Source organism: Lampetra planeri, chromosome 3, assembly GCF_965212315.1.
Source record: "Lampetra planeri chromosome 3, kcLamPlan1.2.h2, whole genome shotgun sequence".
In the NCBI taxonomy this organism is placed as follows: domain Eukaryota; kingdom Metazoa; phylum Chordata; class Hyperoartia; order Petromyzontiformes; family Petromyzontidae; genus Lampetra; species Lampetra planeri.
The window spans coordinates 16,644,000-16,921,128 of record NC_136109.1 but is presented as its reverse complement, the minus strand read 5'-3'; the positions used below and the strand labels follow the sequence as shown (position 1 = coordinate 16,921,128).

General features: G+C 44.7%; 3 protein-coding genes across 4 annotated transcripts; 2 read left to right on the top strand and 1 right to left on the bottom strand.

Moving 5' to 3' along the window:
• The first annotated feature begins 3,508 nt into the window (after positions 1 to 3,508).
• LOC144739039 (actinia tenebrosa protease inhibitors-like) lies at positions 3,509 to 39,921 on the top strand. Its single transcript, XM_078622042.1, has 6 exons — positions 3,509 to 3,812; positions 11,571 to 11,774; positions 14,616 to 14,786; positions 29,103 to 29,162; positions 38,064 to 38,142; positions 39,102 to 39,921. The coding sequence occupies exons 1-6, from the start codon at positions 3,572 to 3,574 to the stop codon at positions 39,154 to 39,156; spliced, it is 810 nt and encodes a 269-aa protein (XP_078478168.1). The 5' UTR covers positions 3,509 to 3,571; the 3' UTR covers positions 39,157 to 39,921.
• Positions 39,922 to 77,259: 37,338 nt separating this feature from the next.
• On the top strand, positions 77,260 to 164,122 carry LOC144739020 (protein AF-9-like). 2 transcript variants are annotated; one of them, XM_078622023.1, is made up of 12 exons: positions 77,260 to 77,470; positions 80,964 to 81,144; positions 119,512 to 119,594; positions 121,137 to 121,280; positions 123,813 to 123,995; positions 127,929 to 128,621; positions 156,915 to 156,987; positions 157,444 to 157,549; positions 158,843 to 158,927; positions 159,315 to 159,377; positions 162,220 to 162,291; positions 163,316 to 164,122. In XM_078622023.1, exons 1-12 carry the CDS (start codon positions 77,459 to 77,461, stop codon positions 163,445 to 163,447), a joined length of 1,827 nt encoding a protein of 608 aa, XP_078478149.1. In that variant the 5' UTR covers positions 77,260 to 77,458; the 3' UTR covers positions 163,448 to 164,122. The 2 variants fall into 2 exon arrangements, with proteins under 2 accessions (XP_078478149.1, XP_078478157.1); XM_078622031.1 differs by lacking the exon at positions 159,315 to 159,377.
• Positions 164,123 to 170,208: 6,086 nt separating this feature from the next.
• Positions 170,209 to 258,385, bottom strand: LOC144739006 (integrator complex subunit 14-like). Its single transcript, XM_078622017.1, has 11 exons — positions 258,107 to 258,385; positions 251,479 to 251,586; positions 250,063 to 250,221; positions 247,143 to 247,261; positions 244,368 to 244,510; positions 241,565 to 241,657; positions 229,593 to 229,737; positions 189,982 to 190,115; positions 182,038 to 182,156; positions 173,221 to 173,286; positions 170,209 to 170,457 (listed from the first exon to the last, which is right to left on the bottom strand). Exons 1-11 carry the CDS (start codon positions 258,332 to 258,334, stop codon positions 170,209 to 170,211), a joined length of 1,563 nt encoding a protein of 520 aa, XP_078478143.1. The 5' UTR covers positions 258,335 to 258,385.
• Between the last annotated feature and the right edge of the window lie 18,744 nt (positions 258,386 to 277,129).

Below are 277,129 nucleotides of genomic sequence, written 5' to 3'. Positions count from 1 at the left end.
ACAGGCATCAATTCACAATAGGATGGCGTGGTCTCAGCTTTATGTAAAATATTATTTGGTTCTTTCGTTAAAGTCACGTAGATAAAAAAAATAAAAAATAAATACAATTTAAATAATTTGCTTTTGTTTTTTTATTTTATTTTCTATATACGTGACTTTACCGAAAGAACCAAAGAATATGAATTCCTGCAATTACGAAAGTTTTAAGTCCAAATGTTTGTAAAATATCGCCACCTGGCGGAAATTCACCAATACTGCAAAACTCTATTATTAAACCGCACCTAATAAATGAAACTAAACTACGTGCTGTGTCTTGTTTACCAGGTCAAATCCTACTGAGCTATGAGATCTTTTTAAGAGGTGACCTGGCCACACATGATAGCTCGTCGAAGTGGCTTATTATCACACGTGGTGGATTTATAGTAGCAGCCAAATAATCTAAGCGCATTTTTGTAAATAGCGGAGGGCAAACCTGGAGAAAAATCCACGTGAGCACGGGGAGAGAGAACATGCCAACTCAAAGTATACAAACTTGAGGGTCGGGATTAAATAACCTTTTTACAAGGCAGGCAATGGAGATAAGTTGTTGATAAACAGGTACATTGTTTTATTTCTGGTTAGACCATTGAATCAACTCCTGTAAGAAAATAAATGTGGCACAGCAGGATGCGAATGCTAACCACACCACTTCAACCCCAACACGGTCACATATTGATGCTTAAGCGTACATTAAAGTAAAAAGAAAAAAATGAAATTTGAAACCGATATGCCACTGAGCTAATTCAGTACTCGTATTGACGCATTTCCTCTGGGTTTTGAAGCATATTTTACTTTCACACTTGTGGCTTGAAATGCGATATTTAAGCAATTTATCATCTCCCCGGGGATCCCAGGATTGTTGTGTTCACTCCCTTAATCCAACCCAGATTTTACAATCACTGCACACAAATCCACGGTGCTTTATCACCCGATATGAACTTGACAGCACTTATTCACATTTTTTAAAGAACAAGATTTTGTGGAAACAAACACATTGTCAAAATTTAAGGTTTACAAGACTGTATTTGAATTGGGAAGTCTTGGTAATGCCTCTTGGCCAAATATTAAACTAACTACTTTTTTTTGCAATTATATTATTCCTGCGAAACATCAGACCACGTGGTGGACAGGAGAGGGCAGTGCAGTAAAACACATTGTTGTACATTACTTCTATGCATCCGTGCCCAATGCTCCCTGTTTTCACAAACCAGCACGGTCCAGCCCGGTGAACTATGATTCTAACCGATACTCATCGCCTGCACCAGGTGAAAAGGCCCTCATCCGGCAGGAGATTAACAAACAGAATCGGACATGTGCTTTCAACACGCGTGTGCATGCACGTGCATAGTCCTGAGAGAAAAAAAAACAAATATCCACTAAATTATGACATGGGCTAATCCAGGACAACACACTGCTAAATGTTCACACAAATGGTGCTTATGTATTAACTCCTCAGCGATGGCAGGCTTCACTCCTCTCGAAACAGGATTCAAACAATGACCTTCTGCATGCAGCAAAAACGAGCTGTGATGAAAAAGGTCGTTCCCCTTTCTTCTGGCAACAAAGCAGGTGCTAAGTTTCTCCTTGGTTCTTTCGGTAAAGTCACGTGGAAATAAATTACATTAAATAATAATGGAATACGACGTTTCGGTTGCAACACAAGCAACCATCATCAGGTACAAATGAATGAGAAAACAAACATAGTAAACTTGGAAATATAATGCAGTAAAAACACAGAGATGCTGCCAATGAAACAGTCAACACCCCACCTGGTTGATTACGTTCTTCCAAAGATTGCTAAATTTAAGAGAGAGACAAAACATAGACACGGAGACGCACAGACAGACACACAAGCAGAGAGAGACTCACACAGAGACAAACAGAGAGAGACACAAAGTTCAAAGTTCATTTATTAGGTATAGCCCTGTGAGCCATTCGGCTCTTGAATCGGGTGCAACCGCAACAAACAAAAAACAAAAACATGAACAAGAAAACATCTTAAAGTGACTATGTGCAAACAGAAAATCCAAGAAAAGACAGCAAAATATTGCAGAAAAAATCACCGTACACCAACACTGTGTGCAAATATCCCAGTGGGATGCAAGTCAAACAACAACAACAACAACCACAAGACAACTTAGATTAAGGCCATCAGTCTAACTCTGTACTACAACAAACAAACATGGCCAAACCAAAAAACTTTTCGAAAATCACCAAAATAAAGCCATAAAAGCAATGAAACGGTGGTCATAGAAACTGTGACCGAATTTTCACAATAAACGACACACACATAGGCACACAGAAATACGTCTCTGTGTCGAGGCCTTAAATAGAGAGAGAGGGGGGGGTGGCAGAGGGGGAGTTGTGTGGAATTACTGCCCATAGGGACACGGACGAGTTGGACACTCGACTTCTAAACAAACAAGCACGGAGCGTTGTGTGGAATTACTGCCCATAGCGGCCAGAGGAGAGAATGGACCCATAAAAAAGCACGGTAGAAAGCAAAATTTAGTAAAATTAGGAAGTGTAATGCAATGCAACACAGAGATTCGGATTCTTAGTTTTTTTCGGTAAAGTCACGTAGGTAACAGAGATTCGGTTAGCACACAGTTAACGCATAGCCTGGTTGATTACGTTCTTCCAAATATTGCTAAATTAGAAGTTAAGTGTGAAACAAACAAGCACAGCAAACCCTCCCCGTAGAGGTGGTCTGCTTGTGTGTCTGTCTGTGTGTCTCCGTGTCTATGTTTAGACATAACGTAATAAACCAGGTAGGGTGTTGACTGTTTTGTTGGCCGACTCTCTGTGTTGTACTGCATTCTATTTCCAAGTTTACTATGTTTGTTGTCTCATTTATTTGTACCTGATGATGGTTGCTTGTGTTGCAACCGAAACGTCGTATTATATTATTATTTCATTTAATTTCTTTCTACGTGACTTTACCGAAAGAACCAAAGAGTAGTTCCTGCAGTCACGAAAGCTTCGAATCTAGTTTAGGTGGTAAGTTGTTAAACATCAAACCTTTTACGAGGAATCATGTCTGCATCAACCACAATACTAGTGGTCAGAATGCAAACAAAAAACATCCTCTGATAATATATGCCAGAAAAAATGGGAAAAACCTATTTTCATATTTTGGTACTGGCAAAGGATGTTAGAGCTGTGATGTTTAATGGGCTTCAAGCGGGAAATAAACTCCTGACTTATGAAAGTTGGCAAATGAACGATGGGGTCAATCACTCTCACCGCAGTTCCATTGGTTGGTCGCTAAATAAGCAAAATGTGAAAAGTCCCCTGGCATCTATGGGTACATAGATAATGATGCTGACTTAATGGTAAGAAAGTAAAAATGTAGTTCAAGCTAAATATATGTTTTAAATGTTTACAACCTGAAGCATGCCCCGTTCTGTAAATATCTTCAGTATACTCAAGCCAGCGATATAAACATGGATAATTATTAACCCAGCCCATCAAATTATACCTTCTATCTCTACCGTGCGGTTCAAAGATCTCTCGCTTGTTGACGTGAGTAATGCATAACACATACATTCTTTCCGAGGCAAAAGTGCGTGTGCAAACGCAATATAAATGTCTGCATGCCTCTGCACCCCGTGTGTTTCAAACCATCTCTGGGGGGGAGGTGGTGAAACCATCGACACGGATTTCTCGATCAGAACTTCAAGGCATGGCGTACTCGTCCCGTGGGGTCCTCAAAGTGGTGGTGGTGATACTTGCCATCCTCATGGACCTTCTGCAGAGTTCTGAAGCCCTCAGTAAGTGCCAGAAGGCCTCCTTCAGTACAACTTGCTGTGCCTTTACACACACACACACGACGCAACTCTAAACTGATGAGAAACCTCTTCCCCGCAGGTCTTAGAGATTGACAGACCTGTGTGAGGATGGCGAGTGGCGGCTCATGGGATATCATTTAACAGAACTGGTTTGCTTTATGACATAGTAACAAATGGTCTGAGTTACTTTGTGGCCAATGTTGATCGCGAGTGCTTTGTGAGCGTTTAAACGCCAGTCAATCATTGGAGGTGTTTTCTCGTCGATTTCATCGCGTCGCCTTCTATAGCAGGAGGTCGTGGGTTCAATCCCGACCCCGACGCCTGTGTATTTAGAGATTGCATGTTCTCCCCGTGGTCATATGTTTGAGTTGTACGCCTTCTGGTGTCATCTGGTCCAACACCAATGAGGACTAGGCTCTAAAGAAAGCCGTCTCGGGTGTGGACCAATCAACTTCAAGGACAGTGCATATTATTATCATTATCAGAGTTGCTTCTTTTTGTTTGCTTTTTTGACTACTTGTGTTGTGGTTATTGCAAACATGATGCCTTGAATAAAGGTGTCAGTTTTGTACCAGTTTAAAAGGGTAAAAACCTACGACTGTATGGATTCTTCTCCCGGTCCTCCGGGTTTTCCCTCCGCATGCATTTAGAGCCTTGACTGCTATAAATGTCCACGTGCTAAGCCACTTCGTTGCGCTATCATTTCTGAAAAAGAGCTATATAGCTCAATGGGCCTTACCTGGTAAAATATAAAATATATATACTGTAGTTGCATAGTTTAATATTGCAGCGCGCAACCCACCACGTAACCGCTCCACCAAATACTTGCAGTGTTGCACGATATTTTCTCACTATCAATCAATAAACTTTATTTGTAACCATGTGGGAGTTTATTAACGACAGGTCTTATTCTGATAGAAAAGATTCCGGAGACACGGTAGATGTGTTTTTTTATTCGTGCCATTTTAATAAAAGCAGCATCATCGAGGACTCCACCCCTGCTCCACGTGACTTTGTTCTGCCAAAAATAACGGGCGCCTCCATCAACCAAACCGCCTTGGCCTCATACTCGACAAGAATGTGGTTTGATCACCAGGTGCAAAATATAATTTTCGTATCTGAGATCTACGACACGTTTGACTAATATAGAGTCATATTCTTGGTTCTTTCGGTAAAGTCACTTAGAAGGGAAGTAATAAAATAATACAAATAAAACATAATAAAATAATTCTCACGACGTTTCGGCCACAACGCAAGCAGCCGTCCTCAGGTGAAACATGAAACACCACCAAGCTTGGAGCGTATATTTAAGCTGGGCTTTATTTTTATTATTTGATTACTTCCCTTCTACGTGACTTTACCGAAAGAACCAAGAATATGAATCCCTGCAGTCACGAAAGCTTTAAATCGAAATTTAATATAGATTCGTAACATAGCCAACACGGTGGCGTGTAGTATAGTATGGACAAGCCTCTATTATTGCAACTCGCTACTCTACGAGAGGTCTGGCAAAAAAACATTACCAAGATGCAGCGTGTACAACATTCTTTGGCGCGTGTCGTGACGGGTGCTACAGGATCCGACCATGTCAGTCCAGTGCTCGCTGAGCTGCATTGGCTTGCCGAACGAATACATTATGAGGTCGAACTCATCGCACACAAAGTGCTTGCCACAAATGAGCCAAAATACCTTGCAGGTCTCGTCAAGTAGCATAAACCATCACGAAAACTCCGGTCATTCTCGCAACGGCTTTTGGCTAACCATTGAACAAAGACGGTTACCACATCGCGCTCTTTTAGATGCGCTTTTCTGGCCGTCTAAAACGCTCTTCCTTTCGATATTAAGAAGCCACCGGAGATATACACTTTTAAATCTGGATTGAATTAAAAAAAAAAACCTCTTTAGAGCTGCTTTTTGGTTTAGTTTGTTGTCCTTCCCCTGCACCTCCGATTAGCATAGTTGGCTATGTACGGTGCTAAAGAAGTGCAACTTACATACAGAACAGCGACCGTTCGCTGCTGTGCGGTAATCTTCCACGAGTGGGAAATGAAAGATGACCCATAGTGCAGTGATCGTGGCCACCCAAACGAAACAATGGGACCATGCAACGAGCCACTGCATTGTTCGCCCACTCTCTGGCACACCGGACAGTATTGGCCACGCTGCTCCCGAAGCTATCACGTGGCTCACGAACTTAAACCTCAATGTGTCATTTACACATCCTTGCCATATGCTAGAAGAAGAAGAAGATTTTAATTTGTTTTTATTCCATACAGTTGTACCCATATATATTATATTTCTCTGGACTCCCTTCAAGATCATGTTTTCTTTTTATTCGGAGGTTTTGTGGTTGCGCTGCACAGATGTCCGAAGTGTGTGTCTTGCTGGCACTGCGTGCTACTCGGCATGGTCTCACGTGGCGGGAGCTTCTGCAGGAACTGACTACAGTGGGCCAGGCTCACTTCCTCGGTCATTGAGCGGAACGTCGGACACCATGCCACGACGACACGTGGCACAACCCCAACACACACACACACATCGCAGGGCTAGACGCAACTCTCTCATCGGGCAAGTTTTAAAATAAATGCCGAATGCACCCAAGAAGTTTTGCTTCTTACAAGAACGCGTGCGCTCCGTTGAAGTCCCGTTGCAATTTCCTCATCCAGTATTTCAAGCATTGAAAGCAAACGTTTTGTTTCCAGCAAATGCATTGTGTAATATTCCAAGGAGAATTGAAAAGCCACGATTGCGTAAGCATTTTAGTTTAGTCTTATTATATTTTAATGACTTCGCGTTTTGACATATAATATTTATGATGCTGAATAGAAAACAATAAAATGTAAGAGAGGAACGAAATTAAACATTAATTAAGATCGTTCAATACTCTAGTACAGTAATTATAGCGAGCATTAAAATGCATCCATGAAGTTGATTTGTGGGTGGTACTGGTGTCTAAAACTGTTACTTCGCAGGATACATTTAACTAATCGTAATCCTGACGCCTCGTTACACAACAATATATGCACATGATTAAAGTGCTTATACGGTGCACAGTGTGCTCACAGACACCATCAAATGGTCTGACAAGTCTGCACGGTGACATTCTATGACGTGCCTTGTTTTGTTAAGTTGTATTCTCTTCATCACATGAACGTCTTTGGAACACGTTTATGGCATATACAAGTTTTACTTAAAAATACTGAATGAGTTGGTAATCTCAACATTACTGTTTATGTTTAATGAACCCTAATAAGTATGTAATGGGAGCTTACGTGTGGCTAAGGAACAACTGTTTAAAACTGCCGATTTATTCATGGGGTCATAACATTTCGTTTAAGTAAAGAGAAGCGTGGAATTTACTTGTATTGTATTTCATATGAGGTAGGAGACAAGAGCTAGTGGTCATTACAACTTACATAAAACACGACTATTCATACATTATAGAGCGCACAGTTCATGCAAGGCGATGTACCACGTAGATTCATTGCGTAGTGGTTTGCGTACTGCGTTATGAACTCCGTGATCTGGGTTCAATTCCCGGCTACAAACCATCTGTGAGTAGCGTCTAAACTTGTCTTGGGTTTTTCTTTCACCAACCCCCATTCACCAGTATGGTCCATCAACCCATAAGACAGACACGGCATGGGATGCCTTCATACATCAGTGGTTTGACAAAGGGCTGTCAATTTATTATTATATATATGTATGCATTTGGGGATGGATTTTGGATGATGGCATTTTTTAGGACACTCTCAGAAGTGTTTTTTGTGGACGTTCAGATATTTGGAGCATTTACAACCGTGCAATAATGCACCTTCTCTTTCCTATTATAAGTGACGTCGCCTGATGCCACGTGACACACCACGTGTGGCCCGCGACAGCGCAATAGTCATTTAAAAGAAATACATTCCTGTGTGCGTCACGCATTTGGATTAAAAACAAACATTCTAATTATTCTCCTCTCGCCCAGGAGCAACCAGCACTGCTCGTGGTAAAGTATGGTTAAAAAAAAAATAACCATGAACGATATGGCATGCGGAACTTTAATCCATGTGTCGATTGTATTTGGCTCAAATTTGTATTGATGATAATTGAAAACATTTTCTGAAGGACATTCACAGACAGTAGAAACCCTATTATTGCTTTTAATGAACCTATTTTAAATGTATGCACATATTCCATTGTTATACCATGTCTACGTCGTTTAAAACGGTATCCTTAGTGCAAAATTAACCATATCTAATCTTGCTGACATTCAGTAGGCAGCCTTATGCAAAGGGTGAAATGTGAGTGTGCGTCATATATAGAGATTGTCATCGTTATACAGCCTGCATGTTGTGCAAACACCAGGCTTATCAAAATGTTGTATTGGAAACAAAATAAATGTTACTGAGTCCACAGGAAAAGTATTGTAATTTGACTCTTAAACACTTTTCTTCCATGTTCAAAAATCTATTTGTTTAGTCATATATGTTTTATATGCACTTAGTACAATGGAGATGTTGTATAGCGTCTAAATACAGCTGCAACCCGAAAGTTTCGCGAAAAAATCAGGACATAAACATCCAGGAGAAACAACCAAATGCCTGGGATATTCTGCATCCTGTCTATTTAAATGGTATCTTAGATGGGAGGCATCAGTCGCGGGTCAAGAGCTCAAGAGAAGAGAAATGCCTTGAGCCTCGACTTGAACACCAGTCGGGAATCAGCAGCATGGATGGCAGGAGCAAGGCAGTTCCAGCCCATGGGGCAACAGACAAAATTACAGACCCCCAATTTAGCTAGGGGTGTTTGGAGAGAAGGCCTTGGTTATTGGAGCAGCGCGCAAGTGAGTTGAAGTCGAGGGAAATTAAAAGGGAGATGGAGGTGGAGACAGGTCTAAGGAACATCTTGAAGGCTACGGTGGATATGGCATCTGCACGTGAAAGCGGAGACGAGATTTGATTACCCCAACGATGTTTGTGTTTTACGATTTGTCGAGCAATGGAACTGATAATTGGTAGACTCTTAGAATAATCGGATATCCCGGTTTTAAAAACAAGTTAAATATTAAAAAAATATTATTATGAATCATGAAAAAAGCACTTCTCAAACAGGAAAATAAGCAATGTTTTGACCGAATGGCCATCACAAAGATCTTGTTTTGTGCATGGACATTTAAAAATAAATAAAACGAGAAAATACGTGTGGGTAGTTTATTAACTGTTACACCACCGAGTATGTTACTGTGTGAAGGTGGCGTGCGTGGTAGGGGCGAGGAGTGGAGCTGTTGCCGGGGGGTGGGGTAGGAGGATATGAATGAGAGGTGAAGCGGTTCCACCATGGGCAGCCGTGATCTCACCCATCCATCCCTCGCACGTGCACCGAGGCTCTGGCGTCTTTGTGCTAATGTGTAGCCACTCGGGAGGTATAAACAACGTGGCATTTTATCCAACGTGCCATTTTGATATGCAGTCCACGACGACGCAGCGATGCTGACGCACGTTCGACAGAGCTCGCACGCCTCGGACAGCGCGTTCCGTTAATTCCCCACAGAAATTATCGAGCGGCTGCTCCTGGGAATTGAACCGCCCCGCTCCGCCGCGCGGGTGACCCAGCAGCAAGCGGAATGACCCCCCCCGGTCTATTCAGCCGCGCGTGTGACGGGCAGGGCCGATTAAGGCACGAGGGCCTTAGGTGGCTGCAGCCCAGGGGCCTCCGCCAGCTGGAAGGGGCCTCCAGAGATGAAGTGAAAAGTTATTTCACTCGTGAATGCCGAATTTTATTTGTTGTTAGCCTTGTAAAAAATAAAATTTTATTTTTCTTTAACTTGGTTTTCCTCAATCTTACTCTTAGTTCTTTCAGTCCCACCTGATGACGGAGACTTGTGTTGCCTCCGAAACGTCGTGATTTTTATTTAATTTAATTTTTTTTATTTTAATTTCATTTTTTACCTACGTGACATTACCGAAAGAACTAAGAGTATGAATCCTTGCAGTAACGAAAGCTTCAAATCTAGAATTTCCTCAATCTTGATTTGAAGCTTTCTTGACTGCAGGAATCTGTACTCTTTGATTCTTTCGGTAAAGTCACGTGGGGTAGAAAAATAATAGATCACGACGTTTCGATCGCAACACAAGCAATCGTCATCAGGTGGGACAACCACAGCAAGAGAAAACTGCTGAAGGGGCCCTCACGGTACCTGTTGCCCAGGGGCCTACACAATCTTGGGACCCGGACTGCAGAGGTCGCAACCGGGTACCCGATACCCGTACCCTACCCGATACCCGGCTACCCGTACCCGGCCGGGTACGGACTGTGCCGCTCGCGATGCAAGAAGCCCCGTTGGTCGTCCGTGACGGCGAACGCTCAGTGTCGCTTTTGTTTCCTTTCTGACAAATCTTTTGTTGCTGTGGTTGTTGTTGTTGTTGTTTTTTTTATTCGTCCATCACTGCCACCGCTCGTCAGCTCGAGGTAATCTTTGTCAACAACAACAACAACAATAAAAGACGCGGTTACGTAACGCGGCTGCCGCCGAACCCTTATCAAAACCTCGTGAAGATAAAAGTTTGGTGCAACTGAATGACTTCGCTGCCTCGGTGAGGTAATTGAGCTGCCTTTGAGCGGGCGTCGTGGCGACGATCTCCGACGCCACTCGTCGTCTCGGGGGGCTTCCGTGTGCGGTGGCAGTGGCGAATCTTCCCCCACGCGTGATTGGCGTCGTTTCATCCACCTACACTTCCCACTGGGGGCACTCGATTGGCAATCGGAAGGGCGCCAGTTCAAATCCCAGTTGGTTGGAGTTTGTGGGCTGCACAGGCTGCAGAGGCAGCATTCACTGATTCACTTGGGTCACTCGCTCACCTCCCCGTCACTCTTCTATCGCTACTGCCACGGTTGCTGTCCCCGTGAACTTCACTCGTTGATTCCTACGCGCGCGGATGTGGACTCGGGTTCACCAGACTGACTATTTTGCCTCTTCCACGACGTGTCCACCACCACCACCACAGTTGCAGATCAAAACGTTTCCTTTCTGCCCCTTCCCTGGCACTGCTCCGCTTTGTAATCCCCCTCACATCGTCCACTATCCCAAGTTCTTACAACCTTACAATGGCGATGTGTGCCTCTCCCTTGGCTCATTTTAGGACGCAGAGACTGCCTAGACACTTTTTTTTTAAATCCTTTATATTAAGTTCGCTTGCTTGCTTACGACCGTGCACATCTTTCGGTCGTTTTTTAACCCACTTCCCGTGATCCAATCGAGCTGACATTTTGCACACAGACTCGTTGTGCGTGACAATTTATTTTCATGAAAAAAAAACTTTCCAAAATTTTCCACTTTTTAGGGAATTTTTTTTTCATATTTAATTTAAAATACCAATGTGATAAAAATGAAACTCTTACTCAAGAAAAACAGAAATGAATAATAAAATAAAACCGATGCCACGTATATAAAGGATTTATAGTGAAAAACTTTGTTTTTACGGGTAAATTTTTTTGTCTCAGAGCGACAATCCCTTTCATCAACTGAGCCATTAGGTCGACCTGAAACGAGCTACAGTATATAAATGCTGGCTAAGTGAGCAGATCTTGTTGGAGGAAGCCATATCGTGAAAACATCATGTGGCCATGACAATGAATCACGTTGCGCGCTGCAAACACATCGGCTTGTCGTTATCTCATCATCGTTTTTCATTCCCTTCCCCTTTCTTTTTAATCGATCGCTCCCCCCCCCCCCCCCCCCCCAATTTCCGATCGCAGATCCCAGCTGCAATCATTTGGCCGATGAAGGAACGGCCGTCGAATACGTAGAGCGGGCGCTGAAGTTCTACTACGAGGTACAGGATGACATTTGCTTGCCCTTCTTCTACAACGGCAACGGCGGAAATGCCAATCGCTTCACTCGGTTTCGCGACTGCATGAAGACGTGTTCTAAGCGAGTGAGCCAGCTGTACCCAGCCGGAGGTAAGTGTCCTTTGGCAGTCTACAGCATCCGTGACAAGCGTCTTTGCACTGTTCCATTATTTATCGCCTCCCCACCCACCACCAAATTCCATCGTGTCGTGAGATGAAGAAACAATTTAGAATGCTCGCAGAGCACAGCGGGCAACATGTGCCAGAGAAGTACTTTGAAATAAAGGGCAACTGCTTTGGGAGGCCAATTAAACAATTTTTTTCTTTACCAGGTAAGGCCCACTGAGCTATACAGCTCTTTTTTCAGAAGGGACCTGGCCATAAATGACAGCTTAACTAAGTGACTCGGCGTGTGGCAATGTATAGCAGCCAAATACTCTAAACGCGTGATGTTGATTCTAAATGTGGAGAGGAAAACCGGAGGACCCGGAGAAAAATCCACACGACCACGGGGAGAACATGCAAACTCCAAACAAACAGGTGTCAGTGACGGGATCGGACCCACAGCCTCCTGCATACCATGCGAGGTAGTTAACATCTCGCCAATTGGTGGATTGAGAATGGCTGGAATGTATTTTAATTTAGAACTGTTTATGAAATTCCCTTTAAGTGACCTTGTTTATGCACATGCGTGAGAGAGTACTTTCCCACACACCCTTCAAACAGGAATGTTTATCCCATGCCAGTTCTACCAATGTTTTTTTTAGATTCTTAGAGCTGGCATTTAACCAAACGAATTGAGAATCTACATTAACGCAGAGATCGTTTACCGCGTGAAGACCATCATCTCGCTACACTTGAGAGAATTCCGGTGGCTGAAACCCACGTATTCAATCACAGAATCTAAGTCGTGCAGGCTTAATTCTCTGGCCCCTAATCCACAAGGCATCCATCATGACAATCGTTTGTACAGCCAAAGAAGTCGAATGATATGAGCCCATACACTCTGTGCCTCAAAATAATTCCAGGATCAGTGGTAAATTAGTGCTGAACTGGCAAAGTTCAGTAGTAAATCTCGCACTTCCAATTAGCACGGTTGGTTACATACGGCGCAAAAGAAGTTCTGCATACACACAAATATATATATATAACAATGTAAATGACTGACTGGCTCAGGTGGCTTATATTATGTCAGAATACCGAACGACCAAGAGCCTGAATTCCATTATTTTCATCGACTTGTGATTAACGTTGCAAGTCGATGGTTTGAGCGCAGGCCTCAGCCCAGCTACCAATGCACAAACACCCCTTCAATACAAATGCGGTGTTTAACTTCGGCTTATCCACTTGCTCCATACTTGGGGGTGCACACAGTCGGACTGTACAAACATAATTTTGATTGACATGTGATGAACACTCTTTACAGGGCTCACAAAAGCTGTGTCCCTATCGTGGACAATGAAGCCTATTGAATGGACTTCAGAAGTAGTTCCAAAGCATTGTCTTCTGGGGTCAACCTCTGACAGAATGTGGTGCACTGCTTGCTGGGAAATGTCTTCATCTCATAGCACGATGCCAATAGCACAACTGAGTATAATTTGTCGGGAAAAAGCAAAAAAAAATCCACCCATATATTGACAATGCTTGGTGTGTATAATTAAACTTGTTAGATCTACTAATGAATGTACCTCACTGCGAGAATTAAAATCAATATATCAACGTGCCTGAAGGAGAAATGTTTCAACCGGTGCACGTGACCCACGATGACGTGGGTCAGAAACGTGGACACAATCTGAACCGTGTGCAAAACAAAGCACGGAGAGACGCAATCCCGTAAACCCACCCAGCACACTGAACGTGAAGTTGCACTGAGACAGAACAACGCCTGTATTCGAGGAAAGCAAGTGGGCTTTGGCAGGGCACGTGTCGAGAAGGGGTGATGATCGATGGGCGGAACTTTGTGATGGAATGGCGGCCAAAGCGGAGAACGCAGCCGAGAGGACGGCCGTGACGGAGATAAAGCGAGGACATCAGCTCATGCGCAGGAGCGAGATGGACGGTGGCACCAGATGAAGGCATGCCTGTGGGGATGCCTTCATCTAGCAGTAAATAGAACATGTCTCACGGTGATGACCGTAATTGCCTATTATGTTAAAATGTTCATCTTTTAATCACACTTCTGCTCACCTTGTGGACCCGCTTTTAAATGGGCGGTGGCTCATTTGAAAGTACTTGCACTGATCACAAGTAAATATTTACGTCCTTTATAGCATTAACCTGCACTTGACACAAAATGCCCCCCTCCCACTGGGAATGTAATTTATTGGAAAATGTAGCAAAAAAAAAATGCAACACACATCGGGCTGGTGATTAGATTATGCTCACCATCTTTGGTGAGAGGCTTTGGCTTAGCTCTCCCTGCATATTCTCTCAAGATGATGCCTTGATTGACGTGACATTGTTACTGCTTTGTGGCTCTGGCAATGGAAATAAATCTCCGGACATATCGCATTGCGGGTAGAACGATTGCATTCAGAAGCGTGCACGTTCAAATCCCGGTCGGGAGTCAAGCCTATCATCCCTCTGGGCTCATTGAAAGTTGTACCACTTTGTGAAAAAGCCACAATTGGACTTTGGCCATCAAAATAGACGAGTTCCACCCCAGGCATGTTTGAACAGGGAGCTACTTTGGCTCTTGACTTTAAACACATAGCAACTACCACGAGAATCTGATGCACAAATCAAAAACTGTCCAGTGTGCGACCGTGGTCATCCAGAACAGACCGGACATGAGAGAACGACGCGATGCCCGATCCACAAATACGAAGGAGACATCACAGCAATATTACAACTCCGCGGTTGTCTGGCTTGACCACCTGAATGTGAATTGGACGTGACCCCTGCCTCTCTCTCTCTCTCACACACACACACACACGTCCCTGTCGCGTGCAGGCAAGGTGTGCATCCTTCCCCCGGACAAAGGCGTCTGCCTGGCTCACCTGCTCATGTGGCACTACAACAGCACGCAGAGGGTGTGCAACGTGTTTCTGTACGGCGGCTGCGGTGGCAACGGGAACCGCTTCGAGTCTCGGGAGGAGTGCCAGAAGATGTGCTCGCCTCTCTGTGAGTCGTTGTCCACAAAAAAAGCTTTTGTTGTTGTTTGTGTTGTGGTTGTTTGTGTTGTTGTTGTTGTTAAACAATCGTTCACACGATGCTGACGTGGTACGTGTCTGTTAGATTCAAAGCAAAACGTCGAGCGTCGTCGCGGTCAATATTACCGATGACCAGTGCACACACCACGCCGTCGCTACCTTCTGCTGTTGTGCCATGGACACGCGAGCTAAGAGCTCCACGCCATCTTCGTCGCTTCACCGCCAGCTGCCTTCAGGGCCAACCGCTTCGTCGCTGACCTATTCATATTCTTTGGCTCTTTCGGTAAAGTCACGTAGATAGAAAAATATAAAAAAGTGAATAAAAAAATTACAAAATGATAAACAACAACAACACACTAATGTGGACTGCAGTAAACCACTAATTTAGACGTTAGTACATTCGTGTTTTGTTGTTGTTGTTATTTTATTTAAATTTTTTATTCACTTCAATTTTGATGATTATTTTTCTATCTACGTGACTTTACCGAAAGAGTCAAAATTCATCGCTGACCTCTTGGTGCCCTTTTCAATTTCCTGTAACCTGCCCCACTCCATCCGGCCACAACACGTTCCCAGTCATCGATACCTCTTCTTCTTCTTCTTGTTGGCTACATTGCATTTGTCAATTTGCTCTATTCCCTACACGCAAGTTGTTTTCTCTGTCTTTTTTTACGTATAAACGAGCACCCTCTGCGGCATGCACCTGAATGCAATGGCCAGAATGTAATTTTCTTGCCGCTTTTTGTTGTTAAAGTCCAGTTCGTTTTCTTGTTCCGTACATTAATAGATGTCACTCCTGCCTCAAAGCACCCGTTTATTAGCTGGAAAATTGTAATCATATGTAAGGACATCACAGCGGCAGTGGTGGAACGAGCACAACGATTAAAGCACCACCACCACTGTCATGAACACGGCCGTCATCGTTATTGTCATCATCATCATCATCATCTCGTGTCTTCTTCGATCCAAACGTCGGCAGCCACGCTTACTTATTCTTCACGTCGTTGGTGCTTCTCTCTATTTTGTGATAATCACCTACAGTGCCTCCGACACTGCAATGTCAATCCATCTACATCAGACCCACTATCAGAGGATCCACTTCTTCAATTTGACCTTCCATAATATTATTGAAGAACATTGCCCTGCTTGCCTCTGTTAGCACAAGTCCTGTCAGCACCCATTCTCTCTGAGTCACTTTATTCAGGAGATGCATATCAACACATATATATAGAGTGAGAGGGTAACCATAACGTTCTGAATAACTTCTATCTGTATAAATCACCTTGTAATGTGGCACTTTGCAAACACTGGAACATTCGGAGGCAGTTGATATGTACAATGTTTTCTATCACCAAACATTGGGTAGCAAGCACACCGTTAAATAGTAAAACTTAGATCGATTCAATGGACACCGCCCTGTGTGAGTTGTTAGTCCTCCTCTTTCTGACAGTTTTTTTCATCTTTCCGTAAGTGATCGCAGTGAAGACGTCTTCATCGTCTCAATCAGTTTCCTGAGAGGGGCCCCAATGTGGTCCAGTCCCACACACACGCGGACCACCCGTGCCAGGTTTTGCAAACCGCCGCCACCACGAGCCAGGCGTGATGAATGAAGTGAGCGCAAATTCGTTCGTCGCACGCATTGAGCGAGGACTGCATTTACTTATTCATGACCACGTAATTGCTTAATCTTGTTCCGCTTACACTTTGCGGATCTAAAAACCCAAAAAACTGCAGGTTGGTCCAGATACGCAATTATGTGTATTTTTTTTTAATCAAACCTGATTTTGTTCCTTTTTGTGGGATGCTTTCTTTTACCCATGAAACTAATTAATCGCGTGACGAACTGATTATAGAAGCAGACGGACAATCAATTATACGAGACAAACCTGACTGATTTAACCCACTCACATGTAAATTATAGATACAAGTGGTGGAATGCCTCTGCACCCAGGAGTGTGACCCACCGCGGAATTGGCAGCACTGCTAACAGAGCACCTAAACCTTCCAAGCACCTGAGAATGAACACTCGAGTTTGCAACCAGGTTGGGGTGAACTAAAGTCATCAACTTCTTGGTTTTTTCGGTAAAGTCACGTAGAAGGGAAGTAATAAAATAATAAAAATAAAACATAATTATTTTATTACTTCCCTTCTACGTAACTTTACCGAAAAAACCAAGAAGATGAATCCCTGCAGTCACGAAAGCTTTAAATCGAAATTTAAGTCATCAACTTTCGGTGAAAATTAGTTCTTGTCCTTTGATGGCCAGGTGGGTCAGAAGTCTGATCACTGAGCCGACACGATTGAGATTCTCGGGTTAAAAATCCAGACAGACGCCCATGACTTAAAACATGGTTCTCACGTTTAGTGAGTTGATGTTTTCAGCCTAGACACCAATAATTGTGCAAATAAAACCCACCACATTACATTTGGTTCTTCACTTGATTTGGCTAAATTCTAAATATTTAATGTATATATAATGGAGTGACTGCCATGCAACTTTCCCAGAACGGATAGGAAAGTGCTGCCTCTACCGTGCGGCTCAAAGATCATTTGAAGGGATCTCAGAGGTAGCTCTGTAATATCTGTTTCCGTAAACCGCTCTCGATTTTGACTACTGGGTGAGGGCACAATTGGGCACAAACTGGGGTGGGGGGGGGGTGCATGATTGGAGGTAAGAACAATGTTTTATTTGAATATTTTGTGTAAAATTAACAGCAGTAGTCCTATGGAGAAGACTGACACCCATGATAGAAAAGTGGAATCTCCAATACTGGCTCAGCACCACTCTGTCTTTGAACGGTGCAACAGAAGTTCAACATACACACGTTGGATTGACCCTGGTTGTCCACAGACGACGCAGTCATGAATCGGGACGAGCAGCACTGTGTGTGTGGCATGCAAATCCCATACTACAGCACAGAGGTTGGCGAGGAGAGACTGCCTGGGCGTTCCGGTAAACGGGAGAGAGCAATGAGGAGACAATGGCCAATGCGATTGGATTAAACGTCTCAACTGAGATGCGGCAATTTCCCTCCATATTCGCGAAATTGCTCTCCGCGATTTTGGCTGCCCGCGAATCGCATCTGGAACTCTGCCACGACTGCATCGAGAGAGAGAGAGAGAAAGTGATGAGATCAAGTGATGAGAGAGAATGTGATGAAGTGCAGCATGTTTATATGTTGAACTTCTTTCACACCATACAGAGCCAACCGTGCTATTCAGAGGTGATGTTCATGTATAAAGTACTATTTAATACCTTAATATTTATTTTTATTGACGTTATATTTATTATGATTTTTTTGTTCGTGCTATTATATATTTAATAGCTTTTTTATGTTTTTATTTGCGGTAATTGATTAACACGATCGGTTTTCGTGAGCAAATATACATTACGCGAAATTTGCTATTCATCTCCGGAAACATAGAATAACGAGGTGATACAGTATGCATAACAAGCGAGGCGGACGGGAATACAAGCACTCCCAACAACAAGTTAAATCGAGCCTATAGCATTGGGCAAACGATAAATAAATGTACAGCTGTTTGAATACACGGGTGAAGCTTAACGGAGGGTCCGCATGGAATATCGCTTGGTAATGAGCTGGGTATGAGCCAGGAAAATCAGCGCGGCTCTAAGTTTAGACTGATTGTGCTGCTATTGTACAGTTGGCCAAATCCCCAGCTGGGAGAAAGTGCCGCAAAGCACATTCGCATGAGTATACACAAGGCACCAGCATGAACCGAAGTCCTGGAACCACATAAATATAGTGCTCTGCCTATGTATTGTATGAATGTATCTTGAACGTATTTTGCACCGTAAGTAACCAACATCTGAAAGCGCGCGATGAAGTGACCGTCTTTGTTCAATTGTTCGCCGAAAGCGGTTGCAAGGATGACCGGAGTTTGCGTGATTGTTTATACTGCTTGACGAGATCACCAAAATATACTAATAAGGGTTTTTCCCTTTTTTCTGGCAACAAAACTGATACCTTTTGCAAGGAATCATGCTTACATTAACATGATTCCTTGCAAAAGGTATCAGTTTTGTTGCCAGAAAAAAGGGGAAAACCCCTATTAGTATATTTTGGTACTGGCAAAGGAGGTCCCATGACGTAGCTGCTCACCCCGAGCCCTCATTACTCTGGTAGTGCGTTGTCTTTGAACTGTGCGCCTTTTGACGTCATCTGGTCGAACACCATATGAGACAAGGCTCCAAAGAAAGCTGTCTCTGGTGTGGACCAATCAGTTTCAAAGGCAATGCATAAATTATCAGAGTATTGTTTTTTGTTTGCATTTGACTGCAAGTATTGTGGTTAATGTAAGCATGATTCCTTGCAAAAGGTATCAGTTTTGTTGCCAGAAAAAAGGGGAAAACCCCTATTAGTATATTTTGGTACTGGCAAAGGAGGTCCCATGACGAGATCAGCAAAGTATTGTGGTTCATTTGTGGCAAGCACTTTGTGTGTGATGGGCACGACCTTAAAGTATCCCCAATGACAGGCACTTCACGAGGAAGCCTTCATTCAGCGGTGGATTTACCAAGGGCTGTACATTTTTGCTTTCATGGTAATAATCGTATACATTTATAATAATAATAATGCCCCTATCCATCTGCGTGGCACTGTTTTTAGAACAAATGACTCGCATTCGCTATGTTACAAATCTAAATCAGAGTTCGGGGGCTCCTCAACTTCGCGTTCACTAACATAAGTGCAACTTTGTGAAAAGTAAACAAAGGTCATTTTACGAAGGGGCTGGCCCTTGCCATGGAAATGTGGAATTTCCACCACGAGCTCAGGGCCACCAATAGAAGGATGATGGGCTGAGCTAAGCACTACCGAGGATTTGACCTCGTGAACCTTTCACAGCGTGGTGAGCACTCTGCTAAAGACCTCATCCCACATTGACTGGGAAGGGGCTAGCCAGCCAGACATCATTGTCACATTTATTCAAGACAAAAGCTATTGTTCGTTACATGCTAAATAATTTTGTAGCGGACACCGATTTGCTGGTAGCGGATTAGGGAGCGGGCCATTAGCATACTTTTACACTATGAGATCTCTTTTACCAGTGGCAAAATATAATGGTAGGTTTTTACCCTTTTAACTGGTACAAATAAAGGTGTCAGTTTTGTACCAGTTAAAAGGGTAAAAACCTACCATTACATTAGCATACTATTTCTGAAATGGCTCATCAGACGATATTAACACATCAACGCGTATTGCAAACACTTACAACGTTAAGCCACACTACAATGCAGTGCATTATCCCTTCTTAACCCTTACTGGCTATGGGGCTGTCCATAAATGACGTCACGCACCTGGGGGGGGGGTGTCAGACATTTGCGACGATGTGTGACGAGGAGGGGTGAAATGTGACGTCACATCAAAATGCGCAACTATAAATAAATACAGACAACACGTTCTACTTAATTAAATAGACGTTTTAATAAATGTTTTCTCCGACAACATCAGAGTGCAGCGCCACATTAAATACGCGCTACAATGACAATAGTTTAAAGCGATTTGAAGCATGTTTTATTTTCAAAATGGAAATATGGTTTTGGGGGAGGGGGGTGGGCAGAGCTTTGTGACGTCATATTTGAGGGGTGGTCTGACCTTTTATGACGCCATGTAACGAGGGGGGGGGAGGTGGTCAAAAATCGTCCAAAGTCGCGTGACGTTATTTATGGACGACCCCTAATTGACAGCAATGCGGGGATTACGGGCGAGGACAGCGTCTGTGGCGTCACGTGGCGCGCGTGGCCGCGTGACGTCATTTATGGACGGCCCCTAATTGACAGCAATGCGGGGATCACGGGCGAGGACAGCGTCTGTGGCGTCACGTGGCCGCGTGCTCCACGTGCTCCACTGGCATTTCCATGCGACGTCTCTCTCGTCGGCTCTCGACGTCGCTTCTGAAATCAGCGACTTCAGCCCCCAGCCCACCCACCCACCACGAGCGTCACGCGTTTCGAAATTAACAAAGGTCGAGGTAAACGTAAAACAGTAGAACGCGATTGAATTGATAACAAAGAAATGTTCCGTTTGATTCGAGCAAGAAACGACGTTTTTGCAGGGAAAAACATTTCGGCAGGACGTGATTGAATTACTTGAGTGTGTGTCGCTCAGATTTGCCGTCAAGGTTGTGGGTTGTGATGGTCGTGACAGCTGGTAGGCGGTGCGATGCTCCGCTGCTCAGCCTGCTGCTGCTGTGTGCTGGGTTACCCTCGCTGTTGTGAGATTCATTTCGGCTTGTTTTGTTTGCTTGTGTGTCTGCATGTTGAACTTCTTTCGCACCGTATGCGACCAACCGCGCTAATCGGAGGTGTCGGGGGGGGGAAGGGCGACAAACTAAACACAAAAAGCAGTTGTAAAGAAATGAGTTTTCAATCTTGACTTAAAAGTGCAGAACTCCAGTGGCTTCCGAATATCGGAAGAGCGCTCCAGACGGCCACAGAAGCGCATCCGAAAGCGCGCGATGCGATAATGCGGTGACCGTCTGTTGCTGCTGATACGTGTCGCTCTGTATGGCATCCAAAGCTGCTCCTGTATTTAGATTCCACGTACAATGTAGTTATGATGCACACACACATTCAGCTGATTTTACCGCCAAAATCAATTAACAAGACTGGGGCTTTGTGGGGAAGTCAACAGTGGCTGGTCCGCGGATAGACTGGGCGTGCCATATGGATATGGAATTTCCACTATATGCTCATTGCCACCAGAGGACTAAATAAACCCTACTGGGTTAATGGCTCTGTGGGATGTAAACATTGACCATCCTATGGGAAGACTTCCCCGGCCGACCATAAGAATGTGAATTTTACAATGAAAAACTACAACCTACCCGTGCTCGTATGAGCAATCCATCGCTTGACTTTGATTCCACAGACAAATACTTAACTTGGACAAAGCTGGCTTTGTTTTTCCATCAGCGTCCTTCAGAAACTACATCACCCAGAATGCGCCCAATCTCGTCAGATTTCGGAAGTCAAGCAGGTCTGAGCCTGGATAGTGTATCGATGGTGACCGGCATTCACAAAAAGAAGTCAGGTGTAGGAGACGTTTTGAGCAGAGGAGCGCGGTGCAGGAAAATACATCGGTCCTCTGCACTTCGCCCACCTTCGCCAAACCCAAGCTGACCAGCGCAGGTGAGGTATGGTCAAATATCTCTCGCGGCCCTCAACGCGAGCGGTGGCCGTCATCCAGCAGTGGATAAAAAAAACAGACTCTACGTGCGCACGGACATCGCCAGCAATAATTTGCTCAATCCGGGGCCTTTTCCCAAACAGTTGACCCTCTCTTCCAGCATGGAGGTCGTGAAGGGCCGCGTGATTAAATAATTAGCCTTGCTTCCGGCAGCTTCCGCCCCAGAAGGTATTCCCGTCTCTTCCCCTCACCTTCTCGCTCGGATAAGGTTCATCCGTTCAGACGCACCGCACTGCATCTACCACGGCCGGGACAGCTGTGCGGGGTGACCCCATTGTAATTGATGGCAACATTTCGCCAAAGGGGGGTCAATTAGCAAAGAAGCAAGCGTTGGAAGTACTGGCAATCAGTATGCCAACAGTGATAGCAGTTGACCCTTCTGTTAGTGGCCCTTAGCCAGTGCTGTAAACTCCACATTGTTCGTGCCATTATTCAGTCTTGCGATGTCTCCTTTCGTAACGTTACGTACGAGGCCACACGTCTGCACCGCACACGTCACGTGGCACATGTTCACACGTACGTGGGTTTCATTTTCGAAAACGTTTAGTCACGAGACGCGTGCAGCGGTCGCTTGTTGGCACGAATGTGGAGGTTTGTGTATGGAAAATTCCCGCCTTGTGTTTCTGTTTTCAGAACCGGTTAAGTCTTGGTGGTGGGAGGGCATGAACCAGGCAATTTCACCAGCAAAGTGTTGGCTTATTAAATAACCTATAACATTTGGTTGGGGCTTCCACAGCTGTTGTCCTATGGAGAGACTTGGTTGATATCGAAGCAATCTGTAATTTGAACCAGCAATGGAAAATGTTCTCCGATGCATTTTCTGGTTGTACCTTGGATTGTCCAGAATGACGCCTTACGTTTCGCAACCACATGCGAGGAGCTTCGTCCGTTCCTGGAGATTCTTTAGCTCCTAAAGAAGCTCACGGCACGTGCAGAAAAACGTCCCGAAAAACGTGCTCTGCAATCAATCAGAGAGCTATACAACACAAGCACTTAAACCTCCGCGGGAGTAATTAAACTTCCATTTGGCCATGGAGACAATTTCACTTGAATTTTACTGCCGTTGGCAGACACAATATTCACAAACCATATGATATGTCTAAGCGTGACTGTGTCTGATGCACCGCATTGTGAAGGTTCTGTATTCCACTGTTATTCACAATATTCCGTCCTCCCCATTTCCACGTGCGCCCTGAGGAAAGGCCAAAGTCTGAAATGCAATAGGCCCGGCCATTGCCCCAATGTGCATCATCCACACACTCTATCTCAGGTTTTACTGGTAGGAAATCCACTGCTTCCACCAGCCCACAGGGGATTATTGTGTCCGTCCGTCCATCATGCAGGGAGGGGCTGGGTGGGGAGGGAGGGGCTGGGTGGGGAGGGGAGAGTGGGGCTGGGTGGGGAGGGGAGGGTGGGGAGGGGCTGGGAGGGGAGGGTGGGGAGGGGTTGAGTGGGGAGGGTGGGGGGTGGGAGGGGTGGGGCTGGGTGGGGAGGGGCTGGTCACCCCGTGGTGCCCTTATAAAACTCAACGTTTCACCTACTCACGCCGGCTTGTGCCCGCCCTCACAGTCGGGCATATTTGCGGAATACACCACGCCGCCGTTGACCCTGGCCATTGACCGAGCAACCCAACGTTCCTACCAGCTCCCTCCGCAGGAATGTGTTCCCGAGTGAAGGTGACACGTGCAGGTGTTTCACTGATTATTTATTCGCAATGCTAAGGTAATGTTGAGCGAGACAGCGTTGGGCCAGAGCCAGATTAGCTTGCTTGGGAATCTGCACGCATTTCTTCTGTGGAAATTGAAACGTGCATCTGTTTACCCAGCTGAAAACTCAAGGGACCAGCAGGATAAGCCTCATTCGCACGAGTGACCTCGGTCAACAGAATGAACAAACAAAAACACATGGAAGTAGAAAGAGAGCAGAGCAATAAAGCAACGATAATTCAGAGCAGAAAACAACCGCGTCGCGAGATGAAAACGTGTGCGATGCCCCCCAATCCGCCACCGCCGCCGCCGTATTTTGTTTTTGACGTTGCGCTGGGCTGAACGCAGCGGGTGGCGAAGTTTCTACGCAGACGCCAGAATGTATGCAGATGCAAATCATTTATTCATCACGTTCAAAATTCCCCCATCAGTGAAGTGCATTCGGAGATAAGCGCGCGTGATCGTAATTAACCGCGAGGCCGTCACGCTGTGCGCGCCTTTGTGAGCCCAAGGAGCGTGCCGTTTATTAGGGGGGGGGGGGGGGGGCCTCGTCTGGCGAAAGAGATGGGCATCGACGCGGGATGATCGCTGCCACGCGAGCCATCACAGCACGGCAGCAAACGCTGCAAAAAAAATGTTGATGAATATATATGTTAGATATATATAGATAAACACGCAACGCAATCACCGCCAGAGAGAGAACCCTGCGTATTACTGCAAAAGAGCGTTAAAAAAAAACACACGCACATTTCGAGTGGCAGCATACAAGTTCATTTATTTGGTGTAGCCCTGTGAGCCATTCGGCTCTTGAATCGGGTGCAACCGCAACAAACAAAAAACACAAAAATGAACAAAAAACATCTTAAAGTGAATATGTGACTAAGTGCAAACAGAAATCTAAGAAAAGACAGCAAACATTGCAGAAAAAAGTCACGTGAGTGTGCATCTCCATTCGGCGTGCTTTGTGTGTTCTTAGATGACGAGTGCACTTTGTTCACGGATTTCATGGTCAATTAGGGCTTATTACTTTAAAATATGGTAATTTTTAATCGGTGCACACTGCCCGCCCATGACATATGGTCCAGAAACGCGGTCGTTAACAATAGCAATGGAGCAACAGCACTTAAACGATAAGTGTGCAAAGAAGCGTGGGGAGATGCAATCTTTGAATTAGACGGAGAGATAGAAAGAGGAACAACGCGTGAATTCGAGATCATAGTCGAGGCATGTCAATTTCTATTATTCGTAGGTTTTTTTCGGTAAAGTCACGTAGGTAAAAAATGAAAATTAATAAAAGTAAAATAAAAAATAAAATAAAAATCACTTGATACAGCTATCGTGACTCACTTGATACAGCTATCGTGCTGTGACGGTTCCACCTGAAGACGGAAGCTTGTGTTGCCTCCGAAACGTCGTGATTTTTATTTTATTTTTATTTTACTTTTATTAATTTTTATTTTTTACCTACGTGACTTTAACGAAAAAACTTAAGAATATGAATCCTTGCAGTCACGAAAGCCTCAAATCTAGAATGTAAATTTCTTTTTCGTTAACACGTGGCACCTTTCTAACACAAATGTGCCACCCAAAGCGCCATCGTCGCATCATGAAACCCATAAACATTAAAAATATTAAAGATAATTGTGGCTGGAAGTTAGGTGTTGTATGCAAGCGTACAGAGATGTGTTTTTAGTTGTGACTTGAATGTAGTGATGGAGTCGATTGTACATAGGCAGGTTGAAGACACAATTCAAACCATTCAGAAGAGTAAATGGGCTTGGGCAAGACACGCGGCCACAAACGATGCTTAAGAATAGTGCTAAAGTAGCAGCCAAGGAATTGAACGCGTCCAAGAGGACATCCACCAGGGTGGCGAGATGTTATCTGCCTTCTCTGGTATGAAAGAGGACGTGGGTTCGATCCCGACCCTGACGCCTGCTGTATATTTGGAGTTTGCATGTTTTTATACCCATGGTGCCGTGGTTTTTTCTCCGGATCCTCCGTTTTTTTCCCCCTCCACTTTTAGAAACATGCATTTAGAGTCTTTGGCTGCTATACATTTTCACGTGATAAGCCACTTCGTTGGACTATCATTTGTGGCCAGGTCGCTTCTGAAAAAGAGCTATATAGCTCAGTTGGCCTTAGCTGGTAAAACATTTTTTAGTTTAGTTTATATGGAGCAATGAAATCCGCTCGTGTGCAGGTGCTAGGTGGATTATTACATCGCAGGATGAAGAGAGAGTGGAGGTTTGGGGATGCATTTATCCAGCAGTGGATTGACCATGGCTACTCATGATGATGATGAACATTTACTTATTTTAGCACACAATATTAGCAATATAATAGCCTGTTTAGAATTTAAGTCAGAGTCTCCCTGCTCATATGAGCGTGAGCGTGCACTCTTTTTCATAGGTGGCCCAGAGCTAGTGGCGGAAATTCTACATTACTATGGCAAGGACCAGTCTGTCCAGACGAAGAAGCAGGGCTTCTTAAAACCTTTGTCATGGCTTTTCAACGACACGCTGTGAACCGCTTTAGCTTGCGAATGGCTTTGCCCCTATCTACACAAACTTTGCTCAAACCGTGGCGTGATCGTAATGCTTAATCATTAAACGTTATGGTTGTTCACTCTTTCCAATGTCTGTGCCAATAGGTGAGGCAACAGTGGGTGCGGAGTTGAACTTGCATTCAAGATGTACATTTGATCCTCATGGCGGTACCCGGGGTAAAAAATGTCCGAGACAATTAACTATTTTATTTATGGGACAATATTTTTTCCAGGGGTGTACTTTACTCCACGACTGGGGTAACCAATCAATCCGAAATCAGTGCTACTCAGCGCTGTCGAAACCCAGCGAGGACGATTGTGCCGAACCCTGAACGCTCGTACGCACCGTAGTGGTGCATCGTGTACAGCTCGTCGAGATGAGTCGATTGCCGCATCGCCGACCATCAACAGACTAAAAGTGACTGCATCACGAACATTGTGCGAGAGCCGGGGTTCTATGGTACCCCGGGGTACCGCCATAAGGTTCATTCCCCAATCACAGAGCTAGACGCCACTCTACGAACGCCTCAGTCTCTTGGTGGAACATTACACCTGACTGCCGATGAAACTCGGGAAGACAAAAAAAAATTGGTCCAGATTTCATGATTAAAATACATTCTTTTGCAACAGATTATTTGGATGGGAGGGTTACGCGGTGACGCCAAAGTGGAACAGAGTTTTCAGAAGTCGAGTCGAGAAGTGACGAAGGCATGGGGATAGGGATCTCAGCAGCAAATGGAGCGAGGAATTCACGGGTGTGGGAGATGTCATACAGGTAGAGCTCGGGGAACCAACGAAGTTTGGAGATGGGGGAACGAGAATAAGAGAGCTCAGTATCAATGACGACTTGATGGTTGTGCACCCTGTCCACCAGCGTGATGGTTCAGAGTGCCTTCCCTCTCAAACTGCAGTCTTTTACAGACACATAAATTGTTGCTGGTTAGGGCTTCACACTGGGGATGTGCTTCGCTTGAGAAGGTTTGACGCAATGCAAGACGAGGCTGCGTCAAGGCTGGAAGTGAAAATGGACAGTGAGGGGTGGGTCTGAAGTAAAATGGACACGTCTAGCTGAGTGTCATCAGAATAAATGCATGATGGCCTTTGTTGAAGCTGGAGATGACTTTTCCCAGTGGGAAAGGTTCAGAATCAGAATATGTATTCATACTGGAGGAATCCGAGGAGCTATAATGCTCTTTTTTCACAGATTTCAAGTAGTCGATTTATAGGAACAGCGGGTCTATAATGTTGCGATCGAAACGTCGTGGGGGTTATGCTTTCAATTTAGATTTTTGTTTTATATCTACGTGACTTTACCGAAAGAACCAGGAATATGAGTGAAAGACACTGAGCATTGTCCAGTGCTCCTTGTTGGCAATTGCTCCTTATCCAGTCATGGAAATTCCCTATTCACATGACGAGCACAATGGGTTTGTCCACACGGTGACCATTGTTGATTCTCCACATATTTGTGTTACATTTTCTTGTAGTTATAATTCCTCTTATTGTACTTTTGTATTTAATTACGCTTGCTTACCCAGCAAAACCTCACCGAGTCTGACTCTCTTTTCAGGATTGTGCCGAAGTTTCACAGGAGGCGACAATGATTGCGACGTATAATCGCAATTGAGTGATTTGCGAGTAATTTTTCCAATTTGACATAAATTTGGACCATGCCGCCAGCACACAATAGTCTACTCTTGCGAATGACGTAAGGGGATCTTTGACGTGAACTGTGCAGCGGATGGCACGAATTCGAATCGTAAAACCTCTGCAACAACTGCTAGGCCATGTCCTGAGCAGTTTACTGGCTGGATTTGAACAGAACTTGATAGGGATTTTTAACTGTCACCTTCCAAAACACTCTGCCACAGCACTCCCTGGCCAGATTGAGGTGTCACGGTGGCCAGATGTTAACTACCTTGCCTGGTATACAGGAGGTCGTGGTGTTCGATCCCAACCCTGACATCTACTGATACCTACTATTTCGAGTTTGCATGTTCTAACTGTGGTCGCGTGGATTTTTTTTTCCAGGACCCCCGGTTTTTCCCTCCACATTTAGAATCAACATGCGTTCCGAGTATTTGGCTGCTATAAATGTCCACATGATAAGCCGCTTCATTGGGCTATTCTTTTTGTCCAGGCTGCTTCTGAAAAAGAGCTATATACAGTAGCTCAGTGGGCCTTAGCTGGTCAAATAAATATAGTTTAGTTTGTCATTTTTTTAACAGATTCAGATCAAGGTGGCAAATCTCCATTACTTTTCAAGTATTATCCACAACAGAGCTCAGTGCTGATGAATACATGACCGTGAAGGTGCTGACGAGCTAAATAAAATTACCTTTGCCCCCTGAACCACCCACCTCACTTTATGTACTTATAGCCCCCGTATTCATTCCATCTCTGCAAAAACATAACGCCATAAAGCAACGCGTTTTCTATTAATAATCACCAAAGTCTGGATGAAGTTGTGTTTGATTATTTGACTCAAAATGTACGAGTTCAAATTCCATTCACAAGTTGACTCAACCTACTACCATCTATGCAAGGATTGATATAATTATTATCGCTTCGTGGGAACGACTGACCATGGCATAGAAATGTGGAGTTTTGCTTGCAGGCTCCATCCCAGCAGGGGAGATGAGTAGCGATACGTTGACCTGACTACTGCATATGAGTAAAAACACCAATAGCAACTCGTTAACATTGCCACTTAGCGATGTGGGCCATTCTTAAACATTGCAGGCCCACGTGTTGCAGCGCAGTGTGTCTGCTTACGTGCGTCAATCAGAGTCCTGATTGTGACTGTGTGTGGGCGTTTCAGCGACGAGGACCATGGTGGAGAAATCAGCTGCTTCGTCGGGCCCTTCTGGATTGGACACAGGTACTTGATGTTTTCATTTTAATTCTATTATAAGTTCGCTATCAGCAACAACATCTAATACTTCTAGATTTGAAGCTTTCGTGACTGCAAGGATTCATATTCTTAGGTTTTTTCGGTAAAGTCACGTAGGTAAAACATCAAAATTAATAAAAATAAAATAAATCAAATCACGACGTTTCGGAGGCAACACAAGTCTCCGTCATCAGGTGTGACGGTCCCACCTGATGACGGAGACTTGTGTTGCCTCCGAAACGTCGTGATTTTTGTTTTATTTTATTTTTATTAATTTGGATGTTTTACATACGTGACTTTACCGAAAAACCTAAGAATATAAACATCTAATACGGCATGTATATGCCTTGGGAAAATCTCACAGTGCAGTGTGTACCACGTGAGCCTACGAATGGATTTCTCGGGGAGAAAAAAACTCTTGGAACAGCTTTTTTTTTCCTTTGTACGTATGTTGAACTTATTTCACACTGTATGCAGCCAACCGTGATAATCGTAGTGCGGGAGGAAAGACAACAAACTAAACAGCAGTGGTTCTCAGAGTGTGGTCCACGACGGTCCTCCAGGTGGTCCGCGAGGCTGTGATGCAAACGCAGGTTGATCTGGACGATAATGACAATGTTCATACATTTTGTTTCGGACATTAAACAATTTTTTGTTCGTAATAATTTATTTTAAAACTAAACCGAACCATAAAATCGGAATGCCCCCTCCCTCCCTAAAAAACTTATATCATCATTTAAAAAAAAACATTATGTTCCGGTAATATGAATAATTTTGTATTATCGGTATTTAGAGAGATGTGAATGCGTTTTGTCACCAGGAGTGGGATGGGCTGGGTGGTATGGAGGAGGTTGTGGGTTCGATCCCGACCCTGGTGCCTGTATATTTGGAGTTTGCCGTGTCTCTCTCCCCGTGGTGGTGTGGATTTTTCTTCGGGTCCTCCGGTTTTTCCCTCCACATTTAGAAACAAGCGCCTAGAGCATTTGGCTGCTATACATTTCCACATGAGTAGCCACTTTGTTGAGCTATCATTTGTGGCCAGGTCGCTTCTGAAAATGAGCTATACAGCTCAGTGGGCCTTACCTGGTAAAATAGAACATTTTCATCGGCTGGGTAGTCGTCTGGCAAATAAAGTTTGAGAAACACTGTAATACGCAGCAGGGGCTGAACTTTCCCACACACACTGCTGTCCGATTTGTGTTTGCTGCATGACGATCAAAACATGTTTTTCACTGTTCGAGCTTGATTGTAGCCAAAGTAAATGCAAGGTCAAATATGACGTGGCATCGATATCTTTTTTTCATTGTGAAGTCAACAGTGACCAGGCTGAGACCATCTTCTTGCTAAAATTTGAGAACATAGCTTCTTAAATAACGGATGGCTGAAACTCAAACGCAGCGATAAGTGATGGCCACCCATTCAAGCGCTATCCAGGCTCAATGTTGCTTAGTTTCCCAGATCTGATGAGATCGGTGGCGTTCTGGGTTATTTGGTCAAAGGCACGTGATTGTACTTCATGGTATTTTCTTGATCATCAACAAAAGCATGGCTGACTGCTTTTTTAAAGAAAAACTGTCCCACGCGTGGTTTTAATTGGACGTAAAATGCGCAGGATTTTTCACAAAGCCAGATGTTAGGCAACGCTGCGTTATGCACGGGTGCTTGGTGAGTGGAGGCGTTGGCATTTCTGTTACGTTCGCGCGTAGCTGAACAGCAGTCAGTTTGGCATAGAGTGCATGGAAAATGCAAATGAGAGTATAAGTTACGGGTTATTACATTGCTTAATAGTATTCACGGCAACGTGACATGCCCGGCCCAATAAAAGGTGAAGGCAGTTGCTAGACAATGCCCGTATGTTCCCAATGAAACGTCAAGCACCTCGTGTCTCAAGGCGAGTCTACCCTCCGTCTGCGAAAAAAAAAAGCACTTTTTTTCGCGAAGGTCAACAACGCGTTTCGAGCCCACACAATGGGAATGCGCGCAGGCACTCACAAATTAAGGGGCGTTGCGTTACGTCAATTTGCGCCGTCTGATTCAACAAAGGCATTCAAAAGCATCGCGAGAGTTGCCACCCCCCCCACCGCCACCCCACCGCCCCCCACCGCCCCCCACCCCCACCGCCCCCCCCCCCACCACCGCCACCGCGTGCCCAGCGTCGCAGCCACATTCGTGGCCCTAAATTTCCATGCAGCATTTTAATTCCTCGCTCGAGGGGGATCCTCTCTTGGCAGCTGTGAACGCTCACTGTCACCTGCAGATCGTGTACTCCCGTCGTATGGAGAGATGGGGGAGGGCGGCACACAAAGCAATGAAAAAAAAAGAAAAAAACGACATGATGATCGAAGCAAAGTGCCGAATAACCAAGGATCTTTTTGTTTTCCTCTGATCGTAAAAAAAAGAGTCAGTGGTCGCTGCCGTGGTTGGTAAGTTGGTCAGCGCAATGGACTTGCAATCCAGAGGTCTCGCCGCTCCATCTCCCGGCGTGGCAGAGAGTTTATTAAAATGCCCACACCCCTCCAGGGTCACTTGGACTCTATCGTATCCATGCCTCTAAATCTGATGAAAATACGTGACACTCCAATTCGTTAACGTTAACCCTGGCACGTCTTATATTCACACGTGTATGACCAGACTATGTGAGTGTGTTGACTTAAAGCCTTCGTGACTGCAGGAATTCATATTCTTGGGTCTTTCGCTAAAGTCACGTAGATAGGTTCAAAGAAAATCACAAAAATAACAAAAAACTACGACGTTTCGATCGCAACGCAAGCAATCGTCATCAGGAGAAAAAAGAGCAGGAAAGCTGCTGAGGCAGACTGTTTTAAAGGTTTAAAATGGGTGTAGCCCAAGGGCCATAAATGAAGTGGGCGGGGCTAGAGATGTTAAAGTGAGAAATTAGCTTGTTAATGTAAGATCGGAGAGCGGCCTCCACGATGAGGGCGCGGAGGTAGCTGTGTTAATGTGAGAGATGAGCATGTCAATGTGAGAGATTAGCATGTCAATGTAAGAGATTAGCATGTCAATGTATTGATCGCAGAGCCACCGCCATCTCGAGGACACGAGCGACGGTGGCTGTGTTAGTGTGAGACATTTAACCTGTTAATGTAAAACCAGAGAGTCAAAAATAACTACTAACATCGGAAGGTAGGATGGAAACATCACAGCCAGTTATGACTTAAACTGGTTAATAACGTCCTTCCAATGATTGCTCAGTTTTTACCCATCTTCTCGGTTGAAATTGTGTCTGTGTCTATATATATGGATGGCTTCATGAACGAATCTTTGTTGATATCCAGTGGGCTTGCAAAGTACCTTCGTCTTAGAGAAATCAATTTCGTGTGAGCCCACCGCATTAAAACAATGATCAGCCACGGCCGAGGTATTGGACCTGCCATGTTTCAGATCTGCCTTATGATCATGAACACGGTCCGAGAAATGTCGCTTAGTTTCCCCAATGTAACTACTGCCGCAGACACAGCTTAGTTTGTAGACGCCGGGGTATTGCATGTCAGGGATCACATCATTCACAGATGGGATCAGATCACGATTTTTATGTACTGTGTTAAATCGAACCTGGATCTTGTGTTTGCTCATGATTTTGGAAATCTTTTTAGTGACCCCTGCTATGTATGGCAAGGTGGTGGTTTTGATTGGGTCCTCAGATGGTTCTTTCCCAACGGTTGGGGTGATAGCTTTACGGAGTGCGTGGTCTGAATATCCATTAGTCTTGAGAGCTTGGTGTACGTGTTCCAGTTCCCTGGCTAGGTTATGACGGTCGTAAATACATCGAGCTCTATGGTGTAAAGTTTTGATGAGGGAATTCTTCTGGGATGGATGGTGGTGGGAGTCAGGTTTTAGGTAGGCATCCGTATGAGTTGCTTTCCTGTAGACAGTGTCCCATTGAGCCATCTGGTCTCGTTTCAATTAAAACATCCAAGAATGGTAACCTGCCATGCTTTTCCACCTCCATGGTGAATTTGATGGCTGGGTGTATGGAATTGATGTGGTTCAGGAATTGGTTCAGAGCTGGTCGGCCATGTGGCCAGATGACGAACGTGTCATCTACGTGTGGTGGTGTGACATGTAGTCGTCGTGCCAGCTGTGCCAAGTTGGCACAGTAGGGGGGCACAGGTGGTGCATCTGCCACTCGTCTCAGTCAGTCAACCCATGGCACCTGGCTGTGTCCTGTGACCTCCTGCCAGCGAGCCTTTTGAAACGTCACGTGGCCTCAAAGTGCACCTAGCCTGGCCCAAGCGCCATGGTGACATCACTGCAGCTTAGTGGCGAATGGTGTCTGTTGTTGTTGTAGTCATTGTTGCGGAGTGGGGCGGTGTAGTGGTTAGCGCTCTGCTCTCTGAACCTGGCTGCCTGAGTTCCATGCCTCCTCAACGCCAACATCGGCGACAAATATCTGAACAGAAAGAGAGAGACACAGTCCCTTTGTTTTCAGCCTGATGAGAGCCCACTGAGACGACACATCTCTTTTTTTTGGGAGGCCAGGGTTACAAAAGGCAAATTGCACAAGAGGATGAACTGGGAAATATCACGCGTGCGATTAAAGCAAACAGAACCCGTGAACAAAATAACAACCACTGTTGACTTTCCACAAAGTAGTTCCTATTTTATTGACCTGGAAGGTGTAAAGGGTTGAGTTGACCCCCCCCCCCCTCCAAACTCTGATTTTCAAGTAAAATAAATCACGCAATCAATGGACTTGTTGTGCCATGTTGCCGATGTGTGCGTGGAATTTATTGAAATGCATTTTCAGATGCAGCTACATGCAATCCTTCCGAATTGTATTTCATTATGGTTTATTTTTTGTACTCTTACATTTTGTCAGAGTCATTCTAACTCTACGTATGAGTGAAAAGCAAATGCATCAACGTTGACGGCCATGTCGTGAGCAGAACAAAATCCTCGTTAATTGTGTGCACGTTCGAAGCGGGAGGGAGGGAGAGGTGCAAGAGACCCATGGTGAGCCCTGTGCGAATAATGGTGCCACTCAGCTCTCGCCGTCAAAGCCACGTGGGCCCAACCAACATACGCCCATCAAACCGCAAATATTGACACAAGCCAACAAAAAACAGGACCCTTTTTGCCGGTGTCAAAGTATGAAAAAAAAATAAGAATAGTTGTTACCCTTTCTGGCAATACATTGACACAAGCTCCCGGCTTCGGATTACCGCCCGCGCCTCATTGACGACTCGAGTGTGAGGGCCCACCCACGGCCAGCTGACAATGAGCAGGTGTGCTCGTGTCGCGATGTCCCCGCGTTGTGAAGAAGCAGAAGAAGAAAAAAAATGAACCCGTAAAAACAAAGTTTTTCACTATAAATCCTTTATATGCGTGGCGGCTAGAGTCATCTCGTCCTCTGGCTTGAGATGGCTGCCACCTATGGGTCAGATGTTTGCCTGCCACCATTAAGCAATTGGTAATTAAATATTTTAAACAAATTCTAAAATGTTGAAAATTTTGGAAAAAAATTTTCACGAAAATAAATTGTCACGCACAACGAGTCTGTGTGCAAAATGTCAGCTCGATTGGATCACGGGAAGTGGGTTAAAAAACGACCGAAAGATGTGCACGGTCGTAAGCGCGCAAGCAAGCAAGCAAGTGAACTTAATATAAAGGATTTAAAAACAACAACTCTGCCCCGTGTTCGTTGTTGCTTTGTTCCACGTGCGAAAATCCAGGGTGGGGCTTTTTAAATCCTTTATATTAAGTTCACTTGCTTGCTTGCTTGCGCGCTTACGACCGTGCACATCTTTCGGTCGTTTTTTTAACCCACTTCCCGTGATCCAATCGAGCTGACATTTAGCGCACAGACTCGTTGTGCGTGACAATTTATTTTCGTGAAAATTTTTTCCTACATTTTCAACATTTTAGGATTTTTGTTTAAATATTTAATTACCAATTGCTTAATGGTGACAGGCAATCATCTGACCCATAGGTGGCAGCCATCTCAAGGCAGAGGACGAGAGGACTCTAGCCGCCACGCATATAAAGGATTTACAGTATAGTGAAAAACTTTGTTTTTACGGGTTAATGTTTTTCACTTCAACCACTGCCCCCTCACGGGAAGAACTCGGTAATGGTTCTCAACTGTTTTGGTGTTTGGTATGGCAGCTCTCCCCCCTCCCACCTCCCAATCAAGAACACTCTTCACAATGCTTTGAATCGCATCTTAAAATGCCAGGTGTTGGGCCTGCTTACAATGCATACACTGTACGTGCTGCTCTGCTCACAAATGAATTTAGCTCACAGTTTAAGTTGCGTCTTAATGTTGTGATTTAAAATCAGAGGGTGGTGCGGGGGGGGGTGCAATTGGACTTGACTTTACCTCATGAAACGTAAGCTATTGTACAATTGTGGGGCAGTGTTAATGAAGATGGTGGCCAGGTGTTTTTTGCGTCATGCACATTACTTGGTGGATCGCTTGCATCGCGTTTGTTTTTAATTAAAATTTGACCTTTTAAAAAAATATGGAAGCCCCACGCAGTGCTACGTTACATTAGTACACACTACTTGACTACTTTTTAAAAGGATACCTGCATGAGACAATTAACTTGTGTTGCACATAGATCGGGCCATCAGTCTTTTTAGGGTAAGGCTCATCGAGCTAAGAAGCTTTTTTTTTTATTACGGCAAGTTCTTCATTTACTTGAGGGATACGTCCCTGAAACAAAGTAAATAGGAGCAACGTAAATACTGTAGAAGATTTCGATTTAAAGCTTTCGTGACTGCAGGGATTCATCTTCTTGGTTCTTTCAGTAAAGTCACGTAGAAGGGAAGTAATAAAATAATAAAAATAAAACATAAACGTCGTGAGATTATTCTTTGGTTCTTTTCGGTTAAGTCACGTCTAAAAATAAAATAATAAATTAAAATAACATATTACGACGTTTCGATTGCAACACAAGCAATCATCATCAGGTATAAAAGAAATAGCAACAAAAATCTAACTAGAAAACTATAGACAGACATACAAGCAGACAGACATCACAACGGCACACAGCAAGAGGACACACATCGGCACAAAGAGAGGGGTCGTTTCTGTGACGGTCCCTTAAATATAGAGAGGGGGGGCGGGGATGGAGAGAGGGAGGGGGCAGAGAGAATTAGCATATCAATGAGTGTACTGCCACGTACTCCTGTTGCAAGTAAGATGACAATGTGGAAGGGGCACGCAAAATTGAAAATTACATCACATTTCGATATTTGCTAGGCACGCAAAATAACCTAGCAAATATCGAAATGTGATGTAATTTTCAATTTTGCGTGCCCCTTCCACATTGTCATCTTACTTGCAACAGGAGTACGTGGCCGTACACTCATTGATATGCTAATTCTCTCTGCCCCCTCCCTTTCTCCATCCCCGCCCCCCCTCTCTATATTTAAGGGACCGTCACAGAAACGACCCCTCTCTTTGTGCCGATGTGTGTCCTCTTGCTGTGTGCCGTTGTGATGTCTGTCTGCTTGTATGTCTGTCTATAGTTTTCTAGTTAGATTTTTGTTGCTATTTCTTTTATACCTGATGATGATTGCTTGTGTTGCAATCGAAACGTCGTAATATGTTATTTTAATTTATTATTTTATTTTTAGACGTGACTTAACCGAAAAGAACCAAAGAATAATTCCTGCAGTCACGAAAGCTCCTAAATTAAGATTGAACCACTTCTACGGGGAAGTTTTAAGCTTATCCTTTTTCTTTCTGGCTATTTGTTCTCTCTGCCTGTGTCCTCTCTTCGGAATTTTCACACTTAAAATTCTAACTTAGCAAATTTTGAAACACGTAATCAACCAGGTTATGCGTTAATTGTGTGTTAACCGACTCTCTGTGTTGTATTACATCACATTTCGATATTTTGCTAGGTTATTTAATTTTCGTGTGCCTGTCTCCTAATTTTCAATTTTGCGTGCCCCTTCCACATTGTCATCTTACTTGCAACAGGAGTACGTGGCCGTACACTCATTGATATGCTAATTCTTTCTGCCCCCTCCCTCTCTCCATCCCCGCCCCCCCTCTCTATATTTAAGGGACCGTCACAGAAACGACCCCTCTCTTTGTGCCGATGTGTGTCCTCTTGCTGTGTGCCGTTGTGATGTCTGTCTGCTTGTATGTCTGTCTATAGTTTTCTAGTTAGATTTTTGTTGCTATTTCTTTTATACCTGATGATGATTGCTTGTGTTGCAATCGAAACGTCGTAATATGTTATTTTAATTTATTATTTTATTTTTAGACGTGACTTAACCGAAAAGAACTAAAGAATAATTCCTGCAGTCACGAAAGCTCCTAAATTAACGTCGTGAGAATTATTTTATTCTGTTTTATTTTTATTATTTTATTATTTCCATTCTATGTGACTTTACCGAAAGAACCAAGAAAATACTGTAGAAGACTTGCCGTACGCGTAGATGTTATATTCAGCCATGACAAATCCGACTGGCATGTAATGTCTTGAATCTCCGCTTTACACGACACGGCACACTTTGTTTATGAAGTAGTTCACAACGTTATTTGATGGTGGTGGGATTAATATATGTAAACTATTCAACTATATATTTTTATTTTAGCAGGTAAGGCCCACTGAGCTATGTAGCTCTTTTTCAGAAGCGACCTGGCCACAAATGATAGCTCAACGAAGTGGCTTATCACGTGGAAATGTATAGCAGTCAAATAAACGCATGTTTATAAATGTGGAGGGAAACCCTGAAAAATCCATGCCACCACGGGGAGAAAATGTCAACTCCAAATTGACAGCAGACATCGGGGTCGGGATCGAACCCACGACCCTCCTGCATACCAGGCGAGACAGATAACACAATGTGCATTGTACCAAACTGACTCGCGAATTTCATTGCGTTCACGCTGGAATTGTTTTGCATCAGGAGCTGTCACTGGGATTGTCCTGGGCTGTATGTTTGCAGCTACGGTGGCCGCCACCTTAACTGTATTCTTCTTGCAAAGGTAAGAACATTCTCTCGTCTGGACTCATTCACCTCTATTGTGGTTGTGCCGAGCCAGCCTGGCACGGCTTAGCAGATGCCAGGTTGTTTTTTTTCACCGCAGAAGCTGAGCCGTGCCACCGAGTTGCATTGAGCGAGTCAAGTTGCATCTCGATGCCACGTTGACACTGTATCCTCACAGTGTACTGACTTAGATCACACGCAATCAATACGTTATCCGTCCCACCCTTGGCCTTGTTTGGCCTCGATAAAGTTTTTTTTTAAATGAATGAATAAATAGAAAGCATTTTAGGATATTTTTGAATGATAATCTCTAGTGTGAGGATGACATACGTTACGATGACATAGATTATTGAATCTACTTTAAAGTTCAGACAGCCACACTCAAAACGAAGTGTTCCTGTTGTAAGTTTAATAAAAAATCTGGCTTTTCATTCATGACCACCCATCAGGTAAGATCGGCTTAACTGCTGAGTACTAAGACCTGGCTGAATGAAATATAAGGATCAGAGTACTGTATAGTATATGGTGCAAATGTGGTCCAAATGTTATACATTGGGAAGCCGCATAACATAACAACATCACGCCACGCTAATGGCAGACTCATGCTCACTGGCTGGCCAGTGCTCTGTACACCGTGTGCCGTCACACGGGAACAGCTGCCACTGGGGGGTCCCCTGCTACATGGAGCCTGGAGATGTAATGCATGGGAGGGACCGTGTAAATGTCAAGTGATGATGATATGTAAAGTATACATCGTCTGCCATGTTAAACAGTTTTTTGTGAAATTGTATTTAATGTTGGTCTTAACATCCTCATGCATTTAAATGTAAGCTTAATAATAACTTTAAATGCTTTCAATTCTTGGATTTAATAAAACTACTTTTTTTTACTGATGCGTAAAACTTAAGCAGCAAATTAATAACCATGTATGTGACTTCCCCTTGTGTTATATTTCAGAAAAAAGCGTTCTGGCAAAAAGAAAGTGAATGGAGAGGCGGTTGAAATGAGTTAAACACAAGATGCACAGGTGTAGAGAATGTCGTAGTGTGAGGCAAATAATTGTGATCGAATTACAAAGTAAAAGCAAAACCAGTTCGAGGTGGCTTTACAATGTCTACTACTATGCACCTACTCAAATGCGCACGTACTTTTTTTTGCAATGGTACATGATGTAATATGAATCTTGATTTCAATTGGTCTCTTATGCAAGCGTAATATCTCTGTAGTACTGAAGCTTAATCTCTATGTAGTTTTGAGATCATTTGGTTCTTGTTTTGTACCAAATGCAAATTGTATTTTTTTTATCGTAATCGCACCTGGCGATTTAGCTTCGCGGCAATGTGCTTTGAAATGTAAGATTCAGCACCCATGGTAAGTCCAGGTATAAATAAACAATGCGATAAAACCTAGCACGGTGAGGTGTGTAATGTATAGTGAGTGCTAACGCCATTCGGCTCACTTTCACTTTGCTTCATCATGTTCCATTACCTATTAAGTTGACATCTTCATTCGTAAGACAATTCTAACGCTGTAAATGAAACACCGTAAAAAAATAACAAACAATAATTTACAGCCATTTGTCAATCCACTGCTGGAGGAATGGCCCCACCATGCCGTGTTGTTCGTGGGGGTTGTTTGACCATACTTCACTACAATTGTCAGTACAGCCTGCTGATGGTGGCGTTTGTATGTGTGGGGTGCCGTACATGGCAAGTGCGTTATAATTGGGTCATGATTCCAGTTGTGCAATAGTTTTTAATAAAGTGAATCGAATCAGGCTTTCGAATCATAATAATTCGTGTGTTATGCGTGATATTCATCAAGGCTAGGTGGAGCTTTGGATAGATTTGGAGTTGGAGAGACTCAACTATGAAGTTGATTAAATCGACTGGAAATTGTCATCAACTACCTACTTGTTGTATAATTATTCAGGCCCCTTTAAACACAGTAGCAGCCACAATATCCTGCCTTAGACACAATAAACCCCCACAAGCCAGGCCCAGTATGACACAGCTGATGGTGACAAAAACATCAGCATGCCCTGCCCCACCACCTCTCGTCCTGCGGCGGGGGCACACATGGGAAGAGAAGTGAGAACTTTCAGGCCAAATATTTGTGTGTTTTCCAATTAATCGTGTAATGGAACTGATAAAGAGTGAAGAGCCCAGCTCTGAATATATCACTCGACTCTCAAAGCCAACTTTGCAAAAGGAAATTCCCATTGGGAGTCAACTTAGATCTCCAGGCCCATATTAAATGATTTTAGAGAAAATGTAAATACGTTGATAATACACCGTCCCATTTGGCTCTCCATGGTAAACACAAGTGGGATTTTTTTTTATACATTCCATGAACCATACAGCCTATTAGTGCATTGGTTAAATAAATTCATTGTCTCAGCACCAGTCAGTGTTGCTTAAACCGATGCTGGTAAACTGCCAGCTTTTCATGGGCAACGGTCCTCCTCCCTGTTACGTACTGTATACATTTGTGTAAAAATATAGGACTAAATATCTAGCACGCGAGCGAATCACATCACTCCATCGCCACAGCAAATATCCACGCAGATGAATTCACTACCAGCCACCATCGTCCTGAGTCAAACAGGACGTCCCTAACCTGTGTACGTGCGTTGCCTCTGGTGTGATTCGAAGCGTGCCCGGTAGACCCGCATAATTAATTCCATTAATTCGTTTCACCAAAAAAAATGTTTCTTTTTTACTTGTCAGCTAAAATGCCGCACGTTGCTCGCGATGTCCGTCTGTGGTCCCGAGACTCCCGGGCGGGTAGCCCCTGCAGCTGACGCCTGGGTGGGTGGGGGGGGGGGCCCGTGGCACATTGAGCCGTCAGTCTCGTGGCTGTGACTGGCGGCCGACCATGCCCTCGGCCGGCGCACACAGGAGGGTCAGGCAGTGTGGCGGCGGAGAGGAGCTCACAAAGAACTCCCACGGGTGGCCGTACAAAAACGCCGCCTTCGCGCCCTCTAAATGTCCACAACAAGAGCCGATTGAGTGGCAGACACGCCGCCGTTTAGTTTTGGCTCCTTTTGTCGCGTTGTTGCTGTTGTTGTGTTTTCGTGTCATCTTTCTATTGTTGCTGCTCGGCTTGGCTGGGAATGCGATTGTTGGCGATGACGCTTTGTGTAACGCCTTCCTACCGACAACGCGTGAATAGGGGTGGCATGTGTTTGCTCCAATACAAAAAAAAACCTACAACCCCCCAAACTCGCGTTGGATTTCGTGGCCGTGCCGGTGAAGCTCTTCTGTGGATTTTTTTCTGTATCGGGTTGTACCGTGCGCTTCGCGTGCCGGCAGCTTCTTCTTCAGTCCCTGGACGTGGAGCGAAACGTCGGACATCGGGGCCGAAAAAACACACACGCGGCACAATTAAAAAAGCACACATCGGAGAGCTACAGCATACAGCCGATTATGAATAAAAAAAAAATCCTGCCATAATTCCAGTGCTTGATTTTTTAAAAGTGATTTTCTTATTTGCACCTTGTCATCGAAAACATGCCTACTCACGTACTAACCCACCGCGTTCAGGTTATAAACTTGGCGCAGATATTCTTACTGCATGCTGTGCTGAAATGCAGTCACCAGGTGGCATCAAAGTGTGCGGCAAGGGAAGACTCGGAGAGAGGGAGGAGGAGAGTTGTCGTCTTGGAGGAGCCACGGTTCATTGGCATTGAAACCCGATCGCCCCTGTGGGACCACTTGCCTCGAGGTTGGCCATCGTTCGTTCAAAATTGAGCTTATAAAAGCACCTTTTCCCCCACATGTTTTCTGCATGCGGTGAAACGGCGATTGTAGCTGCTTTACAGAAGCTTTTGAGGGGGGGGAGGGTGGGAAGGCAGAGGAGGGAGGTGGGGGGAGGGGTATGAATTAGCCATGGGAATAGCGAAGGCTTCTATTGAAAGGCAGAACAAAATGTATACATATGGGGCATTGCCGTATGCAGAGAGAAAAAAAAACCTACAACCTATGCACGTTAGCCAGATGCGGTGGGACGGATCGGGTCTTTAATGGTAACCAAAAATATGCCTTCAAGCACTGCACAATAACCATACGAAGTGTGTAATGGAAATTTTCTGAACATGGGGCAAAGGCAGTCCCTTCGATTGGTTCGTTCGAAGCACAAGCTGATGAAGATTTACCGAGTCTCGAAATTGTGGGGGCGGGGGGGGGAACGTGTTCGTGTAATCACAACACATTCACAAGTAAGAGTGGATTGATTGGTGGGCATGCCCAAGCCAAACAAGTCACATGATAAGACCTTACTGTATATCACGAAATAAAATTAAAATAAACTGCACGTTTTACGAAACAAAAATGGCTATTCTATTTACAGGATTAAAATGTAATTCTTGTTTTTGTGTGTGACATCGTTGAGTGATGTTTTAAGCTGGCAGGATTGGTTAGTAACTATTACTGTTATTTTCATTTTAAACAGGCAAGGCCCACTGAGAATCTACCTAGCCACAAATGATAGCTCAACGCAGTAGCTTATCACGTGGGAATTTATATCAGTCAAGTACTTTAAACGCACGATTCTAAATGTGGAGGAAAACAACTGGAGGACCTGAAGAAAAATCGACACGACCACGGGGAGAAACTCCTCTGTACCACGAGGTTCGATCCCAATCCGAACGAACTCCTGTATACCAGGCAAGGTAGTTAACATCTCGCCACCGTGGCGCCTTTAGGGATGAGGGGAAAAAATCGGGCAAGATTTTTTTGGATGATCAAAAAAAATTTTATTCGGATTGATCCGAAAACTTCACGTCAGAGGATTGTGACTTCGCTTCCTATAATTAACAAAAGTGCCATCATTTGATGTCCTTTTTGCTTCAAATATGGAATTACATGTTTTTAAATGACGTAAAAATATGTTATTACTTTTAAAATTTTACGTAAAAAAAAATATTCAGTGATTGATCAGTTTAACACGTAGGCTTTCATAACCAAATCATCCATAATAGAGGTTTTTGGGTTAAATCGCGTAAATTTACGCGTATTAACCCAAAAACCTATATAATCGATGATTGATGTTTATAACTATTAGAATTATTACATTAATTTAATTTACAATGTATGTATATTGAAAGTGTTTCGCACCGTATGTAGCCAACCGTGCTACGTGAGATGAAATTGGGCCCGAAATTCCAATGTCTGAAAAAATTATATATATTAATTGTCTGTATCATTTCATGTAAATAAGTGACATTATTATGGGAGCATTGACTTCGACAGTGCAATATGTGTAGACACGAATATTAAGTGTTCGTGCTTATAAAAAAATGTAGAAAACACATTCTGTAGTTATATACTTTATTTGGACATCAATGTTTCATATGCTTTATACTGGTTGTGCGCAAAGAAACACAAAAAGTTGCATGCTTGGAATTACATCGAGATACACCTTGGGTGGGAAACGTCGCGAGAAGAGATGGTCGAGAAAAATGACGAACGAAATGGCGGCCTATAAAGAATTGAACACGTCCGCCGAGGAGATGGAGCGATGAGATTTGGCTCGTGTGCCGGTGTAAGGTGGATTGTTACAGCTCGCGATTGCGAGAGATGATGGGCGGCATGGGAAGGCCTTCATCCAGCAGTAGATTCACCGTGGCAATTGATGATCATATTGGTTATAATCTCGTTGCAGTGTGTCAGCCTCTAAGGTCGTAAACACTCTTGTAACACGAGAGTGTGACGCAAGACCCAAACTGAAATTACCAATCACTCTCGCGGCTCTCATAATCACGTTTTTGTTTACGCCTCGAAAGAAAATTACGGCAATAGTTATACACCTAGCATTGTGGCTGCTCGTTTGCACGAATGTTGTGTTTCCAAGGCTGTCAAAAACCTAGCATTGTGGCTGCTCGTCTGCACGAATGTTGTGTTTCCTAGGCTGTCAAAAGTAATTTAGTTTCACAAATAAATCAAGGTGATGACCCCAACCGGACATCCTGCCAAGCAAGGAGTCTTTGCAAAGGTGAGATGGTAATCAGCGCTGATGCATGGCGTGTCTTGGCAAATAGATACCCGTCATTGGACCCAAATGGCAAGGCAACTCTCCCTAATGAGCCCTGCCCCTCTGCTGAGCTCCCAAGTGCCACGCTGCTCTTGAGAAGGCGAAGTTCAACTCTCTGCAATGAGGGCATCTGTCACACGGCACATTGGGAATGAGCAATGAGGCACAGGAAGAGAGACCGTTATCACCAGAACCAAGCTGAAAGGGTTCAGCTGATGGACGGATGGGGACAGCGATCTGTCACTGCAACGTTAATACAAGTGGGCTGTTACTGGTAGGAACAAAGTGAACCAGCCTACAATAGATTATATCGTCCGTCCGTCCGATGTCCGATTAGGTGTAGCAACATCACCCCCTACTGCAAACACTTGGCAGGACCCTACAAAAACCTTTAGACTCAGTGAGGCTTTCCTGGCTAAACAAGTGTAACATTCCCTTATAATTCCCTGAGATAGTTTTTAATTAAAACATTTAAATTAAAAATTAACTCACAGCGGCCTAAAGCCTACAGCTAGGCCTAAAGCCTAGAACTAGGCCTCAAACTCTCCCTTCGTATCGTACCCCCGCCATTTCATTTTATTATAGCCATTCATTTGTTCGTTCCTACCAGCCCACCCCGCAGGGACCTGTTCACCAGAACCAAGCTGAAAGGGTTCAGCTGATGGACGGATGGGGACAGCGATCTGTCACTCCAACGTTAATACAAGTGGGCTGTTAAACGCACGTTGATGACAAGAGCTGGTAAACCTCATCTAGAAGACGGCAAGTTTTTTTTGTTCGCCTAAATTTCAGAACAAGATTGTGATCAATAATGGCAGGTGTGGCACCAGGAGAGTAGGTCTGACCAAAAGTCACTCGAGGGCCTTTGAATTGTGTGGCAAACATCGCTATCGATATCTCGCCGTTCAGTTTGAATTTTTGCAAACTACGAGTTGCGTTAAGCTGTCTTGTGCGCTTTGCGCTTTTTAAGCCGGGTGTTGTGCATTTAAGCTGCACACTTTGACAGATTCATTGGCAGCCATCCAATGCATCCCCAGGCCACCTGTCGAAGTAATGCAGCTGGAGATTGTGGTCAAAGTTGCAATTTTATGCTGACGTTTTTAAGGGCAGGAAATTGCGCCGAAATTGCGCCAAACATGCTTATTTTTTAAACCATAAATGCAGAATGGGACCAAATTTATATATAAACAAAAATCAGTATGATACCAAACTAAACCAAGCATGAGATGGTGCTTATCTCAATTCCTGATTGCGAGCTAGTTGTGGGAATTCTACGTTCCTATGGCGGGGACTAATTTACAGTTGATCATCTATTATCCGGCTTCCAACATTATCTGGCGGTGCCGGGCCGCTCCGGCTAAACCCGCATAACCGCTGCGAAGGCTGTATCAGTCCGGTGATTGTTAAACACAAGTTGTTGAACAAAAGAGCGTGGTACGACTCGGTACATGACCACATGCTGAGTCTTCGATATTGGAGTGGTAAGTAGGGTACAGTAAATATAACACGTAGGCTTTCGCGATCAATATTATTCATAATCAACGTTTTTGGGCAATTCGGCAATTCGCCCGATGATGCTGGATGCAATTACCAGCGAAACGTCGTACTACTCAAATTGTAAATGTTGTGGTTTCACGCTTCAACACACCGGTGGGCTAAAGCAGTGAACTATTTGTCTTTTGTCAACGTGACACTTTTTTACTGATTGGCCATGTCGGGTGGTGGAGGGTTACGACACATTTATAAATAACGCGATCTAAACCCAAAAACGTTGATTATGAATACAGAAAATATGTAACTTTTTACAGTAGGTTCTTTATTTTAGTCTGTATGTTTATTTATACAAATTTAATATACTCTTTGGTTCTTTCGGAAAAGTCACATAGGTATAAAATAAAATTAAAATCACGACGTTTCGGGCGCAAAAAAAGCGTCCGTCATCAGGTGGGAAAGCATGGTCTGCTGCTGAGGCAGACTGTTTTAAAAGGTTTGAAATGGGTGTAGCTCAAGGGTCATAAAAAAGTGGCCGGGGCTAGTGATGTTAACGTGAGAAATTAGCATGATGTTAATGTGAGAGATTAGCATGTAACTGTAAGATAGGAGAGCGGCTTCCTTGACGAGGGAGTGCAACCCAACGGGTGCAATCAAAAGGGCATGTGAGTATGAGAGTGCAATCCAAAAGGCATGAGAGTGCAATCCAAAGGACACGTGAGCATGAGAGATCTAAGATAGAGGCATAGAGAGAGACACAGAGAGTCGGAAATAACAGCTGACTTAGGCTAAACGGATCTTGGTCAAAGCTAGACTATTGCAAATCTCAGAGAGAATAAGATTGCTCCGATTTGAACTTGATAATTTAGACAAGACTCTCTTACAATCACACTTAAAATTAACAGATAAGATGTCCACTTCTGATTGGGACCATGTAGATAACATGACAGTCTCCTCTGCTACTTCAATGTCAAACAAATGTAAAGTTAACTTGATCGCTAATTCAACCTCCTGTCAAAAAAGAATCCAGAGCCACACGTTAAAAAGTTAGATGTTAACAAGATTGTCATCAATCATAGTAACATCCCAATTTCCGACGGCCTAAAATCGGTACTAGCCAAAGGGTTGAATTTCGCAGTCACCCAGAAACACATCCCCGTGGATGATATAATTGCCCAGGTCGACGTAGCCCTCAAATGCTTGGGACACATCCAGGCAGACGTTGCTAGATCTGAAATCGCTGCTATCCTCAAAAACGCTAAGAACCCCATTAGCAACATCAGCAAGTACGAGCGTTTAGTGTGTGCATATGTTCAAATGTTGTTCTTTGTGTATGACATCAAAACACAAATCACACTTTACAAAATATCTCATGACTCATAGATGTACGTCTCACAGCAGTGGATATTGTGGCACGACCCACTATAAGGCTGTGGGAACTGAACTGTCAGAATGTGTCAAAGGGCTTCATGGGTAAAACATCTCCAGTACTGTTCTATGAAATTAAATAATTCCACGCCATTCCATTCAGGTATGTATTGTTCAACTTCTTTCGCACGCCGTACGTAGCCAACCGTGCTAATCGAAGGTGCTAATGTAGGGATGCCAATGTAGGGGTTTGTAAGGCAATCGCCGTGCTGGCCAGTACGAGTTTGGTGAATCAGGGCCCAGCACTGGTTCAGATATCACCATTGATGTTGACTGTGGTCAGGATTCGAACTGAGGTCATGGGGTTCACCGTGCAGTGTGCTAACCACTGCGCCAGAACTCCACCCGATACTCGTAATTGCTAATGACAAGGAGCTGCATTATTTTATCATTCTACAAAGTGTTTCCCTCCTCAAACAACTAACAATAATGGGGCAGCACTTCTCAGCTGGAGGTCCTGCCTGATTGGTAGAAATCCCACATTACCACGGTGGAGGGGAAGTCTCGCTAAGGACTACTACTGTTGGCTTCGCACAGAGCATTACCGTACTTATTTAAAATAATTGACCTTCAACCAAACTTAATTTTTTCAGCCCTCCAATTGTGAGTCTAGTCTTTGCCAGTGAACCAACTAAATTAAATACTAATTACGTGATAAAACCTAAAAACTGGTATTTTATATACTGAGGGGCATTCAATTATTCAGTAATATTTTAACTAACTTTCAAACTTACAAACTTTGTAAAAGAAACGTGTTTTTCATTGTTATACTGGACCATCGTTACAACTGCACGTGATGAATAACGCGTATTTTTTTTTTAAACATAAAATAGTTGAAAATTCTTATATATTATTTTTTTTAAGAACGGCAGGATAAAATGTTTTGTGCTATGCCTTCACGATACAAGCGCTGTACTTATGCGGTTGATCTAAATGCCTTTTGAGAGGTACTGTACACACTTTAAAGATCTTGAAAACACTGTAGACTTCAACAAAGGCCTGCCGAAGAATAAGCTGTAGCCCCAGTGATTTCAAAGGTTTTGCGTTGAGTTGTTGAACTGAAATGAGAAGGTTTCGCCGGCGAGTTCCCGCTGACCCACCGCTGTGCTCGGAACGGATCAGGAAGTAAAGAAAAAAGGAGGCAGTAAAAGGACCCTTTTTGAGTCTGGGGTCAGGAGGTCATGTTCACTCAGTGTGTCACATCCCCGACTCACTAAGCGGCCTAATCTGTCTGGCCGTCTCGATTTTCGGCCCGTTTCTGTGGCGACCATCCCCAGGGCTGTCTGACTCGCAACTGGGAGGAGGTGGAGGGGGGGTGGCCCAAAAGCTTGCAGGGGAGGGGGGCGGAGGGGAGTTTTGTGGGGGGCGCGGGCAGGCGCTTGTGATGTATCGGCCCTGATGGCTCGCCGGGAAATTCACTTTATGGCCGGTGACAGCTTAAATGTCCACGTTTGTAACATATACACCTGTCACGATTGAATAGCCGCGGGGGCGCGTGCAAAATCGTAGGGTTTGGAATGTTTGGTGGGATGCCGCATGAAAACAGTCCTGCCAAACAGTCGTCTCGCACACCGTTGATATAGGGGGAAGGTTCCGAGGACTTGTTGAAGACAAGGTTGTAAAGTCGAGTCGAGAAATCAAAGGGGCTCAAGCAAGGATGCGGCGGTGGTGCTCAACTCCATATGGTGCCTTGAGACACTGGTAGAAAATCCATATTTCTATGGCAAGGATTATTCTCACCATAGGCTAACCACTGCTGACAACGTAGTGCTTTGAAATTAGTGACATTCAATTTAGATGGGAAGTTTATGATTTTTTGCTACAATAGTAGATTATTGAACAGGGCATCCTCTACGAATAATGACACAGTACTGTGTATGAATAGGTTTGCACATTTCAGTTTCATTTATTAGGATTTAACCTGTGAGCCATTTGGCTCTTGATTTGGGTTCAACCGCAATAAACAATGACATTACAAGATACACCTAAAATTCATTGTACACAAATCTGAACATCACGTCAAGTGATAAACAATGAAATTACAAGATACACCTAAAATTAATTGTACATAAATCTCAACATCACGTCACGTGATAAACAATAAAATCCTACAGAAAAAGCACAACCCGTCCATGCTGCGTACAAAAAGTGCACAAATTTCCATTTCGATGTTTGATCCCAATAACAATCATAATACAATACAGATCAAAATTTTAAGTATAAATCTATACTAAATAAAAAAAAATCGGCCCAAACCAAGCCCCTCTAAAACTTACTAAAACAATGCTATGTAAACAACGTAACAGTTTTCCCAACAAATGTGATTAAAAGTTTACAATAGCGACACACACAACACACATCACTGAACCCAGCATCCTTCGCTAGCTGCATAAGTCAATCCATAACAGCCGGATTAACTATAGCAGTAGCAGCGCACTATAATCAAAATACATAATAAGTTTATATGTCGGTCATCTATAGCTATGTTTTTTATTTCAGGCCACAGGATAGCAGTGGCAGCTATGGTTGTACGACTCCTCCAGAGCATTTTTGAGTGATCGTCTTTTGGTAACGATCCAAGCTGGAGTTTATTTGCGATAGCATTCCACATCAAAGATTACAATTGCTTATTTTTTCCGCTTATTTTCTACTTTTCCCACTATGTAAAGTAGTTATACTGGAGAGAGCAGATGTGCAGACGTCCGTCCAACCCCACGTACTATGTGATCGCATCTCTCATTATTGGGCTGCAGCGACACACATTAATTCATATGTATTTCTACACACAAAAAAAACATTCATTGAAATGTCCGTATGAAAACCCATTATTTGATGTAAATGTTGCATGTAATAATTTTTCGTGACTCCTGCAGCCACTAGGAGGTGCTACATTCAACCACAATGTAAACAATATATTATGAATTAAATAATGACCCCAAAATTAGGAAAATGTATTAAGTCACAGGGTTGCAAATCATCATAAGCCTATGAACTAGTAATGCATGCACTTCAAAAACGCCCATAATAAAGCATACAAAATATCCACAAGTAACTCCATGCTTATATTTGCAAATTGCATAATGTGCTTGCGTATTCGTTGGCACACAGAGCTATGAACCCTGGCAGAAACCCAACCCTGGCTAACATCTGCGGTGAACTTGGCCCGCACAACCCCATTCACCAACCGGCACCGGCCAGAATGGTGAAGTATGGGAAAGCAACCACACCTAAGTAACACGATGTGGGGCAGGCCTTCAACGAGCAGTTAGTGCATTGAGAAAGCTCTGTATCAATACTCTTTGGTTCTTTAGGTAAAGTCACGTAGGGAGAAATAAAATAAAACAAATCACGACATTTCGATCGCAACACAGGCAATCTTCATCAGGTGGAACAACCACAGCAAGAAAATGCTGAAGTAGGCGTATCATTATTGGCATTACTTTAGTAAAAATACAAAATGCGAATCTTTAATAGTTTTAAACTAAACTAAACAAGTTTGTATTTTACCAGGTAACGCTCACTGAGCTATATTGCTCTTTTTCAGAGGCGACCTGGCCACAAATGATAGCTCAACGAAGTGGTTCATCGTGTAGAAATTTATAGCAGCCAAATACTTTAAACGGCTGCTTCTAAATGTGGAGGGAAAACGGAGGACCTGGAGGAAAATCCATGCGACCATGGGGAGAACATGCACACCCCAAATATATAGGCATCGTCGGGGTTGGGATCGAACCCACGACCTCCTTCATACCAGGTGAGCTAGTGAACATCTCGCCACTGCGCCACTGCGAGATGTTCACTTAAACATAATTACACCCACCACAGACATAGTAGGTATAACTATGGCTGTGCACCATGCAAACTGCGCTTTAAAACATTACCCTACAAACCTGGTCAGCTGTTCACTAAACAGCAGGTCCATCTTCTCACCACGCACAAAGGACCCCCCAGGAGTAGTTGCTATTGGCCAACGTTTCCAGGTCAAAGGTCAGAGGTTTCCCGCTCGACTGACCGTGGGGTATCACTCGTCTCCTTTTCACAGCTCTGAGCTTGCGGAGGAAATTCCACATTGCTACGGTTGGTGGAAGTCTTTCCCGAGGACAACCGCTGTTAACTTTGCAACTAAATGTTACTTGTGTTTTTTTTATCGACCGCAAGTGGATGAAGGAGGCTAAGTCGATGAACCCCTGACTGGTAAACTTGACATCACAACCTTCCGATTCTGAGCCACACTACCACTGTTGTAGATCGGCTATGTAGTTAAGATGTTCTTGTACTGTACCTTAATATATATATAAATCAGCTATGGCACAGTGGTTAGCCGGCGGCGCGAGGAACCTGGCCAACCTGAGTTCAATTCCCGGTCAATCTGAGTTTTATTCCCGGCCACAGCTTGCTGCTATTGGTGGCAATCGATATGTGAATCGCTCCTGGGCTGAGCTCCCTCCTTCCTCAACCAGCACTGCCCAGCATGGAGATGTATGGCCAAACACCCCCATGATGAGAGGTATGGGGAGGCCTTCATCCAGTGGTGGGTTAATCAAGGGCTTACCGTACACAAAAACATTTTGCTCGTCTTGCAAATTTGTTCGTGACATCAGCGTGCAGCAGCGGCTCCCGTGTGTGTGTGTGAATTCAGGTGGGTCCCATTCTCTTGCTAAGCAGGTTCATTGGAATGTTGGTGTGGCCATTCAGACTCGGGTGAGCTGAAACCTGATGAATAAAAGCGGACTTCATGGGCTAGTCACTGGCAGTGTCCACTGATGGGCTGCTGTTACGGCTAGGTTATGGGAAGAGGCGTCAGGGTGATGAGATGTTTTTGAAATATTTGTTTTCGCTTCTAAATTGTGCATACTTGTGGCAAAAACAGTGGGTGGAGCGGCGGGCAGTGGTTAGCGCACATCGTGCTATGAACCCTGGTCCTCTTGAGTTTGATTCCTGGCCGCGGTCTAACATCGGCGTGGAGTGATATCTGAACCAGTCCTTGCGATCCCTCTATCAACCCCGCACTGACCAGTCTGGTGATAGTCCGATTTGAAGGCATCTAGCTATCAACGGATTAACAAACGGCCATGAATAATTCTGTCAATATTATTATTGTTGTTGAAAAATAAATTGTGTCAGACCACCTGCACAAGTCTTGTTCTGCCTGCAAGTTTGAATGCAATTACCTAGGTGAATGACTCTTAAACTTTTTATTGTGTAGACAAGTTTAACTAAACATGACCACAAGGCAGCAGAGGGGAATTCACTTCTGAGCTTTCTGTGTGCACATAAAACGCATCGAAGATTTTTTTTTTCCACAAAAGTTCCCTCTTTGATGTGAAAAGGATAGGAGTTCACGTGTAAAACTGTGAAATCATACCCATATTAAAATGCATAATTTTACGTGGAATGGGAAAATGCCACTTTATATTCTGATCCACTCTATATATGTTGCATTGTGCTGTGTATCTGCGTGTTTCTGTGGTGAGAGCGCTGACTCACATTGGCAAGGATACGAGTTCAAATCCACGTTCAGGGCCGCTTCGGCTCCATCGTCTCTTAAGAATCAACAATGAGAACAACGTTATTACAGTCAATATCCGTTGACCTCTGCTGTAACTAATATGGAATTTCCAACACTGCCTCAAAGGCGCTGATGTCTGAGTATGGATATGCTTTGAACTTTTGACTTACCCATCTAAAGCATTTCAAAACCAGTCTAGGTTTGTGCTGTTTACCAACATTAGAAAACAATTGGTGCCCACCCTTCGAGTAACAATCCTCTGCATGTCCACTGTATGATAAAAGCACAGACTGGTTATTCACAGTAATGTTCAAGGCTGGCAGTAAGCCTGCTCATGCGTGAACTTGAATGCGGTTGAACAAAGTGCTATCATCATAGAGTGGACAACCTGTCTGCCTAATGCACGTCACTTTTGCATACTTTTTTGTTCCGCGTAAAATCTATTTTTCACCTTGTCTCTATTAAACCCATCCAAAAACTCCCACCAGTAATGCTCCACATCTTTACCAGTGATTTGGAGCATCACCAGCGGCTTCGTCCCGGTTTCATCTGGTGAGACTATACGCCTGTTCATTGCTCTCTCCGGGAACTGCTATGTCCATTGACCTATTCGTCCGTGGGTGCTTGACATGTTTTGGCAAAAGCTACAAAACTCCAAAACCTGTTGATGCCAAACTTACTGCACAACTCACCAGTACCAATGCGCAGATCTGTATAGATTTAGTAAATGATTGTTAATTTTAGAACATGTAATAAAAAATGGGATGCCCTTAATGCCAGCGTGATAAACATTTTACTCCATTGCTGCATATATTGCATTGCACTGTATGTTGTGGTCACATCTGAATTAATTTTACTTTTGACTTTGGTCATCAGATTTGTGTAAAAACAGACTGCCGATGCTCATTTTCATACAGTCATCATACGCAAGTGTACAGAAAAGTGGTGGTGTTTACGGAGGCCGACAATTCAAATTACCTTGTTCAATATCAAATTTTCAAAACATTTGGGCCAAGCCTCTTGTGCACACTCAACTATGTACCTGTGTATGTATCAAAGGCGTAGCTAGGATATTTTGCGCCCGGGGACGAACTATAAAATTGGCGCCCCCCCCCCCACCCCCCTTTAATCACATTTTCCTATTACATCGAATAAGGAATAACAAATTAAATTTTAATGAAACATTGTATTTAAAGAAGCAAATTTATAGAAATTATATTACATGGCTCACTCAGTCACTGTCGTAGACTGGTTGACATAGTCTACAAAAGATTAATTTTTCTTGATTTCACTGTCGAAAACTGGTCAATCACGTAATCAAAATTTGTTTTTTCCAATGTTTCTCTTTCAACGCTAAGAAGAGCAAGATCGCTGAGACGATCTTGTCCCATTGAAGCACGCAAATACGACAAAATAAGTTTCAATTTGCTCACAGCTTGCAATTGAAACTGCTATTGTTAATAAAAATTTGCAGTGAAATTCGCAAATTCGGAAATATGTCGTCTCCATAAAACACAATAAAACCAATAAGATCCAAAGGAGTTTCTGGTAGAACTTCATTCCGATTACTGAGCAGCATTTTGCAATCACCAATTTCTGTGAAAAGTTCGTGGCCATTGATGTCGGTGTCATAGAAATTTCCAAAATCTGTGCAATTTCGACGAATTGCATCGACATCTGTGTCGGATAGAAGACTTTTGACGTCCAGCAAAAATCCAAATTTTGTGTTCAGGTCTTTTAGTCGTAAAATCGTGTTGACATTTCCTGTTGAAGTCGATAAAATACGCTCTTCATAACGCGCACAATGTCTTCTTCTGCTGAAAGTCCTGCATTTCTTGCCAGTTCTCCTGGCATCTTCCGACGTCGCCTAATTCTTCTGTCCACATCGATCCCCCAGGCTGTGCATCTTGTTTTTGAGTTTTCTACAGCAACTTGGCTCAAATCATCACGAAGCTTGACAAATTCATGCTCCAAAGATGTAAGATCAGTTGCTGCTTCCTTGAAATTCATAGTAGGATCCTGTAATCGCTTCTGAACACGAGAATTTTTTCCAAGAATGACATTCCAGAAATGTAATAAAACTATGAAGTTAAAATTTTATACGCATTCCTGTAACTGTTCTGCATCACTTCTGGTTTCAGGCGTCATAGTTATATCCTCCGATAATTTGTCTACCAGCCCTACTAGTTCATCCAGTCCTTCACAGATAGCTTTAACAGCTTCTGATCTGCACTCCAGCGTGTTTCAGGCCGTCGTAGTTTCCACCACCAGAAAACAGGCCAGTGACTAAGGCTGAAAGACTGCGCCTGTCTGTTGTTTGGGACCTTCTTCCATGTAAGTTCTTAATAGGCGCACGTACCAAAATGTAATTACATGACATGTAGGCTGTGTGTGGCGGGATATATAAACTTTTAGGTCGAGGTGTAGATGTGTGCAGTAGTTTCAGGCTGCCGCGCCCGCCGCAATAAGTTATAATGTAACGTTGTAAGCCTAATTTTGGTGGCGCCCCTTTACCTTGGCGCCCGGGGACATATGTACCCCCCTGCCCCCCCCTAGCTACGCCTCTAGTATGTATACAGACAAGGTAGAGAGGAATGTTGCCATGGTATCATGGTTCACATACTGCAGGTCACCGGTTCACTCTCCCAGCGCAGCAATTACAGTAATGGTGCAAATGCATTTGTATTATTATTACATTTTTATTGTTTCTGGCAATGGCGCAAGTTCCTAAAATGCCCCGCCTCCGTCCACCCAGCAGCATTAAGGAGTACACCACAATTAGTTTATCGGCAGGTCACCTGTGGCCAGAGGTCGCAACCGGGTACTCGATACCCGTACCCTACCCGATACCCGGCTACCCGTACCCAGCCGGGTGCGGCCGGGTACGGGTAGGCCGTGAGTCACTGGTGAGTAACCGTTTGTTACGGGTAGGGAACGGGTACCCGTACCCGGCCGGTCGCAAATGGGTACCCGTACCCGGCCGGGTACAGGTACCCATTTGCGACCCTGGTGCGGCCAGGTACGGGTACGGGTAAGGAATCAAAACCCGTTTGCGACCTCTGCCTGTGGCAGGGTAACATGTGGGTACTTCCAACTCTCCCAAGACGTCTGGTCAGCATGGAAGAGTAGGCCAAATGCCGTCTATAGAGGGGCTCTCTGGAGCTCCCTCTAGTGGAGGCCTTTGCACCAGCGGTGGTGCCAGGAGGCACGGACACGATTCAACATTTCAGCGATCAAGAGCAGTTAGAGTCATCCCACTAACTCCTTAATCACAGCATTAACACTAAATTAACGCTCATGAAATTGACATCAGTTACATTTTGTTGAAGCTGCTATTAATTACACTACAAATATCATTCTTATGCGGCTGGATATATTTTCATTACGTAGAAAGTTTACATTCATATTATGAGTCGTTAAATCAGTTTAATTATTTAATGGCCATTATATACAGTTAACAGGAATATTCATTATAAGCTGTCATGGGTAAATGTGCATTTGGCAGAGTGCCACGGAATGCCATTTCCAATTAAACGGCCAATTTAGTTGGCATTTTCCACAGCGCTTACAAGTTTCAAATCTAATACCACTCCACATATTTTTCAGTTCCTGTAAAAATAGCATATTGTTAAATTGAATGTGCCCTCGATGTTGCAGACATAGCTGTGAATAGATGGCAGTTCGTTTCGACAATTTTTTCTTTCTTTTAGATTGCTTCTGCAATTCTCTCTCTATATAAAATGATTTGTTCTCGTATTTTCTGCATTCAGGATCGTGGGTTTATTAACATCACCAATTTTTTCACTGGTGGCGAATGACAGGTCATCGTGCCTCCATCCATCTCTGCTGGTGGCGTTGAGCCAGTAGAGAAAAAAAAATCCACATTTCCCAAGTGGGGACGAGTCTTTCCATAGGATGACCACAACAACGTCAGCCTGCTCAGCGATTCGATTAACTGTCATGGAATTGTGATGATGATTATGAATGATGAGAGCGGAATTATGAATAGCTGTACACATTATTCTTCGCCGTATGTCATTGCATGTTACTTTACTGCTGCATAACATCCGAGCAATATATGCTGTGATGCAATTCCTCTGACATCTAAATATATCTTATACATGACATTGGTCGCTACATTTCAGAACACATACAGTATTAGGAATACGTTGACGATCGTTTTGCATTCTTTAAATATAGACTCATTGTTTTTTTCGTCTTGTTTTCCTAATATACCATTTAAAAGCTATCTCTGACTAAGTTTGTTGCATTTTGTACACTCTATCACCATAAATAGCGTCGTTCATCATGCAAACGTTCAACGTTATGCAATTAGCAGAGATCGATTGTCACAAGCACAACTAGCACGGTTGGTCACGTGCGGTGCGGAACAAGATCAACACACATACAACACGCATACAACACGAATGCAACACGCATGCAACACGCATACAACACGCATACAAAACCGTCGCCTTCCACGTAGCACGCGTGCCCGACATTACAGACAAAATGACGCCGTATCCTTATCCTTGAGGATGAATATTGAATATAAATCTTCCTTGTCAAAGCTGTTTGGCGAAAGCATGGCAGGGCACGGTCCACCACGCCGTGAAAAGCCTCCTGCGAGTTGTACCTCATCTCTGCGTGGAAGCTGATGAGACGGCGAGAGGTGGGCGAAGGGGGGTGGGGATTTGTTGGCTTTTGGGGGGGGGCGGTCCTTAGGGGGTGGATTTCGTCAGCAAGGTGTTTGAGGCCACTGAGATGGAAGGACTTTCTTAACACGTTGTCCTTGGGCCACCGGCAGTTTTTCGGAGCTCGCTGAGCTTTTTGAGAAACCCTGGAGTTTTTGTGGCAAAGAAACAAAAAAACCCTCCACTGAATTTGCGGTCAAAGATGCGAGAACACAGCTCTCTGCTGCATTGTCATTCGAGAAAATATTTGCAACGCAATTTTTTTTCTTCATGATTATAATAATGTTATGAATAAACAATGATTGACAAGCTTATGTCTCAGGTAGGATGCCCTCTTCAGAGCCAAGCTGAGGAAGCCATGATATTGTCATGTATATTGACCTTCATTTGGGGAAATTGAAAACAATCACAATTGGATGACACTTTCGTTAATGTTTAGTCATCCCGTTTGTTATTTAGTCATCGCAATTTGTGTCAATTTGTTGCACTCTAAAACGTTTTTTTTTCTGTGAAGATGTTTGCCGTTAAGATGATTAGCTCTGAATCGTCGTATGTGTTGCACTCGAACCTGTTTGCTCTTAGCAATAATCAATTCGACACAGGTCTTCATTGAACAAAATACTTCTGCTCCCAATAGGCTCTTAAAACGAAAATAATAATATTCAGCCCTCTTTCAATCCACTGCTGCATGACGGCCTCCCCATGCCTTTCCTTCACGGAGGACCGTACGGTACTTGACTAAATATTGGCTCATACCCGCTCTCAAAGAAACGAATTTGATCGATTGACCCATTCCAGCTTAGTCACTTAGTCATGTGCAGCATGTTTTACAAGCCACAACTTTCGTGGCTAATTATGTATATCAATTGCTTGGTCACGTATCAGTAAGGGCCAATCACAGCGAGGCTCTATTTGGTATGTTGTTTTGTTTCAACTTAGACTGGGAGAAAGAAAAAAAATTCATGACGAAAACTGCACGACCCGGAATGAGTTCTAAGTTTTTATATTTCAGTTTGCAGTTGCGACGAACATCTGGACAGTGTCAGCTTCAATGTACATTGGGAGACCACGAGTCTAATCCACGTATTGCCAGAGAGATAGTTTCTTCCAATTTCTATCAATAAATCAAATTGCCGAAAATAGCACTTGTTATGGCCTGTATCCTCAATAATAGCAGCAAACGGCCTGCCTTGGAGATTAATTTTTTTTTAATAAATGTTTTCGTGCTTTTATATCTCGTGTGTTATGCTTTACCTCTCTCCCCTCTCGCCTGCGATTCGTAGGCTCGTAATTAATGTTGAACGCTCGTTTAGGTTACAAACAATATGCACAGCAAAGTAAAGAAATAAGCAATACGTTACATTTCCAATAATGAATTTACTCAAACTCACCGCCCCCACTGGCTCCAAGTCGAGTCCCAGATCAACTTTAGGATCGCCCTCACCGCCCTTGAGGTCCTCGGTGGACCTGCCCCTGCACACGCACCCCACGCTTGCACTGTGCGTTCCAGTGGCCCAGGCCTTCTGCCAACGGACCCCAGTCAACCCTCATTCAGTGGGAGGTGGCTCCTTCTCCCCTGCCACCCCCACGCTCTGGAGCTCCCTTCCCCTGGGCAACCACCTTAAACCCCTGCACACTTTTCAAGCCCAGGTTCAAGACCTTCCTGTTCTCCTGTAACTATGGCTATTACAGAGGTCTTTTTTGTTTGTTCTCTATGACACAGTTGCACATGCAGTACATTTGCATCATTGTAACTCCCCCTTCCAATTTGGTCTTGCGGACGCGGTTGCATGTAGATGCTATGTAAATCCAAATCATCTTTTATTTTCTTGCTGTATTCCAATGTGTTAATGCGGCGCATCCTGGGAGCCACATTAGCGATATTTTTTTCTGCTGAATCGCCACGTTTGGTAGCAGGGGAGGCAAGGGACCCATGAATATTTTTGTATTGCTCTTTGCGGGATGTTTTCTCCTCTTCTAATTGAGAGCACCACCAGATGGGTCCCCTCCAACCTCCATTCCTCGCAGTTCACCCAGGCCCCGGATTGCTCACCACTAGATGGCACATCAGGTCATTAATTTACTGCTAATTATCAGTGAGTGGGGGTAAAGTGCGAGATAATGTGAGGCTTGTTTTCAACGTACTATGACTCAGGAGCAGCAGCAGTGTGCGATATTAGATAGGCCATCATTCCAGAAAAGAAAAAGTGTTTCAATTAACATCGCGCTCCAATGCAATTCCATTAAGATTGCATGACACCGCATGTTTCTGCAAAACAAATACAGGCGCTTCTCGCTTAACGAGCGGGATGCGTTCCGCAGAAATTGCTCGGTAAACGAAAATTTGTTCAATGATCATCATTTTCCCAGTGAATCTCACATTAATAGCTGCGATACGTTTCAGACTGTTGGAGCAAGTGTTGTTAGCGAGTACCTTTGAAGGCCGGTACGGCACACGAGGGGTGAGTGGCCAACACCGATGTTTACACACCCCACCAGGTATTCATTGAGGCTGAGTAGACCTAGGAGAAGCCCTGGAATGGTTCAGATAATCGTCACTGGTGTTGACCGTGAGCGGGAATCAAACTCAGGTCACTGGGCTTGGAGCGCAGCGCACTTACTGCTACACCACTGCGGATAAATACACACACGCACCCGCTTTGGATCATGGGTATTTATTCAGTAATTATACTTCAATTTATTGCCTAGGAATGTATTTTGTATAGGGTGGTTACATGTTTATTTCAATTATTTTGTTTTTAGTTTATTTGGCACCCAGTACAATACTTATTTCAATTGTGTTTCGTCTATTTCTGGTTGCTGTGTACTTAACCCCATTATTTAGGTAAGTATTGAACATCGCAATCTTGGAATGTAACCCCCGCGATATTCAAGGGTCTCCAGTATATGCGGCCGGGCGTGGTGCTTGTCCACCCATCCTCTCGTGTGCCGCGCCGGCCTTCATAGGTGTTCGCTCATAGCACTTGCCCCAAATGTATGTTAACACTTTACGGGGAATCTTTGTTTTGTACACGAGTACATGTACTGTGTGTAAACATCAGTCAGTCCCAGCTTGAGCTCCTCTTAGACCAGGGGTGGGGAACGACCGGCCCGCGGGCCGTATGAGGCCCGCGAAATCATTTGGTGTGGCCCTGCCGAGGCAACTGCAGGCGGGACTCGAAATTCAATAAATCTAGGAGCAAACCTGGAAAAGCAGTTGCGAGTGGCAGCAACATCATCAATAGCCAGCTAACATCACACGCCTCGCCAAAGAGAAGCAGTTCCAGCCATCACATTAGGGGTGAGTTAATGAAATGTTTGACCAAATATAACAGGATAATTTGTAAGTTGATAATTTTGTATGGCCCGCGAATGATGTTATAAATATCCAAATGGCTCTTGCCAGAAAAAAGGTTCCCCGTCCCTGTCTTAGACAGGGGTTGGAGGCAGTAGAGGAGAGTGAACTTGGGAGGAACCCAAGGGACGGTTGGTGGTGCAGGGCCCACTCCAGCACCCACCTAGAGCCGGCCCTGCTGGGGTGAGAAGACAGCCACATGTGGCGCTGGTCACACCACCTCCTTGTGCGCTGTGCTGGCCCCAATAGGCGCTCGCTAATAGCACTTGCCCCAGTGTCTACGTGGGCTCTCATGGGATATTCGTGTGTGTGGAGCAGTGGCTCAGTGGTGCAGCGGTTAGTGTACCACACGACGAAGCCATGGACTTAAATTTAATTTCGAGGCAGATTGACTCAACCTTCGATGCAAACATTTGTATCTGTAGTGGTTTGTAAACATCAGCAATGTGTAGACAAAGTCTGCCGGGCATGGTGCTGGTAATATAACTTTCTGTGCGCTCTGGGGGCATTAATTGGTGCTCGTTAACAGCACTTGTCCCACAGCTTTATAAAATCTGTACAGTGGATATATGTTTTTATATAGGGAGACGTCCATAAATGACGTCACGCGATTTTGGACGATTTTTTAACCCCCACCCCTCGTCACACGGCGTCACAAAAAGTCAGACTCTCCCTCAAATATGACGTCACAAAGCTCTGCCCCCGCCCTCAAACCATATTTCCGTTTTTAAAATAAAACATGCTTCAAATCGCTTTAAACTTTTGCCATTGTAGTGCCTATTTAGTGTGGTGCTGCACTCTGATATTGTAGGAGAAAACATTTATAAAAAAAGTCTATTTAATTAAGTAGTACGTGTTGTCTATATTTATTTAAAGTTAAGCATTTTGATGTGACGTCACATTTCTCACCCCCCCCCCTCTCGTCCCACATCGTCACAAATGTCTGACCCCCCCCCCCCCAGGTGCGTGACGTCATTTATGGTCGGCCTCTAGGCACGTGTAAATTACATTGAGAATTGCACACAAAAACCCTGCATCAGTTTTGTTTTCCATTCATGGCACAAGTATGGACGCATTTCCTTTGATCGCACACTAAGGTGTCAACATTTAAACGTAAAACCAGAATAATTGCACTTGACAGGTAGTTGTCAGCAAAAAAAGGCATTTTTTCTGGTGCTAATTTCCACGAGTACATCATTTAGGCCCTTCATTCTTTAACTTCACACAAGTTGTAAGTCACAATGGGTGGGTTTTGTAGAATGTAATGAGTCAATTGTTGGAAATTAAAACATTCATATCTCTTTGTGATAACTAAATTCCCCATCTGTGAATCACTCGAGCTGGGTCTTAGGTAATTATGGTCTTGGCCAATTATAACCACAGTCATAAAGATTAAATGGTCCATATTTATAATTAAATTTTGTCCAACCATACTAATTCATGAGGATTGTAACCGTAACCACATACTGTATATAGTTAATCCAGCTGGGCAGAATTGTGGCAGAGAATGCGACCCAAGTTTTCACGCTACGTGCATTTGAGTATTAATATCACGGCCGTGGGAATTCAACAGTGATCATCCTGTGCAGAAACTGACTCCTGCAATAGGAATGTGGATATTCACCACCGACTCAGGATCGCCAATGGAGATGAGTATTGCCCTGCAATCGTTTGAGCAGGAAGACACAATGACTTTGGCTTGATGATATAGAGTGATTCATATAGATGTACCCCACTGATTTCTAATAACCATTTTGCTTCTCAAAAAGCAAGTTGTTTGGTGATAACTGCTTTGTCAGTGGTTCATAATCAAACAATAACAAACGACAAAAACTGAACGCATTCGTCAATGGCACCGCCTAATTAGCCCCACTTAAAATTCTCATTTGCTCAAGCTCTGTTTGGTAGAACGTGTTTCCGCGTTGCTTCTCCATGTTTCTGGAATATCCTTGCCACTCATCCACAGCTTGCTTGGTTCCCTCCCTTCACTCCCCCTTTTTACTTCCCTATTAACCCAAAACACAGAGCATGCTTGCACCTGCACCGAACCTGTCCGCGTCACATTGGCACTGTTTTTAATTCACGTGTGTTTTCTTTACGGCTCTTAATTACCTCGTTTGTTAGTTGTGCAATATTCCTTGAGGAATCTGTAATCGTGTTGATGTTTTTGCCTTTGTTTTGATGTTGCTGCTGTGATCACGCACCACGGATATCCCTCGTAAAATAGCTGAGCAATTGGCGAAATGGGATCATCCGTGGAAGAAATAAAATAAACTTAAGAAAGGCCATCGGCCGAATTGTCGCCTAACTTTTCCTTTGAAGGTATTGTTATTGAGAATGTGTTGATTTTTTGTTTTGTTACTTCTTAATAGGAAAGTGTTAAACGATGTAATACGTGTATGTATATTGAACTTCTGTCACATCCAACGTAGCCAGCCGAGTTAATCGGAGGTGCAATACTACTATGGTCGGAGACCGGTAGGGGATTTCAAATAAAATGTTGTTTTCTCTACACAGTAATATCCACCTTAATATGTTCGTGGAATATCTATAAACGGATCACTCTAAATAATACAATTGTGTAATAGGCTCATATACCCACAGCATATACAATTACACAATACACATTTGAGTATTCTGTTGTGTGAACGTCTGTTTCAACGCAGGACAATGATCTTAATCCGTAACCAGCATGTCACTGTCTCCGATCTGAAATGTGGGCAAATAAGTAAATAATGTTGACTAATATGTTTTCGTTATGTGTTTGTTCAATTGTGTATGGCATTGCAGAAGAAAAGATGTTGAAATGCTGTAATCTTGTCCTGAATGGATGGACGCACTGAATTATGTTAATAAGGCTGAGAGCCCCACTAAGACGCAGACAGAAAGACACCGCCATGCTTTCAATCAGTGGAGAGGATCAGAGAATGGATCAGACAAGCAAACACATGACAGACGCTTCACATCGCTTGTTAATAAAGCAAATGGGCTCAGGCAAGGCATATTTAATTGTCAGAAGTGGTGGCATATGCGATGGACTAAATCAGTTAACATTTACGGGGAGGGAACGCACTCATGCTCTTGCCTCCTTGGCGAAATTAAATGGGCAAAGACGTATTGCAGCGGCGACACACGTAAGGCGACGACGACATCGTTGAGGCTTTTGCTCCAGCAGTGGTTACGTAACGTGAGATACTGAATGTGTTATATGTGCAAGCATGCAGCACTGCAGGCTAACTGCATGCTGATATGGAGAACACAATGATTTCCTAATTTAGTGTTTAAATCAGCATTATACTACATTAGGGAGGGGGTGGTACGGGCTGCCTGCCTGGCTGGCTGCCTGGCTGGCTGGAAGGAGGGACTATCAAGGTAGATGGATGGCCACGTCCAAAATCGAGACGTTTTACAAAATCATTAATGCGATCAATGCAAGAATACATTGATGTCCATCATTCAACCATTTTGTAAGGGAGAGCTAAGCAAGGATGTTATATCAAAATAAAACGGTCAATTCAAATTGTCACCATTCTCTTTTTGGTGCCCTGACTGAGCCAGTGGCACACATTCTACATTTCCTATGATGAGGGCCAGTGTCCACATAATACAATGAGAAAACAGTTGTTAGACATATTGCGTTCACATTGTGGAATTGTGGTAGGAGCGTTGGCACACAGTGGTCTGCAAAAAGCAAAAATTTTATTGAATTACAAACATATAAATTGCAGCAAATGGCACATTTTGGGAATATTTCACGTAGAATTATGGGCTGGTTTTAATTGATTCCAAGAACTCCATGCAAAGGGGTGCAGTGGTGAGTGAATGTTGATGTCAGAGCTTCCCTGCTTAAACAAGCAATTGAGGTGACATCCGTCTCTGTCGATGCCCCTGAGCCAGCCTCTGTATTTGACAACTGCTGTTAACTTCTGACAGAGCGTCACTCAATTCGTTGACTATCAAGGGATATTTGGCTGAGTGGAGTTTCTGACCTGGATATAAAATCAGGCCTCTTCTGGAGGTGGTCAGGTGACGTAGGAGTCAGGAGATTAGGCTGCTACTTCTGAGTTTTTGGGTTTCAGCCACTCGTGACTAAAATGCATTCTCAAGCGCAGTCAGCCTGGTCACCAATGATAGCACGCAAGAAAAAATTCCATATAAATGTTATTTTTCACTTCATTTGACCAAATGCTAGTTCTGATCATTCAGAAATGTTGGTTTGACTGCCATGTGACGAACATTAATCTTGTGTTGGGAATGTAGGAAAGTGTGCCTTTTCGTGTGCTGATAGAAATGGTCAATTGAAATGTTTCGCAAACGCAGTTCTGTGAGATCTCCTTCTGTGGGATATTTTTTTTACCACACGGAGTGATGAACTGCACTGGGAGCGTTCGAAGTGGACACTTGCTGTCATGATATGAAGCTGCTAGCACAGCTGGAATTCGAAAAAAATATATAAAGACCCAACAGAGCATTACTGTAAGGTTGTGACTCAAGCACTGTAACCACAGCACCACCAATAAATCGACCTAAAGTAATACCCAGAAGACAATAATATTGTACGCATATGCATGCACTAAGAAAATGTTTTTCTGCATTAAATGTATATAAATACATGCGGTATTAAACCTTAAAAGCATAACTCAAGCGTGCCGTTTTACAAGCAATCAATCTTCCAGACACCGGACTGGTGCAAGCAAGCCAGTGAGAATAACTCATTTTTCTTGCACTGCAAAACTGAACATCTTGATTGAAATGTTTGACAACCCTCTTCTTGGTTCTTTCGCTAAAGTCACGTAGAAGGGAAATAATAAAATAATAAAAATTTCACATAATAAAATACAATTCTCACGACGTTTCGGCCACAACGCAAGCAGCCGTCCTCGGGTGAAGAACAGGTCTGTCGGAAAGACAGCGTCTGAATGAGCACCACCACGCTTGGCAGCATATATTTAAGCTGGGTTGGAGGGGGAAGGACGCCTTGACAAAGGAATTTGCATATCAAGATGAATTTAGCATATTTATGGGAAATGCAGATATGGGATTAGTTTGACAACCCTTCAAAACATTGTCCTATTGAAAACCTGGCTCCCCTGTCATTGGAACATGGAATTTGCACCACTATCCCGAAGGCCCTGACAGGACAAAGCACTGCAGGACGCTCTGTTGAGCGCAGAGACACTTTGGGCTCGCAAGTATTTAAGAGTTGTGGCAACTTGTGCAAAATGTTTGTTAATACATATTTTGGGCTCAGTGAGTTATTAATTAAATTATGTTTTGCAAATAAAGAACAAGTATAGTTTTCATTGGTGTCCTCACTCGTTAGTATTGCAGAACTCCTCTTCAGATGTAGACGTTATTTATTTATGAGCTGTTAGGCTCTGTTTCAATGGCGTCTTGCGACGGTTACAGACGTTATGCGGTACAGACCTTCAGTTAGGATCATGGTTACATCGGCACCGATACAAACAGCGAGTATTGGCACGTGCTTCACATGTTACAGGAATAGGGAACTGGTGGAAAACATAAAACAGTGACATTGTTTTAAGAACAAAAATAATTGGAGATAACTAATCATTTAATAAAGCAAACAGAATCAGTAGCCGAGAACTTTAAGGTTAATCCGCGCAGACTTGGACTCATACTTCTCTGTCGACTATTTATTACAGCGACATCTATGAAGGAACTTATCCGTTGCATCATCATCTGTGATTATTTATAGAGTGTACGTATGTATGTTGAACTTCTTTCGCACCGTACGTAGCCAACCGTGCTAATCGGAGGTGCAGGGGAAGGACAACGAACTAAACACAAAAATCAGTTCTGAATTAAATCTAGATTTAAAAGTGCATCGCTCCAGTGGCTTCCTAATATCGGAATGAAGAGCGTTCCAGACGGCCACAGAAGCGCATCTCGAGGCGCGCGATGCAGTGACCGTCTGTGTTAGATGCCAGCCAAAAGCTGCTGCTGCTGCTGCTGCTGCGAGGATGAACGGAGTTCGCTTGATGCTTTATGCTCCATGACGAGAGGTCCCATTTTCTCTGTCACTATTCCCATCCCGCATTGCGAAACAGCTTCCTAATTATCCATGAATCTTACGCGGATAAGTAGAGTTCGTCGGCAGATTCTTCCTCTTATCCTCGTCTGTCCACAATTTTCTCAAGATGAATGGAGTTAAGTTCGCAGATAATCCTGTGGTAAATAGCATCCACAATGTTTGTTCCAATTTATCATGTTTTTGTATTGTTTGTTGTTGTTGTAACGTTCTTACCTGGCCCTACTGGACATCTGTGATAAAGAGCTTTACAGCTCATCGGATTCCTCCAGTATAAATACATATTCTGGTTGTCCCCCACATCCGGGTGGATAAGAGGAGTTGAACTCTATATACGATGGAGGTGCACTGCCTTATGAACCCGGCGAACTGAGTTCAATCCCCGGCCACAGCTATAATCAGTGGCGAGTGATATCACAGCTGGTTCAGAACCACTTCCTCCACCTTGGCACCCTCACCAACCCCCACTGACCAGCGTGGTGAAGTATGGTCAAACAACTCCATTGACTGACACGGCATGGAGGGGGGCGGGGGAGCTTTATACAGCAGTCAATTGATTTAAAAAAAAGCGAATCAATGTGCGTGTATTATAGATAGTGGTTTAGTAAATGCTTGATACATGCATCCTTTATTCGGAAGCTACTGGAGCTACCCACTTTTAAATCTAGATTGCAAACGTATTTATTGAGAACTGCTTGTTGGCTATACACGGTGTAAAAGAAGTTCAACATACATACATACATTATGAAAACTGCATACAGCTCAAATATATACTTCGGAATTTCGCTGCATGCCGCAATTACACTGCACGATTGCGTCTAAACTGTTCAAATATTCTTTCCGTGTACGCTGTGAATGTCTATCGTCCGGAATTTTTACCCTTTTCCCTCGTTTATGTAATTAGTTACGTCGATTTTTTTTTTGCTTAAGTCGGCACGGTACTGCGCTAATAACAACGCTGATTTTTTTTTTAGTACGTTCAGATTATGAAAACGCCGCACACTATTATTGTATCTGGCAAGCCAGGGTGTCGCGTGCAAATTAATACAACTGAATTAAATATACCCTGAGCACGTTCGCGATTTCACTTTCATTGCATATTTGTTTTTGTTGAGGTGGGTCTCACCGCCAATTACGTATTTGCGCGGTACAGTAATTAAGCGTGTATTTATTAAATATCTCGAGGAGGCTCGGCTGGTTAGTTTATTTATTTATCTCCTTTAATGACACAGTCATCCAGCACCGACTCCCCTGCGACAGCTCTCTCATTAAGCCACGTGTTCATGAACGCTTAGCGCGGAGAGCAGCCAGCCGTGGCAGCAGCAGCAGCAGTAGGAGCACGTCTGCTAATTCATTACAAAGACAAAGATCCCTCCCTTCCCAGTATAAACTTAACAGACTGTTGGGGGCAAGTCCTGTTAGCGAGTAGCACCTATGAAGGCCGGCACTGTGGCACACGATGGGGTGGGTGGGTGGCCAGCATCACGCCCGGCCGCCTTTGTCTCCCCAGTTGCGATGTTTACTACACACCGCACCAGGTACTCATTTGAGGCTGAGTCCGTCTTAGCGGAGGACCAGGACCGGTTCAGACAATCGCCACCGTTGTTGGTGGCCGTGAGCGGGGATCGAACTCGGGTCGTCATGTTCGGAGCAGCAACGCTGTCATCGCTGCGCCACCGTCTTAATTCATAAAAAACAGCAAAGCTCATCCGTATAGGCTTAACAGACTAAGGGTCAAGTGCTGTGGCGAGCACCTTTGAAGGCCAGCACGGCACAACAACAACCGCCATTCGTCACTAGGTGGCGGTGACGTCACCACGGCGCTTGTGCCAGGCTAGGTGCACTTTAAGGCCACGTGAAGTGTCAAACGCCCACTGGCAGGTCACGGGACAGACCCAGGTGCCATGGGTTGACTGACTGAGATGACCGCCGATGCACCACCTATGCCCTCAACTGTGCCAACTTGCTGTGTTTTAGGCACCCGGCGCTCCGCTCATTGTTGTGAGCGTCGCTCCTCTGCCCTCCGTTGTTGCTGGAGGGCGACTGCATCCAACTTCCCAGTAGCGTCCTTCACGAGCCTCCTTCATAGAGGTGGATCTTGACATCCCTGGAACCAGTCGTCGGCAAGCCCACCCAGCTCCACATCCTCCTGTACTACATAACTCCATCTCTTCACCAGCCCATGCCATGCTCGTTTAGCCCCCTCTATCAGGCCTAACAAAATCTGTTTAGGCATGCGGTGGCTGGGCATGCGGGCTACATGACCCAGTCAACGCAGCCTTGCCTGCTGGAGGAGCTCACCAGTGGGACTTTGTCCAGATCTTTCAAGGATTTTTGAGCTCCTCACACGATTCTGCCTGGTTAAATCCAGGATGGAGTGTAGGCAGACCAGTATAAATGTTTCTAACCGGCAAAGATGTTCCATTAGGGGGGGGGGGTCCATGTTTTGCAAGCATAGAGAAGGGAGGGCATGACCGTGGCCGAGAAGACGCGAAGCTTCTTGTGGAGCGACAAACCAGGTAGCTTCCACACAGCCTTACGCAACCGATGAAAAGATAATGTCACTCGACTGATTAGGAGTGAGATTTCTGCTGTCAAACCGGAGCTGGTCATAAGTACACTGCCCAGGTATGGAAAACTCTGCACTCTCTCCACAACTGCCCCATCGCCAATGGGATGTTGAGGGGTGGGTGTCATTGATGGCCGATGGTCAAGAATAATTATGAAGTGGCATCCATGGGAACTTATCTGAGAGTACTGGACGCCTAACGAGGAGATGGAGTCATGAAATCAGCTCGTGTGCAGGTGCTGGTTGGATTGTGGCATCGCAAGGTTGCGAAAGGTGGCAGTGACTTGGAGGAGGCCTTCATACAGCAGCGGAATGACCATGGCTACTGTTGCTGCTGATTTCATCATTCGCAAAATCATCCTTCCCACGAGTGTTACAGCTTAAATCCAATATCTTAAAATTACCCACTACTATCTAAAATCATTGTCCATACGTAACCACAGTAACCAAGGCTTTTTTTTTTTGCAAAACAACATAAATCTTAATGGTATTATACTTTGAGGAAATACGGGAAATTGATTTGCTATTATTGCGGCGACGCTCCCCATGAAAGATGCAGGCGGAGTTATGGTTTTACATTTTGTCTGCTATCTTTGCATCGCAATAGCGCAGGGGATTTGCAGCACCTTCTGTCACCATTATCTCGGAGATGTTACACGATGTACTATTAATCTGAAACACTGCGGATGTGCTGAATACATTGTTTTCTCTCAACAAATATTTTTTATCAAGTGTGCGGATCCACGGATAGAGCTCAGTGGAACAGCAAGCCTCTGATCACGAGGTCTTAAGTTCGAATCCCGGTCAAGGCAGACTCAGCCTATCATCTCTCCAGGTTGGATAAAATGAGCATCATTGTGTGGGAAGTCAAGAAGGGTTGTGCGGATAGACTGGTTCCCACCATAAGAACATGGAATTTCAATCACCGTCACAGATCAATCAATGGTACTGGACGCTATTGACCTGAGTTCAGTTTACGGCCACAGTTAACATCAGTGGAGAGTAAAATCTCAGCTGGTATATTGGGCCCCTTTCACCAACCAAAACGAATGTACACGTGTACAGTTGAAGTATACGGCCAAACAACATCCGAAACTGACACGGGGTGGGGAGGCCTTCATCCAGCAGTGGATTGACAAAGGGCTTTAAAAATGCAATAGGGAAGCCCTCAACTCTATTGGTGGTCATGAGCCAGAATTGTAAATTCCACATTTTTTATGGTGGAGGCCAGCCACCATAAAGATGATGGCCACCACTCTTGACTTCCAACAAGGTGCTACTCATTTACCCCGCAGGGATGATTGGATGAGTTGTCCCACTTGAACTGGGATTTGATCTTGCAAACTTCTGACTCTAGGTTGCGTGCTCGATCAATCCCCAGGTTGCAAAATGCAGATTTCCTCAAATTGGGGGTGGGGGGGGGCGTAACAATGCACCGATTCAAAGATTAAAACGTACATTAAATTGCACACTATAGGCTCACGTTACATGTAAGTTAATGAGACAGAAAAGAAGTGGAAACGGTACAAACGTATTTAAAAATATATATAAATTATGGACTCAAATCATGGCCCTGAATCGCGACAATTCATCGATTGACGGGTTGGGTGAATAATTCAACCTTTAATTATAATCCAAAGTCGCGCTCTCTTATGAATACAGTCCCTGCAAAGTGCACCGGAGTACCACTAACAGTGGTGGCATTTTAATATTTGACAATCAAAGGCTGTTCTCTGGAATCCGGGTCTCCGCCATATGATCTTTTGCAGAGCATCATTAGAGGCGTCGTATCTCTGCACCATTCCAGGAAGTTTTGCCTGCGCTTTCAAAGCAATATGTATAAGTCGCTTTCCAGACATGCAAGCCTGATATTGATATTCAATATGAAGCAGCCGCACAATAATTGAAAGACACACGCGAACACACACACACAAGCACAATTTAAAAGGGAATAACAACGTCTTCATTTCGTGCATGCGTGTCAGTTCAATAGGCGATAACGCGTTGCGATGCACAATAGCAGAGAAAACACAGTTATGGTTTTACTCATTCTGACATCCTTTGTTTAACCTTGTGAGAACTTGTTGAAACTCGTGGTCTCATGTTTACGAAGGAGTCCTCTGAGGTCATAGATACTTATAATCAACAATACATTGAATCATGTTTGGTAATTTTCCGATCAACGGCTCCCGAACAAGCAGCATGGTGACGGGGCGAGTGGCTCAGAACTGGTTCATATATCACTCGCCACTGATTTTAGCCGTGGCCTTGAAACGAATTCGGTTCACTAGGTTCAATAACGCAGTGCGCCAAACACTGCGCCCACCACTGCACTGCACCTCCTTTCACCCCGGCAACTGCTTAGACAACAAGTCATTATATTAATACCCCGATTTACGTCTCTTCCTTTGACGTTGTTTCCTAAATCCGTCGTCACTTTATTAACACCACTACCCGAATCGCGCCCCCCCCCCCACACTCACGTCGCTGACAGCATTGTCCGTCCTTTCTCGTATCAATTCTAGATTTGAAGCTTTCGTGACTGCAAGGATTCATATTCTTAGGTTTTTTCGGTAAAGTCACGTAGGTAAAAAAATTAAATTAATTTAAATTTTGATACAGCTATCGTGCTGTGACGGTTCCACCTGAAGACGGAAGCTTGTGTTGCCTTCGAAACGTCGTGATTTTTTTAAATTTTACTTTTATTAATTTTAATTTTTTATCTTCTTGGTTCTTTCGGTAAAGTCACGTAGAAGGGAAGTAATAAAATAATAAAAATAAAACATAATAAAACAATTCTCACGACGTTTCGGCCACAACGCAAGCAGCCGTCCTCAGGCGAAGAATGAGAACATTATCAAGCTAGGAGCTTATATAGGTGTAGCGAGGAGGAGCGCCTTAACAAAAGAATGTGCATATGAAGAGGAATTTAGCATACCAATGGACAATGCGTAGGGGGTGGGCGGAGGGGTTTCAAAGTCCCATTATGCCCATGCATTATGCAGGATCAACAGCACCACGGGGGGGCGCAAGGAACAGCGTTAATAAAGGAAAGGAATGTTAGTAATTTTTTACCTACGTGACTTTCTCGTATCCGTCGCCTCGGTCTTCAACCTCCATCTACCGTGTACATTGCTTTGGATTTACGTCGTTTCGATATTCGTCGCGCATTTCAGGAATCTATCCCTGACGTAAACCGGAGTATTACTCTATTTTGTTTCATGTAGACTCATTTTCTTTTCATGAAACATCAAGATCACAGTGCAAAATGCGAACCCACTTAGGCTTGGTGTGACTGCTACAACGCAGAGAGATATTTCTGCTCAAACGAGTATGAAAAAGTGAAGCACAACATGAGATTGAAGCATTGCGGCAACGCGAGGCCGTACGGATATAACTTGACACGTGCACCCCAACACTCAGCACTCCTCTGCCGAGATCATGGAAGCTGAGAGGCGTGAAGGTGAGAACATTATACGTCGTCGTTGTTTTGTTGTTACTGCATCAATCAAGCAGGTAGGTCAGGGTTCCTCAACCTCTTTTGTATGGGAGCCCCCCAATCAAGACCAATAGTCCCTGTGCCCCCCCCCCTGCGAGTGATGACGAGAGCCACAATACGTGGAGCAATCACATGTTGTTGTTATTGTTGTCTTCATGCTGTCTCGTGTGTGTGTGTTTTTTGCGTGAACGAGCCACTTGTTTCACGTCGCGTCTGAGTTGCGTCTTGTCGCCGCAACGTGGTCGAAATTCCTCCTGCACGGTATCCACGCCGCCGCCCGTGCCTTACCCCCCCCCCCCCCCCCCCCCGGAGAATAGCCGCCGAAGTTAGGGCTCATCGGTGCCACCGCGCCCGTCTCGCGTTTCGATTTGTGTTGGTGAAGTTGGTTGGAGATGGCTGGGGGAAGGGGCTGGGGGGGGGAAGGGGTGGGGGGGGCTCAGGGAATCGGGGTGTGGGGGTCAGAATGAAAGCGAGGGGATGGGGGGTCCTGGGAGATTGGGGATCAGAGGCTATGGGGGTGGGGTAGAAAACTGGTGTGGGACACAAATTGGGTGCCATGGGGGGTAGGGAAGGAAGGGTTCTGGGGGGGGGGGGACTGGGAGAGGGGGTCGAGTTGGAGGTGGGGGGGTGGGGGGATCCGAGCGTGAGCTTGCGCTGCGGAGTGAGGGCGTGGGGAATGCGGAGCGGGGTGGTGTGGGTCAGAGTAAGGTGAGGGGCTTAGGGAGCCGTGGGATCAGAGGTTGTATTGGGTGGATTGGCGTTGGGCTATGGGAACAGCAGAGCAAGAGAGAGAGGGAGGGAGAGTTTGTGGATGGAGACGCGTTGTGAGTGTAGGGACGTGAGGTGCGAGGTGGTGGGTAGTGGGTAGCAGCGCGCTGCGAACCCGGCCACCCGGGTTCGACTCCCGCTCACAGCCACCAACGTCGATGACGATTATCTGAACCGGTCCTGGACCCTCCCCTACGTCGACTCAGCCTCAAATGGGCACCTAAGTGCGGTGCGTAAACTTCGCCACTGGGGAGACAAAGTTCGGCCGGGCGTAATGCTGGCACACCCCACCCCCCTCGTGTGCCCCGGCGGCCTTCATAGGTTTGCTCGCTGACAGCACTTGCCCCCTTCAAAGGTCTGCTGAAGGCTATACGGGGAATCTTTGTCTTTGGAGCGGGTGGCTTGTGTAGTGGGTGCAGGGTGCGAGCTTTGGCTGCGTTGTGGCTCTTCCGTGTGGCGATGCTCGAGGCGCTGACTGGTGGTGCTGGCCCATTGGGGACCCTAAGCTGATGTGGTTCTTTGGGGGGTGGCGGCGGGTGGTGGTGGCCGCTTACAGATTGTAAACTCGTAGGTGGAGATGTGGGAAGAGATCTCGACACGAGATATGCGATGGAGTGTGACGTGCGAGAAATGTGGACGAGAGACAGAGCTGTAAAGAGGTGACAGGCGACGTGCAGATGAGACGGGAATGAAGTTAAATAAGAGAGATGTCGACGAGAGACGAGAGAAGAGAGTTGTAGGCAATATATAGATGAGAGCGATTCATTGGCGGCGTCGTGTTAGCTTTTTGTTTTTATTAGTACATCAATTCAAGCTGATATTTGGAGGTGGGAAGTAGAGGAAATGGCAGCGACATTGGAAGACTATATTCGTTTTTGAAACGGCGCTTTTTTTTCTCGCACGATAGGAACGACTGTTGTGAATTACGCCGAGACCCCAAAAGAGGAAGACATGGAGTAGAGAAGGGTGCTGGGGCTTGGGCAAGCGCACGTCTCTCGGACGGGATGATGGTTCAGTGGTCGACACTGAAAATGTAGTGGCAAGGCAAAGGATGCCAGACGCGCCCGATAGCCGCTTGTAATGGATCATGCACGTGTAGGAGATGTACCGGATCAGCTCGTGTAGGAGATGTACCGGATCAGCTCGTGTAGGAGATGTACCGGATCAGCTCGTGTGGGAGATGTACCGGATCAGCTCGTGTGGGAGATGTACCGGATCAGCTCGTGTAGGAGATGTACCGGATCAGCTCGTGTAGGAGATGTACCGGATCAGCTCGTGTAGGAGATGTACCGGATCAGCTCGTGTAGGAGATGTACCGGATCAGCTCGTGTGGGAGATGTACCGGATCAGCTCGTGTAGGAGATGTACCGGATCATGCGCGTGTGGGAGATGTACCGGATCATGCACGTGTGGGAGATGTACCGGATCATGCACGTGTAGATGTACCGGATCATGCACGTGTGGGAGATGTACCGAATCATGCACGTGTGGTAGATGTACCGGATCATGCACGTGTGGGAGATGCACCGGATCAGCTCGTGTGGTAGATGTACCGGATCATGCTCGTGTGGGAGATGTACCGGATCATGCACGTGTGGGAGATGCACCGGATCAGCTCGTGTGGGAGATGTACCGGATCATGCACGTGTGGGAGATGTACCGAATCATGCACGTGTAGGAGATGTACCGGCTCATGCACGTGTAGGAGATGCACCGGATCAGCTCGTGTGGGAGATGTACCGGATCATGCACGTGTAGGAGATGCACCGGATCATGCACGTGTAGATGTACCGGATCAGCTCGTGTGGGAGATGTAGCGAATCAGCTCGTGTGGGAGATGCACCGGATCAGCTCGTGTGGGAGATGTACCGGATCATGCACGTGTAGGAGATGTACCGGATCATGCACGTGTAGGAGATGCACCGGATCATGCACGTGTAGATGTACCGGATCAGCTCGTGTGGGAGATGTACCGAATCAGCTCGTGTGGGAGATGCACCGGATCAGCTCGTGTGGGAGATGTACCGGATCATGCACGTGAAGATGTACCGGATCAGCTCGTGTAGGAGATGTACCGAATCAGCTCGTGTGGGAGATGCACCGGATCATGCACGTGTAGGAGATGTACCGGATCATGCTCGTGTGGGACATGCACCGGATCAGCTCGTGTGCAAGGAGCGAGATGGATGAATTAATTCTCGATTTGAAGTTGTCATGACTGCAAGGATCCATACTCTTTGGGTCTTTTGGTAAAGCCACGTAGGTGAAACTCCGTGACTTCACAGAAAAAAACAAAGAGTATGGATTAATGAATCGTCACAAGACTGCGAGAGATGGCGATGGTTTTGGGGAGGTCTTGGTCCAGCAGTGGATAAATCAGTGCTAACAATGAATAAACTCACATCATTCAATGATTATTTATCATCATCGTCATCAGCCTCGGTCAGTCCACTTCTGGATTAAGACGTGTCCGAGCCGCCTGCGTATCTCACGATAAGAACTGCACACAAACAATAATAAAAGTGACTTAAAGCTTTCTTGACTGCAGGAATTCATATTCGTTGGGTCTTTCGGTAAAGGCACGTAGATAGGTTCAAAGAAAATTTAAAAAATAACTAAAAACTACGACGTTTCGATCGCAACACAAGCTAACCCCCTCTTCCTGATGACGACCGCTTTTCTTTTAACCTATCTACGTGACTTTACCGAAAGACCCAAACAATGATAAAAGTGCAGTGCTGGAATGACTGAGAGTCGCCAAATGCTGCAGGGCACTTGAAGGATGGGGACGAGACCGAGGGGGCGGGGCAGTTTTATTTATGGGGAGGGGCTCCGTGAGGTGGGTGGGCGGGGCTATGTGGGGTGGGTGGGGGGGCCATGTGGGGTGGGTGTGCGGGGCCCTGTGGGGTGGGTGGGCGGGGCCCTGTGGGGTGGGTGGGCGGGGCCCTGTGGGGTGGGTGGGCGGGGCCATGTGGGTTGGGTGGGCAGGGCCCTGTGGGGGTGGGCGGGCGTGGCCCTGTGGGGTGGGTGGGCGGGGCCATGTGGGGTGGGCGGGGCCTTGTGGGGTGGGTGGGCGGGGCCATGTGGGTTGGGTGGGCAGGGCCCTGTGGGGGTGGGCGGGCGTGGCCCTGTGGGGTGGGTGGGCGGGGCCATGTGGGGTGGGCGGGGCCCTGTGGGTGGGCGGGGCCATGTGGGGTGGGTGGACGGGGCCCTGTGGGGTGGGTGGGGCCCTGTGGGGTGGGTGGGCGGGGCCCTGTGGGTGGGCGGGGCTCTGGGGTGGGCGGGCGGGGCTATGTGGGGTGGGCGGGGCTCTGTGGGGTGGGTGGGCGGGGCCCTGTGGGTGGGCGGCGCCCTGTGGGTGGGCGGGGCTCTGGGGTGGGCGGGCGGGGCTATGTGGGGTGGGCGGGGCTCTGTGGGGTGGGTGGGCGGGGCCCTGTGGGTGGGCGGGGCCCTGTGGGGTTGGTGGGCAGGTCCTAGTTTGAGGGGCGGGGTCTTGGTGGGGGGCGGGCGAGGGGCCCTCGTGCACACAATGGGAGGAGCCCCGTATTGAAAGCGGGCGGGGCGTCGTGTTTAGTGGGCGGGGCGTCGTGTTTAGTGGGCGGGGCGTCGTGTTTAGTGGGCGGGGCGTGAAATGCGCGGGGGGAGGGGGCGTGGCCGCTGCCCCCCCCGCCCGTTTCCCCCGCCCCGCCCCCCCCGCTGTGCGCGCATGCGCCGTGCGGCTCGCAGCACAATGTCCGCCATCGCCCGCACGGCGGCTGCGCTCCCCGTGCCGCCCGCGCCGCCGCTGCCGCTGCTCCGCCTCCAACTCCTTCGCCGCCGCCTCCTCCTCCGCCTTCACCTCCGCCTCCTCCACCACCTCCGCCTCCCGCTGCCGTCGTCCCAGGCCGCCGCCAGCCTCTAGCCGCCCCCGGCCGACATGGCGAGCTCGGTGCGTAACGCGCGGCGCGCGCGAGTTGCGTGGAGCCGCGGACACGCGGGGGGTGTTCGTAGCGGGCAGGACGCGAGCCGGGCGTGGGGGTTGTGTGTGTGTGTGTGCACGGGGTGTGTGTGTACACGGGGTTGTGTGTGCCTGTGTGTGTACACGGGGGGGGGGGGTGTACACGGGGTGTGTGTGTGGTGTGTGTACACGGGGGGGGGGGTGTTCGCGTGTGCCTGTGTGTGTACACGGGGTGTGTGTGTGTGTCTGTGTGTACACGGGGTGTGTGTGTCTGTGTGTACACGGGGGGGTGTGTACACGGGGGGGGGTGTACATGGGAGTGTGTGTGTATTTGGGGGGAGGGGGGGGTGTACACCGGTGTGTGTATGTACGGGGGGGGGTGTACACGGGGGGGGGGGGGGAGTTGTGTGTGTACACCGGGTGTGTGTATTTGGGGGGAGGGGTGTGTACACGGGTGTGTGTATGGTATGTGTGTGTATGGTGTGTGTGTGTATGGGGGGTGTGTGTGTATACGGGTGTGTGTGTATGGGGGGGTGTACACAGGGTATATGTTTATTGGGGGGTGGGGTACACGTGCTAGCGCGGACGGGTCGGGGTATTCACGGGTATGCGTACACGGGTATTTGTGTGTTCGTACTTGTGCATGTATGGGCATGTGCCGTGTACATCCGTGTATGGTACGTGTTTACGTTTGAATATACGTGCATGTATATGTGCGCGTACGATTTGCTACGTATATGTGCGTGCACATTTGTGCTTGTGTATGTATGAGCCGTGTGGGTTTGTATGAACATGCATACGCGTGTCGGCATGCGTGTGTCTATCTCTTTGTACATGTGTGTATGCATGTACGCGTACGTAGGTACGTGTGTTCATACATGTTGGGTAAGTCTATGTTCGTGTATTTGTACGTGTTTATGCGCATACAGTGCGTATGAACATGTGTACAGTATAGGTGTGTGCAGGCGTGTTTACCGCATGTACGTAGTTTTACGTTTCTATGTGTTTACTTATATATATGTGTGTGTGTGCACGAGAGTAGATGTATATGTGTGCATTCTTATGTACGCACGTGTATTCGTATACGTGTGAGTGAATGCATGTGGTTGCGTGTAAGCGCGTGTGCTTACGTGAGCGTGTGTGTGTGTTTTTGTATGCACGTAAGCAAATGTATGTTTGGAAATGTTGTGATCATGTACACGTAACACACGTCCGTGCGTTTGTATGCGTGTGTTTTATTGTGTACATCTGTGTGTGTGTGTATGTGTGCATGTGTCTTGCACACTTTAGTGATTTAGTACTTCCCATCCACGTATTTCCCGCACAACATTTGCGCTTGCGTGGTTATATATTTGTGCGATGTTCTGTATTGTGTTTAATGCACGCGTTTCTTTACGCGCGTGCATATAAACAATGTAGCATTGCACGTGTCTTCTTGATGTGTGCACATACATATCTGTGGACGCATCTTCTTCATACGCGCGTGTGCGCAAACGCGTGGCCGTGCTTAGTGTTGCATCTTTTTATTTTGGCTGCTATCGTGGCGAGTTTACCTCTCGTGCAATATTAATCGCATTGTTTACGTCCGTCTTTGTGTGTCCATGTGTGTGTGTGTGCATGCCTGCGTGTGTGTGCGTGCTCGTGTTTGGATTAGCGGTGTCCGTGGGCAGCTCAATGCGCTACCAACCCGACAGCCACGAAGTTCAAATCCGAATGTGGAGAATATTTGAACTGAGCCTCCCCCTTAGGTCGACTCAACCTTAAATCAGTGCCTGGCACGATGTGTGAACACCAGCCTTTGGGGTGACAAAGGCGGCCTGGAATGGTGTTGGCCCACCCCCTCGTGTGCCGTGCTGGTCAGAATTGTTTCTTTTTGTTTGCATTTTGACTGCTTGTGTTGTGGTTATTGCAAACATGATGCCTTTTATAAAGGTGTCAGTTTTTGTACCAATTGAAAGGGTAAAAACCTATCACTATATTTTGCCACTGGTAAAGGAGATGTCTCATAGTGTGCTGGTCTTTATTGGTGCTCACTCGCTTCGCATGCCCCAACAGTCTTGATGTTAAAGGCTACACGGGGGGATCTTTGTCTTCGTGCTTGGATGTTGTTGAGCATATTGTGTCTGCGTGTACGTGCCATGTTGTGTTGCGTGTGCAAATGCACGAGGGCTCTGCGCCTCCGGATCCGCAGTTTTTTCACTGCTCGGGCGTCTGTGTCTTTTGTTGCTGCTGCTGCTGCCCGGCCAAAGGTGGGAAGGAGGAAAAAAAGGACATCGCTGCGCAGTACAAACCATCCGGGTTAATGTCACTTGTAAATGCACGCGCGTTTGTCTTTCGTGTTCGGTGACAGCGGCCCACTGTTCCAGGTGGTCGACGTCGTCTTAGTGCGAGGTTACAGACGGCAGCCGCCGTGCATTTTGTGTCGCTTGTTGAAATGCCCACGTGTCATGGTGCGCGTGAACTGTAAGCTGACTTCATGTTGGAATGCAAGCGCTCCGGTGCAGGTGTCGCTCGTGTGTTTTGGCTGACTGTGCCAAGTCAACCCCACGCCTGTGCTACCGAGCCCCCACCAAGATGTTAATAATGTGTCCGTGTTCTTGTGAAGTTCTCTTTGACGCGTGAAACCGTCCCAAATACTCGGTAAAGAATTATTTTCTCATACGCCGCCAACCTTTTATTTCTCTCGGTGTTCTGCATATTTGAACCCCATGGATTGCACGCGTTCTTTTTCACTGGAAGGCATTATAAAGGTTTGACCACGCATAGTATTCATTGCGTTGAGGACTGAAGTTTTTTAAGAACCACTGCACAATAAAAATCTATGGGGTTCACTGAATTCTGCCACCGAGCCTTTGTTCAAATGATATCCACGTGTCTTTTGTGCGTGTGCTTTTTTGGAATGCGGTCAGTAACGTGCGCAGGTGAGGCTCCAGTGTATTGTGCCATCTGGTGACACTATTATTGGTTATGGGTTTGGATACAAGGCGTTTGCGTGCATCGTGTGCTGGGATGGCAGCGTGCGTGCTGTGGGGGTGAAGTTTTACGATGCCATCGTGCCCAGTGTATTGTGCCTTTTATCTGCCAGTAAAGTGCATCGGTGTTGCAGTATGCTAAGACAACCGAATGGCTGCACGCTTGGCACCAAAGTGGCAGTTTTTATGAGTGTTTGGTGGTTTGAATTTCGCCTCTGCTTGGGAAAACTGCATTGCATGCTCATTGCTCACAAAGCTGCTGTAGACACCTCACAGCGGAGGGACTTTTTATTTGCAAGAATAAGCCATAGTTGGCCACTGTCATAACTCAAACTTGGAAAATTGCCCATAATTACTAAACAGCAGAAAATAAATGAAGAACAGCGATTCCTTGTTTTTGTACGCGCGCCAGGATTTCGGAATCCTCTGTGGCGAGCGTGGAAGGTTCCAAACTGTCGCACATTGAACAATCGGCGTGCATTATGATTAATGAGCGGACGTGTGTGGTGCAGTGCGCTGTGCAGGTGAAGCTCGAACTGGGGCATCGTGCCCAGGTGCGTAAGAAGCCCACGGCAGAGGGCTTCACGCACGACTGGGTGGTGTTCGTCCGAGGGCCTGAGCACAGCAATGTGCAGCACTTTGTGGAGAAGGTGGTCTTTCATCTGCACGACAGCTTCCCCAAGCCAAAGCGAGGTATGTGCCCCCCTCCGCCCCCCATCCCCATGCCAAGCTATCGTACCTGGTTTGTTCTCCGCGTTGCTGGCATGTTTACATGCCTGCGCGTTGTGCGCATTCTTTTGCCTGTCAGTCAATGGATACTAATTGGCATTTGTTGCTTGAACCTGGCCTGTGCATAAAATGTTTTATCAAGCTGAACGTGGCTGGATTATTTTCTCTCCCCTGTAGCCACACACCATCTGTGCAGTGCATTGCCATTCTTAAAAGGTGCTGGCTAACAGCACTTCCTTCAACCTTCTGTATGGATAAATCAGAGATCTTTGTCACCGTGTATGAACTGCAGTGTGTGTTTTTTTTCTTCTGTTCATTTTGGAAAGCATCTGGAATTAATTCATGTGAGAATTTCCTTTTTAACATGGGCGCCTGTATAACAGAACACCTCCCAAAACAACTGTCATTTTGCGCGGACATTTCTCACAATTCATACTGTAATATAGAATAAACTTTTTATTTGAAAGACTTTAGATAACCCGAGGGTTGGAGGGAGAACATGGCCGACAGTGGTCTTTGCTACTTGAGGGCGTATAATGCTTTGTGGTATTACGATGTACAATGCTCCAGTGTCTTGACTTCAAGAGAGTGAAAGTACAGGAGGAAGCAGCACAAGGGCAGAGGAGGGTGTGAGGGATTGTGCCTTCGTGTATAAAAGTACGCTACGTGGCAGCCATTGTTATTGCCGCTACGTGTTGCAGCGGTTGTAATGCGCGTATGAAATTGTACATTTCTTACTCTTTGGTTTTTTCGGTAAAGTCACGTAGAAAAAAAAAAGAAAATTTCTTGCTTGATCTATGTTGCGAGCTTAGTTGTTTGTATAATTGGATATATTGTGGGTGCATCCCATTGACACTGTGGGAGGTAACCCTATTTGTGTCATTGTTATTAATGCTGCGTTATTATATGGGGTGCCTGCGTTTGGGTGGTTTATTGTAAGTTCGATTATTCTGCTCTGCGGAGGTATTCGTACATATTGGATGCTGCTTGATTGTGACGGCTAGTCATCCCCTGTAAAAAGAAGCATTTTGGTAAAATATTCTCTCTCTTTACCCATTTGAGCTGGGAGGTTCCTGCAGGTGTTGTATTAATTTTCTACAGGATATTGTGATTTATATGTAACTTGTTCATACGCATACATTAGTGAGCGTCTTGTGTGAATGTCTGTAAATTCTATACGGGAGTGAGCTTCCAATCATTTGGTAGTGCCAGTAGTCCTTGATGTCTTTGGTAGTCCCACTGGTCACAGCGGTCTGTTCGGCAGTGTCAGCTGTCCTATTGGTAGGCCTGGTGGTAGTCCGGTGGTTCTTGTGTAGTGGTCCAAGTAATTGTCCTGGTGATCCTGATTGGGAAATTCTGGTGTTTTGAGTGGTTGTCACAGTCATCTTGGAAGTCCGATTGGTAGTTCCTTTGGTATTCTTGATGGTCCCAGTACTACTTCTGCAGTGATCGACCCTGACACCAGCTCGCCAGTATTGACCAGCATCACCATTGAATTGTAATATATTTGCATTAGACAAGTTGCAATGGCAATTCCACTAGGTTGGCTAGGCCCTACAGGTCCTGCTATCTTGCCTGAATGCCAAACAGGAATCGGACCGATTCTGTGCACTACACATCGCTCATCCGTTTCTATCGCGATTATTGGGGTCTATTATAGCCAGCTGGTTTCAACTTGAATCGACATTTAAGCTAGCTGGAATCGAATCCAGTAGCCTTATATTGACCAGAATAAAATTTAGCCATGATGGTATCACTTAGAATTGCCATTGAAACATGGCCAATTCGTGTGTAAAAGATTTCATGAGGCCCCAGGGTCCTCGTCCCATTTTACGTTATGCTGGGGTTCACATAGCCTGGCCCCAGCACAATTCCCCGTTTCTGCTGATCCCATGTCTTTGCTTGGAATCCTGTCCGATTCCGAGGAAATAATCACAAATCCAGGGTCGGGATTCGTGAGTATTGCCCACTTGGAGTGAGTGACGTGTATCTGTGTTTGCCTCTCCGCGTGCATATTTATGTGCGTACATAGGCAATGTGTATGTGTGTGTGGTTCGTTTGTGTTCACACATTACTTTCTGTGGTGAGGTGTGCTAATAGTAAACAACCTCACATTAAACGCACTTTCATGTAAGTGCACAAGTAGCAGCTGCTTGTTTGTGTTATTACAAAACACCATCTACGTGAAGAGTGCACGTGTTGTTATTTTTCAATTATTGCTTTTTGAATAGTGTACTTGTTGGAAGATGCTAAACATTTTGTGTGTTTAGGGTATTATTAGGTGCAGGTAAATAGGCAAGAAATGAGAGCCAATGATATTGTTTGCCTTAAAATATGGTGTAATGATTGAGCAGTTCTTGTTCTCGCTTGCAAAGTACCAAAATGTTCCCCCTCTAATTAGCACTAACGTAATGCACCTACAAATGCTTCCGGCACTGTGCGTTTTGTGATAAGGAATTTAACATTAATGCTGGAGGACAGCATAAGCACACCACAATCAGAAAGATAAGCTCGGCTAAACTACTGTAATTATTGAGCCTGTAAATTGAAATCATTAACACCTTAATTAAATTGCCGATGGAAGAGCATCATTACTGAAGATGCCATATTATCAAGATCATATTTGAATAAGAATTACAGCAATGATTTATGTACAGCAAGCAAATGATCACATCTATGTTTTAGGAAATCAAATAAACTCGTCACATTCGTGTTGTACATGTGCGCGTGTGTATCCTCGAGATAGTGACAGACCCCGGTCATATTCCCGACTTGCTCCGGTTCATGTGTGTGTAATATCCATGTCTGTGTGTCTGGTTAATGTACTTGTGTGTGCACCATGGTCTCGCTAACCTGCAGGTATTTTACCTGTCAGCCAGCAGCTAATGTTACTTGTGTAGAGGTGTAATTGTGTATGGGCGCGGATGGCTAACAAACACAAGGGGCGTGGTTAGGGCCGTACCCAGAGGAGGTGCTCACACCGACGTCCGCACCTGCATCCCCCACGGGCCCCTCCCGGGGGCCGAGTACTATAAAAGGTGGTGAGCCGGAGGGCTCGAGGTCGGGTATCAGCTTAAACCAGCGAAGACTGAAGACCAGCTAGCATAGGCCCCGGAGCTCCCCTGGCTCGCTGTCCTTGTCAGGGCCGACCAGGGCAAGCCGGTGGCGTGGCCCCGAGAGCCCAGACTGACGAGCCAGTCTGGAGACTCAGGGTGCCGGGATCCCAGCTTGACCAGGGCTGGGATAGGTAGCCTCCCCTAGCTCCGTAGTGGAGGACTTGGGCTTAGGTTAGCGGGGTTAGATGTTGTGTCTCCCTGTTAGCCGGGTAAAGGGAACTATAACCCCTTAAGTACTCTGTGTACCCGTTACTGTGCACAAGTTGGTGTTAATAAATGAGTGTGCCTCCGACCCCGTCGTCAAGCCTCCTGAATACTTACTACACTTGCACTGCTGTCTGCAAACGCTCATGAGTGCCCAGATTGCAAGTGAAGCCAATGACGTTTAATATGCATTCGCCATTAGTGCAGTGCGTGTTCAAAGGCTCTGGCAGCGTGTCATGAATTGGACACGGAGAGCATTAGCGGGCAAAATGCAGTGTTTTATGCCATTGTTAAGGTGATGCCGTGAAGTGCACCACAAGCATGATTAGATTACATGTGATCGAAGCAGCTAAACAGGCACAAAATAGGATTTGAAAACCTTTGGGTTTCACATCTGATGGGCTGCATCGTTGTAGGTATTCCCTCTGTCTTTGAGCAGCCTGTGCCCTATTGGCATCATTCATTTCCTTGGGTCGTTATTGTAATTTGTCACGTGCTCGTATTCTGACAAACATTTTCCTGCACTTGGTTCATATTTGTTATGCCTGTTTGCCAGGAGCGTTGTTCTGTTAGCAGTGAATTATTGCGGTGGTACAGTCATCCTCTGCTCGTATAGAGATACAGCTTCTTACCAGAATTACGATATTTCTTCGTTGTGATCTCTTTTGACGTAATGAGTGTCACTGGTATGTATGTCAACCATTTGGTGTCAAGAGGCAGAGTGCTGGAGGAGGGGGAGGTCAGTCGCCTCGGGTAAAATTGCGGCCTTGGGACGGCAGTCTCCAGTGCAAGTCTCATATTATTGCATTAAATATTTTCTTTGTTAACAGCCACGTGTATGGTGTTAAACTGACACCGTGAATTTAATAGAATGTGTACAGTCGAGATAAATGTATCTCACGCGCAGAGTGAGGCGACTGCAAAATCCAAGGAGAGTTGCGTTTCGTGTGATCGCATTCCTTTGTCAATGGAATGAACGTTGCGGTGTCTCTGCATTGCAGAGGTAGTTTTGGTTTGGTTGATGGAATTTCGGAAGGAAAGTTTTCATAGTTCGTGACAGCCATTGTTCTGCGTATTTGTGTTGAGTGGGAAGTGTTGAGCGTGGGAGGTGGTAGAGTTTTTTTTAATCTCCGTTTGATGCTGAGCTGTGATGTAAACTGGGGTTGTATTTCTCAGGATGGATGTGAAACATTTGGGATCGCTATCTTGTAAGTGTTCAAAGCTTCTGCCCTTGGTACACTTCCCATTGGTGTCTCTTAACACACTTTCAATTCCTGGATGAACCCATCTGACCTTTGTTTTTCGTGGGATTGCCAAAACACAAATTTTTTACTGGTAGGAACCCACTGGTTCCACCAGCCCACAGGGGATTATTGTGTCCGTCCATCGTGCAGGGAGGGGCTGGGTGGGGAAGGTGGGGAGGGGCTGGGTGGGGAAGGTGGGGAGGGGCTGGGTGGGGAGGTTGGGGAGGGGCTGGGTGGGGAGGGGCTGGGTGGGGGGTGGGAGGGGTCGGGAGGGGCTGGTCACCCCGTGGTGCCCTTATAAAACTCAACGTTTAACCTACTCACGCCGGCTTGTGCCCGCCCTCACAGTCGGGCATTTTTGCGGAATACACCACGCCGCCGTTGACCCTGACCATCGACCGAGCATCCCAACGTTCCTACCAGCTCCCTCCTCAAGAACGTGTTTAATACAAATCAACACACTTAAATGAATAGTATTAAATCGTTGTGAGGCTCTTGTCAAGTCACTGCTGGATAAGGGCCTCCCCAAAATGTGTCAGTCCTGAGATTTCATTGACCATACCTCACTAGTGCTGGTTAGTGCAGGTTGGTGCGTGCAGAGTGCCAGCCCAAGAACTGTGGCTCGCCACTGATGTCAGCAGCCATGGCTAGGAATCAAACTTATGTGCGTTGGGTTGAAAGTGCCGTGCGCTCACCGCTGCCACACGGCTTCCCCCTCGTGCACATTTGTTCTGTACAGTACTTGGGAAAAAATAGTCCCATTTATGTTTGCTCGCGTTACACGTTCATTATTTTATTTATTTGCTTCGATTACGGCAAAATGTTAGACTTGGTGAGTCACAACCCCAAGTGCAGCTGTGGAAAATGCGTGCACGCAGATACAAATCCCATGTGTGCACACAGTTGGTTACGCTGGTAGTCACGCAATGTCCCCAGGCCCGTTGAAGTGGATGTTTTGTAAGGGGTGTTTTTGTTTTTGTTGTTGTTACCAATGTTCCCATTTTGGCAAACAATAAACGGAGCGGCCGAGATTGAGTCTACTCTGAAGAATATGATGCAGACATAGTGGACTCGAAGGTACTTTGCGTAGTCGGGTATCGACAAAAAGAATAATGTCCTTGTATTGGCTTCAACATTCCGTTTTTACTCTTTATGCAAAAGCATGTATTGCATTTATTTCGGCGATTCGTAACTTGTTTTATTTCAGTATTCATTGTGGTAAAAGTAACAAATTTCACTCAATAGATCCAAACTAAATTCTTGAACCACTACATCTGGTTGAGTGTGTGTGTGTTTTCTCAGAAAAAAAAATATATTACAATAAAGAGGGAAGGAAAAAAACACTGGCTGCTACCGGCACAGTAACAACAACAGCCCGATGATGTTCATTGACGCAAACACAAAAAATGTAAACACAGATTTTGGCAGCGCAGCCACCTTGTCGCTATGACTAACGGCTTATGCATTTTTTTTACTCCCGAAAACACTGTCACACAGCTCTCCATTGCTTCAGTAATTTGCTTAAAATACATTTTTTAAATTCCGCCCGAGCGGAATTTTTGAATTGTGAGCGTGTAGGCGCCGTCGCTTCGGCATATACAGGCGGTCGAGTCGTCGTAGCGAGGCACTCTGGCTCTTTTCCACCGTGGCTGGCTGCGATATTTCTGCTCGGTTGAAACGAGTGCCCGCCATATTAACATAATAAATCGTGAACTCTCACTGACCTTGGCCGAGGGCCGGTGGGTGCGCGCGCTGGCGGCTCTGCGTCTGGAATCGTCGGCCTCCATGCGGCAGTGGCGGCAGTGGCGGCAGTGGGTTTCACCCACAGTGGGTTTCACCCGACGGAGGCACACTGTGATGGTGGCTGCGTCACATGCGTCGTGCCCAGCCCCTTGAGTGTAAATGTCCCTTAGCGCGCGCACACACATTTTCTTCAATACGGAAAAAAGGGGAAATAATAAAAAAAAACATTTGGTTTTATTTAATAGGTATCATGTCGCTGTTATCGGTGGCTTTGATAATCTTGACGAATTGGTTTCTTTGCTTGCGACCATGATGGGGTGGATGTTAATCGTGCTCATCTCTGAGGTCATGATAATCTCTTTCATGAAGACTCTTGAACCTTTGCTCTAAGGCGGTTTGTAGCCGTGTGTTTGTGTGTTTGCCTGCCCATGGGTGGTGGTGTGCCCGCGTGTGAATGCATGCATAAAAGATTAAACTGGTCATTCTTGCACAGGCACCATTTAAAACTGTACTGTATTTTAAAAAACCTGCCAAGTTTGGTGATTTTGACACGACTGGATTTGCTTTGAAAGAAGCCAGCATAGTTGACACCAATTATCGATTCTGTTCATCCCCCTTTTATATTTATGTAAATTACATTTACAAATCCTCGTGGTTGTTTAATAACATAGCAATTTGCAAAAGCAATTTGACCATTTACTGCTTAGATTTATTCTGACTCTAGCAATACGATGGAGCCATTGTTAAATTGACTGCTGCAAGGTTTTTTATAATTTTTTAATAATTGTATTCCTGACTATAATTTTAGCGAGTGTGTGACGTACAGTTAGGCATTTGTGTTCTTAAAAGCTTCAGCATATGCTTTGTCTCGTTACGTTTCTGTGCATGCAACGCTTCCTTGTGCATTATGGGCATTCCAATCAAAGATAATAATTGTTCCACAGTAGCTTAAATTTTTTTCTATAAATATACACACAGCAGTACCACCACAGTTTAAAAAAAAAATGAGCTTCAGACCCATTTTTATTTTATTTATTACACTTCAATAAACAATTATCTATCATTCCTCTGGCACTCATAGGATAACAGGAGTGCCTCTTTGAAGAAAGTCAACAGTGGTCATCCCACACAGTACGAGACTGAACGTCTCCTATGGGAATGTGGATGTTTTTATCACTGCTGGTGTAGGCATGTTAACTGCCTCGTTCGTTGCTCGTTTTGAGCAGGGAGACACTGTCTAAGACACCGCGAACTTTAGATAAACGATGCCGAACGTATCTGTACAAATCTCACTGCGTTGTTTTGGTGGAACCACCACCCTGCATCGATAAGCACATGCTGGCTCGCTTACAGTGGCTGATCCCATGACTTGTGTCATGTGACGTCATTCTAGGGGGGGCACAGCTCCCTATGTGATGGGCTAAGCTTGTGTGCTTGTTGGCGGTTCTGTGGTTAGTAACATTTGCTCATTTAGAAGCATGGCGCTTGCAACTCTGGAATTCAATGGAATCTTTCTCGAGCTGCAGCAGTTGTTCATCAGACTTAACTGTTTGCGTAATGTAGTAATGTAGTAGTGCCGGCTGACTGCCTGAAGGATATTGTTGTAGAAAATGTAATCTTCAGCATACACCAAAACCTTGCCCATCACGGAGGTTACGTTATTGAAAATAGCTGCAATCAGCAAATCCACGCTCTGCAAACTCAAAGACATCTGGGATAAATAGGGTTTGATTTACGGTTCGTAATACGACGCGCCCTCCTTTTGTTCTATGTTACTCTACATGAACCCGCACATGAAACAGGAAGTACTTTTAATGTAAAATATAATTAATATATTATACAGTGTTAGATGTAACTTGTTACAGTCAATGTAGGCTGAACTTCACTGCTTCTCTGGACGCTGGGAGCGCCTGAAACTCAAACCCACGATTTGCTGCACGGGAGACAAGATGGAGACGAGATGGCGTGTGTATTCTTCTGCGGCAACATTGTCACCACGAGCAGTGCAGTTAGAGAGTTCTGTGCTTATTGACGATGCATCCTGTCCAGGAACATCACGGTCAACCGCGAGTGGTCGAGCCAGAGGGGCGCGATCGACGAACTTTACCTTCATACATTTGGCGCGATTGGTCAATTCCGCAAGGCGAAAACCCGTGATGGGCGAAGTTTGAGTGTAAGACTATGTATGAAGCAACATAGTTGTGCCTCGTATCCGTAGAATGTGTTATATTTTATTAATACAACAATATTAAATACAGAGCAATTTTGTTAAAAAGGGAAAACTTGCACGTGCGAAACTGATTGATCTTTTGAGTCTCCTTGTTTCCTAATTTATTACGTAATGTGATTTTGTCTATAGTATACGCAATGCGAAGTGTTCCAACGCTGGATTTACCAGGATGAGTCATGCATTGCCATGCGCTGCTGATAAACCCACAGACAACCAACCATAACACTGCCATTCTCAGATATGTTACATCTTCTTGGTTCTTTCGGTAAAGTCACGAAGAAGGGAAATAATAAAATAATAAAAATAAAACATATTAAATAATTCTCACGACGTTTCGGCCACAACGCAAGCAGCCGTCCTCAGACAGCATCTCATTCAGATGCTGTCTCCCCGACAGACCTGGTCTTCACCTGAGGACGGCTGCTTGCGTTGTGGCCGAAACGTCGTGAGAATTATTTTATTATGTTTTATTTTTATTATTGTATTACTTCCCTTCTACGTGACTTTACCGAAATGAACCAAGAAGATGAATCCCTGCAGTCACGAAAGCTTTAAATCGAAAAATGTAAAATTTTGTAGTGCTTAACTACAAGCTCAAAACTAGTCACAAGACATGTCCCTTTGTAATTGTTTACATGCAAAGTTATCGCAGAATAAGTTCAAATAGCTACTATTTCATTGTGGACAAAAAGTAGAGACGTCTGGTTTCAATGGTTAACTACATGGTTATAAATAATTGGCACTGTCTTATCTGTTTTGGAAAGAAAAAAAATGCGTGCGGGAAGTTTTTTTTTCCTTCTCAGTATGTTATTGAAAAACTTGGCTCACGTTCATTAAACATGCAACAATTGCACTCCCCATGTCCACTTTTAGGTATATGAACCTTATGGCGGGACCCCGGGGTCCCGAATAAACGGAAGTCAAAATCGTAATAAATTTATTTATTTTTGGCGACTCCGTCCCACCGCGCACATAAACGCCGCGACCCACCTGGCGCGGATCATTCTGTTGTCATGTCGTCCAAGCGCAGCAGCGAGGACGAATGCGCAGAAGAAACAAAACTTTGAAACTTTGATTAGCGCATCGTGTAGAGCTCGTCGAGAGGAATAGATTGCTGTATCGTTCGCCTTCAACAGACGTAAAATGACGTCGCAACGCAGTTTATGCGAGAGCCGGGGGCTTATGGGACCCCAGGGTCCCGCCATAATGTTTTCTTTCTTTCTTAGCTGTGGACATCCCACTTCTGAGCAAAGTCCCGCCCCTAATGTCTTCCACTCTTCATCAGCTTTTGCCACCTCCATCCAGTGTAAAGTATACATTCGCCCTTATGTACCATGCTGTATGCATATTGTCCAGATTCGGTGCCACGATTGTAAGAGTGATTTACTCACAATTGAATTATTGTAAATTCAAAATCGGGTTGGGGGGGGTAGTGGGGTTGAGGGTGTCAACTCATCCCCATCATTAGTTTGGGCTTTATACACATTATTAGAAAATACAAGGTTGGCAACCAAAATAGAGAATTACCCGATCCGTGGGGATGTGGAATTCACACAGCTGGCTCGGGACCACCAATGATGGAGATAAACAATGTGATGATGCTCATTTGAACGTGGAGACAGTTTGTTGATTGGCTTATGCTTTTATAAACAAAGCAGTATACGGTAATAGTGGTGGGATGCGTTCCTGAAAAGTGTGACTAATATTGAAACAACGTGAATCAAAGCGATTTTCAGAGTAGGTGGAGGCGAAGGCTGAGGCGGTGGATACGATAAAGGACGGATGATAATGTTGTCAGCGACGTAAATTGTGTTTTGATAAAGCTATGACGTATTCGTGAAACGACGTCAAAGGGAGAGACATGAATCAAGGTATTACCATACTTGTAAATGCTGGTAAGGGCTCAAGTATTTTAAATGTGGAGAAAATAAAACATCAGGAATTAATTTACATCTCAAATAATCCAATGCTTTTAGCTTTGGAAATCGACATTGTCCTTACTGAACTATTTCCTGTAGCATACTGCGGATCAGGCGTGTGCTTATAGCATGCGATCACAACAGATGTGTGGTGTTTGTTCGTTTTCAAGAGGCAGGTAGGTTCTGCAGAACACTCGGCTGGAATGCTCGACACTTTGTGCACATGGGAGTGTGCGCACAGCACAACAAGGGTGCCAGCTCCACAGAGGGTCTCTGGTTGCCAATTATTGTCCCGACATGCAGGATGAGCGAATTCGGCTCGTAGTGTAACTTCAAAGCTGCTGTTTGAGGCAAGCTTTTCTATACGGATAGCTGTTGTGGCGTGATGTTAACTACCTCGCCTGTTCTGCAGGAGGTCGTTTCAATCCCAACCCTGATGCCTGTATTATTATGGAGTTTGCATGTTCTCCCCGTGGTTGCGTGGATTTCTATTCGGATCCTCCGGTTTTTCCCTGCACATTTAGAAACATGAGTATTTGGCTGCTGTAAATATCTACGTGATAAGCCACTTCATTGAGCTATCATTTGTGGCCAGGTCGCTTCTGAAAAAGAGCTCAGTGGGCCTTTCCTTGTAAAATAAAATAGTTTAGAAGAGTTTTAGCTTGACACCTATTCAAAAAAATGTAAAACTTTTGCCTTTCCTTCCTGCCCTCTTGGGTTACATTTACGGCTGTCAGTTAACGTTGAGAGATATGATCAGCAATGCAACAATATTCCAAGTGTTCTCGTATGCCGCAAAAATGAAGTGAGCACAAATACTGTCCAATGTCTCGTTTTGGAAGATCGTTTCCCATGTTTTACCTACCGTTTGAAAATCCCAACTTTCTGACAACGTGAATACGTTTTGTTAGACTAACGTAACGTTTATGTGTTTGATGTTCCTCAATGCAGCCTTATAGTTGTCGCATGTGCTCACCCCCATTGTCGGGTGTTCACAGGAGCACAGCACTTTTTCCGATGGGCATATGCAGAACCTTGCAGCTGTCCTCGCGTGTGGCCTAGTTGCCTAGTTGTTGCGCACGACGGCAAATGCCGTCACAATAGTGCAAAATCGAGCGGATGTATGGTTGGTGCGGCAGCGCAGAAACTCAATATGTGGAGATAAGAAATCATTATTGGTCCACAAAACAGCTCAAACTTTATTCCAAAAATTGCCTTTTGGTAGTATGTGCAGGAAACAAACATTTGCGTACTGAGCGTTACTCCCCAGTTGGCACTGTGATATTATTGAATGGGAAGTGGAGCCTTCTTGTGCCGCTCAACTGTATTTCCACAAAACAGCTCAAACTACAATCGTTTTTTTGTGGTTATCAGTGTGGATTTGATTGTGTAGCCCGCTGCTGTCTCTGCCCATCCATCACGTCCCTAATATGTCTGTGTATTTATGACAAATGTGGTGGAAAGACCTTTCAGCAGTTGTCCTTTTCACTTTTAATTATTTTGTGGGTGATTGGGCAGTGGTCTGCAGGGGTTCTAATGAAATGGACAACCGTTTCGGGAAATGCAAGCCGTCTATGTGAAGTCCCCTTGACAAAACGAAAAATCCTGCAGAGGTTGCACCTCCTCTGTAGTTTGTGGCACGTTGCTTGCGATGATTCAATGAACAGGAAAGTGTCTCCCACACTCACTTCAGCTGGGAGCTGTGCTCGTCTTGTCAAGAAAGTATATTTTTATGGAGGTGGCCAGTCTCTCTAGACTAGCAGTTATTGCCTTTCAACACAAAATCATTTGACCTACCTTGGAGGGGGATATGGCAAAGTAGACCCTCGACTAGGATTTAATTTCACAACCTGCCAGTTGCGAGTTGAGTAGTCTTGCACAACGCCACTTGGCCAGGATTTTTTTTTTAAATAATAATTTCAAACCTGCTCTGTGAAATTGCCATGGATACATGGAATATGCATTGCGTTGATGAGAATGCTTGGCTGAATAGTGCACATTTTGCTGTTGGAGAGTTGTGCTTGCAAAGAGCCACATGCTCTTACTGACGGAAGAGCACCAAGATGCAGTGCAAGCCAGGTTGGACTTGAACATCACACTTGAGAAATGTCCATTACATTTCGGCTTTAGTTCATGGTACAGTTCACCTGGGGTTCAGGGTGTTAAGTGGCATCAGTCGCAGACTGGTCACCAATGACTGCACATAAGCCATATCCTATGAAAAATGTTTAACATAGTGGGTGTATTCGAGCTCTTGAGGAATAAAACATATACTACTCTATTGTCATGCAAATTCTATATAGCAGGGGCATCACAGTGGCTAGATATCTCCCCTCCCTTGGTGTGCAGGAGGTTGTGGGTTCGATCCTGAGCCTGACGCCTCTATATTTGGAGTTTGTATGTTCTCCCCATGGTCGGTTCCTTCAGTTTTTCCCTCCACATTTAGAAACAAATGAGTTGAGAGTATTTTGCTGCTATAAAATGTCACGTGATGAGCCACTTCGTTGAGCTATCATTTGTGGCCAGGTTTTTACTGAAAAAGAGCTATATAGCTCAGTGGGCTTTACCTGATAAGATAAAAGTTGTTTAGTTTTATTTGTATATTGTTTTAAGTGATTTGTTTACCTTTCCTATACTTTGTGCTGCTATCGTGTTCATTGTTGTTGTTGTAACGTTCTGACCCGACCCTACTGAACATCTGTTAGAAATAGTTTTATAGTTCCTTGGATTCCTCCAGGATAAATAAATATTCTGATTATGAATTCTGACGTAATTTTACAGATTGACGATACACTCCTTTCTGGCAGATAGTTTCGTTTCAAAATGTCTTCTTATCAAGACATGACGTTGAGAGCTGTGTTGGACCATAACTGAAAATAAAATCGACAAATAAAGGAGCCTTACCTCGAGTGTTTGTTTCCCGGTTCCGTTCACCGCAGTGCACAGGAGCCGCCACGGGCCACCTGACCGTATCAATGGAAGCAGGAATGATTCTGATCTGCTGCATCGCTACAAAGAACTTTAGCGACGAATATCTATTCATCAAGGAGCCTGAATGAGATTGGATAAATAAAGACAGATCTGTTTCTTCACCTGAGGACGGCTGCTTGCGTTGTGGCCGAAACGTCGTGAGAATTTATTTATTATGTTTTATTATTATTTTATTATTTTCATCCTACGTGACTTTACCGAAAGAACCAAGTAGACATACTGCACTCTTCTCATCATACACAACATTCTTATATCCATGTCTCGTGATAGGATAAAGGATTGTCACTTTACCGGCCATACTGCAAACGCTATTACTGTATTGCAACCCTGGGGAGCAATGTGGGGTCATGTGTAGTGGTTGTACTAATATTAGGTGAAGCGCTACACGATTAGAATCGTGCTGTTGGCTAAAAGGCCAACTGCAGGATTGCAAGGTAGATATATGCGCCGTCTAAAATTACCAATGAGAAGGGTGCCAAGAGCAGCCACGGGAGCCAGATCTCTTTTCTTTCTTCCACTGGGACAGCTATCCTTTTTGCCTCCCCTCTCTCACTGGTCATGACACTGCACAATTGCCCTTCGAAGTATCGATATTTCTCTCAAGCGAACAGTGCCAATTGGACATGCGTAACGTTGGCGTCAATGAAGAATGCACTTGCACGCTCCAGCACGTGTTGATGCGGTATTAAAGGCAACGCTGGCGGAGAGCCTCTTCCTTACAAGGACGCGGCCGTCGTTTGGCAGATACAAGCAGCGATTGTTTTCTGGAAGGGAAAATTGTAAAATTTCGTCTGAAATCCCGAATTCTTTGGCACTTCGGTTTTGGGTGCGGAGCCATTCACAACAAGGACGTACAACCTTTCAGACATTCTTAACCTTGTGTGTATTGTCCACATTATAAAGCCGAGTTCTTTATGCCTCCACAATGCAATGTTTCTTCATTCGTTTATACAGTTTAATGACAGCATTGCTTTCTGAAGAAAAGAAAAAAAGCTCAACAGCTCTGGACATTTGTGCGTAACACAATGGCGTCTGCATATTCAAAGTTCTTGTATGCATTGTTGGTGTCTCCTGCACATCGTGTGTGTTGGGCTAAATGCAGGGAGATTGCATCAGGGTGGCTGTTTACCTTGTGCTGAATAATTGAAGAGCTGTGATGACAAGGCTGTGGACGCACTATTCCTATAATGACAAGGTTTAGTTGGGTTGCTGCCGTATAACGTAAGAGCTGTGATCACTCCAATGTTGATGGTCCTCAATTAAGTGTTATTCGGTGATCCTTGTTCAGATCCTCTAAGGCTTCCATTATGGAACGCAGGCACGTTTAAGTCAAATGTAATTTAATTTTCAATATGGATTATTTTGCAAACCATGTGAACGCGTTTAAATGTAAAAATTTCTATTCAAATTGAGTAATCATTTGAGCTATCATTGTAATGGAGCCTTTTAGTATTTTCTTCATAACATGCTGCATGGAAATGGGATGATCTCGTGACGGTTGATTGAAAGCACATTTGTGCCTGCATTCAGATACTGCAGACGGACGAATTGCCAGGTCTGTCTGAGTAATCAAACGTGTATAGATGATTATGCGAGTCCTGAAAAGTGTTTAAATTTGACATTTAAGATGTAGCTCATGAAAGCTCAGCAGGCGACACCATTAAATAGCCAGTGCCATCCGTTTGGTTTTCATTCCTAGGTGGTACAGGTCATTTAGAGAGTCGTTAAAGTCTTTTTTTCCTCCCTTAGTTAATGATCTAACAAAGCAGCCCTGCAGGCCAGCGGAAGGAAGACAACCCATCGCACAGATTGCTTTATAGCCCTCGACTGCAATCCAGAATTTTGGCTTTGGGCAAAGCCTTTTGTGCAGGACACCTGCAAGCCATCCTCAGGAATTTTTGCTGACCGCTATGTCCTTTTGTAGGTCGCTTTCTTCACACTGGACTGTAAGGCAAAGGCAGAAACGCATGCCTTCGGTGGTTGAAAGAAAGAGGGAGGAAATGGGCGGTCGTAACTCTTTGAATCGAGTGAGCTTTTAATTGTACTGGTCTTTGAATCTTGTTTAGCTACCATCTATCCCCTTTTCCCTTTGCAACTGGAGCCAAACGTACACGAGGCGGTATGTTAAAACACGGCGTTAAACAATGACGCACTCCACGGTGGAATGCGGTCCGTGACATGGTCGGCGTGTCCAGATGAATCTCGTACTTTTTACCAGCTCTAGAAGAAACAATAATAAACGGTGCCTTCTCACTTTTAGTGTCTTGTTACGTGATTATCTGGGGCGATATATCATGCTGCGCCGCTGAGATATTGAGCCGTGATACAGCTGCATGTTTTCCCAACAACGGGGCTCTTAAAAAAAATAATTTGCGTCGAATTGATTAGCAACAACAAAAGCCCCTGGTATACTTTGGTTTAATTTGTGCAAAGATATTTTCACTTTTAGGTCGCTAAATAATTTTTTTGCGGGGAAGACGCAAGGCTGCCAAAACAGTACGACACAAATTATACAAATATCTGCGACGTAGAGCGACCAAACACAAATTGACCCCCCCCCCGATGCAGCACGGGAAGCAGCATTTAATTATTTATTTAACCCTAGCTCTCTAATAGCGAGGTGCATCGTGAGCCAGTGGGTATTTTTAAACCTTGGATATCTGACGAGTTGCATGCTTTGGATTTGGAAGGCTGCCTCGGGGTGGGAGGGAGTGCACTGGATGATGAGGGCTGTTTTGGGGGTGGTGTGCGGGTTGGGAGGGTGGTGTGCGCACGGAGAGGTGTTTGTCTTAATCTCGGTCGGACATGGTTGCGAACTGTCGAGGCATTCTGTCACACTTCGCCTCTTGATTCTCTGATGATGGGGCCACTATTAGGAGCATTCAAGCTGACCGCCGTGAGGCTTCTGAAATATTAAACTAACAAGATGTATGGTAGCCCTCCGCTCCCCCACCCCAGCAAAGCCACACCCCGTGTGGCCAGTGACCGACACTGCCATATGGAGGTTGAATTGGATGTGACGAGAGTGACTGGATACCCTGACGGTAAGTGTGCTCGTCACTGAACCCGCTTGTGAATGGTTCGATTCCCACCACCGCCTTCCGGTCCCTGTCGCTGCTGCCAAGCAATCTCCGGGCGGGGATTATTGATGGGTGCTCTCGGCTGCAACGTTGGCATTTTAACCCTATGACATAATTCTCAAGAATAAGCCATTATATGCCAGTGTCATAACTTGTGCCTGTTTGCCAATGTACAATAAAATAGCAGTTTGATTTATAGAGCCTTTAAATGCAACCCCATCTCAACACTGTGGCACTTGTGTATCCTGGGGAAAAGGAGGCGTAATATATACTTGCTTGATTAAAGTGAATGTGAAGGGGGCAGAGTGACAAGAGAGAGGAGAGGTAGACGGGGATTAGTCCCTTGGAGGATCTTGAAGACGGAAAGTCTTTTCTTTGATGCATGACTGGATTGGAAGCCCATGGAGAGATTCCAGTGAATTCCTGTTTATGTGTTTGGTTAAGAAGCTGGGCAGTTTGGAGGCGAGACATTTGGGGAGACCATAAAGAACAGAGGGTCGCAGGAGTCGAGTCGTGATGAAAGCGTAGGCCATAGTCTCTGCAGCAAAATTATCAATGCACCTATTGTAACAAAAACACTTCCTAATATACACCATGGCCTTCCAGTTCTCCCTTGTGAAAGTGACAATGAATCATAATGGGCTCTCGCATTGTAAAATTAATCACATTAGATTCATTGCAGTGGATTAGTATCGCGTAATATACAGTACGTGTATTGCGACGCCATTAAGTCTCATTGCGAACGTTGCCAGCGGAGTAATTCTTATTTTCAGGCGTGGTGAGTTGGCGGGTTTTTGGTTGTTGGGGTTCGTAGAATTGTGCGCGCGTCGTGTTCTCAAAATGATGGCTATTGTCCGTCGGCCATGTGTCACGATTCTTGCGGGCCGCGCGCTTAATAACGCTTCGCAGTGCCGCACTGTATAAATAGACACCGAGCTACAGGCTTGGCTTTTTTTCTTCTTCTTCTTCTCCTCCTCCTCCCTCTTCTCCTTTTTTGCTCTCATTGCCAAGTACGTTTCCAGTGCTCCGTGGGTTTGCACCTAGCTGAATGCGGTTTTGAGCCCTCGATTTTGCCAAAACGCCTACGAAATGAGCTCGGTTCTGTACGCAATGTCTTCCCTGAATGTGTCAGAAATGCCTTTTTCTTTTGAGACCATAAAAAAATGGCTCCATGATGTCGTGATATTATATTATCATCTCGACCCCAAACCCTCAACCCTTTATTACCAGTGTTTTTCTTCTGAAACATCTATTTATAGGTTCTTCATTACTGACTGGCCGGGTTTAGCTTGAGTCAAGAGGCACAGAAACCAATGATTGGTCCCGGGGCTCTGCCACTTACATTTCAGTATGGGAATCTCATGCAGTCTTGCAGCTGCTGCATTGCGGAGTGGGAACTCTCCCAGGGACTCTGATGCTGCTGCTTCATGGCCTGGAGACGCTCCCTGGACCTTCCTGATGCTGTATTTGTGGTGGCATACATTGGTGGTTGGTGGGGATGGGTGGCGGTTTATTATTTTGTGGGTTCAGAACAGTGGAGGTGGTGCTAGTTGTTGGTTGTTTCGGTGGGGGATAGGTGGCGATGATCGGGTGGATGTGGTGCAGGTTGGTGGTTTATGGGGATGGGTGGTGGTGATTGGGTGGTGGTGGTGCAGGGTTGGTGGTGGATGAGTGGTGGTGATTGGGTGTAGGTGGTATAGGTTGGTGGTTGATGGGGGATTGTGATTGGGTGGAGGTTGTGCATCGGTGATGGTGGGTGGGGGATGGGTGGTGGTGGTGATTGGGGGAGGTGGTGCAGGGTTGGTGGTTGATGTCGATGAGTGGTGGTTGATGTGGATGAGTGGTGGTGGTGGTGCATGTTGGTTGTTGATGGGGAATGGGTGGTGGTGATCAGGTGGAGGTGGTGTGAGTTTGTGATTGGTGGGGGTGGGTGTTGGTGATTGTGTGATTGTGTGGAGGTGCTCGTTGAATTTTCATGTGCAATAATATTGAGGGACGACGTGTTGTCTTGGTGTGGTCTGGGACTTTTTCCTGTTGCTTTTCTGCCTTGCCCAAGCTTGAACTTACATTCGTTTTGTACTTTTCTTTATTATTTGTGATTTCCTTACCTTTCCTATACTTTGCAACCCCTATCGTTGTTTGTATTGTTGTAACTTTCTGGCCTGCTCTCCTACTGGACATCTGTGAAAAAGGCTTCATAGCTCATCGGATTTTTCCAGGAGAAACAAAGATTCTGATGTAGTTTGGTGGTGATGGGAAGTGGTGATCTCTTGGGGTGCTGGGAGGTCGGCTGGGCCGGGCACTCTGCCCCGTCATGTCAGTGGTTTTTCCCTGGGACTCTTCTGATCCTGAGGTTTTTACGTGGTGTGCACGCCGCGTGTCGGCTCTTACTTTCCCGTGATGCTTGTCATGCATTTTATTTTTATTCTTATCGGCTTTTTCTCTGAGATATTCCCCCCTTCACTTGTCCTGGTAATGTATGTTATTTTTGTTTCCTAAGACTGTTTGAAATGCCGCAACACTCAGGCGCCCAATAAATGCTAAATCCTTATCGGGAATGACATGTGCGGCTGAGCCTCTGCCTCATTGCGGATATTTGTTCAATGAGACGAGAGGCAGAGTAAACGGGGTCACCTTGATTGTTTGCCCCAAGACATATTCCAGAAGAGTCTGATCAGTGTGTCCGCAATTTTGAGGTGAGGATATGGGAACGCGGTGGCAGGGTTCTACAGATCTGCACTGAATAATTGTACTCATTCGACTGGTTATCTCGGATTTCATCGCAGTTTGGCAAGTTGTGGCGAATCAACGGTGCAGCGTGTCGCTAGATGTACATGAGTGAATGCCACTGCCAATTACTGTGCTCACATTACAGTGCGGTTCATTTGTTGCTAATTGCTATTATGGGCTCGGGATTAGCTGGTTTTTGGTAGATCATGTTATTTATTGAGAGCCGTTCCATTGAAAATTAAATGACGTTTTCCCTATTAAAAATCACTTCCTAGGAGGGGTGTACAGATTTGCCTCCCCCATGATTCATTGCATGTTCTCCATTCAACGACGATTTGATTCCATGATTGATTATTGTTATCTCTACGTTTGAATGAATAGGAAAGCCTGTAGTGACCACAGGGATCAAGAGAACCCCGTAAATACATATTATTCGACTCGCAAACACTGAATTGTTGCTCACCGACGACTGGATGCTTTGCGTTACACCCCGAGCACTTGCACTGGTACGCACTGCATTGCTGCATGTTAACTTGTAAATTTGGAACATTCATTAAAGTGGTCCTATTCACAATTGCATGCTTGGGACGTCAACGGTCGTAGACAAGCACGAGATAGAAGAGGTCTACTTCATTTCACACTTGATTGAATGCAACGATTAAAGGTTACCGTTGGTGAAATTTTTTTTTTATGTTTTGGTTTGTGTTTAACATTCAACTTTTTAAACATAAAAATCACGCACCAAATTTATATTTAAAACTTACCATAAATTATACTGCATATCCACAATCGTATATGCTGTTCTATTACTATTATTATTTTGGCAGTAAGAGTAAACGTAGATTGTTATGTAGAGTATAATGGAATTGTATTGTCAACTACCACGTCAGTTTGTTTGTGGAAGTTCCACAGAGGGCAGTTTTGTTGCCTGCAACACATGCATGTACTGTATGTTGAACTTCTTTTGCACCGTACATAGCCAACTGTGCTCATCAGAGGGGCGGGGGAAGGACAAAATGACATGTAGTTGGATTGGATGTTAAGTCCACTGAGTTACAAAGCTTTTGCCCTCTAGACTACATTTAATGTTACATCTTCCAGAACTCCAGCTTGCTCTCGCCCGACCTCTGTACATGTTTACATGTTTACCTATCATCAGATGCATGTCGTGTTCATTTCCTCATTTTCATTTCAGACTGGTGCATGTGAAAATACAGACCATGGTGGGTTGTGAGAACTGAATCCTTGGGAGGCCTTTAAGCAGCGTTTCCTTAATGTTGATTTTTCTCTCATCAGTATCAGTGCGTCATGTAGGTGTCGATATTTTTAATGGTTAGCATATTCCAGCCAGTAGAAGCCGCCATCTGCAGAGAGGAAGTTTATACAAAACGTTTAAAGTATCAACACGTGACCAACTGCAACCTTGACACGTGCGTGGCAGTGTTGAACGCAATTGACTCATGGGATTTGCAGTGCGATTAATCTTCTTTTTAAAAACAAACCTTTATCAAATCCCTCGGCAGCATCGACACATTTGTTCGATTCACCTGTAACATATTGCGCGCAACGGATGCCAACTGTTGATTCGGTCGGTGGAAAAGATACAATTTTAACAATTGTGGCGAAAAGTTGACTTCAACATGACTAAACAGAAAAAACTGGAGCGTAGATTTTCCCTACAGACGTTAGTGTTGAGTATGCTCTGGAGGAATCGTTCGATTCCTATGATTCCTTGCAGGAATCAAGATTCGTCTAATGGGTGATTCCCGTGTGTGTACATCATATACATACGTAGTTAAAATTCGATCATTTGGTCGTGTCAGTAGTCCTGGAGGTTCAGCTAAGTATGTCTTGTTTTCTCAGTGGTCCGAGCAGTCTGAGTGATGGTCCATGTGACCTCAGTGATAGTCCTGGTATATATTTGATATATGCCAACTTCGTGTTAACATGCGTAAGTTATTTACGGTGTTGTTAGGGAGATACCACGGAAACAATGAATCTTAAGTGTATAAAAAATACAATATACAAATGTGCTCCGAAATTTTATACCATTAATTATACACACCATAGTGCTCAGTGTACAGAATATCCACAAATATTGGAATACATAGTCGTAAATGAAATTCAATGTTTCAGATTAACAACAGTGTGGCTATTACATACTAATATGGGACCAGTTTATACAACGAGGAATCATGGGAAAATTCACGATCCATTAATTGCCCCCTGTTGGAATGTATGTGCATAGCGGCCTGTTTTGTTTATGTTTTTACTAAACTATGTTGCCCCCAGACTCTTCCACGAGGTTTCAAGATCCCGGAGTCTGTGGCAATGTTTAAACCACGTCTTTAAAAATAATAATACTGGTAGGAACCTCCTGGTTACACCAGCCCACAGGGGATTATTGTGTCCGTCCGTCGTGTATCCAAAAATAGGAGGGGTGGGGCTGGGTGGAGAGGGGAGGGTGGGTGGGGGCTGGGTGGGGAGGGTGGGTGGGGGCTGGGTGGGGAGGGTGGGGAGGGGCTGGGCGGGGAGGGTGGGGCTGGGTGGGGAGGGGCTGGTCACCCCGTGGTGCCCTTATAAAGCTCAACGTTTAACCTACTCACGCCGGCTTGTGCCCGCCCTCACAGTCGGCCATATTTGCGGAATACACCACGCCGCCGTTGACCCTGGCCATTGACCGAGCAACCCAACGTTCCTACCAGCTCCCTCCGCAGGAATGTGTTATATATACACTTTTATTGAACTATTAGTTAATTCAGAAAATGTCTTTTAGCATTATTATATTCATGGTTTTTTTTGCTTCATAGTTAGCATTCAATGCTTTAATATCCTCAATGAAAGGCATTTTATACGTTGAATCATTATTAGTAGTAGTATTAATTATAAAATAATGAAGATTTTATTCTTCTTTTTAACCCAGCTAAGCTTCACTGAACCTCCAAGACTCTTTTTCAGGCGGCTGCTGAATGAGGATTTTGGCCACTTCTGTAAAATCTGTGTTTGTCATGTGGCAAGGAGGGTGGGACTGCCCCGGAGTAAGCCCACACGTACGCGATGGTAACACTCGGAAGCTCTTGAACGCTAGATTAAAGAAACCATTGTTGTCCTGCCTTCTCTTGGCTCACCTTGCAGCCAAAGTATACACAACTGGTGTGCCCAGGCAGCCTCCTAGCTGAGTCCTAACCAGGTTGAATCACACTTTCAACTTTGATTGGGAATGTATATATGTGTGTTTTTCAAAAATATATACGATTGGATATGTACGGTGTGAAAGAAGTTCTACATACAAATAGGTGCTACATTATCAGCATGTTATCATAATCCGTTTTCAGCATGTAAGCACATATATACCCTATTTCTATTATTTATATTGTACCGTGTGCTAGATTCCACCCCTATATTCATAGTTATAAATATCTAATGTCATATTTAAATGTTTAAAGTGTGCTTAAACACATCGTAGATCGTCTAAATTGTATGTACTGTGTTAACTACATTGGCAAAGTGTCAAAGTGTGCTCTTGTTGAAAGAAATGAGTGTGGGGCGGTGGGTGCCTCAATCTGTTGTTAGACCCAAGGCTGCGGCTAAAGTCCACATTTCTGCTGCGGGAGCCTGTGTGTATCCATAAGACAAACACTGGTAACGTCACACAGTGATGCCCCCCCCCCCACTTGAATGATGATGGACTCAGATTCTATTTCCCACTAGGATTTTAATTTGTGGTCCTATGTCTGATGATGTATTCCGAGATTTCTGGTCAGTTGTGGTGGAAGAGTAGGCACATAATACCGTCTCTATGGGTTCTCTAGAGCTCCCTCTAGTGTGTAGGCCCTTCCGTCAGCAGTGCAGCCAGCAAGGCAATTGCAGGGCTGCGCTTTTACCTTTTGACTTTTTTCACCTGATTGTTTAGAATTTGTAATTCTCAAAAATGCATTTACCTCCTCAAAGCTTTATTTATAAATAGGCAACATAAGTAATCATTTGTTAACTTTGTAGTAACAAAAAATTATCACTTCAAATGCTGCTACGTGTTGGAAAATGCGTTATGCGTTTCCGAGGACACTGTGAACCAACAGCTGAACTCTTTGTGTAGTATCACTGATCTGTAACTAAAGGAGACAATCGGTGGTATCATCACAAAACACTTCAACGTCAGTGCACTGCCCTTATGTTAGTTTTTTGCATTTTTTTTCGTGAGATAAAACATCCCATCTGAAATCGAGGTCGAAATCAAGTCCACTGCACGTACCCCCACAAAGCCCACGATGTTCACATGGGTGTTTGTAATACTACAAGTTTACCACCCTGTAAACTTCATAATGCATTAATGTGTGCGTGTAGTTTGTAAAGATTGAGCGTAGGGGTGGTGGCGGCATTGTGATTGTGCAACAATTGCAAGTGGTCTAGGTTCATCATGGGACCTCCATTGCCAGTACCAAAATATACTGATAGGGTTTTTCCCCTTTTTTTCTGGCAACAAAACTGACACCTTTTGCAAGGAATCATGCTTACGTTAACCACAATACTTGCAGTCAAATGCAAACAAAAAACAATACTCTGGTAATTTATGCATTGTCTTTGAAACTGATTGGTCCACACCAGAGACAGCTTTCATTAGAGCCTAGTCTCATATGGTGTTCGACCAGATGACGCCAAAAGGCGCCCAATCAGTTTCAAAGACAATGTATTGTTTTTTGTTGGCATTTGACTGCAAGCATTGTGGTTAATGTAAGCATGATTCCTTGCAAAAGGTGTCAGTTTTGTTGCCAGAAAAAAAAGGGGAAAAACCCTATTGGTCTAGGTTCAATTTATGGCCACGCACGCAACACCGACGGAAATTGGCGGTGTTGGGCAGTTGTATGTTCAAGTGCAACGTTGCTGTAATCTGATTACCTAATGCATAGAACGAGAATCCTGTATTAATATTATTATCCATTCTCAGAGTGTAATACCTCCAAAAATGATTAAATGATCATCTCAGAAGCTTCGGCTAATGCCAGGACAGCAACAGCTAATGTTTATAGATTATGCTACCCAGCTTATAATCTTAGTCTTGTGCTGTATTTTTCCCAATATCAAATCGACCTGACACATGTTGATATGAAGAAAGCAATCCTGAAAGTTATCATTAGGTTAATTTTTGATAAGTCTAAGTGCAGGATTAAAACCTCAACTAAAATCTGAAATGATCTCAGGTAGAGAGTGATTGCGTTCTGAACGATAATTGTTATCTGGTAATTGCTATCCCGGCCTAGTCTGGGCTTCTGTTCGGTCAACTCGGTGGAGAAAAAAATGCTGACTGATGTAATGTGGTTATCATTGTCAAAACTGTAGCGTGGTGTTCGCTGCTCGCTATGCCCTGTTGTGTGTGTGTCTTGCCAGTCATAAGAGCACTTGCCCTGGCAATCTCCACATATGACTAAATAGGGTTCATTGTCTTGTTTAAATAGGCATCCAATTCATGTGTGTGCACAATATAATCCGCTATATAATGGACATTGTTAAAGAGGAGAGCTGCGGTTTTCATGGCCTAATTGAAACACAACCGATTGCTGTAATTTACATAATTGGCTTTATTCAAGTAGAATAGCATTTGTTTATATTGCATCCTGTCCAGTACATGAATTTGTCGTGGCTGCGTCCTGCTTTTGTTCAATCCACAGTACACAGGACTGCAATCATGTATTCACTCTTTATCAGAATTACAGCTTCCTCAACAAGAGGCTTGTTAGACATGTAGAGTTAATGGCTCGAATGTTAAACAACTGCAGCACTTGATTTGCCCCGAATATTAAACGTAAGCCATTCCTGGCTTTGGCTGTACTTTGTTTTTTTATTTATATGCATAGTCACTTTATGAATTAAGCAGTGTTGTTTACAAGGACGTTGGGAGTTTAAAGTAATAACACCGTTTTATTGTGGGTTGTCAATTTGGCCTTTCAACATCCACCTTCAAATGGTGGGCTCTGTAAAATTTGCAAATTATGGAATTGGGGCTCCTTACTCCCATGCAGATCGTTGTACGTGTGTGTGCAGCTTGTGTGGGGGGCAGCTAGCGTGCCGCGCTGCGAACCTTACCACCCGAGTTCGATTTCCGCTCACGGCCAATACCAGTGACGATTATCTGAACCGGTTCTGGGCCTCCCCTAAATTTACTCGGCCTCAAATGAGGACCTGGTGAAGTGTGTAAACGTCGCCACTAGGGAGACAAAGGCGGCCGGGTGTGGTGCTGGCCACCCACCCTCTCGTGTGCCGTGTCGGCCTTCATAGGTGCTCGCTAACAGCACTTGCCGAAAAAGTATGTGATGGCTACACGGGGGATCTTTGTCTTTTTTAAACTTGTGTGTGTACCACTTGCTGTAAAATCAGGAGGGCTGCTGGTTCGTACACTTCACGTAGCTGTATAGTGTTTAGCAGCCGGTCAGCCTTATCAGCCAGCCTTTGAGGATCAATGAAGCGTGCACTCCCGTTGCAGCAGAGTTGTGGGTACAGAATGTGGGCTCTGTGTAATGAGTAAGTGTGTGGGTGCGTGTGCGCATTTGTGAGTGTGAGTGTTCGCCGTGGCCTGATTCCTGGCCACGGCTAACATTGGTGGAAAAAAGGGTATCAGAACCATTCCTGGGCCAACCCTAGGTTGACTCGGCCTTAAACAGTACCCGGTGCGGTGTTTAGACATAAGTAATGAGGAGATAAAAGGCCGCCTCTGCCGGTTGTAGTGTGGGCCCCATCACATCTTCGTTTACCGTGCCGGCCTTAATAAGTGTGAACAGCACTTGCCCTGCTGGTTAGTCAAAGGTTACATGGGGGGGGGGGTGTTGTCTTCTGTATTTGTGCAGCATGCTAGAGAGGTGGCATCGTTGTTAACCCGCCTCACGATGATTTTCCTCCATGTGCAGCAGAGGTCGCAACCGGGTACCCGATACCCGTACCCTACCCGTACTCGGCTGGGTACGGGTAGCCGTTTGCAACCCTGGTGTGGCCGGGTACGGGTAGGCCGTGAGTCACTGGTGAGTCACCGTTTGTCATTCATTTCGGGTAGGGTACTGGTACGGATAGGGAACGGCTACCCGTACCCAGTCGGGTACGGGTACCCATTTGCGACCCTGGTGCGGCCGGGTACGGGTAAGGAATCAAAACCCGTTTGCGACCTCTGATGTGCAGTGTTGGCACTGTATGGACATCTTGCCTAGGCCTCCGGGAGGTCATGTTAGCTTTAACATGAATGCTGCAACCCGGAGCACATCTGTATATAGCAGCAGTGGAGAGAGAAAGGCAGAGAGCTGTGGTGCCAGCCACTCCGTAGTCAATTGAGTCCGGCTTGCTTTAGTAGGAGCTACACCACCATGGCAGTTACATGCACTAACAACATTCTTTACATATTACGTGTATGACGATCGACATTTTATTTCCTGTCATGCAGCGTGTGCGGACTTTGTACGGAGAGTGTGCCACATGCCATGTATAAGCAACGTGGTTGTGTTTCAAGAATTTCGGTGGCAGTGGAAGGCTTCGTGAATGTCTCGCGCACCTACCCGAACGTCCAAAGTTGTTTAAAGACCACGTGGGAGTAGTTTACGTGTGGGCTGAACGTGCCATGATGTTCAAGTAGTCGTGTGTGTGTGTGTTACAGTTTGCGCGCACAGGTCATTGTGCCGGTGAAGTGTAACACGAGTACATCGCGTGCAAGGTGTGCGGGCCACTGTGTTACCGTTGTATGTGCCCTGCGTAACCTGGTGTTTAAGCAGAGCTTAGCTTCGGCGCACCACGTGTAGTGTGTATAGACTTTGTTGCGTCCTCTTGGTTACGCATGTAACGATTTGGGATCACGATTCGACTCGAGAATCTTATTATTGATTTGCCTTTGTGATGAGCGGTATCGCCTCTTGTAGCCACGTGGGTTATTCAGACCGATTATCTATAACACCAGCTTGCGAATGGAGTGGACTCATTTCCATACGTCTGCGATCCAGCGCGCGTTTATGTCGTGAACGTGAGAACCGATGCATCTTTTACGCCGCGGCTAACAGTCGTGTTCCTTCAGCAGACACGAGGGTGTAAGCCGACACTTTTCGTGCCGTGGTGTACCATCCAAGGGTCGGTGTGTGTTGGGTAGGAAGAGATATGGCAGCGACGGTGGTGAGCATACGGTTACAATCCTGGCCGCTGGGGTTCAATTCCTGGTCAGGCACGTCGCGAGCCACCGTGGGTGTCTCAACCTGGCACTGGTCTCGTCTGGGTTCACTCAGGCTAAGATGAGCAAACCATTACAGAGTGTACATTGGCTTAGGATGGAAGGCAGATGATGGTGGCCATCCACACCAACCACCCCTTGCATGCACCCACAAAATATCTGTACATGCAGACAATGGATCATCATCATCATCATTTGTGTTAGCAGTTTTCTGAGATTCGTACGTGGCAGCGTGCGTCTTGACACGCATTCTGTGTGCACGATTTTTCATTGCGGCCTCCGCAATCGTCAACGTGTGTGCAAGTTCTTTCTGGGGCCATGCGCGCTGCGTCTCGTCTGTGTGGCGGGGGCTTTGCACGCATGCACGGCAAGAACCGCTGCAGGCTTTTGTTGTGCTCCGGATTTCCTTGGGCAGTTGGGGAGCCCTCCCACGCCTGATCGCGTCCTATAAACGGCTTCGGGTTTTACAGCTCGGGGGCTCTGGCGTTTGTTTCCTCGGGTGCGCGGTGTCTCGGGCTTTTTGGGTTCGGGTTTAACTTTCATATGCGGATGTAATCCTCGCGTCCGCGGGGTGTCTGCTTTCTGTTTGTTACTGGAGGATGTGGTGTTAACAGCTTTTTTTTGCGTGCCACTGATCAGTTTACTGAACACACATTGTAACGTAGCAGGCGTCCGTTGAGAAAGTACATGCATTGTTTGTCAATTAAAAGTCATATTTTTAGTCACTTTTTACATTCATATGCAGCATACGTAATAAGGACGAATGTTCGTAGTTCATATATTTTTTTATACGAAATGAATGTACAACACGCAAGTGTTATGTTCTTTAAGTAATCATCTTTATGCAAATAAAACTTTTATAACATGTTACTGTGATACTGCAGTGAATTGCAATTTTTTGAGTCTACAAGCCACAACTTGTTTTATTAGTTGATTATATTACTGTCACATTATCACTGCCATAAACTGCTTAAGTCATTTCAAATAATCATTAAAAATGCCCACGCGTAGAAATGAGCGCTTGCGGTCCGCATATAACGCACACCGAGTGTTGAAGTGTTTCCTTGAGTAGCATTCCCACAATACGTTAGAGGTGCAAGGAGTAACATTAACCAAGAGTGATGCAGAGTATTACGCTACTCGGTATATGATATTACTTTGCGGGGAATGCATACATCTCTGTCAATAGCGACCCTAGTGAGCTTGTGGGTCTTGCCTGTAAGTAAAGGCTGAACCTGGGGTAGGGTTACCGGAGGCCGTGGTCACACTCCGTGACTGCTGGCACCATTAGCAATCTGAGGATGCCTTGAAGTGATCTTTAACAAGCGGAATGTCTGTTTGTCTGTGTTTGTATTTCCTTTCCAATACATACATTTCGTGGTGGAATGTTGGCGCATCGCCCTATAAACCTGGAAACCACAGTCCGATTCCTGGACACGGCTAACATCAATGGCGAGTGATATCAAGACCGTTCAGAGCACACACCCTCTTCGCCAACTTGCACTGATCCGAATGGTGATGTATGGTCACACGGAGCGACATAGTGTAGGGAGGTGTTCATCCAGAAGTGGGAGTCACAAAGCACTATAAATATATACATTTATTCTATTAATATTTACGATGCTCTGCACTTGCCCAAAGATACCACCACAGAGCTTTGCTGTTCTTAGGTTATGACAGTCGTAAACAAAAATTAGCAATTGAAATCCAGGTTCCATTTTTTTTTATATTAACACGTGAAATAGACCGGGGAAACAAATGAACATGAATGTGGGAAATGACAAGTTGAATCTCTCGTGATCTGTGTAAACTTTTAATGAGAAATAAAACGTAACTCCACACCATCACGAGACCCGGTACTGGAACAGTGCCTTAGTTATTCTGCCCCTAGCCGACTCAGCGATTCATTGCTTGGGTACAAGTCTTCTCATCCAACATCTCGGCGAGGTACATTTCAGGGGTGTCCTGCTTGCCAGTGAAACTGGTTGAGCAGCTAGACGCGCTTGAGTGAGACCTCCACTGGGAGGAGTTGCTGTTAAATCGCCCAGTGGTTTGGGGCTCCAGTCTGGAACCCATTTGTGTCCGGCCCACAAAACATGTTGGCAACCTTCCGCTCTCATTGTTGGAAACCACAGGCAGAGTCAGTGGATGCGTTTCTGTTAGACTGGAGCCACGGTCTGCAGTGTGCATCCTTACCTTTCCACCAATCCCCCACGGGCATTATACAAAATAAGGACAGAGTGGACATAGTTCTAGTCCGCCCCTCTGTGGAACATACATCAATGTTCCTGGAGCTGGAGGAACTATCATTCGACAGCCCCTTTGCCCCTCTCAGATCAGGAATGTCTTCTGTCCCACGGTGGCTTTCTCTGCACATACGTGGCTTTCTTGGAACCAGTGGCTTGGTAAATGTGAAACTCTTTTTGGACTTTCTCCACAAGTTCGTGCAATCCTGGTGGTGGCTTGAAAGCCACCAACATGGATGACCTATGAATTCCATTGGAGGAGTTGTCAAGCTTTCTTTATCTCGTGGGGAGGCGGATTGGGTATTTTTTTCACGAGGGCATTTGGCAACTACTCTGCGGGTCATATTGGTTACCGTAATGGCGTTTTATAAGGGTTATGATTGCGCACCTGAGTTTTGGTGGTGGTAACGTCGGTGTGTTTGCATCACAAACGTTTTGGAGAAAATATCACCAAATAAATGCCACTTAATTTTTTACGGTCGCAAGAAAACTTTAATCGTGTAGAGCAATTTCCATTTTGAATATATATTATTATGTTCTTAAACGTACACCGTGAAACAACTACTGTGTGGATGATTATTTTATTGTACAAAAGTATGTAAATATTAACACAACTGTTAGATTGAGAAGGTTACATTCAGTTGTCTGATGCTCTGTAATATCCAAAGGTTTTGTTGCTTAACTTAAAATTGTCTTTATTACAGTGAATGTGGAAATATATGCATGTGTTTGTGTGATTGTGATTTTGTGGGGAGTAGTGGCGCTGTTGTTAGCGTGCTGCGCTAACCTGGCGACGCAAATTCGATTCCCACTCACGGCCAACACCAGTGACGATTATCTGAATCGGTCCTGGGCCTCCCCTTGGTCGACTCAGCCTCAAATGAGTACCTGGTGCGATGTGTAAAACATCGCCACCACTGGAGAGGCAAGAACGGCCAGGCGTGGTGCTGGCCACCCACCCCCTCGTGTGCCGTGCCGGCCTCCGCAGGTGCTCGCTAACAGCACTTGCCCCAAAAGTCTGTTGAGGCTATACGGGGGATCTTTCTCTTTGTTGTGTTAGTGCGTCTGTAGATGTTTTCGTTTTATTACTGAGCTTGCAATGCTGGTGCCACAGCCATGTGCAGCTCCGTGTGCTTGCACACGTTGGCGTGCCCCGTTGCACCGTGTGTGGCCGCCTGTCTGTCTGAGCGGTGACGTGGTGGCGAGGAGGGCCATGTAATGCACACGCGTATCTGCTTTCTTCAAATATTTAGCGTTCGGCACACGTTTGCACACATTGTATGGAAATAGTCATCTGGGAAGCCAGCACTGTGGCATTTCAATTTAAATACTGGCATGACGATCTTTTTTTATAAATGTCTCTCTCTAGTGTTGAGCACAGTAGAAATGTTTTGACCGGAAAAATGTAACCATGTAAAAAAAAATACGTTGGTGTCGTTTAATAACTGTATTCAAAGCCTAATTCATTTTAAATCCTGGGTAACGTGGGCCTGTCACATGCTGTTTTAAAAAAAAAATGAAAGCTGTTTTGTGAATTTATTTCTTCAACCATCCAATGCAGATCCTGTGCGTCTTTTGAATGAAAGACTTTTTACATAAACCGTGCGCCACTTTATAAAACTGGCATATTCTTGAATAGTTTTCAATCTTACACGTGTGTGTGTGTGTATGTACGTACGCATTTCCAAGGAAAACTTCAGCTTCGTTAATAGGTTCCTTTGGTTTTGTAATCCCGCATTGAAAAATATTTCTATTAGTTTTTTTCCCTTCTTCCCCCCATTGTTCACGGTCGTCTGGCCGGGTGCCTGGGCCGTTACACGAGACCGCGAACAAAAGGCACCGCATGGCTTCAGTCGGTTCGGCCATCGCATCGGCGCAGTGTGCGGGCGGCTTTGCTTGGGCAAATTCCAAGAGATATTTTTGTGTTGGGCTTTTGTGTTTTAAAAGACGGTGATATTTGGGTCAGTTGGCAGTGCCGGGGTGACCAGAGCGTTGTGCATTTATAACTGAGGGTTGTTTTTTTGTCTTAAGGCACGTATAACTGTAGAATGCCCGAACTGTGCGTTCGCACAGTTGGTTACAGGGATGGAATTGGCCCTCGCACAATTGAATAATTTTGAAAGATTAATGATTTTTGCCTGCTAAACCGTTCTCAATTTCGCTTATGGAATCGCCGATGATTTATTCATTGCAACGGCTCCCGTGTTAAATCAACGTAAATTTAGTATTTTTTTTGCAAATCCAATTGTGTAACTTATATGTGTATTTGCAATAAATAATGCAGGTAAATATATTTTTAAATATATACACCAACTAACACATTAATTTAAAATAAGTCTACAAATAACTGAGTATTTTCATGAAAAAGTATGTTTGGTGAATAATACCTCATTGATGAAGTGTGTGTGTGTGCCTACATATGCGTCCATAGAGCTATCACATCATTTGACAACTTTAACTGGATAATTGTACATTTTGGATGGTATTTTGAACCCAGCCAAAATTATTTTGCACAAAAACTAGCAAGGCCTGCGCATTTGCACAGGAACCACGGCCGGGGTTGGTGGTGCAGGGGAGACGGGGGAGTGGAGGAGGTGAAGTTGGGGGGGTGGGGGGAGTGGAGGATGGAGGAGGGCGTCAGTGCAACTCAAGAACCTGACTGAATGCTGTGGGATGCGGGTGACATAATCATGCAGATGTGCGTGGTGACATCACCACCAGGCACATGCACTTGCCAGCCAGCAAAACTTTTAAAATAATATAATATGGCATTCGTATACAAATAAATAAACATTGAGTTTTATACAACCTTGATGATGACCATCAGTCGCAGCCTTACTTTGTCATGTGCAGCATTCAGAACTGACATCCTTGTAATATTCTGTACACTATAATAATGATTAGTGCTTTTTGTTTATCCAGCATCGCCTACATTAATCTCGGTACTCCTTTTCGGGAGGGCCTTGCAATGGGGCTGTTTGGCTAATTTCACTAATGAGTGTAGGATTGTGGGAGGAAACCGGGTAATGCCCAGAGGAAACTCACACGTATACTCCACACAAATTGATTTTGACAGCCTGGTTGCTGTGCTGCCATCTGCTGGCCACCTTGCAGCCTAGTGGCTTGGTGAGTTTGACATCTGCATTTTCAACCTCTCTGCATTAATCTACCAGTGGTACTCACCTCATTAGGTGCAACATGTTATTTAATTGTGGGTCTTTATGAGCGCACTTCTGCTAATCATACAACGCTGAGTGGTGGCAGCGATGCATGCCTGTAATCCAACACTGGAGGCGAGGGTTGGTGGCTCTCACAGATGTTATGCAACGGCTTACCCTGGCTCGCCAGGAGAAGGCAGTACGGGAAGTGGACTAATCGTCGTTTGTTTCCTTCTCTACGAGGATAGTGTTGCCCCCTCACACCCAAGTGTTTTCTCTGGCTACTATAATTTTCTCCCACTTAATATAAACACTCATTAATTGGCTCAAAACATCTTAAAATAAAAATCCCATGCAGCATCCTCCTGAAAAATAATCTTACGACTGAGTATTGCTTACATGGATACGTAATTTTATTATAATTAAATACAACGGACGCCATAATCCGCAGCAAGTAATCATGAGATTGTGCTCGTGGTTTTTGGGTGGTTGGACCTGCGTATGTAAAGTTATTGCATTGAACGAGTTGTCAATCATTCAGTAAAATTCCTTGGCTTTACCTGATAAGTAAAAAAAAATGATCGACTCAGTTTGACATTCATAACTTTGATTGGAATTGCATGCATGCTGCTTGATCATCATTATAAACGGGCTCGTAAACCTGCCTCAGTGCTATACAGTGCGCGGAGCTGTATATAAAGAATCAAGTGGGTTTTCATCTGTTTTACTGTCAAGCTGACCAATCAATCCCAGCAGTAATGGCTTTTGGAGCTTCGAGATTTCGCGAGCTCCACCAAACTCCCCAGTGATAAAGAACGCGCAGTTACCCATGAAAGCCATTGACATAGGAGAGAAGCGTTCTTGGAAACACTAACACGACTCAACAAAGGATATTCATGGCATTGATGTCTTAATTATTTATTATTTTGGGGGGAGAATTCTTCACCTCTGACACGAAATAACAGTCGTTGCATATGCAACTAAATGAAGAATTTTACTCTTGTAGAGTTCTCAAAACCAATATGACCTCTTTCAAATCACGCTGTATTCTGGAATATTTTACAATTTAAAAACATATTAATCATCTCCATAGTCACCCCGTGTTGTCAATGGTGGGCCTAAGCCAATGGTGGAAATTGCCAGATTCCTATTGTTGTGACCAGCCCACCATTGGATGACAGCTGTTGTCACCAGAAGAGTGGTGGTCTTCGTCTACCCCGAATCACCATGTGAACTCGCAGCCTTCAGTTGCAAGCCAAGCGCTATGTCACAGAGCCACCAGATTGATCCCTCCAACGTCGAACAGAACCCGCTTCTGCTCGCATTGCCAGAGCTATCAGAAATTGCATGTCCCTTTACTTCTGCTCTGGTTCATTATTTGGTGCCTTGGCCGATGATGCCAGCCAACTGGACATGCACGGGCTGCTGTTTTTCAGAGTGGAGGATGTGGCACGCTTGCTGCTCTTTAGTGCTCGTCTGCCCTGCGGCTGCCAATGACGTGGGCATTGCACCGCTGAGCCACCCATACGGCTCAAATGCCTTCTCACGTTTTTGGCGATTGTAGACGTTAAGAGTGCACAAGCTCTGAGCATTGTTATACCGTGCCCTCAATGGAACCTAAATAAACACAAGATATCTCACGATGTGTTATTTTCTGCCCCTAAAATCAAACTTCTTAATCACAATGAGTGCTTGTAAAGATTGCAAGCCCCCCCTCCTCCTCGACTTTGGGGTTATTTATTCCCCTTGAGCTGTGTGTGAGTTGTGCTTTTGTGACGGCAAAACTGACTGGAAGTAGCGACTGAATGTTGGTTAATAACGAAGTGATGGGAACGAATCGCGGCACTGGTCTGCCTCCCCGACAGATTTTTCCTTGAGATTTGTTAAACGATTCTGAAAGTTGAACACAAAACAAAAAAAATCATACAAAACACTGCACACGTCCCCCAGAATTACCTACTGCATGGATAAACTGTTTGGGGTGCCTTGAAAGCAAAACAGCATTTTGTCAAATGAAGTTAAGCACGACACGCGCCTTATTTTTTTATCCGTGTCTGCTGCTCAGCCATGTGCGTTTTTGGGACCCCGCCTCTTGAACGTCGGGGGGGGGGGGACATCTCTCGCGGTGCCATAAGCCCTCTTTTGTTGCTCGGGCACCGCAGTTTGAAGAATCACCAGAGCCGGTCGAGAAAGACCGACAGTGAGGTTGAGAATGAGGGCGGCTGGGGCAGTTGTGGCCGGGGCTGTAAAAGCGGCTGCATTCCACCCGTTACAAAGTTGGCCACGTTGGCGCATTGCCAGCTTTCGTTTTTTTTTACACTGTAACAACCTCTCTCCTTTAGCTGCCACGCACCAAGAGGTCACGATGTGTCAGATTGTTTTTCACGATGCGGGGTGGAAAGATTTGTTATTGTTGTTGTTGTTGCTGCTGTTCTCGCCGCCGTGTTTACATTAAATGTTGCTGCACCCGTAGCACGAGCAAGTTGGTAGAAGAAAACAAAATATTGAGATAATTTGTAAATTGTTTGAACTGTGCGGGGGAAGCTTTAGGTTTGTGAGCCACCCAATTGAGTTGTTACCAAATCGCCCCCCCCCCCGTTTATTGCCCTGCTTATGGCTATCATCTTGTAATGGTTTTGCAGTATAATTTATGGTGTGCGCACTGGCAGTGGACCGCGGATTATTTTCACTCCGCAGAGAAAAGAGGGAGGTCTTAAAAGTGGAGTAGTTTATGTAAGCGGCCTTCGTGCAGTTTGTAAAATAAGCAGTGAGAGGTTAAAAAACTGTGTTATGGCATGCCTTTTGAGAGGGGGGCGAAAAAAATTCAGCATTGGCTTCAAGTTCACTAATCAGATCACCCGCTCGCCGCGTTTTTGTCGTCCTTGCCAGCGAAAACGGTGAATGCTCACTAACTTTCACTTGTGTTTTGTCACGGTAACAAGTTAGACTGGAAGGCTTGTACAATACCCACATCCTCTCGGGGGTTTCTCTCTGCTTGCAAACGGAATTACTTATTTCGGGCTGTGTTGACCTGAGAGAGGTTTGTTGTAAATGTGGAGTGTGTGAAGAATCCTTGGATCTTTAATCCTCGGAAACTCGACTCGGATCAATGGTGTACCGTGCGTGCGTGGGTCTGCACAGTACATTAACACTTAGGCACCATGCCCTTTTGTAATGCAGCATGAACCAAATGAAATAAGTAATGTGTGGTTTCATCAATTATTTAAAATCCCAATGTTACACTTCAAAACGTGAATCCTAAAGTTCGCATTCATATAGTAGAGACCAGTTTGTCCGTTGGAGAACTACTTTTGCTCTCCCACTACACAAAGTAGTCGTCATTTTACTGACCGCATAGGGGATAGGGTTACTCAATCACTGGCAGTGGTTTACCTATGCCACTGTGTTGTAACCGAGTAATTATCCTGTGCAAGAGTCTTACGTTATTTTATAAACCTCTAAAATACGACAATTGTAAAGGTGTATCCCTAGACTTGAATGGAACACATTGAGGCTCATGGAAGTTTAGGGTGAAGGGATCTCAGGTGGTGGCAACGTGTGCGTATTGCTACAGTGAGCGAGCTGTTAGCGAGCACCTATGAAGGCCGGTGGGTGGTCAGCGCCTTTGTCTCCCTGGTGGCGATGTTTACACACCGCACCAGGTGCTCATTTGAAGCTGAGTCTACCTAGGGGAGGCCCAGGACCGGTTCAGATAATCGTCACTGGTGTTGGCCTTGGGCGTGAGTGGAAATCGAACCCTGGGGGGGGGGTGGCCAGGTTCGTGGTGTCTGTATCGCTGGGAGCGCTGGAAAATCACGACGTGAAATTGTGCGAGGCGAGTGTTGGAATGTCACCGCCAGGTTCCGCTGAGTAAACAATAAAACAAAAAGTTGGTATCGCAGAATTAATGTTTAACTGGGGATTGGCAGTGGAAATGTGAGGACACAGTAGTCATTATCAACGTCACCATAAGTTACACCAATTATATAAATGTTGCAGTGCTGTATTGGTGTAAATAATTATTTTTAATGAACCCTATTAAGTAGGTCTATCAATATTAATGATATGTAAATGTTGGAGTCATTTATATAATTAAAGAATACATTGTTATTTTAGTAACCTCAATGAGAACCTATTTTAATAGAAAAGTACCCATTACATGTAAAGAATGCATTGTTGTAATTAAATATAAATACTTGTAATCGACCCTGTCACTGTTATGATTGGAATGCTGTGGCCATTAAAAGGGCATTAACGTAAATACACACGCAAAGTATGCCCATTATTACGGGAATATTGCGTTCTTTTATAGCATAAGCATAACACAATGTGGCATTGCATTGAAATCGTGAGATAATTTACACATTTAAGGAATGCATTCTTACGAAGCGCAAATAGACCTGGGAGATTCCGCAGCAATGACATTTCAAGACCGATGCAGGCATGTATGTTTCGGTATGTTGAACTTATTTCACACCGTACGTAGCCAACCGTGCTGCTCGCTAACAGCACTTTGCCCAACATCATGTTAAGGTTATACGGGAGAACTTTGTATTGTGGGCGCGCGTGTGCGTGTTTTGTCTGTATGTGTGTATATATGCGTGCCTGAGTGTATGTGTGTGTTTGTATATATGTGCCTAGGTGTGTGTGCTTGTGTGTGTGTGTAGGTTACATATTTTAAGTCGTGGTTTAGTGGTAATTAATTGAAGGTGGAGGGGTTACCAGCTCCTCGCACCCATCCAGAGCCCCCGTTTAGCCACTGTGGTGGTCACAGACGCCATAAGGGGAGAGGCCAATCGGCATTGGCCCTCCCCCACAGCACTGTCCACGACAGAGTTGCCCGTCCGGCACCGCGAGGAGGTAGGGGTTTTTTTGCCGTGGCCTCAAGGTGCACATGGCCTGGCACAAGCGTCGTGGTGACGTCACCGCCACTTAGTGGCGAATGGCGGTTGTTGTTGTGTGTAGGTGGGGAGCAGTAGTGTAGCGGTTAGCACGAAGGACAACAAACTAAACACAAAAAGGAGTTATAAAAATAAATGAATTTTCAAGTTAGATTTAAGAGTGCATATCCCCAGAAGCTTCCTAATATCGTAAGGAAGAGCGTTCCAGATGGCCGCAGAAGTGCATCTGAAAGTGCACTATTAATAACACATGTTTTCTTTTGTTATTTTTGCCTGTTGCCAACGCAGTATCACTAAATAATTAGTTTAATCCAAAATGACCGCTCTTTTGCCAGTTGTCTGCATGAAGCAGCCTTGCAGGAAATGTTCCCATAGTTCGCAGGTCCCGCATGACGTTTAATATGAAGCGACACAGAAGGTGTCACTTCGTGGACATGTTTTGCGTTCATCCTGCATTGTCATCAGCGCGATTTGGCGCTGCAAGAATCGATTGCATCAGCAGCTGTGACACTACCGTGTGTTCATGTGTTGTGATGAGAGCCCGTGTGCTTGTGTGTGTGTGTCTCGCCCCACAGTATGCAAGGACCCGCCCTACAAAGTTGAGGAGTCGGGCTACGCCGGCTTCACCATGCCCATCGAGGTGTACTTCAAGAACAAGGTGCGACTCACTGACCTCACTTGGCGCACACCCTTTAGGCATGCATTGATTCACCCATACCCGTCGCAAGCGATTCCCTGTGAATTGTCACGTTTCAGGCATCACCATTTGCACCCTGAAGTCTTGTTTTTGCTGTTTCTCTTGTGTTTGTTTTCTCTTTTGAAGCCTAGTTTGCGCCATTAATCTAAATGTAACGGAAGTACGGTAGCAGCTGCGTATAATAGCACCATTTGGGAGCAAGTCTAGGTGTCCTTATATCTAAAGCAGTGTGCTTGTATCAGGTGTGCTTGAACCTTCCACCAATCTAATATAAGAAGGATGTGTTGCTTATATCAGAACTGTGCTCGTATAAAGTGTCCATATGCACGTATAATTTCAAAAAATGACAAATCCAATCGCAAAACTATTCTCACTGGCACAATTCCACACATTAATCTGAAGAGATGCACCATTTTACACCCAGCATTTATTCATGTTGGCTCCTGCATGTGTGACACATTCAGGTTGATGGTGAGGTCGTCCCCCGTTTTGTTTTAGCGTCCTTTATTTTGTAAAATGACACATTTACATCTTCAAGCAAAAATAAATGCCTGTTATGTTATTTAAATGTACGTTTTTGGTTCAGATGTTAATGCCCATCTGAGATGTCTTTCCTAGCATGGGTGACTAAATGTAAGGGTAATGATGGAGATCATGACACCGAGGCTTTGCTTTGACTTGAGGGTCGTGAGATGACATTGACCGTGTAGCACAGGTGTCCAGTCATTACAAATGTAAAAAGAAAAACCCAAATAAAAACTACAAGAATTGTACCTAGAAATGCACTGAAAAACAGTGGCGAAACACATGGAGACATTTTTAAGATAAATGTCAACATGTGAACTTTTTTGCAGTAAATCAAGTTGAATAGTAATAAGGGCTGCAAAGATGAATTCATATATTGAGTTTACCCTAACTTTTTCAGGTTTATTCAAAATGTGTAATTTTGCCATGAAGTTGCATCACTTTAAAACCAGAGATGGATGTGTATACAAGAGTCGTAAAGAAACTAACGTTTGGCTAATGGCAAAATAGATTAATAAATAATGCAGCCAGTAAAATGTTGGTCAGGAAAGTCACATTGGAATGTTTCATTGCACACATATTTCCCTGGACTGTTTTGTTGTATGAATAAACACATGCAAAATAAAGCAAGTACGCAGAAAATAGTAGACATTCTTTACCCAGGGAAATGTTGAAATTATTCCTTCGTTCAAACTAGGTCGCAGGTTATTGAGGCAACATGTTTTGCTTTCATGGTGCACCTTGAAAAATGCAGTGTTGGCTGCAGCATTCGTTAAATAGCCACATAAACATTGCATGCAGATACTCGGGAGCTTTATTTTACATGATGAGGAAGTGTTTTTTTTTGTCGTTGTTCGCCAAAGTTTAGTTTGTCCTTCACCCGCACCTTTGATGAGCAGGGTTGGCTACGTACGTTGCGAAAGAAGTTCAACATAGTACTTACAAAGTAATAATGCCGATGTTGATGGTGGTTCGCAGGAGGAGCCTAAAAAGGTGTGCTTTGAGTACGACCTGTTCCTGAATCTGGAGGGCCACCCACCTGTCAACCACATCCGCTGCGAGAAGCTGACCTTCAGCAACCCCACCGAGGAGTTCCGCCGCAAGCTACTGAAGGCCGGCGGGGTGGGCTACACACGAGCGCGCGCCACTCGCCACCGGCTGGGGATGGCAGGCAGGCAGGCAGGGGAAGTTGTGGGGATGCGAGGTGGCATTGGGCAGTTACGCAGGGCTCGACCGACGTGGGAGACGGCCGGTGTAGGGAGCTGAACTGTGGGCAGATCCGCCGATGGCACTGAACCCCCGTACCTCCCCCGCCATTGGCTTTCTCCAGCTGGATTCCTCCGCTGAACTCGGCGATGTTATTGTTGTGAGCAGATTGGGCAAGGGTTGAGAGAGAGTTACTTGGGCTCACTAGTGGGAGGTTTACTTGAGCCAAGGAAATACAAGGGCAGGTCCTTGCCCTGCGCAGCGGTGCTTCGTGTTAGATTAAGTGGTGAGTTCCTTTTCTCATGTGATAAGCAAGGTGAGTTTCTTGGAGAGCAAATATGATCTTACAGAATCTGGGGATAGATAGGAAGTTCGTTTATGCTGTGCAGGAATTTCCTCTTGCAGGACAACATAGGAGACCTCATTATTATACACAGGGCATAATCTATTCATGGCTTAAACAGGGAGTTCCGTACTCTTGCGATAAGCAGTGTGGGTGTTCACACATTATGTTTGCTGCACTCAGTTAATTGTGTTAATTACCCCCTGACTTACGGATCAGGACACTGGCAAAGATATTTGAAAACTACTGAAGGGTGTACAAAGAAGCATGCAGATGTGCATGTGCGGCATGATAATGGCAGAAATACAATATTGACTGTTTTGAAAAGTGAGCATGGACACGTCAATGTCGGGAAAGATGACCAATACACCTGATACTCTAAGTCACGTAGGTAAAAAATTAAATAAAAATTTATAAAATAAAATAGTAAAAAATCACGACGTTTCGGAGGCAACACAAGTCTCCGTCATCAGGTGGGACCGTCACAGCCAGATTTGCTGTATCATTTTTTACCTACATGACTTTACCGAAAAAACCTAAGAATATGAATCCTTGCAGTCACGAAAGCTTCAAATCTAGAATCAATACACCTGACTCTCCCTCTGCATGAGGGGGGGGGTGCGCTGAGCGAATCTGTGCAGAATTAACCCAGTTTTCCAGAGTACAAGGGGGGTTATGTTCCCGACCCATTCAGACCCATCCCCATATCCGGCTTTTTCGCTCCAAACAACAAAAACCGCTGGTCACCACAAAGTGGAGGTGACGTCACCACTCCTCTATCTTACTCGTGCACATACAAAACTGGAATAAGGAATCAAATACTGCATAATTATGCAACATACAACTATACATAAGTACTGTGTTCACCAATACAGGCTGGTAGTTTACAAGCACTAAGACAACGCCACGTACTTCCGTTCTCGATAATGGACTGACTGCGGAGGGCTGCCTCGCTTCTCGCTCCTTTATCTCGACAATGTTTCCGTTTATATTTGTGTGTATTCATCGCACTTAAATGTGGTAAAAAAAAGCCCCAAAAAATAATACAACTGGCTAGGGTAGACTGCACTACACAACTTCTTAAACCATTTATCCAATCCCTGATGACATTTTCTGGGATTTTTCGCAAACCGAAAAGTTTTCCAGATAAAGGAGGGAGAAGCGGGGACAGCCCCTCCGTGCTCCACTGTTCCCATCGACAGCCAATTGGCGCGTGACCGCATGGAATCCAGGTGCAGAGAGGGAAGCGTGAGTCGCGCAGAGTCAAGGGACAGGGCTGTGCGTGCACCGCCCCACCGTCATCACAACCCCCGCTCCTCTACCTGTGCAGCTGCAAACTCCACCCTGTGCTTTCCGAATTTTTCGTTGTAACAAAAAATACCATCCAGCTGAGAATCTGTGCAGGAAGCACCTCTGCAGATCGAGGGTCAGGCGTCAATGAGACTGGTTACGGAATTGTAGCCAAAGGAGAGAATACACTCAGAGTACGACTGCCGTCGGGATGGAGTGTGTCGAAGTGAGACCGAAATTGTTATATCATTCGCGCGTTTGGGATGTCAATAGTGTGGGGAGGCTTTCAAGCGGCAGTGATGGATAATGATAATAGACTTTTTTTAAAAGCAAAATTACTTAATACCCACAGGAGAAATAAGCAAATTAATTATCATTAATTTGTTTATAATTATCAAAGAGGAGACTATTTGCTAACATTTCCACGCTATCTTCTGGAATGCTGCCCACCAAAATATGAAAAAAGTGCTCGAGTGTGTGACTTGAGGGCCCTACAGTGTTTGTGGATGGGTGTATTGCCTTTAACATCAGCAAATCCATTAGCAATTGATTAATGGGGCACACCCTGCCGATGAGACTCAGAGAAGTTGAAACCGGTCCATTGTTTAAACAAGTGCTATTGGAAAACAATCATTTGGAATGGCCCATTGCTTATTGGAATTCAATGAAATTTTTATCCCAGCTAGGAAACAGGTGCCTTGTATTGAAATGTTTTCTAAACATACAAATTATTAGTTGCTCATGTGCTTTCTCGTGCCTGTGCCACAGCGGTCATTTGTTTGCATTTGTTGTGTTTTTGTCACGGGCACTATCAGATGATGGTGTTGCCGGATGGGCCAGGTCCTGCTGCAGCTCCTGGCCCGGGCGCCGGGCCTTATGTGGGCCAGCACCCAGCCCATGCTGCTCTGTCTGCTGCGGGAGTACCACCTCCACCCTCCTCCGCCAACCCTGCAGCCATGGCCGATCACAAGCGTAGCAAGCCACCCCACGGGGCAAAGGTGAGCTTCGAGTGAGCGCCAGGCGTCCCGACGCTGCGTGTGATTGAACCAGGCTGCCCTGGGGCCGCATGACTTGTGTCGCTTGGTAGGAGTGACTGATGGCAACCTAGGTGCGATGGGTTTTGAAAGTGGAGGAGAGGCGCGGCTGCATTTGCGTGTGCGTGTGCAAGTCTGTTCATCTATATAAAAGTGGGGATTGGTGGTGTAGCGGTTAGCATGCTGCACTATGGACCTGGCGACCCGAGTTCAATTCCTGCTCACGGCCAACACCAGTGACAATTATCTGAACCGGTCCTGGGCTTCCCCGAGAAGATTCAGCCTAAAATGAGTACCCGCTGTGGTGTGTAAGCATCACCTAGGCGGAGACAAAGGCGGCCGAGCGTGGTTTTAGCCATCCACCCCCTTGTGTGCCGTTCTCACCTTAATAGGTGTTCGCTAACAGCACTTGCCTCAACAGTCTGTTTAGGCTATACGGGGGATCTTTGTCTTTGTTCGTGTATAAGAGTGAATGGAGATGTGCTGTGAAATAATTTGAGCTATATGTGTTATTTAAATAATGGTGACCACTTTATTAGTTTGGTGTTAATACAATGATGTAATTTTCCTTTTATAATTAAAAAACATTTCTCCTTTAACCCAGTTTATATTATTATATTTGGACAAATATGCTGCAAACACACCAATTCAAATATTTTATTTAAACATAAGTGTGGCAGAAGGTATCCATAAACATCACATTTTACATAAACTCTTGAGATGCAGCTCCATGTACACACTGAATAGATAAAAATTGTCCCGCGTTATTATATCACTGCATTGAAAACTATCACTGCGAAGACAAAGGTGGTTAGCCGTGTTAACCACACCACCCCCTTCGTGTTCCTTGCACGTCCTAATAGCTGCTCGCTAATAGCATTTAAGGCAAAACGCGGGATCTTTGTCTTTGTGTGTTTGTGCGTGTGTGTGCGGGCGCGCGTCCTTGCTTAGAGTAATGTTTCCTGATGTGAAGTTACTTAAGCCCCATCGTGTCTGTGAAGGATGGAATCTGGCCCCTGACCCTCCAGTGTTTGTCGGGCCTCCCCTATTTAAACCTCTTGGATTGTATCAACACCCGGGGGCCACTCAGCTGTCTGCTGACCCCATGTCTGACCCCACAGTCTAGCCGGGGTGACCTCCTTCAGCAGAAGGGGTCGCGCATAGACCTTTTGTGTGCTGGGCCATTGTATTTTAATGTTATATCAAATGAATGCCTTAATTATAGGAATATTGCTTTGGTTTAGAATGACCATTAAACACTTAATTATGTGTGGCACTTTAAACAAGCATATTTTCCTCAACAAGTACAGTTTGTCATTTATTAAGTATGTAGAAATTATATTCTGTGGGTCTTTTGGTAAAGTCATGTAGATAGTTTCAAAGAAAGTAACCAAAAACTACGACGTTTTGATCACAACACAAGCGTTGGTCATCAGGAAGCTCTTATTTCTTCCTGATGACGAATGCTTGTGTTGCGATCGAAACATCGTAGTTTTTTTTGTTATTTTTTGTTATTTTCTTTGAACATATCTACGTGACTTTACCGAAAGACCCAAATAATATGACTTCCTGCAGTCACGAAAGCTTTAAGTGAAGAATTATGTACAAATTATTGAATGTAAAATTGCATAGTTATGCACAAGGGTAAATAGACCAGCAGCTATATTTGTAGTTCCAGCACGCTAATTGGGAAAATTTGTTATTCAGTATTATTGTATTACAGCGTTTTGAAGAAGGTCAAATACCTTTTGAAAACATAACACTCCCATGGGTAAACTCTTCCATTCATGACAGTTGTTGGTTTCAGTGTTGTGACATTTACCTTTTGACCTTCTTGGTAACATGAAAAGCAATTCTAGTCAAAGTTCTGTGATTGTGGACCATCCTTGAAAATGTCATTGAAATTGGTCAAATAACTCCAGTGTTGTTGTGGGCATAGACAGATGTACAAGAATGGCAGGTCTTCTAAATGCTGCGACTTTGACTTTTTGACCTTATAAACTGAAAAATCAATTCTGTATGAAACATTGGGGTCGCAGACCATCCCAGAAAATTTCATCAGGGATTGGATAAATGGTTTAAGAGGTCATTGTGGCCACAAGCAGACAGATGGAGGAACAACTTGCTTCATTTCGCTCCTGTTGCGGTAGGATTATTGCAAATAGATGAATTGTGGTTGTAGCTATCAATTAAAATGATGCATCACAATGCTTGGATTGTGCAATTGCTCAAACACATTTTTGTGTGCCTACCTTTTGGAAAGCATTTTTATGCTTAATCGGGAAACTCGATTTAGAGTTGAGCCTTTGGAAAATGAAAGGTATCGGAAATATGTTGTCCTGTAATCAATGTCTGAATACTTTATTGAGGAATTATGTTTTTTTTCCCGTTTGATTTTTTTCAGCAAATCTAGGTTCCTCTTACGAGTAAAAATACTGAACATGGAATTGGCCTAACATCCCAAACTTGGCACTCCTGAAAAAATTGTCACATTTTAAGTGATGCTTTCCTAGAAATGAATGTTTCTTATTTGTACAGTATACGTATTAATTCCTTACATAAATGTATTCTGTTGATTCTGTTCCACGATCGTACACGCTTCATGGGAGTGCATATCTATTTTTTAGCAGCATAGTTTCTTCATAGGGCAACCAGTTGACTTTTCATGAAGTGATACCCATTTAATCGAACCTGCACAAATCAATACTCATTTCATTGACTGGAGGATGATGGGCTCAGTTGACCCCTGAACTCTTAACCTTCGACGAGATAATTCTTCAAGAAGACCACACTGATGAAATGCCAAATGCACACAATAAAAGAGTATTTTTTTCTTACAACTTAAGAATCACATAGATAAACATATAGTCAGTGTTTCAAAATCTAAATTACACATTTGAATATTGCCTTGCAGATAAAATTAGGCAAAAAAAACCTCTTTCTACAGGAATACAATTACACCGTCTGTCTTGCCAGAGATAATTAATCTCTGGGCTCTCACCTTATTAAAGTAAAGCACTGTACAAAACTAATTTAAATACTGTGTACAAGTACATATATTCATGCACGCAAACAATGTATTTGTATTGTGTGGGGGGGGGGATAACATGCAGGAAATTGCGTCGGCGAACAGGCATGGGTAATTATGGCCAGGGCAATCCCTGTCAAAGAGAGAGAGAGGCATGATGAACTGCTGGGAAATACTTAACCTCTTCCCTTAAAAAAGGGAGGCTGTTCGGGTGGCTGGAAGGTTATGAAAACTATATTGAGCTCATCCGCCCAGTTTCCTCTTCCTTGTCACAGACCGGCAGTGCCTTGTGCAGGTCACACATTCACGGAGAGGGGAGGGTTGGGGTGGGTTAGGTAGTTTTTTTCTGCTGACCTTAAAACAAATATATATCCAAGGGGGCATTCAAATGCATAACCTTTGACTAAGTATCCCTTAAAGTGAGATGGGATGAATTCACTTGGTGGTGCGAGTGCCTGATACTCAGATACACATGCCAAAGTTGGTAATATTTGGCTTTTAATTACCCCACCCAGTTGTCTGCATAACTGAACAGTGCATAGTTGTATACAATAGGGGTAAGATTTACGATAAAATTTCCACTAGTTCCACAATGACATGTGTTTATGTTATAATTTGTTCCGAATATAAAACTGTGAAGCTCCCTGTAAGGATGCCAATAGCTCAGTTGACACATGATTGTATGAAACACAGCAAATATCGATACTGAATTTACATTTTCTACGAACTCCGTTCAAGCTTTCACATTGACCCAAAACTGTCAATAGAGCTGGGAATCTGTAGCAATTATGCACATAGGGTGACCGCATACTTTGTATTGCATTTTTTTAGCAGTGTATAAAGTTGTGTGAATATTCATCCATCTCCAGGAGCCTACAAAGGGTGGCTGCAGCAGCAGCACTGGCTTGCAGAAGCCTCACAAATCTTCCAAGGACCACAGAGAGAAACCAACCAAGGACTCGAAAGAGCACAAGGGCTCCGTCAAAGAGCCTCACTGGGATCCAGGTAAATTTGTCAAGGAGCCACCCAAGAGGCCCAAAGAGGTTGTTGGACGCCCCTCCAAGGAAGACGCCCGTGGTGGCGCCGGTGCCAGCGGCACGCCGACGATGGCCTTCAAGGAACCCAAGCCTCTGCACAGCGAACACAAGTCCAGTGCTACCGCAGGTAGTGGCAGCAGCAGCACTGCCTCGGCTTCTGCTGGAAGCGTCGCCATTGGCGGCAGTGGTGGCTACCAGTCCGAGTCGAGATCTGGCTTGGCCAAGCGCTCGACCGTGGTGGAGCAAGAGGAGCTTGTGGCCAAGAAGAGGAAGAAGAGCACTTCGGATTTGTCAGCCAAGACCCAGACGGCGGCTGCGTCTCCCACGGCCGTGGAGAGGCGGCAGGCAAAGGCATCGGGGAAACCGGCCGGCAGGACGAAGGGAGGCGACGTGGAGGCCGTCGCTCCCGAGAAGAAGAAGGCGGCGCCTCCACCACCACCGCCGCCGCCGCCGCCACCACCACCCACCGTTGACGACCCCAACGACTCGGAGTTTGAGGAGGACAACAGGTCGACCAAGTCAGAGGTGAGGCGTTTTGTGTCATGCTTTGTGCGGTGAAAGTCACACAGCCCCTTCAAACATACACTCCTTTGTCACATTTTAAGTTTGATCTGGGTTATTGTTTTCCTCCCTTGTGCCGATTTCTCTACGAGTGTTGTTATATTTGTCTTGTTCATGTTTGAACGCGTTTTTTTACAGCTGCATGTGTGTGCATCGTTATGTGTTGTGTGTGTGTATGTCTACATATGCCCCCATGATAGACTGTTACAATTATTTGAAAATATCAGTTGAAGTTGGTGTCTCCCTGCTGAAATGTGTGTGAGGTTGACGATCATTTCTGTTGATGGCCTTGAGCTACATTCCTGTTTAGAAAGCTAAGGCTCTCCTTAGGACAGGCACTTTGGACTTTCCTCAGAGTTAGATTCATTTCATCGACCCTGGAAGGGTAATGGGGGGGTGGCGAGTCAACCTTTGACCGCGATTCAGACTCACAACCTTCCGTTTGTGAGTACAGCGCTCTGAACAAAGCGGCACCTATATCCACCCTGACCAATTAACCGCCCATACCCAGTGCCGCATTTGTGCATGGTGTAACTGAAATATTCTATCGACATTCACAAATCTGACCTTTTCTAATACTGCAATGTATTCTTAATCTTGCGTACATGTGAAGTTCTACTGTAATAGTTGTTTTTTATATTAGACAAGACGGTAACATAATTGCAGTATTTCAGGGAACTGACCTTAAATATTACACGAGTTGTTTTTCCTTCATATTATTCCAATGGGTATATAGGAGTTTTCATTTTATTCATTTCCAGAATTGAAAGAAGTACACTGACAATTTGCATCACCTCATTGCCTTGTTACATATTGACATTTCTCACTAACATTTACCATATAATGTCTTACTCATTAAAGATGCTCGAGTGAGGTGAGTATCAAATACTGTTGTGATTGCTTGCAATGTTGAAAGAGTCGTGTAATGTCCCCTATTCTTATCACCTGGACTACACAGTAAATGAGACATTGCATGTCAGTTGTGCTTATCGGCAAAGCCCATGAATAAATCATGGTTGTTTGTATTCATTACCCTCGTGATGAATGGTACACGTGTAATGGTCGTATGAAATTGTATGCGTCTTGTACACATGTGCGTGAAATTCTGAAATTGAGAATTTAGCATCGTAATGGACTTAGGAATTGTGTGTGACTATCAAAACATGTTGTGTTGCATATTTACTTGCCTTAGCATTAGGGGGTAACAAATACATTTCATTCTTTCTGTGTGCACGCAGTGAACAATGTGCAATTTTTCACGTATTCCTAACCAAGCAATTTTGAAGCGACGTCATTATATTAAACAGCAGTCATTTTTCATCGCACGTGCATGGTTAACCATCCTATCGTGAGGAGTAATTGTTGTTTTCAAAGAGCCGGAGGGAGAACTTTAAAAAGTGCAATGCTTTCCTTGTGTGTTAATGACACGAGCCTAACTGCAGACCTTTCCCTAATGAAAACACGAGTCTCTGTTAATTTTCCATTTCCGGGCCTCAGCCTGAATGCCGCAATGCCAATTAGGTAGTGCCATGTCAAAAAAAGAGCAAAATGGTTAGCCATAACGATGAGGGAGGGAATGTGCGAAGGTGAAAGGAAGGGACACCTGGGGGAAGCAGAAAGGGGTTTTGCGCGTGTCGTTTAATAGGGAACGGAGGTTGCGCGCACTGCTAAAGACTCAGCCATCTAGGTTTGATTCCCAGCCGCAGCTATAACATCAGTAGCGAGTGGTATCAGAATGTATCGCTTGTCTACTATAAGGTGACCGCGGGCTTAATTGAGTATCTGGTGCGGTGTGTAAATGTCTGCATTGGGGAGGCAGGCGGCCAAACATGGGGATGGCAAGGCCATGCCCTCGTGTGTTGTTCTGGCCTTGGCGGGTACTCGCTAACAATGCTCTCCCTCGATATGGCTATAAAGCAGCAGGGATCTTTGCATTTTTTGTGTTTCATTCCGTGTCAACGCGATGATATAGAGCTGGACGAGGGTAGGTTGGAGTGCTTTTGTAAAACTGAACTTAATACTAAAAAGCAAGTGGCTAAAGTAGAACATTTTTCATCAATGTTTATTTCCTCCCATGGCATGTGAACCAGAGATGTGGACATTGTCAAATAAAACTGAAAAGTATGCAGACAACTACGGGGAGATGTCAGCTTAGAATTACACAGACTGTAAGAACAACACATGGATTCGAGAACATACACAGGGTAGAGACGGTGACTTTTAATAAAAGTAAGTGGGCTCTGGAAGATCACATCCCTAGACGGGATGATGAGAGAATGACAACAGTGGAGCAATGCATGAGATCAGCTGTTGTGCAGGCGATAGGTGCATCATTACACTGCAGGACTGTGAGCGTTGATGATGGATTGGGAAGGCATTCATCTCGCAGTGGCTTGTTCATGGCAATGTACGGCGCACATGTATATTATGTTGTGACGTGTGCGGCGTCTGTTTTTTCAAAGGTGTAGGTATGGTGTGCTTGTGTATTAATGCACATTACGTGTCTCCGCACTCCGCGGTGTATGCATTGCTCGGAGTGTGTGCTGGCGTGCGCGCATTGGGGTCAGAGGGGCAGCAGCAATGTAGGAGTGCATGCGGTGGAATTGCAAAGGCGAGAGAGAGAGTGAGCGAGAGAGAACGTGGTGGGGATTGGGAGTGGCGAGCATTGCGTGGAGACAGGGTAGAGGGGGGGGGGAAGAAGGAGCGAGGTTGGTGGCTAGGATTGGCATGGCGTCGTTGGAGGCAAAAACAGGTTAGGCCTGGTAGCCGATTTTAATTTCCGTCCCGTGAAGTTACACCGCTGGTCGGCGAGGGCTCGCGTTCGTGCCTTGGAACAATAGCGGCCCTTTCTCGGCGCGCCAAAGTCAATAGCGGCAGACGGCACACGCCGCCGCCTGCCTTGCCCCCCCCCTCTCCACGGCTACAGCAACAACGAGGGGGGGTCACGTGGCATCTGCGTGCGGTTAAGTGCTGGCACGGCAGTGTGCCCACGCTCGGAGCGAAGCCGCTGGCGCATATTAAAAAGGATCAGATTTATAGTGAGCTTTTAAATATCAGTTTCTGCAAGTGAGATCTGTTGCGGGATTGGGTGGGGGGTTTATTCAATTAGGGGAATAATAATAATAACTGTGGCGGTTCAATGAGTGGATATGGCTAGGGCAGGGTGGGTGTGTTTACACTTTTGCGATTTTAAAGAGATTATCATGGCGATTTCATATTGGAGCGGTTGATTAGTTTTCAAAGTCTTGACATTAGGGTCAATTGATAGTATTATTTAATAATTTTGGTTTCACCACTTATCCACGTGATTTTCTGCAGAGAGAACATTTTTAGGCAATGTATATTGAATTCATTCTTGCATCTAGGGTGAGGTTTTTATTTATCAAGTTCTAATCCAATTTTGTTAATGCTATGAGATGGGCTGACTTATACCTCAAAGTTAATACATTTGAGAAATGTCTGCTAAGGTAAATATGTTATGCTTAACAGTAATCATAATGATCACAGAGTTATTACATTTAGAACATAGCGTGGTTTATTTCTCGATTACTGAAAGCAATCCAAGGACTTGATTAAAATCGTTTCGAAGAAAACGTGTGTGACGGTGTTCATTTACTGCAAGAATTTCACCAAACATGTTATAATTAATTAAGTTTATAACGAACTACCTGAACAAACAAAAAAGGATGAAACACACGATCATAAAATATAATTACGATTAGGTTCTTCGTATTTCACTGTTTCGTCAGTTTAAATTTTTGTTTCAAACGTGCGCTGCAATGTTGGCATATTTAAATCGGCTTTAGATTTTTTTTATGAATAAAGTAATACATCTTCTTGGTTCTTTCGGTAAAGTCACGTCCTCAGGACGGTTGCTTGCGTTGTGGCCGAAACGTCGTGAGAATTATTTTATTATGTTTTGTTTTTATTATTTTATTACTTCCCTTCTACGTGACTTTACCGAAAGAACCAAGAAGATGAATCCCTGCAGTCACGAAAGCTTTAAATCGAAATTTAAAGTAATACACCTATCATTTATTTTTTTAAAAACGTCTGAACACTGATCTTTGTTAACCCACTCTGTTGGCGATGTAGCATAGCCCATCTTGCCTCAATTTATCAAATAATAGAAATTTTTTAAATCCACCATGCATGCGTCAAATCGTCTGTGTGAGTATAGCTTTACTATGTCTTTAACTTGCATGCAAATTGCACCCGGATGTGCCATTTGGGCTAAGAGGAGTGAACAAACCCGTGAACAAACTTAAACGTAAGAATACTGTACAAATGAAAATGTGAAAAGTGATACAAGAAAGCAGAAATCATTAATCGAATCGCTCGGAGGGTGAGGGTGAAAAATGGTTAGAAGTCTTACTATTTAATGCAATAAGTCACATCCGAGATGGAAACGTGTCTGTACGTATCCACACCCGTACGTATCCACACCCGTACGTCATACGTAGCATATCCATAACCCGAATTCCAAAGTCTGGGCCCATCTTGGCTGATGGGTTTTGAACATTCGGCCACTACGTTTTGTTGGACGTCTGCTCGAGGCAGTCACTGCAGGGAACACAACGTATACAGCAGACGCCAGACAGCTCCTAAAGGCGGTCATATCTCCATAATGCAATGTTCTTGGAGGAGAACAAACTTTTTCATGATGTTTTTTTTAAACTAACCTTTCATATTTTCCTTCCCCCAAAAAAGCAATTTTCTGTAAGCGGCTTCTCATTTTAAATGTACTCGGAACTCTCTTCAATTCCGACGACATTTCCATGCATTACGTTTGATATAAGTGAATATGCTGACATGGCTGTATAGGTTTTTTTTATGAGTCACGGGAAGCGAGCAAAAGAGCCCCCCCACGCTTTCTCAGAGCACGCTCGCCTCGTGCCAGGTGTTCCTGGGCATTTTGTTGACAAGCTCGAGCCCGGTGGTATCCGTCAGTGAGCAATTTTATTTCCTTAGTTAAATAACCTTTTTGACATCACTCTTCCCAGTCTCCCACCCCACCGTAAACAGAGCAAGGCCATGGAAACAATTTTCTCTCCGGGTCCTCCGGTTTTTCCCCTCCACATTTAAAAACGTGCATTGGGATTATGTTGATACATTTTTTGGTGCCGTTAATGTCCAAATGATGGGCCACTTTTGTTGTTGAGCTTTCATTTGTGGCCAGGTGGCTTCTGAAAAATACGTGTTAATACCTCAATGGGCTTTGCCTGGTAGTGTTGGGATGGTTTAGCGTTGTATGTGTTTGGGTGATTTGTTTATCTTTCTTGTACTTTGCACGACTATGATGCTTTTATATTGTTCGTTGTTGTAACTTTCTTACCCCGTGCCTCGACTGGACATCTGTGAAAAAGAGCTTTACGGCTTATCGGATTCCTCGAGTATAAATAAATATTTCGACTCTGATATTACTTAATCATCAAGTAACCCAGACTTGGTGTGTATTTAAAACCCCAAAAAGGCGTTTGTTTGGAGCACGCATTCGTGGTCTAAATTCTCGTAAACTGATTCACCCTTTGGCATGTGTCATGCACTGATGACGGTGGGCGATGAGTGACGGGGGCCTTCATTGCCGGCGATACGGGGAGCAGCGGAGCTCATAAAAGTTGGGAATATATTAGTCGCTTGTGCCCGTGTTTACTCACTGCTTGCCGGCGCATATAAATTCGCGACCCCCCCACACTCCACACCCCCCCCCAGGAGGCTGTCAAAGTTGGTTGCGTGAATCACGCTTCCGCGTCAGACTCACTTTTCACGATCGCTTCGGAACAAGAGTGGTGACCGTACAGTGTCGCCCACAAGTGAACTCTATAGCAAGTTATAGTAATAGGTTTTTACTCTTTCAACTGGTACAAAAATTGACACCTTTATACAAGGCATCATGTTTGCAATAACCTCAACACAAGCAGTCAAAATGCAAACAAAAATAAACAACTCTGATGATGATAATCATATGCACTGTCGTTGAAGTTGATTGGTCCACACCCGAGACAGCTTTTCTTAGAGACTAGTCTCCATTGGTGTTGGACCAGATGACGCCAAAAGGCGTACAACTCAAAGACAGCGCACTGTCAGAGTATAGAGCTAGGGGTAAGCATTTACACTAAAGGAGGTCTCATAGTCTATAGCAAGTTACGCATTAAGTTGTTCAATTCGCTCGGTTGTTTACGAGTTGAGTCACTTTATTGAACTAAAAAAAAACATTTGATAAGGAAGGGACAACATATGTTTGACAACTCTTTGAAAGTTGTAGCGGGTTTCTTGTGTACGTTATATATTTTTAACCTGTTTATATGTACGAAATAATTACCATCGTTTCCGCCGACAATTATGACGAACGCGCTTTAGAGAGGGGGAACTTCAAGTTTCTGCTTGCAAGGAGACGGGTCCTCTTGCTTGGGATCTTGTGGCACCACATTTCTGATTGTTGTCATTTTTTACGAGTACGAGGAAACCACAGTGTCTGGAAAATACGCGCACGCACACAATGGGGTGACACAAGTCTGCACAGATAAGCCATCGACTACTTGATGCATTCCTTCGAAGAGACACTTCGTAACCGTGCGAGTGACAATTACAACGTTTGCATGATCCACCAAGCCCCCTCTTCAGTGCTATCCTTGAATGAAAGTCCTGCAGTTTAAGTCAATAGCTTTGCGCCTGTCAAAATAAAGAATTGTCAGCAGCATGATTTGAAGTACCAGATCGCTGAACATTATAACTTGTACAGTGCTGTACGAAGTGCCTTTTGATAAGCGTGGCCTTATCGGAACCACAATAACTAATCGGAGAATTACAGTGACAACGGCTGGGTTGATTGCACAGAGTTAACCGACTTTGAAGATTGTACCCAAAGCCTCATGTGCCTGCTAATGCTGCATTTCTGTAATCTAATCGATTCATTGACATTTCTTCTTCATCAACTGCATGTTTTACTTCACATTAAAAACTCATTGTTCGCTAACGTGAAAGTCGATATAATAATAATAACAAATGAACTTCTCTTCTGTATCTCCATGTAACAAGACGTTTTATTATATCAGTCTACCGATCTATAGCATTTGTTTTGGAAAAATATTTGCCAATAAACGAACATGAAATAGAATCAGAATTGCGTGGAGTAACAGAACGTATGTGGATTCATTTGGTTTACATCATAACTTGCGTTAAAACCTGGGATGTATTTCTCGTAAGGATGTAAAGCTGCTCTTGATTTAAATATATACACTTGTAGCAATGCTACATTTTTAATCAGGCAAAACAGCCCTATAAAAAATAGTCTGTTGAATGTGACTTTTGGAAGCTTTTTTCCCTGCCGTGAAATGCTTACAGAGCAATTCTTTGTAGAGTTGGGTTGTGGATCACCTTGATCACAATTCTGCTTTAGGATTATCGGCAGATGCACGCCTGTTTCTAATTACAATTGGTTGCAGCTGCCAGCTGCCACAGTCAGACATGGTCGGCTGTCCACCACTGTTTTTCTTACTTGCCATTTCAGGGACATTTCTTATTGCACGGCTGTCAAGAGGCTCCATTTTTTGAAAGCAAATTCAGTTTGCCAATTGAAGCTTTTTTTTACCAGGTGGGCTCAAGGCCACAGAAGTCAGGATGCAAATGGTCAAAAAATAAATCCGGCAACGTGCCTTTCCACAGGACATACACAGAGGCCTGCCAAACACATTGATGTAACGATGCAGCAGGCTGGCACACTACATACCCCACAAAACCTACTGTATTGGACTTTAGTCAGTCTTATACAATCCCAAGATTAAAAAAAAAACAATCCAGGCTCCTGGCAGAAAACTTCATTTGCAGCGTACTTATATAAATGAAGGTCAAATTAAGACATTAGTTATGATAATGCACTGTTATGATTGCACCACTGCCTGCTTTGAAGCTTCTGATTATTGTCGTGTAATCTGATTTGGTAATTTGCAGAGATGACCCATGTCATTGTAAAATATAAGAATGTCTGTAATTTTGGCCAGATGGTCTTTTTTTTTTAGGGGAAGACTTGAAAATGTTAGCCGCTTCAACAGCATGTATTTTGAAAAACAAGGTTACAATTCCATTACCTAGGCAATGCAAAGTTTCCCATCACGGTTTAATTTGTATGGTTAAGATAGAACAATATCATAATCAAAGCACAATCAAAAGGACCGTGGTTTATCGAGGTCGAGTGTAGCCAAGTGGAAGGTGAGAGAAGTCAACATGTTTATATAGAGCACCACAAAAAACACATCCACCCAATGTCAGGCTCATTTTGAAGTCTCACTTTTCTGTTGTAATCATCTCCTGTATTGGCACAAGTTTGCTGATTTTAGAAGTGACTTGAATAAATAAGTTGGAGACTATGGATACTGGAATACATATAAATATTGATAATAATTTAAAGCCCTTTGTAACTCCACTGCCAGTTGAAGGTTCTGCTAGGCCGTGTCTGTCGTGAGGGTTCGTTGACCATACTTCACGCTGATCAGTGCGGGTTGGAGTAATGTCCAACTCCGAAAAGAATTCTCTCATCAAAACGCTATACCACAGAGCCCATGGCATTTCTGACCAACACCACCTGACCGGTGAATTAAGACATGTACATCGGGCCCTCAGGATGAACGGATACTCTGACCGTACTATCCGCCAAGCTGTCTCTCCCACCACACAGAAACAGCCACATGAAACTCCGACCAAAACTATCACGTTACCATACATAGCAGGCGTGACCAAAAAGATCTCCAAAATTCTAAACAAACATAAGATCCAAGTCCGATTCAGTACAGTGCATAAAATCCGTGATCTGATTCCATCTGTGAAGGATGTCGTTCCTGACTTACAGTATCCTGGAGTCTACAAATTGAGTTGCATTTGTGGTGATTGCTACATTGGAGAAACGAAACGTCATGTTTCTGATCGTGTCCGCGAGCATAAGTCAGATCTGAAACACGGCAGAACTGATTCTTCGGCCGTTGCCGATCATTGCTACAACTCGGTGGGCTCTCATGAAATTGTCTTTTCCGAGACCAAGGTTCTCTGCAAACCTCCTGGCTACCATCAAAGGTTTGTACACGAAGCCATACAAATATACAAACACAGACATAATTTCAACCGTGATGATGGGTACAAACTTAGTAATCATTGGAAAGATGTTATCAACCACGCAAAAAAGACTTAATTACACTTTTTTGGACCATCTTATCTGACAGGCACTATTTTACTTTTCTTTACCGAGTGTTAACATCCCCAGTGTTTAACAGTACTCTCTTCATTGTTCAGCCAGCATTGGTATAAACATGGGCATTTTCGTTCTTTTCTATCATGTGTATCAGGCCTCCCCTCCCCCCTCTCTGTCCAATGTGTTGGCGTGTGCAGCAGCAACCGCGTCCAAGCCGTCGTCCATTGTTTTGGCCCCGCCCCCCTCCCCCTCCCGATGCGTTGTCCGTGGCACTCCGTGCCGTCTTTGAGCCCCGCCCCCCTCCCTCCCGATACGTTCCATTCATTGGCTACCACATTCTGATGAGCTCCCCCCCCCCTCTCCTCCCCCCTCAACTTGCTTTTAAGGGATTACATCTTGAATCATTGCCTCACTTGATGCAGCTAATCTGGCTGTGACGGTCCCACCTGATGACGGAGACTTGTGTTGCCTCCGAAACGTCGTGATCTTTATTTTATTTTATTTTTATTAATTTTGATGTTTTACCTACGTGACTTTACCGAAAAAACCTAAGAATATGAATCCTTGCAGTCACGAAAGCTTCAAATCTAGAATGTTTTGGTAATCTATATATATATAAAATGAAAATTGGTTAATGTGTGTCTGTTCGAAATGTTTAGCATACTTCCAGACATGCAACAAACTTTAAATTTTGCATGTGGGTAGCTTTCAGACTGGAGACCATGCAAAACGTATAAAAATAGACTTTTGTATTTTGGGGGGGGGCGCAATAATGGGTATATTTTGCACGGCAAGTGAGCGGTGACGTCACATCTGTGATGTCACCCGCATGCGGCAGTGTCACGCAGTGTGCCTGCTGACGTCACCTCTCCCAACCCTCCGCGTAGGCCGTGTATTAATCTAAGACAAGAATCCAAGTCTCGGGCGAAGCCGGGTAGTAAAGCTAGTCAGTCGTATGCCAGTATTTTGCACGAGGGTAGTGCCAAAAAGGAATATTTTATAACGGAACTAAAGAATGCACTTTTAATCTGGCATGCTGTTTTTGATCCAATCACGAGACGCCGTGAGATGGAAATTGATCCCGCGTATTTGGTTGTGTGCCATGTGAAGAGACTCGAGTGATTGTAGAACACACGAAGTGGGAGTTTGAGACATCTCTTTTCCCACTGTCCCAACTGTGGGAGTAAGATGCGCATTTTTCTCTGCAGTTGCACATGACACGAAATTAATTTGAGCTGTGGTGAAGCCTAATAATATTCACCTGAAATGAAAGTACCAGCTACTTTTCTGTAATTGAAATAGTTTCATGGATTTTCAGAGCACAAGTTAGATATACAGTATACAGTATGTACACATGTACCATGATTAGTCTGAGGATATTGGTTCAAATTAGTGCTTTGGGGACCATGCTCAGGTTAAGTGAAAAATTTAGTTTTTTTTAAAGAAAATTGCAATATTTGGTGTTTTCCTCATAGAAAATATGAATGTATCATTTAATTACACACATTTTTTCAAAATGCTAGATTTCACCTTCATATTGAGGTATTATATTTCTTCCCCGTCTTTGTTGCCGGTTGGTTAATTTTATGCCAAAATGCACTTTGGCCAAATGATTTTTTATTAAGAAATGCATCCCGATATTCCAGGAGTGATCGTATTAAGGTCCACTTAAAAGCCAAAACAAACACCGTAACGCTTCCAAACCACACTGCAGTTGGCAGGATGCAGATGAGTTGGAGAGCATGCATGCATCGCCACCCTGACACAGGAAAGCAAGTCATTTTCTGGCTTGCATGACCCTCACTGGAAAGATCCCTGGATGTTGTTGAAAGATGCATGCTGTCACTTTATAAAGAAAATGCTCAAGAGTAAACTGTCTGAAAGATGGTACTTTTTTTGACAGGGTTCAGAAGATTGAAAGCAGGATATTAACCACCATCCGTCTCCTGCACGTACATGCGTGTTCACGCCTGCGTATATGTACACAATAATTGTAATCTAAATTTAAATTCTACATGTGCAGCATTGTAAAGTAATCCGCACGAGATGAAATACACACTGGCTAGGCATCACCTTTCGGATGTCAGTGCAGTGAAATAAATGATGAAGATTCAACATGGGATTCAAGTAATGCCATTTAAATTTTGTTTTTATCAATAAAACAAAAAGGAGACTTTCATCATAAAAAGCTTACTAAAAAAGATATGTGTTCCTTTGCTTTCATTTATATATGTGAAACACGACATTACATGACAAAAACCCATTTTTCTGTGCTGCCATTGTGAAGAACAATGCTTTGGTGACTGAGCCTTTTTGTTACCATCCCAAGTATAATACGATGGGACTGAAACTTTAATAACACCATGTTAAAATCTTTATGAAATGTCATCACATCTTAAATTTACATTGCTAGTTGGCTCCACAGATACAGGCTTTGTTCGTGATACATCTTAAAGTCTGGAGCTAATTATTATAGATTATCATTATACCAACTCTCACCAACATATATATTTCGCTGTGGGAACAGAGGCCATGTTTTTAAGATCAGTGGATTGGCTTTGATGAGATGAGGAGAGCATTTTGCGGCTATTTTTTGGATCGGGAAAACGTTTTAATTTATTGAAGTCACGGGGGACTTGGCTCTTGATGTTTCTGGATTTAATCACAGGTATCCAGTTGCAATATAATAAAATAACGACATCTGCAAATGCTATATGGTCATTACTGCTTCAAACGGGTTTTTAGAAAACACTGAAATAACTCAAGTTGGCATGTGAGCAGTGTGACTTTTTATTTTTCCATTGAGTAAAAATGGATCGTCCCGTAGAATGTTGGAAGTTGATGTTGCATTTAATTTTAAATGAGATGCAGAGATTTAAAAAAGTGGCTTCTATATATTCATAATGCCAAATGCATCTCTGTTGTGGCCATAACATGGCTTGAAAAGTGCCCTCCTTAAGCTAAAGTTGTTTAACTTCAACACACTTCATGTTTCTATTGCTTCAGTCATTTATGCTGTCTTCACGGAGGCTGTTAATGGCTTTATAACCCCGATATACACATATAATGTTGCAAATGTCTCCTTACCATACAAAAGAAAATAATAAATGTGCTAGTCTTTAAAAAGCAGGGAACTCAACAGCTTGTAAGTTCTTATGATGTATTTCCTATCATTCAGTAATTTTTGCAAAACTAAAAAAAGAACAATGCCTGCCATCCACTGTAAATATAATTATAGAGAGCAGGCATGCTATTGTTTCTTGGTGTCAGTCAATATTGCACCATATGCATTTACCTGGGACTTGATTGCTACCAGTAAACCGGAGTTTACTTGGGCCACCCGTGCAAAAGAGATCGTGAACCTTTAAGTAAAGGGTGCTAATTTAGTGACTGATGTATCCTTCATCCCACTGTAATGCAAAGTCTGGTCCCAAGGGAAGGCAGTTTGTGTTCCTGTGTATTGCTTGTCCAATTTAGCACATGTGGCTTGATTGACGCAAGAGTTCCACGACACAGATGCAGAGAATTAAAATATTTCCAACGCATGACTGCCTGCGGAAGACCAATTAGTCCGGCAATGCTATGTTGCTGCAAGCACATACGCAAGCATGCACCTTTGTGTGTGTGTGTGTACCATACGGATTGCACGACTAAACTAAACGCATCGTGAAATGTGCATGCTGGACGTCAGTGGAATTATTAGAATAAGATTGTATTATTCGTGGCGTGCTCCCGTAAGCCAGCACTGTGGAAGCAAGGTTTGTGGATAAAAAAAAACACTTTTCACGTGTGCTGGGAAACTCCAAGTCTACTACTAGGCTGTGATGTGGCTAGAAGATGGCAGTGCATAAATGGCTTCCTGACCACTGGCCACGCTGGCAGACTATTAATACCTCACCTGGTATACAGGAGGTATGAGGTCGTGGGTTCCAGCCCCACCTCGTCGCTTGTATGTTTGGAGTTTGCATGTTTTCCCACCTGATGACGGACGCTTGTGTTGCGCCCGAAACGTCGTGATTTATTTTATTTTATACCTACGTGACTTTACCGAAAGAACCAAAGGGTATAAGTCAACAGGAGTTGCGCTTAGGACAAACTTGCCCCTGTCTTAGGAATATGGCATTTCCACCAAGGCTGCCCAATGCTTTTTTTGTCCTCCGATTAGCACGGTTGGTTACGTATGGTGCAAAAGAAGTTCAGCATACATACATACATCCTTACCTGCACCTCTGATTAGCCATGATTAGCTATGCACGGTGCGAAAGAAGTTCAACACACAAGCAATGCTCTTTTGAGCAGGGAGACACTCAGACCCATCCGAGTGCATGGATGTATATTTGAGTGAGTTGCGAGCCTCGGGGTTATCTGGCTGTTGGCGGGGTCATGGGGTGAAGCCTGTTGGTGGTAGCATCGTGGCTTTTAGTGAACCTCTCATAAAAGGAGCATGGCTTGGTCTCTTGCTTAATATGTTTTGACACCTGTGTTTTGTAAAGGTTGTAATGTTAACATGACTTAATTTGTCTCACGAATGAAACATTAAGAAGATTCATGCCTTTTATCCATGTTATGGTTGACCTAAAACCTCAACTGTGCTGTTTGCCTCCACGATGGTGTTCCAAGGGTTTAAAGTAACAACTTATTTTTTCCCACGTCTTTTATTCTTGTAAAAGGTGACGACCAGGAAGTAACCTCGTTCTGCCAGCTGTTTACTCTGTGTCTCTGCCAATTATAAAAAAAAACCACGGAGCAAGAGGAAGCCAATTCAAGTGCAACACCAAACATTTTCTTTGATGGCTTTTTGTATGGTAATTGATGGCCATGGTGAAAGTATCACAGTTTATACACTTGCAAGATTGGTTTAACCTCGTGTGGTCATCCAAGATTCTATGCCATAGTGCTATTGGCCCAGTACCCCAAGTCACCCACCCTCCTCCTTTGTATGTGTATGTATATATATGTTTTTTTTAATCATTTTACCCTTTTTGCACCATGTGGAAGGGGCAGCTTAACTGAAGAGACAGCCACATACCAGATGGCAACATTGATTTATGTGGCCACCCATGGACCTTATCACTCTGCTAATGGTGTTGGGGAACAAACAGTGTTCAGTGAATCACATCAAAGCCACTGGGCAGACGGTTGCCTTTACTTTTTACAGACCTGTGGTTTTGGCAGTGTCTCTTCAGAGGAGTTGAAACCATTGTCTGGTAAATTAGAATGTGTGGTGGAGTGTGCTGTTGCTTTGGCTGGCGCACTGCTCTGTGGGCTCGTCTTAATGCTCTGTGCATATGTCGCGGTTTGTCTGGCGCAGCCTTCCCCTAGGTTGACTCAGCCTAAACTGAATACCTGTTGCGATGGGAGACCACCGGTGGGTGGGTGGTGGTGGTACTGCCACAATTGACACTTGCCAATAGTACTCGCCACATTGTCCTAACTAGTCTAACAAGGGGCACCATTGTATTCGTGTTTGCAAGGAAGCCTTTGTGTTTAGCAGGCTATATGCTTTTACTGCGTAAAACTGTGCTTCACTTGTTTTTGGTGCGTGTAGTTGTGCACGAACAAATAGCACGTACGTGTTTGCATAATAAATGCATTTCTAATATTAATCAGGAATGGATTTTTTTTCATTATCTAAAACGATTACTTTATAAGAAGTAGATTGTGATGTGTTTCTTAATATGGTCAATGCAGAGTATTGTTTTGCAAGTGGATTGTTGGGGGATGTTTAATGCGCATAAGTCGCTGTCTTCCCTCCCTCCTGGGTTCCACATCCAACGTCCCACGTGGTTGGTTGACTGCATGGCGCGTGTAACGCATGGTGCCCAATTCAGGGAAGAATAAAAACAATTACATATCTCTTTAGTCCTTAATGATGGTGGATTGAAGTCTGTGTAATGGTAATTCCTTAATTTTTTTAAAATAATATCTACTTCATTTCGGATGTTTAATAGCGGATGATAGCAATAACCTAAGTTCTTGTGTTTAAGTCAGTTCATAGTGGCTCAGTGATCAAACAGTTCTTGGGTGGTGGTTATCTCTGTTGGTGGCTCAGCCAATGGTAGAAAGTCCACATTTCTATTCTAGATTTGAAGCTTTCGTGACTGCAAGGATTCATACTCTTAGGTTTTTTCGGTAAAGTCACGTAGGGAATAAATAAAAATAATAATAAATAATAGAAATCATAATAGAAATAAAATAATAAGTCCCGACGTTTCCGAATTTACTGTATCACTTAATACAGTAAATTCAGCTGTGACGGTCCCACCTGATGACAGAGACTTGTGTTGCCTCCGAAACGTCGTGATTTATTATTTTATTTTTATTATTATTATTTCCACATTTCTATGTTATGGACTTGGCCATCCTTGCGTTTTTTTCTGCTGGGTTAACCTCAAAGCCATAATTAATCAGCTTAATTGTAATGTGCACCACTACATATGCGGTATTTATGAATAAACATGTAATTAATTGATTATTAAAAACTCTAGATTCAGATTTATGGCTCTTGACATCACCACAGTTTCATATTTTTTTCATTTAAAAGGTAAACGCTTAAAGGAAACGTTTACGGTAATAACTTTTATAGACCTATTTATATATTTTCCGTGCATGAACAGTACTTTTTTTAGAATGCTCTGCTGTTGTGAGATTTTTTTTGGTGTAGCTAGTTATAAACATATGTTTCACATTTTATCCTCGCTTACCGAGTTCGATTCCTGGCTATGGATAAAATCAGTGCCGAGAGATATCTAATCCGCATTGACCGGCGTGTTGATGAATGATTAAAAACCCCTGTGGCTGGCATAGCATGGAAGTCTTCATTCAGCAGTGGATAATGGGCTGTAAATGATGATTTATCCTAATAGATCAAGGTTTCAGTCCTTGATTCTCATTTCTTCTGAACACTCTTTACATCTTCTTGGTTCTTTCGGTAAAGTCACGTGACTTTACCGAAAGAACCAAGAAGATGAATCCCTGCAGTCACGAAAGCTTTAAATCGAAACTCTTTACATCTTTCATCTCTGATTTTCTTGTCTTGGTACTCCATAGGAGCTCAGGTATGTAGCAGCACCTGGTGCATTCCTGTGTGGTGTTAAGGTGACCTGAACACTAAGGTAGTCTCTTAAGACACAAACTAATAAACAAATCCATAAGCAAGCTGTTGGAACGTGTCAGCTTGGCGTGTTCACCGTTTTAAGGATCATGGATTCGATCCTGAATCTGCACAATCGTGCCATCAGCCCCGTTATTTCGCCCTCTCCAGATGTCTTTCTGTGGCACCCAGACATTACATGTCTTCCTCACAGCGGGGAGCCGGTGGGTTTACAGGTTTTGCATAAATGAGGGCCATTAGGCAGTTTTAAAGAACCCCCCTGAAGTGCTCATACCTAGCGCTCTGGGCTTCTTAACCTTGAGGAATGGTGGATGTATTCCACATTGTCTCGAAAACAACACGTTCTCCCCAACTGCATTCACCCTCCTCCCTGTGTGTATCTACCCTCAACCCTTGTCTACTTTCCCCTGCGGCATCTTGTACAGCTGTCAAGAGTTGATCCTCCGCAAAGAGGTGGCAGATAGTATTTAACAGATGGCAACAAAGGAATGCATGCATGCTTTGTTCAGCGAATGCTAGACAAAGTTTCGTGATGCGAGTTTTTTTTTTAATCTGCATACACCAAAACAATGTTCGTAATTGCAAGTCAGTCAGTGTCTCGGCTAAATAGAGCAATGGGACAGCACTTATGTCTGATGGGGGCCCTGAGTCAGTGGTGAAAATTCCACATTCCCATGATGTAACCAATCCCTCCAAAAGGATGACCAGTGTTGACTTTCCGCAAAGCAGTGCTCGCTTTATCAACCATGGAGGGATGATGGGATAAGTTGATCCTGAACCTTTTATTTCATTTGGTAACCTTCATAGTGTAAAGATTAGACCAATAAATCCATAACAAATGTGCTTTTTTTTGCTTCATGCTATTTCAGATGTTTTTTTTATTACTTCCTCAGAAAGTTGTTAGTGCTGTTAGGTTTTTGAAGTCATATTTTGAAAGCACCTCTAATTAGCACAGTTGGTTACGTATTGTGCAAAATAAGTTCACCATACATACATGATCTGTTTTTTAAGTCGTAACATACGGTACTTTGAATGCTAAGTGTTATTTCTGTGAAGTTCATATAGTAGTGTCATCTTGTTAATGACCAGCCAACCCTACTACTCGCTGTTTGAAGTGATTAAGTATTTTGCACAGAAGGAAAGGTATCACAGCTAAGCAAATGTTCATGTTAAGTAGCATTTCGGTGATTAGTAGTAGACACATCGATGGAGTATTATAAACCATACACGTACAATGTAAGAATAAAAACAAATACGTTGTGTGAATATAATGTGATAATTTTTTTGTACTGTCACCAAAAGGAATCGTAGTTTCACTCGGGCTGCTCGTAGAGTTTTTGGTTTTGTTTAAAACTATTTTGTACAATTGTCTGCATGCAAATGTCAAAACGCCTTAGAGCCACGCAATTTTAATGGCCTTGGCGGACAAAGGTGCCGCTTGAAAGAGTGTTTGAGATTTATGATGGGAGACGATGAACCCCTTCTAGAAGGGGCCTGGCTAAACAGAGAAGGCAGCACGCTGGGAAGAGGTCTTCACATGTCATAAATCACTTCTGCCCCTCTAGCCACACGCTAATTACCAGCGCCAGTTAAAAGCTGGACAGATTTTTTTTTTGCAAAACCCCCCCAAAAGAAAAAACCTTGAAGAAAACGTTTGTTCAAGAGCTGCGAGGAAACTACACCATTTTGGAACACTAATTTTTAGGCCAGTAATTGTAAAAAAAAGTATCCACGTGTTTAACCCTGTTAGAAAACATTACATGAGTGTACGCGGACAGGTCTATGTATATTTAAACATGGGGATACTCCACTATAAAGAAGATGTATGGAAAATAGTAATTCCTGCAGTGTTTGCATTTTCCTCCCCATTTGAATTGTATATGCCCATTTACCAACGGGCCTGAAAATACCGCTGTGCAGGGATGGGAATTGGATGTCTTCACCGTGCAAGTCTGTCATCATCAAGGCTGCTTGCACGTGTTTCTCGGCAGTTGTTTCAATTTATTGCGAGCACAGTTATGGTACTCATGCAGGAATGAAGTGTAGGTAGATTCAACGGCAATTATTTACCCAGGAAAACATCGCCGAGCCTAAGGACTCGTTTTAAGGAGAGTCCTACACTCAGATGTTTGTCAAATTGTATTAATGAGCGTTGGCATGTGGGAGGGAAACGGAAACCTCATGAAAAGCTGCCACACATGCGAAAGGGGGGGGTGGGGTGACACTCAGCACTGCCCTCTGCTGGCCACCTCACATCAACACCTGGCAAGCTCTCGTCGGTCGCCCATCTAAATCCTAGCCAGGCCTCGGCTTGCTTAGCATGCATCTGATACGAGGCACAATTCTGGTGATTTGTTTTTAGTTTATGCAATCTACCGGTGGGTGTTGCTTGCATTCAGTGCACCTTCCCGCTTGCCCCGTGTAACCCCAGCTTGAATTAAACTATGAAGCGTGCGATTTGATGTTATTAATCTCAATATGCAATGCACGTATTAGAAATTGGGTTAGAATGGGAGATAGGTTGGGTGTACTGTATGGGTAGGTGGAAGAGTGCCACTAGTTGGTAGCAAACACTTCATTCAACTTTATACGAATGTTTCCTTAAACATAACAATGACATCTTGTTCTCAAAATGGAATTTAACTCCACATAAGATTTGGCATTTCATTTTGAGCCACTACAGCCGAGCTGCCAGCCCTGTGGGCATCATTGGCAATTGTGTGCCAGTTGCTGTGTTGCCTGGCAGTCGAGCACCTTATTTTGCCGCTTTGGGGACGGTTGGTCGTGTTTTTTTTCCCCAAACGTAACAGTGGAATAACAGTGGCTCAAGTGTGTTGAAAAAAACACAGCAGTGGCTATATAATACAGTTGTTATGAATATGCACACTCATCGTCTCCTTGAAAAGTTAAGAGTCAAAGTATCTGCCTGTTCAAAAGAGCAAATGGGGCGCAGTGTGTTCTTTTCATTGGCAGACCCAGAAACCAATGGTGTACATTGCGCATTCCATTGGTGAGAGCCACTTTCTCCGTAGGCTGACCACTATTGACTTTCACAATAATAATGATGAATAATACCATTTAATTACCCAGAAAAACTACACCGAGTCTCATAACATTTTCTGGAAGGTTCCTGCATCAGATATCCTGTGATAGGAAACCGGAGTACCATGCGTACGAAGAGATAACAGCTAAAGCTCCGCACAGATTCAATCCACAGGTAGATATAACCCATCAAGTGATCTATGGATCTAACCTGTTGCCGTAATGCCACCCCCTGGACAACCTTACATCCTCTCACGCCTAGGACACCTCGTATGCACTGGTGTTCAAACATCCACATGCTCACCAGGCTCAACGCCACTGAGCTTCCGAGATGCAATGACATTGGGTGCATTCAATGTGACGTGGTCCTCAGCGATGAGTGCAATGGGGAACGAAGAGGGATGATTTGATGAATTTACACCTGATCAGGATATGAACGAGAAAACTTCCGATCCTAAATCATACTCTAACCACAGCACCGCCTTGACATGCTTTATATAAATAATTTTTTGAAATATTTGCCGCTAATCTCTTGTCACATATAATCTATTTAATATCTACAGCATAATGAATCTTTCGTAGCCTTTGCACAGTGTCATTACGCATTGGCATGAGGACTGGAAAATGTGACATGCTCTCAAAAACCTGGCATTGTAACAGAAGTCGTCTCGCTGCCTGCTTTCCAGCGATCACATGGTACAATAGCGCCATGGTGGTGAGATGTTAACGACCTCACCTGGTATACAGGAGGTCGTGGGTTCGATCTCAACCATGACGCTTGTATATTCGGAGTTTGCATGTTATGCCCGTGGTCGCGTGGATTTTTCTGCGGGTCCTCGCTCCACATTTAGAAACATGCGTTTCAAGTATTTTGCTGCTAGAGATTTCCGCGCGAGAGAAGCCACTTCGTTGAGATATAATTTGTGGCCAGGGCGCTTCTCAAAGAAAGGGCTTTATAGCTCAGTGGGACTTACCTGGTAACATAAACATAGTAAATAGTTTTAAAATAATAATTCTGGAAATGTATTGACGTTCCTTTCGAACAGTAGCTCTCTGCACTTCCATCACCTGCCTAGTGGCAGTTCCCACTCTTGATGTCGTCGCACCAAGTTAGGGCTGCACTGTCTGTTATCCATGACAATACTGTGGGACTCAAATCAGCCTTGTAATTCATTAGAGACATGACAGCAGCAGGATCATAGTTACAGACTACGAGCTGCAAGACATCTGTGATGGTAATGTGGTGACCAATCCCGTGAGATGCTCAACGGCTCAAACGTGAGCTACTTTAAGGTACAAGAGGGAGAATGTGCTGCCCTCTGATTCCGTTCTGGCTTGACATCATGGTAGAGGTGGGCATACCACCACTTAACCGCACCACGCAACTAGCTGTTGTTTTACCCATGTATACTCTGCTGAGTGTATATTTGCTCATGTACATACACCCCGCTCATGGTCCCCACTTAGTGGGGCAGCAAGCCCACTTTCCCCCTGCTTTAAACCCAGATGCGTACTTTTCGGGACTGGCGTTCGCAGATTTTCTGTACCTCCACCTCGTGGAATGGCTTGTGTTCCGTACCGGGCTCCTATTGAAATACAATAACACAAATATAACTTGCTCGTTTTAACTGCCGTGCCCAGAGAGTAAATCCAACCAGTGACCTCTGAATTGCAAGTCCAGTGTGCTACCCATCACGCCACAGCAGCTCCCCCTGAGCTTCTCTAAATAGCCAATCAAATATCAATGTAGATATTATATCATCGCCATTGATTCTGTAATGTATCCCGACCTGTGCCAAGTGCAATAAAAAGGATTTCAGGGTAACTTCCACACTTCTTAGTTTCCAAGACACTGCACGTGTACAGTAAGTTATATCTGCAGTTCATTTAGATAATGGTATTTTAAAAATGCATATATGAGGGATGGTTAAACATTTTTAGAATGGTGTATGGAATCGCACACAGACTGAATAATGCTAAAATGTTTATGCATAAAAGCTTATGGTCCAGTGTCACCTTTGCAAAATGTTTGACTTTCTCTCCGTAGGTCTGTACAGTTGTTGCTCCAAATAATCTCCGGCACGCGGCAGCATTTCGGTTGCCCGAGGCCGCGAATGTGTGCTAATCGCGTCCCCACCGTCTTGTCATAATTTGGGGCTTTTACATTCGGGGTACATTTTTCAACAAGCATAGTCTGCTTTAAAACCCATCCCCACAGGACCCATCATCCCGTTTTTTCCTCGGCCCCTCGAGCACCGTTCTTGCCTTCAGCCCTCAGGGATTCTCCTGTGACACCACGAAGACATGACCATGACCACCCTAAGGGAGTGATTTTTTTTTGCCGAATGATCACGCCAACTGTGGCACCATTTATAATCACCTATCCTGGAGGGCATCTCTTGTTGATACATGGTCCCGTGTCCGTGTTAAGTAAATGTATATTTAGCCGGCTGGACACGTAAGATCTCCTCTGACGGCGTCCACCCCGTGCCCTGCCGTGACCTCTCCCTTTTCACGTTGCCAATAGCTGCCCGCCCGCTCTGCTGGTGGATGAGTGGATGCGACGGGATAAGGGGTGCACGCTAAGCGGGGCGACATTTGCACACTGGGGGTGTTCCTAAACACTCCAGCCCCGCGCGCAGCGCTCTCATTTCCTCCCCGCTCAGATTAGCGGGCCCGATTATTAAAAGGGAGCATAGAAGGCGGGCGGCAGGAAAGAGCCGGTTAATGCTTGTTAGGCCACGTAAGTGTGGGAAGCGGGTCTCGAGCTGGAAGGTTTTATATGCGTGTCATAAAACTACCCTCCTTGAATGCACCCCCCACCTCCCTCCGCTTTTCTTTTTTTGACTTTGACGATTGTGAGCGTGCTTCCTGGCTGTTGCTGCCATACAATAAAAAGGTTCTGTTTTGTCCGGGAGTCTGCCTTCTGGCTGCGTACAGCGCATTGAAAAGGCTGTCTGAGGAAGGCGTTTCCGCTAACATTGGAAATTGCGGTTTATCTCCCCTCCCCCACAGCCTCGGTCCCTTTCCAGTGGCTGCCTCTGGGATACAATTGAATATTTTTTTATATATAGAAAATCCTTTTCAGAAAGTACTCGTTTGGGATGCAGTTTCCCTTCATGAGACAACTTGACAGATTGTGGTGAACGCAATGTGCTGGAAAGCGGGAGCTAATTGTGCTACGGTATCTCATGTTGCATGGTAATGTCGTTTGAAAAGGCCACGTTCCAGCCAGCTTTGGTGCGTCTTTGCAGTGCGGCAATTTTTTTTAGGTATTTTAAAACGTAACATTTTTTTATATGTACTCGGAGCCATATTGAATATTACCAAACTTGTCATTTTTACTTTTCTCATTTCGCAGCAAATGATATAAATTTCAGTTGCTTATTTTCTCTTGCCTTATTCAGAATGATGAACGCACCCGAGCTGCAGTTTCAAATACAAACAGCTCAGAACTAACGCGTCTGTTTTTTTTACTTTCTGTGAAATATAATCACAATATCCCTTGCACTGCTACGTGACGGATGAAGTCATTTCCTTTGAAAGAAAAGGAATGTGTTACCTCTAAACTCTCACCCTTCTGAGTAGAACACAGGAACTGGCGTGTTGTGAATGTTTCACTTTCGAACACCGCGCAAGCGTTGCACAGTGACGCAGCTGAGTTCCGATGTCCTCTGACGTTAGGAATGCCTTGCTGGGACTCTCACGGTGAGTGCGTGGACACGTTTTGAGGTTGTCACGGGGATACCTTTGCAACTTGAAGGATTTAAAGGTGCAGCCGTTCAGTTGCTTTCTCAACCCACTGCTAGTAGAATGATCTCAACTAGGCAGAGCTCTGAAGAGTATTTTAGCCTACTCTTCCACCCACACTTTACCTCGCTACACACAACCTTCTGATCGACTTAACGTTTATGCTGCTGGGTAGACAAAGGTGGGGATTGATTAAATAAACATGCCCTTGGTTTCACAGTCGTCCGGCTCTCTGGGAGATGGAATCGGCGACCTCTTGATTGAAAGTCCAGCATGCTGACCATTACTTCACAGCAGCATCCCCTTCGCAACTGTCGGGGACCATGATAGCGGAGAGCTGTAATGTGTAAATTCTTTAGGGAGAGCATTGTTCCTGTTATTCATTACGTCTGCCTGTATTGCTTATGACAGCCCATACCCTTGCGATCCGATGCTGTGGTCAAGATTGAAACACTGCTGAACTTCAACATGCTTGTTGATGGCGCGTACACTCTCCTCAGTGAGGCTTTGCACTCGCATCTGTGAGGCCTTGCGTGCACAGCGTGGATGCACGTCTCTAAAATAAAAGCCCGGTTGTTTCTGTGGATTGTGTCCTTATAGATATTAATTCAAAAGTCTCTGCTACAGTAGCTGGTGTGGGAGCAAGTCAAGTCTGTTGTGCACTTCCATGTCAACACTAGTTAGGTTGCACTGCGTAGTGATTGATATGCTAGCCAGAGCATTGCCTGCTCCCTTACAACTTTAATTCCTAAATGTGAGTAATGTTCATATGCTCTCCAGGTCTTTCACCTTTATTTTAAGGGTACGACCAAAGGGCAGTTGTCTGGTGGGTAGTGAACATATATTGAATACAAAGCCGTGCTTGTACTTTTGGAAAATGTTTTCTCATTACAGGCTTGCATTGCCCAGTGGTTTAAACGCTGCCTGCCTAGCTGGACGTCTGTAGACAAACTCGGCAAACATTGTGGTTTGTAAAATATATATGGGGGTTTTTTCCTCTTTAAACATTAGGTAAAACCAGACCTTTTGAATAGGTTGCCTTAAATATAGACCACAGATGCTCCGAAATTTTAATCGGGTCAATTGAAAAGCTGTGGTGGAAACACAACATTCCCATTGATTGCCACTATAGGTTGGCATCGGCTGGTTTGCCAGCAAAGTTGTACCCATTTTAATAACTGCAAAAGAATGATATGCTGAGTAAACTGCATGTCCAGCATTCGAACTTGCCAGCATTAATATAATTATTTACAGCTTCGTGTGAATCCTCTGCTAGATTAAGGCCTCCTCACTATGCTGCGTCTCTTGGGGGGTTGTTGACCATACTTTTAACTCACTGGTCACCACAGATTGGTGAAGGGTAGAGCCTGGACCGATTCGGATATCACTTGCCGCTGATGCTGGCCAGATTAGCTCTGGTCCGTCTCCTTTAATTTTTTAAGGGTGTCGGGGTGATGAGACGTGCGCAGAATCTTCACGTTCAAGACTGGGAAATGGCCTTGGGATTATCGTGCAACATCTCGCACCGCACGATTCCCCGAAAACAAAACTGGTTGGGAGTTTACTTGCGATGATGAAAGCCATATGACATGTACGCATAAACATTTACCTGCGGTGAATTCTGCTAAGAGACCACTTCTTCAGGAACACTGAAACCAAGCTTCCTTTGTGGAAACCGTGCTGCCACACAATTGCTTGTGCTTTGACCAGCTTTGTTGCCAACACTTCAAGTTCATTCTTCTTATTATGTATGTATGTATGTACGTTGAACTTCTTTTGCACCGTACATAGCCAGCCATGCATCGGAGATGCATGGGAAGAACAAACGAAACACAAAAATCAGTTGTAAATAAATTCTTTTTCAATCTAGATTTAAAAGTGCATAGCTCCAGTGGCTTCCTAATATTGGAAGGAAGAGCGTTCCAGACGGCCGCAGAAGAGCATCGGAAAGCGTGCGATGCAGTGACCGTTCTGAATACCAAACCCATGAATATACAACAATGAGACACCCTTTTGTTTATTATAAACATTACCTCCGCTGCTAGTCGTGCTGCTTCTGCACATTCGTTGAGGATTGTGACTTGTGGTTGGTCGCCACGATTGCAAGTGGAGCGGGATGTTAACGTGGCTGCCCACCGCGGGTGAAGGGAAGTGGCCTCGCTTGTCCTAGCATCAACTTCCCGTCCTTTCTCGTTTCCTCCTTTTTTGCCAGCAGAATGTATACATTACACCAACACGCCAAAGCAGAGGGCTTGCCATTTGCCATGCACGCCCCGGGCAAAGCACAAACGCAACGCGCTAATGAGGCTGACCCACCACAACTAAGCCAACAATCAAATCGACGGTTCAGCTAAGCAGTGATTTTGTCTCAAACAGTGTGGCAAGAATGTAAGATGAAATAATTCAAGTTCAGGTGAATCCCAAGTAAATGTTTGATAAGTAGGTCGTGCTGCTTCACTGTCTTGATCGCGATGTCGAGAAAGAAAGTTAGTGCCCCTGGTGCGTGTTGTCAAATTTTGGCAGCGTACGGTGTGAAAGAAGTTCAGCACACATCCGTGGGTTGTACTGTAGTTGGTTGGAGCACTTGCCTCGCACGCACGGAAGTTTGCGAGTTCAAGTCCCAGCTAAGGGTTCACTCGGCCTGTCATCTCCCTGGGGTTGCTCAAATGAATAAAGTCAACGGTGGTTGTGCACGGAGTAAACTGGTCCCTTGCCAAAGCACACGAATTTTCACTTCTGGCTTTGACTGGCCTTTGGAAGGGAGTGCTACCCAAGTGCTCATTGAGCAAGGTAGACACTTTCACTTGGTGGTAATTCACATTAACATCGTTGTACAAATGCTTCCATGCATTTCTGTTTGCTCCAGCGTCGTAACATATCAGTTCCTTGTTAGTATATTAGACAATGTCATGTATATTTATTATTATGATGCAATAACCAGCCCGAGGTTACCAATGTAGGTGACTGGTTGGACCTTAGCTCGTGGGGAGAGGTAGCAGTTTGCGCATTTTGCCATAAACTCGGCGGCTCGAGTTCGATCTCCGCTCACGGCCACCGACACCTTTTACGATTATCAGAACAGGTTCCGGGCCTCCTTTAGGTCGACTCGGCCTCAAATGAGATACCTGGTACAATGTGTAAACATCGCCACTGAGGAGAGAAAGGTTGGTCGAGCGTTGTGGTGCTGGCCACCCATCTCCCTCGTGTGCCGTCCCATGCCTTCATAGGTGCTCGCTAACAGCACTTGCCCCAAAAGTCTGTTGAGGCTAAATGTGGAATCTTTGTCTGAGCTCAGTTAAGGTGAAATACACTATTATGCAAGTTTTGAAAATTCATCTGTGTTTTTGTAAATATGTAATTATGTGTCGATATATCAATTGCATAATAATTGCCTCATTGTGCAGTTTGTAGCTCGTGAGTGATGGGTAATGAGATGGGTGATTACAAGTCCTTTGAATATATTTTTTTTATATCAGTTGACACGAAAGGTGCTGTCCCGTGCACTGTGGACCCTTCACACAACTCGAACATCTTCTTGGTTCTTTCGGTAAAGTCACGTAGAAGGAAAATAATAAAATAATAAAAATAAAACATAATAAAATAATTCTCACGACGTTTCGGCCACAACGCAAGCAGCCGTCTTCAGGTGGAGAACAGGTCTGTCGAGAGGACAGTCTGAATGGCACGCCCCAGTTCTGCGTTGTGGCCGAAAGGTCGTGAGAATTATTTTATTATGTTTTATTTTTATTATTTTAGTATTTTCCTTCTACGTGACTTTACCGAAAGAACCAAGAAGATGAATCCCTGCAGTCACGAAAGCTTTAAATCGAATTACAACTCGAACATTTCTCTCCCAACAAACGAGAGGACATTGTCTCACGGTAATAGTTTCACACGTAGGCTTTCGCGACCAATGTCATCCATAATAGAGGTTTTTTGGGTTAGATCGCGTAACTATATAACAACCCTTACTAGTTGGCTGTGTCGGGTGGTGGTGGGTTTTAACGACACATTTATATTTTTACACGATCTAACCCAAAAAATCCCATTATGGGTCATATTTTGCACGCGAACGTAAGCTTCAAAGAGATGATTATCGCGTGGCTAAGAAGAAAATTGCTGTTTAAAAGATATATATACCCGTGTGTCTGTCTCTTAATCAAATACTGCACTTTAATAATTTTAAATTATCCTGATGGTCATTGATTCTGAAAGCGTTTTTGTAAATGCATTTTTATTAAATGACTCCCGTGTACCTAAGGGGCAAGGATATGTAATCTTTATCTCCATCCTGATGAACAGGCCATAAAATAGAGAGTGCATGCAATAATTTTAGGAACGGCTCTGTTTATGCATAATGTGATGAGTTTGAGGGTACATTTTCCCAAAAGTGTTTATTCTGTCCCCCATGTGTGCATAGGGTAACGTGTTGAAAGCTAGGGAACGGTTGTTGGTTTTAAAAGCACCAGCTCAGAAATCCGAGTTCAATTGCGGGCGTGGCACATCGGTCGCACACAGCTGATATACGAACACCACCTGGGCCTTTTCTTTGTTGACGGAACATAACAAGGGTCCCTGGAATAATTAATTAATTGACTTTTTTTTGGTATTGGGGGAGGGAAATGTAAAATTCAGTTTGTACTTCTGGAGCCTCTAAATGCATTGCAACATGCGACTCCGGACGCTGTTCTAAATAATGGGACGTGCGTCATGGGGACCGCTGTAGCAGGAGGTGGTTTTTTTTTAGGGTGAAGTAGAAATGAAAGATTTGTGGCATGGTGCTGACCCCACTATTCCCTGGTGACCTTAATAAATGCCCTCTTACAGCACTAACTATGACAGACTGTCCTAAGGTTCAGAGCGTTTCATTCTCTCGTATTATTTATAAATGCTGTGAGATGTCTTTTTGGCGATAATTGTTTGTGTGGCTCCACTTTTATATCAAATTGTGTGTGTGTATATCGGACAGTGAGAGACGCACACCGTTGGAGCATTTCTCACGGGATAAAATATCTGCAATTGTTTTGGGTTGCCTCTTTCAACAAGTAGCTGGCGTGGTGTGTGCCACCCTCTGTAAGTGGTTGCCAGCAGCACTTGACTGCGCGTACCGGGAGGTTAAACGGGGGATGCGTTTGTCTTTTGTCCCTCTGCGTGTGGCCTGCGCGCGCAGTCCGAGCAGACGAGCCCTGCCAGCTCCAGCAGCAGCAGCAGTAGCTTCACGTCCGTTCAGCCTGGCGGCCAAGGTGAACTTCTTTCGCACCGTACATCGTCAACCGTGCTAATCAGGGGTGCCGTTGAATGACAACAAACTTAAACACCAAAAAGCAGTTGTAAACAAATGAGTTTTCAATTTAGATTTAAAAGTGGATAGCTCCAATGGCCTCCGATTATCGGAAGGAAGAGCATTCCAGAATGGAGCAGCAGCACATCTGAAAGCGCACAATACAGTTCTTGCCGGCAACCTTTCCTGTCGTCACACGGCACGGTCATCACAACGTGTTCCATTGTGCCCCTGACCTGGCTGCTGTGAAACCCGGAGTCAGTGAACACTCCAGTGTGTATAGCGGCACTGCGACATTGCGAGCGACCGATTGCAGGGAACAGCGACTTGCGTGCGTGGCGATGGCGGTTTTTCTTCTTGTAAACCTTGGGAGTGTTTGTTCCTTTCCCGCCCCCTGCGTTGTGTGCTGCTACCGCAGGAATCCTCAACACCTTCATGCAAGAGCTGAGTAACTCGGAAGAGGAGGATGAGGACGAAAACGGCCTGGAGGATGGGCGGAGAGGGGGCGGCAGGAGAAACCACCGGTACGCACTCTGGCACACGCCTCGCCGTGCCCGTCTCCTCCTCCATCCACAGCGAACAAACGTTGCTCCCGAGTGAATAGGACGATGAATAGGACGTTTCCAGCCTCGGGGCACGCGAGTTGCTTTATATAGCAAAAGTTGCGGTTGCTTTAAGACGCAAGGTTTTTGGGATGTATTATCTCTTTTCATCGAATGTTTTTTATTCACAACATGTTTGCTCTCGGGTCTATTAATGAAAGGAAAAAAAGTAGAATGGCATTTTTTCTCTTGAATATGTGTGATTTATCGGCGTGATCTGTGTGGATTGGCTTTGGAATCCATAAACGGAGATGCGTAGTGCATTCATCGGGCTAGTGCCAGTCGTGAGTGGACCTTTGAGTTGTCAACACATGGCTTTGAATAAAAATGTCTGTCCCGCACAAAGTCAATTTGATGAATTTCAACTGGCTTTTCCAAGCTTGACGCATCAGTCCTGGCTGATGGATGAGCGCTGGAAGCAATTTGAAGATAGTAATAAAAAAAGAACTGATTGGAGAGAGGAGTATATCATTGCCTTTGTTGGGTTGCATTAATTTGCTGAAGCTGGGGGAACTTGATGCGTTGGTACTGTCCGCAGTTCGACTACATTGTAGCCGTTGCTCTCCTTGACTCCTGAATGTTTACATTGTACAGGATTGTACAGGACCTGCTGGATAGCGCAAACTTATCCTCATGAAGACGGGCACTGTAAGATGCACGTGATTTAGGAAATCTTTTACAGAAGCAAGCGGTCATGTCAGATGCACATCTAGCTGTAGTCCATCTAACGTGTGCCAACTGGGTGCATGCTAACATAAGTCATGTTCCTGGCGCTGGATATTTCACAGGCAGGGACTGATTACGCATAAGTTTGGGCCGGTTAGAGTGAAGCCCAGCAGGCATTATTGTCAGCTGGCTTGGATACCGCGGCTCCACTGCTTGCATTTGAGTTGTTGTTGTTCAGAATGAGACCTCGGGAGGAAATGCGAAGCAGATGGAAGTGGATTTTTCTCAAATCTTTGTGCCGTTGGATAAAGATAGACTTGCATTGGGCATCACTAACAGTGGATGTATGCAAATTAGTCAAAGTAAACAGTTTTGTGCCTCAAGGGCATTCAGAGTGTCGTCGTAGAGGTAATAAGGTTACGTGAGGACAGTCGGAAGCTAAACTATAACGCGCCGTTTCCAGGCGATTTAAGCCAATGACGAGATGGGGATGATGGGTGAATGATGCGATTGGCTCCCGGGCCTCACTTCATCGTCGTTGCTCTGCAGGTTGAGCGACGGCAGTGACAGTGAGAGCAGCAGGAGTCCTTCGCCACCTCGGACAGACCCCCCACCAAAAACCACCTCCACCAAGGTAAACAGCATCTGAACTACTTAACGCGCATTCCCATTGAGTTCAGTTGCAGAGCTATGTGTGCAAGCATACAAATGCTAATGTTTGTGTGAGCCAACACAATCGCTGCTGTCGTTTCCTTTCTTCTTGAGGCAGACGGCGCTGTTGACCTCCAAATAAATTCACCAAATATGCATTTAGCCTCTTTGGGAGAGTGCTTGGCTCAGCGGTGGATTTGCTAAGACCACGTGCACCTCTGCAGAGTGGGTGGTGTGCGGTCAAGGCTTGGTTAATTAAGAGCAAAGACACCAAAAGGCAATGTCGTCGTTTTATCCATCACCGGTTCTCAAATGTGGACGCTCGCCAAAGCAAACATGATCAGGGTGATGCCTGCATCTCTGTCCCCAGGCGCCAGGGCAGAAGAGTTCAGTAAAGCAGGAGAAGGTGGACAAAGCTCTGAGGAGTGACAAGGTATTGCTCAAGTGGGGCAAAGCAATTTGACAAGGAGCATTCGTGTGATTTTTAATAGCTTGTTTGTTAATTTAACCCTTGTTCAACTAATTCTCTCTCCATGCCGTTGATATTAATGTTCCTACAATTGAGGTCTAGCCGATTTATTAAATGGTAAATGTAGAATGTGGACGGTTACATTGGAACACAATGGCCTACTTTTTACGAAGGATGTCGGAGCGTGTTCGACGTCTACCTTAACGTAGACGATGCCAGTGGTTATTGCTTTGAGGTGGTTTCCATAAAACACTGTCGGTTATAGACATAGGCTCAGTCATGAGACTTTCAGGCTACCAAGCTTTTAATTTATATATATAAAAAGTCTTATGCCAAAAAATGTTAATGAACTTGATATATTTTACATCTTATTATCTTATTTTATATTTATAGAGCACCTTCGCCGAAGTCGCTTTAATATAACTTCGTAATAAAATAATATTTATGCTCTGTCCATGGGTGATGTTTGTGAATGGAAGTATAAAACGTCATCCTAAACCAGAAAACTCGTGGCTGGGCAATTATAGAATGTTTTTTGTATCATGAGACAAGTGGCTTTTTGGCAGTGTTTTCCTTACCAGTAGCCAATAATTCTTGAAAGAATATAAGCATTAAAACTTTAAAAGGGAAGCATATATAATGAAGTGAGTTGCAGCCTTCCAAAATAATGACGGCTAGATTAGTGGGACACTGTTGTATTTGTTGTATATTTATGCTTGGCTGTTTAAGACTGTAATTATACTTTGATGGCGCAAGCCCAGCACTGTTTGCCTTGCCTCAATTAATGCCTGCAGTAATGACAGCGTTTCTCGTGCCAAGTTACAAGCAGTCCTGAAACAACAACAACAGAAAAAGGCACATTACATATTAATATCAAGAGAGTGCATTCGTTTGTAAAATGTTTTCCCAGCCAAAAGTATAATGCTCAAATTGTTTCCGTTCTCTAATGCTTTCTTTGGGGGCTGGTTCATCGATTCATAAATATTGTTGGCTAAACTGAATTATCGTGGTGCCGCCGTTGGGCTAATGGCACGCTTGGCATTGTTTAGCGTTCAAAGGCACTGCGCCATTCGTAATGAAGCCACGCCTCTGCCGCCTTTGGCCTTGCGCCGGTTTCTCCGCTCCTCGCGAAGCCACGCGTGCGTCGCCGGCCGCACACTTAATAGCAGAGGTGGGACAAAGTCATTGTTATGCAAGTCCAAGTCGAGTCGCAAGTCATCAAATTCATGACTCGAGTCTGACTCGAGTCCAAGTCACATGACTCGAGTCCACATCTCATAGGTGGGACAAAGTCATTGTTATGCAAGTCCAAGTCGAGTCGCAAGTCATCAAATTCATGACTCGAGTCTGACTCGAGTCCAAGTCACATGACTCGAGTCCACACCTCTGCTTAATAGTGCCAGTCGTTTTCCGGCACCACTGCACTGGATAGCCTGCACAATGAGATTTCCCACAAGTTGGGTACCCATACATAGGGCCACTTAGCATGCAGCCTTGTTTGCGTTGCCTGAAAACATCTGCCCAGCAGATGCGGTCTGTCTGTGAAATCCATGGCAAAGTGTCAGACCGTTGTTTGCCTCACATCCTTTGGCAAATGGCATCTTGTGTTTTCTATGGCCTTGCTGAGGCACTGCCTTAACCCACCGTCAGGATGTGTTTAGTTTTGTGGTGTGTGCATTTGCATAACAGTGTGGACATTATGGTGTGCATTGTTTTTGTTGCTATCCAACCAGGATGTAACAACAACATCTATTTGAGTGGAGGAATCCGATGAGCTATAAAGCGATTTTTCACAGATGTCCAGTATGGGCTGGTCAAGCCAAATTGGGCAAGGCGGTAAACACAGCATCAGTCCCAGACCACAACAAGATAACACACAGTCCCTCAGGGTCACTGCTGTCGGGCAAGTGAAAATTGTGCACGTTACAAATTTGCATTATCTATATATATAAAAGGGAAATTTGTGAATGTGTGTCTGTTCGAAATGTTTAGCATACTTCCCGACATGCAACAAACTTGAAATTTGGCATGTGGGTAGCTTCCAGACTGTACACAATGCAAAAAGTATAAAAATAGACTTTTATAATTTTTTGGGGGAGGGCCACAATAATGGATATATTTTGCACGGCAAGTGAGTGGCGACGTCACATCTGTGATGTCACCCTCATGCGGCAGCGTCACACAGTGTGCCTGCTGACGTCACGCATCCCCCCCCCCAAGCCTCCGCGTATTAATCCATGACAAGAATCCAAGTCCCGGGTGAAGCCGGGTAGTAAAGCTAGTTATTAATAAAATGGAACATTAACATTGAACTATCGATACACAGCTAATGATCAAAGTTACAAATCACATTTGCAAATGTCACTGGATCCAGCACTAATCTTTTGCTTCACGATATTTTTTTAAGATTTACGATGTTTTTATTTATAATAAATAACTCCCACAGGCACTCTGTGTTGGTATGCGCTCAAGTCTAATCGTGGGTTCATACATTCAGGTGACCCGTGAGAAAAAAATAAAATAAGTAATTGGCCATCAGTCATTGCTCCATCCATTTTACATTTAGAAGTAGTCTGTTGTTAAATGCGATTAGGTATTTAATTTCGATTTAAAGCTTTCCTGACTGCAGGGATTCATATTCTTGGTTCTTTCGGTAAAGTCACCAAGAATATAGGTATTTAATGTTTTTGTTGATCGAGTGAATGCAGCGTCCCTTTGCGTTTCGTGTATTCGTCGTCCATTTGCATTTGAAGCCCACGTGCGCGCGTGCAAAGCGCACCACGTAACACGCGGTGTTGGCTTGCAGGCATACCTGGACGAGCTGGTGGACCTGCACAGGAGGCTCATGGGGCTGAGAGAGAGACATGTACTACAGCAGGTGAGCACCCGGCACAGCCGCGGAAAAACCCCCACCTCAGCCGCCGGGATCAAAACGTTGCTGTGCTTCTGTCTGTTGACGTGAGTTTTGCCTGCCTAGACCGTAGGCAGTCGCGCAAGCCAAGCGCCTGCAATCATCTACATATGCCACTGCCCTCCCGCTAAACAAACATGATGGACAGATGAACAAAAAACAGCCACTGTTCGTACCTTTGTACTGGCTTCCTCCATCCTGCAACTCCCGCCCCCCCCACCACCCATGAGAGCTCCCCAGCACAAAACGCCGTGGCCTTGCTCCCAAGGAAAGAGGCTCACTAATCCGTGCCACATTTCCCAAGTGTTTTGGCAGCCATCCACCACGGCTTGCAACAAAAGGTCTGTTGCAGCCGTGCTTTGCACCGACTTGCGAGCGCATGTCCAAAAGATCGTGTCTGCTGCACAGTCTGCAAATATGTGAATGATGAACTGCACCTTAATTTCACAACATTTTGTAAAAAACATGAAATGATTTGAATTGTTTTCAGCTGCCGCTGAAGGTGCAATTTTTGGCAGTCACGTCTCATGATGTTTTTGGAAACAATCACATTGCTTGTATTACATTGTTACTCATTAATTATGGTGTGTGGAACTTATTTTAATGTTGCAATGGCAACATGGAATGTCTTTCAAGTGTCCAGCTTCCGATGAAGTCTCATGACTGTTAAACTCTCAGCCGAATTGCTTAAGTCCCTTTTTAGGCAAGCTAAGTTGGTTCAGGTTACGTTTATATTGTTTAACAATGTCCCAGTGACCTGGGACATTAATCTATCAGTAGAGAGTTCATGATTGCTATGTTTAATCCCAATAGAGTAGTTTGCAGGTAATTTTCAAATTTGGATCCTGACGCTTGCACACAATGACCTACTCTGGCAAAGGCTTCGGAGGATCTGTAATGGCTGCTGTGCAGCAGTATTGCCATGGTTATTTCCATGCATCAAAACTAAAAAAAAAACTCTTCTCGTATTTTTTTTCTTTCTTGCCCATAGATTGTGAACCTGATTGAAGAGACGGGCCACTTCCAAATCACAACAACCACCTTTGACTTTGACCTCTGCATGCTGGATAAGACGACAGTTCGGAAACTACAAAGCTACTTGGAGACCATGGGCCGTTCCTGATGGGGAGCATGGTTGAGACAAGTGGACAATGTACAGACCTGAGCAAGCCTGTTGATCTTTATTTTCACCCGTCCATTTTGTACGTGTCCCCGAATCTGTGAAACCGTCTTGCTGTGTCCTCTTCCTGCTCCACTTCATCCTCGCTCCTCAACGGCCGCCATTGGGGCCGGGCCTTGCTGCTTTCCCAAGGACATTGATGACGGCAGTACCTCGCACTTGCACCAGGAAGCATCGAGAACTCCCCTCTTACAACTGTAGCCCAGAAGAACAAGCGGCCGGGGACAGTCTTTGCCCAGTGATCAATATAATAGCAGACCACGCATCGGAGAGGCTGCAGTCACCTGGATCACACAGTTTTTTTCTCCATGAATGACGGAGAAGAATCGGCTATGGTGTTTGTGTGCGTTTTGGTTTAGCGCTTTCCCCAGGGTCAACATGAAGTTCGTAACATTAAGCCTGGGGATGGGGTTCAGCCGTCCCTTATTTTGGACTCGAGAGTCGTGTGAACAAAGCCCATGCACCTTTTGGAATCAGCAGAAAACACAAAGAACCTTTCCTGAAAAATCAAAACTGAAGATCTGTACACTGCCACATTTTTCATTGAACTTATTATTTTTTTACTTGTTATATTTTCGCACTTGTTTGTCCACTGTGTACATGATTACCAAAAGAAAAGTGATATTGGGCTTAAAGTACAATAACGAGAAAAAGACAAAAAATGTACATGGTGAAAAAAACAGCTCTGATAAGACATGGATGAGATTTTGTAAAATTCTGAAATGCTGTTCTTTTTTGTGGGTGTGTAGCACGTTTTAGAAACTTGTTGAAATATCCATCCAATGCATATTTTGATATTCAGGGCTCAAGTGCAAAACAGAAAGTGCTTCGGTTATTTTGGGATCTTTATTTTTTTTCTAAAATAACAATGAAAACAAAAAAAAATTGAAATGGAAGCCATGTCCTGTAATGAGCCAAAGTCCGATCCATAGCACAGAGAACCCTGAAGGTAACATTGCAAGTTGCTTTTCCAGTAATGTGCTAAATTGTGTAGCGTTACACTCTGTATTACTGAAAGTGCTTTTGCATCGAAAAGCATACATCCATTTTCTTTCCACCCACATTCACTCTGTTTTTCTGCATCGTTTTAAAAGTGTACGTGATGTGCTTTTTATGGAAATTAGTTTTTATATTTTTTAAAGGATACTCGTTTACATTTTAATATCCATGTACATTCAGTCGGAGTATTTTTTTCTCTCTTTTTGGAGACAACGAGAATGTTGGTGGGGTATTTGAAACAGAATAGCGTAATCGTCATTGGTCCTATATTTTTGAGTGGCATTTCATAGACCTGGAATTCATTTATAACCACGCGCAGAGTTCAATCGAAGCGCATCAAACGATATTCAATAAACGCTAAGTGAATAACGCTAGAATGCCCAATTATGATTATGTTGAGCCCCATTTCAAATGTATATGAACCAGTTTATTGACTGTTTTGACATCTCTCGAGATTTATCGCAGTTAATGTCATGGCTGTAGTAGACCAGTGAGCTTCCACGGCGGGAGGGAGCGTTTCGCTTAGCTCTCGTTTAAAACTGGAGTTACGAGGCTGGATTGTGATATTGTTGCAACCACATTTGTAGATGGCGCATAGTTAATATGATTAACAAGGCCCAGCAATTATACCGATTGGCTGTCTACGACCCGTCCCAACAATCAAATAACACCTGGGCTGTTTTCATTAGCCCTTTTTTTCTTTACCTTTTTCAGTTGGATTTTCAACAGATAGAGGTTTTTCTCTCACACCTGAAAGACATGTCTTAAGAGTTTGTTGCCTCTTAGAGGCATGGAACACACGCACCTACTCATGTGCGCGTGGTTGTAGAGTCTTGAGAATGTGGTATTAAAAAAAGCTGCACAAGCATTTTAGGTTTGTTAAGCTAGTTCTGTTCAACTTATACGAAGAAGTCACCGTATTCAGAGTAACAATTGCTGTCTGAACTGAGTGCGTGCATTTAATATCCCATTCTCAAAACGTTTAACTGTTTTTACATGTATACTGTGTGCATACAAAAAACGGCAATGTGTACCTAACGTTGTACTCACCTGGTCCGTTAACACTTTTGGTATTCTCTACTGTGCAGTCCCATACTGCACGGTACATACTTCACATCCGTTCATTATGGCTTAACAGACGTGGCATTCCCAGCCAGTGCCTATTGAAACAAAGAAGTGAAGGTCAGTTGTTTTTAATTCCACGGTCTTAGTTACCACTGTAGGTTGTTGTAGAAATTTTTTTAAAGAAATTATATTTATTTTCAATAAACATTTGTTAATTGTAGCCATTTTTTCTTCTTATTGATTTTTTTAAAAAAGATATATAGATATTAAAAGAAAGTTCCAGTTTCTGTGTTGCTATTTATAAGCGGCGGCGGTGTTTTTATTCCACTGAGTAATGCGCACGTATGTCAACTGTAAGCGATTCAAATAAACTGAATGAAATGTATGTATCACGTGAAATGATGTTGCAATTGTTGGGCAACTTGTAAGGTTAAAAAAAAAAGCTTTTTTTATATGTATAAATTAAAGACCAGGCTGCTCGTGCACATAATTTATGATGAACAATTAAAAGATGAAGAGTAAAAAAAAGTTGGAAAATAAGACTTGTGTAATCTCGCTGTAATCTTTCATCGTACAGCTACTCTTTTGGTAGTTTAGGGTGACGACGTTATCGGCTCCCGTAGTCTTTGAACAAAGTTCACATTCGTGTATGCACGTCTCAGTGGCTTGTTTTTTTTAGGGCTGTTACATGTAAGTGGTAAATATTATCGCACTGAATTTATGTATCACGTGTTTGTGAGCGTGCAGAAATTTAACGTGAGAAAAACAACCCTTTTCCGCCCAGGCAAATACAAAAATAATGCTTTTTATATAATACCATATTTCTGTGAATAGCCAATTGCCTTACTTACGCCTGTAACATTAAAACCCTTATTGTAGATTATAATACCACGTTGAGGTATCAGTCGAATATTTTGGTTAAATGCCGAACCACTGGGTGGAAAAGGTTGGAATAACAGGCAAAGTAGCCACTTCCTGCTTTGTAGGCTTTGAAAAATTATAATCTGCGTTGTCATGTAGAAGTCCGGTACTCTATTTGCAGGCAGACTCAACTACTGTAGGCCTTTTCTGTATGCTTCTTACTTATGTTTGTACATTTTTTCTCATTTTATATGCAAGGAAACAAAATTAAACTTGTTTTCTATACACCTGCCTGGATTGTAGTCTGATTGTATTCTACTCGGAGGAGTGTCGCCCCATTTGCACGTTTGGCTGGAATTACCAAAACAGCATGGGGCCACGATCCTCTCCGTGTCTCTCTCTCTCTTGGTGGCCCTCAACCCACTGATGAAAATTCCACAATCACATGGCCAGGTACCAGTCGGTCCAAAGGATGACCACTGGTGGTTTTCTACATTGCAGTATGTATGTAAGCGGGCACTGTAGGAATGAACGAGTCACCCTCGAAACCAGTATTTGAACTCGGCAAACTTAGCTACACAAAGGAAAATATAACAACTCGGTTAAGGGCTGGCAGCAGTACACAGTGAAATTGAGGGCATGGCATTATCAATAACAGTAATAATGATAACACTGTAACAAAAACAAATGTTTGTTCCTGGGTAGTAAGTGTTATTTCCTAATTGCCTATGCCTCAAAAGTACAGAAAATGGCTATTATTCCCCACAAACTTTGCTTTTGTGACCAGGACAGTGATATTTTGAAATTTACTTATTTTCAATGAGAAAACGTGGTGTGCATTTGTATATTTCGTTCACAAAGTCCTGGTCACAAAAGCAAAGTTTGTGGGGAATAATAGCCATTTTCTACACTTTTTAGGCATAAGCAATAAAAAAAAGAACACTTAGTACCCAGGAACAAATGAATTAAGATTTGATTATTCCTCTGGAATAGCGCCAAATGAGATAAGGTGGGACTTTTTTTGTCCAAAAGTGAACATGGCAAGAACAAGATCTGTTTGAGATGGGTAATCGTGAAGCTTGACTTTCATACATTTAGCAAACGACAAGAGGCATTTTTCTTTAAGAATAACGTGTATTAAGTAAACGGATACATCGTACTTGAAGCAAGCACATCAACAAGTAAACTGTTTTCCACAACAACAGGCCCGATATCCTTCACAACATGAACAATGCTGATAGGCAAATCCTTTTTTTTTGTAAAAGGAACACGAAAAAGTGACATTAAGTTCACGCTCTTGTTTAATGGGCGGTAGTTTATGGCGCATTATCCACATTTCTAGTTTGTTGCGATCGTCCCAAGAACACGACCCAGGAAAAAAAAATTCGATAATATTCAATATAGTATTAACAACTTCACAAACGCAACCGGCACACTCGGTTGCAAATTGGAATTTGGTAAAAATGTACTGCCATTAAAATGTTGGTCTCCACTTTTAAAAATGTTGGGAATTTGTATAAAACTGAAAAATGTAGTCACCAACTCGTATACTGTGCTCAGTGGTCAGAGGCGCCATGTCCATGCTTGGCTTCAGGTCACCGTGGTGGCTGTGATTAGTAGTGCCGGGCTGGTATTGCTTGGGCTGTGTTTAAACCGCACTTGCAAGAAGGCAACAACGAGAGGCTTGGAGTGCTCCTCCAGCAAGGGGCCCGCGTTTTATAAATAGCGACAATCGACATCGGCGCACGGCAGTCACAAGCACGACACGATTATATACTTAAAACACATCCGTTTATATATTTTCACAACAATGGTTATCAGGCTTGGCAGCAGGGTGGCTATTTCACTATAAGTTGATGACAAAACACAACACCCATGTACCGTCACTACCAATTGCACTAAATGTCACCGTGAGCCGGATGAGTTCAAAGCGTGTCGTGAATAATTGAGCACTGATACGTGCTAACGAATGCGGCATGAAGGATGCGCATAATTGAGAAAAGGGATCAGGCGGGCAGCAGGCAGCGGCTTTCGTCTTGAGTGGTGCCGCTGGAGTGATGTTCACAAACGACGGTGCCAGCAGCGTATGAACAGCTCGCCGATACAAAGCAACCTCGTTTTAAGCGTTGCTGTTAAAGAATATTTGAGGGCAGTTTAAAGTGTCGGTTTACAAGGTTACTAAAAAGGTATTATTTCCTCGGGGAATATTTTCCAGGATACCAAAGCTTTCAATAGCCTGGACCTCACCACCCCTGCCTCCCGCCCCCTTTGTCAGGAGTTGGCAGGGGGTGGAATATTTTTCAAAGCTCAGACGGCCCTGGCTGAAAATAAAAAATGAAAATTTTAAAAACAAAGGGGGAATGATCGTGTAATTGTGGCGTATGCATTTGTCGTGACAGCAGCAAGCAGCCAAAGACCATAGGTCAAGCTGCTAAACATGCACACATTCCTGCGATTTCTGAGGTAAACTAAATAATGTGTGGCTGGAGAAAATATAATCGTAAAAATTAGAACATAACGCCATCTCGAAAACGGCAAACGTGAGATTACGTTACTTGTATAACCTTTAGCAATCAATCATCAGAGGAAACCTTGCCAACTGCCCTTTCATAGCATATTTTTTGTCACAGTTCGTAAAGAAATTTACAACAGCTCTTAGCACAGAAAGACACCGAATTGGCACGTTACATAAACACAATGAGAAGAATTGCACATGTATATTTTTAAGACAATGTTCTTCAAACGGATATATCTTTTTTCCTTACGGCCACTTGGAGTCTTTGCAAAAGGCCCTAATAGACTTCTGTATGGTCCCATGCCCATCACTTTTATCAGGCAAGAATATTACCCTGAAGTCAAATTGACAACTTAAAGGCATCGTTTAAGCCTCTGGTCAGAGCTCAAAGGGAAACTTGAAAGGCAAGGGATAATTTTTCCATCCTCAGCCCTAACTGCAAAAGCCCATGCAATTGCTTTGCGCAAGTCGTCAAAACTGGCACTTTTCTCTCCGTCTTTCATTTATAGACAACTTTTCATGCAGTTACACTGCGTGACTTCCCACATTTTTTATTGAAGTGCCACAATCACCCCTGGTGCATTCCATAGGAACACTCAGAAAGCACGAACACAGCATATAAAGCAAACAAACGAAACTGTGATCAGTTATCCCCATTTGCATTACACGGCTAATCAGGACACGTTCACGTTTCGAACGTGTCAGAACGCACGGATCACGTACTTTTTATTGATACTCGTCTTCCTGCCGACACGTGCGTAACTGAAATCAGCAACACGAGTGCTGGCGGTTGCACATGCTGCACATATGCATCCGATCTGGGTTTACATATTTCCAATAAGTGCAGCCGGTGAAAGCTGTGAGTGTTAAAGCTCCCCGCTACGTCCCGTCTCAAGGAGGAAAGGGCACTTTGCTGTTACCAAAGCGAAGCGTCGTTTACTGTGTCGGTTTTTCAGCGTCGTGCCGTATAACTCTCCGATACGCGTTTCTGGCCTGTACTGCGCGCGCCAGTTCGCCACCATGTCTGATATTTCATTCCAAGTGCTGGACACTTCAGGGATCGAACTAATTCTTCCTGTAGAAGCTCCCACAGCATGTGGCGAAAAACGTCGGGCATCGTGCCGCAACGGACCGCGCGGGCGCATCCCGAACACGTCGCGTAGAAAAATCACCGCAGCCGGACGAAGTTCACTCGACAGTCACCAGCTACCCGCCCGCCCGCTCGCTCGCCCACCAGCCCCGCCCCGCCCGCGGGAGCATGCGGTCACTCGACCCCGGCGCAGGAGAAGTTGGTGGGCAACGGCGCCACGCAGCAGTCGTACGCCGTGGCACGGTGCAGGTCGGGCCGCGCTGCCAGCCGCATCTGCTGCGCGGCGTGCGCCAGCTGGAACGCGGCGTCGGGGTGCGCCGAGCTGGGCAGCAGCGTGCACTCGCGCTCCAGCACGTCGGCCACGCCGCGCAGCAGCTCCCAGAAGCCGAACGCCAGCGCCGCGCGCCGCAGCCGGTTCAGCTCCTGCGCCGAGTGCGCACAAACAAGGGGGGAAGATCTTCTTGGTTCTTTCGGTAAAGTCACGTAGAAGGAAAATAATACAATAAAAATAAAAGCCTGAGGACGGCTGCTTGCGTTGTGGCCGAAACGTCGTGAGAATGATCTTATTTTATGATGTTTTATTTTTATTATTTTATTATTTCCCTTCTACGTGACTTTACCGAAAGAACCAAGAAGATGAATCCCTGCAGTCACGAAAGCTTTAAATCGAAATTTAAGGGGGGAAGACTTTGCTTGTCTCCAGAGATCCCGACTCTTGCGAGACGTCTGGCCACGCCGCGCCTCCGATGAGCACGGTTGGCTGCGCACGAGTTCAACGTACGTCTGGCGTACATGCAACGCGCGTACATGGCCTCGGGGCACTCTCCTAGAGCTCTGTTGAGCGGAGGCCCTTCTACCAGCTGTGGCGTGAGCATGCAATTGCCGGGCTGCACCTTTACCCGTTACGTTGACATTCGCTCTTGCATTCCTAAACAAGGGCAAGTTCAGCTCATCTTGTACCAAGATATTTATTTTTTTACACTCAATGACCGAAACAATTCCGGTGGGCTCAGGATCATTGGATACATGGCGAGGATGAGCATCACTTCTAGATTTGAAGCTTTCGTGACTGCAGTGATTCATACTCTTAGGTTTTTTCGGTAAAGTCACGTAGGTAAAAAATAAAACAAATAATAAATAATATAAATAATAATAGAAATTATTGTTATTATTTATTTTTACCTACGTGACTTTACCGAAAAACCCTATGAGTAGGATGAGCATCAGCCACTCACAAATATGGAGTGTAGACTGCACGATATTAGGGTTGCGTCTTGCTGTGTGAATGAAAACAACAATTTGGTTAGTTTCAGCCTTGACACTGGATCCAGTTTCAAAGCTGAACAGTGCAGTGTGTTAAAAGGCAATGAGTTGACAGACCCAGGTGAGAGGTTGGGGAAATCCGAGAAGGGGTTATGAGGCAGCGCGGTTCTGACTAATTGAGTACCAAGGTCCAGGAAAGAAAAGACGACGCATCTGGGCAAGAGATTTAAAAAATCCAGGGGGCAAAGGTCAAGAGGCTAAGGGTTATGAGGTTGTGGGGTCAAGGTGAGGATGTGAAGGGTCAAGAACGATATTGGAAGGACCCGGCAGAATAATCAGGGGTTGCAGATGAGCCTCAAACCTGAGGTCGAAAGCCCAAGCAGGGAGCCACAGCGTACAAACTAAACTATTTTTTATTTTACCAGGTAAGGCCACTACTGAGCTATATAGCTCTTTTTCAGAAGCCACCTGGCCACAAATGATAGCACAACGAAGTGGCTTATCATGTGGAAATGTATAGCTGCCAAATACTCGAAATGTATGTTTCTCAATGTGGAGGGAAAAACCCGGAGGAACCACAGAAAAAAATCCACGTGACCACGGGAACAACATTCAAACTCCAAATATACAATAGGCATTGTGAAGGTCGGGATCGAACCCACGACCTCCTGTATACCAGGCGAGGTAGCTAACTTCTCGCCACCGCGGTGACAGCAGCGAGGAGCAGGGATTGAGAGAGTCGCAGGCTCTATGTGGCAGGGACGCGAGGTCGATGTGGCCAGAAGGGAGTCCTCTGATTTGAGAAAACTGGGTAGCCCTGGGGGTATGGAGTTGTCAAGGTTGTTGGGGAGGGAGGTCATGAGGCCCACGTGAGAAGTTGAGATATCTTCTAACTGGCAGCCAGAAGCTCCGGTGGGAAATCAGGAGGCTGGGGAGGATAAATAGGGCAACTCATGCCATTTTACCTCGTGTTTATGAAGAGCCTCCATTTATGTTTGCTAAGTGAAGCAATGAAGCAACACTTTGGTCACGGACCACTCGGGCACAATCGTCACAATCAGATCTCAACAGGGGACACGGTGCGTTATGGGCGCCACGAGTTCATTTAAAAATACCTTTGTTGTCTCGGGTTTGCGAGCGCATGACCTACTTTGACAAGTATCTCAAAAACTGAACATGCCACGTGCAAATATGTATTGGATGCAACCTGTAAAGAATCATTATTTTATGTTGATGCTGCAAGTGTACAACATGTTCTGAATGGCAATTTGGCCTTAGGGACCTCTGTGCAGAGTCTAAGAGTAGGCTTCAGGAGGTGTTTAAGCCCGGAGGAGTTAAACTCCAAAACATTCTCAGAAATGGACAAAACGAGCAAATTTCACTTTTTAAGAAAATACTTAAATTGACTCCCTTCTGTCGTTTAATCCCTCCTGAGAAGGCCTCCACGCCCTCCTTTGGCCAACACGTCTTTGGCACGCGCAAATAAACAGGATGAAACCTTACAGTTGTATCAAGCTCGACGAGAGAGTTCAGTTGAATATTTTAACCTTATGGCGGGCCCCCAGGGTCCCGAATAAACGGAAGTCAAAATCGTCATTAATTCATTTACTTTTGGCGACTCCGTCCCACCGCGCACATACACGCCATGACCCACCTGGCGCGGATCATTCTGTTGTCATGTCGTTGCCAAAATTGCTGTAGTCATCAACAAAACTTTGAAACTTTGATTAGCGCATCGTGTAGGACTCGTCGAGAGGAATAGATTGCCGTGTCGTTCGCCTTCAATAGACATAAAATGATGTCGCAACGCAGTTTATGCGAGAACCGGGGGATTATGGGACCCCGGGGTCCCAGCCATAAGGTTAATTTGTGTTTGAAAGGAAAGAATGTTCAGTGCTGTCCTGACCGATAAGATGAGCTGACCTTGTAAAATGTCTGCGTCTTCTCAGGCAACTTTCTTGCATTTCTCAAGATCTTCTGAATGTCAGCCTGGTCAAGAGAGGGGTGAAGGCAAACACACGATGGAAGTTATGGGGGGTGGAAGTACAAAAGTTATTTAGGAACATTGCATTATGATGATGGAGTACTTTAGTTACAAATCGATAAACAGTAAATAATCGCTGGTGCTTTAAGAGCTATTAATGAGGACATTTGCAAATCTATTTTATTAAGCGTTATTATCTGGAAAAAATACATATGAGCAAGAAAAACATACTTGGGAAAAGTTTCATATAAAAAAAGATTATTTTTAAAATTATATTTTTAAGGACATTTTCAGAAATGTTTTCGTAGTTTCGGATCACTTACACGGTGTAACAATTGAACATGCCTTCGCAACGACATCTGATGCCACGTGACACCATTCTTTGCAGAAAAAGCCTGGAAGGAGTGTGGTAGGTGATATAATTTCCTATACCGTCACACTTTCGGATGAATCCAAGACAAATCGTTTTTCCAGATCATTCCAAATTTCGTATATCAGCTGGATTTTTAAAATATTTTTTCAGATGAATCGGAAAATCGTGAATATATCCCTACAAAATGACCAGACAGAGGCTATAAAACTATCTGCGTCACATCGTTGTTTCAGTAAATTAGTGGATGCCATGGATTTCTATCGGTGTAACGATCGATGCATGTATGTTGAACTTCTTTCGCACCGTACGGAGCCAACCGCGCTAATCTGAGGTGCAGAATGCTCATAAATTTGCCAATTAATATCGATTCTTTCAGCTCCCGATACACGCATCGATAAACATCACGTGTACAGAAATCAAATGCGTTTTTTCCATTTGTGTCGTAAAGAGTTCCACATGATCCCTGCAGCCACCAGAGGCCGCTACATGCATCGCAACATGAAAAAAAAAGAATCGATTCTGGAACAGAATTATGATTTTGAATTGTAGCAATGCCACGTAGTGATTCATCGTCGGATAAATATTCATCAAAGTTGAAGCGACATTCAACTCCCTCTACCTCGCAAGCCACGCATAGCCCAGAGGTCGGGGAATCTTCATTCACCCCCCCCCCACAACCCACCACCGGCAATCTACAAATTGCCTTTCTGCAGTGCATACAATTTGTGCGATTGATTGTAAGGAGTCGATGGCAGATGAATAAAATAGTGCAATGTTTGAACTGTCTTGATTGGAAATCAGACAGGAATATACATTTAGATTGTAAATGCGTGGGTTTAGTCAATGTCCGTGTGTGCGGGAATCAGTGGTGCAGTGGTTAACGCACTGGGCTACACACCCGGATGACCTAAGTTCATCAATTTCTGGCCACGAACGATACCAGTGGTAAGTAATATCTAAGTGGGTCAACCTCAGACCTCTCCTAGGCTGACTCAGCATTAAATTAAGACTTGGCGTGGTGTGAAACCATCAATAACACTGGTCAACAAAAAAATATTCTGGCCTGGACTTTTGCAGCTGTTTTAGACTAATTTCAGGGTGCTGATTCCAAACCTGATCTCAGATTTGCTCAATCACATCTCATTTTATGCTATCGGCATACCCCATTTTCATTGATTTTACCCGAAATTAACTCTGTCACTTATGATTGCAAGTTGTTGCGAGTCAGTGACTGCTTTAGTGTTAAAATATGGTGCTGTATTTTTAGGATAGTGTGTTTATAATATCATTTTATGTAGATATCCACATTTATTTAATCTTTTCTTCTGCAGTTTTTATTGAAAATGCAATATTTGATATCTCAAAAACCTGATGTGATAGACAAAAACTGATGCCAGATTTGGAATCAGCGCCCCAAAATTACCTTAAAACCGTTGGAATACCTTATGCCAGAAAAAGTGTGTTGACCAGTGTTATTTCAAGACAAAGGCACGGCCAACCCACCCTTGTGTGCGTCATGTAGGCCTTCATAGGTGCTCGTGAACAGCAATTGTCCCAGAAGACTGAGACGAGACAGGGGGAGCTTTGTCCTTGCGTGCACGTGAACGTGGTTTGTGCATGTCTACGTGCATGTCTACGTGCATGTCTACGTGCATGGCAATCCCACAATCGTAGCGGCCTCTGCAGTACAGGCAGTCCCCGCTTTGACGACACAATGAGTTCCTGGAAAACCCCTCGTAAATCGAACCCTATTTTCCCATAGAGAGTGGAAAGTGTACAATCATCATTATTTAACAGGGTTTAATTGGTAAAAAGCCACAAAAACACTTGAGGAACACAAAAGCTCCACGCCAAGTCATATCTGAAACCAGGACAACTCTGTTCAATTGTGTTTGGAATCATGTCGGAAGATGCCTCGTAAATAAAGTGTCTGCCTCGTAAAACGATCCATGGTGGCATTATATAAACATCGTAAACGTGGATCGTCACAAATGGAACTGTCGTAAACTGGAGGCCGCCTGTATTCGAGTCCTGGTCATATATTCAAGTGATACCTCGAATTATCGCGGTTGGCTACGTACGAAAGAAGTTCAACATTCATACACGCGAACTCGTCTTTTGTAAAACGTGCACCGCAACCTCGTGTCGTATGCCAACACAACACCAGCGCTAGTGCCTGCCGTACCTCTCCCTGAGTGTGTCATGCCGGGCCTGTCAGAAGGTTACTCACAGCACCTGCCCTCACACAATGAAGAGTCAAAATGAGGAGTCATTGTGTGTGCATGCGTGCAATATGAATGTCAGGTGGGCTAAAGTTTTCGTAAACAAGATTTTTTTGTTGTAAAGATGTACCAACCTAACTTTACACAGACATAGGGCTATATCAAGTGAAAATAAATCCATGCTCAGATTAATTATTACGATCATCTCCATTGCCAATCCTGAGCCAGTAATGGACATACTCTACCATCATTGGAACCTCATTTGCCAGTAAAAGAATATGATAACTGTTTTTTTACCCTTCTATCTGGCAAACAAAACTGACACCTTTTTTTTTTACAAGGAGTCATGTTTGCATATACCACAATGTCCTATTACTTTTTATAGGATTATAGTAATATAGGATAGACTAATATTGGAATATTATGGATAGGCGTATCTTGTAGTCTAGTGGTAGTGCCTTACGCCGATAATGCCGACCTACTCCAAGCCAGCCTAGCAGCGTTCTGGAAAATATCTTAAGAGACAAGGGCCTAGTGCAGGTGTCGGCAACCAAAACAAGAAGAACAAGAGCGAATGTTTTTCTAATTCGGTAAGAAAAAAAACTCAAAATTTCAAGGGCCGCCACGCGTGTCAAAAACGTCACGGAGCGGTCCTTAAAGAGACGCACGCGGCTCTGGAATCGCAGGTCGCCGACGCCTGGCGCTGGTGAGACACGTGATCTCTGTTTCCCGCGCGGTGTGGGACGAGCGACGGGGGGGGGGGGGAGCAGGGCAGGGGTGCAAACTCAGGTGGAACGACCTGCGGAGGGAGCGCTCATCCCCCAACCTGCACACAGCTTCAACACGACCTGCAAAATGACTAATCTCGCCGCGCGCGACAAACAGCGGCGCTCATTTACAGCGCTCGCATTAAACGTTCTCATCTGATAGCGCAGGAAGCTCATTAGTTCACTAAATGCTTCCTTAAGCGCAGCTCACGCGCCCCTGACGGGCCCACAGACGTTTCATTGGAGCGGAACAACTGGAGAGCGCTTCAAAAAGTGTGACAGCTCGATGGCAACTAAAACATAAGAGAGAGAGAGAGAGAAAGGAGCGCTCCTCTTCAAAGCGGGAACGGAGCGACACGTTCCCCTTCTCGCAGCGGGCGCGGACACTCCGGCGCTTCGCTCCGACCGTTTGGCGTCTGCTTGCTCGAGGGACGCCGTTTAGCACCAACGGCGGTCAGATGGTTTTGTCACGTCTCCAGCAAAATAAACAAATAAATATTAGCCGAAAAACCGCAAGCGCCCCACTCAAAAAAAAAGCTATGAAAATTTACGGAGGAAAAAAACCCTCGAAAGCAATTGAGCAACATTATTCCGTCGCAATGTGGCTCGGTGCAGAGAAATAAAGTGAGCATTTTGGGGAGTCACGTGACCAGGCAACAGCTTCTGTTGGGCTGAGTCCTCCCCGTGGAACCAGTCGGCGCCACGGTGAATATCTGCTCAAAATTACTGACGGGATCGACGAGGTGACCAAACCCGTGCCAGCTACCTCGTGGTGGCGAGATGTTAACTACCTCGCCTGGTCGTGAGTTCGATCCAGAACCTCACGCCTGCATATTTTGGGTTTGCATGTTCTACCCGTGGTCACGTGGATTTTTCTCTGGGTCCTCCGGTTTTTGCCTCCACATTTATGTATGTTGAACTGTATATATGTTGAACTTCTTTCGCACCGTACGTAGCCAACCATGCTCATCGGAGGTGTGGAGGAAGGACAACAAACATGCAATTAAGAGTATTTGGCTCCTAAACATTTCTACGTGATAAGCCACTTTGTTCGGCTATCAGCCAGGTCACTTCTGAAAAAGAGCTCTATCGCTCAATGGGCCTTACCTGTTAAACTATTTTTTTTATACGTATAGTTTTATCTCTGCGATCATCCACTCGGGCAGCCTGCAGCTGCGCGTGGCACCCAATGGCAGTGGCAGACTAAGGCAGCCGGTGGCCTAAGATATGGACATGTTGCAACAATCAACACTCTTCAGAGGAAGGCGTGACCTCAACGCGAGAATGTTTCATTAAAGGGCAGCCGAATTGATCGTGGGGATGCTAAAGCGAGCGTGGGCTCTGCTGCCGACATCTTAAATATAGATTTCTCACACGCAGCGAAACATGTCTCATATCAAGCTCTTCCAATTAAGCCAATTACTGTAAATACTGCAACGTTTCCAATTTCCTACGAAATGTTTTTTTCTCTTTCACACAGAGCGCATTAAAAAGTGAAAGAATACAGAATATTATTTAGATGAGGATAGAAAGATGTGGTGGGTGAAATAAAGTAAAATACTAATCGTAACGTTAATAAAATCCGGATCTGAAACCTGTTAAGACTTTTTGAAGGCTCGCGGAGGGCTTCTATCAAAATCTGCAGTAAACCTTCGTTCCAATGGGAGGTCGCCCCTTCTCTGCTGCTGCTATTCCTGCTGCCCCGTGATGTGGAATTTCCTTCTTCTGGAAGTCCACACTGATAATCGCAATTCTCTGCTCGAGTTCAGGCTAAGAATTTCCTCTTCCACCTACGACTCTCTCTCTCTCTCTCAAGCTCCTCACCATAGACGTTTGTTTATAAATGTTTTCTCCTACAACATAAGAGTGCAGCGCCACATTAAATACGCACTACAATGACAATAGTTTAAAGCGATTTGAAGCATGTTTTTTTTTTGGGGGGGGGGGAAGAGCTTTGTGAAGTCATATTTGAGGGGGGGGGGGGGTCTGATTTTTGTGCCGCTGTGTGACGAAGGGAGGGGGGGTCAAAAATCGTCCAAAATCGCGTGACGTCATTTATGGACGGCCCCTAACCCAAAAACCTCTATTATCTCTCTCTGGCCTGTCGGAATTAAATCTCTTTTTCTCCGCTCTAAAAAATATATAACCTCGAAAAAAATCATCTCCGTGCTTCGTGCTCTGTAGATGCGCCATGCCTTCTCCCCCGTTTGTCCAGCGTCTCGAGATGTGCTGGGCACCGAGACGCGTCATGCAGTGAAATCTAAGCTGCGTCTGTAAACGTCGCGGTTAAATAATATCTGCGTCTGCAACTCGGGCGCAATTCCGGCCGACCGAACCGTGCCATTGCGAGGGGGGACGAGACGACACGAGGTGTGTTGAAACGCGCTCGGCGTAACGCCGTTACCGCGGCAGCGCTGACGATATCAAACATTCACCTCCGGGGAGCGGTGGTGGCGGCGGCGGTGTGAGGTGAGGGGACGCCCGACTGTCTGCGTCTCAAACGAGGACGGCATCATCGGCCGAGACAACTCCAGCGTCGTGCAAATCACGCGGCTCGTTTGCGAAATCGCAAACGTGAAAAGGCTGCTCGTCTCCGATGCGGGGACATTTCATCGCGTGATTTGGCGATCGGGGGGGCAGCGACATCAAACGCTTCGAGCTTGGTGCCAGAGGCATACGTAAGAGCACTGCACGCACCGCCGCGTGCGCCTCTGCGCATGTATTTTAAATGTGACGCGCAATTGCAACTGGAAAAGCATCTCAAGCGTAAGACCTAGTGGCTATTGGTGTTAATTTTCCCTATTTTGCCAATCCTGCGATGACTGATTAGCCGGTTGAAATGTGACTTCCTTTTTATACATCCGCCGCTGGATGAGAGCCTCCCCATGCCATGCGGATTGTTGGCGAGTGTTATTCGGTCAGTAGCTAATTTAATGTGGAGAGCATAGAAGTACAGTACAATGGATTTTGCTGCACTGCCCCTCTGCTGCCGATCACGTAGTCCAAAAAGCCCCATGACGACTCTGTAACCCATCCAAGCACTCGCCAGGCAAACCCCTGCTTGGCTTCCTTCGGTGCGTTCCAGGTTTCAAATTTTGAGTTGATTTTATTTGACCGCGTGAGAATTCAAGAGAACTTAAGAAGAGTGACCTGGAACGTAATCTGCGAGTAGGGGGGCAATGATTGCTATGTATAATTCCAATTAAGTAATTTGAAAGGTAAATCTAGATTTGAAGTTTTCGTCGTGACTGCAAGGATCCATACTCTTTGTTTTTTTCGGTAAAGTCACGTGGGTGAAAATAATAATAAATTAAACATGAAAACAACTTAATAATATTTATTTGCTTTAATTTTTTATTTAAATTACATTTATTTGTTTTCATTTTTTCTTCTTTCTATTTTTTACCTACGTGACTTTACCGAAAAAGCCAAAGAGTTTGAAAGGTAATATTCGATTATTGGAAATTTGGACCCTGACAGCAGCACCCAATGGCCTACGCTTGTGAATGAAGTGAGGGAATACGACACGGACACAAGCGCAGTATTACGATGGTTCTTACTCCGGCAGTATTACGATGGTTCTTACTCCGGCAGTAATGACGAGGGCGGCCGCTGGATGCCAGCCGTGAACATCTGCGACAAGCGGCGAACGCCGCGTCACCGCCCGAGTGGAAGTGATATCACGATGGCACTTGAACCAGTCTAGGTGCACTTTGAGCCCACATGTGCTTGGGACAGACCCAGGTGTGATGGGCTAACGGTCTGGGGTACAGAGCAGATGTCAGCACGTGCACTCCCCACTGCGACAGCTTGCTGGACTAGAACCGCATGGCACTCTGCTCACGTATGTGAGCACGGCTCTCGACAACGCTGGACACAGACAAAGCTCCCCTGTATAGCCGATAACAGACTGTTGAGACAAGTGCTGTTAGCGAGCACCTTTCAAGGCAGGCACAAGACACGAAGGGGTGGTGTGGCCGACACCACGCCCGACTAACCTTTATCTCTTCAGTGCTGATATTCATAATCTTTGGTTCTTTCGGTAAAGTCAGGTAGAAGGGAAATAATAAAATAAATAAAATAAAGTTAATAAAAAATATCACGACGTTTCGATCGCAACACAAGCGGCCGTCATCAGGAAAATGGGGTTAGCCTCATTTAAGACTGAGTTCACCAGGGAGAAACCCAGAACCAGTTCTAATATTCACCACTATTATCTGTCGTGTGTGGGAATTTAACTCAGATCACCGAGTCCGTAGCACAGTGCGCTAACCGCTGAGCCACCGCTCCCCACTGCGAGGGAAAGACACATCACACACACACAGACCTCTTGTCCACGTTTCTCATGCAATGGGACAGAAGCCGTTCTCTGCCAGACACTATTAACAAACACCTTCATTACGCCACCAAAGGGCAGATGGTGGCTGGCCAGAAGGGTTGTAGCTAAAGACCAGCCCCGCATTTGGTCACTCTGCCTCGCTGTTAAATGGAGAGTCATTCACGCGCACCCCCATTACTATCATGCACGTATGCACACAGACGAACGCACGCAGAAAGGCGAGATCCCGGTTTAGCCTGCGAGAGATGCTCAAGGACACTCACGTTCGTAGAGCACATCGTTGAGTGCGGCACTGCAGGGAATTGTGGAATCTAATAATGCTGTTAATTTATTACAGGAATTAGTCTCCAGACTCATTTTAGTAATGGTCCTACACCGCTGTGTGTTTGGTCAGTTCATTCGCTTAGTTCTGCATATTGGAGAGGTTAACGCTTAAGCCAATGGGCATCCCTGCCTTAATAACCCAAGGTGCGCGAGACAAGAAAAAACATCAAACGAAACGGCTCGTGTTGAGTGGACGCCCACTCAGACAGCAGGCCCCCAGGGCTTGCGACATGGGTTCGAAGCTTCGTTCATGAAAAAAAACAAAGACCTTAAGGCCACACTCACGAGCGCCACCATAGCACGCCCTGGTCACGATCCTGCGGGGTGAAAAGTACGCATCGTTCCGCACGTGTTTGGCGATGCGCGGCTCGCGCTTGGATGTGCCGGGCGCTACCGGCGCGCATCTAGTGACGCGCGGCGCTGGGTGGGAGCCGGCCACGTTTCAGTCACCGCAGAGATTGTAAAAAGCACCAGGGGATTTGAAAACAGTCACGGCTGCGATCGTTCATGGGGCTGCTCAGACGGCGGCTTTGGAGGTGAATCGGCAGCTCTCTATTTATAGAAGGAAATTCAAACTCGCGCGCCGCCATGGATCGATGCCGGCTCGACGGTGACCCGTTTGCTCCTTGAGTTGCGCTTTTTACGCAAACTGCACTGGAGCCGGCGCGGTCCGCATGCGCGCAAGCGCCGGGAGCCACCGGGAGCCGCGCTCGTGAACGCGGAGCCGGAACCTGCAGGCCGCTGGGCTTGATCCACACCGGCAGGTTCTGCGCGTAGCTCCGCTTGCATTGCGGCGGCAGAGGGAAGGGGCTTCTCGAGTCGTCCGCACCGTACGGGTTCTCCTTGTAATCTGCATTCCACGCCAACAACAGACAAAATCCACGTCTCCTCTATTCGCAACCCGTTCCAAAATCTCCACCGTTTTAGACCTCAAGCATTTCAGACTTATTTTCCCCCAACTTTCCGATGTAAACTAAACTTTTTTGTTATTTTACCAGGTAAGGCCCACTGAGCTATGTAGCTTGTTTTCAATGATAGCTCAACGAAGTGGCTTATCACGTGGAAATGTATGTGGAAATGATATATCAATTACAAATGTATGTTTCTGGAGGACTCCAGAAACATAAATCCACGCAACCACAGGGAGAACATGCAAATTCCAAATATACAGGCGTCAAGGTCGGGATTGAACCCATGACCTCTTCGATACCAGGCGAGGTAGTTAACATCTCGCCACCGTGGCACCCCGATGTTGAGCTGGTGCCCCCGTAGATTAGACAGCTGAATTTGCAGCAGCAGCAGAAACTTGACCTCTTACAGCAGAAGCTTTAGAAACTGGCGCCAGAATGGCAGCCAATGGCGGGTGAACGTGCCCGACAGGATACCAACCCTGGAGACGGAGTGGTGACAAGATCGGTTTACATGCCCGAGCGCGATGTACCGTGGCAACATGGAACCGCGTGGGGGGCGGCGGTGGCGTAGAAAGGCATCTTCGAGCAGTGTACAGAACATAGCTGATGATGATGATGGCGCTGTATCTTGTACAAATTTTGTACAAAACTCCTTAAGCAATGATTCCTGAATCGGGATTTAACATTCGATGAGAATATTATATGTTTACTCTAATCTGGCTTTCCACAGTGACTCCAAACAAATAAAAGGGCAAAGGTGAAGGGCTGCAATTATGAGCAGCCACCACTGCTGGCGGAAGGGCTTACACTCGGGGGGAGCTTTTGCGAACCCCTCCAGAGGGTTTTTGGCCTACTCTTCCATGCTGGCCAGCCGTCTTGCAAGAGCTGGGACAACCCACAGTCTGTATCCCACCACACGCGACCGGGCGATCGACTCTGCATGACGTGAACATGTATGCTGCCGTGTGGATTAGAGGCGGTGGGAATTTAGGAAACCCACACCGTCGCTTCGACTGCCGCGCCAGGAGAACCTAACGAAACCAGTGAACTCCGGAGTGCAAGTGCCGTGCGCCGAACGGGCATTCCGGGCACGTGCTTATGATTTCTATACTCTTTAGCAATACGATGTTACCATAAAGAGTGGGAGAGTAATGTAATATATTGAGATGCTATTACGCAAACAAAGAATTCAGCTTAGGAGGGATGTATTAAAGTTAGGCTGAATATCACATTGGCTTTTATGTGCTTCAAAGCTGTGCAAACGCATGCCTTCATTACCACCGCCATATTTTAGAGATTAGAGAAGCTAATATAACCGAGCACCCAAAACTCTATCAGCTACAAAACTGGCAAACTATAAAAGGGAAATATGAACTCGTCGTACAGCCCTGTATCTCGTGTGTTAAGTATATAAAACCGAGGGTGGCAATTCATACCTAGCAAACATAAAACTCCAAATAAGCTATTGTTGCGATGTTTTGCTGTGTATTTTCCCCTTAACTCGTTAGCGTATAATCTACTCTCCTGTAATGCAGAACACATGCGTGCGATTTGTTTATCCGCAGCGCATGAGAGCGACTTCAATGTAACTTGTTTAACGTACGACACTTTCAAATTCATATTTAAAGCTAAACTTCTGGTCAAAGGCTGACTCGCGACCATAGTTGCGTGTCCTTCTGGCTCGTTATGCATGGGCCGCTTCGTTGGAATCTAACAGCAGTGCTCCTGAACACCGGCAACGTCACGTGGCTATGCAGAAGAGGTTTTGATTTTTCCACCCCTCCCCCCACCCCTTCTTGATGCCGACGTTGTAAAAGAGAAGCACACGAAGAAGAAGGATGATGTGCGCGTGTCGCGTCAACAACACAAACGTGAACCTGCCGGTCCATCGCAGATGCCAGTGTCAAGTCCTGCGATTCTGTGGCCGTCTGGAACGCTCTTCCTTCCGATATTGGAAAGCCACTGGGGCAATGCACTTTGAAATCTAGTTTGAAAACGAATTTGTTTAGAACTGCTTTTTGTGTTTAGTTGGTTGCTCTTACCTCCCCCCCCGCACCTCCGATTAGCACAGTTGACGTCGTACGGTGCAAAATAAGTTCAACACTCATACTTACAAAGTAACGTGGAATTTCCACCACTGCCTCAGGGCCACGTAGGAAGATGGTAATTTTGTCGGACCGCACAAGTTGCACCAGCAAACTCTTGCAACCATCTCACCTACACCAGAATTGTTTCTCAAAGATAACCTTTCGAAACACCCAGTTAACCTCTGCCCAGTAAGGGGGGGGGGTGCTCCACTGCCTCCAGCTATCTGTGCTGTCAACTGCCCCTGTTCAAGTCCAGGCTCAAGACCTCCCTCTTCCCTTCTGCCTGAGACTGTCTCTTTTCTAGAATTTATATGCTCCGGAAATGCACGTACAGGCGGTCCTCGCTTAGCACGACCCCGAAGAGCGCCGATTCGTCATAGCGCTCTTTGTCCTGGAGGACATTTAGGAGAACACGCAGCAGCGCTGGCCGAGGAAGCGGACCTGCCCCACATCACTCGCTTAGCCATTGAGAGCGACGTATGCCTCCACCGCGATTCGATTATCACGACTCGTAGTCACGATTGCATTTTCATATTTTGGTTTCCAATGTTAGCCAGCTGAGAACTCACGAGACCGGGATAGAGTCTCAAACTCCACCTAACAAAAAACAACCCAACACAGACATTTAGACTGAGGCCATCACTCAAATCGCGGAGGTCCTGGAGCTCTCTTCTCTGAGAACGACGCGGCTTGGAAGCACATCAGCTTCCCCACCGCCGCCTTGTAGCGCCGCCGATTCGACGAGCGTTCACTCCTCCAGGAACGCATCTTGAGCGCTAAGCGAGGTTCTGCCTGTGCACGACGAATTATCGTCCATGCGATGCGCACGTGCCACGCTGTTACTGCTGTCCAGCCCCCCTGAGATGCACTTGCATTTTGTGGCGACGTAAATCCAAATCGCACTGTGAACTGTCGTGTGCACTGTTACGAGCGTTGATCAGTGGCCCGCTGCAGCCACGTCACATTCCTATGACAAGGACCAGTCCTTCTTGGTTCTTTCGGTAAAGTCACGTAGAAGGGAAATAATAAAATAAACAGTTTAATTATTTGATTATGTTATATTTTTTATTTTTATTATTTTATTATTTCCCTTCTACGTGACTTTACCGAAAGAACCAAGAAGATGAATCCCTGCAGTCACGGAAGCTTCACATCGAAAGGACCAGTCCCTCTGCAATAACAACCGCCGATGGCGTCTGACTAAACGACGACGCAGTCTCAGCAGGTGGTGCTCATCTCGCGAGCCCCCCCGAGGAATGAGAGGAAAAGTCAACCCTGAACCGGGATTTGAACCCGTGACCCTTGCGACCGTGAGCCAACTCCACCGACTGAACCGCTGCAGCCGACGGTCAACGGAGCGCGAGTTTAAACGTCACAACGATCAATTGATCGTTTGTGCAACACCGATCTTTTTAAGCGTTTGGCAAAGGTGAAATGACTTGCAACTGCATTTTACAGTCACCCGTCTCATTGGATCCTGCCTCTTGCAATCTCTTGCTGATTTGGCCTTTGCGCTTTTCCAGATGCCGTTTCACCTTCCATTTTCGTTCCAGATATTTTTTCAAAAATTATAAATATTTCTTTTTTCAACTACATACATAAAGTATTTGACGAAGCACGAGCACACACACACACATTACCTGCAATGCCCTCGTGCCGTCTGTGCGCGTATATATATGTATAAAACAACAAAAAAATTCTGATCTTTAAAATTATTCTAATCATATTCAGCTCTCGGTACAGTTCACACGGGAGTGAGAGCGCACATTAGAAAGGCTCGTGGGTATAAACACGAAGGCTGCTGGACCGTGAACACGGCGGCTCTGGCAAGGGCTGCTCGCCGTGGGTTCTTTCTTTTTTTGTTGCACAATCCTCCTTTAGAGGCTTTCCCTTCTTCAAAGGGCTGCGCCATGAGCCACCGCCCGTGCGGGCAACTGGCATCAACAAATGAATCCCAGAGCCTCCCTTGTTGCCAAATCTGTGCAGCCACGAGTAAATCACACCGCCCGCCCTCCAAGCCAACACGCCAAACGTGCAAGCAACTAGGCACACACACACACACAAACCCACACACACACAGAGACAGACACACAGACCTCCCTCTCGCCCCCACCTACCTACCTACCATTCCCGCAAGGGGTGGGGGGGGAGGTGAACCCCACCATGTTCGCACCCAGCCACGGATGTTCAAGGGTTCCGCGGACACATCACGGATGCCGTGACATGCAACGCAGCACATTTTTTTTTAATCCGAATGTTGGCAAGCGTCGGGCCGACTGTACTGTACACCTACTGCGACGTCGTATAATGAAGCCTTTGTAGTCACCACCACCACCAGCAGCAGCAGCAGCAGCAAAAAAAATTGGCGCAAATCAAGGATGCAATAAAAGCTGCCGGTGTTGCACGTGTCGTGGTGTTATTTCACGCGGACAACTTCGTTTTCCCCGGTGTCACTTCATTCGAACAGACACCACGCGACTCCAAAGCAAATCTCTCGCTCCGCCAGCCTCTCCGCTGCTAGCCTCTCACCATATACTCTGCTAGCTTCCCACCATACACTCTGCTAGCCTCTCACCATATACTCTGCTAGCTTCTCCACTGCTAGCCTCTCACTATATCAAGGCCGTAGCCATGGAGTCAACATTGGGGGGGACCAAATCTTCCAGGGGGTCCCCCCCCCAGAAAAAAAATATCTAAATTTGAAAACGAATTTCCTGCCATTTCCTGCCTAAAATATAGTTTTTTTTAAATCACTAACACATAGGATGGACTTTTTATTTATTTTTTACAATAATGTCTAATAGTATTACATTGCTCTGTTTTTTTCCTTTTCTTGTTTCATTGTATGTAAATGGCAGAGATTAGGGATTAATAAAGTACAACCACAATCATATAAAACAGAAATCTATTTTATAGCAATATATTGGGGGGGGGGGGCATTGAGCATAGTTGAATATTTGGGGGGGGGGGTGTGTGTCCCCATATTATAATTACGGCCTTGCACTATATACTCCGCTAGCTTCTCTACTGCTAGCCTCTCTACCCTCGTCTCTCTACCCTCGTCTCTCTACCCTCGCCTCTCTACTGCTAGCCTCTCTACTGCTAGCCTCTCTACTGCTAGCCTCTCCACCCTCGCCTCTCAAAACCTCGCCCTTGCCTCCAGTGGGGGGGGTCAACGGTGTGCAGAGCGGGGCCCCGGACTCCTCTTGCGTTCACTCTTCCAACCAACCCTACCCAACGCCAACCAACAACTCCCCTCTCCGCCACACACGTTCCCTTATTTATCCTCCTCCTCATTAGCTGCCCTGAGATGGCCCTCATTAAGCCGGTGTCATCCCAACGCCTCTTGCACGTGTCCTCCCCCTTACCGCCTCTTAATCGGTCGCCTTCCTCTGATCGCTCTCTCTCTCTCTGCACCTATTTGCCCTGTCCGCCGTTCACACGTTGCGTGCACGCCGTTTGCAAACCCCCCGCGCGCGTTGCTCCACTGCACGTGCATTTCAACCTCGTTGTGTTTAATGTTCGAAATAAATAAGTGGGCTTGAACGAAATATAAATGTGGTGCTTACACGGTGCATTCTTTTTTTTTCGTTCCTTTTGCTGAATTTTTTAAATTTGTCCTCTGTTGTTATTATATTGTGGGTTTATCTCCACGTTTAACCGCTGCCACCACCACATTTCCACAGCGGAAATTATGCTATCAACATCGCTAATTAATTATAATGCGACTGTATAACAACCCCTTTGGCAGTTTGAAATTACGGTAGTCGAGCGTAGCCGGCCTGCAGCCACAAAAAACGTATTTGAGGTTGCATAATTATTGCAATAATTGTATATGTTTGAACGGCTCTCGGTAATATGCCGGTTTAGATTATTTAAGCTAACCTCTGGCGTTTCACGTGACTATACCCTTTATTAACCATACTATGATCACCTGTTAAAAGGATATTCGAAGTGGCAGAAAGAGCACACAGTATAAGATCACAGTAGAAACTAGGAATCGTATGGTTCAGAGGTTAAGAGTCATTTTAAATTACATCAATATTGAAGAAGTCACTATTTCATTGTATTCAACTTGGCCTAGGGGGGGGGGGGCTGGGGATGGATTGAGGGGATGTGTGAGATGCTTGTGCGTTTGTAAAACAGCAACAAAGTAGAGCCTTCATCGTAAAATACTTGTACGGGTTCTGGGAGTGCTTAAAGGATTTAGAGGATCTATGAATGGATTATGCATTTCTTGGGCCACGGTTCCAAACCAAACATTTTTTTAATTCAGCAACACTGCAAGGAAATGTAAATGGTGCTGAGACAGCAAAAAAATATATATTTCAGCCAACAGGACCTTTGCTGGCAACAGCTTACATTCCCTCGCAACTGAGCTGACGATGTATGTATGATGAACTTCTTTCGCACCATACGTAGCCAACTGTGCTAATCGGAGGTGCGGGGGGGGGAGACGATTAAGCAACACGGACAAACCACGGCGACACGCTAATGTGTGAACTTTGACAATCGCGTCAACAAGTTCTCCACATCGGAACCCACATACAACATCGACATTACAAAATCCACGTACACGCATTACGCACGTTACACACGTGCGAACGTGCGTTCGTATGCTCCTGGTAACGCCACTGGTCAGGCGACGCCACGCACGCCGCACAGCTGTGCGGGCAGGGGGCTTACTTTTTCAATCGAATAACTTTGGACTTCAGAGGCAGCTTATTCTGCCACCCCTTATCGAAAGCACAAGCCAATTCTCCACTGACGAGCTACCCAGAAAGCGCACAAGGAGGCCGGCCTCTTCTGAGCTGGTAGCTATGACAAGGCTGCGTGCAAAGCATACTGGCAATCCTGTTGTGTACTTGTTGTTGAAGACACCTTTGTCTGTATTCTTGGCAGAGGTGGGACAAAGTCATTGTTATGCAAGTCCAAGTCGAGTCGCAAGTCATCAAATTCATGACTCGAGTCTGACTCGAGTCCAAGTCACATGACTCGAGTCCACATCTCATAGGTGGGACAAAGTCATTGTTATGCAAGTCCAAGTCGAGTCGCAAGTCATCAAATTCATGACTCGAGTCTGACTCGAGTCCAAGTCACATGACTCGAGTCCACACCTCTGATTCTTGGTTCTTTCGGTAAAGTCACGTAGAAGGAAAATAATCAAATAATATTTCCCTGCTATGTGACTTTACCGAAAGAACCAAGAATATTAATCCCTGCAGTCACGAAAGCTTTAAATCGAAATTTAACCTTTGTCTGTGTTTATTACACGGTCTGTGAGCAAACAACATTTATGAGAGGGGGCAACTTGAAAGAAAACCAAAAGTAGGCTTAAATATTTCCAGCTCAAACTCTTAAACGGCGAATGCAAAGTGTATTATTGCCATTTAAAGCTTTCGTGACTGCAGGGATTCATCTTCTTGGTTCTTTCGGTAAAGTCACGTAGAAGGGAAATAATAAAATAATAAAAATAAAACAATTAAATATAAAACATAATAAAATATAATTTTTTATTTTAATTATTTTATTATTTCCCTTCTACGTGACTTACCCGAAAGAACCAAGAAGATGTATTATTGCCGTCTTGACTTCAGGATTACCGTGGGATGTAGCGAGTCGTGTTGTTGTTGTTGTTACATATCAGCGCGACGGAGCTGCTGTTCGCGAGCCGTACCTGTGACGGGGCCCAGCAGCGGGATGGCTTGGAGCCAGGGCAAGGGGTCGCAGCCCGGCTCGAACACCGACATCATCAGGTTGGACTTCTTCTTGCTGTCCGCTTGCGAGTACAGCATCCCGTACCACTCCGTCCTGCCACAGCATGCAGAGGGGTGACACTCAGCCTGTCGCAGCCTGACTCGACACGACAGCGAGTATCGATTGAAAGCTTTCGTGACTGCAGGGATTCATCTTCTTGGTTCTTTCGGTAAAGTCACGTAGAAGGGAAATAATAAAATAATAAAAAATACAACAGAATAAAATTCTCACAACGTTTCGGCCACAACGCAAGCAGCTGTCCTCAGGTGAAGAAACAGAGCTGTGGAAAAGACAGCGTCCTAATGAACACTGCTAAGCTTGGCAGCGTATTTTAAGCTGGGTGGGAGGAGCAGAGAGCCTTGACAAATGAGTTTACATATCAACAGAGGTCATCAACATGCTAAATTACAACAGCGAGTGTCGCCCCGGCCCTCATCCAACGGTCAGTCGTGTCGAGGCACAGCGGCAGCAGCAACGCACGCTGTCTGGAACTCGCGCAAATGGAGAGTGGTGGCTCTTTGTTTCATCACAAAGCAGCACTAATTCAAACATGGGCTTTGAAATGCACGCCACACACACACGCCAGTCGCCTGCTGTTCGGTTACTCTTCATGTAGCCAAGAAAAAAACGAGTCATCGGAAACACATTTTGTGAATGTAATGCTCATTAGGCCCCAAGCAGTGGAAAAGTGCAGTCTCCAAGTCTTATTATATAAGTTCAACATACATATATTAGCCATGCGAAAGCTCTCTGGCATCTCTATGCGTGAAGAAGAAATGGGCTATTGCACGAAACGTCGCCTTATCACACATATATGTTTTTCTTTTCAAGGCTACAATGTTATTGACGAATGCGTTGAGTTTTTTTTCATCCTAATGCAGTGGTCCACCTAACCCACGGTCCGCTGACCACTGCAGGTCTCCGTAAGGCAGTGGGGGAAAGGTCCACCGAACTGTTGCGGGTGTGATTTTTTTCACAAGATTCTTTACTGCACGTGGTCAGCGAAAGATGATAGTTCACCATGGTGCGTGGGTCCAGAAAGGTTGGGAACCAGTGTGCATATATGTATTCCAGCTGTTTACGTAAACATCACAGATATTATTTTCATTAACTGTGCGGTTAATTATTTGCCTTGTTACATAGTATTAAATAACACAGAGCTTTCCAAACTCCAGTTTGTGTGCCATACTGCCGGGGCTGAAATTACCCGGTAGGATTCCTGGTACAATCCCAGAGGCCTCAGACCTTTGACGTTCTCGAACATTGGGGGTTATCAGCCAGAAGGTTACGGTCAAGGACCATGCTAATACGAACTCTCTATTCATTTAGGTGGCAAGCGTCGGCCTTGAACCGTTGGGGCCAGTCTCTCTGTTGTACAATCAATGTTGACTTTCAACAAAGTAGTTATGATGTTGTTGACTGCGGGGGATGATGGATTAAATAAATCCGCTGATTGGGATTTGAACTCGTAATCTTTTAATGTTTTAGTCAATTGCACTGTCACAGTGTCAGATACCTGGGATTATAAGAAAATATTCAAATGTGATCGGCCCATGGCAAGGGAGAGATACGAGGGATTTAAATTGATTTAGGAAGCACTGACAAACTGGCATTGTCAACAATATAAAACGTTATTAATATACGTCATTTATATAGGACATTCCCGATGCTACCGATTGTAAGTACACTATTATCACTGCCATTAAATCGTTATTATGGCTGACAATATGCTGTGGGGGAAGAAGAGGACAGAAGGAGTTAAAGCGTGGGGAGGCAGAAATGTGGCAATGTCACCCAAAAACCGCACTTGAGAAGTGGATAGGGGCTGGGTGGGGAGGGGCTGGTCACCCCGTGGTGCCCTTATAAAACTCAACGTTTAACCTACTCACACCGGCTTGTGCCCGCCCTCACAGTCGGGCATATTTGCGGAATACACCACGCCGCCGTTGACCCTGGCCATTGACCGAGCAACCCAACGTTCCTACCAGCTCCCTCCGCAGGAATGTGTTATTGAGTCCTAGCCAGGTCTTGCTATGGGCAGACTGCATTACTCAGAATCAAAAGGATGCGAGTTCTAATTCGCGGTCAGGAGACAATGGAGCCCATCATAGCGTCTGACTGTGTTGGGGTAAATAAAGTGAGCACGACTTTTGATTTAAAGCTTTCGTGACTGCAGGGATTCACATTCAAGAATACGAGCACTACTTGTTCAGAAGTGAACATCGGTCATCGCGTGGATAGACTTGGCCCTGTCAAGGGAATGTGGAGATCTACCAGTGGCTCAAGGCCACCCAAAGGAAATGAGTGCCACCCCAGTGCTAGTCTGAGCAGGAAGACAGTTTGATTTTGAAGAGCTGTAAATACGCCTTTAGCAATTATGATACCAACATGCCCCCTGTTTCATAGGGATTCTAGGCTTTTGAGAACGTGGTTTGGTCATGAAATGTAGGAAATTGAATCTTGATTTGAAGCTTTCGTGACTGCGGGAATCCATACTCTTTGGTTGTTTCGGTAAAGTCACGTAGGTATAAAATAAAATAAATTACGATGTTTCGGGTGCAACACGAGTATCCTGTCATCACGTGGGAAAGCATGGTGTGCTGCTGAGGCAGACTGTTTAAAAAGGTTTTAAATGGGTGTAGCTCAGCAGCAGACCATGCTTTCCCACCTGATGATGGACGCTTGTGTTGCGCCCGAAACGTCGTGATTTATTGAATTGTATTTGTAGGAAATTGCCTTAACCTGAATTTGATGCTCGCATAAAAAGTATCTCCATGTGTTACTGAACCAGTGTTGAAAACTCCACATTACTATGGCAGGGGGCAGTCTGGCTAGAGCTGAAGCACTGTGGATTTCTTCCAGAGTGGTACTCAAAAAAAATTGACCTCTAGGGGACGATCAGTCGAGTTGATTCCAATTTGTGAATAAACCACTCGAGTCACAGCACTACCTGGTCAGGTCAATGTATTCTGTCATAGTACCTTGCGTGTACTTGTTTTTAATTCACTACTCAGAGATAAATATTTGCCTCGAGAGAGTTAGAGCGAAGGCGTTAATGAGTTATTAATGTACGTGAACTTCTTTCACACCATACGTAGTCAACCATGCTAATCAGAGGTCCCAGCCGTGCTATTAATGGCGTCAGTAAAACACAGCAATGCAGGACGCTCCTGAAATTTATTCTTGAGGCCGAGTGTAGCTCTCTTGCCAAAGTAGAGGGCATTAGTTTTGCTACAATAATGACCGTAACTGGGAATTAAGTTTTTCATTAAGCGATGCAAAAATATCTGATTGGTTTCTCTTCAAATGGTCATGAGCGGCAAATCTTAGGTGAACAATTCACTAATTGGGTGTGCGATGAATCATCACCGTCATTCTCGCGACTATTCCCGCTGTGATTAGTGTCGTAATTACACCACACGGGAGTGGTGTCTGGCAAAATCTGCCTCCCTGTCTGGCTCAGCAGCAGACAATGCTTTCCCACCTGATGATGGACGCTTGTGTTGCGCCCGAAACGTCGTGATTTGTTTTATTCTATATCTACGTGACTTTACCGAAAGAATCAAAGAGTATGGATTCACTGTTCTTCTCGTGGCAGTTTACAGGTTCCTGTCCGTGCGAAGCAGTGAATCAGCCGGCCGGTTTCACGGCGATCGGTAACGGCGCACGTATGCCACAACTCAGCGTCTTGAAATCGTCAACCTTCTGGGACACCCGCCTTCATGGGGATGTCAGATCACGGGTCATTGCTGTATTATTGACTTCGTTTCAACGCGTACAAATAGAAAGCCCTTATGCTTGAAGAGGATCGCAGTGGCGGTGTGTTTAGATTCACCCGAGAGGAATCCTTATCGCGCTGGGATCATGGCCAAGTTTTAATCACTTCCAGCTTAACGACTGCAACTTAAAGGAGTCGTTGAGTCTGATGTTGTTGGTGTTTGGTTGAAAGCTACAGACGGTTCTGGCAGCCGCTTTAAAGGCGCCCTGCCAAGCTGCGAGCAGCGAGATGGTGGCAGTGAAATTGTATGGATTTTTTTAGAGTCCGCATTGTAGGACTGCAAAATAAAAAACGAATGAAAATCACTTTTTAGTTAACCGTAAAATAAACCCCGCAAGTTGTATATAACCAGTTCACCTAAAATGCCAATTTTAGCAAAGCCAATAACATGAACAAGAACATAATAATGCAATTAATAGAATATTAACAAACGAGATGAACACGTATACTTAAGGGACCGAAGTAAGAAAGTAATTATATTATATAGGAATATAAAAAAAGATTAAAGTTAAAGGTACCGGCCCTGCAATTGCTTTGCTCTCTCCGCAGCTGGCAAAAGGGCCCCTCACTCGACGGCAGCTCTAGAGAGGAGCCCCCCAAGAAGGTTAACGAGGTTTGCGCCATCACAGTGCCAAGATATCTTGGCCGAGGTGGGAGCACCCACACTTTACTCCAACACCGGCGACCTTCGGGGTATCCAATTATACTCGAAGTGGGCAGAGGCAAGGACATTCATAGAACTGCAGATAATTTTAAATGCCGGGTGCGCGAGACCAGCACCCAATGGGTCGTCTTAACGACTTCTTGAGTGCAAAAGACGCACTTTAGTAATCATCCACAATAGTATCTGGCTGCATATAGAACTTTAGTAATCATACACAATAGTATCTGGCTGCATATAGAACTTTAATAATCATACACAATAGTATCTGGCTGCATATAGAACTTTAGTAATCATACACAATAGTATCTGGCTGCATATAGAACTTTAGTAATCATACACAATAGTATCTGGCTGCATATAGAACTTTAATAATCATACACAATAGTATCTGGCTGCATATAGAACTTTAATAATCATACACAATAGTATCTGGCTGCATATAGAACTTTAGTAATCATACACAATAGTATCTGGCTGCATATAGAACTTTAGTAATCATCCACAATAGTATCTGGCTGCATATAGAACTTTAGTAATCATACACAATAGTATCTGGCTGCATATAGAACTTTAGTAATCATACACAATAGTATCTGGCTGCATATAGAACTTTAGTAAGCATCCACAATAGTATCTGGCTGCATATAGAACTTTAGTAATCATACACAATAGTATCTGGCTGCATATAGAACTTTAGTAATCATACACAATAGTATCTGGCTGCATATAGAACTTTAGTAATCATACACAATAGTATCTGGCTGCATATAGAACTTTAGTAATCATACACAATAGTATCTGGCTGCATATAGAACTTTAGTAATCATACACAATAGTATCTGGCTGCATATAGAACTTTAGTAATCATACACAATAGTATCTGGCTGCATATAGAACTTTAGTAATCATACACAATAGTATCTGGCTGCATATAGAACTTTAGTAATCATACACAATAGTATCTGGCTGCATATAGAACTTTAGTAAGCATCCACAATAGTATCTGGCTGCATATAGAACTTTAGTAATCATACACAATAGTATCTGGCTGCATATAGAACTTTAGTAATCATACACAATAGTATCTGGCTGCATATAGAACTGTGGCTCAATAGGTTCGCTCCACTGCTCTATGAACTTGGCGATCGGTGTTTCATTTTCTGACATGGCTAACATCAGGGGAGAGCGACCTCTGCACCAGTCCTAGATGCCCCCCCCAACCCCTCCCCCATCCCCCACCTCACCCTTCCCCCCCCATGACCTCCACCGATTCGCACTGAACAGCATGGTTAGATTTGTTCAAACAACCCCCCCTATAACCGCGACACGGCACGGGGAGGCCTTCATGAAGCAGTGGGTTATGAATTATTGTTATTTGCCTGATGTGACAACAGAGCCATCAATTTCAAGGACACTTACTCAACGCTGAATGTGTTGATCACTAGACCACCCAGTTGCTCTAAATAAATAAATAAACGATTGAGCTTGAGCCAGTATGCATTGCACTTCTGCCAAGTGACAATCGTTTCCTCAACTGTGGCCTTCTGAAATTGTCATGATCACTACAAAGCAATCTTGGGTCCTTGTGACCGGTGCTCGACCTCGAGGCCAGCTTGCGGTCTCATCCCTGGCCTTGGCCTCGGGGTTGTGGTCACGCTTACGGGACTTAGAGGCACTGGCCTTGACACTGACCTCAGCCATGAGGAGCCAGCCTTGTCTGGCCTTGACACTGGCCTGAGCCATGAGGAGCCAGCCTTGACTGGCCTTGACACTGGCCTCAGCATTGCCTTGTGGCTCATGGCCTTTACCTGCTACAAACACAACTGAGCTATGCCGGGGCCATGGCGAGCAAGCCCAGTGCAGGTCAGAGGGCTGCGCAAATTCGGGACGAGTGTCTGACAACAGCCACGTTAACAGAAACTCAATCACAGCCTCCACTGGATCCCTGTAAAATGCGCTTCACACCTCGCTGCCTTGCGAGCATTTTTGGAAGAATGCAACGACAGCCGACATAACTTGCATGAGTGCGGTTAATAACATCGGCAGCGGTAATTCCCGAACTGAAAACCTCTTAAAATCTCACGGACCTCATTACAGTGAGTGGAGTTTTATAGGCGTGAAAGCTGAATGGAATAAATGTACATGCCAGAGGTTGGAGCAAGGCCGCGAGGTTAAGATTGTGAGGAGGAGGACGGTCTGCATTGACCCGACTTTATCGCACACACATCGGCACTTGAGGAGCCCCCTGTGGATCTTTCAGCCCTTCAAGAGCCTCTTAATGGGGTGTGTCGTCAAGTAAATTTCAACTTTTGCTTAAACACGTGGCACCTCTTTCTGGTACAAATCTGCCACTCAAAGCACCATCATATTCATAAACATAACAATGGAAAATTATACACAATGAGAAAAATATACGAACATACTATCTATCCAACCCCTTATTTGTGCCATAATCAACTGGACCTACACACGAAACCTTGCAAGCAGTTCTCTTCAGGTAGGTGCACGTATAAGCAGAACTCTGTTATGTCTCGACAGATAGATCTTCTTGAGTTAATCGGCCTATTTTCCTGCCAGACCAACATTATCCAGAAATCATATTTTATGCAAACAAATTCGTAACTGGTTTAACCTTGTGGATCACATCAGCAGAGTCAGGCTTGTTAAGCAAATGCTGCTGGATTAGCAGACATCATTGACTAGAGCACACCACATAAACAATAGGGGCCCTCTTCAATGCAAAAATAAATATGTTGCATGCAATGTTCTGGTAGTGCTCTGTTCTTCACCTGTTTAATAATAATTATAATATCAATTACCCAGGAAAAGCTTCAGTGAGCCATTATTTCGTGCTAAATAAGCTCGTTAGTATGTGTGTACTGGGTAAAACAATTTAATAATTAAAATACAGTTTCAAAACGGCTGGTTGCACAGAAGAGTTGAAACATAAGTTTATTGGGTAGCTCCTTTGACTGTTAGACTTTTTATGTTTTAATATACAATTTTACATAACTGGTAAAAACCATTTCTTAAAATAATAATAATAATGACAACAATGATTTACCCAGCAAAGTCTCATGGAGTCTCAAGACTTTTTTCTGCATTGGGACGTTTGGCCAATTCCATCAGTGATTGTTTGGCCGTGTGTGTGATGAATCCAGAAGCTAAAGAACCCAGAGAGAAGCGACGCAGCCCCATCCTTTCAAACATTTGTCGAGCATGTATGGGATGCATGAAAAACTGATTGGTATCACTTCTTTATTATTTTAACGAGAATTTTTTTCAGAGTAAGTTTGAAATGGAAAGACGCAGCTCTGCAATTACTTGCTCATGCCACTGCCGGAAGAAAGGCCTCCACTCGAAAGAGATCTAAGAGGGCCTTTATATCGAGTATTTGGCCTACTCTTCCACGTTGGTCATACTTCTTGGGAGAGGTGGGAGTACCCACACTTTACCCCACCAGATGCAACGTGCCAATTGACTAACTGTGGTGTACCCATTTATATTGCTAGTTTTTCAGTATATATCGTGTAAAATGTTTGTTTCAGGATTCAAAGTTTTTAAACATTTTACAATCACTCTTTTAAAATTGCTTTGACAATTGGTTGAGCCTTGGCAATTAGATACATGTTGCTGTCATCAAAATGTCACAGCTTGCTCAAGAAGAACTTGTCAAATGTTAAACATTAGGAAACAAGCAATCTAAAGTTACATGTGTACACGTAGCGTGAGCTCAATGTGTAAGGAGTGCTCTCCTTAATGAAACCAGGAGATCATTCAGGACTGTTGAGAAACTTTATACGGTACATTGCCTATTTTGACATCAAGCCATTTAGAATACAAAACAACTTAATATATTAAAAAAAAAACATTTTAAATGTAACAAATGTAGACTATGTCTAACATGCAGTTTAAGGCATACATGTGTATTCAATATGTCACAAGTTTGCTTGCGCCCTGCCTACTGGTCAGAATCTTATTAACACTGAAATAAAAACAACAAAAAGTCCAGTTTCGCCGGCTTCCTGAGCTCCGCTTTCTCTCCGCTTTCCAGGAGAACGATTTTGAGTAGAGTGGCCCCTTTTTCCATCCTTTATACGGTAGGATCACAGACAAATTCAGTTCAATGCCGGGGACAGGGGGAGAGCAAATAAACACAGCTGTGGGTGACCTCAGAGAGAACACTGAGAGCCCACCCAGAAACTCTCCATCGCAGAATTAGCTGCCAGCCAGCCATCAAGTCCAACAAAAGCCCACGCACGCAAAGTCAAACGACGAACTTTGCCCAACAGAAAAAAACGGTAGCTATTAAAATGCTGCCCCATCACTGACCTAATAATAAAATACATGAAGAGGAAAAGCACCTTCCTAAAAATGTGCATGAAAGGATGTTCATCTCCATGGGTAGCCGTTTACCCAGTGGTGGAAATTCCACTGTCCTATGATGTGGGGGGGGGGGGCTGTCGACCCACAAGACAACTACTGCAGAATTCACACAAAGTGATACTGATTTTATTGATCTCATATGGATGATGGGTTGCGCGAATACCTGGTTTAAAAAAATATATCATAATGGGAAATTACTGACTTTTCTTCAGAAAAATTATTCAACAGAAATTAAACCTACTCAGCCACAATATCCAAGCTTTATTTTCCTTTTTTTTGTCACGGAAAAGTATCATTGATTGTTATCTTTAATCCACTTGTTATTTAGAAAACCGAATCTCGTAAGTTTAATTTATGGAAGTTTAATTTAAGGAAGGCACTCACCCTGCATACATTGGCATCACACCTGTTTTTGAACTTATGAAAATGTTTTGGTCTTCCAAGAGCAGTGGAATTTATTATAGAAAATATTAAAAACAAAGCAATCATAATTAATGGTCACTTTTAAAAGAGTGTGTCCTAAAGTACAAATTACACAGAATTCGGATCAAGACTCATAGACAAATTGCACCGAAAACGTAATCCTAGCGCGATCGCAGGCTTGACACCACTAGCACGGCCGCCGTTCCTGCTAGATTCAGACAGGCAGATCAATTTGGCCCATTTCTCACCGCTCGGCGATGAGCTTGAGTCGGCCGGTTCCACCAATGATTTCACCACTTTTTCCACCACTATTTCCACCACTGTTTCCACCAATATTTCCACCACTATTTTCAACCACTGTTTCCACCACTATTTCCACCACTATTTTCAACCACTGTTTCCACCAGTTTCTACCATTGTATCCACCACTGGTTCCACCACGATTTCCACAACTATTTACACCACTGTTTCCACCATTGGGCGAGTCCCTCGAGTGGCATTAAGCGTTCGCGAACCTCTGACTTTGTAATCAAGTCGAGTCACAGTGGTTGAGTAAAGGACATCAAGTCAAAAAAACACGTCAAATGTACTCCACTGCCATCTGTGCGCCCAACTGAATTCGAAATCTTGCCGAGGACGGCTTTTGAAAACCTGACTATAGGGACTACTGAGCCAAGCAGTTACCCAGTTAAGGAGTCTCAGGAAGCCATTATGAGTAAATGAAGGAGCAGGACTAAATGCGGTCACCGCGTGAGTCCTCAAGCCGCCTGCACGCGCACGGTCTGCGCGCAATGTTTCATTCCTGCGGGCAGACGATGGGACGGCAGGCTTTGAATCCCTCCCCTTCCAGGGGACAATGGAATGCGGCGGGGGGCTGTGCGCGTGCCACATGGCACCAGAGATCAAGTGTGAAAGTGAACGAGGGCGGATGAAATGTTGAGTGAGCTGCCGAGCCACTTCACTCACCCCTTGCCTTCAATTGTGGAGACAAAAATGAAACTTTTTTCGTGCGTATGTCGAGTATTTTTTTTCCGCCAAGGAGCATAAACATCACTCAAACTTCGGTTGTCTTAGCAGCGGCGGCGGCGGCTCTTGGCTGACCATCGAACAAAGACGGTCGCCGCAACAACAACCGCCATTCGCCATTAAGTGGCGGGGACGTCACCACGACGCTTGTGCCAGGCTATGTGCACCTTGAGTCCACGTGAAGTGTCGAACGCCCGTTGGCAGGAGGTGACGGGGCAGACCCAGGTGCGACGGGTTGACTGACTGAGACCACTGGCTGATGCACCACCTGTGCCCCCTACTGTGCCAACTTGCTGTGCTTTAGCCACCCGGCGCTCCGCTCGTTGTTGTGAGCATCGCTACTGCCCAGTAGCGTCCTTTATGAGCCTCCTCCACAAAGGCCGATCTTGACACCCCTGGAACCAGTCATCGGCAAGTCCACTCAGCTCCACATCCTCCTGTACCACATTACCCCATCTCTTCTCTAGCCCATGCCGCGGCCGTTAAGCCCCCTCGATCCGGCCGAATAAAAGCTGTTTAGGCATGCGGTGGCTGGGCATGCGGGCTACATGGTCGCCGCATCGCACACTTCCACATGCACTTCCGCAGCCGTCTGGAACGCTCTTCCTTCCGATATTAGGAATCCATTGGCACTATGCACTTTTAAATCATCTAGATTGAAAACTAATTTCTTTAAAATTGCTTTTTGTGTCCAGTTTGTTGTTCTTCCCCGGCACCTCCGATAAGCACGGTTGGCTACGTATCGTGCGAAAGAAGTTCAACATACATACATAAAACATATATACAACAGACATGCATGCGATGCACAAGGTGTTGCCCAGCGTTCAGCACTAATAAAGCAATGAATCGATGACGCTGCCTTGGCGTACACTTTGGTTGACTCTTTGAGGGTTGCAAGGTCACCTGTCTTGCCATGCAGTCTACACGATATCTTAAAACATATAATTTGTTGAAAGATGTTCGTCCGTCATTTCCCACGTAACTTTAGAACCAAAAGTAATACAATAATGAGTGATACACCCTGAACTATACAATAAAAACAAATACAATTATGTTGTGTGAGCGGACATCACCTGACAGAGAGAATGGGCAAAAATAATGAAGTGCGAGAACTAACAGCTCGGTGATCACTGCCTCTGATCACTGCCTCACTACCATCTGCAAGTCACAAAACAATAGATATTGACCGAACAGCAGACATGCCAGTCAGGTCTCATGCCCAAGGATTTACATATCACTCTCGATTTCCCAGAATGCTGCAAGGCTGGCTTGCAGTAGGGATTATCGGCACAAGGCACTACTACCAGAGTTCCTACCTATTATAACAGCCCGGCGTTCCATTTGTCCGTCAACTAAATTAAAAGAGCCTTTTAGAAGGCCTGAATCAAAAAGTTCTAGAAAGTGGACCCCACCCGCCCCTGCCAGATGCGGGGGTAACAAGTTGATCCAACAGGTCAACGAAAAAATGTCACTCCCCCACCCCCCCCAACAACATGTACTTTGTAGGCATATATGCCTACACACCCTACATACAATAGTCAGTAGTCTACACACATGGGGAGTGGGGGGGGGGCATCAATGGGGGGTGACGGGCAAGACACAAAAGCGCAGAGCTCTCTCCGCAGGAGCTAAAATAAGGCCGCCGGAATTTCTAGTCCGTAATAATCCGACACATTTGGACCCAATATGACTCCACCTTACATATCATAATCCTATGCTACTGCAGTATCGCGAGCGGCAGGAGCAAGCGATTTTAATGGCTGTATTCTTCACCTCGGGATTGCGAGTCGAGCGCTCTGCCAGTGAGTTGGGTGTTGGTGGCAATATATTTCTTCTCCGACCTAGCCAGAGCTCAAGGGACCCCTGCTCCACCTCCCTCCCGTGCTCACAGTCGGTGCGGCGTGGGGCAGTGCTGCCCGGTCGGTATCCAAGCTCTGGGCAGCGCTGCGCATCGAATCCTGACCGAGTGTCAAGGGGAAGCTTTAAATGCCTTAACATAAATAAACATGCCACCGGCTTAGCATGCAAAGAACTGGAGTGAAGGGAAATTGTATACGGCCTTCTGGAACGGCAGCATATACGCATAAGTGATGCTATTTAATGCGTATTGTGTTTCTAATAAAGCATCGCTTTTGTTGTGGGTTTTTTGCACGCACGCATGCAATCTGAGCTTAAACTAGGACAGCTGGATGTACATCATTCATTATACAATTCAGGAATAAAGATTGAATGTGGTAGACTGCTCGGATGAAACACTGTTTGCTTTGTGCTTGGGGAACATATCGAGGGAAGTGTGTCAGTTCGCCCACTTCGTGAGAGGCATGCAAAGCAAACCGCTTGATATCGTGCGGGAGGGGTTTATTTATTTTAATAAACAGACGGGCGCGTGCAGCAGATGCAACGTCAGTGTCACACCTCATAAGCTTACAGAAGAGGAGTTCTGGCCTTTGAATATACATTTTGTTATAAAAAAATTATTATTTTATTTTACCAGGTTGGGCCCACTGAGCTATTTAAAAGCGACCTGGCCACTAATGATAACTCAACGAAGTGGCTTATCATGTGGAAATGTATAGCAGCCAAATACTCCAAACGCATGTTTATAAATGTGGAGAGAAAAACCGGAGGGCCTGGAGAAAAATCCACACAATCACGGGGAGAGAGACACGCAAACTCCAAATATACAGCAGCAGGCGTCAGGGTCGGGATCGAACCCACGACCTCCTGCATACCAGGCGAGGTAGTTAACATCTCGCCACCATGGCGCCCACGTGCGTGGATGTGTGCTCGACAATTAATGGTTTGACCGGGTACGCACACTTGGAAGTTCGGAAACCGAGTGAGTGCAAGAAAGCATCGCACGTGAACTCAGAAAGACGGTGCTGACATGGGTGGAGAGAAGGGTCCGGATGAAGCATGAGAGTGGACACCCAGAGGATGCGGACCCAGGCAATGAGCGCAAGGGAGACGGTGAGATATTGTGAGGGCAAACCTTGGAGATCAAGTGTCAATTGTGCAAAGGTTGTGAGGTTAAGTCAGAAGATAGCAATTGCAAAGTGCGATGCCATCAACGGCTTTGGCTGTTAGTGTCCCTTCACCTTGAACTCAACGTAAAGCCGCAGTTGTGGTGCAGCACTCGTATATTTCATCTAACTGTAAACGGGACATTTTCCGCAACAAAACTAAAATAAAGTCATTGTATTCCTGCTGGTGGTTCTGAACCAATGGTGGACACCCTACCCCTCTATGCTAGGGGTCAGATTGCACAGGAACACCACTGGTGAATTTTAATTTACATTCAATCGACCTTGGAGAGATGATGGGCTCGGGTCTACGCGCAAGCAGGACTTGACACCGGCACCTGCGACGGACCGGCAGGTTCGCGTTTGTGTTGCGACACAAAATCCTTCGTGCGGTTCTCTTTCACCGCATCGGCGTCGAGAAGGGTGGGGGAAAAAATCAAACCTCCTCTGCATTGCCACGTGACGCTGGATCGCGGCTCGCAACCCGCGCTGAAGCGTGCAAGAGTTCTGCATCGTGTCGTGATGTCGCGCATGCCGACGCCGCCGTGGCCGCGGCTGCTGCAACATCGGGCGATTTCCCTGGCAGGCAGCGAGTTTCGTGTGCTAATGCAACTCGCCGAGAGATTGAATTCGCTGTCCTCATATTCCCCATCCTTCTTTGGCACGGACCACCCGGCAGCAGCCATATCCAGGTGTTGAGACTCTTTTTTTATTTGATTATTATTAGGGTCTAGAATTGTTTCCACTGAGCAGCCCACCAGTACGAAATAGCAGGTTGAAAACATGGAGCGCGAGACTGCAAATAATAATAAAAAACTAATTCAGAGAAGTTACGAATATGGCCAAGTTGTGCAAGAACTTGTGTTACATTTTATGGAGCATGACCTAAAACGGAAATCAACTAAAATAATTATTTGGTGAAACGTGCACCACATTGGTACACAACTGTTTTATTTTGCAGTTTTACAACAAGGCTAAATAATAGCAGCAGTCTTGAGCACAACGAAACTATTAATGAGTAAAAATCGTAAATATAATGTCATGCTTAAGCATTAAATTCCTTGTACACTTCAGCTTAAATGGAATCATACGTTAAACGTGCTTGTAAGGCTTCCCAGTGCCTCTACGTTTTGGTCGACCCCATTCAACTTCTTAACGACAGAGTACATGTAAAGGTGCAGTCCTGCAATCACCTTCTCACGTCACTGCTGCTGGAAGGGACTCCACTAGAAGGAGCCCGAGAAAGTTCCTTTAAAAGCTTGTTCGGCTTACTGCCCTCCACATTGGTCAGGCATTTTGGAAGGCATGTATGTGTATACTTTGAATTTAATTCTATGTATGTTGAAATACTTTCGCACCGTTTGTAGCTAACCGTGATAATCGGAGGTGCAGGGGAAGGACGACAAACTAAACACAGCTCCAGTGGCTTCCTAATATCGGAAGGAAGAGCATTCCAGATGGCCGCAGAAGTGCATCTGAAAGCGCGCGATGCAGTGACCGTCTTTGTTCAATGGCCAGCCACACGCAGCTGCGAGGATGACCGGAGTTTGTGTGATTGTTTATGCTCCTTGACGAGATCAACAAGGTATTGTGGCAAGCACTTTGTGGGTACCCAATTGCACGCGACCTATCGATCGACTAACTATGGTGGTACCCATTCACACTGCTGGGTGGGCAGAGGCGGGGGAGAGGGATTTAAGAAACTTGCACCATCGTTTCAACTGCCGCGCCAAGAGATGGGATCGAACCGGCGACACCCTAGATTGCAAGTCCCCGTGTGCTCACCATTCAAAGGCAGCATACCTATTCCAACGATACCACTTCCTGTTGTGTACTTGAACAATTGTTAGAAATTGACCAGTTTGTGTGACTGTGTGATTGTGTCTTCACGATGGTGCCCCATCTTCAGGCCACACATATTTACCATTCATGATTACTGCTCCAGCCACGTGGGCATTCGATACACATGCTCCCAACAACAATAAAAAAACACTGATAATAAAATGCCATGTTTTGCTTTGTTGCTATTTTTAATTGACGAGTGCTGGTATTTTCACGCCTGAAAGTGTCACATTGAGGTGTATGCTCAAGCCCACGAGACCTACAGAAATGGATGCAGCGCGTGTGGGGACAATGTACAGATAACTGCCACTTTCAGACGCCACAAAATTGTAATAAAAGACTCGGACGCTTCTCTCTGTCCTGTGTCCTTTATTTGGGTTCGATCTCTTTTCCCTCACGGTACTCCCCTATATACTCTCCACTCTGCAGCCCCAGGCTGCTGTTGCTCACGTAGCCCAAACTCCCTCCTAGCAGCCCCGCCGCTGTCACGTCGTGCTGACCCCTGCTGCCCGACTCCTCCCTTGCAGACCCGCTGCTCTCTGCAGCCTCCTCGCTGCTCCTGCTGCCCCGGGGTCGGTCACCGTTGGCCGACGGTGCCGATCCTCGTGCTGCGGGTGTGTGGCGACCTCGCCACTCTCTCCTCACCCTTCGCCCTGCGTGGCCTCTCACTCTTCCCAGTCCCCGATCACTCCCGACTGCTTCCGGTTACCCCCCTTATAAACCCTTACCCTCTCCCCCACGTGACGTATCTCCTCCCCCCATGACGTCACTTCCGGGAGGTCGTTTACGCCCGCATTACAAAATGACAACATCACTGCTGTTTTGAATGCACACAGTACATTCACATCGGGAAACAGACACGCACATCGGCTGAGTGGCGCTGCGGTCACAGCTCTGGACTCACGATCGACAGGTCGACCTCAAAATTAACGATAGAATTCAAAACTAACATATTCTTAGGTTTTTTTCGGTAAAGTCACGTAGGTAAAAAATGTATAAAAGTAAAATAAAAATCACGACGTTTCGGAGGCAACACAAGCTTCCGTCTTCAGGTGGAACCGTCACAGCACGATTGCTGTATCAAGTAAGAGAAATTCTAAGAGACCCGTCCTTGTATATATACTGGTTGAGGGTGGGAGGAGCCAAGGTAGGCACCTGGATCGTAGTTTTGTATTATTATTGTGAGGTTGGTGCGGCTGAGGCTGCTGTTAGGAATGAGCCTTTGTTGTGTAGACTGGTTGAACTGGGAGGAACCACCTACCTTGGCTCCTCCCACCCTCAACCAGTATATATACAAGGACGGGTCTCTTAGAATTTCTCTTACTTGATACAGCAATCGTGCTGTGACGGTTCCACCTGAAGACGGAAGCTTGTGTTGCCTCCGAAACGTCGTGATTTTTATTTTACTTTTATTAATTTTAATGTTTTACCTACGTGACTTTACCGAAAAAAACCTAAGAATATGAATCCTTGCAGTCACGAAAGCTTCAAATCTAGAATTCAAAGCTAACGTCGCGAGTTGACTCAGCCCATCATTCCTCTCGGGCTCTAGGAATTAAGGACAGTACCACTTTGTGGGAAGCCAACAGCTGACTGGCTCCTGCTGTGTGAATGTGGATCTTCCACCACTCGTTTAAGGTCACGCTAGGAGACACTTGGATGTCAAAAAACGGCACACGCATGGTGTGTACACGCACGGCCCTTTGTCAATTCAAATGCTGGATGAGGCCCTCCTAACCCCATGCAGGTCATGGGGGTTATTCAACCATACTTCACCAAACTCTTAGGTTTTTTCGGTAAAGTCACGTAGGTAAAAAATAAAATTAAAAGTTAATAAAATGAATAATGGAAATAAAATAAAATAATAAATCACGACGTTTCGGAGGCAACACAAGTCTCCGTCGCAGCTAAAATTACTGCATCAAATGAGGAAAATTCCAAAAGACCAGCCCTTAAATAAAGTTAAGGGGGGAGGGGCTTATCTGAATGTGGTCAGATAAGCCCCTCCCCCCTTAACAAGAGAAACTATCAGAGATGCACGATCAACCCTGCTTAGCTCCCGAGATGTGATGTGACCGGGTGCGTTTCAGGTGGTTTGGTCAGAGGTTTCTTGCATGCTACGCGAATGCAGATCAGCACAATGCGCTAACGAAATGCAAATGTGATGATTTTTCTTGAGGCGTTAGGTTTGTTTGGAGCGGTTCCAAAAGTCAAACGTTTACCTTGAATGCACATTCCCATACTTAAGTCCTCTGAACCTTACGATGCTCGTTTAAATATACAGACAGTCTAATCAGGCATATGGCGAGAATTAAGCCCTTAATTGACATTTCAAATTACATAAAGGCAATAACACCACTACGCTTTTTTCGATCGTTGCCTTTGATGTATGTTCAGCCAGAGGTGGTTTAATTCCAGCGGTGCAGCGTTTCGGCAAGGAGACTGCATACGGAGTGCCTTTGCGATGGGTCACAACGCATTGCGCTCTGCCTGTGCGCGGAATGCACGCCGATGTTTGGGGGTGCGCTGTACGTTGCAATCGGTGCGCATTGACCGAAAGGCTCGAGTTGATTTTTTTGTTTGTGTACGTTTGTCTAAGGGGGGGTCGCAGACAGGGTCTCGAGCTATGGGAAATAAAGATCAATGAGCGATATCAGGCTTGGCAGTTGATGAGTGATTTGTACAACCGACAAAAAATCTGCTCAATTAAGAGTGTAGAGCTGGGTCAATTCGTCAATTAAGTTGATCAATTGGCTAAAAGAAATGTTGAATTATTTTGCTGTAGTCAATTACTCAGGCCTCATCAAAAAAACATTGGCTATGCCGACATCCTGCCTCTTGAAGGCTGGAAACTCCCGGCGAGACACGCCTAGCGTGACCCTTGCTGACGATGTCGTCACGAAGCTCCGCCCATCACCGCCCGTCCAGCGGCACACGTGAGAATGGAGGTGAAGTGTTTGTTTCCCCCCCCCCCCCCCGAATTGTTTTAGCGAATGAACGAGTATTCAAGCCGCTAATCAGGTGGAATAATCGATGACTAAAATAACCGGAGAGCCCAGCTCCTACTCAGGTGTGGCAAGCAGAGAGATCTGTGCAACTGTGGCCAACACACATTGATGTGTCAGTTAGGAAAGAGTTGAGGATCAAATGGGGAGAGCGAGGGGTGAGAAAGAGCAGTTTCGTTTGCAGGAGGAGCTATAAGGAGAGTGCCTGAACAAAGCACGAGGATAGGGTTAACAATGTTGTCTTAGTAATAGGTTTTTACCCTTTCAACTGGTACAAAAAACTGACACCTTTATACAAGGCATCATGTTTGCAATAACCACAACACAAGCAGTCAAAATGCAAACAAAAAGAAACAACTCTGATGATGATAATGATATGCACTGTCCTTGAAGTTGATTGGTCCACACCCGAGACAGCTTTTCTTAGAGCCTAGTCTCCATTGGTGTTGGTCATCAACTTCAAGGACAGTGCATATCATTATCAGAGTTGTTTCTTTTTGTTTGCATTTTGACTGCTTGTGTTGTGGTTATTGCAAACGTGATACCTTGTATAAAAGTGTCAGTTTTTTGTACCAGTTGAAAGGGTCAAAACCTATCGCTATATTTTGCCACTGGTAAAGGAGGTCTCATAGTGTAAATGTTGTCTTATATACTGTACGTATTATAAACAAGGTCCGTTATTTATAAACATGCGGTTTGAATCTTTATTTTAGGTTTATTATCTTCTCGAGTGGCCACCGTGGGGAGATGTTGACTACCTTCCCTGCCATACAGGAGGTTTGTGGGTTCGATCCCGACCCTGACGCCTGTGTGTTTGGAGTTTGCGTGTTCTCCCCGTGGTGGTGTGGATTTTTTTTCTGGGACCTCCGGTTTTCTCCTCCACATTTAGAAACGTGCCTTTAGAGTATTTGGCTGAAATAAATTTGCATACGATTAGCCACTTCGTTGAGCTATCATTTGTGGCCAGGTCACTTCTGAAAAAGAGCTACATAGCTCAATGGGCCCATTTAGTGGTGCTTTGGACAGCTTTGTGGCCATTCCCTGGACTTTCTCTGATGTGGGGAGCTCGTGTTTTTACTGTCGCCCAGTCCAGGTCAGGTTGTGTTTGCCACCGTTGTTTTTGTTTGATTTCTCTGTGGTGCTCTCATCCGTTTCTTTTGAAACGTTGATGTGGTCTAATCACGCAACTTGCACGAACGACACAGTAAAATAGTGAAAGGATTGCTAATTTGTTACAAGAGCAGATTTTTCTTTCAAATGCATTTCAATATAATATGACCCGGTCTGAGAAAAAAAGAGATTCAAATGAACTGTACATTAAAAGCATATTGTGCTTACGGGAAATGTTATCGATGCTAATGACAACAAATCAATCGTCAGGAGAATTGCACTAGCTTCTTGGAAAGCTCTCCTTACGTTACTTTGAGAAAGCAGTGGAAAAAAAATGTAGTCCCTTGAAACAGAGCTCATTAATGATTCCAAAGGGGCAACACGGGAGATCAGCTTGCAGTTGCCCGGGTAATGTACTTCTTCCCATTTATGAATTAACGCATATGTTGGGAGACGTAAAGTTGTCCATAGAATCCGCCCAATAACAACTTCCTGCTGAGGATTAAATCAGCCGATCCAACTTATCATGGGACTGTTGTTTTTTGCTGCCTTGCCCAAGTTTGCATTCAGTGTTGGAAAATCGGCAGGATTTGATGTATTGTTGCTATTTGTACTTATTTCCTTATTTTATATATTTTAGTGACTTGCTATCCTTTCCTATACAGTACTGTGCATTCCTATCGACTCGTTGGCTTTGTTGTTGTAACTTTCTTAACTACCTCGCCTGGAATACAGGAAGCCGTGGGTTCGATGCCGACCCTGACGCCTGCTGCTGTATATTTGGAGTTGCGGTGTCTCTATCTCCGTGGTTGCGTGGATTTTTCTTCCGGGTCCTCCGTTTTTTCCCTCCACATTTAGAATAAACATCACGCGTTTAGAGTATTTGGCTGCTATAATTTCCACGTGGTAAAACCACTTCGTTGAGCTATCATTTGTGGCCAGGTTGCTTCTGAAAAACAGCTGGATAGCTAGCTCAGTGGGCCTGACCTGGTTAAATTAAAAAAGTTTGAAAAATAACAATAGGTTTGACCATTTCTGGCAACAAAAGAGGTGTTAAGATGTTCAAAAACCACATAGATGCCTTTGCGTTTCAAAACAAGTTTAATTGCCAGAGAGGGTAAAACTTATTATTATTTTGCAGCATGTTTTGATACTGCCAAAAAAGTCCCATAGATAAAAAAATATATACATAGTTTTATAATCTTTGGGTCTTTCTGTAAAGTAAAAAAAACACCAGTGTTTTTTTTTATTTTGACACCACAGTGTTTTTTTAATTTTTTATAAATTTGAAACCTATCTACGTGACTTTACCGAAAGACCCAAACAATATAAATCCCTGCAAGTCACGAAAGCCTCAAGTCGAGCTCTATAGTTGTAGTTTAGAGAAGCAGTTGGCGTCGCAACCGTCGCTCTCCCCGCCGTTACCTGCGGGTGACCCTGTCCGCCTCGCCACCCCCAACCCTCCTCCAACTCCACGACGCCGGGACCACGACCCCGCGGCTCTCGCGCCGCCGCTCCCACGGTGGCCAGGGACGCGACTCCGTGCCGACCAGACAGCCCCATTCATAAGGCGCGAGCCGCCCACACCCCCCCACCCCGACCCCGACAGCCAACAACAACAGCAGCAGCAGCAGTAGGAACTAGGGCCGTGCAAAACACCCACGCAATGATACGGTGCCATTTTCCAAGGTGGCATCTTGTTGTAGCCGTGTGAGGATTGAGAAGACGAAGCTGCGGTGAACGATGTCGATAACTCGTCGAGCATAGACTGTTGACAAAATTAAAAAAACATTCATGAAAAGTGTGCAAAGAAGCAACGCCAGAGATGCGTGCTACGGATGAGACTGAGAACCGAAATGGGCACGCGTGGGTCAGAAAACAAATACAAATTAGAGGTATAAAGTTGACCGTTAGAAAGAGTAAGTGGGCTTGTGCAGGACACACTGCAAGAACGGACCTTACATTACTCATTACACACAAAGTGCTTGCCACAATATCTTGTTGATCTCGTCAAGGAACATAAACAATCACACAAACTCCGGTCATCCTCGCAGCGGCTGTTGGATAGCCATCGAACAAAGACGGCCACTGCATTGCGTGTTTTCAGATGCGCTTCTGCGGCCGTCTGGAACGCTCTTCCATGCGATATTAGGAAGCCACTGTAGCTCTACACTTTTAAATCTAGATTTAAAACTCATTTCTTTAGAGCTGATTTTTGTGTTTAGTTTGTTATCCTTCCACCGCACCTCCGATTAGCATGGTTGGCAACGTACGTTACGAAAGAAGTTCAATATACATACATTCAGATAATGGCCAATAGACAAGACTTGTAATGATAACCAAAAAAGGACACATGCCCAAGAGGACAACTACCACGGAGATAGAGTAATCATGCATAGGAGCGAGATAGATTGTGCCATCGCAGAAACACGAGGCATGGTGGTAATGGGGAGAGGCCTTCATCCAGCAGTGGATAGACCAGGGTTGTTGATAATCATGATTAATTTATTTTCTTTGTGTGCTTCATCTGCCTTCCACCTGACATTCTTGTAAGTCCCCTCAAGCCATCAAGAGGAATGAACTCTGGGCTCCAATGTGTCGCAGCCCGTTTACAGCTGCGCCTTGCCATTAAATGTCAAGTTTCTGTTGAGCTCTTTATGTAGCAAGAACAAAGGTGCTCCTTGCCGATTCACTGACTATGAAAGGAAGGAAAACACAGACCGTGTTTCCATTGAACTGTAATTTCCAACCTCTACAGCATTCCCCCGTTAGATCCGAGGGACACGTTCCGGAGATGCCTCGTGAATAGAAATTTTCGCGGATAATGGTACGGGCCTAAGAAAACGTCTTTTTTTATTAATTATCTTACGTGAAAACATAAATAATCTATTAAGTAAATGCGGTCATACAGAGTTTCCGATGCGATTCGTGGATAGCCAAAATCTGGGATAGCAAGTTCGTGAACAAGATCGAAAGCTGTTATATAACGAGCCGCAGAATGCAAATATGGACATGTCTATTGCTTTATGAGACGGGACTTCCCCATACAACTGAGATGGACTTCCCTATAAGACTAATCTGTGGCTTTAATAGCAATTAACTAGCTTTACATGCAAACGCTGAGAATGCGTTTGGATATTCTGAACGTTGTAATGAATACAGACACAGCAATGCACCACCTACAGAGAGGATGCGTTAACCCAAGGTCGTAATTATCAAACTTAATTTGGAGCTGTAATTATCATATATATTCGGGGGGACACATCCCCTACAATATGCAAATATGCTCAAAATGTCCCCCTCAATATATTGCTATAAAATGTATTTATGTTTATATGATTGCGGTGATGGTTGTACTTTATTAATCCCTAATCTCTGCCATTACATACAACGAAACAAGAAAAGGTAAAAATAGAAAAAAACAGAGCAATGGAATACAATACACTATTAGACATTATTGTAAAAAATAAATTAAAAGTCCATCCTGTGTGTTAGTGAATTTTCCCCCATATATCTTAGGCAAGAAATGGCAGGAAATTAGTTTTTAAATTGAGATTTTTTTTTCTGGGGGGGGGGGGCACCAGACCCCCTGGAAGAGTTGGTCCCCCCCCCAATGTTGACTTCATGGCTACGGGCCTTGCGTTAACCAGTTATATTGTCTGCTGGCAGACAGCACAAGCGTGGACCGCCATCAGGAAAATGGAACATCAGCCGAAGGGCGCACACGAATGTCTGTTGTTTCTTCGTTAAGACGAAACAAAAGTCGTGATTCTTGAAAACAAGCGCACTGCGTCGGTGAGCGTGGGGATATTCTTTGAGGAGCGGGGTCCGCGGGTTCCTTAAAGCCCACATTAGCACCTTGTGGGTGTGTACAAAGCGTTGCCGAAGCAGCCTTTGCGTGACCTCCATTTGTCTTAGTTTGCTTTTAAAGGACTCCATTAGTAATGACGGAGGCACTTTAAAGGGGTTAGGGGGGGGGGGCGACATTAAAGATGCAATATATCTAAATGAACGGAGGGGGCCACGCAATCATTACATGCCACAGGACTGGGGATTTCATTTTGTGTGTAAAGCGGTGCCGTACACAGGTCTCTGCGTAACGGAGATTTTGGGGGGTTTTTTGGGGGGGGGGGGGGTGAATTGTTCATTCTTGTACAACTGTTGGTCCTCGTAGTAATAATACTACTACCACCACCACCAGTACTACTACTACTACCACCAGTACTACTACCAGTACTACTACCACCAGTACTACCACCACCAGTACTACTACCACCAGTACTACTACCACTACCACCACCAGTTCTACCACCACCAGTACTACTACTACTACCAGTACTACTACCACCACCAGTTCTACCACCACCAGTACTACTACCACCACCAGTACTACTACCACCAGTACTACTACCACCACCACCAACTACTACTACCAGTACTACTACCACCACCAGTACTACTACCACCAGTACTACTACCACCACCACCAACTACTACTACCAGTACTACTACCACCACCAGTACTACTACCACCAGTACTACTACTACCACCACCAGTACTACTACTACTACCAGTACTACTACCACCACCACCAACTACTACTACCAGTACTACTACCACCACCACCACCAGTACTACCACCACCAGTACTACTACCACCACCACCACCAGTACTACTACCACCAGAACTACTACCACCAGTACTACTACCACCAGTACTACTACCACCAGTACTACTACCACCACCACCACCAGTACTACTACCACCAGTACTACTACCACCACCACCACCAGTACTACTACCACCAGTACTACCACCAGTACTACTACGACCAGTACTACTACCACCAGTACTACTACCACCAGTACTACTACTACCAGTACTACTACGACCAGTACTACTACCACCAGTACTACTACCACCAGTACTACTACTACCACCAGTACTACTACCACCAGTACTACTACTACCAGTACTACTACCACCAGTACTACCACCACCAGTACTACCACCAGTACTACTACCACCAGTACTACTACTACCAGTACTACTACTACCAGTACTACCACCACCAGTACTACTACCAGTACTACTACCACCAGTACTACTACTACCAGTACTACTACCACCAGTACTACCACCACCAGTACTACCACCAGTACTACTACCACCAGTACTACCACCAGTACTACTACCACCAGTACTACTACCACCAGTACTACCACCACCAGTACTACCACCAGTACTACTACCACCAGTACTACTACCACCAGTACTACTACTACCAGTACTACCACCACCAGTACTACTACCAGTACTACTACCACCAGTACTACTACTACCAGTACTACTACCACCAGTACTACTACCACCAGTACTACCACCACCAGTACTACTACCACCAGTACTACTACCACCACCACCACCAGTACTACTACCACCAGTACTACTACCACCAGTACTACCACCAGTACTACTACCACCAGTACTACTACCACCAGTACTACCACCACCAGTACTACTACCACCAGTACTACTACCACCACCACCACCAGTACTACTACCACCAGTACTACTACCACCAGTACTACCACCAGTACTACTACCACCAGTACTACTACCACCAGTACTACCACCACCAGTACTACTACCACCAGTACTACTACCACCAGTACTACCACCACCAGTACTACTACTACCAGTACTACTACCACCAGTACTACTACTACCAGTACTACTACCACCAGTACTACTACCACCAGTACTACTACCACCAGTACTACTACCACCAGTACTACTACCACCACCACCACCAGTACTACTACCACCAGTACTACTACCACCACCACCACCAGTACTACTACCACCAGTACTACTACCACCAGTACTACTACCACCACCACCACCAGTACTACTACCACCAGTACTACTACCACCAGTACTACTACCACCACCACCACCAGTACTACTACCACCAGTACTACCACCACCAGTACTACCACCAGTACTACTACCACCAGTACTACTACCACCAGTACTACTACCACCAGTACTACTACCACCACCACCACCAGTACTACTACCACCAGTACTACCACCACCAGTACCACCACCAGTACTACTACCACCAGTACTACTACCACCAGTACTACCACCACCAGTACTACCACCACCAGTACTACTACCACCAGTACTACCACCAGTACTACTACCACCAGTACTACCACCACCAGTACTACTACCACCAGTACTACTACCACCAGTACTACCACCAGTACTACTACCACCAGTACTACCACCACCAGTACTACCACCAGTACTACTACCACCAGTACTACCACCACCAGTACTACTACCACCAGTACTACTACCACCAGTACTACTACGACCAGTACTACTACCAGTACTACTACTACCAGTACTACTACCAGTACTACTACCACCACCAGTACTACCACCACCAGTACTACTACCACCAGTACTACCACCACCAGTACTACTACCACCAGTACTACTACCACCAGTACTACTACGACCAGTACTACCACCACGTGGAAGGACAAATGCCATTTTGACGCTCGGTCAAAGTGGCGGTGACGCGGACCCGCAGAGCAAACCAAGCACAAGCTGCAGACCCAAAGTAGCTCAAGGGGCCGTGTATTGACGCCAACTATCATGGGCACAACCATGTGATGAGTCCATTCACACTATGGGAACCTCATTTGCCAGTAAAAATATGATAATTGTTTTTTTTACCCTTCTATCTGGCTACAAAACTGACACCCTTTGGCGTCATCTGGTCCAACCCATGTGAGACTAGGCTCTAAGGAAAGCTGTCTCGGGTGTGGACCAATCAACTTCAAGGACAGTGCATACATTATCAGAGTTATGTTCTTTTGTTTGTATTATGACTGCAGGTATTGCGGTCTATGCAAACACGAGTCCATTGACTTCATTGCCCAGCGTATGATGTGCGTAGCCACGCGACTGCTTTACCCTGACCACGTAGGTGACACACACACACACACGCGCGTGTTTCTCTAGGGGTGAATTGTGGGTGACTGCCACGGAGCTCTCATTATGCGTATCTGGGTTTAACTTCAGCGTCCCAAGTCTTATTCATGCTTACGATTCTCCACTTTAGCAGCTAGGCTAAGATGTACCCCCCCACCCCACCCCACCACCACGTTGTGTGAGAGAGCCAGGAGATGTGTTGTATCTGTTTTATCTCGCACGCCTCTTGATATGCAATACAAACACCGCTTCATACGCGCCAGGCTCACGTAACAAGATTTCCATCACGAGAGCCGCGTCCGTCGCCAAAATTGAATAATGCATAAACACAATTATATGCCCCTCGGTCTAGTGTATAACAACAATTGCTCTTAATGTAATCTGAGCGCTCACGTGAGCGTGAACAACAACATAGGTAGAGCACATTATCCTCAGCGCAGGGATTTCCGTGGCAATTATTGTCACAGACACGCGCACACAAAACGGAGGCAACGTCGCGTTCGCGTCCAGGTGAAACCCGCTTCTCGCTTTGAACGCGAATCACGGAACTCAGAAGACGACGACGTACATCGATGGCAATCGTTCGGTAATTTATCGCTTCGTGCGAGCATTTTGTTAGGTTATTTAGCAGCGGTAGTGCTATAAGCGTGTTTAAACCCCGATAAGCAGGAAGGTCTGTCCCAAGGCAATTTTTTTCTCTCTTTCAGCCTCGTGCTTGCCCGCTCCATTGACCGTGTGGTGTTATACTCTTAGGTTTTTTCGGTAAAGTCACGTAGGGAAAAATAAATAATAAAAATAAAATAAATAAAATAAATAAAATAATAAATCACGACGTTTCGGAGGCAACACAAATCTCCGTCATCAGGTGGGACCGTCACAGCTGAATTTGATACAGTAAATTTAGCTGTGACGGTCCCACCTGATGACGGAGACTTGTGTTGCCTCCGAAACGTCGTGATTTATTATTTTATTTCTATTATTATTTTTATTTTTTATTTTTACCTACGTGACTTTACCGAAAAAACCTAAGAGTATGAATCCTCGCAGTCACGAAAGCTTCAAATCGTGTGGCGTTACTCAAACTTGTTTGATGGACTTAAGCCGGTCGTGATCATTCTACAGTGCTATGCTGGGGACCAGGACACGAAGATTAGCAACAGACACGACTGCTTTTTGCAAGTGCAAAAATGTTATCGGATTATAAAAAAATGGCTTTTGAAGAAAACACTGGCACATCTATGAAGATACAAAACCTTTATGATTTATTTTTAATGCACTTCCGTTAACGATTGTATTTCAACCAGTTTTTCAACATAAAAAATAAATGTTATACCGAGAGAACCAACGCACATGCTTTGCAGTAACTGATGAACAATAAAGCGCTGTTTGCTAAATATTTTTCAGACGAACAGAGGATGTTCCAGATGTCACAATGGAAAAGTTAACTGCCCTTCCACAGTACGAGAAAAAAAAAGTAAAGCTCTTGGACCATATTGTATAAACTGCAGAAGATACGTAGTGTACCTATTAAATAAGTCTTCACGCAGCAATCAAATTCCCGCAATCGTGGAATGCCTCGATCGATGCGTGTCGCGAGAAGGGATGTCTGCCCGTGATCAAGACTAATAACAGTGGCAGCCAAAGTAGCGAACAAGCCAAACTCACTTCGTGCGCAAGAGCAAGATGGATTGCTGCAATGTGAGACTGAGGAGAGATTGCGATGTGTCGGGGAGGTTTTCATCCGGCGGCGAATAGAACCATGGCTGGTGACGATGCTGTTGAAATTGCTATTCGGTGAACAATCGAGTCCCACTTGCCATCGTTCGTAGTTGAACTTCATCTTTCCTGTGGGCTATTCCCCATCCACCAGTGCTGTGTTACGTAACGAGTTGCGCACGTGATTTATAAAGAGACGCAGTGCCCCACTTCTGGCACCTTCAGACCCAGCTTAAAAGCCGATGCCAGGGTTCTTTATGTGCAAAAAATGAAATAAATATTGTTTTTATTTTTTATTATTTTTTATTTCATTTTTTACCTACGTGACTTTACCGAAAGAACTAAGAGTATGAATCCTTGCAGTCACGAAAGCTTCAAATCTAGAATTCTTTATGTGCCACTGTCAGCATTGCCACGACAGCCTTGGTTGAGGTGTATAATACGCTTACGTGTGAATACGCCATAAGTCTCTGCTTTGGACGTAATGTGCTTGTGTATATGGCATTTCGGTTTTGCCTAACGTTGGGCGAGGAATGGTATCGCAGTGTTCCCAGTGAAGAAACACTAAAGTGTATATATATTTCGATTTAAAGCTTTCGTGACTGCAGGGATTCATCTTCTTTGTTCTTCCGGTGAAGTCACGTAGAAGGGAAATAATAAAATAAAATAAAAATTTACATAATAAAATACAAATTGTATTTGTATTTTCTTTAAAAATAAAACATAATAAAATAAAATACAAATTGTATTTTAAAACATAATAAAATAAAATACAAATTGTATTTGTATTTTATTTTATTATGTTTTATTTTAATTATTTTATCATTTCCCTTCTACGTGACTTTACCGATAGAACCAAGAAGGTGTATATATATATATATTATATTTATATTTTGTTTAATGCGCGTAAACCCAGACCAGAGCGCTCGGCTCGTATAAAAGGGTACAAGTTGAATGCTGGTCATGTGCCAACTCAGTCCATCCTCCTCATGGAAAGCTCAAAAGTGGTCATCCTTTGGGCAGACTGGATCCCCACCAAGATATTGCGGAATTTATACGATGTACTGGCTTAGTATTCTTGGTTCTTTCGGTAAAGTCACGTAGAAGGGAAATAATAAAAATAATAAAAATAAAACACAATAAAATTCTCACGACGTTTCGGCCACAACGCAAGCAGCCGTCCTCAGGTGAAGAACAGAGCTGTCGGAAAGACAGCGTCCTAATGAACACTGCTAAGCTTGGCAGCGTATTTTACTGGCTTAGGGCAATCAATGGAAATGAGCAATGCATAGAAATGGTCTATCTGCTTCATAAAGTAGGGTGGCACTTTGATTTGATATTTTTTTTTGTATCCTACTACTATTATTATTCAACATTGGGTTTAGAGTTGTAATATAATTAAGATACCAAGAGACTCATAAATTACAACGTAGACCCCCCCCCCCCCCAACATAGCACGGCCACCCACAAAGAAACATCCACAAGGGTCAGTTACATAGCGTGGCACCGTAATGTAGAACTTGAAATTTGCTCCATAATACTTCTGAGCCTGCTGCTGTCTTGACACAATGATACTTTCTTCTCCAAGAGCTCACTTGTTTCTGAGAAACCAAGTAATAACGATATTTAGAGCACGACGCATTACATACAGCAAGATGCTGCCCGCGGTGTAATGGTGAGCCCACTGATCCCATCTCCCGGCACAGCAGTGAAAAGAATGGTGCCTTATTTCTCGTATCGCCCTCGCCTCTGTCCACCCAGCAGTATAAATGGGTAGCAATGTCAAGGTCACTTGTGGTGGGGTAAATGGTACGTATTGGAAGAGTAGGCCAAATGCCCTTTAGCAGTTGTGTGAGCAAGCAATTGTAGGGCTGCACCTTTACCTTTGCACAACCCGTTTGATACCAAAACAAGAAAAGTACGGTAATTGATCAAACACATTTTTTTTATTGTTTTTTACGGTGTGCCTGTATAAAAAAACAAATTCACACTCAATTACAGGCGTGTCTCGTTTAACGAGCGTTCTTACTACGAGAATTCCCTTTAACGAGCAATTTTTAATTCATACCAAGTTGTTCACAAAACGAGCAAAATGTTCGCATAGCGAGTGGAGACCAATCGATGGAATGCGCACCGTGGCGGCAGGGGGCGCACGGCGGCCATCCGCTGTTCGTTCACCAGCTGTGCTTTGCCAGCGTGTTTCGTCGTTTGGGAGAGGGGGTTGGGTGGGGGGGGGACGTGGGTGGATGGGGGGATGTGGGTGGGTGGGTGTTGGATAGGGGAGCGGTAGTGTAGCGGTTAGCGCTCTGCGCTACGAACCTGGTGACCAGGGTTCGATTGCCACTCACGGCCAACACCAGTGACGATTATCTGAGCCCGGTCCTGGGCCTCCCCTAGGTCGACTCAGCCTCAAATGAGTACCTAGTGTGATGTGTAAACATTGCAACTAGGGAGACAAAGGCGGCCGGGCGTGGTGCTCGCTAACAGCACTTGCCCCTACAGTCTGTGAAGGCTATATGGGGGATCTTTGTCTTTGTTGGGTGGGTGGCGTCGCGACTAAATTGCAGAAGCTGAGGACAGACACCTACAAACAGTGTTTCTGCATGTGTGGCAAGTGTTACGTTTGATATTTTAACACCTTATTTTAAAATTATTATTTGCATAATCTAGAATTAAAAGAAGTTGTTCAAGAGTGGAACATTTTGGGGATGAAACGTAGCTCAGCTTTTAATGGTAGAACGATGATCGTTTCACGAGTTTTCACTTACCAAGCAATTCTTCGCGGAACGCACCTTGCTCGTTAAGCGAGACACGCCTGTACTCAGTGTGCACGTGAATCGTTTTTAAGTTTGAAAAAATGTTGGCTGGATATATCCATTGAGAAAGTTCGTCTCGCTTTAACATGCAAGCACAGGCCCCAGGCGAGAAGAGGTGTTAATTGAAAATTAATTATCGTGCTTAATTTTCACATTTATCTAATTTGGACCATGACCTCAGCACACAATTACGTTGCATTTGCGAATACTTAAAAGGCAACACAAACATAGAGGGATTACTGGCACGTATCTAACAATACCATTGTGAGACGTAATTACAATGAAATAACGCATTTTTAACACATAAATGCTGTGACAAAGTAATAACATTGTCTCGACAGGAGTAGTCAAAGTGTAAAAAAAAGATTACGTGTTCAAACAAGCGTGGGGCAATGGCTTATCTGCAGTGTCCCAGAGCCCAGTGGTCAAAAACAAGCGTGTTACACTTGAAGTAATAAACGATTAGAACAATGTAAAAAAAAATCAATGGTTTCCATGAGCCTCCTGACATAAGACAAGCTCGAATCTTGCAGACGTCTTAGGGCTTCATCCAACGTGGCACGACACATTTGTTCAGGTTACACGTGCTTTCACGAATGATCAGTGCAAGCTTCGAGGCTGCTGGAAGCTCTCCGCCACCCGTCCCCTGTGCGTTGCCAGTGGGCACACGCTGGCGACACCCGGGCAGCGAGCCCAGGCGACTCAACACGATTTGCAGCTTAACCGCATTCGCTGCGACGCAGAGGCACACCTCCAGGCCAAGCCCCTCGCAAAATCAATGTAACGTCCGTACCTGCCTTGAGGCAACGCTGCCGTGGTCGAATGGTTAGCCCACTGGACTTAACAATGCGGAGGTCATCGGTTCAATTCGACCTGCCAGCGCAGGCAGTTGAAACAAAAAGGGCAAGTTTCCTCCGTAACCTTCCCACCTCTTTACACCTGCCACACGCGACGTGCCGAGGTTGCGCGTGGCGGGGAAGCGTGTCCAGCGTGGAAGAGAAGACCAAAATTACCCCAAGAGGTGCTCTTTAGAGTTCACTCTTAGTCAAAGCCCTTTCACCAGTGGTGATGTCAGATGGGCGTCCTCTGGTCTAACACTGTTAGAGACGAGGCTCGAAAGATAGCTGTCTCTGGTGTGGAGAAATCAGTTTCAAGGACAATGCATATATTATCAGAGTGTGTTTTTTTTGCATTCTGACCACAAGTATTGTGGTTAATGTAGACATGATTCCTTGCAAAAGGTTTCAGTTTGGTGTTTGAACATCTCAACACCTGTTCTGTTGCCAGAAAAAAGGGGAAAACCCTATTCTCAGGGATTGTAGAGTCGCACCTTTAACCTTTCCACCAGTAGTGAAGGCCGCAGACCCACTGTCCACCGGGGAATATTCTTTTCCGCAAGAATAATGCTTCACATCACATCTGGCCAGGACCCCTCTGCGCACGATCATCGTTACACACAGCGCACACGGTGCTACACCGTGGGGAATTGAAGTCGTGCTTTTTGTTCGAACATGTAAATGTTCTCTTGTGTGTGCCAACATGCCCATCATTAACTTACAACATTTCTGTTGAAGTATCACATCCGGCCAGATGCCACTGTTGGCAAAGCCCTTGAATCGCAATTACAAGACCGTAAGTTCAAGTTATGGTTAGAGGTCAAATTAGCCCATCACGCCTCCAGAGTCGATAAAATAGGTATCGCTTTTTTGGAGAAGACAACTGTGTTTCGTCCTCTGGAAAACCATTCATCCACCATAGCAATGTGGAATTTCCACCACCAGTTTAAAGCTACCAATGGTAATGATGAGCAGATGCCCAATGCTGATTGAGCATGGAGAGACAATTTTCGGAAACAAAAATAATGTACGCTGGTGTGGGTACTCCCATCTCTTGCAGACATCTGACCAGTGGTGGAAGAGTAGGCCAACTCATCGTGAGAGGGGCTCTATAGAGATCTCAAAACTAGAGTGTTTTTTTTACTGCAAGCAGTGGTGTGAGCCAGTGACGATTACGTTGTTTTATAGGCTAATATTGCTTCATGTTTTCATCTTAAATTATCATTATGACAGCCCTCGCTATATTTAGTCGTGATATGAATGCTTTTCATAAATAGGATTCAACTCTTTCAAATGTTTTACAATTGACCCTCAACGGTAATTATATCGGTAGGATGGTAAATAGGAAGCATAACATAGTCGTCATATATTTACCATTAACATGACAGCAAATGATCAATTTGCAAAACAATTGGGAAGTCATCCATCCGGTCTCATAAAGATTATTACCAATAAAGAAGTCATAAACACGATTAACAATGTAAAATATATATATAAGTTCAACAATGTAATTAAAACCAATGTTTGAACAATAAATCTTTAGGGCATGAAAAATTGTCATACAGTATAACACGTGCAATATCGGTGTTAAAATGCTTAATTAGCACATTCCGCTTAATAGGCCTGTGACAATTCCCTCGTGATTTTGAAGAATTGTCGCAATGTTGGGTCCAGATTGAATTCCAAATTAATTTTTTTAGTTGCCTGAAGTGAATATAGCAGCCTCCAGTGGCTGCAGGGGTCACGTGAACCCACGTTACGTGTGAGGCCTACGAGTGGGAAAGAGTAGATATTTACGCTCACCATTCGATATCATCGGCAAAGAGAATCTATTTTATCCGATTAAGTGGTGCATCGCTACACCGCCACTGCGTAAACACTTTACGTTAAAATACACATTTGTACTCGACTAAATTGGAGATTCTCCCCACTGTCAAACACTCACAAGTGAATTTCGATTTAAAGCTTTCATGACTGCACGGATTCATCTTCTTGGTTCTTTCGGTAAAGTCACGTAGAAGGGAAATATTTATGTTTTATTTTTATTATTTTATTATTATTTCCCTTCTACGTGACTTTACCGAAAGAACCAAGAAGACTCACAAGTGAGACATGCGGCGGTTCAACAAAGGAAATATAATAGGAATATAAAAATCAAGGTTAAGGCACAGCCTTGGAAGTGCATGCTCACGCCAGTGTTAGAGGAGCTCGGCTCGAGGGAGCTCTAGAGCCCCTCCTCCCCCCCCAAGGGGATTTTGGCCTACTCTTCCACACTGACCAATGGTCTTGGAAGAGGTGCGAGTGCACACACGTGACCCCGGGCCACCGCACGAGACCTACGGATTGACCATCTGTGTTGAAGCCATTTATAACCGATTATCACGGTTGGCTACGTACGGTGCGAAAGAAGTTTAACATACATACATACAACTGCCCCGCGCATTGGCGATCGAACCTGACAATTTTTGCGTTGCACGTCCAGCGGCACCATTACCATCACACCACAGCGGAATCCTTCAGCAATAAGATAAAGCACTGCGATTCAATAGCTCCAGTAATTATTCTGTGCAATGCAGAATAACATCTAACGAGCCTTTAGCCCGTCCGAGGACGGGTGTATTGCAGTAAATCTGAAACTTGCAAGCGAAAAGCAGACCGCGACGTGATATTCATTGCATCCATTCGTGTGCAATTTGTAAGGCCGCGGATATGGACTGACGTTGTGCATTGGAAGTGACATACGGTGCCGCACATGGAAGATGCACATTGCACAATCTACTGGCTGGATTAGGGTCGGCCAACACTTGAGTCTCTTCGTGGGGGTTATTTGGCCGTACGTCCAATATTCTTAGGTTTTTTCCTACGTGACTTTACTGAATAAACCTAAGAATATGAATCCTTGCAGTCACGAAAGCTTCAAATCTAGAATTCGTACGTCCAATGACAGATTTTCTGCACTGCCCTTTGCTGCCCACCGTGTAGCCCCACGGTCTTTCACACGTGTGATGCATGGTGGACCCCCTCTCAAGCACTATCCAGGCATAAGCCCACTTAGCCGAAGAGATCTGATGAGACCCGGTGCATTACGAGTGATTAACTCCGTAGCCACACGTGAGATATGCGGTGCCACCTACATGACGATTGGCTCCAACTGTCCCAGACTTTAAACAGCTCGACAAGTTACATGCGGCGCCGTGTTGTCATGAATACATTCAAAGCGAGAAAAGTGGAGAAACAGTCTGTGAACCAAATTCTATTCAGGCACAATTCATACTTTGCAAATTTAATAATTATGCCTCTTAACATGGAAGTCCTGGGCGCGACTCATTAGCGACTCAAAATCTAACGTCAGAGCAGACTGGAAACGGCGTATTACACATTCATGCTCAACGAGTATTCTAATAATGGCTTTATGAGGCTACAGATGGTACAAGGGCAGCGTCAAGCCTCCAGCTTCAAGCCTACAAAAGCATATCGTGCCATGCAGCTCAAGCAAATTGGACAGTTCATTGTCGGCTGTATAAAAGAATATGGAATGCCCCTCAATGACTTCGACAGAAAGAAAATTAAAATCCCGCACGAATGGCAATGGAGTGGGAGTGGTGGTACAGCGGTGAGTGCACCGCGCTGCCAACAAACAGCGACCCAAGTTTCATCTCCCAGGCACGACTAATGATAATGATAACACTGGTCAACAAAAAAAAACATTTTTTTCTGGCCTGGACTTTTGCAGCTGTTTTAGACTAATTTCAGGGTGCTGTTTCCAAATCTGATCTCAGATTTGCTCTATCACATCTCATTTTTAAATCCTTTATATTAAGTTCGCTTGCTTGCTTAGGACCGTGCAAATCTTTCGGTCGTTTTTTAACCCACTTCCCGTGATCCAATCGAGCTGACATTTTCCACACAGACTCGTTTTGCGTGACAATTAATGTTCGTGAAAATTTTTTCCCAAAATTTTACACTATTTAGGACAAAAATATTATATTTAATTACCAATTGCTTAATAGTGCAATGCAATCATCTGACCCATAGGTGGCAGCCATCTCAAGCCAGAGGACGAGAGGACTCTAGCCGCCACGCATATAAAGGATTTATAGTGAAAAACTTTGTTTTTACGGGTTATACTTTTTATGCTATCGGTATACCCCATTTTCATTGATTTTACCCGAAATTAACTCTGTCACTTATGATTGCAAGTTGTTGCGAGTCAGTGACTGATTTAGTGTTAAAATATGGTGCTGTATTTTTAGGATAGTGTGTTTATAATATAATTTTATGTAGATATCCACATTTATTTAATATTTTCTTCTGCAGTTTTTATTGAAAATGCAATATTTGATATCTCAAAAACCTGATGTGATAGACAAAAACTGATGCCAGATTTGGAATTAGCACCCCAAAATTACCTTAAACCCGTTGGAATACCTTATGCCAGAAAAAGTGTGTTGACCAGTATTATCTGAACCGGTCCTGGCCTCCGCCCTCTACACACTGAACAGTGTGGTGAAGAATGGTTGAGCAACCCGCAAAACCGATACGGTGTGGAGAGGACTTCATCCAGCAGTGGATGGATTAAAGGCTGTACGTGAAAGGAATTTTTTTTAAAGGCAATGGGAAATAAAAAAAACTGCATTTATTATAAACCGCTTGTGTGTCTCTCTGTGTCGGCAAACGCATTTGTTATCACACTGCACTACAATCCTCACGGCAGTGATTTGATTCCTAACCACGCACGGCATCGGCCGCGCATAGTATCAAACCTGTCTTGGGCCTCTACGTGGACTCAGCCTTAAGTACCGGTGCTTGACAGAAAAAGCCAGCGCTGGCCACATCACCCCGGTGCCAACCTTCATAGGTGCTCGCCAACAGCACTCAGCCCGACGGTCGATACGGCGAAATGGGAGATCCTACTCGTTAAATACGCTCGGATGGAGACAACATTTACAGACGGCGTTAAAGAAGGGCGCATTTGCTCAGCGTGTGCAGAGGCCACATCCGGTGCCACCCCTTGCCTCGAGAGGGGCCACCAGCAGCTACAATCGGGAGTTGGCCGAAAGTCAAAAAAGCAGCTTGAGCAGCTGCATTGTACGGAAGATTATTTTTATGCTTGGATAATCCCTTTATAAGCAGTGTCATGCAATTAAAAAAGGCTTATCGGCTCCATATAATTCTGCGCAAATAAGCCAAGCCGTCAAAACAAACGTCTGCTTATTGCGACCGTGTTTTTGTTTTTGCGCGCATTTAGAAGCATATTAAGTAACGTAAAAAAGTTTTTTCCCCGTCAACGCTAATGGCCCGTTGGCCGATAACAAAAGATGAAACTGGTGGAAGCCGCTGTTTTATAATTGGAAAATAAAAATCAACTTGCACGCGAGCGCGGAGTACCCGTGGCTCTGTGAAAAGATAATTGAAACGACCATCAAAAGCACTTCCACCAATAACGCCTTTGACTCGCGGTTGTCTTCTAGCAGGCGTGGCGACAAACACGGGATGCGTCGCTCTGGGGACTGAGTATGAAGCCGGGATCTGTGACATGAAAAACAGAAAAGCGCGCACACAAAAGGGAGCGGCAGAGTTTACATCATTGAAGGCGGTGGCAAGAAGCCGTCCAAATTTGCCCAAACTGCGGCTTGAAATTTGCTAAGCAGGGCCAACGCCCGAGAGGGAGGAAGACCATCATACGGCACTCGTCGCACTTGTTCAGAGTACGATTGTGGAAATAAACGTCGCACGTAAAGCATCTGTGTGTGTGTGTGTATATATTGGTGAAAATAATGTCCGCAGATGGCACGCGGCGTATGTAGTTGCACAGAGCAACGGAGGCACCTCGCCCCGTGCGAGCCGGTGATTGAGCGCAGCGTGCGTCGACCCAGTGCCAGGTGCGCCATTCTAAACGGCTGCTGAGCACGAATTTGGCAAAATTATACGGAGTTGCATTTGCCGTACATGGCGCGAAGAGGAAATAATACCGTTTAGGGATGAGAATTTGCGTGGCTTTTGCCTAGAGCATTGCTGTTCGAGATTAAGTGTAATTTGAATGCAGATTAAAGGAAAAGACGTGGCAATTACTTAAAGCTTAATTTTTTGCGAATTTACCTGCAGATTTTATAAAAGACACAACAGTGTGTGTGTGTGTGTATTCAGCACACTAAGCATGGTCAAATGACTGCAACTGCTTTCACTTATCGGATTTATAATGAAACATCACAAGGAGCCATGCCAATGTGCACGGGGCACCACGGTGGCTAGGAGATTTTAACTCCCTCGCCTGGTATGCAGGGGGTCGTGGGTTCGATCCTGACACCGACACCTGTATATTTGGAGATTTCATGCTCTCCCCGTGGTCGCGTGGATTTTTCTCAAGGTCCTCTGGTTTTCCCTCCACATTTTTAGAAACAAGCGTTCGAAAATTTGGCTGCTGTAAATGATCACGTGATATGCCACTTAGTTGAGTTATCATTTATGACCAGGTCACTTCTGAAATAGAGCTATACAGCTCAGTAGGACCTAACCTTGTATAATAAAAATTGTTTAGTTTAGTAATTTAGTTTACATGCACACATGTAAGAAATATAATCACCGTTATTCATGGAATGCGGACCATGCATCTATGTCCTTTACCATTACTAAATATCTCTCACCAACTCCAGACTCAAGAAACACAATGTAACGTTCTTGATGTCTTGTCATTTCAAAGAGAGAGCAAGAGAAAGAGCTGAACATATCGAATGAATCCTGAACCTGCCACAGAGACGGCCATCTGGAACTGTTTCACGGGGCCCAGTGTTGTTGTCCAGAGATTAACATTTGGTGGTGGTGGCAGCTGTTTGAGCAAGTGTGAATTTTAAAAGCGAGTCGCTGCCCAAAGGAACTAATAGATGTAATTTGGTTTAATTATCAAAAACAATATCGAATTGCAGAAGTGCTGCAATTTTCAATCGAGTCTCTGTAAAGAGAACATTTCAATTTGACCTCTGAAATCCTGGCTTTGGCTTCACAGAGCAACGCGCAGCCGCTATTAGAGGTCTCAAATTCCCCTCCGTGTGTGCATGTCATGACTTATCCTGGGTCACACTTGTGAATGGAAGTTGCACAAGATCCAGGAGTCGCTTTGAATTCTCACTGAGGGTATAAATACGTCTTACATGTTTCACTTGTATCTCACGATGCAGCTGTGACTAAAGTAACATAAATTTATTCCATTCCATTGTCAATCCACTGCTGGATAAAAGACTCCCCACACCATGTCGGCCACGAGGGTTTTCTGGCCGTATTTCACCACGCTAGTCAGTGCGGATGAGTTAGGGAGAGGACTCAAACTGGCTGGGAATCGAACTCATCGCTGGTTACATCGCACACCTCGCGAACAACCGTTCCACCAATACGGTGCAGTTATACCAGATGACTCGAGCGTAAACAGATTATTAGGACAGCGTGGTTTCCCCAATGACGCTCTCCCTGTCTTCACGTATCAGCAACGCAACACTTAGCCGTGTAACGCAGCCATACCATGGCGACGTCAGAGAGGTCACGATGTGCTACGACGTCACGGTCGCACCACGGGGAGTGACCCCCCCCCCCCCCGTCTCCACGACAAAGCTTCAAACTCACGTCCGTGGTGCCCCTCGACAACACAACGCCCACTCGTCGCTCCCTCCGGCGTGTGTTTGGAAAGCACCGCATGTTCGTTCAGCACCACAGCTGACATTTTCTCCCCCACGTGCCGGAAGCTTCTCCTGTCACGAGCTCCCGGACAATCTCCCAGTACGTGCGGCTCAACCCGAAAACACGTCGAAGAGCCGTAGAGCACAATCGTGGAAGCGAGACCCGCTTGCTTCTCTGGGCGCGTGTCCCTTCCGTGGGGGGGGGGGGGGTGTCGCTGCTTACCCGAGCTGCACGAGAGCCACCATGCCCTCCACCTTGAGGCTGCCGTGCAGAAGTACGCAGAACGACGGCAACTTGCCTGCGCTGGTCACCGCGGAGCTCTCCTCCTCGGGCTCCTCCGGGGTGCCGCTAACACCTTCCTCGCTCTCTGTGGCCGCGAGGGAGGGGGGAGAGGGAGGGGCGAGGGTTGATAAACTACTGGGATGTGATTCGGGGTTGCGATTCCATTCAAGAAAATAATTTTGTCTTATTTATAAAGTGTCGTTTTTATTGTTTCTCAATTTTTGGGGGGTTTCAGAAGCGACGATGTCATAGGTTCATGGGGGAGGATGTATCATTTGTTTGCATATTTTGTCATTGATATCTTCGTCGTCAGCACCAGCCATGGTTGAAAGCTACCCCAAGCTACCACCACCACCACTTCTCACAATCCTGCCATGTAATATTCCACCCAGCACATGTACATGAACTGATTTCATCACTCCATCTCCTGGGTGGTCTATCCTCCCCGACGACACCTTCCACCCCATAGAGTTCACACAACCGTAAATAACCAGATCTCGGAGGTGTGGTACACAATATTTCACGTGCACATGAGAATCGATTTTAAGTCGACGAGTCAAATCATCGCCACTCGCCTACCAACATATCAAGTGCAGCAAGAGGAGCATAGCATCGCTACACCATGCCCCGAGCGCCCTGTAATCCGACAGGATGTGGCTATGGTCGAGGCGTGACCTTGAATGCGTCGCTGCGGCTCACCCATAAACGTATTGTGAGAACTTGGCAGATTTTCACTTGGCATAGATATCCTCAGAACGTATTATCTAGGCTGTCGCTCTTCAGAAGTTGTCGCGTGAAATTGTCAGATTTTGTCATTTCACGTGGAGCTTGAGAAACATTTAATAGACGCTGCATTGCAGGTACGTTGCTGTTATTTCTTTTTTTAAATCACTTTTGTGCAACGTAGACCTGTTATTCCCGAGTACTTAATGCGAGGGCAATTGTAAAAATTGCACGATGCGTTGGACATGCACGTAAATAATAATCAACTGCCTCGAAACGTACGCCTGGCGTAGACATTCAAGTCAGCCGCAATACGTCAGATTTTTTTTTTGCAGCCGGCAGGGAAATGACTCAACGGAAGGTAAAGTAAATTTGGCCACATTTCAGCAATCTTATCTCGACTCCGCAGACAGGAGTGAACGGACAAGTACAACAACAACAACAACCGCCATTCGTCACTAAGTAGCTGTGACGTCGCTTGTACCAGGCTACGTGCGCTTTAAGGCCACGTGAAGTGTCGAAGGCTAGCTGCTGGCAAGGAGATCACGAGACAGACCCAGGTGCCATATGGGTTGACCGACCGCGATGACTGACAGATTCAGTCAGTCAACACAGAGAGGTTACTCACGTTTCTTGACAAGCATTGTTGAGGAATAAACTCTCACCAACTCTGAACCGCTGCCCCGAACACCCAAAAACAAAGGCAGTGGCAGAGAGGGGGGGGGGGGCCCGGGGCACGGTGGGAACAACGTGTCCTGGAGCCCCGGGTGGTTCCTGCTGCCTGCTCCACCCCCCCTCTTCCCACTGCGCCCGCGCCTGACAGGCGGCCTCTGGATTCCCTCCAACAGCCGCGCGCATGCGGGTGGAGGACACTGCCACCGCGGCACTCCCCGTACGCTTCTCTGGCAGGGCACACAGCTGGAGGCGAAGGTGCGGCCCTGCAATCGCCCAACTCGGGGCGCTGTCGACAGAAGCGACCCCGCACGGACCGAGCTCGAGAGAGAGCGCCCCCCCCCCCACCCTCTCTCTATATATATTAAAAAGTGGGGTGCTTTGCCTACTCTTCTATGCTGGTCAGACACCACCTGCCGATCGATTGGCTAACTACGGTGGATCGATTTATACCGCTGGGTTGACAGAGGCGGGGGCGGGGAGTGTGTAATTTAAGAAGCTAGGCAGAATGTTTTCAACTGCCGCGCCCGGAGATTGAATCTCTGAAGCAGTTTTAACGCTGCCGTTTTGATGGCGATACACATACAGCCACATAGAGCGTGTGTCCGTGTGGCGAGCATCGGCAGTGCATCTGCCAGTCATCTCAGTCAGTCGACCCATGGAACCTGGGGCTGCCACGTGACCTCCTTGCCAGCAAGCGAGCCGCCGACACTTCGCGTGGACACGGAGTGCACCTGGCCTGGCACAAGCGCCGTGGGGACGTCACCGCCACTTGGGGACGAATGGAGGTCGTCGTCGTTGTTGTGATAGTGTAGTAGCTAGCGCACTGCGGACACGGTGACCTGGGCTCGAGTCCTGGCCACGCCTAACTCGAATGGCAAATTATATCTGAACCATTCCTAGGCAAACTTCCCTCTACGCCAAACCACATTAACCAGCTTGGTGAAGTATGGCCATTCAACCGCCACAACTGACATGGGAAGGCCTGCGTCCAAGAGTGAATTGATGAAGAGTCCGGTATGAAGCAGATGTGGAGAAAAAAAACCCATGCTTGAAATGCACTCATTTCACTCAGCTACCATTTTATGAATTGCATTGCGTTTGGAAGCAATTCTTATTGAGAACGTTTTCGTTCGATCGGATTTTTTGGGTGGCGCTGCGGCTTGAGCAACTTGACTCGTGATGGAAAAGTTGAGAGTTCACATTTCCAGTCGAGGGTCGTCTCGGCCCATCGTAGGTGGGAAATCAATGGTGGCTATCCTACGAAGAGAAGACCCATCCCATAAAGAATGGAGCATTTCCAATACCAGCACATTAGGGCCATTACTGGAAATAAGCACAGCTCCGTGCTTATTTGATGGGGAAGAGATGCTTCCTCAATATATACACAAACATAATATTATGATGTTACCGTGGATGTAACGCTTAGCACACTGGACTTGCGAGCCAGAGGTCGCCAGTTCAATCTCCGGGCGTGGCAGCTGAAACAATGGAGATACATTTCTTTAATTCCCCCTACTGCCTGATGGGGTAAAGTGTCAGTCCTCCCACCTTTTCCAAAAGGTCTGGCCAGCCTACAAGAGAAGTCCAAACACTTTCAAAAAGGGGCTCTCTCAGAGCCGATTCGATTGGAGGTCGTTCTGCCAGCAGTGGAGTGAGAAAGCAATTGCAGGACTGCACCTTTACATTTGTCAGCTGATAAAGCACGCTTTACCTTACCTACTAAAATCTGACCACGCTATCCAGCGAATGGTGCTTTAAAAAAAAACTACATACAACGTGCACTTTTTTTTTAAATCCCACATTTCCTTCGTATAATACAAAACGGTACATGCAACAACAACAAAATCCATAAAAAAAAGAAAACACCATTTGAATACACCGACTTTTCCATATATATATTTAAATTTTAAAGGAGTTATTCTCCACGGACTTTGAAAGCAGGGACACGCATTAGGAATGCAGGTTAGGCGCAACACGCTCACGAAAATGGCAAGCCCACAGCAATCACGCGTTCACGCCAGTGACAGGCAACCACGCTCCCTTTCCTGCAGCCTGGCAAGCAGCCAGCCTCTTGCTAAGCACCTCATGGGTTCCCTTCATTAGCACGCATACTTTGCGAAAGGAAAATTAAAATGAAACAATTTACTGCTTCCAATTATTCTCCGCCGACGCTGGCGCAAAAACAACGCGTAACAATGTCACATGATCGTGCCACATTCTGCAAAGGTTTGCATTAGTGGCGCCGAAATTGCTTCAACTGCGTAGATTATTACTTCTCCATCTGGGTTATTTAAGGCGTTTTCAGCAACCACAATATTATACGCCGTTCCTTTACCCACACTCGTTACCCAATTTGCGGTCTCCGAAATAATTTGCGTATCGCTTTGTGGGAGATCAGTGGCATCTTCTTGGTTCTTTCGGTAAAGTCACGTAGAAGGGAAATAATAAAATAATAAAAATAAAACATAATTACAAATAATTCTCACGACGTTTCGGCAACAACGCAAGCAGCCGTCCTCAGGTGAGGACGGCTGCTTGTGTTGTAGCCGAAGCGTTGTAGCCGAAACGTCGTGAGAATTATTTTTATTATTTTACATGTATTATTTCCCTTCTACGTGACTTTACCGAAAGAACCAAGAAGATGAATCCCTGCAGTCACGAAAGCTTTAAATCGAGATCAGTGGCATGTTTAGATGGTGAGACTGGCCCCGGCCATAGCAATGTGGTGTTTCCACCAGGATGCTGGTTCAGTGCCACCATTGGCGATGAGCATCGGTGGGCCATGAATTTGAACAGGAAGTCGCTTTGACTCGACAACAAGAGTCGAACGCCCACAAACGACCTCAAGCGACGTAAATACCGCACAGTATACATAACGCCGCTTAATTTGTTCATTAAGGACAGCTCGCGGTAGGCACATAACAGGCCCATAGCTCAACGAGAACAAAGAATGAGCAAATGTTTGCTTGGTCACACTCCAAGCAGCCAGTGAGACAAATTCTACCTCCGGCGCCAAAAATCCCTGCAGAGATCCTCAATTACAGGATGTCGTCGAATGTCCCTTTGTGAGCACAGTTATTTATTTATTTATACAGGGTTTTTTTTTGTGTGTGTGTGTTCCACCCAGCTTCGGCCTCAGCAATTCAAAGTGACAGAAGCCGGGCCAGAACTCGACTCGCTGGAAAGCTGCCACCCTGTCTGACGGCAACGGTGAATTGGGCCTCGCTATTCAAAACTTCCATTAAATAAAAAAAAGCCCAAAGGGGGTAAGAAAAAAAAATCCTGCCGTTCTCCAAGCCCGGCATCACAGACGAGACTCACATCGGACGGCGGTTCCCACTGCTGCTTTGGGCTGGGAGCCAGGGCCCGGGCGATGCCTGAGCAACATGCCAGTATCCGTCGTTCATTAGCTGCTGCGATAAATATCTGGCGCAGGCTCCCATCACACCCTACTCTGCCTGCCACGCTCTAATCGCCGCAAGAATTGCATTTTTTTCCTAATCGGTCAACAGAAATCTGTCTCGCCGTGTCTGAGGGACACTTTGCGTCTGGCCAGGAGTCGTTGAGGAACAGGGTTCGACTCGCAATTGAAAGGGTGCTTAGGCGAGGGTATACTCAGCCCATTATCCATTGGGGGGGGGGGGGGTTGCTGAAATAAGAACCACAATGTGGACAGACAACAGCAGTTGTTCTATCCAAAGATTTGCTCCCATGAGTATAAACGTGGAATTTCCACCACTGGTTTAGGGCACCAATGAAAATAATCCTAACCCACATGCTCATTTGTGCACGGGGACACGTTGACCCTGATGTGATACTCATTGTATTTGTGTATTTTGATGATTATTTCATTATTTGTATTTTTAGTATGTATAATAACAATTCAATAAAATTGGGGAAGAATATTCACGTGCCAGTGTCACACCCAAAAGGGAATTAATTTTGCAATTTTCAGCAAGTGAGGAATAATCATCATTTCATTAGCAGCCAATTAAACGGTATGTAAATGTGTTTGCAACAAAAACGTTCAATATGAAAGTTTTAAAGCAAACTAATTTGTGTCACCTTCATTCGGAGGGCTTCTGCATCAAATGACTCTGAAATTGTGGGGAGGTTTTGATGACTGGCATGGGTGGCTTAGAGTTCTGGCCAGTTTGTAGGAAATTGACCATTTTCTTGGTGCTTTCGTTAAAGTCACGTAGAAGGGAAATAATTAATTAATTAAAAATAAAACATAATAAAACATAATCAAATATTATGTTTTATTATGTTTTTTTTCCCTTCTACGTGACTTTACCGAAAGAACCAAGAAGATAAATCCCTGCAGTCACGAAAGCTTTAAATAGAAATTGACCATTTGTGAAGGACACAATCTGCTAAAAATGTGTGCGTGTGTGTATATACAACCCCAGGTTATGAGTAGGACATTATGTGTCCAAGTTATGGTTACATTTACATATACAGTGTAAATGACCGCAATTCATTATGGCAGGAGAACATGGGAACGTGTTTCTCTTGTAATAACAAGATAATGTATCTGAATGGCGTTTCCCTGTAAATATAACTGATGGCTGTAATGGCGTACATCATGATGTCCCCTTAATTTAACGCCAACCTCTGATAATGCGGTCACCTTTCGTGAGTGGTCCTTTGATATTATCCACCATTTATACAATGCATAAATCAAACCCATTAATTTCATAGGCAGCTCATAATCAGATAAAGCATGTGCCACACACTTCGTTGCTATAGCTTAATATAGTACCCCACCCCCCACTCGCTGTGCAGTTAGTGGTAAAACAAAGACATGAATTATATTCATATTTATTAATTACACCATGGAGACACGGAGGCAATTAGTGAACAAGAGCTTGCACTGCCTAATACATGATTTAACAAGATCATTCTCTTTGGCCTGTTATTATGTTCTTGTGGCTTTTTTAAATTGTCTTTATTTTAACCATGTCCTCTGTCTCCTCGCGTAATGAAGTGCACTGCAAGCACTTGAAAAATCAATGCTGAGAGAAAACCAAATTGCACGTGCTGGAGGATTGTGAATGCGTGGAGGCTTGCCTAGCAACAACAAAAAAAACACCAGTTTCGTGCGAATATTAATAGGTTCGACAAACAAACCAAATGAGCAAACAACAAGCGTTCAAATTCAACCCCAAGAGCCGGTGGCAAATTTAGAGCGTTGGACTAACCGAGTGCTGTGTTCTCATCCACAAGCTGGTGGGGGTTAGGTAGGGGTGAAGTGTGTGCCTCCTCTCGTGGACGAGAACTTTAAAAAAAAATTCGTTGCTGTTGTTGCTTTTGTTGGAACAAAACGCGAGCTCAACACAGCACGCTGCGCGGCTCGCATAACCGCGCGTCACTTTCCCTGGGGCCACAGTCCAGACGCAACTGGAGCATATAAAGGAGGCGAGGTAAACAAAAGTATCCCGACCACGTGAGCACACCACGTCAGCGGAGGGGTGGGGGCGAAAATGGAAATGTAAATGGGGAGGGGATGACGGGGGAGGGGAAGTATAACCAACCTAATGTGAGAGACTTAGGGCAGTGCAGGGTGGGGGGTACTTTAATATTTAACAAACCCACCTCAACTCTCCACTGCTCTCCCGATATCCGCCGTGGTTCAGCGTGATGTCCTAAATTCAGATAAAAGTGCTGGGAGCTTGCTCACTTCTTCGTTAGTTCCTGAAATTATTTTTTTCAATGTCCTGAAGAAGCTCGCAGCGCATGGAGGGAGATGCCGGGACATCGTGCCGAACACCACGTGGTACGGCCTGATAACATACCTGAGTACAACCACGAAAACTAGAAGCCCAGCTTGTTAGATAACTCTAGATTCATGAATTAAAATTAAAGAAAAACAAAGTAAAATCTAAAAATATTAAAATGAAGTGATCATTCCAGAAGATCAAGTTAAGAAATATAAAAATTAAACACAATTTGGCTCACGATTTCCTGGCACTGTTAACAGTAAATACAAATCTAAACCGATTATTGATATTCTTGCAGGCTTGAACACAATATGTAATGTACAACGTTCCAATAGGGTGTTGAGTTTCTCCAGAGTTTCACCCAGCCAGCTATTGTGATACTTTAATTTAGGTATACTATTCGGGAAAGTGTTGTTAGTGAATGATACACGAACAAATACACGAACAAATACAAACACAAACATCTCCTATATAGCATTCAAGAAACTGCTGGGGCAAATACTGTAAGCTAGCACCTATGAAACCCGGCATGACGCACAAGAGGGTGGGTGGCCAAAACCACGCTCAGCCACCTTTGTCTCCCTAGTGCCGATATTCACACGCCGCACCAGGTACTCATTTAAGGCTGAGTCGACCTAGGAGAGGCCCAGGACTGGCTCAAGTATTCCTCATTGTTAATGGTCATGAGTGGGTAATAAACTCGGGTCGCCGGGTTCGTCACGCAATGCACTAACCACTACACCACCGCTCCTCATTAACCCCTACACCACCATTGCCGCACACGCAACAAAGGGTGGCTCTTTGATAAGTAGACCAAGCCGGCAACCAGCCCATCCTAGAGATGGGATTGAACGTCTTTCTAAAACCACAATTCCTCTTAACAACTGCACGAGACGAGCCAAGGAACGGAACGCGTCTGAAACGTCACCCAAACGTGGAGTTGGAGTGATGAATTCAGCTAATGTGCAGGCACTAGATGATTATATCACGGGATTGTGAGAGATGGTGGCGGATTTGGAGAGGGGGGCGATAAAGCCTCGTTATGCTCCTGACTCCACCGCCCAGTGACCTTTAACCCCATCGCGCTTACCCGGTGAACGAACAGCTACATTGCACGTAAAAAGTACGGATCATGCCACACTGCTTTCTCTCCTCGTTTTTCAAACTGTTTACAACTCTCAAACCAAAAAATATCACGGGAGAGTATTGATATTTTGCACGAAACTCTTGATGTATACCAGGTTAGGATGTGTTTTTTTTTCTAAAATAAGATGTACTTTATAATATCAATATCGCATCAAATGTGTGATTACGTAACAGCCCCTTGGTCGATCGATTGCTGGATGAAGGCCTCTCCATGCCGTGGCTGTTGGAGTGATTGACCGTTGCTTCCAAACGGTGAAGAGTGCAGATTACTGAAAGGGGATTCCAGGACCAGTTCACAAAAAAACATCTCTCATCAGTGGCGTTATAAGGGGCCGTCCATAAATGACGTCGCGCGATTTTTGACCCCCCCCCCCTCATCGTCATACGGCGTCACAAAAAGTCAGACACCCCCCTCCCCTTAAAAATGACGTCACAAAGCTCTGCCTCCCCCCCACCCCAAAAAATTAAACATGCTTCAAATCGCTTTAAACTATTGTCATTGTAGTGCGTATTTAATGTGCCGCTGCACTCTGATTCGTAGGAGAAAACATTTAATAAAAAGTATATTTAATTAAGTAGAACGTGTTGTCTATATTTATTTAAAGTTGCGCATTTTGATATGACGTCACATTTCTCAAACCCCCCCCCCCTCGTCACACATCGTCACAAACGTCTGACCCCCCCCCCCCTAGGTGCGTGACGTCATTTATGGACGGCCCCTAACCCAGATCACCGAGTTTATAGCGCAGTGTGCTAATAACTGCAGTACCGCTATAACCTTCATCAAATGCACGCCGGGTGGATTCTTGGCATATTAAATTGTGACCAATGAACTGGGTATAGTTTAAACGTACGCACCCAGATTAATTACAGATGCAATGTATGGTCCATCGCCTGGTACGCAGGAGTTAGTGGGTTCGATCCCGACCACGACGCCTGCACATTGGCAGTTCGGGCATTCTCTCTCCTTGTGGTTGCTAGCATTTGTCTCCGGGCTCTCCGGTTTTGCGCACCACATTTACAAACGTGCGGTCAGATCATTTGGCTGCCACTATAAATGCGCGCACACGTGATGAGAAGCCACTTCTATGAGTTGCCATGCGTGGCCAAGTCACCTCTGCTAAAGAGCCATGTGGCTCAGTGGGCTTTACCTGCCGAAATAAAATAACAACTTAACATGGTACAAATAAGCCGTGTTAATAATCCCCGAGACACCAAATAACCTTGCCCGTGTCAGTGGTAAACATTTAGTGGCACAAGCACTCCACTAGGGGGCGATGCGGGCACTCGTGACGGTAGGAAAACACTGGGGGCGGGGGGGGCGCTATTGCTAGTGTCTGTGCGACACCCACTGGCAGACATCGGCGGAGAGGTTTCGTAACAATTCGCCAAAACCACACAACCCTTCGGCCAGCGAAGCACCATTTCCCACGAGTTGATGAATTGGTCACGATTTAATTGAAGAATCAGTTATTTCCGAGCTTGTTTGTCGCAAGCCCACACGTGACGGGTAAAATCCATCATAGTGGCAGAAAATCAGCGCAGGGCCGGAACGTCACGTGGTTTTCGAGCAACACGCACAGAAACGCGGACAACGTGCGTTCAGCCTCGTGCATTATGCAACGGCCATCAACAGTTCAGGAGCTGTTGATGGATTTTGATGAATGCTTTTTGTTTGTATCGTCCCATTAGTACTGGCCCATCCCGACTGTTCTGTTTCTATGGCCTTGTTTGTTCTCTCCCATCTGTGCCACCTTCTCGTTATGTTCGCCTTATTCATTCTGACCATTGGCCCGAAGAAAACACGTGCGAAACATTTGTTGGGATCGAAAATCATTGATTCACGCACGCATTGCACGACGGTGGTGTATCGCAAGAATCAATTTGAATTATTCATGAATCATTACATTCCCGTCGTCAGGTTTTTTTTATTTCACCAACAGAAGGAAGTGTATCCATAAGAGGGTTTTTTGGGTTAAATCGCGTAAATATAGAAATGTGTCGTTAAACCCGCCATCACCCGACACAGCCAACTGGGTGTGTACCCTTACTAGTTGGCTGTGTCGGGTGGTAGCGGGTTTAACGACACTTATATATTTACGCTATCTAACCCCAAAAAATACCTCTATTATGGATATTGGTCGCAAAAGCCTACGTGTTAAACAGAATGAAGTTTAGTCTGGGTTAATTGCTTGATTAGCCCAGGAACCAATCAACGACATCACCGTCCACATTGGTCATGAAGTCGGAAGCAATGTGGGAACCGGCAACCTTTGGAGTGAGCAACATCTACACGTGGAACGTTTTGAGTATGGGACCGCTTGTGGCTTATTGTGGTCACTGTGACACCACACGAGTGCACAACGGGCAAAACGGATTGGCATTGTTGCGTTTAATTTTGCTGTCGAACTTTTACAAGCTCAGCAACAATGGAGCAGCAGGATTAACAATGTAAAAAAAGAAACAACTCAAGAATCACATTCCGGTTTAGCATTCCTAAGACCCCATGCCATGTAATCCACTGACTTTTAAGGTGCTGGAAAATTTACAAGCGAAAGCGGTGATTCATGAATTACCAGGTGTCTTTGCCAGAAAGTTAAATTTACACTGACAAATTCTGGCACATGCATATCGCTAGATTAATCTCGCAGATTATTCATCCTAATGCAGGCAGGTGAAATAGGCACAACACATTTTCCACCGCGGAAGATGTCCACTCCTGATCGAGCATTTTCTGCCAGACCAGACCTCCGATATGTGACACAGACACAACCCTGCATACATTTGTGCATCTTCATAATCGGATAACTGCTGCGGCTCACAAATGTGTGTACACACTGATGGCTCGTTTTACATAAATTACTTATCATACATTGGGAGCGGTGTTCCAAGTGGTTAGTGTAACGGAATTGTATTCCTGGTCATGGTTAACATCGGTGGCGAATGATACCTGAACCAGCCCTCACCAGAATGATGCAATATGCTCAAACAACCTCCATGATTGTCACGGTTTGGGGAGGCCTTCAACCAGAAGTGAATTTACAAAGGGGGAGTATATTATATTCGACGCACGCACGCACGCATATTTATACATTTTTGCAGCTCAATAATCACACCCCCATATTACATAAACATATATTCTTGCCATCTAATGCATGTACACTTCCACGCCAAAGCATATACATTCTTCAAAAATTTAATTCTTTACCTCGACTGTATAGGGTTTTCACCGGTGTGCTGTATGGTGCTCTGAGATTCTTCAGGACCAACCCATGGAGCGAAATGTTGCAAAATCATGCCGGACAACACTCGAGACTAGAATTATTAAAAATATTTTAGCAGCTAAGGCCCACTGAGCTGTAAAGCTCTTTTTCAGAAGCGACCTGGCCACAGATGATAGCTCAACGAAGTGGCTTATCACGTGAAAATGTATTGCAACCAAATACTCTAAACGCACGTTGAATCTAAATGTGGAGGGGAAAACCGGAGGACCTGGAAAAAAATCCACGCGACAACGGGGAGAGAGAGAGACACCGCAAAGTCCAAATATACAGCAGGCGTGAGGGTCAGGCTCGAACCCACCACCTCCTTTCATACCAGACGAGGCAGTTAACAAGAGGCATCAACAAAGCCATCATCCCTTACCTTTGGCCGGAGCGATGGGCAGCACGAGGTGACGGGAGAGCACGGGGGGACTGGACACGTCGGCCAGCTCCAGGAACCCCACAATCTCCAAGGCTTCGCGCACGATCGAGACGAAGACGAGTGCGCGAGAGACGGCGTGCGGGGAGGGTGGTGGGGTGGCGGCGGCAGGGTTAGAGCGTCTTCGCCGCGAGACTGCCACTCCACGCGCAACTCGCAACCGGCTGGGCGACCGCCGCCGAGCGTGGCGAGCGGCAGAACCGGCCCTAGACCTTTGGGGGCCCTAAGTAAAATTTGGTTGGAGGCCCTTTGATGTATGATTTTTTTCATCCACTAGCTAGCAGTGACTCTAGGGGGCCCTCTGCTGGCCACGGGGCCCTTTGCAATTGCAAGGGTCGCTTAGTGGCTTGTCCGGCTCTGGCGAGCGGGCACGATTCCTGTGAAGAATATCTCGCACGCGCCAAGATATTGTTCCGAGCAGCAAACGGCGGTGCTACTACGCTGAGACCGAGTGTCAGCCGGTTTATGCGTGCACGTGACCTGCGCAGGCAGGGATACACGTTAGTTCAATGAAGACAGATGCTTCAGTCACACCAATTAGCATGTGCAGCGTGGGCAACGGACTCCAAGTAGTCTTCTCCAATTAGACTCCGCTTCACAATGACGGGGAACTCCCGTGGCGTTTGTTATATGGACTCAAGGTTGAAAATAAAAAGCGGACGGATGGTAACTGTTGGCTTCAGCCATTCAATGATGATGTCACAAAGCAGATCTGCAAATCCATCGGGGGAAAGGTTACCTATAAGAAGATCTGTACAGGTTTCCCTCGCTTTATGCAGCTGTCTCGTGTAGTTTCACTCTATATTCTTGGTTCTTTCGGTAAAGTCACGTAGAAGGGAAATAATACAATAATACAAATATAAAACAAACAAAAAAATTCACGACGTTTCGACTGCAACACAAGCAATTATCATCAGGTGTGACATCCACAGCAAGAGACGTCGTGAATTTTGTTATTGTTTTATATTTGTATTATTTTATTATTTCCCTTCTACGTGACTTTACCGATAGGAACCAAGAATATGAAACCCTGCAGTCACGAAAGCTTTAAATCAAAATTTTGTTTCACTTTGTGAAACTACACGAGACAGCTGCTTGCTGAGTAGAGCGTACAGAACACACAATGTTGGTGTCTCAAGGCCGACCTCATAGCCGCATATGGAGTGAATTTTGGGCTATTCACCTTCATGTCAAACCAAAACCAATCCACAACAATTGGAGCAGTTAATGTGACTTCTTAAATTCTGGCCCCTGGCTCTAAGTCAGAGTACCGAGGTTACACAGAAACTGCTTGCCACACATGAACCAAGAATACTTTTGGGATCTCGTCAAGGAGCATAAACCATAACGCAAACTCCGGTCATCCTCGTAGAGGTTTTTGGCTAACCATCGAACAAAGACGGCCACTGCATCACACGCTGTCAGGAGGGCTTCAGAAGACTATCTGGAACGCTCTTCCTTTCGATATTAGGAAGCCACTGGAGCCATGCATTTTTAAATCTAGATTGAAAAAAATTCTTTAATATCGCTTTTTGTGCTTAGTTTGTTGTCCTTCCGCCGCACCTCCGATTAGCACGGTTGGCTACGTACGGTGCGAAAGAAGTTCAACATACACACATACGTACGAAATGGAATCCAACATCACGGAGAGGCCCTCGACATGCACCCCACACTGTGGCGTCATCGTGCGAATGAAGGTGAATGAGAACCCGCCAGCGTGACCGTGGGTCAGCGTTGAGCCTGCGTGGATCCCTCGCTGTGCCACCGTGCGACGCAGCGACGATGTTTACACACCGCACCAGGTTCTCATTTGAGGCCGAGTCGGCCTAGGGGAGGCCCAGGACCAGTTCAAATAATTGTCACTTTGTGTTGGTGGCCATGAGCTGGAATCGAACTGGGTTGCCGGGTTCGTAGCGCAGCGCGCTAACCGCTGCACTACAGCTCCACAAACACACGCTGTAGTATGAAGACTGTATCAGCTGCCTTGGTGTGGGAGACACACATCGCATCGAGGTTTTAGAGTCCCGACTGCTTTTCAGCATCTCAGCTGTTTTCAGTCCTTCTGTTACGTGCTTTGGAATACAACTCAGGTTTTTTTTTTTCAAAGCTTCAAAATGTTAAAGCATTAGGTTGCCAACATTTCAACGATATAGAAAAACAATGCTGCCTTAGTTATAATTCCTTATGCAGGGATATATCTTAATGGACACGGTGCACATCGGAAAAGAGGCAGTCATAACCCAGCGACGTCGCTAGAGGCCGCTATGGCAATGCTCCTGAAACAACATTCTCATACAAGATATGTTTTTTTAACAGAGCTTGTATGTATGCATCTTACTTGGGGTTACATACCATGGAGTGAGAGGTATTCCACAAGCCCGGTTTAATTAGTGTCACTTAACATTAAGTTCATGCTTTAAATGGGCTATGGCTTGGGAACTGTCGTGTGATGGTTAGCGCACTGCATGACGAACACCCCAACCCCAGTTCCATTCCTGCTCATGGCCGACACTGGTGACGATGATCTGAACCAGTCCTGAGCCTCCCCTAGGTCCACTCAGCCTCAAATGAGTATCTGGTGCGATGTACAAACATCGCCACCAGGTGAGACGTAGGCAGCCGTGCGTGGTGCTGGCCACCCACCCCCTCATGTGCAGTGCCGGCCTTCGTAGGTGCTCGCTGAAAAAGCACTTGCCCCCAACAGTCTGTTGGGGCTATGTCGTTGTCTATGCCTGTTGCACCGTACCAGAGGAGATGCACTTGGGGTGAGGATCGAACTCGTGCTCCGGGGTGACGGGCTCAGGCCGCGGGAAGAGGGTCACATCGGACGCCAGGTGTCCGCAGCGCAGCGTGGCCGGGAAAGGCGTGTACACCTGCTCCGTGAACTTGCTGCAACGAGCGGAAGCAAGCGCACACAACGCGCCGCCTGGGTTACACGGCCACGGGGGGCAGAGGCAACTTCTCTGTTGAGCAGATCCCACCACGTCTGCCCGGTGCTCGCTGAGCCGCATTGCACACGAAGTGCGTGAACAGCAACACCCCGCTGACCTCGTCAAGGAGCAGAAACCATCACGCACACTCCGGCCGGCCATCCTCGTATCAGCGGCAGCTTTCGGCTACGAGCCATCGAACAAAGACGGGACACTGCATCGTGCGCTCGCAGATGCGCTACTGTGGCCCTCTGGAACGCTCTTTCTTCCGATATTAGGAGGCCACCTGGAGCTATGCACTTTTGAATCTCGATTGAAAACTTGTTTTCTTTCTCACTGCTTTTTGTCTTTAGTCCGTTGTCCTCCCCACGCACCTCCGATGAGCACGTCTGGTTATGCACGGCGTGACAGAAGTTCAACGTGCAATACATACATACATCAGGATTTGGTGATACTGCTGTGTGATGGTGTTCTTTGTTAGATTTTATTTTATTGAAAAACTTGCATGATCTTCCTTCTCAACGTGCTCCAGGAAGTGTCTCTGATCTTCGTTGAAGAGGTGGTTGGTTGTGGCACAAAGACGCAAGTGACTGAGCACATTGAAGTGGCTCGGCACTAACCAGCACGGTCAAAGTGGCACCAGATGAGGGGTGACACGTTTCTTAAATTGAGCAAAGGTTCTCATGAAAAAGAAACGATGGGGAGGGAATTGCAAAGTTGAGCAGAGCAAGGGAAGAATCAGAAAGCAGTGATTAAACCTGCAGCGCGGTGGCTGAACACAGAGTGAATAAGCCAAAAAAGTGAGTCTGGCAGACCTAGCCATGAACATTGGTGGAGGAATCAGTGAGTGTAGTTCGCGGAAAAGGTCACATTTATACTGATATCATTTACCCTTTGCCAGTGAAGGAGATTACAAAGATAGAGGTCCCCCGTATAGCCTTGAACAGACTGTTGGGGCAAGTGCTGTTAGCGAGCACCTGTAAAGGCCAGCTCGGCACACGAGGGGGTGGGTGGCCCAGCACCACACCCGTCCGCCTTTGTCTCCCTCGTGGCGATGTTTACACACCGCATCAAGTACTCATCGGAGACTGAATCGACCTAGGGAAGGCGCAGGACTAGTTCAGATCACCCTCACTGGTGCTGGTTGTGAGTGGGAACTGAACTTGGGTCGTTGCGTACGTAGTGCAGTGCGCGAGTCGTTACACTACCGCTGCCCACGAGGGAGAGTACGCACACGCACCATACACACACACACCCTACACACACACCATACACACCCTACATACCCTACACACACCATACACACCCTACACACCCTACACACACATACACCCTACACACACCATACACACACACACCCTACACACACACCATACACACACACACCCTACACACACACCCTACACACACACCCTACATACCCTACACACACACCATACACACCCTACAACACCCTACACACACATACACCCTACACACACACACACCATACACACCCTACATACACACCCTACACACACACACACACCCTACACATACATACACCCTAGACACACACACACCCTACACACACCATACACACACACACCCTACACACACACACACCCTACACACACCACACACACACACCATACACACCCTACACACACTACACACACACCATACACACACACACCATACACACACACCATACAAATACACACCCTACACACACTATACACACTCTACATACACACCCTACACACACACACACTACACACACACCCTACACCCACACCCTACACACACACACACTCTACACACACACACCCCACACACACACCATACACACCCTACACACACACACACCCTACACACACACCCTACACACACCCTACACACCATACACACACACACCCTACACACACACACCCTACACACACATACACCATACACACACCCTACACACACATACACCCTACACACACACCATACACACCTTACACACACACACCACACACACACACCCTACACACACACCATACACACCCTACACACACACACACACCACACACACACACCATACACACACACACACACCCTACACACCCCACACACACACCATACACACCCTACACACACCCTACACACACCCTACACACACACCCTACACACCATACACACCCTACACACACACACCCTACACACACACCATACACACCCTACACACCCTACACACACACCATACACACCCTACATACACACCCTACACACACACACACCCTACACATACATACACCCTACACACACACCATACACACCCTACACACACACACCCCACACACACACCCTACACACACACACCCTACACACACCATACACACCATACACACACACACCCTACACACACACACCCTACACACACACACACCCCACACACACACACCCTACACACACCCTACACACACACACCCCACACACACACCATACACACCCTACACACACCCTACACACACCCTACACACACACCCTACACACCATACACACCCTACACACACACACCCTACACACACATACACCCTACACACCATACACACCCTACACCCACACACCTGACCATGTTGTGGACGTTCTTGAGCAGCAGCTGCCCCTCCACCGCTACGATCTGCCCGCTGCCGTTGTTCATCTCTATGAGCTTCTCCAGGCTCTCCAGGGCTCCTATGCTCTGTAGCTGTTGGCAGAAACAACAATTTAATATTTGTACCTTTTTATATCAAGACGGTTAATGCTGCTGCCGTGGTGATGAAGGTCATCGCAGATTCCATTCGGCAATTGGTTCAAACAATGAGGCAAGCTTCTTTCATCCCCTTTGGCCCCCGTGAATCCATCAGTCGAAATGTGTTCACGCCACAGTGAGTTGCTAGGCATGTGGCGCACGTGGTGAGGTAAAGTGTGGGTACTCCAACTTTTCTCAGGGTACATGCGAAACATTCCTTTGACTTGCATCCCACTGGGATATTTGCACAGGGTTGGTGTACGGTGATTTTTTCTGCAATATTTTGCTCTCTTTTCTTGGATTTTCTGTTTGCACATAGTCACTTTAAGATGTTTTCTTGTTCATGTTTTTGTTTTTTGTTTGTTGCGGTTGCACCCGATTCAAGAGCCGAATGGCTCACAGGGCTATACCTAATAAATGAACTTTGAACTTCCTGCTGCCCTCCACCCTAACCCCACCCCCTGCCCCTTCACCAACTCACACTGAGCGGTGTGAGTTGGTGAAGTATGGTGAAAACAACCTCGATGACTCACTGAGCATGGGAGGTCCTTCATCCAGCAGCGAATTGACAAAGGGTAGTGACTTATTACAACAATTATTGTTAGCCAGCGAGGCCAACCCGTGGATCATTCAAATTATAATTGAGGGGAAAAAAGAGGTGCAAATTCACTAGTTTTAGAAACTGGTAAGTTTGTACGTAACTCCTGTCGTACCGTACTTAATCGAGTCAACAGGTTTAGGGCGCGGTGCAATATCCACTGCACCACGTGGAAAAGTTTAAAGCATTTCTATTTGCCTTGCATTGAAGATAAAGCGTGCCTGATTTATTTGTTACAAAATAGGATTTTGTGTTACCATATTTATAATACCAGTAATTATATTTCTATTTAATGCTACATTGATATATAGCGCCCATATATTAATCACAGTGTAGATTTACATCCTTGTGCGTTTGTACTTAAGTGGTTGAAAGGGACGACGAATTGCAGTCACTGATGGAATCAAGGTAATTAGTACATCACAGTGATTGTGTACATGCACTGATCTGATTAATTAAAGTGAACGCTAATAGGATTGTATTACAATTAGCATTTTAAGCATCACAATAATCGATTCACATTAATTTCCTCAACCGATTTTTCTCAAGGGTAGATTTAGATTTTAATTTATCTGGCCAAAATAAATTAGGTGTGAATCCACAAGAATAGAAACGCTCGTATTAATATTACATTTTCACGTAGCAGCGTCATTCATGGAACAGCATTCACACAACGCTGCGCGATCCGCAAACGTCGAGGTGAGAATAGATTAAGATGCTTCCAGCTAACGATTGAGTGTTTTACAAGTCTTCTCCTGGCAAGCCAGAGTATGGCACCTCGATGCCCACGGGAAGAAGGTTTTGGCAACATTTGTGCGAGACACCAACTCTCGCAACCTCCACAGTGCTCCATTACAGGCGCGCAGAGCCTCCACTAGCTACCTCCAATACCACTGGTTTAAAACAAAAACAAAAACACCCAAAACATGACAGTGTTAGAACTTTTGATTTAAAGCTTTCGTGACTGCAGGGATTCATATTATTTGTTCTTTCGGTAAAGTCACGTAGAAGGGGAACAATAAAATAATGTTTTTATTGTTTCCCTTCTACGTGACTTTACCGACAGAACCAAGAATATATATCGTGTTAGAACTGTCAACTTGACAAGCGTGCAACATTGTAACATGTATACACTGTACCTGAAGGGTAGCGGTGGCACAGTGGTTAGGTCACTGTGCTATAAATCTATTTCCCAGCCACAACTAGCATTAGTGGCATGTGGTATGTGAGGTGGTCTTGGGCTTCCTTCCTACTTGCTCATTTTGTGGGTCCACTCATTTTGTTTCTACAGCGGGGCCCGCTACCTTGAAGAAGCCCACAGTTATTCCGTCCGGTCTGGGAACTTTCTTTGTTGTTAATATTGCACAGGGCAGGTGCACTTTCCTGAACGTCATCCTCCTTATCTTAAAGAAATATCGTTCAACTGTGATATTAGCATGTTCTTGCTGGATAGGTCAGCATAAAAATCCGTCACTACTTTATCACTTCGCCTATCGTGTGTTATGGTTAAATCTGGATTTGTTCCAGCTGCCATTTGCGTTTTCTCAATGACCAACGTAATTTCTTCTGCTTTCATGCTCCCAATATTTAGCATGGCATCTTCAACCACTCTTGTGTGTTGTCCTCTGATTTCTGTTCTTACTCTTTCGTCAAGGTTATTACAGAGTTCCATATATTTTATATTTTGTTCGGTCAAATACTAACAACATCAAACTAAGTGCAATACCCTGCTGATGTTTTTCAGCATATTTGAAGCTTACGTAGGCACTGCTGATTGATATCAATGTGGACCTGCGTTGCGGAATACTCATTCAAAGTCCCATGAGTGGAGGTGGAGCAAGAGAGTGCCGAATCAATGATTCACCCCGTGCCGTGCGGTCTAGAGCACAGTCAGTGAAAACCTTGCGTGGATTAAAAAAAAACAAGAAAGAACAAACTACTCCCGCTATTTCAATTTTACCAGGTAAGGCCCACTAAGCTAAATAGCTTATTTTCAGAAGCGACCTGGCCACGATTGATAGTTCAACATAGTGGTTTCTCATCAACATTGAAATGAATTTCGGCCAAATAACTCTAAACGAGCGTCGACTCTAAATGCGGAGGGGTAAATCTGGAGGACCCGAACAACAACAACAACAACAACAAAAAGGCGAGTGACCTCATCGACGGTGGCCAGGCACATGACGTAGAGACGCGCGGGGAACGGGAAGGGCAGAGGAAAGCGGCCCTCGTCGTCCGTGCGGGCGCCCAGCGTGGCGAGAGAGTGACGCAGGGTCCCGCGGCCCACGCCCAGGCACCCGTCCGTCACCACGATCACCTGTGCGCAGGGTGAGGCGGGGGGCTTGTCGGTCAGGCACAATGATTGTGGCGAGCAATTTCACTTGGACCGGCACAATAGCGGCCCCGATCGATTACTGAGCCCTGCCAGCTGGCCCTCAAGCCGTGGAGATGGACTGTTATCCCAGGGGGCAGAAGAATGGCTTTGATTTCCTAAAGTTGAAGATAATGTGCGCCAATGACACCGCTATTCAACACCCTTGTTTCACACATCAATCTGTCCCACCGTTTGCGCCACTCTTTCAGGCTATTTAGGTCGGCGATTTTGCGACGATGTAATGTGTGATATCAGCAAAAAGGCAGAAACGTGTTGGGTTCTTATTTATATAATTTTACTGTTGTGAATTTACACAATTTGTTTCAGTGTCTTAATAAAACGTAAAAAGTGTCTATGACAATGTGCTGTTGTTGTGATATAGATGTTTTGTTCAGTAAATATATGTTTACCACACATTATTGAACTGAATATCTACAGTAAATATCTAATTTATTCATTAAAGTATCCTGCTTTCATTAAGTGTACCACATTCATTGAATGATTGTCCTGAATGTAGAAATGCAAGTTTTGGGTTTTAAAAATGCAAACTGATTTATTGACTGGTTTACTACATTCATATTTTAATGAATATATCAGGGAAACATTTCTGATTTTTTTTTCTTCTGAGAAAGGAGTCAAAATTATGACCGAGAAGCAGCGTGAAACCAGTCATCATCTTGGCGAACAATTGAAATGTCGTAATTCAGCGCAACGTTGAGATTTACGAGATAATAAAATCTCTCTCTACAGTGGGCTGTGAACATCAGTGTAGTGAATTTCTGCTCAGCCGACATAAACCCATTTCATACAACACACACACCTCAAACATCGATTCTTAAACACGTACCTCGATGCACATACCCTGAACTTAAGAATGTATGCTCCTAACAAGCTTTGTTCAATGCTGATCACTAAAAGTTAACTTTAAAGACTCTCATCAACAGCAGGGGGCTTTCTCTCTCATGCGTTTACAAGGCTGTACTGCATGTTGTTTGACATTTCACTCAAAGCGCTCGCAGCTTTGCCAGTTCTTCCTTCATCCCTCAAATACTCCCAGCCGCGCGGAGCAAAATCTAGCACAACATCTCAGGTAACATCACGCGGTGGAACCAGAAAAAAACACAACGGGGAGTCCTTGCAGCACAACCACAAAATCCAACGCGAAAAGTAGCAGCGGTTTCACCTCTCGGTGCACTGTACCTGGCAGGGGGTCCCGACTCCCCACTCCTCCAACACGACGCGGCTCAATCCTGCCAAGGCCTCCTCGAGGCACGTCTTGTCACACTCCTCCAGGCTCACCAGGCCCTCCTGCAACGCAACAGCCGTATCGCCGCAGCGCTGGATCACGCGCCTCACCATTCACAGGGTGGCTGCCTTGTCGGTAGGATGGTTATTGCTAGCGCATCGCGTAGGTAGACTTTGCAGTAAGGATGAGCTTCGGATTTAGCAGTCACTGATGGAATCCAGGCCCGTTTTCGGACTTTATTGAGAATTTTCACATTTTTAAAATTTTAATTGTTATAAAAATATATATTTTCGATTTAAACGTCTCACATTTTATCCACCTTGTTTATATACTAGATGCAATCGTTTGATTAATTTTGATATAAAAAATGATGTTTTTATTTTGAACATTAAGTTCCAGCATTAGAACAATACTTTATATGTAAACGTTTTTATATTGTCAAATTGACGTCACGTGATGGCACTTGTGGCAGGTAAAGCATTGAAGCTTTCCTGGATATTTTTTTTCATTATAATAATATTTTTTTCATAAAGAGTGCTTACCAGTTAAAGGAAAAAGTAAAAAAAGAATTAAGAACTCCATGACTTTGAAGAATTCATCAAATAACTTTCTTTGAGCTCAGTTGTGCAATCAGCCCTTTTGGCATTACACGAAGGGCATACATACTAACGAGCTTATTTAGAATATAATAATGCAAAAATCAACAACCATCACATCACCAGGAGCAATGCTACATGTATAACTTATTAGGCATGAATTTGCACGGTAAAAAACTTTTTTAATAATTCAGGCAGAAATATGCCTCAACAGATCATAATTAAATATACCTGAGACTGATTTGTTACGTAGTCTGTTTCATTTCACAAGGGAGTATTATGATAGGTTTTTCCACTTTTTTCTGGCAACAATACAGGTGTTAAGATGTTAAAACACCAAACTGAAACCTTTTACAAGGAATCATGTCCACATTAACCACAATACTTGTGGTCAAAATGCAAACATAAAACATACTCTGATAATATATGCATTGACTTTGAAACAGATTGGTCCACACCAGAGACAGCTTTCTTTTGAGCCTCGTCTCAAACAGTGTTCGGCCAGAGGACGCCAAAAGGCGTACAGATAAAAGGGGCAAACCCCATTATCATATTTTGGTACTGGCAAAGGAGGTCCCATGATGTAGCTGCTCACCCCGAGCTCTCATTACTCTGATAGTGGCATTGCCTTTGGGCTGTACGCCTTTCGGCGTCCTCTAGTCTAACACCGTTTGAGTCGAGGCTCAAAAGAAAGCCGTCTCTGGTGTGGACCAATCAGTTTCAAGGACAATGCATATATTATCAGAGTATGTTTTTAATGTTTGCATTCTGACCACAAGCATTGTCGTTAATGTGGACATGATTGGTGTTTCAACATCTTAACACGTGTTTTGTTGCTAGAAAAAAGGGGAAAAACATATTATCATATTTTGGTACTGGCAAAGGAGGTCCCATGAAGGGAGTATAAATCACAGCAATAGGCCCAAAATCTAATTGTAATTACAGAATAGTACAGCCAAATACAAATACAAAGATCCACCTTATAGCCTCAACAGACATTTGGGGCAAGTGCTTTTAGCGAGCACCTATGAAGGTCAATACGGTACACGAGGGAGTAGGTGGCCAGCACCACGCCAGACCGCCTTTGTCTCGCCAGTCGCGATGCTTACACACCGTACTGGGTACAGTAGGCATTTGAGGCTGAGTCGACCTAAGGGAGGCCCAGGACCGGCTCAAATAACCGTCGCTCGTGTTGATCATGAGCGGGCTCACGGTCAACATAGCGCAGTGCGCGGACCGCTGCACTGCCGCTCCCCACTCCCAGGAAGACGCACGGACACACAGCCGCATAGATGGACAGGTATGAACAGATATAAACAAAACACTGCAATTGCAAGCGTGATAAGGAAGGCAGAACCCCGTTGTTACAGAGGCCAAATTGCTGCAGCAGTTGTTTCATCCAATCTCACACTGCACTTGGTTGATACAATTGGACAAATTACTTTCGTTCTTGCAGATAAAGAAAGGTTCAAAATATAATGAAAAACGTTACGTGAAATACAACGGGATGTGCAAATGCAAGCGGACGTAATGTGTTTGTGCTTAAGTAAATATCTGTTTCTTCATAAACTGTGCACAGACTCACACAGCCAATTGAACGAGACGAACATTGTTTATGATTACCCAAGAAACAATTAACACGCAACACAAGAAAGTAACCACGATGATCTAAAACCCAAACAAGATTGCTACTGCACATGAACATGGGTCATTACGTGGATTTTCTGCAGAACCAATCAGGCTCAGGGAAAGATTTGGAAGGCCACATCAACCCAATTGTACAGCTTATTTAGCCCATAATGACCCAGTAATTTATTTGAAAGACATCTGCAGGTACTTTAGGCAAGGGTAACTTTAGGGTATTTTCACAACCTGCAACACCACGTTTTGGACAAACACAGAATATCAATTACCATGACAACGCATCCATCTCTTATGCCGTAGCTTCAACGATAAGTGGCAATGTTTGGTATTTTGTGGTGGCGAAAGAAATATGGAAGCCTGGCCTCTCGCACTAGTGTTTACTGTATTAGGCGTGAAACATTGTAACGATTCAATTGATTATTGTTGATTACGCTCAAGATACATGCATAAAAATACGTAACAATTAACTTGTTTCAATTCACATATTTTGGACGTATTGGGTTAAAGTCACGCCTGCTGCCACCTAAGGTCGCACTCATTACACACAAACGCATTGCACGAGGGAACCACAATTCCCTGCTGATCTCTTCAAGGATCAGAAACCATCATGCGAACTCCGGTCATCCTCGCAACGGCGTGTGGCTGGCCATCGAACAAAGACGGTCACTGCATCGCACACTTTCAGATGCGCTTCTGCGGCCGTCTGGAATGCTCTTCCTTCCGATATTAGGAAACCACTGGAGCTATGCCATTTTAAATCTAGATTGAAACTCATTTCTTTAGAACTGATTTTTTGTTTAGTTTGTTGTCCTTTCTGCGCACCTCCGAGTAGCACGGTTTACTACATACGGTGCGAAAGTATTTCAACATACATACATACAGAGGCGCTATCATTCACTGGCATGTCATAATGAATAAACTCACGAGTTGAATCACGATACACATATATCGAATCAAAGGGGAGAGGTAAGGGAGAGGTTGGGGAGGGCGGAATCATTCCTCGTAATACATGTCAAGTCTGAAGAATTACCCTTGAGTCTCAAAGGGTGAACGACATATTCGACTAATTTGGTCAACTGCACTAAGACAACGACTAAATGAAATGCACAGACTAAGGGCCGGCTCAGCTGTGGCTTGGTTTGTAACGCAACCCAGCTCAGTCCTGAGCCGCTCAGTTGCTTCAATAGATGATCGAGTGGATCAGCCATGGGTTGGCTCCGGCTTAACTCTTGGAAATCCTGAGCTTGGTCGGGGGAGCATGCTCAGAGCCGGCTCAAGTTAATCGTGGGTCTAAGCCGGCTGACTTGAGCCAGAACCAAGCATGAATAAGTATACGGACCGAGGGCTTGACAAGAATTCTACAATTAAAGCTGTCGTGACTGCAGGGATTCATATTATTGGTTCTTTCGGTAAAGTCACGTAGAAGGGAAATAATAAAATAATATTAATATAAAACAATACAAATTCTCATGACGTTTCGACTGCAACACAAGCAATCGTCATCAGGTGTGAAATTGTTTTATGTTAATATTATTTTATTATTTCCCTTCTACGTGACTTTACCGAAAGAACCAAGAATATAAAAATTCTACAGGTTACCATCGACGAGACTAAGACCATGACAAAAGTGATTTTTAAAAATCCGACTAAATTCACACAAATTCACTCCACAATCCGTAGATAATAAGAAGCGGCTGAGCTGGAAAGAAGCATGCCTATTCGAAGGTGGCATTTCCCCCCTTGCATTCCCCATGTAACTAATCTTCCATGACCCCAGGAACAAGATGTGAAATGGATTATCGAGTGCAACTTTAGAGGACAGCTGTTCCCAATTTCATCTCCTGCCAGTAAATTACTTTCCCTGCGCCATCACATCAATGGGTAGAGTGTCTCATTATGCTGCTGTACGCAGGCCATATGACACATGAGGTGCTGATGATTTTTTTTGTTCTTGGAAAGGGACATTAGCCTCCCCATTGGGTTTAAAACGATTGCACTCTGTGAACCGCAAACAAAACTAATTGCAACGATCACACTGGTGGGCTAGACGTCACGTAGTTGATTGTGGGGGTGAAGGTAGACGTTATGGGGTTGGAGAAACAGTCGAAACTGTAAACCATTTCGTATGGGTGGAGCAATTCACCACCTCCCCCTGGCGATTCACTTGTCATTACCCGGGGTCGCGATTCAATAATAAAAAAAAATACATTTTAGTTTTTCATTGCGAACATAGAAAATTCTAGTGGCTGCAAGGGTCGCGTGAGCACAGCACATTAAATATATTACAAATTTAAAATATTTATTCTCAAAAACAGCATTCTATGCACCTCATGTGAGCCGAAGAATCAATACATTATTACACCGAGGGTTGCCACCATATAATTTTTCACAATACAACAATAATAATTTTCACATGGCGGTTATTGTGACATCAGATTCACACAACTTTGTCACTGTATTTTTGCACTATTATTTTCTTATTTGTGCTTTGCTGTACATACAATACAAATGAAGCTCACTAGAAAGTGCAACCGCAGTTTATTCACCTGTAGTCAGCTACAAGTCATTCAAATCATGACAACTTGACAATCTATAACACTTACATCACACATGCAGTCAGTTACACAATACATCATCACTAGAATTCGACTACAAAAATGATGGCCTTATGTTTCCCATGACATAATTCTTCAGGAAAAATACCCTCATGCAGAGCACTCATTTAATTGATAGTAGCCATGTATTTACAACTTCGATCATTATTGGCGTTTTGTATCTGATAAATATTTTGTTAGGAAATAGAATGTTTAAGAAAAAATGTAACTGCGATCATCAATATACGATGATTGTGGATCTTATATCGGTCACCAGAGTTATGCCTTACTGTTCAGTGACCTAAAAAAACACCTTAAATTACAATCCTGGACATGGGACTTTCTTAAGGAATCTGACAGATCCAGGTTTCCATGGGTACCAGTTAACATGCGTACAGAATCTCCCACTTTAATTCCCAATGCAAACAACTGGCATGCACAAATAGCTCTTCCAATGTGGAGACATCAGAGCTTTGAAAATAAATGCTGAACTTAACAATACAAATAATTCTGAAAAGTGTTGTTGAGTAAATAATTTGGTATATGTTAGAGACAATAATTCATGCCTTATCAATACATTTTGTTTAATTCATTTTGTGGAAACCTCTTGAGATTCTTCTTCTAAATTTAAAAGCTTTCATAACCACAGCTATTAAAATATGTACCATACGAAATAAAATTATGTAAACATCAACAAATTGCAGCAATGTAAACAACAATATTAAAACCCCTCTTGTACCTATACGGGAGGAGGTAACGCAGGTAATTAATCACAGCATGACACTTCCCAAATAAGCTTCCAGCAGGTGGAGCGAAACGTCGGACGTTGTGCCGAACGACATGTAGCGCAACCTCGGAGCCAAATCGGAGAGCTCTACGGCACAGCCGCGAAAACCTGCACGGGGGCAGTGATGGAACCGTGTCGACTAAACTATTGGAAGTGGTGCGTCCCGCCATCGTTGGTGATGGCTGTCTAGTGGCAATCAAGTTCAAGTTCAAGTTCATTGATTAGGTATAGCCCTGTGAGCCATTCGGCTCTTGAATCGGATGCAACCGCAACAAACAAAAAACATGAACAAAAAAACATCTTAAAGTGAATATGTGACTGAGTGCAAACAGAAAATCCAAGAAAAGACAGCAAAATATTGCAGAAAAAAACACCGTACACCAATGCTGTGTGCAAAAATCCCAGTGGGGTGCAAGTCAAATAACAACAACAACAACCACAAGACAACTTAGATTAAGGCCATCAGTCTAACTCTGTACTACAACAAACCAACATGGCTAAACCAATACACTTTTCGAAGTCACCAAAATAAAGCCATGAAACCAATGAAACAGTGATCATAGGAACTGACGGAATTTTCACAATAAATGGATGATTTCGATTTAAAGCTTTCGTGACTGCAGGGATTCATCTTCTTGGTTCTTTCGGTAAAGTCACGTAGAAGGGAAGTAATAAAATAATAAAAATAAATAAAACATAATAAAATAATACAATAATATAATACATTTAAATATAATACAAAAATATAATATTATAATATAATAGTATCATATAATAATATAATAAAATATAATAAAATAATTATGTTTTATTTTTTTTTATTTTATTACTTCCCTTCTACGTGACTTTACCGAAAGAACCAAGAAAATAAATGGATGCCCCTAACGCACCGTGCCGTTTGGCCGCAGCAGTAGCAGCGGCGGCGGCAGGGCGGGTGCGACGCACGCATCTCAACCTTTACCTGCAGGGCGTTGTAGTCGCGCGTGAAGGGCACCACCAGCTGCCAGCGTGACGAGAAAGCGAGCAGGGCCGTGAACTCGAGGCGGTAGAGAGCCTGCACGTGCTGGAAGAGGGCCGACAGGGCGGCGGTGGCCAGCTGCCTCCGTGTGGGCTCCTCGGCGCCCTCGGCCACCCCGGGCACCGGGCAGGCCATGGAGAGCGAGCAGTCAAGGAGGATGGCCGTGGGCATGGTGTCTCCCGCACGCCGGCGGTCAGCTCGCTCAGCTCAACGTGTGGTCGCGCCCGGCTGTGATGGGACGACAGCGGTGGTTAAAACAAGTTCAAGTTCATTGATTAGGTATAGCCCTGTGAGCCATTCGGCTCTTGAATCGGGTGCAAACGCAACAAACAAAAAACAAAAACATGAACAAGAAAACATCCTAAAGTGACTATGTGCAAACAGAAAATCCAAGAAGAGACAGCAAAATATTGCAGAAAAAGTACCGTACACCAACACTGTGCAAAAATCCCAGTGGGATGCAAGTCAAACAACAACAACCACAAGATAACTTAGATTAAGGCCATCGGTCTAACTCTGTACTACAACAAACAAACATGACCAAACCAAAAACTTTTCGAAAATCACCAAAATAAAGCCATAAAAGCAATGAAACAGTGATCATAGGAACTGTGACCGAATTTTCACAATAAACGACGTCAACAACATGTACTGCCACCGAACTCTGCAGCCACAGCTTGGTGTGCAAATAACAAATAAGACAAAGACACCAGACGGCAGCCAATGTGCTCTTCATTGTAATTTCGAACGACGGCCATTTCATGGCATGCCTGCTCTACACGTTGGTGTCCAAATAGAGCCCATCGGAAATCTGACCACGCCATACTATAATGGGAAAACCAAAATGTGGAGTAAGCATGACATGTTAAAAAAAAAAATTCAAGGACAGTCCTGAGTGATTAACCGCCCACACCTAGTAATAGGGTTTTACCCTTTCAACTGGTACAAAAACTGACACCTTTATACACGGGATCATGTTTGCAATAACCACAGCACAAGCAGCCAAAATGCAAACAAAAAGAAACAACTCTGATAATGATAGTGCATATCACTATAATTTAATTTAATAATGATAGTGAAACAACTCTGATAATGATATTGCATATCATTATAATTTCATTTAATAATGATAGTGCACATCATTATCAGAGTTGTTTCTTTTTGCTTGCATTTTGACTACTTGTGTTGTGGTTATTGCAAACATGATCCCTTGTATAAAGGTGTCAGTTTTTGTACCAGTTGAAAGGGTAAAAACCTATTACTATATTTTGCCACTGGTAAAGGAGGTCTCATAGTGTAAACGCCCACACCCAGTGCAGTATTTGTGCACAGTGTAAGTATCAACTTCTATAAATGCTCACAATTCCTATTTTTTCACGCACAATAACGTATTCTTAATGTCGCGTGCATTTGCTAACTGGTAGAGTACACTAAGGCGTTTTCCAATGGTGAAAGAAGCCTGCGCTCTATTTTTGTCCGGTGACCTATTTGTGCACCACAGTGTACCTGCCATCTTCTAGAGCTGTTCACATATTTGACCTTTTCAGATATCCTCCAAATAACCCCAGCCCTTCCTGTGAGTTGCATGCACGCCATTGTGGTGCGTGCGTATTTTGAGCAGAAATGTGTCCGTTCTGAAGCATTTTGTTCAACTGTAATTGTACAAAACAGTAGATTATAGCTTGTTCATTACTCCTCTTTTGAGCGATGAATTTGATGCTTCAGTAAACTTGTCAAACTTAATAAAAATAAGAAAAGGTTTGTATTGTTATTAATAAATCGCATTAGTTGCTGGAACCAGTCAGCCGAAGGAAGAGTCAATATTCTTTGTGTGACATTAAACGAGGCTATTATTTTTTATTCACCAGTTATTATAGTGCAGTATATGTACATTGCACGGGCAACCACCATACAACGTAAGGCCCATACACACGCAAAGCACTGAATGTTGAATCAACATGTGTCCTTTCTATTAATCAACCAATTTGTATTGTGCATAATATGAATTATATACATGCTATACCATATATACATGTATGTCTCTGATGTATTTATCGGTTGCACCCTTATGGTGTTCGATTTCTACAATCGAGGTAAAAAAAGTGAAGCTGTTCATCTTCTTGGTTCTTTCGGTAAAGTCACGTAGAAGGGAGATAATAAAATAATAAAAATAAAACAAAATAAAATAAAAAAATTATCACGTTTCGACCACAACGTAAGCAGCCGTCCTCAGGTGAAGAAAAGGTCTGACGCTGTCTTTCCGACAGCCCTGTTTTTCACCTGAGGACGGCTGCTTGCGTTGTGGCCGAATCGTCGTGAGAATTGTATTTTATTATGTTTTATTGTTATTATTTTATTATTTCCCTTCTACGTGATTTTACCGAAAGAACCAAGAAGATTAATCCCTGCAGTCACGAAAGCTTTAAATCGAAAAATTGAAGCTGTTCAGTTCAGTTTCTGGGCACGCTCCCAGCATGTGGAGCGAGCGAAACGTCGGACATCGCCCTAACACATGCGGTACAACCTGCCAACATCGGAGAGGGAGACGGCACGACCACGGAAACCTATGCCAGGGGTAAATTCAACAAATTATTCTCGTTTATATGCAGTTGCCTTCACAGATATGCGTGCCAATCTGTTCTGACAACAGCTCCCTCCACATGACGGCGGATAAGAGGAGTTTTACTGCACTACATAAGTGAGGGATTGATGTCAGATAATGTAGCAGGCGGGCTTGTGGTAGCATCGCAGTGAGTGCCAATCGACAGGCGATGCATGCCAACTCCATATCCGTGCAGCGTGCCTCTCGGCCGATTCGCATCGTCGTCGGAAAGCAGAGAAATTGGCCACTTGGCAAAAAAAGGAAAATCCACGAAAGCAAAAAAAGCCGACAATGATTTTCACCAGGAGCTCCATGGCTTCCCGCGGCGTGAGAGATTATGTACAAGGCAAAAAATTGATTAACATGGGTCAATCGCCGTCGTTTCCAAGAAACAAAACGTGCTCTGGACGAGCCGCAATCTGCCCTGCAAAGAGCTTAAACAAAGGGGATCACCCTGTGGCCTCGCCGCAACCTGCCCACAGAATTGCGTAATGTGCTCGCATGTCGAACAATCATGTTAAGCCTTCACCGGGGCAGATGAAGAGAGTTAGAACCAGAGATGGAAATTAAAGGGCGTGTGTGTTTCTGCAATCGTGCCTTCATTTACCTATCAGCGATAGGGATTTACAGCCCTTGCCAATCACACCAACGATCGGCTCAAATGCAAATGCTGCAACTGACCAAGGAGACCTGTAAGTGGTTTAAGCTGAAGTGAGATAGTACAACTTTACAGAAATAATTTTAATTGCAGCCAAAGCCTCACTCACTGACAAAACGAAGATAAAATATTATCATAACCTGATTTTGTTCACCATTACCACAGTGTGCATGTGTAGTAATATCATATTTTAGGTGTACAGCAGGATGTTCGTCACCTGGTACATATTGAAATTACATGTTACGTGTGATAAATAAGAGACGTGCAAAAATTCGCTCCCACCTCGTAATTCGATCATTTGTACCAAACTCGGGGTCACAATTCGATTCAAGAATTAATTCTGTTTTTAACACCGTGGTGCAATGTAGCACCTGTAGTCATTGCATGAACTAGTTAGATAACGATATATATGAATGTTTAATAATAATTATTTATTCTTACAGGTTACCATCGAGCAGTAGATTTTATTTTAAGTAATTGATCAATGCTTTTCTACGGCTCTAGTAATCAATGTATTGTTATATACAATACATATATTTGTGTCATGTTAAGCTTTAATTACTTACAACCTAGACGTGCTTTGGTGGCATGCATACAGCTTTTTTAGACAATAAACGGTTAATTACTTGTATATAAGGGTTATCTTTTAACAATATTTTTGGGGTCTTTCGGTAAAGTCACGTAGATAGGTTCAAAGAAAATAACCAAAGACATTTTCTTTGAACCTATCTACGTGACTTTAAGAATATGAATTACTGCAGTCACGAAAGCTTTAAGTCAAGATTACATTAATGCGAATGGATGTTTGCCAGTGCAACATGTATAATATTTACATCCATGTCGCTGCAATAAACATGTTCTAGAATAATTGGAAATGGAAAAAAAGTTGGATTTTGGGATTTGCATCCTCGCAACATTCACGTTCCTTTACATGCTGTTCACGCCGCACTCTGATTGGCTGAAATGAGGTCACGCGGCGTTAGTCGGGCTGCAGAGGGCGACTCTTCAGAAATGAAACACGACGGCCAATATTTGTACGCGAGATAATCCAGTAGGTGGCGATGTTGCAAGAAAGTTGTATCCCAATTAGAGTGTAAATATAATCAGTACTTGCAGGAGACTATTTCCAGGTCTCGCTTGTGCTTTAGATAAATGCGAATATGAAGATAATTTACCACCGCTTCCTTGTCACCCCTCTTAACCGTGAACAACTCTGGATAATGGGAGACATCCATTGAGGGATCACACGATTTTTTTCAGGTCAATTAAAATGGCCAAAGATAATGGCAACACCCCAAGCGCAAGAGTAAGAACAACAAGCAACAACAGCAGTACAAGCAACAATGCCAGCAATAACAATAATGCTAAACAGCAACATCATCGACAACAAGGCACAAATCGAATAGTCCCTCTGCTAAATTGAGCATGGAGCAGTGCACATTCCCAACGGGTTCACAAGTCATTGATGTCAATTCCACGTTCGTATGCCGGGTGTTTGTGCATTCACAGAATCACAATCTTTATTTAGACTGGAGGAATCCGATGAGCTATGAAGCTCTATTTCACAGATGTCCAGTAGGGGGCAAGTCAGAAAGTTACAACAGAAATACAAAAACCGATAGGAGTGCAAAGTATAGAAAAGGTAAAGCAAGTCACGATAAACATGTGTAGTGCAAATATAGTTATACAAAAAAGAACCAATGTTGACTGCCTATAACGTTTTAGACATTTGTGACGATGTGTGACGAGGGGGGGGGGGTTGAGAAATGTGACGTCACATCAAAATGCGCAACTTTAAATAAATATAGACAACACGTTCTACTTAATTAAATAAACGTTTTAATAAATGTTTCCTCCTACAACATAAGAGTGCAGCGCCACATTATAGTTTAAAGCGATTTGAAGCATTTTATATTTTCAAAATGGAAATATGGTTTTGGGGGGGGGGGGGCAGAGCTTTGTGACGTCATATTTGAGGGGGGGTCTGACTTTTTGTGACGCCGTGTGACGAGGGGGGGGTCAAAAACCGTCCAAAATCGCGTGACGTCATTTATGGACGGCCCCTTATCGATTGTGTTCCTTTGATTCTCTTGTGACGCTATTGATTACAGTATTTTGTGTTGGTCACCCGATATGAGCAAATCTGTCCGCAAAATGCATCTCGGGCAGTGCTCACGTCTAATGCCGTCGCATTTCCATTGCGCGCCTCACTGGCCGTGGGTGAGGAAAGTCCACGTTCCCACGACGGGAGCTTGCAACTCCACTGCTGGCTTCTCAAGGCACCACGGTGCCGCAGGTGATACAGCAAACAACAAACAACAATAGCACTCGCGGACTGCACAATGAACCGTAAGCAATGAGGGTAATCTACAACAACATGAACAGCGGCATGCAACATCAATGTTTACAACATAAGCAGTAAGGACAGAGCAAAGTCAATAACAGCAGCAGCAGCAGCAGCCCCAACAAGTAGGAGGACCACTTTGTCCTAAACAAGTCAACAACAACAAGGCATATTCTATGGCTCTTTCGGTAAAGTCACGTAGATATAAAAACAAATATATATTTGTAATTATAATATTTTATTATTTTGTTTTTATTTTCTACCTACGTGACTTTACCGAAAAAGAAAAATACTATTTGTTATTAAATATTAATTTTTTATTAAATATTATTTTTTATCTCCGTGACTTTACCGAAAAAGTAAAATAATATTTGCTATTAAATATAATATTAATTAAATATTATTTTTATTTTATTTTCTACCTACGTGACTTTACCGAAAGAGCCGTAGAATATAAATTCCTGCAGTCACGAAAGTTTTAAGTCGAAAGGACAAGGCGGACAAGCAAGATCGACGTGAATCATCCAAATTCAGACCAAACCTGTAACGGTACCGCACGTGTAAGCACATCGCACGACCATTGCCACTCAAGGTTCCAAGTCGCATGTGGAAACTGTACATTCCCGTGGCGGGAGCTTGGACATCCATACCACGGCCCACTGTTGAGCGAGCACGATTTGATCTCGCACTTTAGCGGCTGCAATAGCGCGGAAATCATAGCAACAAATAACGGCCCCACAGCAGCAAAAAAAAAATCATCTCGCTCCGTAACATGGGCAACAGCAACCACAGCACCTCGATCCGACAGCCGACCCAAAAATAGCATCAACATGTACTCCGATAAGAAACGGCAACAACACCGGCCCACGGTATCGTGCAAACAACAACAACAACAACATTAGCATCATCATCATCAATGCACGGGGAGCGAGGAGCGGTGCAATTGCACGCTCGGCAGTCGTCATCAGCAGCAGCAACATCAGCAGCAGCAGCAGCCTGCAGCGACATCCACACCAGCAGGCAGCAAGGCACGCGAGAGCCTGACACAGCGGGCAGCAGCAGCAGCAGCTGTCAGTCACGCAGGGCTGTGGACCGCTGAGCTCGCAACCCGCCCTCTCACTTTGTGTCACCGCCCCGAGGTCACAAGCGGGCCCAGCATGGCACCAGCAGCAGCTGGTCGAGGGGGGGGGGGTGCGAATCGACGGGGAGGCTCGCAGCCTGGCCGGTCTGCCTGGCTCCGCGTGCCCCGGAAGAGCTCGGCGTGTCGGGGCTCGACAGCGCCGCTACACGAGCATCCCCCCCCACCCCCCGTGGCTCTTTTTTTTGGGTCAATGGCACATGAACGGATGGATTTTGCATGCGTTGTGTTTGCGTGAGCGCAAGACGGAATGAATGCAAGGACGAATGAATGAGCAGCCTGGTTTGGTTGAACGAATGCGTGGGCGAATGCATGCAAGGGTGCATTAATGCAAGGGTACGTTTAATGAACGTCATAATTGAATTAAAGAATGTCAGGGGCAATGCAATTATGGATGTGTTGATGAATTGAATGAATGCAAGGATGAACGTATGCATGCCAGGACGAATTAATGTAAGGGTGCATTGATGAACGTTATAATTGAATGACAGCGAATACGGAAAAATGCAATGATGGGTGAATTGATATGAGTGAATAAATGCGAGGATGTGAATGAACGTAACGATTGAATGCATACAATTGTAAATATAATTGAAATAATTTCAGATGAATTACGTGACTGAATGAACGCAATTCTGAATGCATGTAAGGAAGCATTAATGCACGTGATTTAATGCAAAGATGAATGCATGCAAAAGTATTTGCCATAGTTTGCATCGAACAAAAAGTGAATTCAAAACAACAAACCAACTCTGTAGAAGAGTGCTAATTGAAAAGGCATATTAGAGTAGTTTTTGATGCAATAAATAGTTGTCATTACAGTTAAAATGTATGCAGTATTTATAAAGTGCAAGTTTTCAATTAATATTTGTACGTACACATTGACTCTATCTTTCACGACTCATCAAATATGATTTATTTTTCATAATTTGAAATGTTTACCTCTACGCAGGGAGAAATGTATCACTGAATATTGTCGAGGTCACTGATGAGAAGACTTCAGTTGGCCAGGCAACAGGACCGCCATAGCACGCGACGATTAAGCGCTGCGGTGGCGAAAAGTTAACTACATCGTCCGGCATACAGGAGGGTCGTGGGTTCGAATCCCTACCCTGACGCCTGTATATTTGGATTTTCGGTATCTCTCTCCTCGTGGTCGCGCGGATTTTTCTCCGTGTCCTCCGGTTTGTCGAAACATGCGTTTGGAGTATTTAGCTGCTATAAATTTCCACGTGATAAGCCACTTCGTTGAGCTATCATTTGTGGCCAAGTCGCTTCTGTAAAATAGCTATATAGCTCAGTGGGCCTTGCCTGGTAAAATAAAAATAGTTTGAAGTTAAATTTTAGTTTAGATGTGGTGTGACCGATGCCAAAATATTTCCACGGTCACCAACCGATAAAGCCTTCGGTTGAAATTCAGCCCTACCTGTAACAATGCAGATACATGTTATCCGTAGGTTATCCACCTGGGAGCGCTCGACACTACAGGCAAATATATCTGAAATTGGCACATCTTCTTTACCGTGATCAATGACGGTATAATAATTGTGGGACAGGGATTTATATAAGGGACAATGTACAGGGTGGTCCAGATGCATTGTGACCCCCAATACATCTTGGGGTCACAAGGGGTTTAATACGAGTTTGTATGTATGTTAAACTTCTTTCGCACGGTACACATCCAACCGTGCTATACTATTGAAGATCGGCTTGTCCTGAGCGTATGGGCCCCACGAAACATCACACAACAGCAAAAAACTATGAATGATGCTCGAAAGGTTGTTTGTGAAGGAATTAGCAAAGAGGCTCCACCAAAATGGACAATACTGCGATGGGAACATGAGCTCGTTTTCCACAGGATTCATTTTGACCACCAAAAAAAAGGACTGCGAGTCCTTCTACGCGAGAGGAGCAATGCGCAGGGGTTTGCCGAGATCAATTAATTCTAGATTTGAAGTTTTCGTGACTGCAAGGATTCATACTCTTAGTTATTTCGGTAAAGTCACGTAGGTAAAAAATGAAATTAAAATTAGCAGTAAATCTGGCTGTGACGGTCCCACCTGATGACGGAGACTTGTGTTGCCTCCGAAACGTCGTGATTTTATTGTTTTATTTTTATTAAATTTTATTTCATTTTTTACCTACGTGACTTTACCGAAAGAACTAAGAGTATGAGATCAATTAAATTGGGGGCACAAGACATCTGGCTCACCGTTGTATTTAATTGCGCCTGAATGTGACACTTCTAGAACGGTGCTTTCATACAACGTGGAAACTGAACACAGTGAATGCGTTCTCTGAAAACCATCTCAGGGATTGATTTTGGTATGTTTGCTTCCAAACTAGCTTCGAAGCTTTCGTGACTGCACGAATTACTCTTCGGTTCTTTCGGTAAAGTCACGTAGAAAATAAAATAATAATAGAATACGACGTTTCGATTGCAACACAAGCAACCATCGTCAGGTAAGAATGAAGATAGCGTCTGACCTATTTCTTCACCTGAGGACGGCTGCTTGCGTTGTGGCCGAAACGTCGTGAGAATTATTTTATCATGTTTTATTTTTATTATTTTATTACTTCCCTTCTACGTGACTTTACCGAAAGAACCAAGAAGATGAATCCCTGCAGTCACGAAAGCTTTAAATCGAAATTTAAACCTAGTAAACTTAGAAACACAATGCAACACAACACAAAGAGCCCGCCGACACAACAGCCAACACGCCACCTGTCTGACCAGCGCCATTGTGTCGAGGACATCAAATCGTTGCTCAGAAATTGTCAAGGTGCACACGCACGAACCGCGCGCATTGCATTGCACCGTCTCACTCGAGTGCGTTCAGCGACAAGTGCCCGCTCGCTTGCGCACGATGTGCTGCAGATGACTGACTCTTGTGGAACTATTGCCCAAAATCGGTCGAGAAATGGTGGCAATTGAGCCATTGTGGCAATCTATACACCGAGTACTGGGCGGAACTGCCTTTCTATCAAACACGTGAATCAAGCGATTTATCTTCAGGTGGGACATCACTTCCAATGGAGTCGTAAACGGTGAGTCGATGTTCATCAACCCACTCACCTTAGGACGGCTGCTTGCGTTGTGGCCGAAACGTCGTGAGAATTATTTTATTATGTTTTATTTTATTATTTTATTATTTCCATTCTACGTGACTTTACCGAAAGAACCAAGAAGATCAACCCATTTGTGTTTTGAGATGGGACATCGTCGAGACATCGTGGTCTGCGTAAACGTGCAGACGCATGAGTACACCAGTACACTAAGCACCGCGTTGTTTAGTTTATGGGAGAAATATTCATAAGAATGTCCAGGTGTGAACGCTGATCTATATACATGGAAATGTACATTATTTCGACCGCTCACGGGGCAATCTAAGTCACTCCCTTTTTCTCTGTCACTTGCGCCACATGGCATGACCCTTTTGCTATCCATGCTACCGATTTAATTCATGTAAAATTAATTAGGGTTTTTTTATTTTTTCTTAAAGCATCTTGCGTTAGCTCGTATCGATATACACCTCACGTCCTTGCTATTCAATACAGAATTGCCTTGTCATGACTAGATCAACGGAAGATGACTGTCTGTCCTGCAGCTATATTAAATCACGCCAAGAAGGCCGCCAGCGCATTAAGTAATATTCTTAATTAACGTCAAATCATTGTAAGGGTGGGGAGGGCGGTTCCAATTGCAGTTCTGTATCAGAGCCGAGAAGGAAAAGTGGTACCTACGATGAGCACGGTTTGACTATGTACGGTGCGAAAGAAGTTTAAAATGCGTACGTACACAATGAGTTGCGCACTGCGGGACAAACCCCAGTGATCTTAGTTTGATTTCTGGCCACGGATTGCATCGGTGACGAGAGATATCTGTGAACGGTGAAGTATATGTTCATGCAATTCACGTGGGTGACATTATGGGGAGGCACTCATCCGGCAGTTTATTGACAGATATATTATACACCTGCATCAATGATATAGTCTAAAATACCAAATATTACGTAAATATCATGTATTGTGAATATATATGTAAATATAGATACCCTTGCTCTGCAACGGAACATAAGAGACGGCTGTCATAGTCATACTCTTCTCACAATCATGCACTCGGAGCGCTGTAAGTAATCCGCTTTTCGCTTGGAAATTTGTATTAATATTCTCTAGGATTTAACAAATATTCTGGCGAAAGAATCACATTCATAGGAGCACACATTGGAACGTTAGAGCAATTTAAATGAACGATGTCAGTCTTAAATTTCGATTTAAAGCTTTCGTGACTGCAGGGATTCATCTTCTTTGGTTCTTTCGGTAAAGTCACGTAGAATGGAAATAATAAAATAATACAAATTTAATTATTAAAATAAAACATAATAAAATAATTCTCACGACGTTTCGGCCACAACGCAAGCAGCCGTCCTCAGGTGGAGACCAGGTCTGTCGAGAAGACAGAGTCTGAATGACAAGCCCCAGGCTTGGAGCAACTATTTAAGCTGGGATGGAGGGGCGAAGAGCGCCTTGACAAGAGAATTAGCATATCAAGAGGAATTTAGCATATTTATGGGAAATGCAGATATGCGATTAGTACTACTTGTGAAATGCGTAGGAGGTTTGGCGAGAGGTTTATATTTTATTTTTATTATTTTATTATTTCCATTCTACGTGACTTTACCGAAAGAACCAAAGAAGATGTCAGTCTTGTGTATTCCTTACTGCCACGTGTTCGGTGGCGGCCCACAGCAGCCACTAACAATCGAATTATTGATGGGGTGGCGACGAGCCCAGTCAGTAGCCAGCCAGGAAACTCGAGGCATAGAACAGGTAGGAACTTGTTGGTTGGACAGCGCATTCGTGCACGACAGAAAGCTCGCGGTCACGTGACGCACTTCGACCAATCCGGGAGCGTACTACATATTTGGGAGGGGCTATGCACGACAGACAAATAATCCATGGTGGGCAGTGTGGAACTGTTGTTCCTACCTGTATAATTTTTTATAGTAGTACAGAGACTCCTCTACTTATGAACGAGTTCGGTTCCGTAGGTCTGTTCGTAAGTCGATGTGTGCGTAAGTCAAACGTTGCTCCTGTCGATTCCAAACATGTTGTACGGCGTGTACACTAAACACAGGGAATGGCTTTAAAAGGTGTGTAATCTCCTGTAGATGTAGATGCCACTGGTTTTTCATGTTCTGCAGATGTAGATGCCATCACCGCCATCTATTGCGCGGCAGTTGAACTCTCAGTCTGAACAGGCAACTGGCCATACGGACAGATTTGTTCGTATCTCTGAAAGTTCGAATGTCAAATGTTCGTAAGTGGAGGAGTCCATGTATGATAATTGTACTGTACTTCTATATACGCCCGTTAAGATGAAGAGTCTTGGAAAGTTGGCCTACGTGACAAAGTACAAGACAACGACAATTGCGGTAATAATGCACGAAATTAGACCATTTTAAGAAAATAACTTGAACAAGGCGTCAAAACAACATGTCAACACAGCAAACAAAAACAATACAATCCAAAGTAAATTAAGGCAACGATCAGAGAGCGTTCTTATCTCCACTTCATCAGCCACTCTTTAGAGAGGACAGATGTTCTTTGTGAACAAGATACCAGATTGATCTGGGTGCGCGATTAATTATTGGCATCCTGTGACAGAGTTCTATGACCCAACTGAGTTTACACGGCTTTAAATTCCGTACACTGTAAGCCAACAGCTTAAAGGATTCCCATTCGTGATTGCAGAGTAAATGAGCATTGCCCAGGGTGCATGCCTCCTTAAAGATGACAATGTGTGTTGTCTCTCTGCGTTCTGGGACTGTTGTTGTTTTGCTGACTTGCCCAAGCTTGCATTTAGTGTTGAAATATCGGTAGGAATGTATATACTTTTGCAAATTGTACTTACATGCTTTATTTATATATTAGTATCTGTTTATTTATTTTAGCGACTTGCTTATCTTTCCTATACTTTGCACTCCTATCGTGTTTTTTTTATTCTTTGCTGTTGTACTGGACATCTGTGAAAAATAGCTTCATAGCTCATCGGATTCCTCAAGTCTAAATTTAAGATTCTGATCCTGATATTTTAAAAACAATAGTTACTTTACGTTAATTATAGCCATGCTAATTTCAGCTATGCATGATAGCTTCCCCATGCCATGTTGGACATGGGGTTTTTTTTTGCATACTTTATCACACTGGTCCAGTGCAGGGTGAGCGAAGGGGTGCAGGGCAGGACCGGTTCTAATCGAATTCCCCGCTGATGTTGACCGTGGCCGGTTCATAGCGCAAACACTGGCCTTCTCCTCCACCACAAAGGAAATCAGATTGAGTAGATGAAGAGGATGGACCGCATTTACATTAAAACGCAGGGATGAATGTAAAACAAGGTCTGGATTATTCAGAATCACGTTGTGAGCTGGTCTTGAATCGCATCACCATAATTAGGCATGGCCATATAAGTGAAGCGCTGCTAGCAAAAACAATCATACTGGTTACTTGCATCATTGACACGTAACTTACTCGCTTGTTAAAAAAGAATGCAAGCCTGTAATCCATACACAGGTAAGTGAGTGGATCACGCAGAGATGGAGCTATGCTCACAAGATAACAACCTACCAATATGTGACAGTACAGCAAGTACGCTTCCTGAGTCATCTGGTTTCCTCTTGCATGCAAAGGCACACCAAAAAAAGGATACTGACAAACACCCCAAGCAAAGGCCTCCAGAAGTAAAACAAATCGGCAAAGACCAAATGAGGTTTTCTTGCATAATAAAACGAAAATGACTGTACAGTATATATGTGTAGTTATTATTGTTATTCCAGTTAATTTTGAGCAGAATTACATTTTGGAGTAGAGTTATGGCACAAAAAACCTTTAGAATGTGTTGTCTTCTCTCCCGGAATTGTATCCTGATTGTGCTGCAAGCATCATGAAAAGGAGAATTCATCGGAGCTCTCGGAGAGCAGTGCATCAACACCGGTGTTGAGAGAAGAATCCGTAGAAGGTGACATCTCACCAAGTGATTTCTCATCCACACGAGGGGACAGCACTTTCCCACCCGGACTGTTACGGAGAAGAAACAAATACCGTGTCCATGGCAGTTAAACGGTTCTTTTTATATATCTTAGATCTGGAATTTAGCTAAAGTGCAAAACCAAACTTTATAAGATGAAGTTGTTTTGTGTCAGTGGTAAATGGAATGAGACGATCAACTAACTCCACTTGGGAACATAGTTCAACCGCAGCGGTACAAGCCCAGCACTGTGATCTTATAGTCATACAATTGTCTATTCTCTAAAATGATATATAACAGGCAATTACCGATGAAAGCAATGAACAGTACAGCGCTGACGCAACTGTAACTATTTCCCCACATAATTCCCCTGAAGTGCAATGCGCTCGGTATTTGCAAGGCTTTAATGACCACCCAGACGAACTGTATTTTCCACAAATCGCTCACGTACAGCGCGCATCACTTCATTGTCGCGAGAAAATTGCTTTCGTTGTGATTATGTCGCTGTGGAAACATGCGGAAGACAACGAGAGCAACGCCTGGCAAGCATCCGTTTCTCTCAATATTTCTATGCTTTTCCTCTGAATATACTGCACGTCCTATTTCTACATTTGTTAAGTCGACACGCCAAAAAATATTTTACATGTATTTCGTGAATAATATAGTTTACTTATTGCTGAAAAAATTCTAACTATATATTTTAAATAATGTACTTTTAATTCATCAGTCACCATTTTGTTCTATTACTACTCTTCTTTGTCCGTCCACAGATATTTCAATTACCTCTTTATTTCACGTCCACCTTACCTTAGACGGTGCACCATAGAAGTTACTCACAGACATGATGTTGCGAGAATCGGTCGTGAACTGAGAACTTTGTGAACGATTGCTCGGTTGGCCAGAGTCAAGCTTGTTTTCTGCCATGCGATCAACGTTCCTCAATTAAAATGGACATTTGCAATTGTATATTTTTATTTATTTATATGTATAAGTGGCAACCCTTTGTGTTCTGATGTCATTTGCAAATGAACATTGCACCCACAAGCTGCTGCTATGTTTTTTAACGCTAAGGGCAGTCTTGTAAACACCGTGTAGCGTAAATGAGCAACCTTTAAAACAATTGCTTCATAAGCAGTCCTTAACAAAAAAGGTGTCATGATATTCATACCAACACACTGTTGAAACGCATGGTATAACTAGGCGCATTTCATGAACAGAACATCGCACATTTAAAATAAATAAAAATAAAGATTATTTGCATCTCATATACGGAGATGAGATGCAAAATGTGCCACCAGTCTGTCAAGTACCATTTCCATCTTTGAGATCAATGCAAGGTGGATCTCTCCGTGGGGAAAGCTGAATTTGGAGTCGCATCGTTGTGGTAAAGTGCCACGCACATTGGAGTTGTTCATCGGAGGAAGACAGTTGTTATTGATAATTCCACAGCAACAAATTGCGAAATTACACATTTCAGTAGCTTTCATGTGAACATCTACTTAATTGGGCAACACGAGGGTGTTTATGTTATTATTGCAATTTTTGGTTGAAAATCACATTATGTGTATACCGTATATATGTTTCAATTACCCTTGATGGTTAACACTCCAATTGCCTTTCCACTATCCAAACAAATTGAATGCATATTTTAATAATCATAACTTGTTCGTTTGCATGTAGATATTGAAAAAAAAAATCATAATTCCAAAATGCTAAATAAAAAAAAGTCTTTCAGAGCACAGCATTTAAACATTAGAGCAAAACTACAGTAATTATACAAAGGCACACGTGGGCATACATGTTTAGCGCAGTGTACAGGGCCACTTGAGTTCAATTCACGGCCACAACCAACATCCACGGCGCTGACCAGCACGGTGAACTGTGGTCACACAGCTCCCGTGACTGCCACAGCATGTAGAGAGGCCCTCATCCATCAGTGGATTGACGAAGGGCCGTAAATAATGCATAAATCAATTGCTATATATGTGGGACTTCTTTCGCGCCGTACGTAGCCAACCGTGCAAAAATCGGAGGGATTATTGCATCGACGAGTAGATTTAGTGTGCGTGTGGATAGCTGCCTGTGTGTGACTTCTCGTGAAAACATTCAGAACACGACACAGCCGGATGATGCGACTACACTGCTAGGGGAGAAGTCCATCATGAGAATAGGTGAAAGCGGATTTCTGTATGCATACAAAATTAAATAGTCAAAGTCAGAGAAGAAAGCGAAGGGTTTTGAGCCAGGACATATATAAATACAAATTTTTGGTCGTCAGGTTTAATTTGATGTGACATTTAACATTGCACATGGAATAGTGGTAAAACTAATTCTGCATTGCAAGATTTAAAGCATTTTAAACACGGATTCCTTAATAACAAGACCAGTAACATTTTTGTTGCTGAAACACACGCACACGTATCGTTTGGAAATGCAATCTGCAGCACATGCGCTTAACCACCTCTGAATCATCCCAGTACGTGTGTATTTATAATACCCTACTGAGACATGCATCATGCGCACATACATTTAAAAGACGCACACACACACACAGCGAGGGGCTACAAAAAAACACGGTTTCAGTCAAAGTGGTCACGCGCGTGGGTTGGGGAGGGGAACCATTCGAGCAGTCGGAGACTTAATTTTGAAAAATTAAACAAAAGGAGAAAAGCATTGGCGGAGTTTGTGGGAGGGGGCACGGGGGGAGGCGGGGGGGGGGGGCACGAGGGGCGGGGGAGGCGGGGGGGGGAGGGGGCACGGGGGTCACGGGGGGGGCACGGGGAGGGCAAGGCACGGGGGGGAGGGGGGGGCACGGGAGGCGGGGGGGGCACAGGGGGGCGGGGGAGGCGGAGGGGAGCACGGGGGGGGGGCGGGGCACGGGGGGGGGGGCACGAGGGGCGGGGGAGGCGGGGGGGCACGGGGAGGGCGGGGCACGGGGGGGGGAGACGGTGGGGGGCACGGGGGGGGCAATGCCCCTCGCAAACTGGACGCCTCCGCAGTTCTCCTGCTGTGTTTGTCTCGCCTGATGACGGTTGTTTGTGTTGCGATCGAAACGTCGTGATCTATTAGTTTTCTATCTCCGTGACTTTACCGAAAGAACCAAAGAGTATGGACGCCTTTATTAAATTTAGTTTCAGTCGTTCTCAAATGAAGATTTTAAAAATGTTTTTAATTATCCACACCTACGATTCTTAACGTGAGGGACAACGCGAACCTCTGCCTGCACCCCCCCCCCCCCACAAATACAGAAGTCAAACTCTGCCTGTGGAGGAAACTGATATGGAATATGAACTTCCCCTTGAGAGTAATTTCTCGAGGAAATTCTGCACGTATTTGCCCCCCCCCCCTTTGCAACCGGGTGAAGCTGCAGATGTTTTGACTGCACAATTGTAAAGAGTCGCCAAGGCAGTTGAAATCGACGGAGGTTTTCTCAAACGCCATTTCGCATTTGACTTAGTAACCCAGTTTATTTATTTATTTTCTGATCCAGACAAGGGCTGCTAATCGCTTGAAGAGTGGGATAATAGAAATCGTGAGGGCTCGTGAATACAACGAGAATATCTGTAACTCTCTCTTTTGTGGGTTTTTTCTTCGGGTTGCACGGCGTGTTGTTCGGCACGATGTCCGACGTTTCGCTCCACGCCCTGGAAGCTTCTATGAACTGAAGCGAGCAGCTCTCTTCCCATGAAACGTCGCACATCATGCCGAACAACACACCAAGCCAAAAAAACAATTGCATTTTTGTCAGTCAAATCACAGGGGGATGAACTGTTGCGTATTTTGTTGGTAAACAACATATCAACATGCCTTCCTATCATCCCTTCTGGGCTTTTTCCCATTTTTAAAATATTCCTGAAGCAACCTTTGTTCCAAATTAAGCTTTTTTGATCACACCAACTTAGCAAAAAAATCACTGCAATATATTTAACAAAAAACATGTCATCTGGCACTGGTGCATAAGCACAAGTAACACAAACTCAACACGATCATCATTAACATCGCTCTGATGAGGAAAACATTTATATAACAGGTGAGGTGTCGGGCAATAGCTCTTCTTCATTGCAGAGATATCTCTTGAATGCGCTGAGTTCGTTTTATTTCTTGGTTAAATAAAAACAACATGAGTAAAAAAGTGCTTGCCACAAATGAACCACATATACCTTGCTGTGAACTCTTCTAGGAGCATCAACCATCACGTAAACACCGGTCATCCTCGCAGCGATGTTTGGTTACCAATCAAACAAATACGGTCAACTAATCGCGTGCTTTATGATGTGCTTCTGTATCCCTCTGGAACGTTCTTCCTGCTGATATTAGGAGGCCACTGGAACTTTGCAAATTTAAATCTAGATAGAAAACGAATTTCCTTAGAACTGCTTGACTTGCAAGATACAGTAAATTTGGCTGTGACGGTCCCACCTGAAGACGGAGACTTGTGTTGCCTCCGAAACGTCGTGATTTAATTGAGTTATTTTCATTTATTATTATTATTTTATTTTATTATACATATATTTTTATCTACGTGACTTTACCGAAAAAAACCTAAGAGTATGAATCCTTGCAGTCACGAACGCTTCAAATCTATAACTGCTTTAGTGTTTCGTTTGTTGTCGTTCCACCGCACCTACGATTAGCACGGTTGGCAACGTCTGGTGCGAAATAAGTTCAACATACAAACATTTGAACAAGAAGAGCAAAATGGCTAAGAGTAGATTTATTTCACGCATGGGGTGGAAGGGTGGGCGAGGGGCAGAGTGGAGGGAAGGAGATGTTAGAGGAATGGTTACTCTTCTGTGTGTGGCAGAGGTGCTGCAGTGTTCACTAAGTGCATGGGTGGGTGATGTGGGAGAAGGCATTCAAGGTGGCTCTAGTAGTCAGAAGTGTGGGTGGGAGTCATTTTCATGTTCGCCTTGTGTATACGAGTCAGAGTGTGGGTGGGGGAGGTGCTCAAAAGGGTGTGAGATGAAAGGGTCCCAAGTGCCTTTGAATGTTAATATTTCATCTTTGATGGTGGAGCGTAGATGTTCAAGAGAGAGGTAAAGTTATACAGATGCCTGAACCACGTGTGGACACTTCGTTTCCCATGTCCTTTCCAATCATGAAGAATCATGAGCCTGGCTTTGGTGCGATAGATCTGGAGCAGAATGCGTTGGTGTTTCGTGATGCCAATATTAGATGTGTGGTCTCGGAGCCAGGC

Bases quoted from the DNA above. Each gene is read 5' to 3' on its own strand.
- LOC144739039 (XM_078622042.1), top strand. From the start codon at position 3,572: ATGCATAACACATACATTCTTTCCGAGGCAAAAGTGCGTGTGCAAACG. The intron at 3,813-11,570 runs GTAAGTGCCAGA...TTCCGATCGCAG, and splicing joins GCAGAGTTCTGAAGCCCTCA to ATCCCAGCTGCAATCATTTG. The intron at 29,163-38,063 runs GTACTTGATGTT...GTTTTGCATCAG, and splicing joins CCCTTCTGGATTGGACACAG to GAGCTGTCACTGGGATTGTC.
- LOC144739020 (XM_078622023.1), top strand. The intron at 157,550-158,842 runs GTACGCACTCTG...GTTGCTCTGCAG, and splicing joins GGCGGCAGGAGAAACCACCG to GTTGAGCGACGGCAGTGACA. The intron at 162,292-163,315 runs GTGAGCACCCGG...TCTTGCCCATAG, and splicing joins AGAGACATGTACTACAGCAG to ATTGTGAACCTGATTGAAGA.
- LOC144739006 (XM_078622017.1), bottom strand. From the start codon at position 258,334: ATGCCCACGGCCATCCTCCTTGACTGCTCGCTCTCCATGGCCTGCCCG. The intron at 251,587-258,106 runs GTAAAGGTTGAG...GTTGCGTTGCAG, and splicing joins GCGACTACAACGCCCTGCAG to GAGGGCCTGGTGAGCCTGGA. The intron at 229,738-241,564 runs GTAAGGGATGAT...TCGCGGCCACAG, and splicing joins GCCCATCGCTCCGGCCAAAG to AGAGCGAGGAAGGTGTTAGC.